Here is a 220,719-nt window from a genome sequence, read left to right on the forward strand (position 1 = left end):
ACAACAACAACAACAAAAGAGAACAACTAAAAAACAACAAAAAAGAACAACTAAAAAAAGACAACAACCAAAAAAAAAAGAACAACTAAAAAAAGGACAACAACAGAAACTAAAAAAAAGGACAAGAACAACAAAAAATAACAACTAAAAAAAAGGACAACCAAAAAAAGAACAACTAAAAATATAAAAAAAAAAAAACAAAAAAGAATAAAACAAACAAACAAACCAACCCAAAAAACAACCCCAAAAAGAGATTAAGCCAGAAAATATTTTCTATAAATAATTACAGCTTGTTTTGGTTTAGTGCTCCCAAGCCCTCAGGGGTTGCAACTTTTACTTCGTTCGTTTATTTCTTTCTTTCTTTATTTAATAGTTTTGTTCAAGTACCTCTGGGTGCTTCCTTTCGTTTGTTTCGTTGCCTCCACGGTCACCACCAACCTCTGTGGTTTTAGGCTCTAAAAGAAGAGTTTGTTGGTTTTTTTTTTTTTCTGAACCTCTCCCACTGGTGCACGATGTGGGCAAGGGGTGTGGGGTGGTCTGCTCCAGAGTTGGCCTTTGCTGCACTGCGATTGGCGAAGACGTGAAACGCTTTAAAAAAATACTTAAACTGTTTGGGGTTTTTTGTCTGGTTTTTTTTTTGTTGTTGTTGTTGTTTTGTTTCTTTTTTTTTTTTGTGTGTGTGTGGGTTTTTTTCTGTATGTTTGCAATTTGTTCGTTTGTTTGTTTTCTCTCCTCTGTTTAAGTGTTAATTATCCTCCGACTCCTCCTCGGCCTCCCGCAGCCAGGTGAAGAAGGCGGTGACGGACTTCAGCGCCACCCCTTTGCCGTTCTGCTCCGCTGGGTCCTTGCTGCTCTCCCACTTGTAGAAGGCATCCTCTGAAATCACCTCCTCGTCGTACAGGCAATCGAAAAACATCCTCAGCAGATCTGCAGGGATGGGGATGACAGAGGGGGGAACAGCTGTCAGACTGCAGGGATGGGGAGCAGGGAAATCAGCTGCCAGGGATGGAGAACAGCTGCCAGAGTGCACTGCAGGGATGTCAGCCTGCACTGCAGGGATGGAGAACAGCTGTCAGAGTGCACTGCAGGGATGTCAGCCTGCACTGCAGGGATGGAGAACAGCTGTCAGAGTGCACTGCAGGGATGGGGAGCAGGGAAATCAGCTGCCAGGGATGGAGAACAGCTGCCAGAGTGCACTGCAGGGATGTCAGCCTGCATTGCAGGGATGGAGAACAGCTGTCAGAGTGCACTGCAGGGATGGGGAGCAGGGAAATCAGCTGCCAGGGATGGAGAACAGCTGCCAGAGTGCACTGCAGGGATGTCAGACTACACTGCAGGGATGGAGAACAGCTGTCAGAGTGCACTGCAGGGATGTCAGCCTGCACTGCAGGGATGGAGAACAGCTGTCAGAGTGCACTGCAGGGATGGGGAGCAGGGAAATCAGCTGCCAGGGATGGAGAACAGCTGCCAGAGTGCACTGCAGGGATGTCAGCCTGCATTGCAGGGATGGAGAACAGCTGTCAGAGTGCACTGCAGGGATGTCAGCCTGCATTGCAGGGATGGAGAACAGCTGTCAGAGTGCACTGCAGGGATGGGGAGCAGGGAAATCAGCTGCCAGGGATGGAGAACAGCTGCCAGAGTGCACTGCAGGGATGTCAGCCTGCATTGCAGGGATGGAGAACAGCTGTCAGAGTGCACTGCAGGGATGGGGAGCAGGGAAATCAGCTGCCAGGGATGGAGAACAGCTGCCAGAGTGCACTGCAGGGATGGGGAACAGAGGAACAGCTGCCAGAGTGCACTGCAGGGATGGAGAACAGCTGCCAGAGTGCACTGCAGGGATGTCAGACTACACTGCAGGGATGGGGAACAGGGGGGAACAGCTGCCAGACTGCACTGCAGGGATGGGGAACAGGGGAGGCAGCTGCCAGCCTGCAGTGATTAGGAACAGTGTGGGGACAGCTGCCAGACTGCACTGCAGGGATGTCAGACTGCACTGCAGGGATGGGGAACAGGGGGGAACAGCTGCCAGACTGCACTGCAGGGATGGGGAACAGGGGAACAGCTGCCAGACTGCACTGCAGGGATGTCAGACTGCACTGCAGGGATGGGGAACAGGGGGGAACAGCTGTCAGAGTGCCCTGCAGGGATGGGAACAGGGGCACCAGCCCGACAGTGTCAGGGCTCAGATTCCCAGCACACAGACACCACTTACTAGGAGGCTGATCAAGTTTTACTATTGATGCTTGTAGTGCATAAAGTGCTTGTAGTTCCTTCTCCGTGTCTGAGTCCAGGTACTTGAGCAGGATGGGCACTCTCTGCTTGATCACAGCGGTGTCCACACGGAAGCTGGAAGAGTCCGCTGAGGGCAGAGGACAACAGGGTCACCTCTGGCACGTGGCAGTGGGACAGCTCCTTCATCACCTTTGTGGGCTCAAGCCACAGGTTAGTGTGGAGGGAACAACAGATCAAGGGCTGCTCCTGGAGCTCTGGGATCTTCCCCCTCCCCAAAGCCCACTTTGCACAACTCTGGCTCCAGCACTTTCTGACATATACAGACAGATACAGCCTTGCTGTCAGTGCAGATCTTTGTGCTTCCACAGGCAGCTGGCAGGGCCAAAGCACAAACAATGGCTAGGGCTGAAATGTCAGGCCACAGTCCTGGGACCAGTGCTGAGCTCCCCAGTTCAAGAGAGACAGGGAGGCTCCAAAGCTGCTGAGGGGCCTGGAGCAGCTCTGTGAGGAGCAAAGGCTGAGAGCCCTGGTGCTGAGAGCCTGCAGAAGAGCAGCCCCAGAGGGGAGCTGAGCAATGCTCAGCAAGAGCTAAAGGAGCTGTGGGGGGCAAGAGGCTGGGGCCAGGCTCTGCTCAGTGGTGCCCAGGGACAGGCCAAGGGGCAGAGGGCACAAAGTGGAACCCAGGAGGTTCCACCTGAACAGGAGGAGAAAGTTGTTTGGTGTGAGGGTGCTGAGCCCTGGAGCAGGCTGCCCAGAGAGGTTGTGGAGTGTCCTTGTGTGGAGAGCTTCCAACCCTCCCTGGGCATTGTGCTCCTGGGCAAGCTGCTGTGGGTGCCCTGCTGGAGCAGGGAGGTTGGACTGGCTGAGCTCCAGAGGTCCCTCTCAGCCCCACCCTGCTGAGATGCTGTGACCCAGGGTGGCTCTTCCGCTGCCCACGCTGCCAGCTTGTGCCTGGCACTCTGTGCTGGTGCCCACAGGTGCTCACTGGCACAGGGGTGGAAGTGCTGAGTGCCTTAGTGACATCTGGGGACACCTTCCCCAGAACAATCAGTGACTGAGCTGGCAGCACTCAGAGCCACCTGAAACATCTGCTCCTGGGGGGTCACTGCGACACTCCACAGCCCTGGGCGCAGCCTAAGGGGAGCTGCTCCCCAGCACTGGAACTCAGTGTGCTGCCCAAGCCTGAGTGCTGACAGAACACTGCCTCGGGGTGGGGGAGAAGGGACAGAAACCTGAACAATCTGAAGCTGTCCTTGGCAGGGTTGCTCTGCCTGGTGCTTGCCCTGCAGGTTACTCACCTATAATAGCTGCTTTACAAACTGCTGTCATTAAAGCTCTAAGGAATGTAGGTGAACTCATCTGGCTCTCATCTAGATTAGCCTGAAATCAAGAGCAAACGGAGCAGTTCAGAACACAGCCCTGTGGGAGGGCTTCCAACACCCACCAGCAAGCTCCAGCTCAGCAGAAATCCCCCCCCAGCCCTCAGCCACAGCTCAGCCTCCCCATTCACTCCCCCAGAGCAGCTCAGGTGCCTCAGCACACAGCAGCAGTTCTGTGCCCAACACACGCAGCTCAGCACCCCCACGAGCAGTCCTCTGTCTGCAGAAGCAGCCACCCCAGCCAGGAGGGCTCCAGCCATGCCCTGCCAGGTTTTCTGAGAGCTTTAGGCTCTTCCAGCCTGCTCCTTGGGTGGGGACTTGCTGCCTTTGTGGAGGACACTGCATGGAGATGTCACTTGCCCAAGGCTGCAAAGAGCCCATGGGTGGCACTGGGTTCTCAGCACTGCTCTGCTCCCCATGCCTCTACCAGCAACAACAAAAAGACATTTCCAGCACTGCCCCAGCCATGGAAGTCACTGAAGTGAGGCTGCAAGAGCAGCCCTAACCCAATCAGATCTAAATTGATCTAAATCAATCAGTTTGGGTGCAACTGCAGGCAGCAGATGAAGTATTGGCTGACAGGATGCAGCCAGAGGGAGAGGGCCAAAGCTCACTGGCTGCCAAGGCCTTTTCTTTAGCTTCTCTTACAGTGCCTGGGAAGGTGCAAGTGCCCTGAGGGCCTGCCCAGGGTGCTCTGGGGGGGAATTGGCACAGGGGATGCTGTTAAAAAGCAGTGAGCAGCTGTTATCCTCTGCTTTGGGCAGAAATCATGGAGCAGAGTACTGGGGCTAGGAGGTAATAAGTAGCATAAAGTCTACAGCACTTTGGGGCTGCTGAGCCTGGAGAAGAGCAGCCCCAGAGGGGAGCTGAGCAATGCTCAGCAAGAGCTGAAGGACCTGTGAGGGGCAAGAGGCTGGGGCCAGACTATTACCAGTGTGCCCAGGGACAGGCCAAGGGACAAGGGGCACAAACTGGACCCCAGGAGGTTCCACCTGAACAGGAGAAAGTTGTTTGGTGTGAGGGTGCTGAGCCCTGGAGCAGGCTGGCCAGAGAGGTTGTGGAGTGTCCTTGTGTGGAGAGCTTCCAACCCCCCCTGGGCATTGTGCTCCTGGGCAAGCTGCTGTGGGTGCCCTGCTGGGGCAGGGGTTGGCCTGGATGAGCTCCAGAGGTCCCTTCCAACCCCACCACGCTGGGATGCTGTGATTTAAGAGGCAGTCACACACTTAATGGCTAAAACCCTTTCTTGCTGAAGCTGCCTGTGAAATAGCTGCTGCCTGATGAACTGCTGCTTTGAGTTCTTTGATTGCACAAATCCAATCATCTCCATGTCCTGTGCCTGGGGAGGAGCCTGCAGAGCTGCTCCTTGAGGTGAGGAAATATTTCCAAAAGCTGCTAATGAACTGTGTGCAGGGAGGGTGAGAAGAGTCCTTGTACCTCTACCCAGTCAAAGATTTGTTCATCATTGGCCTTGTCCTCCACGATGAGTTTCTCCAGCTGCTTGCTCAACTCTTCTGCAGAGAGTTCTTTCTCTGAAAGTGCTTCTGAGGGACTGGAACTGTCGGACTCGGTGAAATCCAACTTCTGCAACACCAGAAGTGATGATGAGAGTTGGTTAAATGCACTTCCCAGGCTGGGTGACACCAGACTGAGCCTTCATGCTGCTTTCTGGCCTCTCTCAGCTGCTAAGTTATCATCACAGAGAGCCTTGGTCTGTTCCAGAGGCCAGAGAGGGTTTTACAGACACCTGGGGACCACCTTATCCAGCAGCTCAGAGTGACTCCAACCCAGCTCACTGCAGGTGTGCACAAAATAAAGGGAGTGCTGCTCAGCTGGAGCCCCAGGGAGCTGGACTCCACTCACCAGAGCTGACATCTGCTGCAGGAAACTGCAGCCAACACCCCAAAATGCAACAGAAGATCTACAGCCCCAGGCCACAGTAATCAGTTTCATTTCCTGCACTGCAGCACTTCCAAAGTGCTGAAACCTGGCAGTGGATCCCCTGGAGGTCCAAAGGGAGACCTCCAGCTTCTTCCTCAGGAGCACCACCAGCAAGAGCTGCAAGATGTCCTGTGTCAGACCTGGCTCCTCTCAGCTGTGAAACTGCCTGGGACCTCAACATGGGGTGGGATGGGAGGGTAATTGCTGCCCTTTATACAGGGACCTGGTGGAGCAGGGCCAGAGGAGGTCACAGCAATGCTGGCAGGGCTGGAAGCCCTCTGCTGTGAGGCCAGGCTGGGGGAGCTGAGGTTGTTCAGCCTGGAGAAGGCTGCACAGAGACCTCCTGGTGGCCTTTAAAGGCTATTCAGAAAGCTGGGGACAGACTTCTCAGGACCTGTTGTGCCAGGACAAGGGGGCATGGAGAGAAGGGAGAAAATGTTTGACCCTGAGGGTGGTGAGAGCTTGGCCCAGGTTGCCCAGAGGTGGGAGCTGCCCCATGGCTGGAACCATTCCAGGTGAGGTTGTCTGGGGCTCTGCTCTAGTTGGAGATGTTCCTGCTGACTGCAGGGGGTTGGACTGGATGAGCTTTGAAGCTCCCTTCCAACCCAAAGAATTCCATGATTCTCTGATCCTGGCCCTGCTGCAGATGGCCTCTGCTTGTTGCAGAGCTCTTGCTCGAGTTCCTTCTGCAGCTGGAGGGAGGGAGCTGCCCATGGGAGCCAGTGGACAGCAGACACCTGCCTGGGCTCTGAGCAGCCAAACCTTGCTGCTGGGGTTCCCCAAGGGAGGTGCTGGAACAGCCTAACCCCAGCTGGGGAGGGAGGCTCTTCAGCCCACATCCCATCCCAGCCAGACATGGGCTGTGGGGCCAAGCATCAGCGTGCCCAGACTGCAGCTTGCTGTGCACTCACTTGTTCCATGAGGAAGGTCTGCACATCCTCCCCTTCGGGCAAGTAGTCCTTCCAGCTGAGGCCAGACTCCCTCCATAAGGCTCCCACTTTCTTATGGCTCTGGAACACAAAGAGTTTGCTCATTGGAAGGAGAGGAGGGAGGAGCAGGGGAGCTCAGGCAAGCTGGAGTGGTGCAGCTGTGCCAGGAGAGTTCAGAAGGGTTCAGCCACCACAGCTGGTGCCTGGCAACCAGGGGAGGACACCTCCAGCCCCCCTGCAGGAGAGCCACAGCTCTGCACATCTTGTCAGCTGCTGATGGGGAAGAGACAAGGCAGAAGGTGACACGTGGGGAGTGGCAGCAACTTCAGCCAGAGGTTACCTGTGGGAGGGAGGTGCTGGGACCAGGCACAGAGTGCCACAGCTGCCACCTGGAGAGCTTAGAGTCTTCTCCTGCCTGTGTCATGAGCTTCCTCCCTGACTCAATCTCCCTCTGCCTTGACGGGAAGGCAGCAGCAAATGAGCTGCTCTGAGAACAGCATTACTCAGGTGGCTGCTTTCTGTGCAGAGATTCCAGGCAGATGATGCTCAGCTCTCTCCTCATTTCCCAGAACTCAGAGCAAACCTCCAGCAGTGCCCCTCTGCAGCACTCCCAGCACAGCCTCCTGCAGCCTCTCCTGCCACAGTGACCTTCTGGTGTCCTGCCCAAGGTGGCACAATGTACAGCTCTGACAGACCCCCCAGGAGCAACCCAAAAGCTCTGCCAACACCTTCACCTTCTAGCAGCTGCACAAGGGAGGCCACTGCAGAGCCCAAGTGGCACCAGCAGCCTGGGCTGCAGTTTCCAAAGCAGGTTGTGAGCTCAGGTTTGCAGTCCAGAGCACCAAGAGCTACCTGTGCATGGCTCCTGCTGCAGTTCATCAGGGCCTGCAGGGAGGAACCTGATTTTACACTGCAACACCCTGAGTCCAAGTGCTGGTCTGGATGAGATCAGCTTAGAAAGCTGTGGCAGGAAGAGAAAGCCAAGGCTGTGCTTCCACCTCCAAAGCACAGCACAAGAGAGCAACAGAGGCAGGAGAGTCAAATAAAGAAACACCAAAGCCACTGTCTGCACTGCTGGACTGAAATGCTCCTGGAACATTCAACCCTAATGGAATGCATGCTGGGAAAAGAACAACAACAAGTAAACCAAAACAAAAGGGCAAGTGAGGGGTTTTGGAGGGCTGGAAACAGACACTGTCCAAAGTGCACTCTTCAGCTGGATGAAAAAGAAAACCAGAGAGACAAAAAAAAAAAAAAAAAAAAAAGGAAAATACAAAATGGGGAGAGAGGAGCTGCAGGGGAGCCCACCAGACAGGCTGGCACACGACTGAGAGGTGTGAAGAGAGCTCTAGGAGTTAGAGGGTGACAAGGTGGCACTACCCCTAGTGCTGGGTGACTCCTAAGAGCTGGCAGGGTGAGTTTGGAGAAGCAGCCAGCAGCCTGAGAGGGCCACCTGAAGCTTATCCACACCCCCAGAACCTCTCTTGTTCTCTCACAACCATTTCCAGCACTTGCTGCTTCTGGCCAGCCCAGAAATGCCTTGGGAAGGTTCCCTCTTGCAGCACTGCAGCACTCTGCCTTCTGCAAGAAGCCAGCTGCAGAGGGAGCTGCAAAAGGGAAAAGTGATGAGAAGATAAAAAATAGTTTAAAAAAAAATGAGTTAACTTTGTGGCACCTGGCAAGGCTGGGGGGGAGGAGGAGGAGGAGGAGGAGGAACAGGCAGCTTCCCTAGGTTCTCTGGCCTGGCTGGCCCCAACCCTAAGGATCTTCAGGTGGGAAATGTGGATCTGTCATGCATGGCCATGCCCTGCCTGCACCCCAGGGCAGCACACTGGGCACTTACCATTTGTTTGCATAGAAGGTGCAAGATTTCAGCAAGCAAGACGCCAGCTCTTCCCACAGGAAGCAAAGGTTTGCTAAATTCTCTGGAATGGAAGGAAAACAGAGAGGGATCCTCACCACCTGCACTGCCTGCAGGTGCCTGCCCCCTCACAGAATCACCCAGCTTGGAAAAGACCTTTAAGATCATCAAGTCCAACCATAACCCAACCACCATGACCACTAAACCACATCCTGAAGCACCCCAGCTACAGCTTCTTCAATCATTCAGGCTGGCAAAGAGCTCTAGAGACCCTTTCCAACCATCAACCCAACACCACCATGGCCACCAAACTGTGTCCCAATGTGCCACACATTTCCTGAGCAGCTCCAGGGATGGGGACTCCACCACCTCCCTGGGCAGCCTCTTCCAGTCCCTGACCACTCTCTCACTACAGAAATTGTTCCTCATGTCCAACCTAACCCTCCCCTGGCACAGCTTCAGGCCATTTCCTCTCCTCCTGCCACTGCTTACCTGGGAGAAGAGACCAACCCCAGCCTCACTGCAGCCTCCTTTCAGGCAGCTCTAGAGGGCAATGAGGTCTCTCCTCAGCCTCCTCTTCCCCACACTGAACACCCCCAGCTCCCTCAGACACTCCTCTAGGATGCTCTCCCAACCCCTCCCCAGCCTTGCTGCTCTTCTCTGGATGCCCTCCAGCCCCTCAGTGTCTCCTGTCCTGTGGTGCCCAGAACTGAACCCAGTGCTCAAGCTGTGGCCTCACCAGTGCCCAGTCCAGGGGCACCATCCCTGCCCTGCTCCTGCTGCCCACACTGCTTTGATCCAGGCCAGGCTGCTGGTGGCCTTCTTGGGCACCTGGGCACAGCCTGGCTCCTGTCCAGCCACCCACCAGCACCCCCAGATCCTTTCCCCTGGGCAGTTTGCAGCCACTCTGCCCCCAGCCTGTGGCATTGCTTGGGGTTGCTGTGACCCAAGTGCAGGACCTGGCCCTGGGTCTTGTTCAGCCTCATCCCATTGCCAGACAGGGGACAGTGATCAAAACTGAGGCAAGGAAATCAGCTCCAACTTCTGCCAGGGGTGGAGGGTTTGGTGCAGGGTTTGGACAAAGCCAACTGCAGTGTGCAGAGCTCTTCCCACAGCAGGGCTGACCACAAAGGGTGGATTTGATTTTTCTGTGACCTCAAATCCCTCATTTCTGTGCAGCAGGACCCTTTTTTGGGCTTTTCTAAACCCAAGACTTACAGGAAAAGGGAACCATGCAGCTGGCTTCTAGTGAATCCCCCCAGCACAGTGGGACCTGTACAACACAGAACCTCTGCTCCTGGAAGCAGCTTCCAGCCCTGCAGGAGAGGTTCTGTGCCTGTTGAAGGTGCTGCCCTGGAGGGAGTTATCACACCCTGAGACTCCTGCATCCTACCTCACTCTCTGCACACAGCTTCAGAGAATTCTAGAATGGGTTGGGTTGGGAGGGACCTCAAAGCTCATCCAGTCCCAACCCCCTGCCATGGGCAGGGACACCTCCCCCCAGCCCAGCTTGCTCAAGGCCTCATCCAGCCTGGCCTTGAGCACCTCCAGGGAGGGGACATCCACAGCCTCCCTGGGCAACCTGTTCCAGTGTCTCCCTGCCCTCACTCCCAAGAATTTCTTCCTCATCTCCACTCTAAACCTGCCCTTTTCCTGCTTCAGTCCATCCCTTCTCATTTAATTCCCACAGCCTCAGGGTGCTCTCAGCTGCACAACACTTGGGGACTTTTTAGCTCAGCTGAACTGAAGAGGATTGCAGGAGATCTCTGGAGAAAAGGTTCAGCCCTGAGGGGTGTCTGGAGAGCAGGAGAGCAGTGAGTTCCTTTCCCACCACAGCTTGCAGCCATGATGTGCAGCAAGGATTCTGTCAGCTCCTGGAGAGGCTGCAGCCCTGACACTGCTGGTCTGGGATCTGCTGCTGGGAGCCAGGCTGGCAGCACACAGCACAGGCAGGCAGAAGGCTCAGCCCAGGCTGCAAGGAACAGCTCTGCTTACTGTATAAGTTCTCTCATAGAGATTCCTCCTTCTTTTAACATGGGGGTCACCAACTCAGCCAGGTACAGCCAGATATGGGGGATGTCTATGGCCATGTCATCTGCCAGCTCCAAGGTGTCTGAGAAGCTTGAAAAGAGAAGGAAAAAAATGTCAATAAATGTAAGTGGAGACTTGGTCTGCAACTCTGCCTTCAAAAATCTTCTGGGGGAGACAAGAAAGAGGAGGAAAAGAGAGGAGAAGGAGAAGGAGAAGGAGAAGGAGAAGGAGAAGGAGAAGGAGAAGGAGAAGGAGAAGGAGAAGGAGAAGGAGAAGGAGAAGGAGAAGGAGAAGGAGAAGGAGAAGGAGAAGGAGAAGGAGGAGAAGAAAGAGGAGAGGGAAGAAAGGAGAGAGGGGAGAAAAGAAAGAGGGGAGAAAGAGGAGAGGGGAGAAAGAGGAGAGGGGAGAAAGAGAGGAGAAGAGGAGAAAGAGAAAGAGGAGAGAAGAGGAGAGAAAGAAGAGAAGAGGGGAGAAAGAGAGAGGGAGAAGGAGAGAGGGGAGAAAGAGAGAGGAGAAGGGAGAGAAAGGAGAAAGAAGAGGGAGAAAGAGGAGAGGGGAGAAAGAGGAGAGGGGAGAAAGAGGAGAAGGGAGAAAGAGGAGAAGGGAGAAAGAGGAGAAGGGAGAAAGAGGAGAAAAGAGCAAGAGGAGAAAGAGGAAAAAGAGGAGAGAGGAGAAGAGAGAGGAAACAAGAAAATAAAGAGGGGAGAAAAGAAGAAAGGAAGGAAAAGAGGAAAGAGGAGAAGAAAGAGGAATGAAGGGCATCACAAAGGTACCAACCCCCTCCTGCCATCCTATGCCTTCAGTGCTATCCTATGCCAGCAGTGAATGTCTCTGCAGTCACAGGGGCAGTGTGTGGAAAGGGCACTTCAGAGCCATGCTGAAAGCTGCATCTAAAGCATTCCTGGATGCTCCAGGAGGGAGTCATTGGCTAACTGCAAAGTCTGTACAGCTGCACAGGAGCTGTGCTTGGAAACACAAACTTGGCTATGAGTGGAGCCCTCCTAAAGGGATCCAACCCTTCTGCAGAAGGAGGTAAAGGAGGCCAGAAGCACAAATGTAAGCAGCCAAATGTCACCCCAGATGCATGTGACACAGCACCAGAAAATGCTGAGAGCAGCAGAGGGAGGATTCCACCCAGAACACAAACCACAGCAGGACAAGTTACAAACCCAGTGCCCAGCTCTGGAGAGAGGCCTTCCAGAACTGCTAAAAATTTTCTTTCTGGTCAAAGCCTTGCAGGTGGCTTCCCTGCCCAGGCCTGGAACAAGGACATCATTTCTCTGGCTCTCCTGCTAGCTTTCAGCAGGATTCCTTTCTCCCTGAGAACTCTGGGGGCCAGGTGAGTGACTAGAGAGAGGTTTGCTCCTGAGCTTCCAACCCAGAGAATCACAGAATGGCTCAGGTTGGAAAGGACCTCAGAGATCATCTACTGCAAACCTCCCCAGGCAGGGACACCTCTCAGCCAGACTCAGCTGCTCAAGGCCTCATCCAACCTGACCTTGAACACCCCCAGGCAGGAGGCAGCCACAGCCTCCCTGGGCAGCCTGTGCCAGAGTCTCACCAGCCTCACACTGAAGAACTTCTTCCTCAGCTCCACTCTAACCCTGCTCTGCCTCAGCTTCAAACCATTCCCCCTTGGCCTGGCTCAGACACCCTCAGGAAAAGTCTCTCTGCAGCCTTCCTGCAGGATCCCTTCAGGTCCTGGCAGGCAGCTCTGAGGTCCCCCTGGAGCCTTCTCCTCTCCAGGCTGCACACCCCCAGCTCCCTCAGCCTGTGCTCACAGCAGAGCTGCTCCAGCCCTTGGAGCATCTTTGTGGCCTCCTCTGGCCTCACTCCACAGCTCTGTGTCCTTCTGTGCTGGGGACACCAGAGCTGGAGGCAGGATTGGAGGTGAGGTCTGAGCAGAGCAGAGCCCAGGGGCAGAATCCCCTCTGCTGCCCTCTGCCCACACTGCTCTGGCTGCAGCCAGCACACAGCTGCCTGAGGGCTGCAGGAGGGCACTGCTGGCTCCTGGGGAGCTTCTCCTTTGCTTTGTTCTTTGTGTCCTCAGCCAGCCAGGCTGGCCCAGGTGACTCTGCCTGAAGCTGGTGTCCTGTCAGGTGTCTCTGCAGAGCTGGCTGTGAGCAGTGCTCATCCCACAGCAGCCTGGCAGGGGTGACTGGGTGCAGTGCTTTTGGGGTCCTGCTGTGCCCACTGAACTCCCCTTGCCCTCTCATCACCTTCAGGACCTGTTTCACTTTCTCCATGCCACAATCAGGCTGCAGCTCTCACTGTTTCACCAAGGTCCTACTTACCTGGCATCACAACCACTTTTCCTCTCTCTGGGAATGGCTTCCATCCCAATCCATCATGGAAATGACCACCCCAAACCAATCCTTTTGACCATCACTGACTGTGTGCACTCAGACCAGTGTGCTCCCTGGAATCATGGAATTGTCTGGCTTGGAAAAGCCCTCCAAGACCATGGAGTCCAACCAGCAACCCACCATGGCCACAGGTTTCCTGAACACCTCCAGGGAAGGGGACTCCCTGGGCAGCCTGTGCCAGTGGGCTGTGGATTCCCTGGGGATGTGTTATTTTTGCTCCTGTTCCACACACTTTTGAAGCCAGACTGCCTCAGCTTCTCCTGTGAGCCACAGGGCTGCATCATGCTGAAACCTACTGCCAGCCCCAGGGGCAGAGAGATCCTCTCAGAGTGGTCAGCAGTGACCAGAGAGGATGCAAATGAAAGCAGCCAGGCTGGGCTCACACCCAGGACTCAGTGTCTGAGAGATGATTTCACCTGCCTGAGCCCTGCTGAGCCCTGGTCTAAGCCTAGAGTCACAGAATTGGTTTGGGTGGAAGAGACTTTTACAGATCCTCCAGTCCAAGCCCTACCCCAGGGCACCACTGAACCATGGCCCTCAGCACCACATCTCCAGGGCTTTGAAACCCCTCCAGGGATGGAGACTCCACCACTGCCCTGCAAGGCCTGGGTGAGGTCTTGGTCACCCTGAAGGGGAAGAAATTGTTCCTCATGTTGAACCTAAACCTCCCCTGGGGCAACCTGAGGCCATTTCCTCTTGTCCTGTCCCTTGCTCCTATGGGGAAGAGACCAACCCCCACCTGGCTCCAACCTCCTTTCAGGGAGCTGTAGAGAGCAATGAGGTCTCCTCTCAGCCTCCTTTTCTCCAGCCTTAACACCCTCAGTTCCCTCAGCTGCTCCTCCCCAGCCCTGCTCTCCAGACCCTTCAGCAGCTTCCTTGCCTGCTGGTGAGGACTGAGTGGGTGTCAGGGACCTCTCTGGGAAGAGGAATCCTTTCCCAGCTGGAGCCCAGTTCAACTCCAGGCTGGGAACACAGAACCCAGAGCTGAAAAGAAGCAGCAGTTGAAAGTCAGCATCACTTGGGGAAGGTCTGACCCAACTGACACTGCTCCTGCTGCATGTTCTCCTCCTCAGCCCCTCGAGGACATGGCCACTCCTCAAGCTAAGTGGCACCATATGGGTGAGCCTGTTCCAGCAGTGGGAGCCTGGCTGTGCCCTGGGGCTGCAGAGGACCTGGGGCTGCAGAGGACCTGGGGCTGCAGAGGACCTGGGGCTGCACAGGACCTGGGGCTGCACAGGACCTGGGGCTGCAGGTCCTCCTCAGGTGGAGATGCCTGACCTCTCCCTCCTCCCTCAGTGGGGTTCAGAGATCAGACAGAAGACAACCATGGATGAAGGCAGCACAGCAGTGAAGCAGACACCCACCTGAGTCCTCCTGAGAACACTGCCCTTCACTCCAGCCCCAGAGCCACTCAGAAATCTCTCCCAGGGGGTACCACTGAGAGATCCACCTGGCTGGCAGCCCTCAGGGGGTGCGTGGAGAAGGCAGGCAGGACACCAAGCCCCGGCGGGCAGCTGCTGAAGGGAAGGCCGCAGGGAATACGAACCCCTTGAAGAAGTCCTGCTTGCTGAGCTGGCCTGCCTGCACCAGCTGGTGCAGGAGCTGGCCCAGGTGGTCCCTGGTGATCTGACTCCTCTCCAGCGTCGCCTCCACTCCCAGGCGCACGAAGACAGGCAGCAGGCTCTGGGCACGCAGCTCCTCCACGCACTGCATCGCCTCCTGCGCCGACAGGGGACAGCCTCAGACACCCCACGGCCAGCACAATCCCCACCCCCAGCCTGGCCACACACTGCCACAGCCTGCCCAGCTTGCTCATGCCTGCCCCCCTCCCTGGAGGTGTTCCAGGCCAGGCTGGATGAGGCCTTGAGCAAGCTGGGCTGGGGGGAGGTGTCCCTGCCCGTGGCAGGGGGTTGGAGCTGGATGAGCTTTGAGGTCCCTTCCAACCCAACCCATTCTGCCAAGCTGTGAGTCTATGAAAACAGAGCACTGAAGGCACCAACAATCCTGAATCCAGCCCCCAAACCTACCAGGCAGTGCAGGAAGCATTCTGGGGTTCTGTGAATCAGTTTTGCCTCAGGCAGTGAGCAGTGAAGTGAAGCTGCCAGGCCCAGCTGCTGAGCTGGGCTGGGGAACCTCCTCACAAACCACTGCTGCTAACCATGAGCATGGGGGCAGGAACTGCAGCAATCCTGCTGCAGAGAGCAGAATTCACAGCACACAGGCAGCAGTTTCTCAGCTACAGAGTCAGGCTGCAGGGTGCAGCTCAGCTGCTCAGTGAGAGGATGGAAACTGTCTCCTGGGTGCCACCACCACACCTATTCCTTCACCAAGTATCAAACCAGGCAAGTGGAGGACATCAGGTTGGGCTCCTGATCTGATCTGGCACAGAAATGTCCACCTTGCAGATCCAGAGAATAGAATCCTAGAACTGTTTGGGTTGGAAAAGGCCTCTAAGACCACCCAGTCCAACCAGCAACCCAACCCCACCATGGCCACACATTCCCTGAACACCTCCAGGGATGGGGACTCCACCACCTCCCTGGGCAGCCTCTTCCAGTCCCTGACCACTCTCTCAGTACAGAAATTGTTCCTCATGTCCAACCTGAACCTCCCCTGGCACAATTTCAGGCCACTGCCTCCTGTCCTACCACCTGATAGGAGAGAGAAGAGACCAACCCCCACCTCCTTTCAGGCAGCTGTGGGGAGCAATGAGGTCTCCCCCCAGCCTCCTCCACACCATACAGAGAAGCAGAGAGCAGGTGGGGAGCACCTGGAGGACAATGTCCCCTTTGCAGAGCTCCTTTTTTCTAGCCTGTGCTTTTTGTGACCTAAGCAAACCAAGCACCTCAGGGACTGTCACAGAAGCACTCAGTGTCACACTGCAGACATCTCCACTGCCAACAGCAAAGACCTTCCACTGACCTCCTCCCCTCAGCCCAACAGATCTCCAAGGCTCCCTGGCTGGGGACTTTGCTCTCTGCCTTAGGTTGTGCCTTCAGTCCTCAGGGGCTGTCCCTGCAGGCCTGGAAGGGCTTTGCTCTGCAGGTCAGGGGCCTGGTGGTCCCAGAGCACAGGCTGGGGTCAGAGCTCCTCCATCAGCTGTGCTCCAGGATGGACAAGTGACATGGCACCACCTGACCCTGCTGCCACCACAGGGCTTGGCAGCTCTGAGCCTGCATCAGTACTGAGGGCTGAGGCCACGAGACACAGGCACTGCCCTGCTGGGGATGTGAGCACAGAACCAGGGAATGGCTCAGGCTGGAAGGCAGCTCAGAGATCATCCAGCTCCAACCCCCTGCCATGGGCAGGCACACCTCCCACAGCCCAGCTTGCTCAAGGCCTCATCCAGCCTGGCCTGGAACTCCTCCAGGGAGGGGACAGCCACAGCCTCCCTGGGCAGCCTGTTCCAGAGTCTCACTCATACCTGATCTTACTCACAGAACCATTTAGGTTGGAAAAGACCTTCAGGATCATCACTCCAACCATTAACCCTACTCCACCAAGTCCACCACTCAGCCATAGCCCCAAGCACCACATCTCCACTTCTAAACACCTCCAGGGATGGTGACTCCACCACCTCCCTGGGCAGCCTGGGCCAGTGCCAGAGAACCCTTTCAGGGAAAAAAAAACCAAGCTTCTAATGTCCAGCCTAGGCCTAAACCTCCCCTGGTGCAGCCTGAGCCATTCCCTGCTGTTCCATCTCTAGTTCCCAGTCAGGTGAGTTGCAGCTGAAGCCTTGCTGCTTGCTGCCTTTGCAGAGCACCAAGAACTTCTCATTCTCCAGTAGCCCCCAAGACAGAGCAGCTGCCTCCACCTGAGGGACCTCCTGAACCAGAGGTGTTCTTGTTTCACACAGCTCACCTCTCCTTCCAGCCAGCCATAAAAGATACAGCACTGCCCTCCCAAGCACAGAAACTGAAGCAGCTCCCAGTCCCAGGCAGCCAGGGGCTGGACTCTGAAGTCCAAGCACAAGCAGAGGGCCAGGAGACTCCTGGCTTGGGCAGTGCCACCCCCCCTGGCTCCTCCTGCCCAGCCACTGACCTGGGGCTCATGGGGAACCCAAGTGCAGGATTGCTCTTCTCCACACCAGCACTTCCTAATAACCAGGTGTGACCCCAGAGCAACCCAGCCGAAGGAGCTTGGCCTGGACCAGTCAGAGTGTGGCCAGCAGCACCAGGGCAGGGATTGTCCCCCTGGACTCAGCACTGCTGAAACCACGCCTGAAGGACTGGGGTCAGTTTGGGGCCCCTCACTCCAAGAAGGACATTGAGGAGGTCCAGAGAAGGGCAAGGAAGATGGTGAAGGGTCTGGAGAACAGGGCTGGTGAGGAGCAGCTGAGGGACCTCAGGCTGCTCAGCCTGGAGAAAAGGAGACTCAAGGGAGACCTTCTGGCTCTCTACAACTCCTTGAAAGGAGGCTGGAGCCAGGTGGGGGGGACAGCACAAGAGGAAATGGCCTCAAGCTGCACCAAAGGAAGTTCAGGCTGGACATGAGGAGCAATTTTTTCACTGCCAGAGTGGTCAGGCACTGGCACAGGCTGCCCAAGGAGGTGGTGGAGTCCCCATCCCTGGAGGTGTTCAGGAAACCTGTGGCCATGGTGGGGTTGGGTGGATGGTTGGCTTTCATCTCTAGACATCTTCTCCAGCCTTAATGATCCCACAGCTCTACAACAAAAATCCTCTTCCTGACAACTGGAGGTGCCAGCAGCAGTTCTGCCTGGAGGGTGCCCAACCAGCAGCTCCCTGGTGCCACCTCAGACCTGGCAGGTTTTTAAGCATGTTTGAGGGGAAGATCAAACCTCTCAGCTCTGCAGCCAGGGGAACACTCCCTGGAAACTGCCTGCAGAAGCTGAAAATCCATTTACAAGAGAACCCAAATCCCAGCCTTTAGCCAGAATGTGCTGACAGCCCCAACCCCAGTTGTTACAAACCCTCTGGGCTGCTTGGTTCAATATTTATTGGTGCTTTAGCTGCCTCCATGCCTTTGGAACCCAGTGGAAACCTCCAGCTGTATTCCCACTGCTTTTCCTGCTTCCCAAAGTGCCATTGCTAGGGAGCTGCTCAGGGACTCATACCAGGCACACAAACACCTCAACAAGTTACTGAAACCATGAGCTGGGTGAGCTCAGAGCGTGAGAGAGTGGTTTGGGTTGGAAGAGTTGACTGCAGAGACAGCTTTGCTCCTGAGCCTCAAACCCAGAAAGCACTTCAGAGAATCATAAATGGCTCAGAGCTCATCTGCTGCAACCTCCCTGCCATGGCAGGGACACCTCTCAACTGGACTTGGTCACCTAAGGCCTCATCCAGCCTGGCTTTGAGCACCCCCAGGCAGGAGGCAGCCACAGCCTCCCTGGGCAGCCTGTGCCAGAGTCTCACCAGCCTCACACTGAAGAACTTCTTCCTCAGCTCCACTCTAACCCTGCTCTGCCTCACCTTCAAACCATTCCCCCTTGGCCTGGCTCAGACACCCTCAGGATCCTGCAGGATCCCTTCAGGTCCTGGCAGGCAGCTCTGAGGTCCCCCTGGAGTCTTCTCCTCTCCAGGCTGCACACCCCCAGCTCCCTCAGCCTGTGCTCACAGCAGAGCTGCTCCAGCCCTTGGATCATCTTTGTGGCCTCCTCTGGCCTCACTCCACAGCTCTGTGTCCTTCTGTGCTGGGGACACCAGAGCTGGAGGCAGGATTGGAGGTGAGGTCTGAGCAGAGCAGAGCCCAGGGGCAGAATGTTTCTCCTATTACCAGTGGGCAGCAAACCAGTTTCAGAGACAACTCTCCTAAACCACTCATGGAGCTGCTGCTGCCCAAACTTCCACAGAACCATGGAACTGGTGAGGTTGGAAGAGACCTTGGAGCTCCTCAAGTCCAAGCACTCCCCCAGAGCTCACAACCCCAGCACTGCTGCTGAGCCACTGCCACCAGACCACCTCCCCCAGCACCACATCCATGCAGCTCTGAAACCCCTCCAGGGATGGGGACTCTACCACCCCCCTGGGCAGCCTGGGACAGTGCCTGGGAACTCCTGCTGGGAGGGAATTTTCCCAATATCCAACCTGAACCTGTCCTGGCACAACCCAGACACCCCCCACTCCTGTCAGCTCTGTGTGAGGTGAGGCCTGGCAGAGCCTCTGCCCCTGCAGAGAAAGCAGAGCAGAGCTCTCTGGGGGACCTGCAGGAGGTTTTCATTTTGCTTACCTTAAAATCATTAATATGCAAGAACTCATCAATGATGGATTTGCATTTTCTCTCTATTTCCTCTTCTGACAGGGAAGCTTTTTCTTGTGCTGGAGCTGAGGGAGCTTCAGGCTTGGCTGGTGGAGTAAAAGACACAAAAAAAACCCCAAAACACAGTTAGAAAAGCAAAATCAGAGACAACATTCTGAACACAGAGGCCAGCAGAGCAGGGCTGGTCCTGCCCCACATCAGGCACAGGTCACTGCTCCCCTGGCCACACTTCCCCCTGCATCAGCTCCCAGTATTTCACAGATCACAGAATGGCTTGGAAGGGATCTCAGAGCTCATCCAGCTCCAACCCCCTGCCATGGGCAGGGACACCTCCCACCAGCACAGCTTGCTCAAGGCCTCATCCAGCCTGGCTTTGAACACCTCCAGGCTGGGGCCATCCACAACCTCCCTGGGCAACCTGTTCCAGTCTCTCCCCACCCTCACTGCAAAGAATTTCTTCCTCATCTCCACTCTCAGTCTCCCCTCTCCCAGCTCAAAGCCATTCTCCCTCCTCCTGGCACTCTCAGCCCTTGTCCAAAGTCCCTCCCCAGCTCTCCTATAGCTGCCTCCAGGTACTGGAAGGCTGCTCTGAGTTCTCCCTGGACCTTCTCTTCCCCAGGCTGAACAGCCCCAACTCTCTCAGCCTGTCCCCACAGGGGAGGTTCTGCAGCCCTCTGATCATCTTTGTGGCCTCCTCTGGATCCTCTCCAGCAGCTCCAGGTCCTTCCTGTGCTGGGGGCCCCAGAACTGGGTGCAGTGCTGCAGGTGGGGGCAGAGCAGAGCAGAGCAGAGGGGCAGAATCCCCTCCCTGCTTTTGGTGCAGCCCAGGCCATGAGCTGAATTCTGTGAAGCATCCTTCTCACAGGCACAGCTGCAGGGACTGAGGCTGCAACACCTTCAGCCCTCTCTATCAGCATTAAATAACTGCAGCCTGAGCTGTCACCATGTGCTGCATGTTTAAACTGTGCCAACTGTGATGGGCAGTGACCCAAAGCCATCTCCTGATCCCATCCCCACAACCTTGGTCCCCATCAAGTCCTTACAAAGTGCCCCAGCTCCAAGAGCAGTTTGTGCTGTGGCACCTGGGGGGTGCTGCTCACTGTAGAGCTTTCCAGATGGTTCCCAGGGAGCAGGGCTGCTCATCACAAAGGTTCTATCCACACACCCTCAGTGTCCTCAGTCTTTTCGCACCAACAGATCAGCTCAGGCTGGCAGGAGGGAGGGGTGGGAGCTGCAGCACTGAGCTGGTGCCAAGCCACCCCAGTGGGTGCCAATGCCACGCTGCACCCAGCCCTGCTGGGAACCAGGCCTGGCTGCAATGCAGTGCCAGCCATGCCAGCCACAGTCTGCCCCAGACCCACATCACTGCTGGGGCCCTGGGAAACATCTGGGAAGGGTGGGCATGGCTTCAGGGGGCACTGCAGAAGCAGCCCTGCACAACTGACCCTGATTTTCACAGACTGCACTGGGCTGGAAGGGACCCCCCAAAGGTCATCTTCTCCAACCCCCCTGCAGGCAGCAGGGACACCTCCAACCTCAGCAGGCTGCCCAGGGACACATCCAGGCTGACCTTGAATGTCTCCAGGGATGGAGCCTCCACCACCTCCCTGGGCAGCCTGTTCCAGTGTCTCCCTACCCTCAGTCTGCAGAGCTTCCTTCTGATGTCCAACCTAAACCTGCCCTGTTCCAGTTTCAAACCATTGCTCCTTGTCCTGTCCCCACAGGCCCTGCTCTTGGGGACCCAGCAAGCAGCAGCAGCAGGGTCAGGCTCTGAGCAGGCAGCAGTCAGGCTCTGAGCAGGCAGCAGTCAGGCTCTGAGCAGGCAGCAGTCAGGCCCTGAGCAGGCAGCAGTCAGGCTCTGAGCAGGCAGCAGTCAGGCTCTGAGCAGGCAGCAGTCAGGCCCTGAGCAGGCAGCAGGGTCAGGCTCTGAGCAGGCAGCAGTCAGGCTCTGAGCAGGCAGCAGTCAGGCTCTGAGCAGGCAGCAGGGTCAGGCCCTGAGCAGGCAGCAGTCAGGCCCTGAGCAGGCAGCAGTCAGGCTCTGAGCAGGCAGCAGTCAGGCTCTGAGCAGGCAGCAGGGTCAGGCTCTGAGCAGGCAGCAGTCAGGCCCTGAGCAGGCAGCAGGGTCAGGCTCTGAGCAGGCAGCAGTCAGGCTCTGAGCAGGCAGCAGTCAGGCCCTGAGCAGGCAGCAGTCAGGCTCTGAGCAGGCAGCAGTCAGGCCCTGAGCAGGCAGCAGTGCAGTGCTGCCTTGCTGCTCTCTGCAGCCTTCCAACCCTGCTGAATCCTAAGGAGGAGCTGGTCAGGAGATGACTCTGAAGTCTGCACCAATCAGGTGTGCTCCAAACCTTTGGAAGGCAGCTCCCAGCTCTCACAGTGTGCATCACTGTGAGCCAAACCTTCCCAGGGCTGCACAGCAACCTGTCCCTGCCCCTGCCCCTGGGAGCTGTCTCCCTTGTGCCTTGTACCCAGCCAGCAGGGCTCCCCCAGCCCGGCGGTGCTGCTCACCAGGCTCCTTGGTTCTGCTCCTCTCTGCCTCCGTGCTGTTCCTCTCCAGCTCCATGCCTCCTGTTAGCTGCTTCACGGTCTCCAGCATCTCCCTGCGCTGCTCCTCTTGTGCCTGGTTGTCCAGCAGCAGCTCCTTGCTGCTGCTGCCCCTCAGGAAGGTGTTGGGGCGGGCGAGGGCAGGCGGCAGAGCTTTGTCGTTCTTCTCCCTGCCGGTGCTCCCGCGACTGCCGAAGGGAAACGCCAGGGCCTGAGCTGCTGGCACAGGGCAAGCCCTGCCCACCACCCTGGGCACCCCAGACAGGAGAGTGGAGGTGTGGGTACTGGAACCAGCAGGATCTAAGGCCCCTTTAAGAGACCAGGCAGGTAACAAAGAAGGGTTGTGCTTGTCAGTTCAGAACCGTGGGATGAAAGCTTTCTGGCATCTGTCTGCAGGAGGAAGCTCTCCTGTGGCTGCCCTGAGCTTAGGATCACAGATCAGAGGATGTTAGGGCTTGGAAGGGACCTTTGAAGATCATTAAGTCCAACCCCCCTGCTAGAGCAGGATCATAGAATCCAGCACAGGTCACACAGAACACATCCAGATGGGGCTGGAAAGTCTCCAGAGAAGGAGACTCCACAACCTCTCTGGGCAGCCTGCTCCAGTGCTCTGTGAGCCTCACAGTGCAGAAGTTCCTCCTCATGTTGAGGTGGAACCTCCTGTGCTGGAGTTTCTATCCATTGCTCCTTGTCCTATCCCAGGGCACAACTGAGCAGAGCCTGTCCCTGTCCCCTCCCTCCTGACCCCCAGCCCTCAGATATTTCTAAACATTTATCAAATCCCCTCTCAGTCTTCTCCTCTCCAGACTAAGCAGCCCCAGGGCTCTCAGCCTCTCCTCCCCAGGCAGTGCTCCAGTCCCTTCAGCATCCTTGGAGCCCTCCCTTGGACTCTCCCCAGCAGATCCCTGTCCCTCTTGAACAGGGGAGCCCAGAACTGGCCACTTGTAGATAAGAGAAAGAATCTTGTTTGTTAAAATGATTTAATTGGCCCAGCTCTGGGTTTTGCTCCATCAGCCATTCTGGGGGACATGTAAGGCCCTCAGATGCATTAATGAATTTGTCCTCAATGTCTTCAATCACTACATTGGAGTCTGTGATCAATCTGCTGTGAGGTGGAGGGTTTGACAGGGATAAAACCAAACACCACCACCCGCAGGCAGCAGGGTGCCTGCCTTGGCTTTTTGCAGTTTTAGCTAAGCAGAGTATCAGCAAAATTCACCCAAGGGTCAGAGATGCAAAAAAAGGTCCATGGAGTGGATTTCTTGGGTTCCCAGAATGGGTTGGGTTGGAAGGGACCTTAAAGCTCATCCAGCTCCAACCCCCTGCCCTAGGCAGGGATACCTCCGCCAGTCCAGGTTGCTCAAGGTCTCATCCAGCCTGGCCTGGGACACGTCCAGGGAGGGGACAGCCACAGCCTCCCTGGGCAACTGTAATGGCTTCAAAAATCCCAGAAGGGACCCCAGGGATCACCTGCTCCAGCCTCGCTAGGTGACAGTGGAGCTGACCTGAGCTTGCTTAGCAGCCTGGCTTAAAACTGAGCCTGGCTTAGCAACCTGAGGCTTAAAACTGCCCAATGCAGGGAACTGCACCACTTCCTTGGGAGAGGATTCCAATCTCTAACTGTTCTCATGGGGAAGCATTTCCTTCTGGAGCCCACTGGGAACGTCCCCAGCACCCCCTGTGGACACTGCCTGCCTCCCCAGGACATGATCAAAGATGTAGGTGGCTCAAGTCAGCTGCAGGTACCTGTGGGGAGGACAGCCCCAGGCACTGCTGGGGCAGGGCAGGTGGAGCTCAGCCTGGGGCTTACCTCGTTAAGGCCCTGCGAGAATCGAGTTCTGAAGATGCAGATGAGGCAGACACAGGTGGGACTGGGGGCTGCAGGGCAGAGAACCTGTTCAGACTAGTGGCACTTGGTCGTAAGGAGTCTGGCAGGTGGGAAAGACAACACAGAGAAGAGTGGCAGCAAGGTCAGTAGCTGCTGGCACCACCCAGGTGCCACCCACTCGCCTCAGCAGTCGGCGTCTGGAGGAGCACCAAAGGGAAAGGGCTGCTCCTGCCCCACTCCAACCCCAGTTGCAGGCAGACAGGCACAGAGATGAGCATCTCCCACCCAAATCTCTCTAACCATTACAGATCATTCAGGTTGGAAAAGGCCTCTAAGGCCATCCAGTCCAACCATCTACCCAGCACCACCACGGCCACTGCACCATGGCCACAGGAATTCTGAACCCCTCCAGGGATGGGGACTCCACCACCTCCCTGGGCAGCCTCTTCCACTGCCTGACCACTCTTGCAGGAAAGAAATGATTCCTCATGTCCAGCCTAACCCTCCCCTGGTGCAAGTGGAGGCCATTTCTCGAGGCCTCCTGGCAGAGGGTGAGGAGCCCCACGGTGACTTACCCAGCTCACTCGCCTTGGCTCCACCACTGCTGCCCTTCCCCCAGCTGCCCAACTGGGCTTTAGGCACAAGCTGAATCTTCTCATCTATTGTGGGCTGTAAAACACATCAGGGCACACCATGACATGGGGACACGGACCACAGAATGGCTCAGGTTGGAAGGGACCTCAGAGAACATCTACTCCTGCCTCTTGATGAGGGGCTTGGCACCACTGTGGTTACTCCCAGAGGAGCTCTGCAGTAGGGCTCCCAGCAGAAGTTCATCAGTGCCACAGAACTGAACACTGAAGCCCACTGAAGGCAGCAGGTTCAAAGCTGTTGTCCCAGCACCACCTCTAGTCCCTTTCTGTCATAGGAGCACAGAATGAGGTTGGAAGGGACCTCAGAGCTCATCTATTCCAACCCCCCTGCCATGGGAGGGACACCTCTCAGCCAGACTCAGCTGCTCAAGGCCTCATCCAGCCTGGCCTTGAACACCTCCAGGCAGGAGGCAGCCACAGCCTCCCTGGGCAGCCTGTGCCAGAGTCTCACCAGCCTCACACTGAAGAACTTCTTCCTCAGCTCCACTCTAACCCTACTCTGCCTCAGCTTCAAACCATTCTCCCTTGGCCTGGCTCAGACACCCTCAGCAAAAGTCTCTCTGCAGCCTTCCTGCAGGATCCCTTCATACTGCAAGGCAGTTCCCAGGCCCCCCTGGACATCTCTGTTACAAATGGGGCCCTCTGGGGCAACAATCCCTGGCTTGTGAACACCAAAATGAACTTGGGACACATCTTTGGAAGGCAGAATAAGCCACAAGGGATGCATCACAAAGAGCCTCTTCCAAAGTGCCACTGGAACATGTTCACAATCACCAGGAGCCTCCTTTTCCTGGGATTCCTGAAGCTGAGGTAACTCTTGGCACTTGAAAGCTGTTCCACCTGCCACCTGCAGAAGGGTCTGCTGCCCACTCCCCCTGCCACATGTGGCTCTGGGGGGAATCCACAGGGTAAGAGCCAGGATTCCAGGAGGGCAAAGCATGCCAAGAGGCTGCAGAACTTGCAGAGAACAAGCAGAGTGTGACAAGAAGAGAACATTGATCCCACAGTGCTGGGCAGGTGAATTACTGACAGGAGGCTGTGACCCTGCAGATCCCTCAGTCTGAGCTCCTCTCTCCATCCACACTGTGGAGCTCTGCTGGTGCTGTTTGTCCAGAAGGGCTTTTCCCAGGCTGAGTCCCTGCTCTCAGTGAAGCTTTGGAAGCTGTTTCATGACTTTCACAAGGAACAAACTCAGCTTTGATCTGCAGGGCTGCAGCCTGCCCAGGTTCTGCTTTACAGCTCTGCCAGCTCCCAGGCACTGGGAGTGAAACTGAGGGAGAGTGGCATTAACTGGGACAAGGGAATGCTGAGGAATAGCCCTGATTTATGGGAAAGACAAAGTTCTTGGCCAGAAATCCCAGAGCTCCTGAAGAGCATCACAGAAGAAATTTCCAAGCTTGCCTAACCTGCAGCCTGAAATAACCATCCCCAAATCCCCACCTGAGTGGCAGAGGAGCAGGAGGAGGCTCAGCTGCAGGCTGGGTGTGAGGCTTTGTCAGAGTGAGGGATGTGACTGCACCAAGGAGAGCTCAGACAGGCTGGGAAGGAGGACACAGCTCCTCTTGTGCCACCTGAACCTCCCAGGCCTGGCATGCTGCCACCTGTGACGTGGCAGCAACGTTTGGTTTTCAAATGGAGTGTGGCAACCTCGTTCTGCTGAGATGCAGAGCAGGGCTGCAGGACTGGAGGCAGCAAGGTTTGAGGCTTCTCTCTCTGTTTGAGTCTCCATCTCTCACAGGCACATGATCATAGGACCACAGAATGTCAGGGGTTGGAAGGGACCTCTGGAGATCACCCACAGCCCAACCCCCCTGCCAGGGCAGGTCACACAGGAACACCTCCAGGTGGGTGGAAGCTCTCCAGAGGAGACTCTACAACCTCTCTGGGCAGCCTGCTCCAGGCCCCCAGCACCCTCACACCAAAAAGTTTCTCCTCATGTTTGGGTGAACCCTCCTGGGTCCCAGCTTGCACCCACTGTCCCTTGTCCTATCCTGGGCAACAGCACAAAGAGCCTGGCACCTTCATCCTGACCCCCAGCCCTCAGCTATGGATAGACACTGACCAGATCCCCTCTCAGCCTTCCCTTCTCCAGACTAAACAGCCCCAGGGCTCCCAGCCTCTCCCCAGAGCAGAGATGCTCAATCCCACAGGCAGCCTCACAGCCTCCCCTGGACTCTCTCTGGCAGATCCCTGCCCCTCTTCAACTGGGGGGCTGCAAACTGGACACAGGATTCCAGGTGTGGTGTGCTGCAGGGATTGGGATGCGCTGCAGGGATGGGGATGTGCTGCAGGGATGGGGAGGTGCTGCAGGGATGGGGAGGTGCTGCAGGGATTGGGATGTGCTGCAGGGATGGGGATGTGCTGCAGGGATTGGGATGTGCTGCAGGATGGGGATGTGCTGCAGGGATTGGGATGAGCTGCAGGGATTGGGATGTACTGCAGGATGGGGAGGTGCTGCAGGGATTGGGATGTGCTGCAGGGATTGGGATGTACTGCAGGATGGGGAGGTGCTGCAGGGATTGGGATGTGCTGCAGGGATTGGGATGTGCTGCAGGGATTGGGAGGTGCTGCAGGATGGGGAGGTGCTGCAGGGATTGGGATGTGCTGCAGGATGGGGAGGTGCTGCAGGGATTGGGAGGTGCTGCAGGGATTGGGAGGTGCTGCAAGGGTGGGGATATGCTGCCTGGACAGCCCAGCCAGGAGCAGGCAGTCTCCCCTCCCTCACCCCAGCCAGGAGCAGGCAGTCTCCCCTCCCTCACCCCAGCCAGGAGCAGGCAGTCTCCCCTCCCTCACCCCAGCCAAACAGGGGCATGCAGAAGCCAGCAGGCTCCCTTTGTGCTTTATTTCTGCCCAGCACTGCCTCTGGGCATTGCAAATGCCCTCAGAGCCCAGGTTCTGACCTGCAGACCCCAGAATGGTCCTCCCCTAGCCAGCCAGATGCAGTAAGGCAAGACCTTGGCACTCCTGTGGCAGTGCTGGCACCTACCTTGGTGATTTTAAGGAACTTGGTGGGGTCCAGCACTCTGCTGTTCTTTGCCCCCTGCACAGTGTTCCAGCCACCTTCATCCACCCTCTGGACACCTGCCAGTGACAAACACAACAGCCTCAGCTCAGCCCCTGCCCCAGCTGCCCCCCAGCCACAGCCCCCTGAGCTCAGCAGGAGGAGGAGCAGAGATGGACACAGTCCTGCTGAGGCTCAGCATGGCTCTGTGCAGCAATGCTGCCTCTTGGGCTGTGATAGAACCACAGAGTGGTGGGAAGGGACCTCTGGAGCTCATCCAATCAACCCCCCCTGCTCCAGCAGGGCACCCACAGCAGCTTGCCCAGGAGCACAATGCCCAGGGAGGGTTGGAAGCTCTCCACACAAGGACACTCCACAACCTCTCTGGGCAGCCTGCTCCAGGGCTCAGCACCCTCACACCAAACAACTTTCTCCTCCTGCTCAGGTGGAACCTCCTGGGGTCCAGTTTGTGTCTGTTGACCCTCATCCTATCACTGGGCACCACTGAAGGGGTCTGGCCCCAGCCTCTTGCCCCCCACTCTTCAGATATTTGTAAACATTGATCAGATCTCCTCTCAGCCTTCTCTCCTCCAGCCCAGTCCCAGGGCTCTCAGCCTTTCCTCCTCAGACAGCTGTTCCAGTCCCTTCATCATCCTCACAGCCTCCCCTGGACTCTCTCCAGCAGTTCCCTGCCTCTCTTGAACTGGGGAGTGCAGCACTGGACCCAGTCCTGCAGATGTGGCCTCACCTGGGCAGAGCAGAGGGGGAGGAGAACCTCCTTGGCCTGCTGGCCACACTCTTTTCAATGCACCCCAGGAGACCTTTGGCTTTCTTCTTGGTTATGAGGACACACTGCTGTGCACCAGGGCTCCAAGGTCCTTCTCCACGGAGCTGTTTCTCCATGGAGTGTCCCTTCAGGGCAAGCAGACACAACCATCCTGCCTGACCTCACTGTTCTCATGCTGCTTTTGGTGGTGGCTCCTCCTGGTTGGACTCCCCAGTGCTTGTTCTTGTGATCTGGACACAGCAGCACACTCTGAGCTCCCCAGAGGAGCAGGCAAGGTGCCTCTGCTAACCCAAAGCCACCCCTGGGGCAGAGCTTTCAGCAGTGCTAGGGCTGGTCCAGACCCAGAACCACTCAGTGCCAAGCTCCTCCCCTCCTCCTGAGGTCACTCTGAGGACCAGCAGAGCCCAGGTGCATTTTCTTTATGCTCTCTTTTCACAGCACTTCCATTTGACAACCCTTTTAGGATTAAAGAAGCCCAGACAGGATTTTGCCCCTGCCCCTCTCCATCCCAGGCTCCATTTTCCCAGTCACTGAGGTAGTGCCAGGCTGAAGGGTTGGTACCAATCTGAGGTAATGCTGAGACACTTTCTCCTTCTGAGTTACCCCCTCCCAGCTTCCACAGCTACAGACAAAGTGGCTCCCCTTGAAAGCAGATCCTGACATCAGAGGAGGGGATGGCCAAGCTGGCTGGCAGTAACCTGCTCTGACAGGCTTCTGGCAGCCCAGCACAAACCCAAAGCTGTTCTCCATCCATGTGAAGCTTCAGCACCACTAGCCTCTGGCTGTTTATTTTTACCCCAGGGATTTGCTCCCCAATAATCCACAGAGCCAGGCCATGGCAAGCCTGCTCCTGCCCCAGCACCAAGCCAGAATCAGCTCCCAGTTCCCTTTCCTCATCAAAAAAAACCCCACCCCATTTTCACCTTCCCTGTGGGATCCCCCCTGTGGCCCCTGCTGTGAAGGCAGAGAGGTGAGCAGCCAGCTGGGCTTGGCCTTTACCTGGCCTTCTCTTCTCTTTGGTCATGAGTTGTTGGACCTTCCTCTGCTCTTCTTGCTCTTCAATCTTGGCTTCTTTATGAATCTGCTCGATGGTCTTGGGGCCCTGGTCTGCTCTTCTTGACACCCAGTTGCACTAGGGAGGAAGCAAAGATGTGAGCAGAGAGACTCCAGGGCAACAGCCTCAGGGGAACACCAGGAATGAGGCCTGAGCCTCCCCCTCTGCTCCCTGAGGGGCCAGGAGAGGTTTTGTGCTGCTGGGTCATGTGGTGGCCATGGCTACCCCAGCACCACCCAGCACCACAGGTCACAGAATGCTACAATGGCTCAGCTTGGAAGGGACCTCAGACATCATCTGCTGCAACCTCCCTGCCATGGGGCAGGCTTCATCCAGCCTGGCCTTGAACACCCCCAGGGAGGAGGCAGCCACAGCCTCCCTGGGCAGCCTGTGCCAGAGTCTCACCAGCCTCACACTGAAGAACTTCTTCCTCAGCTCCACTCTAACCCTGCTCTGCCTCAGCTCCAAACCATTCCCCCTTGGCCTGGCTCAGACACCCTCAGGAAAAGTCTCTCTGCAGCCTTCCTGCAGGATCCCTTCAGGTCCTGGCAGGCAGCTCTGAGGTCCCCCTGGAGTCTTCTCCTCTCCAGGCTGCACACCCCCAGCTCCCTCAGCCTGTGCTCACAGCAGAGCTGCTCCAGCCCTTGGATCATCTTTGTGGCCTCCTCTGGCCTCACTCCACAGCTCTGTGTCCTTCTGTGCTGGGGACACCAGAGCTGGAGGCAGGATTGGAGGTGAGGTCTGAGCAGAGCAGAGCCCAGGGGCAGAATCCCCTCTGCTGCCCTCTGCCCACACTGCTCTGGCTGCAGCCCAGCACAAGTTGTACCACCCCGAGTTGTGTATCCTGGTAGAGGACTGGTGGAGAATGGAGGCTGCAGTGCAGAGGCACAACTGAGTTTGAGACATTTTAACCTCCAGCACCCTGCTCCTCCCCAGCCCTGCTCTCCAGACCCTTCCCCAGATTCCTTGACCTTCTCTGGACCTGCTCCGGCCTCTCAATGTTCTCCTTGCAGTGAGGGACCCAAAACTGAATCCAGCACTCAAGTTGTGGCCTCAGCAGTGCCCAGTCCAGGGGGACAATCCCTGGCCTGCTCCTGCTGCCCGCACCATTGCTGATCCAGGTCAGGCTGCTGGTGACCTTCTTGGCCACCTGGGCACACCCTGGGCTCATCTTCAGCTGCTACCAACCAGCACCCCCAGGGCTTTCTCTGCTGGGTGGCTTCAGCCACTCTGCCCCCAGCCTGGAGCCTTCCTGGGGTGGTTGTGACCCAAGTGCAGGAGCCAGCCCTTGATTCAGCCTGGCCAGACCATGGGCATGGGCAGGTCTCTGTCTGCACTGTGTGCACAGCTGTCTGCATCAGGTCATTAACTTCTAGAGCTTCATGTGGACCCAGCACCATCACATTCAGGTGGAGCACAGACTCTGTTTGCTTCTGTCTGCACTGGAAGGCCAGCAAGCAACCAGCAGCTGCCAGGTGGTGCCAACAGGACCATCTTCTGATGAGAGCCACACTGCCATCAGCAGGAGCCCTCATGGTTTTGAAATCAACTGCTGCCCCTCCCCTGTGGGGCTCACAGCTCACAGCACTCCAGTCCCAGCAGCAGGCAGAGCTCCACCTGGAGCAGGTGGGAAGGAAGCCAGCAGAGCTGAGACTGACACAGCCCAGCACTGGGGTGCTGTGGGGAAACCACCCAGAAGCTCTGCTGGGGAAAGAGCTCAGGTGGCTCTGCTGCAGTGGGGCTGGGTGGGTGGCAGGAGAAGGCAGTGTGAGCACACAGCCAGCAGGCAGCAGGACCTGCCACAAGCAGCCCAGTGCCTGCCCACACTGGGCTCAGGAGGGCCAGCTGGAGCAATGTCAGCCAGGGCAAGGGGGGCAGATCTCCCCCTGGCACCCCACTCCTGCTGGAAGCATGGAAATCCCTCACCTGGTGGGAGGCCTCTTCCAGCCCAGCCAGGGAAGGGAAGAATCTCTTCTGCTTACTTGAGTTGATACCTACCAGCCTCAGGTCTATGACATCCTGCAGCATGAACCGAATCCTCGAGGACGTTTTCCTCTCCTTCACAATCTTCTCCATCTGATTAAAATACTGATCCATGCGAGGCTGCACAGGAGAAACACCACCACTGTCATCACCATCATCACCATCATCATCATCATCACCATCATCATCACCATCCTCATCATCACCATCATCATCATCACCCTCATCATCACCATCCTCATCATCACCATCATCATCATCACCCTCATCATCACCATCCTCATCATCACCATCATCATCAACATCATCATCACCATCACCACCATAATCACCAACATCATCATCACCATCACCACCATAATCACCATCATCACCATCATCACCATCCTCATCATCATCACCATCATCATCATCACCATCATCATCATCACCATCATCACCATTCTCATCATCACCATCACCATCATCATCATCACCATCATCACCATCATCACCATTCTCATCATCACCATCACCATCATCATCATCACCATCATCATCATCACCATCACCATCCTCATCATCACCATCACCATCATCACCATCACCATCATCACCATCACCATCATCACCATCACCATCATCACCATCACCATCATCACCATCATCACCATCATCGTCACCATCACCATCATCATCATCACCATCATCACCATCACCATCATCACCATCACGACCATCATCACCATCACCATTATCATCACCATCACCACCATCATCATCACCATCACCATTGTCATCACCACCACCCATCATCACCATCACCATTGTCATCATCACCACCCATCATCACCATCACCATTGTCATCACCCCCACCCCCACCCCCACAGTGTCTTGGCAGACAATGAGAGCTCTCCCTGGGCTGTGGAGCCAGCAGGTTGCTGGCAGCACCCCACAGCATTTTGGTGCTGGAAGCACAGCTGGAGCCCCAGAGCTGTTCCTGCAGAGGGGACTGCTGGGCCTCATGAGCTCTTCCTGGTGGGACTTGAGTGTGTGCAGAGGGTGAGGCACAACTCTGGAGGCACCTCCTTGCCCTGCTTTTCAAATAGTCTACACCCCCTGCATGAGCACAGTGGCTGAGGGACCTGGGGTTGTCCAGTCTGGAGAAGAAGAGGCTGAGGGGAGACCTCCTTGTCCTCTACAACTCCCTCAAAGCGGGCTGGAGCCAGGTGGGGGTTGGCCTCTTCTCACGTGCAACAAGTGACAGGACAAGAGGAAACAGTTTCAAGTTGTGCCAGGGCAGGTTCAGGTTGGATATCAGGAAAAATTTCCACTCAGAAAGGGTTCTCAGGCACTGGCCCAGGCTGCCCAGGGAGCTGGTGGAGTCCCCACCCCTGCAGGTGTTCAAATGCTGCCTGGATGTGGTGCTGAGGGAGGTGGTTTGGTGGCAGTGGCTTAGCAGCAGTGGTTGTGAGCTCTGGGTGAGTGCTTGGACTTGATGGTCTCAGAGGTGATGACCTCAGCAGTTCCATGAGTCTCTTTGTGATCACCTTGTGATCCACTGAAACAGAAAAATCCCTGTGGATGCTCCCCAGGGCCACCTAAGCTGATCTGTTGGCCAGCTGCCACCAAAGAGGAGTCCTGCTCTGCCCCTGAGCTCCTGTTCCTGTCAGCAGGTTTGGTGACCTCAGCCCCAGAAAGCTGGCTCAGGACACCACCTTGGGCATCAGAGTAACCCTGCACTGTGGGCTTGATGCTTTGCCTCCCTGAGCTGTCCCAGCTGGGCTCAGGTGAGAGAAGTGAGGGCTGAAGCTCTGCTTCTCTCAGCAAGAAGCTGAGGCTTAGCTGGGGAGTGAGGTCCCACAAGCTCCTGCTCACAGAATCCAGACTGGTTTGGGCTGGAAGGGACCTCAAAGCTCATCCAGTTCCAACCCCCTGCCATGGGCAGGGACACCTCCCACCAGCCCAGGCTGCTCAAGGCCTCATCCAGCCTGGCCTTGGACACCTCCAGGGTGTCATGATGTGAAGGAACCCAAAGCAGCCTGCACCAGGACATCAAATGCTGCCATCAGAAGTCTCCATGAGGTCTGACTTGGACTCTGCAGGCTCCATAAAGCTTTTTCCCCCCAAATAAAGGCTCAGGCTGTTGGAAACAGGGAGTTGCAGGGCAGCTTTATAAAATGTTTCCCACTTCCTATGCTAAAAATGAGCTAACCCCTGAAATCAACTAGAAAAAGCCCTCTTTAGGTTTGGTTCTGGCCTTGCCTTGGAAAGTTTCAGCTCCAAGAGTAAATGTTTCCAAGGTTAGGAAGGGCAGGGAAAACACTTGCCCTGGACCTGCTCCAGGAGCTTTAATTACAACTATCACTACCACTTCAGCGTCAATAAAAACACACCATAAAGCATCCACCCCATTACAGGAGATGAACTATGGATCCTCACAAAATCCTGATGGAAATAAATCCCAAAGCTGGCACCTGGGCAGCTTCTCCCAGCAGGCACCAGGCCCTCCTGCCGCACAGTGCCATGGCCAGAGCTTGCAGAACCAAACCCTGCACCAAACCCTTGGCTCTTAGGGTGTTTCCATGCTGCCAAAGCTCAAAACATCCCTGGCTCATCCAGCATGACCTCAGCCACTGCTCCCTGTTTTCCTCCATGGAGAAATTCCAGCCCTGCTCCTGGCCCTTTCCTAACCTGTGGCCATGCCTCACGTGCTGCTGCCTCAGTCTGGGGGCCTGGTGCTGAACTGTGCTGCTTTGGTCAACGTGCTGCAAGAACAGCCTGGGAGGCTGTGTGCCCAGAAGGATCAGGATTGATCCACCATGACCCCTGCAATCCAGGGAACTCCCTTCCAGAGGCAGCTGAAAACAATTAGCTCAGTTTGCTTCCAGAGCTGACTGACTGCTGGCAGAAGCCTCCAGCCCCTTCTCACCCCAGGCCTGGCTTTGCACAGGAGCAGAGGATTGGCTGTGCCAGAAGCTCCTGGGGTGTGCAGTGCTCCATCCCACACACTCCTGAGTCTGCAGTGCTCCATCCCACACAGTCCTGGGGTGTCCAGGCCCAACCTCCTGCCATGGGCAGGGACACCTCCCACCAGCCCAGTTTGCTCAAGGCCTCATCCAGCCTGGCCTTGAACACCTCCAGGCTGGGGGCAGCCACAGCCTCCCTGGGCAACCTGTTCCAGTGTCTCCCCACCCTCACCCTAAAGAGTTTCTTCCTCATCTCCACTCTCAATCTGCCCTCTTCCAGCTCAAAACCATTGTCCCTCCTGCTGGCACTCCCAGTCCTTGTCCAAAGTCCCTCCCCAGCTCTCCTGGAGCCCCTTCAGGTCCTGGAAGGCTGCTCTGAGGTCTCCCTGGAGCCTTCTCTTCTCCAGGCTGAACAGCCCCAACTCTCTCAGCCTCCCCCCATAGTGGAGGTTCTCCAGCCCTCTAATCTTTGTGGCCTCCTCTGGACCCTCCCCAGCATTTCCATGTCCCTCTCATGATGAATAACTCCTCAAGAAGCACTAAACCCTGCACCAAACCCACCCCAGGCCAGCTGCTCCTCCCTGCCCTGCAAGCCTGCTCCCAGTCCTGCCCTACCTTTGCCTTCTCAAAGTCCAGGTCCTTGCCAATGGTCGTCAGCAGGCGGCAAAGGCACTCGAGGGACTCCTCGTCGTGGTTCTTCAGCAGTTTCACCACACAGTCGTGCATGATGGCCTCTGTCAGCATCTTCAGCTTGAAGAGCTCCCCAATGAATTTGATGTTCCCAATGGATCTCCTCCGGGCCTTGTCCTTGGCCTCCTCCAGCTCGTCGTGCAGCCGCGTCTTCTCCTCGGGCTGTAACAGAACACCAGCTCTGAACACACCACCTCCAGAGAGCCAAGGAGGCCTCAGACAGAGCCAGTGTGACGGCTGGGGGCTGCTGCTGCCCCTCTGGGCTCTTTTTCTCCTCAAAAGCAGAAGGAGGCTGGACCCAAGCTGCTCAGCCAGGCAAAGGTTTTGTCCTCTCCTCGGCCGCAGTGAAGGAGTCAAACTCTCAGCCCCTGCATCCTCACCCCCCCAGCTGCACTGCATCTTCAAAAGAGATCCTTCCAGAGGGAGCTCTGAGGATTTATGGGGAAAACAACCACCACCACTTACAGTGGTAGCAGCTTCAAGCTCTTTCTGCTTCTTCTCAAAGACGTCGTCGTCAGCCTTGTCCTTCTCAAACTCCTTCTGGCAGCGGTTCAGCAGCAGCTTGCGGAAGTTGACAGTGCTGCCAGGCTTGTCTGCCATGGGCACCTTCAGCTGTGCAGAGGGAAGCAGAATGGCTCAGCTTGGCAGGCACCTCAGAGACCACCTACCCCAACCTCCCACCATGGGAGGGACACCTCTCAGCCAGACTCAGCTGCTCAAGGCCTCATCCAGCCTGGCCTTGAACACCCCCAGGCAGGAGGCAGCCACAGCCTTCCTGGGCAGCCTGTGCCAGAGTCTCACCAGCCTCACACTGAAGAACTTCTTCCTCAGCTCCAGTCTGACCCTGCTCTGCCTCACCTTCAAACCATTCCCCCTTGGCCTGGCTCAGACACCCTCAGGAAAAGTCTCTCTGCAGCCTTCCTGCAGGATCCCTTCAGGTCCTGGCAGGCAGCTCTGAGGTCCCCCTGGAGCCTTCTCCTCTCCAGGCTGCACACCCCCAGCTCCCTCAGCCTGTGCTCACAGCAGAGCTGCTCCAGCCCTTGGATCATCTTTGTGGCCTCCTCTGGCCTCACTCCACAGCTCTGTGTCCTTCTGATGCTGGGGACACCAGAGCTGGAGGCAGGATTGGAGGTGAGGTCTCAGCAGAGCAGAGTGAAGGAGCAGAATCCCCTCTCCTGCCCTGCTGCCCACACTCCTTTGGAGGGAAGAAGGGATGGGGGAAGAAGGGATGAGGGAAGAAGGGATGAGGGAAGAAGGGATGAGGGAAGAAGGGATGAGGGAAGAAGGGATGAGGGAAGAAGGGATGAGGGAAGAAGGGATGAGGGAAGAAGGGATGAGGGAAGAAGGGATGAGGGAAGAAGGGATGAGGGAAGAAGGGATGAGGGAAGAAGGGATGAGGGAAGAAGGGATGAGGGAAGAAGGGATGAGGGAAGAAGGGATGAGGGAAGAAGGGATGAGGGAAGAAGGGAGTTATTTTGTCTCAGATTCATCATCTGAAACCCTGCCTTGCTCAGCACCTTGGGCTCCCCTTTGAAATGAGGAATTCCAGTGGCACTTCCCAAAGGTGACTCCTGGCACCTTGTGAGCAGGCTGAGCCAAGTCTCCTCAGCTCCACACACCACCACAGAAACATTCAGGTTGGAAAAGCCTCTCAGGATCACCAAGTCCAACCCAGAACCCTACTCCACAAGGGTCACCCCTAAACCATAGCCCCAAGCACCACATCCAAACCACCTTTGAACACAGCCAGGGTTGGTGACTCCACTACTTCCCTGGGCAGCACATTCCAATCCCTGACCACTCTTGCCCTGAAAAAATGTTTCCTGCTGTCCAGTCTAAACCTACCCAGTCATAGCTTGAGGCCATTCCCTCTTGTTCTGTCACTAATTACCTGTGAGAAGAGACCAGCACCAACCTCTCCACAACCTCCTTTCAGGGAGCTGTAGACAGCAATGAGGTCTCCCTCAGCCTCCTCTTTTCTAAACTAACCATCCCCAGCTCCTTCAGTTGCTCTTCATCAGATTTCTTCTCCAGGTCCTTCACACTTCCTTGCCCTCCTCTGCCCTGCCTCCAGCACCTCCACATCTCTCTTGTGTTCAGGTGCCCAAAACTGGACACAACACTCCAGGTGTGACCTCCCCAGAGCTGAGTGCCAGGGGACAATCCCCTCCCTGTTCCTGCTGGACACAGCATTGCTGATTCCAGCCAGGATGCCTTTGGCTCTCTTGGCCACCTGGGCACATTGCTGCCTCCTCTTCAGCTGCTTGGCCATCAGCACCCCCAGCTCCCTTTGTGCCAGCAGCTTTCCAGCCTCACTGCCCCAGGCCTGTAGCACTGCCTGGGGTTGCTACACCTGCCTCTGCCTGCCAGCATGGCCAGCCAGGGCAGAAGAAGCTCCCCAGCATGTCCAGGGAGTCTTTCATCCAGGAACTAACCCTGACCTCTGCTCTCACCACTGCCAGCATGGGGCCATGGTGCTGAGGGACATCCCCTGGCCTTTGGGGACCCTTACCGTCACCAGACACCTGCACATGTTGGCATAGGCCACTGAGAAGCTGGGCTCATCGATGGCCTTCTCAAAGACCAGGTCAATGACTCCCTTCAGCCTCTCCTCCGTGTCCACCGTCAGGTCTGTCACTTGCTTCATCAGCTGGTTGAACATCTGCGGCGTCAGCTTGTTCAGGATGCTTCGGACCTTGCGGAACAGCTCCTGCGGGACAGGGACAAGGGTGAGCAGCGACCCAGAGCAGCAGCAGCTGGCAGGAGGGAGCTGGGATCAGTCTCAGGGTGAATGGAGAGGATCACAGAGTGGTTTGGGTCGGAATGGAGCTTCAAAACCCACCCACTCCAACCTCCTGCAGTCAGCAGGGACATCCCCAACCACAGCAGGCTGCTCACAGCCCCAAACAGCCTCACCAGGAATGGTTCCAGCCATGGGGCAGCTCTCACCTCTCTGGGCAGCCTGGGCCAGGCTCTCACCACCCTCAGGGTCAAACATTTCTTCCTTCACTCTGAATCTCCCCCTTTTAGTTCAAACCATCCCCTCTCGTTCTGTCACAACAAAGTCTCTCCCTAGCTTTCTGCTCAGCCTCTTCAAGCACTGCAAGGCCACCAGAAGGTCTCCCTGGAGCCTTCTCTTCTCCAGGCTGCACAACCCCAACTCTCCCAGCCTGGCCTCCCAGCAGAGCCCTTCCAGCCCTGCCAGCATTGCTGTGGCCTCCTCTGGCCCTGCTCCATCAGGTCCCTGTCTGTGCTGTGCTGAGGGCTCCAGAGCTGCCCCAGCACTGCAGGGGGGGTCTCAGCAGAGCGCAGCAGAGGGACAGAATCCTTTCCCTGCCCCTGCTGCCAACAGATGACCCAAGGAAGTTGATGGTTTAGGAAGCTGAGTCACACAGGGACACAGATCTGTGCACCATCCAGCTCCAGTCCTATCTCAGCTATTGGCTACCAAGGACCAAGGCTGTGGGGCAGGGGTTTTGGGAAAGCCCTGGCTGTCACCCACTGAAATGTTCTTCAGCTTGGTATCAGGAGGAGATAGAAATGGACAGGGAGTGGCCTTCTCTTCTCTCAACCAGAGAGAAGCTTCTCCCAGGCCCCTTTTCCCTATGCAGAATGAAGATTAGCCAACAATGCTGCCACCAGCCCTGAAAATGGATTCCAGTGTCTTCCAAGGCCATCCCAACTTATCCTACAAATCACCAGTTTGACCGCCAGGCAAACATCTCCACCCAGCATGGCTGCCCATGGAGGAGAGAACAGGGAGGAGGACACAGAGAAAGCTTCAGGGCCAGCACTGTGGGGCTGGGCAGGACAAACGGAGGGCACCTGCCAGAGGAACCACAGTGCTGCTGAGGTTCAGGGCAGAAATCCAGGCTAAAAGGGGATGAAAAGCAGGTTCTGTGCTCAAGTCTGAGGTTGTTTGTTTCAGGATGGAGCCAGGGACAGCTCAGTGAAGCAGGAACAGAGCCACTCCTGGGGAGGGGCAGCAGGCTGCCTGGTGTCTGTGCCCAGCCCCACCTCCTGCCCAGCACTGCCACTTACACTGCAGGGCAAGAACAAACACCCAGGCACCACGGGGATGGGGGAAGGCTGTGGTTCAGACTGGACTTGGTTGCCTTTTTTCCTCTCTTACACAACAGCAGGGGCAGGTTTCCACCCTCCCTCTGCCCCAGGCTGCTTCTCCAAGAGCTCTCACCTGAGTCTTGACGTTTTCTGGGTCCTCCGTTTGGTTCTCCCTCTTCAGGCTTGGCTTCCAGGCGTTCTCTGCCTTCTTCAGGTGGACATCCTCCTTCACACACACAGTGATGATCTTCCTGGGCTCTCTCCTCTGGCCTGGCTGAGATCTCCTCGGTCCAACATTCAACAACTAGGACAGAAACATTCCCTGTTTTATCCCCTTTCAACCCCTCACCTTGTGACCCACGCCAGGGCGCAGCGCTGACAGCAACACCAACGACAGCGACACCCCCAGCACCCTGAGGGCTCCCTCTGCCCCACCACAGCCTCCTGGGCTGGGCAGAGGGAATGTGAGCACACCAAACTTGTTCCTCTAGGGCAGATCCCCCAAACCACAAAAGGGATGACCACAGCCTAGACTCAACAACAATGCTCTGGATGCTGAAGTGCTACAGATCTGAACCTGACTGATCAAAAAGGGCCTCCTGGAATCCAGAAACCACCTGAGACCTCACAGCAAAGTCCTCTCCAAGGCTCAACAAGTCACAGGGCAGGGTCCTGCAGCTGGGTCAGGCCAACCCCAGGCACAGATCCAGGCTGGGTGCTGAGTGGGTTGAGAGCAGCCCTGAAGAAGGAGACCTGGGGCTGCTGAGCAGCTCCCCAGGAGCCAGCAGTGCCCTCCTGCAGCCCTCAGGCAGCTGTGTGCTGGCTGCAGCCAGAGCAGTGTGGGCAGAGGGCAGGAGAGGGGATTCTGCCCCTGGGCTCTGCTCTGCTCAGACCTCACCTCCAATCCTGCCTCCAGCTCTGGTGTCCCCAGCACAGAAGGACACAGAGCTGTGGAGTGAGGCCAGAGGAGGCCACAAAGATGATCCCAGGGCTGGAGCAGCTCTGCTGTGAGCACAGGCTGAGGGAGCTGGGGGGTGTGCAGCCTGCAGAGGAGAAGGCTCCAGGGGGACCTCAGAGCTGCCTGCCAGGACCTGGAGGGATCCTGCAGGAAGGCTGCAGAGAGACTTTTCCTGAGGGTGTCTGAGCCAGGCCAAGGGGGAATGGTTTGAAGGTGAGGCAGAGCAGGGTTAGAGTGGAGCTGAGGAAGAAGTTCTTCAGTGTGAGGCTGGTGAGACTCTGGCACAGGCTGCCCAGGGAGGCTGTGGCTGCCTCCTGCCTGGAGGTGTTCAAGGCCAGGTTGGATGAGGCCTTGAGCAGCTGAGTCTGGCTGAGAGGTGTCCCTGCCCATGGCAGGGGGTTGGAACTGGATGATCTCTGAGGTCTCTTCCATCCTAGGCCATTCCATGATTCCATCATCCCATGACTGAGCAAGCCCTTGCAGCTACTCCCAAGGTCCCATCCCAAGCCATCAGATAACACCAAATGAGCAGCTCTGCCAAAAAGGTCAAGTTTCACTGGAGACTGCTTCCAACAGAGCCATTTTGAGACAGGAATGACAGAAAACATCCCAAATGGAGCTTCAGTGCAGCTCCTGCATCATGGCAACAGAGACCCTACCAGACATGGGTCAGACTCTGCAGTCTGACAGAAGAAAGAGGAGCAGGGCAGCTGTTGGAAGCAGCACCCAGCACCTCTCTGCAATCCTGGGATTAAATGAGGCTCCTCCCAGGCAAACCAGGGATGAAGCTGCTGGAAGTGGGGAGTTTGTCATCAGCTGCACAAGTGACAGGACACTCAAGACACCCCCAAACTCCCTCTTCATCTTCCAGGATCTTCTGATTAAGGGCTGAAGGCATCAGATGCTGGGCAGGAGGATTTTCTTCCCCTGCACTTTCATCTTTCTGAAGTCCTCCATTAGAAAGGTCCAACCTCAAGGCAGCAATTAGCACAGCAACCAAACTCCATTAGCAAGCCCTGCTCCTTTCCACAGCACTAATTAATCTCTTCAGTGGGCAGGAGGCAACCTCCATGTGAAGGATGGGACCTTGAGACCCTTCCTGTGCTCAACAAAGGCCTTCAGTGAGCAGCAGAGAGGCAAAACCATCTCAGTTCTTCAGCCAGCCTCACCCAGCACAAGAGAGGACTCCCAGCTGGTGACTCTTCTGTCATCCACCAGTCCCAGACTTGGGTTTGCACTAGAACCCAAAATGCTCCTCACAGGCAGGACATTGCCCCTGTGACTTGGCTCTGAGGGTGTCAAGCAGTGGCACTGCTGAAAGCAAACCAATGCCAGCACTGCTGGAGCTCTCCTCTGGGCTTCAGCAGAGGAAGGTGATGTCAGAAGTGCCAAATGTGTCCAAAGGCCAAGTGCAAGGTCCTGCAGCTGGGGCAGGGCAATCCCAAGCACAAATCCAGCCTGGCTGAGCAGTGGCTCCAGAGCAGCCTGGAGGAGGAGGCTTTGGGGGTGTCAGTTGATGACAAACTCCCCAGGAGCCAGCAGTGGTCCCTGGCAGCCCAGAGCCAGCTGAGTGCTGAGCTGCATCCAGAGCAGGAGAGCAGCAGCACAGGGAGGGGATTCTGCCCTCTGCTCTGCTCTGCTCAGACCCCACCTGCAGCACTGCCTCCAGCTCTGGGGCCCCCAGCACAGGAAGGACCTGGAGCTGCTGGAGAGGGTCCAGAGGAGGCCTCAAAGATGATTAGAGGGCTGGAGAACCTCCCCTGTGGGGACAGGCTGAGAGAGTTGGGGCTGTTCAGCCTGGAGAAGAGAAGGCTCCAGGGAGACCTCAGAGAAGCCTTCCAGTGCCTGAAGGGAGCTACAGGAGAGCTGAGGAGGGACTTTGGACAAGGGCTGGGAGTGCCAGGAGGAGGAACAATGTCTTTGAGCTGGGAGAGGGGAGACTGAGAGTGGAGATGAGGAAGAAATTCTTTAGAGGGAGGGTGGGGAGAGACTGGCACAGGCTGCCCAGGGAGGCTGTGGATGTCCCCTCCCTGGAGGTGCTCAAGGCCAGGCTGGATGAGGCCTTGAGCAAGCTGGGCTGGGGGGAGGTGTCCCTGCCCATGGCAGGGGTTGGAGCTGGATGAGCTTTAAGGTCCCTTCCAACCCAACCCATTCTGTCAGTCTAAGAAAAGTCACCCACTTTGTGCCATGCTTTGTCCCAAGGCCATGCACAGCAGAGGGCTGGTGTGCAACACCTCAGGGAGCTGCCCCAACACCTACCAAGGCTTTGTTCAGACCCCAGTGGCACACTGAGTACCAGCCCACCCCTCAGAGCAGGCAAAGCTGGCTGGGTGCAAGCTGTAAGTGCAGCACAACCCTCCCTGTGATCTGATGGCTCCAGGAAATCAACAGTGGCAGGGGGCAGCAGGAACAGGAACCTCCCCCTGCTGCTTTCTGTGTTAGACACCTCCCTTAGAGACAGCTCTGGGGAGGAGCAGCTGAGGGCACTGAGGCTCTTCAGCCTGGAGAAAATGAGGCTGAGGGAATGGACCTCAAAGCTCAGCCAGTTCCAACCCCTGCCATGGGCAGGGACACCTCCCCCCAGCCCAGCTTGCTCAAGGCCTCATCCAGCCTGGCCTTGAACACCTCCAGGCTGGGGGCAGCCACAGCCTCCCTGGGAAGCTGTTCCAGTGTCTCCCCCCCTCACTGCCAAGAATTTCTTCCTCATCTCCAGTCTCAATCTGCCCTCTTCCAGCTCAAAGCCACTGTCCCTCATCCTGGCACTCCAGCCCTCCTGGCTCTCCACAGCTCCCTGAAGGAAGGTTGTTGGGAGGTGGGGGTTGGTCTCTCAAGTAAGCAGTGATGGAACAAGAAGAAATGGCCTCCAGCTGCAGCAGGGCAGGTTTAGGTTGGACATCAGGACTGAAATGGTTCTCAGGCATTGGACCAGGCTGCCCAGGGAGGTGCCCCTGATCCTCTGCTTGTTGCTTGGACTTCAGAGTGGAGAAGAGCAATCCTGCACTTGGGTTCCCCATGAGCCCCAGGTCAGTGGCTGGGCAGGAGGAGCCAGGGGGGGTGGCACTGCCCAAGCCAGGAGTCTCCTGGCCCTCTGCTTGTGCTTGGACTTCAGAGTCCAGCCCCTGGCTGCCTGGGACTGGGAGCTGCTTCAGTTTCTGTGCTTGGGAGGGCAGTGCTGTATCTTTTATGGCTGGCTGGAAGGAGAGGTGAGCTGTGTGAAACAAGAACACCTCTGGTTCAGGAGGTCCCTCAGGTGGAGGCAGCTGCTCTGTCTTGGGGGCTACTGGAGAATGAGAAGTTCTTGGTGCTCTGCAAAGGCAGCAAGCAGCAAGGCTTCAGCTGCAACTCACCTGACTGGGAACTAGAGATGGAACAGCAGGGAATGGCTCAGGCTGCACCAGGGGAGGTTTAGGCCTAGGCTGGACATTAGAAGCTTGGTTTTTTTTTCCCTGAAAGGGTTCTCTGGCACTGGCCCAGGCTGCCCAGGGAGGTGGTGGAGTCACCATCCCTGGAGGTGTTTAGAAGTGGAGATGTGGTGCTTGGGGCTATGGCTGAGTGGTGGACTTGGTGGAGTAGGGTTAATGGTTGGAGTGATGATCCTGAAGGTCTTTTCCAACCTAAATGATTCAATGATTCCATGAAACTAGTTGCTGATCCTTCCCTATGGCTCCTCTCTGCTCCACCACCACAGCTCCATAGCCCTGTTCTCAGACATCCCCCTCTGCTTTTATGCAATTCCACACAGCCCTGCTCAGGTTCTGCCTACACTGCACACATACAAGAGAAGAATCTTCCCTCCAGCTGAAAAAGCAGACAACCAAGGCAAGAGGAAAGTGCCACACCCCCCCCAGACCTCCTCACACACCTCCTGGCCCACGGAGAGCTTGGCAACCAGAGCTGGCCTGGCAGCATGCCCTGAAAATCAAAACATTTGGGCCTCATTTCCCCCAGAAATGAGGCAAAGCCAAGCAAAGGTAACCTGGAGCCACCCCAGCTCCCTTCTGAAGGACCTCCCCTGGGTGGCCAGGTGGTGAGAGGTGAGGACAGAGCCACAGCCACGGCGCTGCCCTCGGGTACGGGTCCAGGCGAAGTGTTGGCAGAGCTCAAGCCAACAGCGTGGAGCAGGAGGTGACCACTGCCCTGGCAGGAGGACCTGTGCCATCTTCTGAGGGTCAGCATGGTCCAGGTCACAGCCTCCTCACAGCTGGCTGCCAGCAAGGTCAGGTTTGATGTCACCCTGGGCAGCCTGAGCTGGAGTTGGGATAGGATGAGATTCACAGATGGCATGGGGTTGGAAGGGACCCTCAAAGGTCACCAAAGATGACCTTTGGTCATCTTTGGTGACCTTTGAGGGTCCCTTCCAACCCCATGCCATCTGTGCATCTGTGAGTTCAGCCCTCAATGTGCCCTAACAGAACAAAGCCTTCCTTCAAGGTTGTGGGTTTTTTGGTATCTGTGAAGAAATTTGGTCCCAACTGTTTGCTCAGGCTTGAAGAGCAGCCAAGAGAGGCCTCCTTTGAAGGTGGAAGAAAATGACACAGGGATGAAAGCAGAGGAAGTCTGGGGAGGGTTGGGTTCCAAATTCACAAAGGGACAAGTTAAAGAGGTGCCTGAGCTTGTTCCCAGCCTCCTCCTTGTAACCCAGTTGGATATTAGGAGCAATTTCCTTGCTGCAAGGGTGGTCAGGGATTGGCACAGGCTGCCCAGGGAGGTGGTGGAGTCTCCATCCCTGGAGGTGTTCCAGAAACCTGTGGCCATGGCACTTGGGGGCATGGTTTGGTGGCCACGGTGGGGCTGGCCTGAGGGAGGAATGGATGACCTCAGAGGGCTTCTCCCACCCAAACAACTCTCAGTTCCATGGTTCTAAGCAACACCAGTTCTGTAGGCCCTGCCTTGGCAGTGGTCCAGCCTGCAGTGAGGTGACATCACCCAAGGCATGGGGAGGTGCTCACCAGATGTGCCCACATCAGTCTGAATGACCTCTTGTCCACATGGACAGGAGGGAAAAAGCAAGGCAGAAAGGAAGAGGAGCAAGCCTCCTGCAGAGGCACTTCTGGACATGGTTTAATGGCCATGGAGGTGTTGGGTTGCTGGTGGGACTGGATGATCTTAGAGGCCTTTTCCAACCCAAACAATTCTATGGTCCTATGAAGACTCACAGCAGCTCAGTACTCCCTGGTGCTCGCCCCCTCAGACTGCTTCCACTGCCAGACCCAAGTCACCCAAGAAGTTACAGAACTGCTTCTCCCTCTGCAAGAGGCTTCAAAGGCAGAAGGGGAAAAGGAGGACAGCTGCTAGAAGTGACTTTGCCTTCCAGGAGAGCTCAAGAGCAGAGGTGATCTGAGCTTCCATCAGCTCTGGGGAAGGTTTCCATCACCTCTGATGGAGCAGGGCTAAAGGAGGGCCACAAAAATGATCAAGGGGTTGGAGCAGCTCTGCTATGAGGACAGGCTGAGGGAGCTGGGAGGTGTCAGCCTGGAGAAGAGAAGGCTCCAGGGAGACCTCAGAGCAACCTTCCAGTACCTGAAGGGGCTCCAAGAAGGCTGCAGAGGGACTGTTTGCAAAGGCCTGCAGGGACAGGACGAGGAACAATGGCTTCAAACAGAGCAGAACAGATTTAGATTGGATGTGAGGAACAAGTTCTGCAGCAGGAGGGTGGTGGAACACTGCAACAGATTACCCTGGGTAAGGGCCCATCCCTGGAGATATTGAAGGTGAGGCTGCACAGGGCTCTGGGCAGCCTGATCAGGATCCCCCTGCTGACTGCAGGGGGTTTGGACCAGATGACCTTTGGAGGTCCCTTCCAACCCAGACCATTCTGTGATTCTGTGCTTCTAAGGAGACACAAAAGTAGAGGCATCTCCTGTCAGTGCATGGGGACAGATCTGTGCCCTCCAACCCCTCTGGGTCTGCATCACTCTGCTCCTCTAACCTCACATCAGCAGCACCAAGTGCTGATCAGCTGCACCTCCTCCTCTGCCATGACCCCCTGTGCTGCAGGCAGTGTTGGTTAGTTCTACAGTCAGTCACACGACAGCTTTGAGCCAGAAGGAGGAAATGGAGACAAAAGCCAAGGAAGCAAACCAAAAGATTCTCAGCGTGCAGAAAAGCTTTGCTAGCACCAAGGACGAGGAGGGGGCTGGGTGGGTGATGGGCATGGCCTGTGCAGAGGGGGCATGACCAGGTGGCCAGGCAGTGCACACTCAGGGGCTTGCCATGCTTCATGAGAAGACAACCTCTGATTCTGCCAGAGGCTGGAGAGCCTCTCACCCGATGGGGCAGCAGAGCTCCCTAACCAACCTTCCCCTGCAGCCCTCCTCAGCAGCTCACAGAGCTCTGTAACCAACCTTCCCCTGCAGTCATCCTCAGCAGCTCACAGAGCTCTGTAACCAACCTTCCTCTGCAGTCATCCTCAGCAGCTCACAGAGCTCTGTAACCAACCTTCCCCTGCAGCCCTCCTCAGCAGCTCACAGAGCTCTGCAACCAACCTTCCCCTGCAGCTCTCCTCAGCAGCTCATGGAGCAGCAGAGCTCTGTATCTAACCTTCCCTTGCAGCCCTCCTCAGCAGCTCACAGAGCTCTGTGACCAACTCTCTCTTGTAGCCCTCCTCAGCAGCTCACAGAGCTCTGTGACCAACTCTCCCTTGTAGCCCTCCTCAGCAGCTCACAGAGCTCTGCAACCAACCTTCCCCTGCAGCTCTCCTCAGCAGCTCATGGAGCAGCAGAGCTCTGTATCCAACCTTCCCTTGCAGCCCTCCTCAGCAGCTCACAGAGCTCTGTATCCAACTCTCTCTTGCAGCCCTCCTTAGCAGCACATGGAGCTCTCTAACCAACCTTCCCCTGCAGCTCTCCTCAGCAGCTCATGGAGCAGCAGAGCTCTGTATCCAACCTTCCCCTGCAGCCCTCCTCAGCAGCTCACAGAGCTCTGTATCCAACTCTCCCCTGCAGCCCTCCTCAGCAGCTCATGGGGCAGCAGAGCTCTGTAACCAACCTTCCCCTGCAGCTCTCCTCAGCAGCTCATGGAGCAGCAGAGCTCTGTAACCAAACTTCCCTTGCAGCCCTCCTCAGCAGCTCACAGAGCTCTGTATCCAACTCTCCCCTGCAGCCCTCCTCAGCAGCTCACAGAGCTCTGTATCCAACTCTCCCCTGCAGCCCTCCTCAGCAGCTCACAGAGCTCTGTATCCAACCTTCCCTTGCAGCCCTCCTCAGCAGCTCACAGAGCTCTGTATCCAACCTTCCCTTGCAGCCCTCCTCAGCAGCTCACAGAGCTCTGTATCCAACCTTCCCTTGCAGCCCTCCTCAGCAGCTCACAGAGCTCTGTATCCAACCTTCCCTTGCAGCCATCCTCAGCAGCTCACAGAGCTCTGTATCCAACCTTCCCTTGCAGCCCTCCTCAGCAGCTCACAGAGCTCTGTATCCAACCTTCCCTTGCAGCCCTCCTCAGCAGCTCACAGAGCTCTGTAACCAACCTTCCCTTGCAGCCATCCTCAGCAGCTCACAGAGCTCTGTAACCAACCTTCCCCTGCAGCCCTCCTCAGCAGCTCACAGAGCTCTGTATCCAACCTTCCCTTGCAGCCATCCTCAGCAGCTCACAGAGCTCTGTATCCAACCTTCCCCTGCAGCCATCCTCAGCAGCTCATGAGGCAGCAGAGCTCTGTATCCACTTCTCCCCTGCAGCCCTCCTCAGCAGCTCGTGGGGCAGCAGAGCTCTGTATCCAACCTTCCCCTGCAGCCCTCCCCAGCAGCAGGCAGGCAGGGGCAGCTCTGCGGCGCAGGGTGAGATGGGCAATGAGCTGGGTGCCCGATGGGCAGGGCGGGCAGCACTTACCTTGGCTCCCCCTTTCCACAGGGCTGCAAAGTGCAGACCCCTCGCGGATCCCGCTCGGGCCAACGTCCCAGCATGCCCTCAGCTGGTGATGTCCCACCCACCACTGAAGACTGCCTGGAGGGGTACAATGCAAGTCTTGTTTCCTCTTTGTTCTCAAGGAGGTTGCACCTTTTTGTAAAGCTTTCTGCCAGGCTTTTGTTACCAACAGCGGGTGGGGGGGGAGGGGAGAAAGACAACTCTACAAAAAGGTGCAAAGAGCTGGGGGGAGGGGGGGATTTGGCTTACCCCTAGTGGCAGGTTCCTCAATGGTGGGTGAGGCGAGACCAAGAGAGGGCATGCTGGGGACCCGCACCGAGCCAGGGAGGGCAATCCAGGGTTGCTCTGCACTTTGCAGGCCTGCAGAAAGAGAAAGAGCGACAGGGAGGTTACCCAGGGACCCAGGGGCCAGGGACATCCAGAGCAGGGCTGCAGAGCAGGAGCCAGAGGACAGCCTGCAAGTCCTGCCTCTAGGAAGCGATGTCCACCTCCAACAGCATCGAGGTTGTGGGACTGGATGGTGCTCTGAGAGGAACCACAGCACTGAAGCTGCTCCAAGAGGTGGACACAGAGTGCCCAGGAGCAGGGCAGTGGCCACAGGACCAATCTCAAAGCAGAAATATTGCATCAGCTCAGCTCCGCCAGGTCTGCCGCCGAGCCTCCTGGGAACCTGCATGCTTGGAAGTCCAGGGCATTCAGGGACCTCTTCTGACACCAGCAGTTTGGAAAGAGAAATGATGGCAATGTCATTAGATGTATCTGGATGGGTGCTCTGGGTGTGTCTCAAGAGATGGATGGAGAGCCAACGACTGCACCTCCAGCGGAGGCTGCCGGGCGGCACCGCGCCAGGGGCACCTGCACCCCCCCCACCAGGGATGGTGAAGGCAAGGAGGCAACACTCAGAGAGATTTCAGAGGGGTTTCAGAGTTTGGCCAAAGCCAGACACAAGGAGAAGAAGAGAAAGCGTGAGCAAAGCAGAGGAAAAGGCAGGAAAACCAGGAATGAAGTGAGGGAAGCAAGATGTGGATGCAGAGAGACAGCAGGGCCAGGCAGGAGGCTCTTCTGGGTTAGTAAAAGGTTTGCCCTGTTGGCAGGTTCCACACAGCCCTGCTCTGACCACCCCACCCCACACCAGCTCTCCACACACCTGTGCTCACACACCTGCCACTGCCAGGCCCCCAGTGTGGAAATGTGCTTCCACAACTCCTGAACACAGGGAAAAGGGGAAGGTCAGACCCATTTAAAACCAGTATCTACCAGTTTGAAACATCCACAGCGTTTGTCTGACCTGCCTGCATCCTGACAGCCAAGAAAACATCACCCTCACAACTCATCCCTGAGCCACAGCCACCACAGCAGCAGCAGAGGCCCAGGGTGTGAGGATGGAGAGAACATCACTCTCACATCCAGACCAAACCAGAACCACCACAGCACCAGCAGAGCCTGAGTGAGGATGGAGAGAACATCACCCTCACAACTCACCCTGCCCAAACCAGAACCACCACAGCACCAGCAGAGCCTGAGTGAGGATATGGAGAGAACACCACCCTCTCAACTCACCCTGCCCAAACCAGAACCACCACAGCATCAGCAGAGGTCCAGGGTGTGAAGATGGAGAGAACATCACTCTCACATCCAGACCAAACCAGAACCAGCACAGCACCAGCAGAGGTCCAGGGTGTGAGGATGGAGAGAACATCTGAACCAAACCAGAACCACCACAGCACCAGCAGGGGCCCCAGGCAGGATGGCCTTCATCAGCCTTAAGTCCAGTGTGGAAAGGAGCAAGGTGGGACAGACTCACACTTCCAGGAACGTTTCTTCCCCCCGGGGTCTGCCTCCCGAAGTCAGCGAAGGCCGGAGTGAAGTCTGGGCCTCGGGGCAGGATGCGAGGGTCCAGGGTCCGCAGGGGCAGCTTGGGCTGGTTGACCTGCAGCGAGGAGCAGAACACACAGACAGCAGCTGCTCAGTGAGGGGTGCAGCCACCAACCTTCCTGCAGGTCTGCACACCACCTGTGACACTCACAGGCAGCACCCAGAGCAAAGCCTCCAACAAGCTCAGCAAGGCTTCAGGCAGCCACGTTCCCACCAAACGGTCACCATAAGGCTTCGCACAGCACTGCTGAGGCTGCACCTCCAAGCCTGAGGGCAGGTTTGGGCTCCTCTCTCCAGGCAGGACACTGAGGGGCTGGAGCAGGTCCAGAGAAGGGCAACAAAGCTGGGGAAGGGTCTGGAGAGCAGGGCTGGGGAGGAGCAGCTGATGGAGCTGGGGGTGTTAAGCCTGGAGGAGACTGAGGGGAGACCTCATTGCTCTCTACAGCTCCCTGAGAGAAGGCAGGAGCCAGGTGGGGGTTGGGCTCTTCTCCCACGGAACAAGAGATAGGGCAAGAGGAGATGGCCTGAAATTGTGCCAGGGGAGGTTTAGTTTGGAGATGAGGAACAATTTCTGTTCTGCAAGAAGAGAGACTGGCACAGGCTGCCCAGGGCAGTGGTGGAGTCCCCATCCCTGGAGGTGTTCCAGAAACCTGTGGCCATGGCACTTGGGGCCATGGTTTGATGGCCGTGGTGGTGTTGGTTGGACTGGATGACCTTAGAGAGCTTTTCCAACCTTTATGACTCTGTGATTCTACAAAAACACACTTTTAATTTAAAATGCATCTTCCACAGGTGGCTACTGAGGAACCAGGCTGAGCTCAGAAACATCTCAAGGCTGAGCAGGGCTTCTGGAGGATAAAATCCCACTGAGATGAGCCCTGGTGCAAAAGGAATGTGACAGCCTTGCTGCAGCATCACAGAACTGCCACCTGCCCTCCAGCAAATGTCTCCTGTGCTCAGCAGGCAGATGGGCAACTGAGTACAGGTTGCTGCAGAGCAGACAGAGCAGTGAGAGGCAATCATGGCAAACGGGGAGTGGATGAGAATCCTTTGGGGAACAAAGCTGCCTGTGCCAAGGTCTGAAATCCAGGGTGGGAATGCTGCTGTGCACGAGGATCCCCTGGCCTCGAATCTTCAGAGCATGACTGTGGTGGTTACACCACAATCAATGAACTGCAGAGCTCTAACTGAGAGGAGAATGAGGTTTTGGTGCCAGCCCTTCAGAATAACAACTGCTTCAGTAAGTGCAGACACACAGCAGAGCAAATCAGCTGTAATGAGGCTGGAGAGGAATCAGCCAGCAGCTGCAGAGAGCAGCTTGTGAAGACCTTTGATTAGATCAGCTCATAAAGAGTCACCCAACTGCTTCAGACCTAAAACAGGGGCTTGCCTGAAGCTTGGCTGTGCTTGCTAACCACTGTAGCTCTGTGGAGAAGACCTGGGAGTGCTGGAGGACAAGAAGTCCACCAGGAGCCAGCCCTCATGGCCAAGAAAGCAAACGGCCTCCTGGGGTGCATGAAGAGTGTGGCCAGCAGGGCACAGAGGCAGTTTGTCCTCTCCTCTCCCTCTACTGCGCCCTGGTGAGACCACATCTGGAGTCCTGGGTCCAGTTCTGGGCTCCCCAGTTCAAGAGAGACAGGGAACTGATGGAGAGAGTCCAGGGGAGGCTCCAAAGCTGAAGGGGCCTGGAGCAGCTCTGTGAGGAGCAAAGGCTGAGAGCCCTGGGGCTGAGAGCCTGCAGAAGAGCAGCCCCAGAGGGGAGCTGAGCAATGCTCAGCAAGAGCTAAAGGAGCTGTGGGGGACAAGAGGCTGGGGCCAGACTCTGCTCAGTGGTGCCCAGGGACAGGTCAAGGGGCAAGGGGCACAAACTGGACCCCAGGAGGTTCCACCTGAGCAGGAGCAGAAAGTTGTTTGGTGTGAGGGTGCTGAGCCCTGGAGCAGGCTGCCCAGAGAGGTTGTGGAGTGTCCTTGTGTGGAGAGCTTCCAACCCCCCCTGGGCATTGTGCTCCTGGGCAAGCTGCTGTGGGTGCCCTGCTGGAGCAGGGGTTGGAGTGGATGAGCTCCAGAGGTCCCTTCCAACCCCACCCCCAGCTGAGGTTCAGGGGTTCTCTGTGGTTCTGTAGAACTGCTCTAAGAAAAGCATCACCTCTCTCTCTGTTCAGCCTGGCTTGGCTTACACCCTCAGCTCTCCATGACTCTATCACTTCAGCTTTTAATAACAACCTGGTGTGACTCCAGGCAGAGACCATGGCAAATGCTTCACTTTGTACATCACTGTGACCATTCACTGGACACCACTGGCTCTGGCTGAGCAGTTTTGTGATGTGACATTGGGCCATGGTTTAATGGTGCTGCTGGGTTGCTGGCTGGACTGGATGATCTCTGAGGCCTTTTCCAACCCAAACAGTTCTATGACTCCCTGACCAGCCAAATGTTTCCCCTTCCCAGCAGCAGAGCAGCCCAGGCCTGAAGCATGCCCTTGGGATGTGTCTTGGCACTGCCCACCTGCACGTACCTGTTTGATGGGCTCTCCTCTCACCTTGTCCAGCACCACATCACTGATGGGAGGCAGCCCCTCAGGCCTCTGGATGCAGGCAGGCATGAACTGGATATCCAGCAGGAACTCCCTGTCGTACTGCTTCTTCCCCTCTGGGTCCAGGGGCTTCCACTGCTCTATAAGGAGAGAAGGTGCCTGAGATCCAAAGGGGACAAAGCCCTCTGCTCTCCCAGGGGTGCTCCTGCTCCACCCAAAGGGGCTTGGCTCCAGGGCTGCCCAGGGGGTTTGAACTGGGCTCTGTCTTCATTGTGAGGAGCACTTATCACAGGAGAGGACATCAGTGGTGGGCAGCAGGCTCCAGCAGCAGCCACACACACAACTCACCACCACCCCACTTTTAACCTGTGACACCTCCTCCTAACTCTGCCTCTCACTCTCCTGGGATATGATGAAGTGGGGATGATTCCCAGTTTCTGGGTGATGATGTGAAAGCCCAGAGTCTGCTTTTGTGTCACAGAAATTCTTTACTGTCAGGGTGGGGAGACACTGGCACAGGCTGCCCAGGGAGGTTGTGGCTGCCTTCTCCCTGGAGGTGTTCAAGGCCAGGCTGGATGAGGCCTTGAGCAAGCTGGGCTGGTGGGAGGTGTCCCTGCCCATGGCAGGGGGTTGGAACTGGATGAGCTTTGAGGTCCCCTTCAGCCCAAAGCATTCTGTAAGTCTTCTGTAACTCTCTAACAGGGAGTGATCAATGCAGAGCTGAGGAGCAGGGAGCAGCACACAGAACAAGAGGCTCCTTTGAAAGTGGGGAAAATGGGAAAGCTCCAAGTCTTTACCAACCAGCCCTGGTGGGAACCAACAGAAGACACAACCACAGGCCACACTCTGCAGCAGCACAGAAACCAGCAGGATGCTGGGTTGCACCAACAAGGGCATCACCAGCAGAGATAAAGAAGTCACTGTCCCACTCTGCTCAGGGCTGGTCAGGTCACACCTGGGGCTCTGTCTGCACTTTTGGGACCTGCTGTGCAAAACAGATGCAGACAGGTTGGAAAGTGTCCAGAGAAGGGCCAGGAGAATGCTCATAAGCCTGGAAGAGTTTGCCCAAAGCTTGGCTGTGCTTTCAATCCATTGCAGCTCTGTGGAGAAGGACCTGGGAGTACTGGAGGACAAAAAGTCTACCAGGAGCCAGCAGTGTGCCCTCATGGCCAAGAAAGCAAATGGTCTCCTGGAGTGCATGAGGAAGAGTGTGGGCAGCAGGGCAAGGGAGAGTCTCCTCCCCCTGACTCTGCCCTGCTGAGGCCACATCTGCAGTCCTGGGTCCAGTGCTGGGCTCCCCAGTTCAGGAGGGACAGGGAACTGCTGGAGAGAGTCCAGGAGAGACTCTGAAGAAGCTGAGGGGCCTGGAGCACCTCTGTGAGGAGGAAGGGCTGAGAGCCCTGGGGCTGAGAGCCTGGAGAAGAGAAGGTTTAGGAGAAACCTTCTGACCATGGACCAGGACATAAAAGGTGGCTCCCAGGAGGATGGAGACTCCCTTTTTCCAGGAGTCCCATGGCAAAGACAAGGGGGGATGGGGACAAGTTACTGCTGGGGACATTCCCATTGCACTCCAGCAGGAAATGTTTCCCCATGAGCACAGCCAGCCACTGGAATCAGCTCCCAGGGGAAGTGGTGCAGTCCCCTCCATTGGGCAGTTTTAAGCCTCAGCTTGCCAGGCTGCTGGGCCAGCTCAGTGCAGCTCCACCAGCACCACCTAGCAAGGCTGGAGCAGATGAGCCTTGGGGTCCTTTCCAAGCTGGCATTCTGGGATTCTGTGACTACAGCTTTTCCTTGTCCAGAGGCCTTCCTGGGCAGGAGAACTTCAGTGCAGAGGAGGCTGCCTGATGCAAACCAAACTGTAAACAGACAGGCAGCAGCTGGTAGCTTAGGGAGAGGCTTTTCTCTGCCATCTAAAGAGTCTGGACTTAAGAAGGGACTTGTTCAGCAGCCAGGTTGAGTAGTGTGGCTCCTGAGCAGGTGGGAAGGGTTGATCTGAAGGAGAACATCTGTGTGGCTGTCACCTTTGTGTTTCACTGCTGCCAAACAGCTGCTTTGCCTGTACCCAGCCCTTCAGGGTTGCTGTTCAAGTTCTGTTTGGTTATTTCAATCCCTGATCAACAGCTGTAGGCCTCTGGTTTCTCACCATCCTCATCCCTGTCAAGACCACAAACAGGACCCCATCCCAAGTGATGGATTTGAGTAATAGGGAGTGGAAATGCACAGAAGCCATCACCATTTTTAGCTCTTTCTACAGCTTCACTTCGACAGAGCCTGGGGACAAAGGGTAGCAGAGAAAGGTTCTGTGTCCCAGCCTGGGCCAGCTGCCCACCCCCAGTGCCACACCACCCTCCATTTTTCCTGGAAAAGCACTGACAGCAACAAGAAACAGTTCACAGCCACAGCTTCCTTCTCCTGTTTGAAGGTGAAAAGCAGCTGGGCAGTGTCCCAGGCAGGTTGTCTGAACCCCCAGCGAGAGGAGACCAGGATCAAACACACAACTCCTCCTGTGCTCAACCACAAGGCAAAAAGCTTCTTTCTCAGAAGAGCAGAGCTGAGATGGAGGATTACTGCAGCAAGCAGCCAGGTCAGCCCTGCAGCAGACAAGACCAATGTGTGCAGTGTTCCATGGGATGGACCCAACCCTTCAGAGCAGCCCAGATCCAACTGGGATCGCTCTGACCGTGCCGAGCGTGTCGGAGAGAAGGTTGATGAATTATGGATTAACTTCAAGATATGCTTAACTAATGAGCTGGTAAAGCTACCCTAAGTGTGTGGTGAGCTATCAAGAGGCCTCTGCCTTCGCCCCTAACGAGAGCTAGTATTAAATTAGTAACAGCAAAGCAGCTCAGGCCTTTGTCAAACAAAGCAGGGCTGAAACCACCACCGCAGCCGAACCGCTCAGTGGTGCTGTGCTGCTCCTCGTCCAGGCTCTCACAGCCCTTCCTCCTTTCCTTGTCTCCTCTAATTCCTGAGCTCTTCAGAAAATGACTGATTTGTTTTGAGAAAGCTCCACCTGAATAAAAAATGGCTTAAAAAATTGGGAGCAACTAAGAACTAAGTCAGTCTCAAGGTCTTGCTTAATGAGGTGAATTCACAGAGCTTCAGGTCTACACAGTAAGTATCCTAAGAAAGAACAAACCCAGCCCATAGGTAGAACATCTCAAGTGCTTGGCCAGCAGGGAAAGGTTGGCATCCTGTGAGCCTGCACTGCAGTCAGAGCATGGCTAAGGTTGGAAGGGACCTTAGAGATCATGGACTCCAGTGGTGATGCAGCTCAGCAGGCAGCTGAGTGCTGAGCTGCATCCAGAGCAGGAGAGCAGCAGCACAGGGAGGGGATTCTGCCCCTCTGCTCTGCTCTGCTCAGACCCCACCTGCAGCACTGCCTCCAGCTCTGGGGCCCCCAGCACAGGAAGGACCTGGATCTACTAGAGAGGGTCCAGAGGAGGCCACAAAGATGATCAGAGGGCTGCAGAACCTCCACTGTGGGGACAGACAGAGAGTTGGGGCTGCTCAGCCTGGAGAAGAAAAGGCTCCAGGGAGAACTCAGAGCAGCATTCCAGTACCTGAAGGGGCTCCAGGAGAGCTAGGAGGGACTTTGGACAAGGGCTGGAGTGCCAGGATGAGGGACAATGGCCTTGAGCTGGAAGAGGGGAGACTGAGAGTGGAGATGAGGAAGAAATTCTTTAGAGTGAGGGTGGGGAGAGACTGGAACAGGTTGCCCAGGGAGGCTGTGGCTGCCCCCCCCAGAAGTGTTCAAGGCCAGGCTGGATGAGGCCTTGAGCAAGCTGGGCTGGTGGGAGGTGTCCCTGCCCATGGCAGGGGGTTGGAACTGGATGAGCTTTAAGGTCCCTTCCAACCCAAACCATTCTATGCCCCTTTAGGGAGCTCTGCTTACATGAAATTTCTTGGATCGTTCCCAGCTGTTGATCAAAGGGGAACCAATTCACCACCATTTCCACTGTGCTGCAGCCAACACCCACACAGGCAATAAATGCAAAGAATTGGGGATTTTCCCTTCTTTTCATTACCAGCAGCAAGAGAAAACCAACTTTCCTCTTCTGCTCCCCAGAATGGTGTCCCTGAACCTGTTGAGTGGTGGAGCTGGACACAATACAATGCCTCAACCCCTTGCAGCCCCTCTGGAACCACCCCTCCTTACATGGGGAGGACACATGGGGTGTTGGAAGCCCTCAAAGGAGAGAGGCAGAGGGGCAGGTGGGGCTGCAGAGCCTGGAGCAGGGTTTACCTGGTTTGTACTGGTAGAGGGGCAGGTCGCTGGAGCTCTCCGGGAAGCCGCAGTTGGCCTCGGGTCCCTCTCCCTCCGAGACGCTCTCGGCGCCGTTCCGCACAGGCTCTGCCTCCTGCTCCCCATTCTCTTCCACAGGTTTTGCTTTCTGAAGCCCAGTGGAGTCTCTCTCCAGTTGCAACCCATGGCTCATTTTCTCCTGCTCGGGTTCAAGTACTGTGTCACCTGACAGCTCCTCTTCTCCCTTGGGCTGAGGCACAGAGGGGAAGAGAGAGGCTCCGTTAAAAACACTGCCGAAGGGCAGGGCAGGGCAGGGCAGGGCAGGCAGCTCCTCACTGAGCCATCCCCAGGGGACTTCTGTGTGGGGCAGGACATGGGCAGGGCCATGGAGAAGATATGAAGCCCCTGCTGTGAGGCCAGGCTGAGACAGTTGGGGTGGTTCAGCCTGGAGAAGAGAAGGCTCCAGGGAGACCTTCTGGTGGCCTTGCAGTGCTCAATGAGGTTAAGAAGAAAGCTGGGGACAGATTTTTCTCAGGGCCTGTGGTGCCAGGACAAGGGGGGATGGTTTGGAACTGAAAGAGGGAGATTGAGAGTGGAGAGAAGGGAGAAATGTTTGACCCTGAGGGTGGTGAGAGCCTGGCCCAGGCTGTCCAGAGAGGTGAGAGCTGCCCCATGGCTGGCACCATTCCAGGTGAGGTTGGTTGGGGCTGTGAGCAACCTGCTGTGGTTTCAGATGTCCCTGCTGACTGCAGGGGGTTGGCCTGGATGAGTTCTGAAGGTTCCTTCCCACCCAACCCAGTCTGGGATTTTGTGACCTTCAGCAGCTCCATGACCACCACCCAGCACCATCAGACCACTGATCAGCTCATTCCCAGAGGTGACCCAGCAATAATTAATGCTGCACCTGCAAAGTCTTTGTGTTGCCTGTGAAGTGTCCAGGAGCTACTGGGATGGACTGGAAGGAACTGTTCAGCCCTACAGTGCTACAGCCATGGGCAATTCCAGCCTGGAAAGAAAGTTCTCCTGCCCTGCTGCCACCTTGAAGGGGGTCCTGCCTTTAACTGTGTGCTGCTAAGTGGAGCAGGTCCCAGTGAAGGAGGCAGTGAGACACAGAGCCACAACTTCAGCATCTTTGTCTCAGGAAGAAGAGCTCCTGGATTCCTGGCTGCTCATCCCACAGCTCTCCAAGGACACAGCTTTATTCTGCATGCAGAGGAAGCAGCAGGAACGTGCTGGGGAAAACCTCAACGTGTCCCAGTGGTAAACAAAGGAAAGGCTCAGCCAAGGAAGCTCTGGGAGAGGCTCTTGATCCTTTCTCCTCCCTACCTGAGAGCACTGCATCCTAAAATGCTTTCTGCAGGCTTTTCAAAGGAATACCCTGAAAAAACAGCCTGGGTGAAACCCTGAGAGCTGCAGGAGACACAACTCCAACACCACAGGACGGAGGAAACACAGAGAGGAGGAACTTGCTGGCACAGCCCTGTGACATCCTTTGCTCTCTGGCCTGCAAACCAGCACAGGGATGCTTTTAATTTCCTTGCATTACTCAACCCTCAGCTCTTCTGTGGCACACAGCCCAGCTCTCATTGGGGGACATCTTGTACCTTGAGTCTTTTGAGCCTCTGTTTCCCCCCAAAGAGAGAGGACAGGAACGCCTGGGCCATTCCTAATGTGTGAAGGAGCTGATCTGCTGGTGGTGGAGGAACCACAAATGCTTCCAGAAAGGATCTCACAATCACAGAATGGTTTGGGTTAGAAGAGACCTTTAAGCTCAACCCAGTTCAGTCCAACCCTTAACCCAGCACTGCCAGGGCACCACTAAACCATGGCCCTCAGCACCACATCAACCCCTCCAGGGCTGGGGACTCCACCACTGCCCTGGGCAGCCTGGGCCAGGCCTTGACAACCCTCAAAGGGAAGAAATTGTTGCTCATGTCCAACCTAAACCTCCCCTGGGGCAACTTGAGGCTGTTTCCTTTTGTCCTGTCCCTTCTTCCTTGGCAGAAGAGCCCAAGCCCCACATGGTTCCAACCTCCTTTCAGGCAGTGTAGAGACCAATGAAGTCTCCCCTCAGCCTCCTCTGCTCCAGCCTGAACAACCCCAGTTCCTTTAGCTGCTCCTCACCAGATCTGCTCTGCAAACCCTTCAGCAGCTTAACTGTCCTTCTCTGGACCCCCTCCAGCACTTCTGGATCAAGAACCATCCACTAGACTCAGGATTCACTCTGCAACCACAGGCCTTTAGAGCAGGTATTTGTGGTAAGGGAAAGTCGAGGAGGAAACAGCAGAGGAATAGTAATCAAAGAAAAATGGGGAGTGAAGCAGAGATGCTTCCCTGAGTCACATCTGGCCCACATCACCTTGTCTGGTTGCAGTCTGAATTTTCACATTTTCACCCTCTCAGTCCCTCTGTGATCCATTCTAACCCCACTTTTACCCAGGATATTAAACAGAGAGGTTCCTCCTGCAGTATCCTGCCCAGAACAGCAGGAAACTTCATTTCCTTGCCCAGTTTCTCCATCAGGTGGTGATCAGAAAGGCTGACATCACAATGACATCACCATGCAGCAGAAGAGCCTGCCCAAGGTCCTGGTGGTAACCTGGGACCCAAATGGGGCAGTGCCAAGGGAATCAATCCCTCCTTTATCTCACCCCTTGCTGGCACATGTTCCTGAATGCCGAGTCGTCAAATCAGGGGAGAAGGAAGAAAGCTGAAGAACTTCAACAGGGAACAGAAATAAAATGCTGGGGAGTGTCACTGCTGTCCCCCCAAAGCAGCTTGCCCAGAGAGGTGGGAGATGTCCATCCCTGGAACCATTCCAGGTGAGGTTGTCTGGGCTCTGAGCAACCTGCTCTAGCTGCAGATGTCCCATCCCTGCATGGGGTTTGCACTTAGATGACCTCTAGAGGTCCCTTCCCACCCAAACCAGTCTGGGACTCCAGGGAAAAAAACAGTCTCCCTGGCTCCCTGTGAGCCAAGCAGGAGGCAACATGCCCTAGGCACAGTTTAATGAGAGCAGCATCACCACCAACCTGGACAGAGCCAAACTGTGGTCCCCTCTCACCTCTGTTTCTGCCTCTGTCACCTCCTCAGTGCCTTGAGTTCGCTCTTTTGGTTTCTTCCACGTCTTTGGTGCAGTTAGAGCTGTTGGGGCTGCAATGCAAGCACAGAGCTGTTACACCTCCACACCTCAGGTCGTGGCTGAGGCTCTTCCCTCTCCTGTGTGGATTCACAGCCAGGAGCACGAAGCAGTGGCAGCCCTGTGCTGGGTTCAGCTGCATGCAGCCACTCCTGGTCTCCACATGGTGCTAGTGGGACACTCAGCCATGGGAATTGTTTCACAAGTTCCTCATTTGAGCTTGAAATGCTCCTTGTGAGAGCAAGGAGTTGACCACAGGCAGTGTAAGGAGCAGGAATCCTTCAGGAAGGGGATTCTGGGGAAAGATCAGGAGCTGGCCAGGAGTGAAGGTTGGCCTCAACACATTTTTCTCAGCCATCACCTGGACTGTAACCACAAACACAACCAACACTGCAGATACTCATCCAAGGAAGCAGCTCCTCCAACCTGCAGCACTGCAGCCTCTCCTGAGCTGGACCTGGATCTCAGATTACAGCAGGTTAACAACCTCCTGTTAACTCGGCCAAGAGGCTGGAAGCAAACAGGCCCTAACCCACAGAGCAGCAGGGATTGAAGCACATTTCCCCCTGAAGAGGACCAGAAACCACACAGCCCATCCAGAGCTGACAAAGCACTGACCCAACACACTCAGCACTCGTGGGGAATGCCAGCAGCAGCAGTGCTGATGACAGGTACATGTCTGGCTTGAACACAGGGTGTCAGCAGGGTCCATTTCCTGACTGGAGTTCACTGCAAACAGATTTCCAGCTCCAGCCTTTGGTTTCTAGCAAATGCTACAGAAAGGCCACAGTGTGCACTTCTTTTATCTCCATCTAATCCCCCTCTGAAAGGCTTTTCAGTGATGGACACACAGAGTGAGCAACCACAGAACGGTTTGGGTTGGAAGGGAAACAGAACTGAACACTGAAGCCCACTGAAGGCAGCAGGTTCAAAGCTGTTGTCCCAGCACCACCTCTAGTCCCTTTCTGTCATAGGACACAGAATGGCTCAGGCTGGAAGGGACCTCAGAGATCCTCTGCTGCAACCCCCCTGCCATGGGCAGGGACACCTCTCAGCCAGACTCAGCTGCTCAAGGCCTCATCCAGCCTGGCCTTGAACACCCCCAGGCAGGAGGCAGCCACAGCCTCCCTGGGCAGCCTGTGCCAGAGTCTCACCAGCCTCACACTGAAGAACTTCTTCCTCAGCTCCACTCTAACCCTGCTCTGCCTCAGCTTCAAACCATTCCCCCTTGGCCTGGCTCAGACACCCTCCAGACAGCCTTCCTGTAGGATCCATTCAGGTACTAGAAGGTTGCTCTGAGGTCTCCCTGGAGCCTTCTCTTCTCCAGGCTGAACACCCCCAGCTCTCTCAGCCTGTGCCCATAGCAGAGCTGCTCCAACCCCCTGAGCATTTTTGTGGCCTCCTCTGAACCCTCTCCATCAGCTCCATGTCTTTTTGTGTTGAGGGCTCCAGACCTGCACACAGCACTGCAGGTGAGGTCTCACCAGAGCAAAATTGCAGAATCACCTCTCTGGCTCTCTGGCAATGCTGCTTTGGATGCAGCCCAGGCTGCCATTGGCCTTCTGTGCTGCAAGCTCACACTGCCTGCTCCTGGCCAGCTTCTCACCCACCAGCAGCCCCAAATCCTTTTCCCACAAGGCTGCTTTCTAACACCTCCTCCCCCAGCCTGTACTGATGGCAGACCCAGTGTGATGCTGCCCAGCAGTGGGAGCTGCCTGCTTATCTCTGCTTACAGCAGTAAGAGATAAGAGATCTGACAACAAGGATCCACACTAGGCCTGGGAAGAGCAACAGAGTCCTTATTGCCATCCTTATTGGACATGCTCTGGTGAGGACACCTCTGGAGTCCTGGGTCCAGTGCTGGGCTCCCCAGTTCAACAGAGACAGGGAACTGATGGAGAGAGTCCAGGGGAGGCTCTGAAGCTACTGAGGGGCCTGGAGCAGCTCTGTGAGGAGCAAAGGCTGAGAGCCCTGGGGCTGAGAGCCTGCAGAAGAGCAGCCCCAGAGGGGAGCTGAGCAATGCTCAGCAAGAGCTAAAGGAGCTGTGGGGGGCAAGAGGCTGGGGCCAGACTCTGATCAGTGGTGCCCAGGGACAGGCCAAGGGGCAAGGGGCACAAACTGGACCCCAGGAGGTTCCACCTGAGCAGGAGCAGAAAGTTGTTTGGTGTGAGGGTGCTGAGCCCTGGAGCAGGCTGCCCAGAGAGGTTGTGGAGTCTCCTCTGGAGTGGTTCCAACCCCCCCTGGATGTGCTGCTGTGTGCCCTGCCCTGGGTGACCCTGCTCTGGCAGGGGGGTCAGACTGGATGAGCTCCAGAGGTCCCTTCCAACCCTCACCATGCTGAGACTCTGTGTCCTTCTAAGTGACCTGAGCAGTATTTGTTCCCCTGTTGCCACAGCCAACCTGTGCTCTCCAGTGTCATGACACTGGAGCATCAAAATCCATCTTCTGCATAATTAAAAGCCACAAACACTCCAAGTAATTTTTAGTTTACATTAAACTCCAGGCCATTACAATGCAGGCAATAACCCTGTGAGCTGGAACCTGCCTTTATTTACAGAGAGAGTCAATTTCTCTGCTTTGTAAGGAAATTAATTTGTGTTATGAAGACTGAAGGAACAACAAGTGCCAGAGAGCAGTGGAAATGACCCCAGTGGAACAAAAATAGAAATAGATTAACTGAGAAAAATGAACCAACCAACCCTGTGGCTGTTAGAGAGCAAAGGGATCTTCTGATCTTGCCCAGATATTGGATTTTATTTAAGATGCAGCACAGTGACCCAGCACAGCACTGCCACAACCCTGGAACCAGCCCCATCTCTGCTTTTCATGGAATCACAGAAGGGGTTTGGTTGGAAAAGCTACAAAGGTGATCAGAGGGCTAGAGAACCTCCCCTGTGGGGACAGAGTCCTAATTGCCAGACTGCACTGGACATGCCCTGCTGAGGCCACCTCTGGAGTCCTGGGTCCAGCTCTGGGCTCCCCAGTTCAAGAGAGACTGGAGAGAGTCCAGCAGAGGCTACAAAGATGCCTGCAGGTGTTCAGGACACCTGTGGCCATGGCACTCTGGGACATGGTTCAGAGGCCATGGTGGTGCTGGGGTGCTGCTTGCACTCCGTGATCTTAGAGGCCTTCTCCAACCCAAACAATTCCATGATTCTGTGATTCTTGAACTCCTGCTCTGTCCTGCTGGAGGTGAGGGGACCTGAGCTGTGTGGGGTTCTGGTGGTGGCTTGTGCCTGATTGCTGAGACTCTGCACAGAGTGCTCAGGGTCTGAAGCAGCTCTGCTGTGTGGGCACAGCTTGGCTTTGCCTTGGCAAACCTGTGCCTGAGGGTGAGGGGGGTGCCTGTGCCCACCAAGGGGGGTGTGGGGTCTGGCTTGGGCAGTCATGGAGAAAGGCAACAAAGCTGGTCTGGAGAACAGGTCTGCTGAGGGGACTGGGGTTGTCCAGCCTGGAGGAGAGGAGGCTCAAGAGAGACAGAGAACTGCTGGGGAGAGTCCAGGGGAGGCTCCAAAGCTGCTGAGGGGCCTGGAGCAGCTCTGTGAGGAGCAAAGGCTGAGAGCCCTGGGGCTGAGAGCCTGCAGAAGAGCAGCCCCAGAGGGGAGCTGAGCAATGCTCAGCAAGAGCTAAAGGAGCTGTGGGGGGCAAGAGGCTGGGGCCAGACTCTGCTCAGTGCTGCCCAGGGACAGGCCAAGGGACAATGACTTTGATCTGGAAGATTGAGGGAGATTGAGAAGATTGAGGGAAGATCGAGACTGCAGATGAGGAAGAAATTCTTGACAGTGAGGGCAGGGAGAGACTGGCACAGGTTGCCCAGGGAAGCTGTGGATGGATGCTCCCTGCCTGGAGGTGTTCAAGGCCAGGCTGGATGAGGCCTTGAGTAAGCTGGGCTGGTGGGAGGTGTCCCTGCCTGTGTCAGGGGGACTGGAACTGGATGAGCTTTAAGGCCCCTTCCAAACCAACCCATTCTATGAATCACCAAATCCAACCATCAACTTTAGACCACCATGGCCACTAAACCATCCCAGCTCATACCCAGCAGAGCTGCTGATGCTGTCCCACACCTACCCCCAAACAACAAACTCCAAAACCCTGCTTTCAACATGCTGCATTTTGAAAATCCCAACCTCCTCTGCTTTTTGCCCAAGCTCCAGGGAATTCAAAGGATGGATTGAAAGGAACCCCCACCTCAGCCCCAGGGCTCTGACAGGACTGCAAAGCAGGGTGTCAGATGTGACACTGAAAGGCTGCAGCGCTGCCAGGCCAGCACAAAGGGCACCATTATGCTCTCCCCCAGCAGCTAAACACAAGTCAGTGATTGATTTAACTTCTTGCCCACAGTTTCGTTTAAAGGAAGTCCTGGGAAGAAAGAAAAAGAAAGAGAAAAAGAAAAAGAAAGAGAAAAAGAAAAAGGAGAAAAAGAAAAAAGAAAAAAGAGAGAAAGAAAAAAGAGAGACAGAAAAAAGAGAAAAATAAAAATAAAAATAAAATGAAGAAGAAAAGAAAAAGAAAAGAAAGAAAAATAAAGAAAAGAAAAAGAAGAAAAAGAAAAAGAAAAAGATGAAAAAGAAAAAGAAAAAGAAAAAGATGAAAAAGAAAAAGAAAAAGATGAAAAAGAAAAAAAAAAGAAAAAGAAAGAAAAGAAAGAAAAAGAAAGAGAAAAGAAAGAAAAAGAAAGAAGAAAGAAAAAAGAAAAAAGAAAAAGAAAAAGAAAAGAAAAAGAAAAGAAAAAGAAAAAGAAAAGAAAAAGATGAAAAAGAAAAAGAAAAAGATGAAAAAGAAAAAGAAAAAGATGAAAAAGAAAAAGAAAAATAAGAAAAAGAAAAAAAGAAAAAGAAAGAGGAAAAGAAAGAAAAAAGAAAGAGAAGAAAGAAAAAGAAAAAAGAAAAAGAAAAAGAAAAAGAAAAAGAAAAAGAAAAAGAAAAAGAAAAAGAAAAGAAAAAGAAAAAGAAAAAGAAAAAGAAAAAGAAAAAGAAAAGAAAAAGAAAAAGAAAAAGAAAAAGGAAAAGAAAAGGAAAAGAAAAAGGAAAAGAAAAAGGAAAGAAAAAGAAAGAAAAAGGAAAAGAAAAAGGAAAAGAAAAAGGAAAAGAAAAAGGAAAAGAAAAAGGAAAAGAAAAAGGAAAAGAAAAAGGAAAAGAAAAAGGAAAAGAAAAAGGAAAAGAAAAAGGAAAAGAAAAAGAAAAAGAAAAAGAAAAAGAAAAAGAAAAAGAAAAAGAAAAAGAAAGGAAAAGAAAAAGAAAAAAGAAAGAAAAAGAAAAATAAAAGAAAGAAAAAAGAAAAAGAGAAGAAAGAAAAAGAGAAAATAAAAAGAGAAAGAAAAAAGAAAAAGAAAAAGAAAAAGAGAAAGAAAAATTTAAAAAAGAAAGAAAAAAGAGGAAAAAAGAAAAAGTAGTTTTCTATAGAAAATAAAGCAAAGCAAAGAGAGTGGCCTGGAGGAATCAGCAGCAATGGGACAGGGCTCTGGAACCCCAGGCAGAGAACAAACTGGGAGGAGACTCCTGGGTGTGAAAAGGCAGCTACAGAAATGGCCAATTCCAGTGATTTGTAACTAATCCCAAACTTGCTTCCTGAAAATTTCAAGAACAGCTGAGCTGAGCTGAGCCTCCTCCCTGGAGCTGTTCAAGGCCAAGCTGGATGAGGCCTTGAGCAAGCTGTGCTGGTGGGAGGTGTCCCTGCCCTTGGCAGGGGGTTGGGACTGGATGATCCTTAAGGTCCCTTCCAACTCAACCCATTCTGTGGTTCTGTGGGATGTGGACATTTTGCTCACATGTTGCTTTTGCAGATTAAAGCCAGGGGTGTGGTTAATGAAGGCTGGGCTGGCTGAGGTGTAGGACACTTGGTGGTTCAAAAGAGCTTTAATGGTCCTTTTTTCCTTTACCCACAGCTGTGTAACCCCAGCAGACACTTTTGTAGTTGGAAAACTCCCACTCCACCAATTTCCAGACACTGCTGGCTCAGCAGGCTCACCCAGAGGGCTTCAAGGCCTGGAACCACTATTACAAGAAGGATCTGGAAGTGCTGGAAGGTGTCCAGAGAAGGGCCATGAGGATGAGCAGAGGGCTGGAGCTGCTCTGCTCTGGAGACAGACTGAGAGAGTTGGGGTTGTGCAGTCTGGAGAGGAGAAGGCTCCCAGGAGACCTTCTTGTGGCCTTCCAGTATCTGAAGGGGGCTCCAAGAAAGCTGGGGAGGGACTTTTGAGGGTGTCAGGAAGTGATAGGACTGGGGGAGATGGAGCAAAACTAGAAGTGGGGAGATTCAGATTGGATGTTAGGAAGAAATTCTTCCCCATGAGGGTGGTGAGACACTGGCACAGGTTGCCCAGGGAGGTGGTGGAAGCCTCACCCCTGGAGGATTTTAAGGCCAGGCTGGATGTAGCTGTGAGCAACCTGCTCTGGTGTGAGGTGTCCCTGGCCATGGCAGGGGGTTGGAGCTGGACGATCCTTGAGGTCCCTTCCAACCCTGACAGTTCTATGATCTTATGTTGGTTTTGGTTCAGGCACAGGCCAATCAATCCAGAGCAACAGAACCTTAGAGCAAGTGGTCATCCTGGAGTGAACAAGAGCAGTGTCCTCTGATTCCCAGCAGCAGCCTGTGGGAGTGCTGCCCTATGTCCCTGCTGGCAGGCCATGATGCCAGCCAGCCCTGAGACACACAGCCCAGGCAATCATGATGCCAGGCAGCCCTGGGACACACAGCCCAGGCAGTCATGATGCCAGGCAGCCCTGAGACACACAGCCCAGGCAGTCATGATGCCAGCCAGCCCTGGGACACACAGCCCAGGCAGTCACCTCTTTCATGAACAACTCTGAACAAGTTTCTTGCCCCTGCAAACCAAGATTAGCATTTTGCAATCACAATAATGATCGAGCAGCACAAACAGATTGGTTTTGGCATACATCTGATGAAGAACCTCCAAGAACTCTCTCCTTCATCCTCTGGCTTACCAGACACGACCACAGCTGAAGGCTTACCTGGGACAGGACTCTTGCTCAAGTTTAAACTGGGAGCCTCCATGCTCTCCTCCAGCTGCCCATCTGCTTCTGTCTCTTCCTTCTTTTCAGCATCTTTTACCTCTTTGTTAAGAGTAGTTCTTGTGCTCTCCTCTCCTTCTAAATCCCCCTGAACAACAGGGAGGGCACTAGGAGGTGGAAGAGGAGGTGGAGAAGGAGTTGTAGTGGTAACAGCAGCAGCAGCAGCAACGGAAATTGGAGGAGAGGGCGGCGGAGGGGTGGGCGGTGGGGTGGGAGGAGGAGAGGGAGCAGCGTGCAGAGCACTGGAAGGTGATGGCACACTTTCCACTTCTGCTGGAGGTGCTTCTGGTGGCTCTGACTCAACAGTCAATGGGGCAGCTTCTGCTGGGGCCACGTCTGCTGTGCTCTCTGCAGCAGTCCCTTTGTCCCCGCCGCCGCTCAGGTCGCTCCTCAGCCCGGAGCCGGCAGCCCCGGGGGTGGCGCCGGGCGCGGCGCTGCAGAGCTCCTCGCACGCCTCGGCGCCTCCCTCCTCCGCCGGCGAGGGCTCCGGCGTGTCCGAGCACGGCACGGCACTGGGCACTGGCAGTGCCTCCTCTTTTGGGGGCACCAGTTCACATTTCTCCTCCGAGTCAGCCGCGGGGGTAGGTTTGCTGGGAACGGCGACGGCGGCAGCAGCAGCAGCAGCAGCAGCAGCTGGAGAAACGCCCGCGGTGGGAGCGGCCGGGGCGGGGGATGGAGCAAGAGGAAGCTCTGGTGAGGTTTCCACTGAGGTGGCCTCAGTCGTTTGGCCAGCTTGATCTTTTTTCTCCCCACAAGGTTCTGGTCTGAGGACTGGAGAGGAAGGTTTTAATACTGGATCTGGTTTTGGCTTCTCTTCTGGGAGAAGAGAGAAATAAAAAGGTAAATGTTAGAAGAGCAGCTCAAGGCTGCTCCCCTTCACTGTACCTCAGCCCCCTTGGCTCCTTTCCCCCCCAGCCTGCCAACTATTCCAGGAGCTCCCAGGACCGCCAGAAGCACCTGAAGCTCAGGTTGCATCTAAAGGGACAGGTCAGACAGCCTGCACCCTGCAAATCTGCAACCCCAACTGCTGCTCCTGGTGTTCTGAGTGGAGGCTGCACAGTCAGCAGCTGTCCTGGGCAGCAGAGCCAGGAGGGGATGCCACAGAACAAGGACTTCTGGCAGGAACTGCTCCTGAAACCAGAATTTTTCTTTACAGGAGACAAAATCTGCCCCAGAGGACTCCTAGAGCAGCCTTCCAGTACCTGAAGGGGCTACAGGAGAGCTGGGCAGGGACTTTTGACAAGAGTTGGGAGTGACAGGGTGAGGGACAATGGCTTTGAGCTGGAAGATGGGAGACTCAGGCTGGAGGAGAAATTCTTGAGAGTGAGGTTGGGGAGACACTGGAACAGGTTGCCCAGGGAGGTTGTGGATGTCCCCTCCCTGGAGGTGTTCAGGGCCAGGCTGGATGAGGCCTTGAGCAAGCTGGGCTGGGGGGAGGTGTCCCTGCCCATGGCAGGGGGTTGGAACTGGATGAGCTTTGAGGTCTCTTCCAACCCAAACCATTCTATGACTCTGACTGAGGTTTTAACAGTGAGCTTGGGCAAACTCATTTTCCAAACACCAGCAGAGACACCAGCAAGAGCACCAGGAACCTGCATATGCTCCCTGTGAGTCTTCCTCCTCTCTTTGAGCTGGGGGAGCTGCTGGGGCGTTCTCCAGATGCCATGTGTCACACCATGACTAACACAGGACATGCAGCTACCTTATTTACCCACTTGGTACTTCTCAACTCCTGTCACCCACCAGCACATCAGACCAAAGGACACAACCCCCTCGTTTTGTTCTCAATTCCAGCAATGATCTCTTGTCCCAAAGAAAGGAAAACCAAAAAGGGCTTTAAGCAGAGCTGCCACCAAAGGACAGCAGTGTCATATCCTGGTGGGACCTTTGTGTTCCACCTTCTCCATGGCTGGGAGGGAAAAGCACAGCAGAATGCACAGCTCTATCAAACCACCCCCAAAATACTGTGCAGAGGGAAGTTCCTGAACTCAGCCTGTGATTGGCAGCAGGCTTTGTGCCACCATCCCTGCCCTGACCATCACCCAAAGGTCTGCTGCAGCTCCACCTGACACATTCCCACTTCAGACAAAGCAGGAGCCAAGCTCTTTTAGGATCTGTTGGGTCTGCTGAGGGCCTGAACACCATTGCTCAGATTGAACCTACCCCAAACCCATCACAGTTCAGGTACAGCTGAAGAGATTTGGCTTTGCTTGGTCTGTTGGCTTTTCATTTAGGACTTATGCAACAGGCAGGCTGAAGGGAAAGAGGGGCTGGAAGGAAAATCCATCTGAAACCAGCTGGAGAACCAAGAGCTTTTAGGATCCTGGCTCTGCAAGGTCTCTGCTACACCCTCTCCCACCTCCCATTTGATGACAAGATGCAGGCTGTAAGATCTTGCTTAGGAAGCACCTCCATGCTACAGCTCTGGAAGACAGATGAGATGGGTCTGGGTCAAAGTCAGCACAGAGGTGGCAGGGACTCAGTGGTGCTGTTCTTAATCAGGAGGTCAGCCTGATCTGTCCTTAGGGACAGGGATGGGCTCTGCTCCATCAAAGCAAAATGCCCCAGGGTTTCTGAGCACTCAAGTGCCAGGGAACTCCTCTGGGACACTGCCACGACAGCCAAAATCAATTCCGGAAAACCCAGAGGCACAGCCTCCCTGTGCAGATGAGGAGCCCAAAGACCACAACCAGAATTACAGAATTACAGAATCACAGAATTATTGAGGCTGGAAAAGACCTCTGAGATCATCAAGTCCAGCCTATGACCTAACACCACCATGTGGTGGTCTTTTCTTAAAGACCTCCAGTGATGGTGACTCCACCACCTTCCTGATCTGTCCCATGACCTGCCCTGGCACCAAGGTCAGACTGGCAGGTCTGTAGTTCCCCAGATCTTCCTTTCAGCCTTTCTTGTAGATGGGTGTCACATTTGCTACCCTCCAGTCCACTGGGACCTCTCCAGTCAGAAGTCTCCAGGACTTCTGCTAAATAATGGGAAGTGGCTTGGTGAGCACATCTGCCAACTCTTTGAGTACTCTTGGGTGCTCCACAGACCTGTGTGCACCTAAGTGGCACAGCAGGACACTGACCACCCCCTCTTTAATTGTGATGACCTCATTCCACCTCCCCAGCCTGTCTCCCAGCTCCTGGGGCTGGCTGTCCAGGGAACCAACCCCAAACCATCAGACTTGAGATAGAACTGAAGAGGTCTGGCTTCAACTGGTCTTTCCCAGCTCTGCTGGCTTTCCATCTGAGGCATGTTCAACATGTTCTGAAGGGAAAGGAGGTTTTGAAGGAGAACCTGTTTGAAACCACTTGGAGCATCAAGTCCCATCTTGAGGAAGAGCTGAAGCAATGCAGAACTTTGCTTCCAGCCACCGGCAGCCCCAGCAGCGTGACGGTGAGGAGCAGGGCCAGAGCAGTAGTTTATCAACTTAATGAGGCACAGAGGGAGGCAGCTTTGGAAGAGGATGAAAACGAGGGAAGAAGATGGGAGAAAGTTTCCCAACAGCTGATTTTGATTCTGAGGGCTCCATGGAAGAGAATAAAGGACTTGGGAATGGGTTTGGAAAAGCAAATGCGTCACCTCCGTGCTCTGGAACGTCTTTTGCAGGCAGCTCGTGGAGCATTCCTGACATTTCCAGCTCGCTCTGAGCAGCTGCCTGGGTATTCTCCCACCCTGAGTCAAAGGAGATGGCTCAAAACAAAACCCCAACCACAACACAGAAGCATCTGAAGGCTCTGGGAAAACATTTCAAGAGCTAAACCCCTGCAAAAACACCCAAGGGCTTTGGCTAAACACCTTCAGCACCCTGCACCTTCTCTGGTCCAGGCAACAGACACTGGAAGAACTCAGTTCCAGGAGAAAATTCCTCTTGTGAGGGGAGACTGAGAGATTTGGGGCTTTTTAGGCTGGAGAAGAGTAGGCTGGGGGGCAGGGAGCTCATCAATGCTGAGCAATACTTCAAGGGTGGGTGGCAAGAGGACGGGGCCAGGCTCTTGGTGGTGGTGCCCAGTGACAAGACATAGGCACAAACTGGAACCCAGGAGGTTCCATCTGAACAGGAGGAGGAACTTCAGCAGAGCCCTGGAGCAGGCTGCCCACAGAGGTGGTGGAGTCTCCATCTCTGGAGACACTCAAACCCCAGCTGGTTATGTTCCTGTGTGACCTGCCCCACATGACCCTGCCATGGCAGGGGGGTTGGACTGGATGATCTCCAGAGGTCCCTTCCCACTCCCAGCATTCTGATTCTGTGACACTGGGATTCTGAGCAGATTTGGCCACAAGAAGTAAACCTGAATGTGAACAACCATCATGGAGAACAGATCTCCAGGTCCTGGCAAAGGAACACTCAGCCCTGCCAGCTACCACAGAAACAGTCACGAGAAGGCACAGGGAGCTGGGCAGGGAAGCAGAACTCACCGGAGTCAGATCCCTTCTCCTAAACATGCCAAGATCATTCCTCAGGTTATATTTAGCAAGTGTTTACTGGAAGGCTTCAGGAGGAGAGCTGGCTCCAGCACAGGGCTGCCTGAGATCTGCAGATAAGCACAAAGCCTGCAGAACTCCTCTTCACCAGAGGTGCCCTCACAAACCCGGCAGGAAGGACTCCTGCGCTCTCCTTCACGTGCAGTCATCAAAGGCAGGCAGGGAGCTGGGCTCCTGGGTGGTCACAGAGGCAAAGCTTGCCCAGAGTGCTGGGTGGGGAAGATTCTACTGGATACAGGGATGTGCTGCTGCTTTGTGCTGCTTATCTGGAAATCATTGCTGGGCTTGCTGCCACCTTTCCAGCCCTGTCCCCAGCCAAACGCTGGCGAGGTGCTGCCTTCCCCGGCAGCCCTGGAGCACATGGAACTGAGTCATGGAGACAGCAGAAGGGTTGAAAGTGTTCCAGACTTTGGGATCTGCCATGAATCTCTTCTCCACAAACCATGTTATATGCATTCTCCACAGCCAACACCTTGCAGGCCTTGGGAAGAGGTTTAAAAAACATCCTGGCAGCAGCCCAACCATCTCAGTGGAGCTGAGGAAGAGCAGACAGCTCTGCTTCCATGGGGGATCATGGACCAGGACATAAAAGGTGGACAATGAAGGTGCATGAGGAAGAGTATGGGCAACAGGGCAAGGGAGAGTCTCCTCCCCCTGACTCTCCCTGCTGAGGCCACATCTGCAGTCCTGGGTCCAGTGCTGGGCTCCCCAGTTCAGGAGGGACAGGGAACTGCTGGAGAGAGTCCAGGAGAGACTCTGAAGAAGCTGAGGGGCCTGGAGCACCTCTGTGAGGAGGAAGGGCTGAGAGCCCTGGGGCTGTTGAGCCTGGAGAAGAGAAGGTTTAGGAGAAACCTTCTGACCATGGACCAGGACATAAAAGGTGGCTCCCAGGAGGATGGAGACTCCCTTTTTCCAGGAGTCCCATGGCAAAGACAAGGGGGGATGGGGACAAGTTACTGCTGGGGACATTCCCGTTGCACTCCAGCAGGAAATGTTTCCCCATGAGCACAGCCAGCCACTGGAATCAGCTCCCAGGGGAAGTGGTGCAGTCCCCTCCATTGGGCAGTTTTAAGCCTCAGCTTGCCAGGCTGCTGGGCCAGCTCAGTGCAGCTCCACCAGCACCACCTAGCAAGGCTGGAGCAGATGAGCACTTGCTGCTGCAGGCAGAAGCCTCCAACCCTGCCATGTGGGAAGGGACCAGCAGCATGGTCTCCACAACACCACCAAGCCCACTGAGAAGCTCAGCAGGAGCCAGCCCCATGTGCTCCTAGCCCAGCCCCAGCCTGTCCTGGGCTGAGCCCCAGCAGCAGGGACAAGGAGGAGATTCTGCCTCTCTGCTGTGCTCTGCTGAGACCTCCCCTGCAGTGCTGGGGCAGCTCTGGAACCCTCAGCACAGCACAGACAGGGACCTGGTGGAGCAGGGCCAGAGGAGGCCACAGCAATGCTGGCAGAGCTGTAAGGGCTCTGCTGGGAGGCCAGGCTGGGAGAGTTGGGGTTGTGCAGCCTGGAGAAGAGAAGGCTCCAGGGAAACCTCAGAGCAGCCTTCCAGTACCTGAAGGGCTACAGGTGAGCTGGGGAGGGACAAGAGGGAATGGATTGAAGCTGGAAGAGGGGAGACTGAGACTGGAGATTAGGAATGAACTCTTTCCAGTGAGGATGGTGAGACACACTTGTGCCCCCTCCCTGGAGGTGTTCAAGGCCAGGCTGGATGTGACTCTGAGCAACCTGAGCTAGTGTGAGGTGTCCCTGCCCATGGCAGGGGGGTTGGAACTGGATGATCTTGAAGTTCCCTTCCAACCCAAAGCAGTCTGTGGCTCCATGCAGGTGACAGCAGCACACAGGCCATTAACAACAGCTTTACAATGGCTTTTAGGTGGCTCAGACACTTCAGTGTGGGAAGAGACTTGGCACACTCCCTCCCCTCCTGGGGCACTTTGTCTTTGACCAAAGTTATCTCTGAGATGTAGGAAAGGAACAATCACTTTCAGGAGCTTCCTCCCTCCATGCTGTTGTCACTCAAGGCAGCAAAATGTGCTCAGCCATTTAGGAGATACTCTGCAGGCTGCTGGGCTTTGGTGTGACATTGCCCACGTCCTGTAGGACAGCAAACAGCTTCAGCAGCTCTGGAGGAGCCATTGCCACACTCTGGTTCTCTGCCATCACTATGGCAAATTGGTCTAAACCTCTCTGGCCAAGAGCTTTTTACCAAGCACCACTTGTTTCTGAAGGATGGCACAGTGGGGAGAGGAGGATCACACGTCCAGGTGCTCTCAGACAATCTTTAGGACTTCCAAGATTGGATCAAATTCATTTTAAGCAGCTTCCCCTTGGCAAAAGTCAACGAATTCCCTTAGCACCAGGCTGTTAAAACATTCCACTGGAGGAAAGGGAGTCCCTCCCCTCCTCCTGCTGCTGACTGCTGCTGTCCATGCCAAAATTACACAAAACAAAACAAACCAAACCCAAAATATTCCAACTAAACCAAAAGCAAAGGACTGAGAGTAACCAGGAAGGAGAGAGATCCATCAACAAACCTTGCTTGGGGGTGCTGGTCACCGTGCCGGGGGTGCTGGCAGCGAGGTGGGTGGTGCTCTCCACGGTCCCATAGACCACAGGGCTGTGCTCAGGGACCTGGCTGGACAGCTGCTGGGATGTGAAGGACAAAAAGGGGGGACAATGAGCATGTGACCAGGAGAAGCAGCAAGGTGGGAGGCAGTGGGGGTGGAGTGGGGCAGAACAGAAGAACCGAAGGCAGGGAAAAGAAGCAGAGACCAATTGAGTTGAGGACAGGGCAAAGGGAGGAGAAGGCAGCAGAAGGGGAAAGAGAGAAGATTAATGTTGACAGCAGCAAGACAGAGGCAGCACAGCACAGTTATTAACACACTTCATTCTCCCAGTGCTTCCTCCAGGAGCAGCAGAAATGCTCCTCTGCAGAGCCTGCAAGAAGTCACCTGAACACCAAAAGGCTCCTGGAGCTCTCAGTTTGCTTCCCAGACTCAGCTCCTTCCCCACTGCCCAGGCACTGCAAGCACCTTGCAGAGTTTGTATCTAGTTCTTTGTTCATTTAAGGTATGGATGAGACACATCAGATCCTCTGTGTGTGTGTGAACAGTGCAGATATGGACACACACACACAGACAGCTCACCTGCATGAGCTGTCTCTTGAGAGGGGATGGACTGAAGCTGGAGGAGGGCAGACTGAGACTGGAGATTAGGACTGGAGATTAGGTGTACAGGAGGCCTGGGGAGGGACTTTGGACAAGGGCTGGGAGTGACAGGATGAGGGACAATGGCTTTGAGCTGGGAGAGGGGAGTTGAGGAAGAAACTCTTTAGAGGGAGGGTGGGGAGAGACTGGAACAGGTTGCCCAGGGAGGCTGTGGATGTCCCCTCCCTGGAAGTGCTCAAGGCCAGGCTGGATGAGGCCTTGAGCAAGCTGGGCTGGGGGGAGGTGTCCCTGCCCATGGCAGGGGGTTGGAACTGGATGAGCTTTAAGGTCCCTTCCAACCCAACCCATTGCAGGAGTCTAGAAAAGAAAGACTCCTGGTTCTAGTCCAAGAACAAACCTGCACTAACACAGTCCTTGATCCTTGCTCCTGAAGCTCCACCTCTGTGTCTCCAAGGTGCAGTCCCTCTAATCAGAAGTCACCTCCAGACTGGGTTATTCCAACCTCTCCTCCCCTCTCCAAGGAAGAACTGGGATATTATTGCTCAAAAAAGGGTTGGCTGAGAACCATTCCAGGAATCTATGATTTATCTTGCCAGGGAAAAAAAAACAAACCCAAACCCACAGTGTGAAAAGCAGAGTCCTGCACCTACTGCCTGCTTCTCTTGCAAGAGCTTTGAAATGTTTTAAAGCTGGGGAGGTGCTGGACAAGCTCCACCTAAAGCCCTTTTTTGGTCTACAAAGCTGGAGATAGGAAAGCAGGGAACTGGTAAAGTCACACAGCTCAAGTCCTGGCAGCAATGCTCAGCTCTTGGCCAAGTCCAGCATTTTGGTGATGTGAAGCTCTTAACCTACAGAGAGAAGAGGCTGCTTGGGGCTGTGCTAGCAGTTTTGGGTTCTCTTTGAGTCAGTTAAAAAAAAAGAATCCAAATCTAGGGGGGAGAGGGGGGAAAAAGGACATTTGGAAATCTCTTATCAGTGTTCAGTGGATTTGCTTTCAACTGCAGGAGCTGGGACAGAGGCTGGGCTGCAGCAGTGGCTCCCAGGCTCTTCTGGAGCATGATTGTCCCTCTGTGCTTGTGGCACTTCAGTGATGAGGTGAGAGAACCAGATCCTGGCTGCCAGTACAGAGAAGCCCTACCAGGATTCAGCACAGTTCTCAGATGCCACTGGACTGGGAGTGACTCTGATTAGGTCTTTGATTGGCCAAGGGCTGGGTCCTGCACCGGGGTCACAACCCCATGAAGGATCCAGGCTGGGAGCAGAGTGGCAGGAAACTGCCTGGTGGAGAAGGGGCCAACAGCAGCTGAAGCTGAGCCAGGGGGTGCCCAGGTGGGCAAGAAAGTCACCAGCAGCCTGGCCTGGATCCGCAGTGGTGTGGCCAGCAGGAGCAGGGCAGGGATTGTGCCCCTGGCCTAGGCACTGCCGAGGCCACCCCTTGAGTCCTGGGTTCAGTTTTGGGCTCCTCACTGCAAGAAGGACATTGAGGGCTGGAGCAGGTCCAGAGAAGGTCAACAGAGCTGGGGAAGGGTCTGGAGAACAGGGCTGGGGAGGAGCAGCTGAGGGAGCTGGGGGTGTTTAGTCTGGAGAAAAGGAGGCTGAGGGAGGATCTCATTGCTCTCTACAGCTCCCTGAAAGGAGGCTGGAGCTGGGCTTGGGGTTGGTGTCTTCTCCTAGTAACAAGACATAAGAAGAGGAAATACCCTCAAGTTGCCCCAGGGGAGGTTTAGGTTGGACATGAAGAAAAATTTCTCTGCTGCAAGTGGTCAGGGATTGGAACATTCCCTGGGAGGTGGTGGAGTCCCCATCCCTGGAGGTGTTCAAGAACCATCTGAAACTGGCACCTGGGGCCATGGTTTAGTGGCCATGGTTGTGTTGAGTTGAAGGTTGGACCAGAGGATCTTAGAAGGCTTCTGCAGCCTTAATGCTTCATTTCAACATCATTTCAATCATTTCAACAGTCAGGTATGTCCACAGGAAGCTCACACTGACTGGGGGCAGCTTTTAACTGCTAGGTGAAGGGAATACAAAAAGCCACAGCACATCTCAGGTCTTTAACAGCCAAAACAATTCTGTGATTCAAAGCCAAGTTATGGCTGAACATTTACAGATTTTAGACCATTACAATTATTCCACTACTGGAACTCAACCACTGAGCACAATTAAGGCACCATCTAATTTCATCACAAAGATGATCCAAGGGCTGGAGCAGCTCTGCTGTGAGCACAGGCTGAGGAAGCTGGGGGTGTGCAGCCTGGAGAAGAGAAGACTCCAGGGAGATCTTGGAGCTGCATTCCAGTACCTCAAGGGATCCTACAGGAAGGCTGCAGAGAGACTTTTCCTGAGGGTGTCTGGAGACAGGTCAAGGGAGAATGGTTTGAGGTGAGGGAGAGCCATGGTTAGGCTGGAGCTGAGGAAGAAGTTCTTCAGTGTGAGGCTGGTGAGACTCTGGCACAGGCTGCCCAGGGAGGCTGTGGCTGCCTCCTGCCTGGGGGTGTTGAAGGCCAGGCTGGATGAGGCCTTGAGCAGCTGAGTCTGGCTGAGAGGTGTCCCTGCCCATGGCAGGGAGGTTGCAGCAGAGAATCTCTGAGGTCCCTTCCAACCTGAGCCATTCTGTGCTCCTATGACAGAAAGGGACTAGAGGTGGTGCTGGGACAACAGCTTTGAACCTGCTGCCTTCAGTGGGCTTCAGTGTTCAGTTCTGTGGCACTGATGAACTTCTGCTGGGAGCCCTACTGCAGAGCTCCTCTGGGAGTAACCACAGTGGTGCCAAGCCCCTCATCAAGAGGCAGCCTGGATATGAGACACTGAAGTATTTGCATCCCCCATCTGGAGGAGATGATTGGACATCACTGCTGTGCTCTGCATGTAAATTAGAGCTGATCAAGATCCCTGCCTCTTAACCTCTGCTTGATAAAATACTTATTTCATCCTGTTTGACTTAATTGTAGCATCTCAAAATAGATTCCAGAGCTAGGAAGTGCTGGGATTAGCTCCACCACCAATAAACACAAGGTGAAACCCCAGCTCCTGGCAGCTCTTCCCCACTTCTAAAGGGGGAAGTCATTCAGCAGGCAGGAAGGGGAAGGAGATCTCAGCAGTACCCCAACATGGAGGTGCAGTGAGGTGGAGGTTGGTTGCTTCTCCCTAGTAACAAGTGACAGGAAATGGCCTGAAGTTGACCAGGGGAGGTTTAAATTGGACATCAGAAGAAACTTCACTGCAAGGGCTCTCAAACCGTGTCCCAGGCTGCCCAGGGAGGTGGTGGAATCCCATCCCTGGAGGTGCTGAAAAGCTGCAGGGATGTGGTGCTGAGAGCCATGGTGCTGAGGGCCATGGTTTAGCCCCAGCCTTGGCACAGTGAGAGAATGGTTGGACTCAGTGACCTTAAAGGTCTTTGCCAAGCTGATTCTGCAGCTCTACCACTTCCCATCACTGCTGTCTCCACTCCTGGGAAGTGCCTGGGAAGAAGCTCCAATGATCCTGCAGGTAACCAGCTCCTGGCTCCCCCCTTGCAGCTGCAGTCCCAAACCATCAGACACTCCTGGCAGAGAACTGCTCCTTGCAGCTGAGCACCACAGACCTTGCTGCAGAACCATGACTGAGTGGGATGGCTCCAGCAGGCTGCTCTGCTGCTGCCTGCCATCTCCACCTCTTGATGGAGACCAGGAGGAGCAAGCACAGGGAGATGCCTTCCTGTGACAAAGGGACTGGATTGAACCAGGGGAAGAGCCCAAAGCCCCAGAGATCCCCTTGGTGCCAAGGGAGGGGAGAGCTGCAGGCCAGGCCCTGTTCCAGCTCAGTGATCCCAAGGACACCTCTCTGGCTCAGCTGCAACCTCAAGCTGCTGCCCCAGGCCAACAGGTACCTCAAAACAAGCTCCTGCTGTCACCTCAGCATGGGACAGGCAGCAGAGAAATGATCCAGACACAGGGCAAAGTGAGAGGCCAGCTCAGAAGAGGCTTTCACCTAAAAGCCTGCAGAACCTGGTGACACTGAACAGGGAAGAACTTGGAAGAAGAAAAAAATCACAACGCAGCCTCAGCCAGGAGAACCTCCTTTAGAGAGGAACAACCCTGCACCAGGACAGGTGAGGGGGGACCTGCTGGAAAGCAGCTCCAAGGAGAAGGATCTGGGAGTGCTGGAGGCCAAGTGAGCCAGCAATGTGCCCTGGTGGCCAAGAAGGCCAATGGTGTCCTGGGGTGCATGAAGAAGAGTGTGGCCAGCAGGCTGAGGCAGGTTCCTCTCCTCCTGCACTCTGCCCTACTGTTGACACCTCTGGAGCCTTGGGTCTAGCTCTGGGCTCCCCAGCTCCAGAGGGACAGGGAACTACTGGAAAGAGTCCAGCAGAGGCTACACAAACTCCAAGCCCTCCTGCTGATGCAAACCCCTGTGTGCAGAATCTGCAGCCCCACATTTCACAAGCTCCAGGCTGGTGAAAAGGGCCAACAAAGCCCCAACCAGGCCTTGAAGAAGGTGGACAGCTCAGGCCCATCCAGGTGTCTAAGGTGAGGGCTGACAGGGACCTGGCTCCACCAAGCAGCAAAGCAAAGCAGACAGCATCAGGAGAGGTCTCCATGGCCTGGTGGTTACCTGAGGTGGAGTAGGTGTGGAAGTAGGTCTGACAATGGGAGGTGTTGGGTTCCTGCTGCCCCCTCCAGACATGATCTCCTCTGTTATGTCTTTGCCTCCCTGGTTTGGATCCCGGATCCGGATCTGTGGATGGAAGAAAGAAAGAGTTCAAAAGAGTCCCAGGCTGGCCTCACGGAGAGGAGAGGAGGGACAGGACACAGTGGCACCACACTTGGTGGGAGGTGCTCTGGGCTGAGCTGCTGCTCTGCAGGAACCCTGGAATGTGGTTTGGTGAACTGAAATGTGTGGGATGTCAGCCTGCATCTTCCAGGACCTGAAGGGGCTCCAGGAGAGCTGGGGAGGGACTTTGGACAAGGGCTGGGAGTGACAGGATGAGGGAGAATGGCTTTGAGCTGGGAGAGGGGAGATTGAGAGTGGAGATGAGGAAGGAAGAAATTCTTGAGAGTGAGGGTGGGGAGACACTGGCACAGGCTGCCCAGGGAGGCTGTGGATGTCTCCTCCCTGGAGGTGCTCAAGGCCAGGCTGGATGAGGCCTTGAGCAAGCTGGGCTGGGGGAGGTGTCCCTGCCCATGGCAGGGGTTGGAACTGGATGAGCTTTAAGCTCCCTTCCAACCCAACCCATTCTTGGATGCTATGAAAATAAACCACTCCAGAACACACTCAGCTGAATTCTCAGCTGTCACTGGAGCCAAGCTGGGTCACTGACCATGAGGACCAGCCAAGCTCCTGGGTTAATTTGGAGCAGTTTTTCATCTCCAGTGGAGACCTGAAGGTGTCCACAAACCCAAAGACAATGCCAGTGTTTGCCTGTCCCCCTTCCCAAAGGTTCTGGTGGAACTCCACACAAATGCAGACAGAAGTCCTCGCTGTGCTGAGGAGAAGCCAAGCCAGAGACACCATCCTGCCAAAGTGCAAATGGCTCTGAGTTCTTCACTCAGCAACATGCAGCTGCAGAGGCCTTTGGTGATGAATCGACTTCAGCACCCTCTGCTGTCTTGTGGCCTCTCTGGGTTGTGAGGACAAAGGAATATTCCTGTGGCACTCAGCATGCTGACAAGATGTGGCCCTCTCTTGGTTCTGATGGGAGTTCTTCTGCTGAAACACTCAATTAACCACAGCAGCAAGAACTCCTGAGGAGGAGGCACGGGCATCACCCCAGCTTTCCCTGCCTGAAACACTCAGCTGATGGGGCAGGTGGATGTGTGTGCAGACAGAGCCTGCAGTTTCCTTTCATTTCTTCAGCTGTGACACCAATTAACCAACTGAAACAGCACACTCAGAGCAAAGCATTCAAACCCCTCCTGCTTTGCCACTTCAAACCACTCTGCTGGCACAAAACTGTTCAAGCCCCTCTGAGCATGGCTGCATTTCAAATGGCAGCAGTGATGTGGCCACCTCTGTCTTTTGGATGCTGAAAAGAGGCTCCTCAAGACCAAAGAGGATGGTGAGGAGGTGGCCATGGCATTGCATCCCCCTTTGCTGGCAGCAGCCATGCAGAAGGCCTTTCTCACCAGCCCAGCTAACACCAACTCCAGTGTCACCTCAGATCAGCTCCAAAAGCCAAGACACAAAGATTCTCTGTCCTGAGCCATGTCCAAGTCCCATTTTCTCCCCCCTCAGGAAACAATTCATGTTTCCAAACCACTCTCACTCTCCCAGTGATGTCAACTCATTGCCTCTGCAACAACTTCAAAAGGATCCCTGCACAGGTCCTGAACTGCTTCCATGTTCCTTGGGGTGTCTGTGCTGCAGATCCACCTGCAGATGGTTTCCAAATCCATTCATCTGTGTCTCAAATCCAGCCCAGGGAATTAGGAATTGCAGAAGTGTGGTCTGCAAACCCCTGCCCACCTTGATGATGTTGTGTGCTCAGGTTCTTCCAAACCTGCAGGCCCACAAGGCTCTGGTTTTCTACCTTGTCTGTGGCACAACAACTCAACTATTTCTTGGAGATCAATTCCCAGCTTCTCCCAAACTGATCTGACTTTGCTCCTTAGTCAACCTCTAAGCCATGGTGCAGGCAGCTGAGGAGCCCTGGCACAGAGCTGTCCCTTTCTGACTGGCTGAGATGTCACAACTCAGAGCAGAAAGCTCCCACAGAGCAATCAGACAGAGGCTGCAGCACTGTGAGATGTCGAATCACACTCAGGTGTGCAAGGCAAGGCTCAGCCTCTCTGTGAGGATAAAGCTCAGCCTAAAGCTTAAGAGCCTTCTGGATGCCCTTCAGCCTCAGCAGCAGGCCAGGTCTGGAAGGGGGGTGAGGGAAGGAGCAGCACTCACCGTTTTTTTCTCTCTTTTAGCTGGTGGAGGCTGCTGCTGCTGTGTAGGCACTATGATGGGTGCAGACTGGTAGACTGGCTGACTTGGGTAGAAAGGTGTTCCTGGGGGGGACAGGACAGAAACCAGGGTGAGAAACTCTGCTCATGAAGCGAAACAAAGTGCAAGAGGTAGAACTGGCCACCTGCTCCTCACTCTTGACAGGAAACAGAACTTCTAACACAATCCCACAACCCAGGGCTGCAGAGGCTTGGAAGGGACCTCTGGAGCTCATCCAGTCCAACCCCTGCTCCAGCAGGGCACCCACAGCAGCCTGCCCAGGAGCACAATGCCCAGGGGGGGTTGGAAGCTCTCCACACAAGGACACTCCACAACCTCTCTGGGCAGCCTGCTCCAGGGCTCAGCACCCTCACACCAAACAACTTTCTCCTGCTCAGGTGGAACCTCCTGGGGTCCAGTTTGTGTCCATTGCCCCTTGGCCTGTCCCTGGGCACCACTGAGCAGAGTCTGGCCCCAGCCTTTCACTCTCTACAGCTCCCTTAGCTCTTGCTGAGCATTGCTCAGCTCCCCTCTGGGGCTGCTCTTCTGCAGGCTCTCAGCCCCAGGGCTCTCAGCCTTTGCTCCTCACAGAGCTGCTCCAGGCCCCTCAGCAGCTTTGGAGCCTCCCCTGGACTCTCCCCAGCAGTTCCCTGTCTCTCTTGAACTGGGGAGCCCAGAACTGCACCCAGGACTCCAGATATGGCCTCACCAGGGCAGAGTAGAAGTGGAAAAGAACCTCCCTTGCCATGAGGGCACATTGCTGGCTCAGTTCAGCTGGTAACCAGTCTGTGTTTTGCTCTTCCCCCACTAAAGCAGAAGCTGCTGCTCCATCAAGAGAAGTCATTGAGTCACTATTGCAATTTTGTCTCTGTGAACAGAAAAACTGATCCTGTGCATCCACCCTGAGAGGCAGGAAGGGCAGTGGGGTCCATCCTGGGAGTCCTCTGCCTGACCTACAGGTTGAGATTTATTGGGGTTGGGATTTGGGTTTTTTTGTGGCCTTTGGAGACAAATTCAGCCAAAGCATCACAAAGGATTTGCAGGGGCAGCTCCAGCCAGAAAACTGAATCCCAAGCCCTGCTCCTCTCAGGCTGCAATACAAGACAGGCAGGCCCATGGTTGCTGCAGAACCACCCTGTGATGCTGAGGACTCTCACAACACCACAGCAGTTCCATCATGGTTGAGGAAGAGGGGCTCAGAGTGCCCCAGGGCTTGAAAAATGTGCCAGGCACAACTAAAGCTATACCCAGTTGGTGGCCAGTTGCAATCTGTGTCCCCCAGGGCTCCCTACTGGGACCAGTTCTCTTGAGAACCTTTATCACTGGTATGGATGAGAGGATTGAAGCACCTCAGCCAGTTTGCAGATGACACCAAGTTGGGTGGGAAGTTGGTCTGCTGGAGGGTTGGAGGCTCTGCAGAAGGATCTGGCCAGGCTGGCTGGCTGGGCTGAGGTCAGTGGGATGAGGTTCAACAGGGCCCAGGGCTGGGTCCTGCACTTGGGTCACAACAACCCCAGGAAGGCTCCAGGCTGGGGGCATAGGGGCTGGAAACTGCCCAGCAGATGAAGACCGGGGGGGTTGGCTGATAGCAGCTGAGGATGAGCCCAGGGTGTGCCCAGGGGGCCAAGAAGGGCACCAGCAGCCTGGCCTGGAGCAGCAATGGTGTGGGAGCAGGAGCAGGGCAGGGATCATCTCTCTGTGCTGGGCACTGCTGAGGCCCAGTCTCAAGGCCAGTCTCAAGGCTGGGTTCAGTTCAGACATGGGTTCAGTTTTGAGCCTCTCACTCCCAGAAGCACATTGAGGGCTGCAGCAGGTCCAGAGAATGGCAACCAAGCTGGGGAAGGGCCTGGAGAACAGGGTTGGGGAGGAGCAGCTGAGGGTACCTGGAGAAAAGGAGGCTGAGGGGAGACCTCTGGTTCTCTCCCAACTCCCTGAAAGGAGGCTGGAGCCAGGTGGGGGTTGGGCTCTTCTCCCAAGGAACAAGAGACAGGACAAGAGGAATCAGCCTCAAGCTGCTCCAGGGGAGGTTTAGGTTGGACATGAGGAACAATTTCTTTGCTGCAAGAGTGGTCAGGCTGCCAGGCTCCCCAGAGCTGTTCAGAAAATGAGTGGACATGGCACTGTGGGACATGGTCCAGTGGTGACCTGGCAGTGCTGGGCTGACAGTTGGACGTGATGGACTTCAGAGGTCTTCTCCAACCTCAGTGGTTCTCTGACTCTAAAGGTGCCAGAGTGGAGCTGGCTTCTGCCTTCAGTGGCTCAGGTGCCAGGGGAACTGCTCAGATGGAGTTGGGTTCTTCCTTCTAGGCATGGGTGCCAGCTGCACTGCCTGCACTCACAGCTGGAGCCAGCTGAGCTCTTCCACTCAAGCAGCCCTTAAACAGACACAAAAACCTGCAGGTGCCTGCAACCAAAGCAGCAGGTGATTTTTTCAGGGCAAGAGTGGTCAGGCACTGGCAGAGGCTGCCCAGGGAGGTGGTTGAGTCACCAACCCTGGATGTCTTTAAAGGTGGTTTGGATGTGGTGCTTGGGGCTATGGTTTAGCAGTGACCCTTGCAGAGCAGGGTTCTGGGTTGGACCTCCTGATCCTGAGAGGCTTTTCCCAGCTGAATGTTTCTCTGACTCTGGGATTCTGTTATTGGTGTGATCCCAGAAAACCAATGAAGCCAGCCCAGCAGCTCCAGAGGAGGAGACCTGGAGAGCCAAAGCTCAGAGCCAGCTCCTGTCTGCATGCTCAGGGTGAGGACAGATCAGGCTCCTAGGGCTCTGCTGGCTCTGTTCACCCTCAGATGCTGCAATGAGGGTGGCCTGGATGACTCAATGAACTTCTCCTGAGCTCCAGTGCTGGCAGAGTGACTTCAGATCTGGCCTTGGGGCATAGAAGTCTCCACTGCTGTCCTCCTGGCTTTGGAAGCAAGAATCCTGCTGCAGCAGCAATGCAGCCTCAGCCTGTTCAGACCAACACTGTGCCATGCTGGGCAGGTGTACAACCAGAGAGGCCAGGAGGAAGCCTGGGAGCCCTCCCATGTGTTAATCCCCTTCTAGTTTCCTAGAAACCAGATCTTAATCAGAGCCCCAAGGTGATCCCTGCCAGAGAGGAGCTGGAACCCCACTGCAGGCAGTGAGCAGCTCCAGAAAGAATCCTTCCTTTGTGCAAAAGGCTTCACAAAAGGCAGGACTCACTCCTGGGAAGGAGCAGAGGTTCTGTGGCAGCCAGCCCAGTGGATTTTCAACCCAACACTGCTCTGCAGCTGCCTTCTGCTCCTTCTCAGTTCACCAGCACCCAAGTTTCTCCCACCTTCCCACTCATCATTCCAAGCTCTTGCCCAGCACAAAGGAAGCTCACTGGTGTCAAGAGAGCAACAGAGGTGTAAGAAGGCAGTGTCCATCTGCCCAAGGCATGTCTGCTGCAGCACTTTCCCTTTTCACCTCCTTTCCAGCTCTGCCACCCTGCAGTGACTCTGGTGTCACAGTGCCTGTGGAGTGCTGAGCTCCAGAGGAAAGTCCACAGCCAGCAGCAGTACCCAGACTGGCACTGGCAGTTTGGGTGGCTCCCAGGGCCTGGTGAGAGACCAAACACTTCCAGGCCCTGTGTGAACAGGAAGGAAGCAGCAGGAGGGGCAGGTGGGTGAGAGCAGGCAAAGCTGCAAGCACAGGAGCACAGAACTGATTTGGTTGGAAGAGACCTGGAAGCTCATCCAGTCCCACCCTTACCCCAGCACTGCCAGGGCACCACCAAACCATGGCCCTCAGCACCACAGCTCCCCTCAGGCATGGGGACTGCACCACTGCCCTGGGCAGCCTGGGCCAGGCCTTGAGACCCTCAGGAGGAAGAAATTGCTCCTCATGTCCAATCTCTGCTGGGGCAACCTGAAGCCATTTCCTCTTGTCCTGTTGTTTGTTCCTTGGGAAAAGAGACCAACTGCCAGCTGGCTCCAACCTCCTGTCAGGGAGCTGTAGAGGGCCAGAAGGTCAAAGGATCCCAAAGAGAACCTCAGAGGTGCCTGTGCTGTATGACAGAACCTGAGCCTGGCACCATGCTGGCAGTGATGGGCAAGGATTTGCCTCCTGGGACACTGGAGGACAGCCAGCCCCTGCCACATGGGGAATGCAAACTGCAGCAGTTGTGAGGTCCTGCAGGAGTCAAGGACCAGTGAGATGTGGGCAGGAGGGATGGGCACCACTGGGCATGTGGGCTCTGAATTTTTAGCTGTAGCTTTGAAGCTCAGTACCTGAGGGAGTCAATCAAACACAGACTGCAGTGTGTCACAGCCACCAGCCCAGCACTGGGCACAGCATGCCAGCAATAGGCACAGCACACCAGGGCTGGGCACCACACACCAGGGCTGGGCACCACACATCAAACTGGGCACAGCACACCAGGGCTGGGCACCACACACCAGGGCTGGGCACCACACACCAGGGCTGGGCACCACACACCAGGGTGGGGCACCACACATCAAACTGGGCACAGCACACCAGGGCTGGGCACAGCACACCAGAGCTGGGCACCACACACCAGAGCTGGGCACCACACACCAGAGCTGGGCACCACACACCAGGGCTGGCCACAACACACCAGGGCTGGCCACAACACACCAGGGCTGAGCCATCTCCCAACCCTTCTGCTTCAGAAGAGACAAGGCCAGGAGGTGCCCAGTGAAAGGGCAAACTTCAGCCTGGCCATGGCTTACAAACTCTTTGGCTGCACTGACTTCATCTTGGCAGCACAGGGCTGGGGAACCCAACCAGAGGGTGGAGAACCTCAGCTCTGGGGACAGGCTGGGAGAGTTGGGGCTGTGCAGCCTGGAGAAGAGAAGCCTCCAGGGAGACCTTAGAGCAACCTTCCAGTACCTGAAGGGACTCCAGGAGAGCTGGAGAAGGACTTTGGACAAGGGCTGGGGGTGCCAGGATGAGGGACAATGGCTTTGAGATGGGAGGGGGGAGATTGAGATTGGAGGTGAAGAAGAAATTCTTGAGAGTGAGGGTGGGGAGACACTGGAACAGGTTGCCCAGGGAGGCTGTGGCTGTCCCCTCCCTGGAGGTGTTCAAGGCCAGGCTGGATGAGGCCTTGAGCAAGCTGGGCTGGGGGAAGGTGTCCCTGTCCATGGCAGGGGATTGGAACTGGATGAGCTTCAAGCTCCCTTCCAACCCAAGCCATTGCAGGATGAGGCCCATGGGCTGTGCTTCTCCCTCAGTCAGTGCTGGGAGCAGGACTGCTGCCTGCTGTGCTGCTGTGGCCAGGCTGGGGGCTCGCTGGGGGCAGGGCTGCCAGATGTAGTCACAATACCTTAATAAATAACAATGATCCAGCAGGGCCTGAGGAGCAGCCCCCATTCTTGTTCCCATCTGATTATGGGCAGCCCTGTGAGCTGCAGCCTTTCCTTCAGGAACACAAACAATGCTCTGGCACTGGGAGCTCTTCAGGAGTGAATAATAAGGGCTGTGACACACAAGCCAGTGGAGCAGCTATTGGGAGTTCAAACAAATGCTAATCCATTTTGTGTTATAAATCTTCAGCTGGGACAACACAGAAACACACCCTGCAAAAAAATCCCTTTGTAAGACAATCTCCAAGCAGAACTCACCATAGGCATTGGGGAATTCTCCAGGACCTGGTCCTGGATAAAAGGGCCCTGGTCCTGGTGGCTGAACTGGATACTGCTGGGGGGGCCCAACATAGGGAGGGCCACTGTGGCGATACTAGGAGGGGAAAGAAACAACCATCAGCTTGCAAAGGGCTGGGCAACTTCATGCTCTCCCTAGGAACTGAGCATCCCCCACCCCTCAGGTCAGCAGGGATTTGATTATCCACCCCATTAATTACAGAGTCAGGAATGTGATGGGCAACAAAAGCAAGAGAGGTTAAGTTCTGGCCTGTAAGGATGAGAGGAGGAGGACAGGAGAGCTGAAGTAGGAAGCAGTCACTCCCTGGTTTCGTCAGCAGCAGGTGTTTATGAGGTTTTAGAACCATGGTGGAGCCAGGAAATCACTTCAGAGACATTCACAGCACTGAAGATTTTCCAGGAGCCTCCTTACACACTGGTTTGGAGGCAGAAATCCCCTGGACAGGGCATTTTTTCGTCCTGCCATGCACTGCAGGACAACTGTTTGCCAGCGAGGAAGGACGGAGGGCGAATGCGCCACCCCCAGCCGTGCCTGCACCTCCCCTCCCAGCTGCCAGGCAGGCCTGGAGAACATCCCAACAGAGAGCAAAGGCTGCCCTGGGGGGGTGCTGTGTTGGTTTACCTGTGGGATACAGTACTGGGGGCCCTGAGGCATCGGGTAGGGCATTGGCAGGTGATTGACCATCATGATGTGCTGGTTGGTTTGGTAGACCGCGGTCGGCGTCTGCGCACCAGGACGGATGGAAGGGCTGCTGTTCTGGATGGTGGCTCTGGGAGGCTGGATCTGAGGCCTCTGGAAAAACTAGGGGCAGGGAAAGAGGGAGAGGAGAGAACAAAGAGAGGGTCAGACTTTCTGGGAAAGAATTTGGAACATTCCAGCCTGACAGTTGTGGTGCTACTTCCAATGGGTTGCCAACACCTTCAAGAAACTCAGGGCAAGGTCTGGCTGCAAAGAGCAAAGTCTGGCTGCAAAGAGCAAGGTCTGGCTGCAAAGAGCAAGGTCTGGCTGCAAAGAGCAAGACTCAAGCCTTCAACCTTACAGGGCAGGACAAGGTAAGAAAGGTTCAAGTCCAGCAGCTGTTTGCACCTGGTGAATTCCAGAGCTCAGCTCTCAGAGCCAGCCTCAGCAAAAGCAGTTTGTCCCATGGATTTTCCAGAGGTGGGTTGGGTGCCAGAAAAGCCACCTCCATCAGTCTGCTGGGGGAACACTGAAGGCAACTGATCCAAGGTATGGCTTAGGTTGGAAGGGACCTCAGAGATCATCTACTCCAACCTTCATGCCGTGGAGCTCAAGGAGCTCCCGAGCAGCCCAAAAGCCAGATTTGTAGCCAGGCCAGAGGCACCTCCTGCCTGTCCCTCACCCAGGCTGAGCCAGGTGACTTGCCCTCTGTTTTCAGAAAGCTGGCAACCTCTTCCAGGGTGGCACCAAATGTCTCTCCCACGTTTGCATGAAGTGATGCCCCAGGCAGATGGACCAGGTCCAGGACACCAAGCACCCCCCTGGGGCAGGCTCCGCTCTCCACCCTTCAGCAGCATCCAGGGCATGGAGCATTCATGGCACTGCAGGACCTCTGCTGTGGAGTCTTTGCAATCTTGAAACCCAAGTCAGTAAGATGTGCATCAGACATGGAGGCATTCACCAACAGAGTGATGAGGGGAGTGAGAGGGACACTGATGCCATGCAGAACCAGGAGTGAAAATTACCTGTATGGGTCTGAATCCTCCCTTCAATAACGAAGCAAGAAAGCAGCAGGAAACAGAAAGAAAGCCAATGGAACAGCTTACAGATCAGTAGGAAGGGACAGGAGGTCACATGCACCCTAACTGCACACAGCTCCAGGCACCTTTCTGTCCTGCTCCCACTCATCTCTCACAGAGACGGCGAGAGAAAGCCACTGCAGGGCCACCAAGGACTCCTCTACCAGAGTCCCAAGGCCAGGGGCAGAAATGCTGCAAGAAAATTTTCCATGGAAGTGTAAAGAAGAACAAAAAAACCCCAAGCAAACCATGCTTAACTACCTCTGCAGAAAGACTTTGCTCTCTCTGCTCCTACATTCCCTCCTGGCCTCTTTCAGGGCTACAGAGCTAGGAGCCAGAGCAGAAAGCCTTGCTCAGATCATGGAGCTGGTCTCCACTCCTGCCCCAAGCCATGGCAGGTCTTCAATTGTCAGGTCTGCAGTCATTAAGTCATCAAAGATCCCCTGGAAGGCTGCTGAGTGGTGAAGGGCACTGATGAGAAGAGCCTGTGAGCAATGGTGTGGGGAGTGGTGAGGAGAGAGGAGAGTGGTGAGCACTGAGGGGTGAAGGCATGAGCTGGGTTGATCTGCTTCTGGGAAGGATGGGCAGGGGCAGCAGGAAGCTGGGATGCCACTGACATGACAATGACCTTAACATGGTCCTTCTGGTGCTGCTGGAGACTTCCTGACACCTAAATTGTTCCCCACAGCAAATGATTTCTCCAGGAAAGCCAGAGGTGCCTCAGATGAGCACAAGAGTTTTACACCCAACCCTGTGGACCTGGATGAAGAGTTGCCACCAGCACACTGCCTGTGTGACCTGAACAAGGAGAAGGCAACAGCTTGAGGAGAAAAGCTTGGCAGAGAGCAAACCAGCATCACACTGCCATGCTCCTGCATCTGCATCAACCAGCTGGGGGGGATCACAGGAGCATGGCATGGCCCAAGGGCACAGGCTGCACTCCCTGTACAGGGAGAGCCTGCAACGTTTCACAGCCACAGACCCCACAAAGTCACAGAGCAGAGGATCTTAGGGGTTGGAAGGGATCTCCAGGGATCATTGAAGCCAACCCCCTGCCAGAGCAGGACCACAGAATCCAGCACAGGTCACACAGAACACATCCAGATGGGGTTTGGAAGTCTCCAAAGAAGGAGACTCCACAACCTCTCTGGGCAGCCTGTTCCAGGGCTCTGTGACCCTCACAGTGCAGAAGTTCCTCCTCATGTTGAGCTGGAACCTCCTGTGCTGCAGTTTCCATCCATTGCTCCTTGGCCTATCCCAGGGTGCAACTGAGCAGAGCCTGTCCCTGTCCCCTCCCTCCTGACCCCCAGCCCTCAGATATTGATAAGCACTTATTAAATCCCCTCTCAGTCTTCTCCTCTCCAGACTAAGCAGCCCCAGGGCTCTCAGCCTCTCCTCCCCAGGCACTGCTCCAGTCCCTTCAGCATCCTTGGAGCCCTCCCTTGGACTCTCTCCAGCAGATCCCTGTCCCTCCTGAACTGGGGAGCCCAGAACTGGCTGCAATATTCCAGGTGTGGCCCCAGCAGGGCAGAGTAGAGGGGGAGGAGAACCTCCCTGGATCTGCTGGCCACACTCCTCTGAATGCAAGTCCTGTCTCCTGTCACTGAGCAATGACTGCTCCTAGCTTGTCAGCAGGATACAGCAGAAGTCTCCCCACAGTGGGTTCTGGGGAGAAACAAAGCCAAGATCCAGCACACCTCTGTCTGTCTGCAGAGTGAAAATGGGCTGGAGGCTGAGGTGGGACCTGACCCTCCACTGACAGCAAACCACATCCCAGGGCAGGGTGGAGAAACCTTCCCTGCAAGGGATGGAGCCCTCCACTGTGTGAGCCACAGGCATGACCCCTGCTCCTCAGGCTTCTGCTGCACCTCTAGAAGCTGCTAACACATCACTGAAACACTTCCAGCAGCACAGACTCCTGGTCTGCAGAGAGCTGCTCACTTCCATCACTGCCAGCTGCTGCCCAAAAGCTGCTGTGCTGTCATCTCTGGGGCTGACACACTGGAGAAGCTCCATCTCTCCTTCCTGCCACAGCAAGAGGCACAGAAGCAGCCTCTGTGCACCAGGTGTGCTCCACAGGCTTGCTCCTGCCTCAAGCATTGGACACCACCATGGCAGTGCTAAGCTGTTCTACAGCAGGTGGACCTCCAGGGAGGAAGCTCTTGGTTCACAGATTGATAGAAAGGGTTGGGTTGGAAGGGACCTCAGAGATCCTCTGCTGCAACCTCCCTGCCATGGGCAGGGACACCTCTCAGCCAGACTCAGCTGCTCAAGGCCTCATCCAGCCTGGCCTTGAACACCTCCAGGGAGGAGGCAGCCACAGCCTCCCTGGGCAGCCTGTGCCAGAGTCTCACCAGCCTCACACTGAAGAACTTCTTCCTCAGCTCCACTCTAACCCTGCTCTGCCTCACCTTCAAACCATTCCCCCTTGGCCTGGCTCAGACACCCTCAGGAAAAGTCTCTCTGCAGCCTTCCTGCAGGATCCCTTCAGGCAGTGTAAGGCAGCCCTGAGCTCCCCCCAGACTCTCCTCTCTCTGGCAAAGTCTGCAGTACCTTCAGCTACTCCACTTTCACCAATTGTGCAGGAATTGGCATCAGCAGAGCACTCTGCAGCTGATCTGGAGGTGGCTGCTACTGTCCAGAAGAAGGATCACCTGCTTGGCAAACTGTTGTGTGCTCCATCCTGGTTCCTGTCCCTCCAGCAATAACCAAAGTCCTTCTTAGCAGGATCTCCCCAGCCTGAGCACCAGGGGAGTCACATCTCAGACACTTTATCTCTCTTCTAGGTGCAGGGTTTGGAGTGGAGCACCTACAGGACTCACTCAGAACCAGCATGAAGGTTCCCTGGGCCACAGAAGGCTTCTGCTGGGAATCCAGTGTTGCACCAAGCCTTCCATGACTGCCTGCTTCAAAATCTAAGTCCTGCTGTGTCTGATGATGGTCACATTAGTGTGAAACTTGCTACAAAACCATCCAGCAACCTGAGCTCCTATGCAGTGAGTCTTCAAGCCATGGTCCCATCTCTTATCTGCCCATGTTTGTTAGGGAGGGGAATCCATTCTAAGGTGATTGCTGAGCAGCTCCCCAGGAGCCAGCAGTGCCCTCCTGCAGCCCTCAGGCAGCTGTGTGCTGGCTGCAGCCAGAGCAGTGTGGGCAGAGGGCAGCAGAGGGGATTCTGCCCCTGGGCTCTGCTCTGCTCAGACCTCACCTCCAATCCTGCCTCCAGCTCTGGTGTCCCCAGCACAGAAGGACACAGAGCTGTGGAGTGAGGCCAGAGGAGGCCACAAAGATGATCCAAGGGCTGGAGCAGCTCTGCTGTGAGCACAGGCTGAGGGAGCTGGGGGTGTGCAGCCTGCAGAGGAGAAGGCTCCAGGGGGACCTCAGAGCTGCCTGCCAGGACCTGGAGGGATCCTGCAGGAAGGCTGCAGAGAGACTTTTCCTGAGGGTGTCTGAGCCAGGCCAAGGGGGAATGGTTTGAAGCTGAGGCAGAGCAGGGTTAGAGTGGAGCTGAGGAAGAAGTTCTTCAGTGTGAGGCTGGTGAGACTCTGGCACAGGCTGCCCAGGGAGGCTGTGGCTGCCTCCTGCCTGGGGGTTGTTCAATGCCTAATGGCTGAGGCCTTGAGCAGCCTGGGCTAGTTGTGAGCCATCCCTGCCCATGGCAGGGAGGTTGGAGTAGATGATCTCTGAGGTCCCTTCCAACCTGAGCCATTCCAGGATTCTATGAAATGGTCTTTTTAACTCTTTCCTCCTAGGGCTGCTCCTTGATCTGCTCACAGAAGAGCACAACCAAAGCCCTTCCAGCTGTTGCTTCTGTAAGGTGCCTCCAGCTCAACTCCTCCAGCCTGCTCCTTTCACAGGCTCTCACCACCCTGGCTGCCCTCCCTCCACCTGCTCAAGAAGCCTTGGTGGAAGGCAGAACTGCACACAGGCTCCAGGCACTGCTGCCCCAGCACCAACCAGCACAGCAGCAAAACCCCAACTGGAAACTGGAGCTAAAATCACCCTGGGACTGCCAAAGGGATCCTTGCAAACCTCACCCTGCTGCTGCTGCCCTCTCTGCAGGGCTGGGGGTGGTGCTCTAAAGCTGTGAGCACAGCCACAGGCGAGGGACTGCTTTGGTGCTGCTGAGCTTACACAACCTCAGCCTCAAAGCCTCTCTCCCGAGTGACACAACTGAGGCACGTGGAAAGCTCCCCCTGGGAGATCTGGTCTCAACCACAGCATCAGGGAAATGTTTGGGTTGGAAAAGGCCTCCAAGATCAAGCCCAACCAGCAACCCAACCCCACCATGGCCACTAAACCACAGCCCCAAGTGCCATGGCCACAACTTTCTTGGGTACCTCCAGGGATGGGGACTCCACCACCTCCCTGGGCAGCCTGTTCCAATCCCTGACCACACTTGCAGGACAGAAGTTGTTCCTCATGTCCAACCTGGACCTCCCCTGGCACAATTTCAGGTCATTTCCTCTTGTTCCTTGGGAGAAGAGCCCAACCCCCACCTGGCTCCAGCCTCCTTTCAGGGAGCTGTAGAGAGCAGTGAGGTCTCTCCTCAGCCTCCTTTTCTCCAGGCTCAACACCCCCAGCTCCCTCAGCTCCTCCTCCCCAGCCCTGTTCTCCAGACCCTTCCCCAGCTTTGTTGCTCTTCTCTGGGCCTGCTCCAGCCCTCAATGTCCTTCTTGCAGTGAGGGACCCAAAACTGAACCCAGGATTGGAGGTGCCCCCAGCACAAGAAGGACCTGGAGCTGCTGGAGAGGGTCCAGAGGAGGCCACAAAGATGATCAGAGGGCTGCAGAACCTCCCCTGTGGGGACAGGCTGAGAGAGTTGGGGCTGTTCAGCCTGGAGAAGAGAAGGCTCCAGGGAGACCTTAGAGCAGCCTTCCCAACCCTTCTGCTTCAGAAGAGACAAGGCCAGGAGGTGCCCAGTGAAAGGGCAAACTTCAGCCTGGCCATGGCTTACAAACTCTTTGGCTGCACTGACTTCATCTTGGCAGCACAGGGCTGGGGAACCCAACCAGAACCTCAGCTCTGGGGACAGGCTGGGAGAGTTGGGGCTGTGCAGCCTGGAGAAGAGAAGGTCCAGGGAGACCTTAGAGCAACCTTCCAGTACCTGAAGGGCTCCAGGAGAGCTGGGGAGGGACTCTTGAAAGGGTTGGAAGTGACAGGATGAGGGACAATGGCTTTGAGCTGGGAGAGGGAAGACTGAGACTGGAGATGAGGAAGGAAGAAACTCTTGAGAGTGAGGGTGGGGAGACACTGGAAGAGGTTGCCCAGGGAAGCTGTGGCTGTCCCCTCCCTGGAGGTGTTCAGGGCAAGGCTGGATGAGGCCTTGAGCAAGCTGGGCTGGGGGGAGGTGTCCCTGCCCATGGCAGGGGATTGGAACTGGCTGAGCTTTGAGGTCCCTTCCAACCCAACCCATTCTATCCCAACCCAACCTTCCAACCCAACCCACCCCAGAGGGTGAGCAGCTTTTCTGGGTGTCTGTGCCCACTTAGCTGCACTCCTGTGACACAAGTGCCCCCAAGGTGCTCAGCTCTGTAGTGATCAACTGCTCAGACTACCAGGGACAAAGTGAGAACAAGAGAATTCTCCTGGAACAACCCTGCCAGGACTGCTCTGGCCCAACACCACTGCAGTTACTGCAGTTATTTTTTTCCTATTAACTTGGTGGAAACAACCTGGTTCCTCTTCCAAGCCAAAGAAGGAAGAGTGACACAGCAACAGTTCAGTCTAGGAGAGCTTCCCAGCACTTGCCATGCCTCTCCTCCTCTTCTCCACCCATCACCACCACCACTGTCCACTCAAAAGCTACAAGAAGTAGAATCAGTAGCCAGGGGAAAAGAGATGTGGCAAAGATGAACAGAGAGGGTGAGAGAAAAGACAAATTTGGACACCTTGACTAGGACAAGAAGGGACCTGGGAAGTTGCCCCAGGGGAAGTTTAGGTTGGACATGAGGAACAATTTCTTCCCCTTGAGGGTTGTCAAGGCCTGGCCCAGGCAGTGGTGGAGTCCCCATCCCTGGAGGGCTTTCAAAGCCATAGAGATGTGGTGCTGAGGGCCATGGTTCAGTGGTGCCCTGGCAGTCCTGGGTTGGACTGGATGACTTTTGGTCTCTTCCAGCCAAAATGATTCCATGATTCTAGCTGTCCTGATGCTGAAGAGGTCCTCTGGGCATTTCTGCCACCCTAACAAGCCCTGCCCATGACTTTCATCAGCCAGAGCAGTTCCTGTCACTGTCCTCAGTGCTCTCTTACAAAGCCCAAGCCACACACGAGCAACACAACCAAGATTCCCCAAAGTCAGCTTCCACAGGGTGAGTCCAACCAACCCCAAGCACTCTGCTGCCAGGAGACCACCAGGCCTAAACCCCTAGAAACATCTGAGCTGCAAAGTCCTTTGCCTTGCTCCTGTCTGCCTGGTTGGATTCCCTCCAGGATGCAAAGGCCTGCTTCATGTTGGCATCTTCAGCTCAGGAAACTGAACCTACCAACAAGGCTGGGAAAGACTCAGCCCGGGTTCTAGCAACCTGAAAACACCAGAGCCCAGGAGGAGCTGGCCACCACCTCTATGATCAGACCAGCAGAGCTCAAGAGCAGCTGGCCACCATCTCTATGATCAGACCAGCAGCAGCTGGCCACCACCTCTGTGAGCAGACCAGGAGGAGCTGGCCACCATCTCTGTGAGCAGACCAGGAGAGGCTGGCCACCATCTCTGTGAGCAGACCAGGAGAGGCTGGCCACCATCTCTATGATCAGACCAGCAGAGCTCAAGAGCAGCTGGCCACCATCTCTATGATCAGACCAGCAGAGCTCAAGAGCAGCTGGCCACCATCTCTATGATCAGACCAGCAGAGCTCAAGAGCAGCTGGCCACCAACTCTATGAGCAGCCCAGCAGCAGCTGGCCACCACCTCTGCAGGCTGCCCTGTGCCAGGCAGGTGGTGCTCAGGGGGTGGTTATGCAGCGTGGTGGCAGTGCCTGAGCCCTGCCTGTGTGACTCTGCTGCAGGCAGCTGGTTAGCAGCAGGGTTAGCCAGGTGCTAGCAGCTACTCCCAGGGCTGGTTTGGGAAGGGGGTGGGTTAGTGGGTGCAGCACCTCCACCCCCCTCCCCAGGCAGTTAGTGGGGGTGAGAAGGAAGGGGCAGGTACTGTACCTGGTGATGGGCAGGTCGAGGCCCCGCTGCAAACTGAGGAAAGGCGAAGAAACAAACACAAAAGGAAAGGCACAAAGAGTCAGAAACACCACAAGGGAACCAAAATGTCACACTCTATGCAAAAATAAACCCACAAGGGGGGAAAAACAAAACAAACCAAAACAAAAACCAACCAAAACAAACAAAAAACCCAAAACAAAAGAAAAACCAAAACAACAAACCAACCAAACACAACCAACCACAAAAAACAGTCAAAAGCTTTGCTGCAGGACAGGGACAGACAGGTGCTGGGATCCAATGGGGACCACGTGCTGCTCCAGAGCCAGGAGGGGCCAGCCAAAGCTGCTGGGCATTCTGGAGGCAGTGTATGGACACAGGCATTCTGTACCTTGCCTGGGATAAAAAACCAAAACCAAACAAACCACAAAACCAACTTAAAACAAGCAGCAGTGGAGGATTGGGACTGTTTCAGGTGGAGGTCAATGGTTCAAGCAGCTGGATTCAGCCCTTCCAAACGTTTGGTGGGAGTGGAGGATGGAGACTCGTGGCTGTGAGTGGCTAAGGGCCAGGCAGGCAGGATCAGTGCCTAGAGCTTTTTTCCACCCCCCACCCCCCACAACAGAACCCTCTTTCTGAGGTGGGTTTGTCACCCCCATCTAGAAGCAGAGGAGATGGGGCACCCCCTGACGTCCCCAGGGAGCAGAGCAGGGCAGGTGCCGGGTGCCAGCCCTGTGCTCAGGTTCCTAAAGCACTTCCCACCCACTGAGTTACACAGGGAGCAGAGGGATCAGGACTGAACATGCTCAGTAAACATTCAAAGCAGTTTCCAATCAGTAACTGGTTGTTAAGATAGAAATAAAAATGAATGCAGGGAATGGAAAAGAAAGATGACAAAGGTGTCCTCTGCCAGCAGCCCAGCTCGGCCTTTAAACCCTTAATTCTCAGTGCAATGAGCAGAGCTCCAGGATGAGAGCTGACAAAGCTGCTGATAACAGCTCCACTAATTAAAGGGAGTAAAGGAAACTAGATCCTGGGGTGGCTTTTTACCCACTTGCTGCAGGTTCTGCTGGCTCAGGGACTCCCTGCACGTCCTGAAGCAAAGGGTACAGCCCACCTCTGCCACAGGGACTCCCCAGGCCTCACTGCTTTGCTTTCTCCCTCAGAAGAGGGTTCAGAACTGCCTAGTAATTGCTGATTTGCTTAATTAAGAGAGGGTTTTCAGTTAGAAAAAGTGGATGGGGATTCACCTGCAGCCCTGCCTCTCAAACCTGAGGAGCAAAGTGTAGACAGTCACTGGCCCAGCTGATTTTTCTCCCTCACAAACAATTTCATCACCTCTACTTAAGACTTCCAAGAACCACTCTACTAAAACCTTTTCTTTATCTACTCCTTCTACCTTCACCTCATCATGACACTTGGATGGAAAGTCAGAAAAACCTTCAGAAATGAGAAAAGAGGCAGAAATGGACCATTTCTAGTACAAGAGCTGACAGAGAATGACCTGCACTGATGCACTCAAGAGTTTCCCACCCTTGACAATTCTTCCTAAGGCTTACATAAAGAAACAAAGGTAAATGGGGAGCATCTTGTAAGCCTAGGGAGGTAAAAATGTCCACTTCAGTATGACAAGCAGGACAGAAGCCCTCAGAGAGCCCTCAGCATCCTCCCAGGGCTCAGGGGGTGAAGAGATGGTGACTGTGCTGATGGTGCTACAGGGCTGAGTCTCAAGTCCTTTTCAGGAAGAACTCCTCAGAACCAGCTGCAACCTCTTGTGCTTGAGAAAAGGGAACAAAGCTCATCCTGCAAGGGCTGACACGCTCCATGGCATACAGCAAGGGCAAAAACTGAACCAAAAAGACCAACAGTGGGGTGCAAAAACCTGGTGCTGCTTAATCTGGGGGCTGAAGCAGCCCTCTTCTCGCTGCTCCACAGGAAAGATTGGTTCTGTGTTTAAAACAAGAGCTGGAAGCTGATGTCCTAAGGAGCTGGAGCCTAGTCCCTGGTGAAAAGTGTTGCAAGAAAAAAGAAAGGAAGCAAAGCCTGGAAGTGAGTGGAAACCCTCCTGGCTCTGTTTTGTGCTGGTCACTGCTGGCTATGGAGGTTGGAATTGGTAAGGTTTTGAAGCAGTCCAGGTGGAGAGGATTTATTGCTAGTGGAGCTGTAAGCAACAGAACAAACTGTAGTCACTGCTGGCTGGGGTTAAACACACTCTGAGCTTCTTTCCTCTGTCTGCTGAAGGCAGGAGATGGAAAGGAAAACTCCCTTTTGAAACTGGATCCAATTCTCCTGCCCCTCCCACCCTATGGATCCTGCTCTCTGCTCTGGGCACCACGGGGCAGGGGCTCTGCCGACGCTGAGCTGGCACAGCTCAGGCCTCTCAGAAAACAACCACTTTGGGATGGCTCAAACACCCTCTCTGATGGTGGGGAGCTTTGGACAGACCTCCCAGAACTGGACAGTTGGAGTTAAAATCAGCCTGTGCTCGGGGCAAGAGGGAAGGGATAATTCTCAGCCATGCTGAACACCTCTGACTGCCTTTGCCTTCCCCCAGCTGGAGCTGAAACTGTCGCTCTCGGAGCGATGCTGTGATGCTAACGGGGAGAAAACAGAGACTGAGAGATCCATAGGTCCATGGAATGGGTTGGGTTGGAAGGGACCTTGAAGATCCTCCAGTTCCAACCCCCTGCCATGGGCAGGGACACCTCCCACTAGACCAGGTTGCTCAAGGCTTCATCCAACCTGGCCTTGAACATGAAACCACTTGGATTGCAAAGGTTACTGCTGCCCTGGAAGGAGCAGAAAAGCCTGAACCATGCAATCACCAATGGCCTTGGGATGCAGAAACAGGATGGAGGTAGCTCCAGCTGCTGGAGGAAGCAGGGAGGGTTGGGATCACCCTTCCTTGGTGCAGCAGCCTGCCTGCCTACCCACTCCAGCAGTGTCCCCCACAGGACAGTGCTGCGGGAGCCTCGGGGTGGCAAGGACATCCTGCCAGCTTCCTCAGCCCCTCCTCACCCTCCCCTCACCACCAAACAAAAATAATAACCAGAAAAAAAAGAAAAAAGAAAAGACAGTTATAAAAGAAATTAAAAAATAAAAAAACAACCAAAAGTAAATCAAGCCCAGGAGAAAATGCAAGAGCAGGTCAGGATGGGGCCAGTCTTGCATTGGGTTTGGGGTGGGGAGGTGGAATGAGATGTTATGGGGGTGGCTTTTAGTCATGGGGGTGGAAATGGTCGCTAGCAGAGCAATGGCAAAACTGCACACAGGAGAGCTTCAAAAATCAATGCAAAGGTGGCTGACAGCTGCAGACAGACTCTTCCTCGCCACCTCCTCAACAAGGAGCAGCCAAATCCCTACAATTTGGTTAAGTTCTGCAGCCCAAATGTCCTGCCCACGTCATCTGCTGAGCACCCCAGGCCCTGTCCTACAGCAGCTCAGCCCCTCTCTCCCAGCTGCACTTCAGACTCTGGGGCCCTGAGTGTGGCCACTTCACCTGGCAGAACCTGCCCCGGGGTTGGGGGAGAGGGAGTGGTGCTCATGCTCGTAGCAAAGAAGCAAAACCAGAAACCAGTGCACTTCTGTGGAGCAGCCAACAACCAAAAAAAAAAAAAAAAAAAAAGAAGATAAACACCAAAAAACCAAAAGATGGGGTAAAAAAGAAGAACAAAAAAATAATAACCATAACTAATAATAGTAATAACCAAAGAAAGAAAGGTAGAGATGACAACAGTGCCGTGGGCACAATGGCCTGCAAGAAGGAGGACAGTTTGTTATATTGCTTACAATGCAGTATTTTATCCAGCCTCTTCCAGCCAGGGACCTGTAAACCGGGCTCTGTTCCAAAACCTTCCTCCTCTTCCAGTTGTCTGTGCAATGTATTGGCACTGTTCTGCTGGGCTGTCAAAAAAACTGGTTTAGAGATGCAGCTCTTCAGTCAGGTTTTTGGTTTTTTTGTTTTTTTTTTCTTTGTTTGTTTTTCTCCAGTTCTAACCATACCAAAAAGTTTTTTTGTTTTGTTTGTTTGTTTGTTTGTTTTCCTGAGCTTTGCAACAATGGAAAGACAAAAGATGAGCAATACTTACTGAGGGAAGTGAGGCTGTGCCAGCAGTGTCAGAACAGGGGGTGGTGGGGGGGGGGGACTAAGGAGGTGTTTGGGGTTACAAACTGGCAGCTGTCCACATCACAGAACCTTCATCAACCTGATGTTAATTGCCTGCTTCAGGGACAGGGAGGTGAATGGGCCTCAGAACCAACCCTCCTGCAAACCTCCTGCAGGAGAAACCTCCACACAAGTGGGGAAGGTGCACTGGAGTGGGAAGCTGGCCTGGGAGGGGGGGAGGGTGTGTAGCTGTGTGTGGACAAACAGAAGACTTCTGTCTGGGAGGCTTTCAGCAGGGTTCATCTCACTCTACAAAGAGAAGAGAGCTGGGAAGGCTGTGCTGGGTCTGGAGGTTCCGACGCAGACTGGCAAGAGACGCAGGGGTTGCTGCTCCCTTGGCTAACTGAGGCTTCAGATATCCTGATGGGGGGCTACCATGCCTCCAGAAGCTGGCCTAAGCATCCTGACACCCTAGGAGGGTCTCTCCTAGCATCGTGAGGATATGCACTACGATCAGAGACTCCCCCAAAAGAGCCTGGTTTGGGGAGGCAAAGTCCTACCAGAGCAGGGTTACAACACACACAAGCCAAAAATAAAGACTATGGAGGACAACCAAATCTAGAGCTGGATGAAAAAGGGGCTTCCCACAAAAAGAAGTGAGCACTCCAAAGCTCCACATGAAACGTGTGAGCAGTCCAAAGCTCCACATGAAACGTGTGAGCACCTACAGGGTGCTGGGCAGTGAGTGGAGGGCTGGGGAAGTACGGCCCAGAGGCCACCGGAGAGCGAGTGGAGAGCAGAGAATGGCTTTTGTTTGCTGAGCTCTGGTCCATCACTTGACCAAATACTTCCTCAGAGGAAAACCAACAAAAAAATCATGAAGAAAAGAGAAAGATTCTGGTAATGAATCTGAAGTCTACAAGGAGCCTGAGAGCAACCATGCTAAAAGCCCTTGGTGCTGTTTGAGCCTAGATGAGAAGCCCTCCGGCGCTCCTTCCCTACTAAGCCACTTCCCAAGGCACACCATCCTAGCAGGACAAGGGCAGCACCCAAGACCTTCCCCTTGGAAGGTGCTTCCACTCCAGCAGGACATGTTTTCCAGAGAGCTGGCCAAGTGGTACAGACACACACAAACACACAGAGAAACAGCCAAACGAGGAAGAAAAGGAGAGGAAGAGAGCAAAGCGCAGAGGCCCTTACCGGCGAGCGGGTCTGAGGCTGTGTGTTCATTGTCTGAGGGGCTTGAGGGTACACCAATGTGGTTGGAGCTGCATTCTGTCCTGAGGGGTAAGGAGCCTGCCAGGGGACGAGACAAGGAAAGCACAATGAGTATGTTGCATGATTCAGCCCCAAAGACAGGAACAGGACACTGCTGGCAGAGGGACTGGCAGGAAACGCTGAGATAAGGATGACACAGGTGAGAGTGATGCAGAAAGTCCTCTCCTCAAGGACCCAAGCCATCAACACAGAATCAGAGAAAGGTTTGGGTGGGAAAAACCCTCCAAGATCATCAAGTCCAACACCACTAGACCATGTCCCAAAGTGCCATGGCCACACCTTTCTTGAACACCTCCAGGCATGGGGACTCCACCACCTCCCTGGGCAGCCTGTTCCAGTCCCTGACCACTCCTGCAGTACAGAAATTGTTCCTAACCCAGTGATCAACACCACCCAAGTGCCACATACACCACCATGTCACCAAAGCCCTGCATTGCTGCCTGGCCCCTGACCTTGTACTCTCCAAAAGCCACCTCTGAACCTCTTTCCAAGGACAGTTGAAGTCATTGGTATCACTGAGAACCTCTCCAAAGTAAGACCAGTTCTGTTCTCCAGCCTGGACAAGGCTCCAGGGAGACCTCAGAGAAGCCTTCTAGTACCTGAAAGGGCTACAGCAGAGCTGAGGAGGGACTTTGGACAAGGGCTGGGAGTGACAGGACAAGGGACAATGGCTTTGAGCTGGGAGAGGGGAGACTGAGAGTGGAGATGAGGAAGAAATTCTTTTGAGTGAGGGTGGGGAGACACTGGAACAGGTTGCCCAGGGAGGCTGTGGCTGTCCCCTCACTGGAGGTGTTCAAGGCCAGGCTGGATGAGGCCTTGAGCAAGCTGGGCTGGTGGGAGGTGTTCCTGCCCATGGCAGGGGGTTGGAACTTCCAACCAACCCTTCCAACCCAACCATTTCCATGGGAGACTTCTCTGGGAGGAGTCTTTGGGCTCGGTGAATACCTTAAGGCTCACTTCACACATTCTGGGAGGGACTGTTTGCTCCAGGTCTTGACAACTCTCAAGGGGAAGAAATATTTCCTCATGTCCAGCCTAAACCTCCCTGGCACAATTTCAGGCCCTTTCTCTTGCCCTGTCACTTGTTCCTTAGGAGAAGAGCCCAACCCCCACCCAGCTCCAGCCTCCTTTCAGGGAGTTGTAGAGAGCCAGAAGGTCTCCCCTCAGCCTCCTTTTCTCCAAACTGAACACCCCCAGCTCCCTCAGCTGCTATTCACCAGCCCTGTTCTCCAGACCCTTCCCCAGCTTTGCTGCTCTTCTGTGGACCTGCTGCAGCCTCTTAATGTCCTTTTTGGAGTGAGGACCCAAAACAACCCAGGATTTGAGCAGTGGCCTCAGCAGTGCCCAGTACAGGGAGATGATCCCTGCGCTGCTCCTGCTGCCCACACCATTGCTGATCCAGGCCAGGCTGCTGGTGCCCTTCTTGCCCACCTGGGCACCCCCTGAGCTCATCTTCAGTTGCTACCAACCAGCACCTCCAGGTCCTTTCCTGCTGGGTAGTTTCCAGCCACTCTGCCCCAAGCCTGGAGCCTTCCTGGGGTTGTTGTGACCCAAGTGCAGGACCCAGCCCTTGGCCTTGTTGAATCTCATCCCATTGGCCTCAGCCATGGATCCAGCCTGGCCAGATCCCTCTGCAGAGCCTCCAACCCTCCAACAGATCAACTTCCCACCCAACTTGGTGCCATCTGCACACAGACTGCGGATGCCCTCAACTCCCTGCTCCAGATCATTGACAAAGCCATTAAGGAGAGCAGCTCCAGCACCCAGTGCTCTGCTGCAGGCTGCTGCTCTGCACCAGTTGGTGTCAACACAGCAGAAAGGACTGAGAAGCAGCCAAATGTTTCAATCAGCTCCTGCTCTGGAAGCAGCAACCTGTAAGCAGGGCAGGCTTCTGCTGTCCCCCCTCTGGAGGAGCTCAGCTGGGGTAACTCTCAGCTGCTTTAACCCTCTCTCCAGGCTCCGCTTCCCTCCCTTCTCACCACTGGCAGCATCCCTGCCTCCCATCAACAGCTAATCTGCAAGGAGCCTTCTTATTTGGGAGATGTCAGCTGCAGCACCAAATATTTTCCCCTTGTATTTGACAAGTGTGACTCTGCTCGAGCTGCTCGTGGCACTGCTGTGTGACAAACAGAGCTGGCAGCAGAGCTGGCAGCAGAGCCATGAGTCCTGGCAGCTAACAGCGTGGGGAAGCTCTGGTGGCTTCTCATCCACAGCCCAGAGTTGTCCTCCCTCTATAGGATCTTGCTGCAGACTTCCTGCATCCCAGAGCTCTGCCCAGCTTCTCTTGGAGAATCAGAGACTTCTTGTGTCAGCTCATTGCCTTGTGAAGGGTCTTGGTGCTGCTCTTCATAGATACATGGAACACCAGGTTGGAAGGGACCTCAAGGATCATCCAGTCCAACCTTTCAGGGTAAGAATACAGCTGGCCCAGCACCCTCTCAAGCTGGGCCTTGAAACTGTCTAAGGCAGGTGAGGCCACCACCTCCCTGGGGAGTTTATCATAGAATGGAATCATAGAACTGTCAGGATTGGAAGGGACCTCAAGGATCATCCAGTTCCAACCCCCCTGCCTTGGGCAGGGACACCTCACACCAGAGCAGGTTGCTCACAGCCACATCCAACCTGGCTGCAAAAACCTCCAGGGATGAAATTTATTGAGCATGCAGAGCAGGTGACTGGCAGGAGACATCACCAACACCCCACTGGAAAGGGACCAGGTGACCTCCAGTTCCTTGTGCATCCATCCCTGCACCTTCAGAGAAGAATCATAAACACACAGACTCATGTGGAGTGGAGGGGACCTTTAGAGCTCATCCAGTCCAGCTCCCTGCACTCAGCAGGGACATCCCCAACCAGAGCAGGTTGCTCACAGCCCCAAACAACCACACCTGGAATGCTTCCAACCATGAGGCAGCTCTCACCTCTCTGGGCAGCCTGGGCCAGGCTCTCACTACCCTCAGGGTCAAACATTTCTTCCTTCTCCATTCTGATTCTCCCTCTTTAAGTTCCAAACCATCTCCCTTTGTCCTGTCACAACAGGCCCTGAGAAAAAGTCTGTCCCCAGCTTTCTGCTCAGCCTCTTTAGGCCTGAAGGTCTCCCTGGAGGCTCCTCCAGGCTGAACAACCCCAACTCTCCCAGCCTGGCCTCACAGCAGAGGGTTTCCAGCTCTGCCAGCATTGCTGTGGCCTCCTCTGGCCCTGCTCCAACAGGTCCCTGTCTGTGCTGTGCTGAGGGCTCCAGAGCTGCCCCAGCACTGCAGGGGAGGTCTCAGCAGAGCACAGCAGAGGGGCAGAATCCCCTCCCTGCCCCTGCTGCCCACACTGCTGGGGATCAGCCCAGGACAGGCTGGGGCTGGGCTGGCAGTGCTCAGTGCTGGCTCCTGTCCAGCTTTGCACCCCCAGCACTCACTTCAGAGACCTCTTCCCAGATGCTCTGACCTGATGCTCCCACAGCATCTCAGAAAAGAGAGGACACATCCACTGCTGTGCCTTTGCAGGCTCAGAACAGCTCTGCTTCAGGCTAAACTCACACAACAGAACAAAGGCCAAGTCAGATACAACTTCATGAGAGAGTTCAGCAGGGCCTGTGGGGACAGGACCAGGGGCAATGGTTTGAAACTGGAGCAGGGCAGATTTAGATTGGACATCAGGAAGAAGTTCTGCACAGTGAGGGTGAGGAGACACTGGAATAGGTTGCCAGGGATGTGGTTGAGGCTCTATCCCTGGAGACATTCAAGGTCAGGCTTGATGTGGCCCTGGGGAGCCTCCTCCAGTTGGAGATGTCCCTGCTGCCTGCAGGGGGTTGAACAAGATGACCTTTGAGGGTCCCTTCCAACCCAATGCAGTCTGTGAAGCTGTGACCCCCAAAGTCCTCACTGACCTCCAAACCAGCCTGAGACTTCTCTAGGCTCTCAAGCCAACTTTGTAGAGAGAAAGGGCAGCTCCAGCTAAGCCTAAGAAATGGTGAGTGTGAGCAGAAAGATGTCAAGCAGGAATTCTGGAGTGTGAAGGAGCCACCCCATGAGAGCAGATGTCCCTCCTGCCACCAGCAGGGCTGAGAGGCAAACGCAAGACGACACAAGTGAGTGTTGAAGCTGCTGTGCTGGGGGAACTCTGAACAGCAGGAATGAGGAAAAGCACAGGAAGGGTGAAACAGCTTCAACTGAAGGGTGGCTGTGGGTCAGCTGTCACCAAGCTGTGTCCTTGTGGCCAAGAAAGCCAAAGCTGTCCTGGGGTGCATGAAGAGTGTGGCCAGCAGGGCAAGAGAAGTTTCCCTGCCCCAGGGAGTCCTGGGTCCAGTGCTGCACTCCCCAGTTCAAGAGAGACAGGGAACTGCTGGAGAGAGTCCAGGGGAGGCTCTGAAGCTGGAGGGGCCTGGAGAAGCGAAGGCTGAGAGCCCTGGGGCTGAGAGCCTGCAGAAGAGCAGCCCCAGAGGGGAGCTGAACAATGCTCAGCAAGAGCTAAAGGAGCTGTAGAGAGTGAAAGGCTGGGGCCAGACTCTGCTCAGTGGTGCCCAGGGACAGGTCAAGGGGCAGAGGGCAAAACTGGAGCCCAGGAGGTTCCACCTGAGCAGGAGGAGAAAGTTGTTTGGTGTGAGGGTGCTGAGCCCTGGAGCAGGCTGCCCAGAGAGGTTGTGGAGTGTCCTTGTGTGGAGAGCTTCCAACCCTCCCTGGCCATTGTGCTCCTGGGAAAGCTGCTGTGGGTGTCCTGCTGGAGCAGGGGTTGGACTGGATGAGCTCCAGAGGTCCCTTCCAACCCTGCCATGCTGGGATTCTATGACAAGCAAGTGGATCTGGGCTGCCAGTGCTGTTCCTCATCCACACAACCACCCCAGGTTCCCATCTGCAGCCTGCAGGAAGCAGTGCAGCTCAAATCCCACTGCAGACATCACCTCCAAGAAGATGTTTCCCACCTGTCACACAACAACTGCTCCTGCTCAGCAGCTTCCCTCCTCAGGGAGCAAAAAATGCTTTCTGAATTGCCTCAGGCACAGAGCTCACACCTGGTAACAGGGCAGCCTACTAGAACCAGCAAGACATCCACCAGCATCATTCCCAGCCCTGCTCTGCTTTTCAGGAGCCAGCTGATGGGAAGGATTCCATCCATTCCTCTGCCAGGGGCCTTTCTCCTGTGCTGAGCAGCTCAGCAGGTGCAGAACGTGGTGCCCACCACATGCAGCCACTCTGCAACGTGCAGCAATCATGCAGCAATCATGCAGCAGGGCTGAGATGCTGAGGGCGGGCTGAAGGATGAAGGGATGAGTGAGGATGGGGTGAGGGATGAAGGGATGAGTGAGGATGGGGTGAGGGATGAAGGGATGAGTGAGGATGGGCTGAGGGATGAAGGGATGAGTGAGGATGGGGTGAGGGATGAAGGGATGAGTGAGGATGGGCTGAGGGATGAAGGGATGAGTGAGGATGGGGTGAGGGATGAAGGGATGAGTGAGGATGGGGTGAGGGATGAAGGGATGAGTGAGGATAGGCTGAGGATGAAGGGATGAGTGAGGATGGGTGAGGATGGGATGAGTGAGGGCTGAGGGATGAAGGGATGAGTGAGGAAGGTGAGGGATGAGGGATGAGTGGGATGGTGAGGGTGCAGGGATGAGTGAGGATGGGTGAGGGATGAGGTGAGTGAGGATGGGCTGAGGGATGAAGGGATGAGTGAGGATGGGGTGAGGGATGAAGGGATGAGTGAGGATGGGCTGAGGGATGAAGGGATGAGTGAGGATGGGGTGAGGGATGAAGGGATGAGTGAGGATAGGCTGAGGGATGAAGGGATGAGTGAGGATGGGGAGAGGGATGAAGGGATGAGTGAGGATAGGCTGAGGGATGAGGGATGAGTGAGGAGGGGAGGGATGAGGGTGTGAGGATGGGCTGAGGGATGAGGGATAGTGAGGATGGGGTGAGGGATGAAGGGATGAGTGAGGATAGGCTGAGGGATGAAGGGATGAGTGAGGATAGGCTGAGGGATGAAGGGATGAGTGAGGATGGGGAGAGGGATGAAGGGATGAGTGAGGATAGGCTGAGGGATGAAGGGATGAGTGAGGATAGGCTGAGGGATGAAGGGATGAGTGAGGATGGGGAGGGTGAGGGATGAGGATGGGGTGAGGGATGAAGGGATGAGTGAGGATAGGCTGAGGGATGAAGGGATGAGTGAGGATAGGTGAGGGATGAAGGGATGAGTGAGGATGGGTGAGGGATGAAGGATGAGTGAGGATGGGGTGAGGGATGAAGGGATGAGTGAGGATGGGGTGAGGGATGAAGGGATGAGTGAGCATGGGTGAGGGATGAAGGGATGAGTGAGGATAGGCTGAGGGATGAAGGGATGAGTGAGGATGGGTGAGGGATGAAGGGATGAGTGAGGATGGCTGAGGGATGAAGGGATGAGTGAGGATGGGTGAGGGATGAAGGGATGAGTGAGGATGGGGTGAGGGATGAAGGGATGAGTGAGGATGGGGTGAGGGATGAAGGGATGAGTGAGGATGGGCTGAGGGATGCAGAGTGAGGAAATGCTCCCCAAATGCCCTAAATAACCCAAGGGGAAGGCTGGAAGGAAATCTCACTCTGCAGAAGTAGGGTTCAGAAGCCCTGCAATTGCTGAAGTTCAGACAGCTGCAGCCCCCCAAGCTGGAGCAGAAGGGATGGCTGCTGAGCTGCTCCACTTCCCAGGCAGAGCAGTTTGCATTCCTCACAGCTTTTAAATCCCCGAATTTAGATTCCAGGGATGGCTCTTCCCAGGGGGGAGGCTGCTAACAGTTGTGGTGTTTGTGTGCTGCTGCTGGGGAAAACCCTTTCTCTCCCTTTTCTGTGCAGCTCTCACCTCGGGCTGCTGACTGCACTCCACAAAAATCAGATCAGCAGCAGCAGCAGCAAAACAAAGCCCCAGAGTTATTCTTAGCTCAGCTGGTTCACAAACGGCTGCAAAACACGACCCCCCCCACCCCCAGCACTGGGAACCAGCTGGCAGAGTCCACACCTTGGCTCTGGGAAGAGCTGAGTCACATAGCTCCTGCTGGCAAGGGGCTTTGGAAACAAACCTCCCCAGTGCCCAGCAGGAAGCCTGGCATGGGGCTGGCGTGGGAAGGGTTAAGCTCTGTCACCACCCCCTGGATCCTCCCTGCCTCCGGGAAGGGGCTCGGCCGGGGCTATATTTACTGAAGTTACACACCAGGAGCAGGAATGGTGCTGGAGCTCCAGCACATGACCATGACTCAGGAGCTTGCTGCTCTATTAACATTGGTGTGGCTGTGACCTTGGGCAAGAACATCTTTAGACTTCCAGTGACTGCCCAGCTACACCAACACAGCCACCACACTGGACTGGGGGGCACCCAAAGCTGCCTGGGCTGCAGGTCAGTAGAGAGGATTCTGCCCCTCTGCTCTGCTCTGCTGAGACCTCACCTGCAGGGCTGTAGCCAGCTATGGGACCCCTAACACAAGAAGGATATGGAGCTGTTGGAGTGCATCCAGAGGAGGCCCTATGGGGCCAGGCTGAGAGTTGGGGCTGTTCAGCCTGGAGAAGAGAAGGCTCCAGGGAGACCTTAGAGCTGCATTTCAATGTCTGAAGAGAACCTACAGGAAGGCTGGGGAGGGGCTGTTCAGAAGGGCCTGTGGGCACAGGACCAGGGACAATGGTTTGAAACTGGAGCAGGGCAGGTTTAGGTTGGACATCAGGAGGAAGTTCTGCAGAGTGAGGTTGAGGAGACACTGGAACAGGCTGCCCAGGGAGGAGGTTGAGGCTCCATCCCTGGAGACATTCAAGATCAGACTCGATGTGTCCCTGGGCAGCCTGCTCTAGTTGGAGGTGTCCCTGCTGACTTGGACAAGATGAGCTTCGGGAGTCCCACCAGCCCAGGTTCCTCAAGGCCTCATCCAACCTGGCCTTGAACACCTCCAGGCAGGGGACATCCACAGCCTCCCTGGGCAACCTGTTCCAGTGTCTCCCCATCCTCACTCTCAACAATTTCTTCCTTCCTCATCTCCAGTCTCAATCTCCCCTCTTCCAGCTCTAATCCATTGCTCCTCTTCCTAGCATTCCAAGCCCTTGACAAAAGTCCCTCCCCAGCTCTCCTGGAGCCCCCTCTAACACTGAGGAAGGAGGAATCATTTCTCCCACAAAAGTGGCTCAACCGCTCCTCTCTTAACTCCTCTGCAGCAGTTTCCCTCAGGGTCCTGCCCTGCTACATTTCTAGCACCTATTTCATGCCTTGGTCTCACTGTGTCACACCCTGGAGCAGACCAAGGCAGGGAGCAGAAGAGGGAAGCAGCCCCAGAACTGCAGCCAGGGTTCTGACTACCTGCTGAACACAAACACCCAGACCCCACCGGGGAAGGCAGTGAAAGAAACGAAGCTTCCTCTGCCCTGGACAAAGGCAGCCGTGCAGAGGAGCCTGCAGAGCAGGACACTCACTGCTGCCCTTCCTGCTTCTCAGCACGGTGACTGTGCCTCCTGGCGGACACAAAGGAGGAGGATGGAGAGGAAATGCCAGGCAGAAAGTGTCCCTCTGAGAGAGGACCTGCAGCAGGACCAGAGAAGGGCAAGGAAGCTGGGAAAAGGTCTGGAGAACAGGGCTGGGGAGGAACAGCTGAGGGACCCGGGGGTGTTCAGCCTGGAGAAAACAAGGCTGAGGAGAGACCTTCTGGCTCTCTACAACTTTCTGAAAAGAGGTTGGGGCCAGGTGGGGGTTGCTCTCTTCTCATGTGCAACAAGTGACAGGACCAGAGGAAACAGCTTCAAGCTGCACCAAGGGAGGTTTAGGTTGGACAAGAGGAACAACTTCTCCCCTAAAAGGGTTGTTGAGCCCCAGCCAAGGCTGCCCAGGGCAGTGGTGGAGTCCCCACCCCTGGAGAGGTTTCAAAGCTGTGGAGATGTGGTGCTGAGAGCCATGGTTCAGTGGTGCCTTGGCAGTGCTGGGTTAAGGGTTGGACTGGATGATCTTGAAGGCCTCTTCCAACCTAAACCATTCCATGATTCTAAGCCCAGGCTTACTCTGTGTTTTGAACACAATAATTGCAAACATTTCATCTGCAGCCATCCAGCAGCTCTGGAGAGGCAGGAGAAGTCTCCCAAGCCCATGGCCACTTTGAGATGCTGGGGTGGGCAGGTGTCCTGCTACTGGCTGTCCTCCATCAACAGAGACAGGTCCCAACTCTTGTCAGCCAAGGCCTGAGGCAAGGATAAAGCTCCTGTAGATGTAAGTCCCAGGATGGAACTCCTTGACTTCCTACAGAGCCCGAAGTGCTAGGCCCTGCCTGGACTGCAGCACACAGCTCCCAGCCTGGGGTTGCTGGGCAAAGGCCACTATGGAATTAAGGGAATTAGGATTTTCCTTAATAAAGAGACTCAAAATGCACTGTGCATGCCTGTGAGTGAGGGGAGGAGAAATTGCAGAGAATCTGGGAAATGTTCGGGTTGGAAAAGGCCTCTAAGATCACCCAGTCCAACCAGCAACCCACCACCTCCATGGCCACCAAACCCTGGCCCCAAGGGCCATGGCCACAGGTTTCTGGAACACCTCCAGGGATGGGGACTCCACCACCTCCCTGGGCAGCCTGTGCCAGTGCCTGAGCACTCTTGCAGCAAAGAAATTGTTCCTCATGTCCAACCTAAACCTCTCCTGGGGCAATTTCAGGGCTTTTCCTCTTGTCCTACCACCTGATACTAGGGAGAAGAGCCCAACCCCTACACCACTGCAGCCTCCCTTCAGGGAGCTGTAGAGAGCAATGAGGTCTCCAGGCTCAACCCCCCCAGCTCCCTCAGCTGCTCCTGTTCCCCAGCCCTTCCCTAGACCTCCTCCATCCACTCCATGACCTTCCTGGAGCGAGGGGCCCAGGACTGATGCCAGGACTGAGGCTGTGGCATCAGCAGTGTGCAGTACAGGAGCACAACCACTTCCCCCTGCCTGTCACACCCCTGCTGACCCATGCCAGGCTGCTGGCAGCCTTCTTGGCACCTGACACACTGCTGGCTCTCAGCACCCCCACGGCTGGGGGAAGAGAGAAAGCCACAGAGCGGCTGTGGCTAGAGAAGACCTCCAAGAGATTGACTCCAACCATTCTCTGCCTCTACCAAGGCTGGGGATAAACCACAGCCCCCAGCACCGCAGCGCTCAGCACCGCAGCCCCCAGCACCGCAGCGCTCAGCACCGCAGCCCCCAGCACCGCAGCCCCCAGCACCGCAGCGCTCAGCACCGCAGCGCTCAGCACCGCAGCCCCCAGCACCGCAGCCCTCAGCACCGCAGCCCCCAGCACCGCAGCCCCCAGCACCGCAGACCTCAGCACCGCAGCCCCCAGCACCGCAGCCCCCAGCACCGCAGACCTCAGCACCGCAGCCCCAGCACCGCAGCCCCCAGCACCGCAGCCCCCAGCACCGCAGCCCTCAGCACCGCAGCCCTCAGCACCGCAGCCCCCAGCACCGCAGCGCTCAGCACCACAGCCCCAGCACCGCAGCGCTCAGCACCGCAGCGCTCAGCACCGCAGCCCCCAGCACCGCAGCCCCCAGCACCACAGCGCTCAGCACCCCGGCCCTCAGCACCGCAGCCCCCAGCACCCCGGCCCCCAGCACCGCAGCCCTCAGCACCGCAGCCCCCAGCACCGCAGCCCCCAGCATCGCAACGCTCAGCACCGCAGCCCTCAGCACCGCAGCGCTCAGCACCCCGGCCCTCAGCACCGCAGCCCCCAGCACCCCGGCCCCCAGCATCGCAACGCTCAGCACCGCAGCCCTCAGCACCGCAGCCCCCAGCACCGCAGCCCCCAGCATCGCAGCCCTCAGCACCGCGGCCCTCAGCACTGCAGTTCTCAGCACCCCATCCCCCAGCACCACATCTCTGTGGCTCTGAAGCACCTCCAGGGATGGGGATTCAACCACCTCCCTGGGCAGCCTGGTGCAGCGTCTGAGAATCCTTGCAGTGAAGAAGTTTCCTCTAAGATCCAATCTCAGACTTGTGAATCTCAGCAGAGACAGCCTGGAGTTTCCAAATTGTTCTTCCCTGGTCCTGTAAAATTGTGTCCCAGTTAACCAGGAAATCAACTTTGAGGATAAATCCTTCTGCTGAAGAACACAACCTGGAGTGAGCTGAGACCCCTGCTCCATGCTCAGGTCAAAACAGCAGCAGCAAGTTTCAGCCTTTCCTCCAAGATCCAACCAAAGCTCTAAAAATTTCTCATCTCCTGTCTCTCTCTAAAGATATTTCCATCCCTGGAGAGACTCAAACCCCAAGTGGACATGGGTCAGAGTACCCTGCTTTGAGCAGGCACCTGGACTGGATGATCTCTAGGTCCTTTCCAACCTTGGTCATCTGATGAGTCCATGGCAGCAAGCAGATTAAATGCTCCAATTTCACTGCACTGCAGCCCACAAATGCCACTGCAGCTTCAGACAGTTTCAAGCAACTCCCTGACTGGACCACAAGCAGGGAGCTGTGCAGAACATGGGCAGGGCCCCTGCAGGTTACAAGGAGTCACAAGGTCATCTTGAGTGCAATCACACAGCACCTACAGGATGGCCAAGGGATCAGGCCCAGACAGCATGGATTGAGGAGGGGCAGTTCCTGCCTGACCAACCTGATCTCCTTCTATGACCAGGGGAGCATCTGCTGGATGTGGGGCAGGCTGTGGGGGTAGTCTGCTGGACTTCAGCAAGGCCTTTATCCCCCAGAGCAAACTCCTGGCCAAGCTGGCAGCCCCTGGCCTGGACAGGAGCACTCTATGCTGGGTTAGGAACTGGCTGGAGGGCTGAACCCAGAGAGTGGTGGTGAATGGTGCCACTGCCAGCTGGCAGCCAGGCACTGGTGGTGTCCCCCAGAGATCAGTGCTGGGCCCCATCCTGTTCAATATCTTTATTGATGATCTGGACAAGGGGATTGAGCCCATCATCAGTAAATTTGCACATGACACCAAGCTGGGAGCAGGTGTTGACCTGTTAGAAGGTAGCAGGCTCTGCAGAGGGACCTTGACAGGCTGCTCAGATGGGCAGAGTCCAAGGGCATGAGGTTTAGCACAGCTAAGTGCCAGGTTCTACACATTAGCCACAACAACCCCAGGCACTACTGCAGGCTGGGACAGAGTGGCTGAGAGCAGCCAGGCAGAGAGGGACCTGGGGGTGCTGGGTGACAGCAGCTGAACATGAGCCAGCAGTGTGCCCAGGGGGCCAGGAGAGCCAATGGCATCCTGGCCTGGATCAGGAATGGTGTGGCCAGCAGGAGCAGGGAAGTCATTCTGCCCTGTGCCCAGCACTGGTTAGGCCACACCTTGAGTGCTGTGTCCAGTTCTGGGCTCCTCAATTCAAGAAAGATGTTGAGATGCTGGAAGGTGTCCAGAGAAGGGCAGCAAGGCTGGGGAGGGGTCTGGGGCACAGCCCTGTGAGGAGAGGCTGAGGGAGCTGGGGGTGTTCAGCCTGGAGAAGAGGAGGCTCAGGGCAGACCTCATTGCTCTCTACAACTACCTGAAGGGAGGCTGTAGCCAGCTGGGGGTTGGGCTTCTGCTCCCAGGCACCCAGCACAGAACAGAGGACACAGTCTCAAGCTGTGCAGGGGGAAGTTTAGGCTTGAGCTTAGCAAGAAGCTCTTCCCAGACAGAGAGATTGCCCTTGGGATGTGCTGCCCAGGGAGGGGCTGGGGTCAGCATCCCTGGAGGTGTTTAAGCAAAGCCTGACTGAGGCACTTAGTGCCATGGTCTGGGTGATCAGTGAGGGTTGGGTGATTGGTTGGACCTGATGACCTTGGAGGTCTCTTCCAGCCTGGCTGATGCTGTGCTGCTGTAAAATACTACAAGAGGTTCCCCAGGTAGTGGCTGAGGCCCCATCCCTGCAGACACTCAAGATCAGACTCAGGGTGGCCCTGGGCAGCCTGATGGTGTTGGAGGTGTCCCTGCTGGCTGCAGGGGGGTTGCACAAGATGAGCTTTGAGCCTCCCTCCCAACCCAATGCAGCCTATGAAGCAGTGCTCCACAACCACCAAACCCTTCCCTGCTCTGTGTCATGAGCAGCAAGCAGCACACTGAGACCTCAGCTTGCAGAACCACACTGGGCATGGATTCAAACCTTCACCCCTGCAGGGCAGCTCCTGCCAGCTGCAGAGCTTCTGGAGGTTATTGTCTGGTTCCAAGCTGACACAACAGCCAGCAGTGGACTGCAGGAATCCAAGGGCTCCTCCAGCCCAGTCTGAGCTGCCTGCTGGAGCAGTTCATGCCCTCTACATGGTCAAAATGCAGAGCATGTGAAGCTTGGCCCTTTGTGCTGACTCTGGGACCTGCTGTGGTGGTTTCCAAGTGATGCTTTCTCTGGAGCATGAAGGAAACACTCAGCAAAGTGCAAGGAACAGAAGGGATTGTTACAGGAGGAAAAGCAGAAGAGGAATTGTTAAACACCAGGAAATAGCAAGCTGCCTCCTGATGTTCTGTTGTCTTTCTATCAGGGAGGGAAATGTGGCTCAACAAGTGGTGAAGGCTGAGGAGCACCAAAATAAAGCCCAGTCCAAGTGGTGGTGAGGACAGAAAAGGTGCAGGGAGACAAAGTGCTGAAGGAAGGGGAGGGGGGAGCAGAGGGGGGAGCAGGGGGGGGAGCAGGGGGGGGGAGCAGGGGGGGGGAGCAGGGGGGGGGAGCAGGGGGGGGAGCAGGGGGGGGGAGCAGGGGGGGGGAGCAGGGGGGGGGAGCAGGGGGGGGGGAGCAGGGGGGGGAGCAGGGGGGGGAGCAGGGGGGGGAGCAGGGGGGGGAGCAGGGGGGGAGCAGAGCGGGGAGCAGAGGGGGGAGCAGGGGGGGGAGCAGGGGGGGGAGCAGAGCGGGGAGCAGAGCGGGGAGCAGGGGGGGGGAGCAGGGGGGGGAGCAGGGGGGGGGAGCGGGGGGGGGAGCAGGGGGGGGAGCGGGGGGGGAGCAGGGGGGGGGAGCAGGGGGGGGAGCAGGGGGGGGGAGCAGGGGGGGGAGCAGGGGGGGGAGCAGGGGGGAGCAGGGGGGGAGCAGGGGGGGGAGCAGGGGGGGGGAGCAGGGGGGGGGAGCAGGGGGGGGGAGCAGGGGGGGGGAGCAGGGGGGGGGAGCAGGGGGGGGAGCAGAGGGGGGGAGCAGGGGGGGGAGCAGGGGGGGGGAGCAGGGGGGGGAGCAGGGGGGGGAGCAGGGGGGGGAGCCGGGGGGGGAGCAGGGGGGGAGCAGGGGGGGAGCAGGGGGGGGAGCAGGGGGGGAGCAGGGGGGGAGCAGGGGGGGGAGCAGGGGGGAACCACCTGTGTTTCAGCCTCCCCTTTGCACAGGTACCTGGTAAAATCAAACCAGGTTTTCCTTTCTTTCCTTCACTTGTCACAAACCAGAGCTCAAGGCTGGGTCCGGTCCTCAGGTGCCCAAATATGAGAACTCATTCACCCACCCCACCTACCTCCTGCCTTCTGGAAGTTAATTGTCCCCAGGGTTAAATAATTATTAAACTTAGAACCATAGAAGTGGTGAGCTTGGAAGAGACCTTTGAGCTCAACTCCAGCCACTCACCACTGCTGCTAAACCACCACTAGACCACATCCCTCAGCACCACATCCATGTGTCTTAAATCCCCCCAGGGATGGGGACTCCACCACCTCCCTGGGCAGCCTGTTCCAGTGCCTGAGAGACCTTCCTGGGAAGAAATTGTTCCTAATATTCACCCTGAACCTCCCCTGGTGCAGCCTGGGGCTGCTTCCTCTTGTCCTGTCACCCGTTGCATGTCACAACTTAACAGCATCCATCAGCATTCGAAGCCTTGCCCACAGCTCCAGATCTCCCTTCCTGCAGCTCCCACACCCAGCTGCTCTCCCCAGACCAGAAGGCACCCGTGGGATGGAGCATCCCTGCTCAGAGATGCTGAGGGGCCTGGAACACCTCCCTTATGAGGGAAGCCTGAGAGAACTGAGTCTGGGAAAGAGCAGGCTGAGGAGGAGCTCATCAATACTGATCAATACAGCAAGGGTGGGTGGCAGGAGGATGGGGCCAGGCTTTTGTCAGTGGTGCCCAGGGACAGGGCAAGGGGTGACAGGCACAGACTTGGACACAAGTTCCATCTAGACATGAGGAGGAAATTGATGGATTAAGGGTGAAAGAGCCCTGGAGCAGGCTGCCCAGAGAGGTGGTGGAGTCTCCATCTCTGGAGACAACCTACACCCACCTGGATGTGTTCCTGTGTGACCTTCTCTAGGTGACTCTGCCTTGGCAGGGGGGTTGGACTCAGTGATCTCCAAAGGTCACTTCCAACCCCACCACTCTGTGATTCTGTGAGAAGCAGCCTGAAGCCCCAGAGGATTCTCACTGCCAGCTGTGATCTGCCCAGATTTCAAACAAGGAGGTAAGAGGCAGAGCAAGGAAAGCAGAAGCAGCAAGCCCCTTCCATGAGCAAACATCTCCAGCTCCATTAACCCCATCAAACCCCTTCTAATCCCATTACAAACCCCAGAGTCCAGCAGCACTTCCAGCAGGTCTCTAAGACAAAGGCCAAAAGAAGATTAGCCTTCTCCTGGATTTATCAGCCATTAAATAACTTGCAGTTTCAAATCTCCATCTGCAGTCCTGCAAGGTCAGAACTAGTGAGCTGCATGAAAAATAATCACAGACCCACAGCCTGCTTTGGGTTGGAAGGGACCTTAAAGGAACAAACCCAGCTCTGAGGACAGGCTGGGGGAGGAGGTGACAGAAAGCAGCCCTGAGGGAAAGGACTTGGGGGTGCTGGTGGGGGAGAAGCTGGGCAGGAGCAGGCAGTGTGAGCTTGCAGCACACAAGGCCAAGGGCAGCCTGGGCTGCATCCAAAGCAGCATTGCCAGAGAGCCAGAGAGGTGATTCTGCCACTTGGCTCTGCTGAGACCTCACCTGCAGGGCTGTGTCCAGCTCTGGAGCCCTCAACTCAGGAAGGACCTGGAGCTGATGGAGAGGGTCCAGAGGAGGACACAAAAATGCTCAGGGGGTTGAAGCAGCTCTGCTATGGGGACAGGCTGAGGGAGCTGGGGGTGTTCAGCCTGGAGAAGAGAAGGCTCCAGGGAGACCTCAGAGCAACCTTCCAGTACCTGAAGGGGCTGCAGGAAGGCTGCAGAGGGACTGTTCCCAAAGGCCTGCAGGGACAGCACCAGGGACAATGGCTTCAAAGGAGAGCAGAGCAGATTGAGATTGGATGTGAGGAACAAGTTCTGCAGCAGGAGGCTGCTGGAACACTGCAAGAGGTTGCCCAGGGAGGTGGTTGGGGCCCATCCCTGGAGATATTGAAGGTGAGGCTGGAGAGGGCTGTGGGCAACCTGATCTAGAGGAGGATGTCCCTGCTGAGTGCAGGGGGTTGGACTGGGTGAGCTGTGGAGGTCCCTTCCAGCCCAGAGCATTCTGTGGTTCTATGATCAGCTAATTTCAACTCCCTGCCAGGGGCAAGAATACCTCCTGCTAGATCAGGTTGGCTCAAGGCCCCAGCAAGGACCAAGGACAAAAGGAAACAGCCTCAAGTTGCCCCAGGAGAGGTTTAGGTTGGCCATGAGGAACAATTTCTTCCCCTTGAGGGTTGTCAAGGCCTGGCCCAGGCTGCCCAGGGCAGTGGTGCAGTCCCCATGCCTGGAAGGGTTTCAAAGCCTTGGAGGTGTGGTGCTGAGGGCCATGGTTCAGTGGTGCCCTGGCAGTGCTGGGTAAGGGTTGGGCTGGATGAACTTTAAAGGTTTTAACCAGAACAATTCTGTGCCTCCATGTGTAGGTTGTGGGCAACAAACCCCAGTGCTGCCTGCCTCCAACACAGCTCCCATAACCCTTGCTGCCATAGAACCACAGAACTATTTGGGTTGGAAAAGCCCTCTAAGATCACCAGGTCCAACCATCAACCCAACACCACCATGGCCATTAAACCATGTCCCAGCTCTGCTCAGACCCCACCTGCAGCACTGCCTCCAGCTCTGGGGCCCCCAGCACAGGAAGGACCTGGAGCTGCTGGAGAGGGTCCAGAGAAGGCCATGAAGATGATTAGAGGGCTGGAGAAGCTCCCTTGTGGGGACAGGCTGAGAGAATTGAGGCTGTTCAGCTTGGAGAAGAGAAGGCTCCAGGGAGACCTCAGAGCAACCTTCCAGGACCTGAAGGGGCTCCAGGAGAGCTGGGGAGGGACTGTGGACAAGGGTTGGGAGTGCCAGGATGAGGGACAATGGCTTTGAGCTGGGAGAGAGGAGACTGAGAGTGGAGATGAGGAAGAAACTCTTGAGAGTGAGGGTAGGGAGAGACTGGAACAGGTTGCCCAGGGAGGTTGTGGATGTCCCCTCCCTGGAGGTGTTCAAGGCCAGGCTGGATGAGGCCTTGAGCAAGCTGGGCTGGGGGGAGGTGTCCCTGCTCATGGCAGGGGGGTGGAAGTGGATGAGCTTTGAGGTCCCTTCCAACCCAACCCATGAATCAGGGCTGCAACAGGACCCTGGCTCCTGCAGGAGGGAGCCAAGCTAATAAAAGAGGGGCTTGGGGCTTGCCTCTCAGGATGGCACAGATGGCAGGCAGACAGGCTGCCTGGCATGGAGCCCCAGACCTGAAGGGCCTAAGGAATGTCTCACTGCTATTACAAACACTAATTCAGCCATGGTGACATTTTTGAGGACCAGAATGAGACCACAAAACTCTATTCACTTCAGGCAATGAACCAGATGGTCACAAGTTGCAGCTAGTACAGGCTGGTTTGGATTTCACCCAGGCACCCAAAAGTCAAAGCCTCTGAGCAGCAAGATGCTGAGAATTCAGCTCTCATGCTGTTGGATCTCTGTGCTGCAAGGAATTGATGAGGGATCACTGAACACAGCTGCCAATAACTCCAGGGGCTCCAGAGTGAGGTCTCCATAGATCCACAGAGTCCTCTGCTCACTGGGCACAGCACCCTTCAGCCTAGGAAGCAGCAAGGGCTTGGAGTGCTGGGATGAGGGGCAATGAATTGAAGCATGAGGAGGGCAGATTGAGACTGGAGATGAGGAAGGAATGCTTGACAGTGAGGGTGGGGAGAGACTGGAACAGGTTGCCCAGGGAGGCTGTGGATGTCCCCTCCCTGGAGGTGCTCAAGGCCAGGCTGGATGAGGCCTTGAGCAAGCTGTGCTGGTGGGAGGTGTCCCTGCCCATGGCAGGGGTTGGGACTGGATGAGCTTTGAGGTCCCTTCCAACCCAACCCATTCCATGAATCCATCAGTCTCTGAAGCACTGATCTGCTGAGTCCTCAATGACTGCTGAGCCTCCCTGAGTGCAGAGGGAATTCCTGCCCCTTGGGTCCAAGTGTGGTCACTTGGTGGTTACAAGCCAAGCTCCTGCTCCTCAGCATGCACCTCAGAGCCCACAGGTTTGCAGCTGAATGGAGAAAGCCAAAGCATTCCCCTCTTGTGGTGCTTCATCTCAGGTGCCAGAACCACTCCACTTATTCCTCAGGATCCTTCAGACCACTCCTAGGGCATGAGGAGGCATGGATCTGGCTTCTCCTGATGCCCCAAGCTTCACCCAGTGCCTGCTGCTGATGGCACAGCTGGAGGAGCCCTCTGCTTGTCTCCTGCTCCCTCACTGCCCAGAGGGCAGCACTTTGCTGCTGCCTCCTCCCCAGCCCCAGCCTGGCTGCCCTGGAGCAGCTCCCATTGCCAGCAGCTGCAGGCAGGCAGAGCTGGGGCCAGGGCAGGCTCCCAGCCCTGCAGCTGCTCCCTGCCTGCTCTGCCTGCCTCCAGCCATCACAGGGGAGTGCTTGGCCATGCTGCTGCCCTGTGGCACACCAGAAATTCCTGCCCTGCTCTGGTGGCCATGAGAAACTTCTCCACTCCTCCTCCAGTGACTTCTCCTTTCCCCTGGACACTGAGAAAGCAAATTCACAGAATCATAGAATCATTAAGGATGGAAAAGGCCTCTAAGATCATCCAGTCCAACCTTCTCCCCAACACCTCCAAGAGCACCAAACCATGCCCTGAAGTGCCACATCTACTCTCTTCTTGAGCACCTCCAGGGATGGGGACTCACCTCCCTGGGCAGCCTGTGCCATCCCTGACCACTCTTGCAGAACAGAAATTGTTCCTCTTGTCCAACCTAGCCCTCCCCTGGCACAATTCCAGGCTGTTTCCTCTTGACCTGATACTGAGGAGACCAACTCCCAGCTGGCCCCAGCTTCCTTTCAGGGAGCTTAGAGAGCAATGAGGTCTCCCCTCAGCCTCCTCTTCTCCAGACTGACCAAGCCCAGGTCCCTCAGCTTCTCCTCCTAAGTGCTGCTCTCCAAACCTCTCACCAGCTCCACTGCCCTTCTCTGGAGCTGCTCTGTTGCCTCAAACCAATCACCTCTGAAGCTTTTGAGCCAAAAGAGGAGGCAAGAGAGATGTCCCTTCCTCCCCTAGCCACTGCAAGGGGCCCTCCCCTCTCATGCAAAGAACAGGAGAAATAGGAAAATTTGGGTCTGTGGGGCCACATCTGGCCACAACATCACTGTGGCAACATGTGCTGTGCATTCCCCACCACATTCCTGAGAGCAGCAGGATGACTTCAGGGCCCTGGAATCTGAGCAGCAGAGAGGCTGCAGAGCCAGGGGTGTGGGACTGTTTCCCATCACTGCCAAGCTCCTCTCCTGCTGCTGCAGGAAGTAATTCTGGAGGGCTGCAAAGTGCCAGAGGTTGGTCACTATGAAAGCTCTTGGAGCAAGTCAAACAGCAAGTGTCCATCCGGGCTATGTCCCATGCACAGCACCACCCAACACTGCTGCTGCTCCTGCAAAGGAAGTCAAGGACAGGCAGTGGCAGAGGTACAGCAGCTCTGCTCCTGACTGCTTCCCCCAGCAGACACTGAGTGTCCCAATGCATCTCCTGAGCTGTGCTCACACAGAACCCCAGCACACTGAGGGCTGGATGAGAACATCTCCAGAGACCATCTTCCAGTGCCCCCCTGCCCCAGCAGGACACCCACAGCAGCTTGCCCAGGAGCACAATGCCCAGGGGGGGTTGGAAGCTCTCCACACAAGGACACTCCACAACCTCTCTGGGCAGCCTGCTCCAGGGCTCAGCACCCTCACACCAAACAACTTTCTCCTCCTGTTCAGGTGGAACCTCCTGGGGTCCAGTTTGTGCCCTCTGCCCCTTGGCCTGTCCCTGGGCAGCACTGAGCAGAGCCTGGCCCCAGCCTCTTGCCCCCCACAGCTCCCTTAGCTCTTGCTGAGCATTGCTCAGCTCCCCTCTGGGGCTGCTCTTCTGCAGGCTCTCAGCCCCAGGGCTCTCAGCCTTTGCTCCTCACAGAGCTGCTCCAGGCCCCTCAGCAGCTTTGGAGCCTCCCCTGGACTCTCCCCAGCAGTTCTCTGTCTCTCTTGAGCCTCCTCTCCTCCAGGCTGGACAACCCCAGTCCCCTCAGCAGCTCCTCACCAGACCTGTTCTCCAGACCAGCTTTGTTGCCTTTCTCCATGACTGCCCAAGCCAGACCCCACACCCCCCTTGGTGGGCACAGGCACCCCCCTCACCCTCAGGCACAGGTTTGCCAAGGCAAAGCCAAGCTGTGCCCACACAGCAGAGCTGCTTCAGACCCTGAGCACTCTGTGCAGAGTCTCAGCAATCAGGCACAAGCCACCACCAGAACCCCACACAGCTCAGGTCCCCTCACCTCCAGCAGGACAGAGCAGGAGTTCAAGAATGATTCCTTTCAGTGAAGAAACTGTTCCTCATGTTCAGCCCAACCCTCCCCTGGGGCAATTTCAGGACATTTTTTCTCATTCTATCACCTGATAGTAGCCAGATGAGACCAATCCCAACCTCACTGCAGCCTACCCTCATACTAAGGAACTTCTTCCTCAGCTCCACTCTAACCCTGCTCTGCCTCAGCTTCAAACCATTCCCCCTTGGCCTGGCTCAGACACCCTCAGGAAAAGTCTCTCTGCAGCCTTCCTGCAGGATCCCTTCAGGTCCTGGCAGGCAGCTCTGAGGTCCCCCTGGAGCCTTCTCCTCTGCAGGCTGCACACCCCCAGCTCCCTCAGCCTGTGCTCACAGCAGAGCTGCTCCAGCCCTGGGATCATCTTTGTGGCCTCCTCTGGCCTCACTCCACAGCTCTGTGTCCTTCTGTGCTGGGGACACCAGAAATGGAGGCAGGATTGGAGGTGAGGTCTGAGCAGAGCAGAGCCCAGGGGCAGAATCCCCTCTCCTGCCCTCTGCCCACACTGCTCTGGCTGCAGCCAGCACACAGCTGCCTGAGGGCTGCAGGAGGGCACTGCTGGCTCCTGGGGAGCTGCTCAGCACCCAGCACCCCCAAGTCTCTTTCTTCAGGGCTGCTCTTAATCCACTCAGCACCCAGCCTGGATCTGTGCCTGGGGTTGTCCTGACCCAGCTGCCCTGTGACTTGTTGAGCCTCCTGCAGCTGGTACTGGCCACTTCTCCAGCCTGTCAAGATCCCTCTGGATGCCATCCCTGCCCTCCACACAGCTTAGTGTCATCAGCAAACCTGCTGAGGGTGCACTCAATGGCACTGCACAGGTGGCTGACAAAGATGTTGAAGAGCACCAGACCCAGGGCAGCCCCTTCCAACCACCACCCTGCTCCACTGGGACATTTCTTACCATGCTGGAACACAAAACCCAGCACCTGGCAGGGGTCAGAGGAGGATGGACAGAAGAGTCAGACTCCTACTGTTAAAAACCCAAAGCACTTCAGTTTTCCCAAACCCCTGAGAGTTCAGAGGGATGGAAAACTTGCTCTGGAGCCAGCCTCCCCTGCACCTGCTTATGGCAAGAGTCTTGAGCCCCTTCTAAGCCTTACTGCTGGAAGTGGTCCATGTGAAGGAACTTCCAGCTTGATTCTCCACCATTACCTCCAGTGATAAAGGAGAGGCTCAACTGATGGGACACCACAAGAGTGAAGACACCAGGTCAGAGGCCAGGAAGTGCTGGGAATGAACAGAGCCCACTGTGTTAGATGCTTTGCTACCCAATTTCAGCCCTGCAGGAGTCCCTTAGGCAAAGCTGCCCAGGCCTCACTCCTCTGTCATCCCAGAAGTGCTCAACAACTGAGGCTTGGCCAAGCCTTTAACCTTGGATCTTAGAATCAGAGAGGCCCAGGCTGGTTTGGGTGGGAAAGGACCTCTGGAGCTCATCCAGTCCAACCCCCTGCAGCCAGCAGGGACATCTGCAACCAGAGCAGGCTGCTCAGAGACCCAAACAACCTCACCTGCAACAGGTCCAGGGGTGGGACATTACCACCTCTCTGGGCAGCCTGGGCCAGGGTCTCACCACCCTCAGTGTAAACAGTTTTTTCCTTCTCTCCAGCTCCAATCTCCCTCTCCTAGTTCCAGACTTGCTTTTCCTGAGCCCTTTCAAACCATTCCCTTATTTTCCCTTCCTGTCCCTAAGCACACAAGGGCCAGCCCCATGCTGGCAGAGGACAAAGATCCTCCCTGAGCTGCCGTGGAGGATGTAAGGTCAAGGTGCTCCTCAGCAGGGTGGGGGTGACACAGCCTGAGGAGCATCTCCAAGGTGCTGAGGGGCAGCAGGGCAGACAGCAGCACTCTGCTGCCCACAAGAGAGGAGCTCTGGCACCAGCACTGCTCCCTGCGCCTGCACTGAGTCAACAGCAAACCAGCAGGGGAAGAAAAAAATCCCCTGGATTAGAGAGCTTCTGAAAGAGGCTGCCTAGAACGTTCTCTTCCTTCTCTCCCCACACCAGCAGCCTCCCTCTGTGGGTGAGCTTTGCCAGCAGGCAGTTTGCTGACAGCTGACAGAAGCCAGAGCTGGCTCTGGGGTTTGCTCTGCGGCCCTGCTGCGCTCTGCCCTCACTGCGGGAGCCTCGGGCTCCAACCAGAGACCTCACTCCCAACAACCAGCAGCAAGAGGGCAAGACATGGCTCCAACACTGGGGGCTGATGCCTGCAAGCTAGGTAGGATCATAAACAGATACTGCAGCCTCTCCTCTCTCACTCCACAAATCACAGCATCACAGAATGGTTTAGGTTGGAAGGGACCTCAAAGCTCAGCCAGTTCCACCCCCCTGCCATGGGCAGGGACACCTCCCACCAGCACAGCTTGCTCAAGGCCTCATCCAGCCTGGCCCTGAACACCTCCAGGGAGGGGACATCCACAGCCTCCCTGGGCAGCCTGTTCCAGTCTCTCCCCATCCTCACTGTGAAGAATTTCTTCCCAGTGTCACCCTCTCAGGAATGAGCACTCACACATTTTCCAGCATGACCACAAGTTTCCACTCTTCCCACCCCGTTTCAGCTGGATGCTGCAGCAGCAGCAAGGTGCAGAGCTCCTGACATGACCTTGCTGCTTTCACACATCTGCCAGCCCCAAGCTTCAGCTGCAGTTCCATGTTTCACCCCAAATGAAGGGGCTGGCAGAGGACTGTCCTGTTCTGACCCAGCACTGTGACAGGCTCAGGGCTCTCAGCTTGTGCTGCCTCCCCACCTGCCATCATCTTCAGGAGCAAACCTGGCTGCTTCCCAGCTGACCTGCTCAGCTCCTCCTTCTTCAATCCATTGTTGCAACAGATGGAAATTAAACAAGAGCAAACAGCACCAAAGGCTTTCCTCTGCCTCAAACCTCCCTGCACTTCCTTATCCTGCTCTCCCCAGTCCTCTGTCTTTCATCTCCCCTCTTTCTGTGCCCCATTGCACAGATTCACAGAACAGCAGGAGTTAGAAAGGTCCTCTGGAGCTCAGCCACTCCAACCCCTGCTCCAGCAGGGCACCCACAGCAGCTTGCCCAGGAGCACAATGCCCAGGGGAGGTTGGAAGCTCTCCACACAAGGACACTCCACAACCTCTCTGGGCAGCCTGCTCCAGGGCTCAGCACCCTCACACCAAACAACTTTCTCCTCCTGCTCAGGTGGAACCTCCTGGGTGCCACTTTGTGCCCTCTGTCCCTTGGCCTGTCCCTGGGCACCACTGAGCAGAGTCTGGCCCCAGCCTCTTGCCCCCCACAGCTCCCTTAGCTCTTGCTGAGCATTGCTCAGCTCCCCTCTGGGGCTGCTCTTCTGCAGGCTCTCAGCCCCAGGGCTCTCAGCCTTTGCTCCTCACAGAGCTGCTCCAGGCCCCTCAGCAGTTTTGAAGCCCTCACTGGACTCTCCCCTGTCTCTCTTGTGGGGAGCCCAGCACTGGACCCAGGACTCCAGAGGTGGCTTCAACCAGGCAGATTAGAGGGGGAGCAGAACCTTCCTCTGTTGCTTTTGCTCCTTTTTGAAGAGAAGCTTCTCCACTCTCAGGCCAGCCCTGCAGAATGCTCAGCTTCTGAAGTCTACACCAGGCTCAGTTTACTCCACAGACCTCACTCCCCACTGTTTCTCCACTCCTGTTGTCACTGCTGCTCTCTCTGCAGTCCCTCCCCCAGCATCCATCTCTTCCCCTGCCCAGCCCCCTCCTTAGACAACCACAGCATCACAGCATCCTCTGCGAAGCATGGACATGGAGAACCCCTAGCAGAGGAGGTGTGAGGCCATGGCCCATAGCAGCCTGCCCCAGCACTGTTCAGCACTGAGCAGTTCTCACTGTGTCTGAGGCTGCTTTGGTTTGTTACAGAACCAACCCCCAGCTGCTGCCTGCAGGGCACCGCCAGGGTCCAGCCCCATGGAGCCATCGCTCATGAACCACGCTTGGACCTGGCCCCAGACAGGACCCTGGGGCCACATCTGGAGCAGCAAAGATGAGAGGAGGACAAGAGGAAAAGGAGGAGGCTGGGAAGGCTCTGCTTGGAGGGCAGCTCTTACCTGTGAAAGCCCAGGGGACGAGGCATGTCCCGGTGGCGTTGCAGCAAGGTTTGGGTGTCCCTTGTTTATCTCATGAGCAGTGTAAGGGGATGGGGCAGGAGGACCAGGTTGTCTTGCTACTTGTGTCACCTGTGTGGAGATAAACTGTTAGTAAAACACAGTATTAGTAATGCAGGCTGTGTAGGTCCTGGCATCTTCTGCAGAGAGCAGCTAGCAGCAGCTTCATCCAGAGAGAGAAAACAGCTTCAGGGAATCAAAGACCTTGGAGATCATCGAGCCCAAGCCCCAGCCTAGAGCTCACCATCCCAGCACTGCTGCTAAGGGAAGGGCTCTGCAAGTTAGTTAGGGTCCCTCACTGCAAGTTAGTTAGGGTCCCTCACTGCAAGTTAGTTAGGGTCCCTCACTGCAAGTTAGTTAGGGTCCCTCACTGCAAGAAGGACTTTGAGGAGCTGGAGCAGATCCAGAGAAGGGCAACTGAGCTGGGGAAGGGTCTGGAGAACAGGGCTGGGGAGGAGCAGCTGAGGGAGCTGGGGGTGTTGAACCTGGAGAAAAGGAGGCTGAGAGGAGACCTCACTGCTCTCTGAAAGGAGGTTGGAGCCAGGTGGGGGTTGGTCTCTTCTCCCTAGTATCAGGTGACAGAACAAGACAAAACAGTCTCAAGCTGCACCAGGGGAGGCTTAGGTTGGACATGAGGAACAATTTCTTTGCTGCAAGAGTGGTCAGGCACTGGCACAGGCTGCCCAGGGAGGTGGTGGAGTCCCCATCCCTGGAAGTGTTCACCTGGGGCCATGGTTTGGTAGCCCTGCAGGTGTTGGGTTGCTGGCTGGACTGGGTGATCTTAGAGGCCTTTTCCAACCCAAACAGTTCTACGATACAGCACAATGAGGAAGGATCAAAAACCAGAAACTGGAGTCACTGATGGAAATGGGTAGGAACTGGATGAGTTTTACCCCTGGGGGCTTCCTTTGCCATCTCCCTTTGACTTTAGATCTGGGATCTCCTGCTCCTGCCCTCACAACCCACCTCAGCCAACACTCTGACTCTGCAAGGGGATGCACATTGCCAGTGCCCCAGAGATGGACTAAGGGGAAAAGCTGCACAGTGCCCTGCAGCACAGGAGAGCAGGAGTGCAGAGAGGCCCTGCTGCCTGAAGGGCTTGACACAAGGTTGAAATACTCAATCCTTGGGCAGTTCTTGCCCACACTGAGCTCCTTTCTCTGCTTCTACTGAAAAACACAGAGCAGGACAGAAACATGTTGTGAAATGAATTGACAGCACAGGGACCAGCTCAGTGCTCACACTGCTGCTGGAAGGGCTTCAAGTAGAGAATCACAGAAGAGAATCACAGAATTGTTTGGCTTGGAAGAGACCTTTCAGATCCTCCACTCCAACCCCTAACCCAGCACTGCCAGGGCACCACCAAACCATGGCCCTCAGCACCACATCCCCACAGCTTTGAAACCCCTCCAGACTTCACCACTGCCCTGGGCAGCCTGGGCCAGGCCTTCACATCCCTCAAGGGGAAGAAATTGTTCCTCATGTCCAACCTAAACCTCCCCTGGGGCAACCTGAGGCTGTTTCCTCTTGTCCTGTCACTTTGTTCCTTGGGAGAAGTGACCAACCCCCTCCTGGCTTCAACCTCCTTTCAGGGAGCTGTAGAGAGCAATGAGGTCTCCCCTCAGCCTCCTCTGCTCCAGGCTGAACAACCCCAGGTCCCTCAGCTGCTCCTCTCCAGCCCTGTTCTCCAGACACCAAAGCACACAGACAGAAACCACCTGGGTCTGTACAATCCATACAACCACATTCCCCTGTCCCTGTCTCCATAAATACACTCTCTGTGGTCACTCCAGTTAAAAAAAGGAGAATCAAAGGAAGCCAGGAACTCCAGAGCCACAGGGTGACACTCCCCAGCCCTAGGGTGACTCTCCCCAGCCACTGCACACAACTCACTGCTGCCAGATCTGCTTCCAGTGCCACCACCAGAAGAGAAGGCAGCAGGAAATTCCTGGCTCTTGATCTAAACAGAGCATTAGCAGCAAGCTCCAGGAGAGCAGAAGTCACTGAGTTCAGGTCTAAAATGCCTTCTCCACTTCATTTTATTGCACTCCCAGTGTCCAGGCCTCTTGTTCCATTACCTAACCCACTAGAACAGCTGCAGCAGCAGCCAGAGCTCCCATTTCTCCAGGCCTGGCAGCAAGCCAGAACTGCTCACTGCTGGAAGATTTACAGCACCCTGGTGCTCAGCAGAGGAAAGGGTGGGTCAAGGCAGAGATCCTCATCCTCCATCCCCAGCTGGCTCACTCCCTTGCCCAGGGGGGATCACCTCTTTCCTTTGCTCTAGCCTGGCAGGTGGGAGCACAAAGCCTCTGTTAGCAGAACCAAACTCAGCAGCACAGAGAGCATCAGAAACCTTCCCACATCCCAGCCCCAGGACAATCAAAGTCTCCTACATGGCTTCTGAGACTACCCTGAAAGACTTATCATGCCAGACATGTGGTGGCTGCTGCTCAGAAGTGACCCTCAAAGGGCATCTTCCCCAAGCCCCTGCAGGCAGCAGAGACACCTCCAGCTAGATCAGGCTGCACAGGGACACATCCAGGCTGACCTGGAATGTTTCCAGGGACAGGGACTGCATCACCTCCCTGGGCAGCCTGTTCCAGTGTCTCACCACCCTCACTGTGCAGAACTTCCTCCTGATGTCCAACCTAAATCTCTCCTGCTCCAGTTTCAAACCACCACTATCCTATCCTACCCCATCCTATCCTACCCCATCCTATCCTACCCCATCCTATCCTACCCCATCCTATCCTACCCCATCCTATCCTACCCCATCCTATCCTACCCCATCCTATCCTACCCCATCCTATCCTACCCCATCCTATCCTACCCCATCCTATCCTACCCCATCCTATCCTACCCCATCCTATCCTACCCCATCCCATCACCACAGGCCCTTCTGAACAGCCCTGATGGAGGAGTCAAGATGGGTAACAAGCAATGGAGCTCTGAAGGGGAGAAGGAAGCAAAACCAACAGGGACACAAGGAAGCCACTGACGCCAACAGCACATCGGCAGGGTGAGGATGTCCTCATCACCAGGATGTCTCCTTGAAAGTCACTTCTTGAGGAGAAAAGGAGGCTGTCTTGCCACAGCTGAGGCACTCCAGACACTGCTGCCTTTCATCTCCCCACACTCACAAGTGCTCTCACTCCTCCAGCCCAGGCCACCCAAACTCCTCTGATCTCCAACAGCACCCAGGCCCACACAGATGTCTGACAAGGGCACAGGGACACCAGCACCATCCAGGTCCACAGGAGCATCCAGCAGGCCTCTTGGGAAAGCAGAGCATGGGCATGCCCCAGGCTGGGCTTAACTGAAGGCTGCAGGACCCTGGAAGCCAAACCAAGGGCAGGCTGAGCAGCTGCTGGCCCATGGAACACCCTGGTGCAGGAGACACATCGAGGACACAGGTCTGGACCTACTAACATGTGCCTGAAAGCTTCAGCAAGGCAACAAAACACCCAGCAAATGACATCAGCTTGGCCAGCACACACCTGGCCAGTGTCTGATGGACTCTACCACTGAGGGGTCTTCCAAAGAGCAGCCAGGCCTAGCTTCGTGGAGTCACAAGAAACAGAGCTGAGCTGCCCTCAGCACAGGGGCCCAGACAGCAGCACAGGGGCCCAGACAGCAGCACAGGGGCCCAGACAGCAGCACAGGGGCCCAGCAGCCAGCAGTGTCCACCCCAGCACCACCACCCTCTCCCTCCCAGCACCACCACCCTCTCCCTCCCAGCACCACCACCCTCTCCCTCCCAGCACCACCACCCTCTCCCTCCCAGCACCACCACCCTCTCCCTCCCAGCACCACCACCCTCTCCCTCCCAGCACCACCACCCTCTCCCTCCCAGCACCACCACCACCACCACCACACACTTCTTCCTCACCAGCTACAACAACCTAGGAACTTCTGCACCTCCCTCCTGACTCCTACAGCAAACTACTTCCCAAGGCCTGGAATGTCAGATGCAAACTGGAGTGGGTGGGCTCTGGATCTGTGTGTTCATTAGCAGGGGATCTGAGAATGGTTGGGTTGGAGATGATGACCTTGAAGCTCATCCAGTTCCACCCCCCTGCCATGGGCAGGGACACCTCCCACTAGCCCAAGCTGCTCAAGGCCTCCTGTGTGACCTGTCCTGGCTGACCCTGCTCTGGCAGGGGGGCTGGACTCGATAAGCTCCAGAGGTCCCTTCCCACCCCTGCCCCTCTATGATCTCTCCCCAGGTCTGCATTATCTTCCCTCTCCAAGTGCCCAGCTGCAGACACTCCTCATGCCCACGACACCTGCAGGTGAGATCAGAAGGGGTGGGGCAGCTGTGGGCCATGCCATGCTGACAGCTTCTCATTGTGGTGCTCAGCCAGACCTGCTCTTTCCCTACAGGAAATCCTTCCCTAGAGAGAGTTCAGAGCTGGACAGAACCTCTTTGCTGCCAACACTCCATCCCTGCACCAGGGCTGGTGCACAGCTTGCAAGCACCCCAGCCCTGAGCATCCTCCTTGCACTCCCTGCAGCTGGGCAGGGAAGGAGTCACCTCCTGACCCAGATCCTTCCCACCACAGAGGGTGGCTGCAGCAGCTCTGATCCCCCCTAAGCTCCTCTGTGTCCCTCTCAAGGACACAGAAGTCCATCTCAGTGCCTCTGCAGGGTGTGAAGTTATTGGGGGGCCACCACTGGGTACCCCACTGCAGAAAGGTCACCCAGTGGACACCTAAAGACATGAATGATGGAGTCAAGCCTCAAAAACCAGACCAAGCAGGTTCCTCAGCACCCACCGTCCCTTTGTCTTCCTCACCAGCAGCTGGCACTGAGGTGGGTACCTGACACAAGGTGGCATCTGCTCCAGAGAGCCACAGTGAGACCAATTAACACAGACAATTAAAACCAACCAGCATGGGACATGGCCATGCAGAGCCTCTGCTGAAGGCTACACCCAAGCAGCTTCCATGCACCACTTGTCCCCAAACAGGGACACCACCCCACACTTCTTTCTAATCAGTTCCCATCCAGGAGGCACCATCAGAATCCTGGAATGGGACCTTCCAAGGTCATCAGGTCCAACCCCCTGCAGTCAGCAGGGTCATCTGGGGTTGCTCAGAGCCCCAAACAACCTCACCTGCAATGGTTCCAGGGATCTCCCACCTCTCTGACAAGAGTCTGGCCCCAGCCCCATGCCCCACCACAGCTCCTTTAGCTCTTGCTGAGCATTGCTCAGCTCCCCTCTGGGGCTGCTCTTCTGCAGGCTCTCAGCCCCAGGGCTCTCAGCCTTTGCTCCTCACAGAGCTGCTCCAGGCCCCTCAGCAGCTTTGGAGCCTTCACTGGACTCTCTCCAGCAGTTCCCTGTCTCTCTCGAACTGGGGAGCCCAGCACTGCACCCAGAACTGCATACACAGCCTCACCAGGGCAGAGTAGAGGGAGAGGACAGACTGCCCCTGTGCCCTGCTGGCCACACTCCTCTCCATGCAGCCCAGGACACCATTGGTGGACCAGGGGCAGGACCCTACCCTTGCCCTCCTTGAACTTGAGGTTCCTCTGCCCAGCTCTCCAGCCTGGCCGGGTCTGACTGGATGGCAGCACAGCCTGAGGGGGTGTCAGGCTGCCAGTTTGGGCTCACCAATACATCCATCACCACCTGCACCTGATGGCATTTTTGTGGAATGCAAACCACCTACAGGAATCTTCAGCTAACCCTCCCCTGCCTGCTGCACTCCCAGACCTCCAGCACCAACACTGCTGCTCATGGCATGGAGACTGCTGGTGACTGAACCTGTGCAGCACCCCAGACCACCCAAGTGCCTCTTCCACCCCAGTTCAGTTTTTCCACCACTTTCTCTCAATTTCTGATCTGCCAAGAGCTTCAAAGAGAAGCTCAGAATGAACCTAGCTGGAAATTTCTTCTCCTTTCCCTAAACCATGGAATTTTCTCTCCAACTTGTCTCTTCTTACAGCCTAGAACCAAGCTGCCCCCAGCCCCAGCTGCTATTCCTGGAACACAGCAAGCAGGGATATTTTTCCACCCTGAAAATGCTATTTTAGGTTCCTTCTTCACAGTTACTTTTCCATTTTACATTCATTTAAATTCCTACAGGCACATTTTCCCTGCAGACACCTGAATGATGGCTTTGGAGGAAAGAAAGGGGTGAAAAAAAAAAAAAAAAATCAATCCCCTGCTTTTTTCCCCCAAAAAGAATTCTGAGATTTTAAAAGGAGTTCTGGAGTGTTGTGGAGGGCATCTAAAGGCTAAACTACACTGAATTATTTAGCAGACCTGTTTGTACACTTGTGGGGCTCTGCTTGGGCTTTCTGCATCCACACAGATGGATGGAGAGACACAGAAGCACCAAACCCCAGACTGGAGGGGCTGGAAGGGACCTCTGGAGCTCATCCAGTCCAACCCCTGCTCCAGCAGGGCACCCACAGCAGCTTGCCCAGGAGCACAATGCCCAGGGGGGGTTGGAAGCTCTCCACACAAGGACACTCCACAACCTCTCTGGGCAGCCTGCTCCAGGGCTCAGCACCCTCACACCAAACAACTTTCTCCTCCTGCTCAGGTGGAACCTCCTGGGGTCCAGTTTGTGCCCCTTGCCCCTTGGCCTGTCCCTGGGCACCACTGAGCAGAGTCTGGCCCCAGCCTCTTGCCCCCCACAGCTCCTTTAGCTCTTGCTGAGCATTGCTCAGCTCCCCTCTGGGGCTGCTCTTCTGCAGGCTCTCAGCCCCAGGGCTTTCAGCCTTTGCTCCTCACAGAGCTGCTCCAGGCCCCTCAGCAGCTTTGGAGCCCTTGTTGGACTCTCTCCAGTGGTTCTCTCACTCTCTTGAACTGGGGAGCCCAGAACTGGACTCAGGACTCCAGAGGTGGCCTCACCAGGGCAGAGTAGAGGGGCAGAAGAACCTCTCCTGGCCTGCTGGCCACACTCTTCTTCATGCACCCCCGGACACCATTGGCCTTCCTGCCACAAGAGCACATTGCTGGCTCCTGGTAACCTGCTGTCCCCAGCACTTCCAGGTCCTTCTCCTTTGAGCTGGTTTCCAGCAGCTGTGCTGCTACAGGGACATCACTGCTGGCTGACCACCAAACCTTCCATGGATAACCATGAATTCTTCTGCTACTACAAAGCCACCCCCCTGACTCTGGACACATCTTCTGCACTTAATCCTGGCCAAAACTGGGCCACTTAGCGGAGGTCTGTGTGGTGGAAGAGATTCACAGACTTATGGAATGGTTCAAGTTGGAAGGGACCTCAAAGCTCATCCACTTCCAACCCCCCACCATGGGCAGGGACACCTCCCACCAGCCCAGTTTGCTCAAGGCCTCATCCAGCCTGGCCCTGAACACCTCCAGGCTGAGGACAGCCACAGCCTCCCTGGGCAACCTGTGCCAGTGTCTCCCCACCCTCACTGTGAAGAATTTCTTCCTCATCTCCACTCTCAATCTGCTCTCTCCCAGCTCAAAGCCATTCTCCCTCACCCTGTCACTCCCAGCCCTTGTCCGAAGTCCCTCCCCAGCTCTCCTGAACCCCTTCAGGTACTGGGAGGCTGCTCTGAGGTCTCCCTGGAGCCTTCTCTTCCCCAGGCTGAACAGCCCCAACTCTCTCAGCCTGTCCCCACAGGGGAGGTTCTTCAGCCCTCTGATCATCTTTGTGGCCTCCTCTGGACCCTGTCCAGCAGCACCAGATGATGCTCACGAACTCTTCTCTACAGCCCAAAAAAGGAAGGGGCCAAAGATGCTCCAGGCCTGGGCTCTGCACAGAAGGAGATGGAGCTGATAACCTCTTCACCCCTTCCTGAAGCAAAGAGGGGAGGGAGAAATCCTCACACAGCAGCTTCTGCTTTCCTGTAAGCAGCTTTATGAGAGGCATAAAACTTTTCCCATCTCCAAGTTTTCTTCCTGTTCTCCAAACAATTGAAAAGCAGCTTCAGAACTGGGGGGGGGGGGGGGTGTGAGGGAGTTAGCATTAACAATATTTGCACTGTCCCACCAGAAAGACAAAATGGGCCTTTCCCAGGGCTGTGCTGATTTAGCAAAGCTTATAAATAACACTGAGCTGCCAGCTATTACCAGCTGAGAAAGGAAAAAAGACTAATGAATAAAAGGAAAATGGCATCAGATGGTGACAAATAAACCTCCCTCAGCTGAATTTCCTCCAGAACAAAGCTTTAGAAACAATTCTGCAGACAGTGAGCCAAGAGCACCTACCCTAGATAGCCAAGCTACCCTCAACCCCTGTCTGCCTCTGCCTACTGGAATGCTTCATGTGCAAAACAAATCTGCCTTGAGTGCTTCTCTGATAAGAAGCTATTAGAGAGGTGCAGCTAGCAATGCTCTCCAACCAGCCAGCCTTGGAGAGGCAGGAAAGAGACTGGAAACACAGCCAGCAACATTTGCACTCAGGTGGAACTCTGCAGGGAACAGCCACTCTCAGCCCTGCTAAATAAAAACACACTCAGCAAAAAAGAGGAATGGAGCCCAAGGTCCCCTCAAGTTCCTTTCTCTTTTCCTACTCACATGCAATTAAAAACAAGGTGCTGAGGGGCCTGGAACATCTCTGTGATGAGGAAAGGCTGAGAGAATTGGGGCTGGGAAAGAGCAGGCTGAGGAGGAGCTCATCAATACTGATCAATACAGCAAAGGTGGGTGGCAGGAGGATGGGGCCAGGCTTTTGCCAGTGGTGCCCAGGGACAGGGCAAGGGGTGACAGGCACAGACTTGACTGTAAGAAGTTTCATCTAAACATGAGGAGGAACTTCTTGAATGTAAGGGTGACAGAGCCCTGGGAGCAGGCTGCCCAGAGAAGTGGTGGAGTCTCCATCTCTGGAGACATTCCAAACCCACCTGGATGTGTTCCTGCGTGAGCTTCTCTAGGTGACTCTGCCTTGGACTCAATGATCTCCAGAGGACCCTTCCAACCCCCCCTGCCCCGCTCTGTGAAGAAGGCAAAGGAAGCTGTGGGTTTTTCAGCTGCGTGGGGTTTCCCTGCAGGGGTTCCCAAGCCCACCCCATGCCCTCAGAGCTCCCTGAGCAGCAGGATACTCACGGTGCTGTAGACAGCAGAGACGGTCGGCGTGAAGATCCGCTCCTCCAGGGGCTGCTGCACAGGGCCTCGGGGGATTCTGCAACACAGCAGGTCAAGGAAAGCAGCGTGCCAGGAAGGGTGGGTGCCACACACAGCCAGGCAGCAGGTCACCTTCCACACTCAGCCACACACCCCAACACCTACCAGGTGCTCAACATGCAGCCAGGTCCTTCAGAGTCATCCACCACAGGAGCAGAGCCTGGCTTCAAAAGGCTGAAATTCCCAACGAACGGAGCGGGAGGAACCGGCAGCAAAGCAATCCCTGACCCATCCACAAACCCTTCTCCCTGTCAGAGAGAATCCCCCACCCCTCTTTTGGTTGGTTGGGTTTTAGTGAGTAAAAGAAAAAAAAAAAAAAAAAAAGAGCCCCAAGCCCTGGGCATTGAGTGAGACAAACAGTGCTGATCAGCAGGGCACTGCTGACAAAGGCAGCTCCTGTCCTGCCAACCACGCAGCGGGCGCCTGAGAATTGTTTCCTTGTTTGCCTCTCTGCAGCCACTGACTCCTTTCCTCACCCACCCACCAGAGCTGCCCCTAAAAGAGCCTGCCAGGGAGAGTTTCCCTCTGGAAGATCTGCTGCAGGGTTATCCACAGGCAAAGCTGCAAGGGTCCTCTGACTCGAGAAAGGTTTGGGGGAGGGGGAGGGGAAAAAGACTTTGAGCACTGAACAAATGAGGCAGAATCTGGTTTCTGTGTGGAATAAACCAGAGAGCTGAAGGTGCTTCATAGAACCAGAGATGGCTCAGGTTGGAAGGGAACTCAGAGATCATCTACTACAAACCCCTGCCAGCAGGGGCATCTCTCAACAAGACTCAGCTGCTCAAGGCTTCATCCAACCTGACCTTGAACACCCCCAGGCAGGAGGCAGCCACAGCCTCCCTGGGCAGCCTGTGCCAGAGTCTCACCAGCCTCACACTGAAGAACTTCTTCCTCAGCTCCACTCTAACCCTGCTCTGCCTCACCTTCAAACCATTCCCCCTTGGCCTGGCTCAGACACCCTCAGGAAAAGTCTCTCTGCAGCCTTCCTGCAGTTTCCCTCCAGGTCCTGGCAGGCAGCTCTGAGGTCCCCCTGGAGTCTTCTCCTCTGCAGGCTGCACACCCCCAGCTCCCTCAGCCTGTGCTCACAGCAGAGCTGCTCCAGCCCTTGGAAGCAGAAAGCCCCTGGCTGAGCTAACACTTTGTGCCCTTATGTCCAGCACATGCACACTCAACACCCACCCTCAGAAAAAGGCCCTGCTGAACTCACTGCAGAATTTTCCACTCCGAGGCACATTCAGCCTGCACCTTCCTGCTGTTTACATTTTGCACGTCAGAGGCTCCTGGAGCAGCAGGGCAGGCTGATGGCTCCTGCACGCAGGCCAGCCACGCAGCCCTGGTGTTAACCTGACAGCAAACGCTTCAAAAACCCAAAACGCCACGAAAACAGCTCTGGGGTTTGGTCAAACGAGGGCATCAACACCCCTGGGTTAATTCCTGAACCGAGGAGATTTGTTTGTGTCTTTCAACAGTCACAGAAGCATCAAATCCCAGTGTGATAGGGGTTGGAAGGGACCTCTGGAGCTCAGCCACTCCAACCCCTGCCCCAGCAGGGCACCCACAGCAGCTTGCCCAGGAGCACAATGCCCAGGGGGGGTTGGAAGCTCTCCACACAAGGACACTCCACAACCTCTCTGGCCAGCCTGCTCCAGGGCTCAGCACCCTCACACCAAACAACTTTCTCCTCTTCAGAAGGATCCTCCTGGGTTCCAGTTTGTGCCCTCTGCCCCTTGGCCTGGCCCTGGGCACCACTGAGCAGAGTCTGGCCCCAGCCTTTCACTCTCTACAGCTCCTTTAGCTCTTGCTGAGCATTGCTCAGCTCCCCTCTGGGGCTGCTCTTCTGCAGGCTCTCAGCCCCAGGGCTCTCAGCCTTTGCTCCTCACAGAGCTGCTCCAGGCCCCTCAGCAGCTTCACAGCCTCCCCTGGACTCTCTCCACCAGTTCCCTGTCCCTGAACAGGGGAGTCCACATCTGGTCCCAGGATTCCACTAGGGCAGAGTAAAGAGGGAGGGGAACCTGCTGGCCACACTCTTCCCTTCGCACTCCAAGTGTGATCTCCACACAGCACTTCTGCCTGAGCCTTTGCAGGGCCCAACAGCACAGCCAAGACTCCAAGGTGATCCCAGCTCCACAATCTCACCCTTCCCTTTCCCTGACCCAGGCTGCAGCACAGCTTGTTCCCATTTCCAGTGTGACCCACACTGGGTCTGCAGAGACCTGCAGCATGCCACCACTGGATCCCCTGCCCCAGGAGCAGTGCTGAGGCAGAGCAGAGCCCAACTCACCAAATCAGGCAGCTTTCATCCCCAGCACCTCCCTCAGGAGGTCAGCAGGCTGAGAAATTGTTCTGAAGCCTTCCAGTTTGGTTCTCTGGTGGCTGTGTGCAGGCCAGACAGGCTTAACCCTGCAGATAGGATTATGTGTGGCCAAGAGGAGCTGCTGACCTGCGCCGCACCTCTGCTGCCAGCAGCGGCCCCGGGAAGCCTGGCAGGTGTGACACAGGACACCCAGACCAGCTCTGCAGGGACCACAGACAGAGCACTGCTGCCTCCCATCATGGTGCTCACCCAGCCTGCCCCTCTTAGGGGCTTTTTAAATCACAGACTTGCCCAGACTGGAAAAGGCCTTTAGGAATCTCCATTCATCAGCTTGGCACTGAAAAGTCCAGGACTAAACCCTGTCCCTCAGCACCACATCCAGGCATGGGGACTCCACCACCTCCCTGAGCAGCCTGGTCCCATGCCTATGAAGCCTTCCTGGGAAGGAATTCATCCTGATAGCCAACCTGAACTTCCTTTGGCACAGCTTGAGGCCCTTTCCTCTCATTCCATCACTTAATACTAGGGAGGAGAGACCAACCCACACCTGGCTCCAGCCTCCTTTCAGGATGATGTAGAGAGCCAGAAGGTCTCCCCTCAGCCTCCTTTTCTCCAGGCTCAACAACTCCAGCTCTTTGCAGGGTCTCAGGCTCATCTTCCCTTTGCAGACTTTGCCATGGTTGGATTAAAGAAGGGTCCTGAGAACAAAACCAGCTGTCAAATCCTGCCTCCAGCAGAACAATAGGAAGAGCTGCCACAGGCTCCAGCAGAGCCACTTCTACCCTCCAGAGGTGCCCTACCAGAGGTGCCACTCCCACCCTTCATCCTGAGCATCCTGCTTCACTCCTGAGTTTCAGCAAACACCAACAGAAAGCCAAAGTCTGGGAGCTGAGGATTAGAAACAAGAACACAACCTCAGGGATGCTCTGCAGGCTGCCACTGCAGCACCCTGCCCTGCCCTGTCCCTCACAAGCTCTGGTAAAGGAAGGGGGAACAGAAGCAGAGTTTGAAGCTCCCACCCTGTTGTCCCAGCTGAGATTTCCAGCCTGGAGGCAGTTTTGACAATTGCAGCTTCCAAAGGGATTGTTCCTGAGTTGGGAAAACTGTTTCAGCCTCAAGAAGGTTGGGATTTATTTTCTTATTTTAGAACTTATATAAGGCAGGAGGAATTAATCTGCTTTGAGCAGGGTAACCGCTCACCCAGCAAGAGCTGCCCAAAGCAAGGAGCAGTTCAGATGGGTTTCAGAGTTTGGGGGTGCTGTTTAAGATCACAGCTGGGAGGTGATGAGTCCCAGCAGATTAAAAAGAAACCTTTGAAGTCCTTTTTACCAAAGCAGGTGAGACTGACAGAGACAAAAATCCTTTCAATCCCAGTAAGCCTTCGTGGGCTGTAATGGTCGGAGAAAGCCATTACTGCCAACATCCAACTCCTGGCATCTCTGGGTGACTCCCTGCTGGTGAAGGGGTCAGCACTTCCCCACAAGCTCCCTGGAGCTTCTTTCTGCCCCTGGTTGAAGTGGCTGCCCTCCTTCCCCTTACATCTGCCAAAGGAGCCTGTCCTGGGCTAACAGTTGCTGTGACTTCAGAAGAAGTGTGCCAGGGCAACTGCAAAAGTTCATCAGCAGACTCCTGCGACCCAGGCTCTATCTCCCAGGAGAGTGAGGGCACAGAAGGCTCCACCACAGGATGTGAATGGGTCAGGCAGGAAGAGAAACCTCATCCAGCACCATCTCAGCCACAGCCAGCCTCCCTCACCTTCACCAGCCACAGCCAGCCTCCCTCACCTTCACCAGCCACAGCCAGCCTCCCTCACCTTCACCAGCCACAGCCAGCCTCCCTCACCTTCACCAGCCACAGCCAGCCTCCCTCACCTTCACCAGCCACAGCCTCCCTCACCTTCACCAGCCACAGCCCCCCTCACCTTCACCAGCCACAGCCAGCCTCACCTTCACCAGCCACAGCCAGCCTCACCTTCATCAGCCACAGCCAGCCTCACCTTCACCAGCCACAGCCCGCCTCACCTTCATCAGCCACAGCCACCCTCACCTTCACCAGCCACAGCCCGCCTCACCTTCATCAGCCACAGCCCCCCTCACCTTCACCAGCCACAGCCCCCCTCACCTTCATCAGCCACAGCCCCCCTCACCTTCATCAGCCACAGCCCCCCTCACCTTCACTAGCCACAGCCTCCCTCACCTTCATCAGCCACAGCCAGCCTCACCTTCACCAGCCACAGCCCCCCTCACCTTCATCAGCCACAGCCCCCCTCACCTTCACCAGCCACAGCCAGCCTCACCTTCACCAGCCACAGCCCCCCTCACCTTCATCAGCCACAGCCAGCCTCACCTTCATCAGCCACAGCCAGCCTCACCTTCACCAGCCACAGCCAGCCTCACCTTCACCAGCCACAGCCCCCTCACCTTCATCAGCCACAGCCAGCCTCACCTTCACCAGCCACAGCCAGCCTCACCTTCACCAGCCACAGCCAGCCTCACCTTCACCAGCCACAGCCCCCCTCACCTTCATCAGCCACAGCCCCCCTCACCTTCATCAGCCACAGCCAGCCTCACCTTCACAGCCACAGCCGCCCCTCACCTTCATCAGCCACAGCCCCCCTCACCTTCACCAGCCACAGCCCAGCCTCACCTTCATCAGCCACAGCCAGCCCTCACCTTCATCAGCCACAGCCCCCCTCACCTTCACCAGCCACAGCCAGCCTCACCTTCATCAGCCACAGCCCCCCTCACCTTCACCAGCCACAGCCAGCCTCAACTTCGCCAGCCTCAACTTCACCAGCCACAGCCAGCCTCACCTTCACCAGCCACAGCCAGCCTCACCTTCATCAGCCACAGCCAGCCCCCCTCACCTTCACCAGCCACAGCCCCCCTCACCTTCACCAGCCACAGCCCCCCTCACCTTCACCAGCCACAGCCCCCCTCACCTTCACCAGCCACAGCCCCCCTCACCTTCATCAGCCACAGCCCCCCTCACCTTCACCAGCCACAGCCAGCCTCACCTTCACCAGCCACAGCCCCCCTCACCTTCACCAGCCACAGCCAGCCTCACCTTCACCAGCCACAGCCCCCCTCACCTTCACCAGCCACAGCCAGCCTCACCTTCATCAGCCACAGCCCCCCTCACCTTCACCAGCCACAGCCCCCCTCACCTTCACCAGCCACAGCCAGCCTCACCTTCACCAGCCACAGCCCCCCTCACCTTCACCAGCCACAGCCCCCCTCACCTTCATCAGCCACTGCCCCCCTCACCTTCATCAGCCACTGCCCCCTCACCTTCACCAGCCACAGCCAGCCTCACCTTCACCAGCCACAGCCCCCCTCACCTTCATCAGCCACAGCCCCCCTCACCTTCACCAGCCACAGCCCCCTCACCTTCACCAGCCACAGCCCCCCTCACCTTCACCAGCCACAGCCCCCCTCACCTTCACCAGCCACAGCCAGCCTCACCTTCACCAGCCACAGCCCCCTCACCTTCACCAGCCACAGCCAGCCTCACCTTCACCAGCCACAGCCCCCCTCACCTTCACCAGCCACAGCCCCCTCACCTTCATCAGCCACAGCCCCCCTCACCTTCACCAGCCACAGCCCCCCTCACCTTCATCAGCCACAGCCAGCCTCACCTTCACCAGCCACAGCCAGCCTCACCTTCATCAGCCACAGCCAGCCTCACCTTCATCAGCCACAGCCAGCCTCACCTTCACCAGCCACAGCCAGCCTCCCTCACCTTCACCAGCCACAGCCAGCCTCACCTTCACCAGCCACAGCCCCCTCACCTTCACCAGCCACAGCCCCCCTCACCTTCATCAGCCACAGCCCCCCTCACCTTCACCAGCCACAGCCCCCCTCACCTTCATCAGCCACAGCCAGCCTCACCTTCACCAGCCACAGCCAGCCTCACCTTCATCAGCCACAGCCAGCCTCACCTTCATCAGCCACAGCCAGCCTCACCTTCACCAGCCACAGCCAGCCTCCCTCACCTTCACCAGCCACAGCCCCCTCACCTTCACCAGCCACAGCCAGCCTCACCTTCACCAGCCACAGCCCCCCTCACCTTCACCAGCCACAGCCCCCTCACCTTCACCAGCCACAGCCCCCCTCACCTTCACCAGCCACAGCCCCCCTCACCTTCACCAGCCACAGCCAGCCTCACCTTCACCAGCCACAGCCCCCCTCACCTTCATCAGCCACAGCCCCCCTCACCTTCACCAGCCACAGCCCCCTCACCTTCATCAGCCACAGCCAGCCTCACCTTCACCAGCCACAGCCCCCCTCACCTTCACCAGCCACAGCCCCCCTCACCTTCATCAGCCACAGCCCCCCTCACCTTCATCAGCCACAGCCCCCCTCACCTTCATCAGCCACAGCCCCCCTCACCTTCACCAGCCACAGCCCCCCTCACCTTCATCAGCCACAGCCAGCCTCACCTTCACCAGCCACAGCCAGCCTCACCTTCACCAGCCACAGCCAGCCTCACCTTCATCAGCCACAGCCCCCCTCACCTTCATCAGCCACAGCCAGCCCCCTCACCTTCATCAGCCACAGCCAGCCTCACCTTCACCAGCCACAGCCCCCCTCACCTTCATCAGCCACAGCCAGCCTCACCTTCATCAGCCACAGCCCCCCTCACCTTCACCAGCCACAGCCAGCCTCACCTTCACCAGCCACAGCCAGCCTCACCTTCATCAGCCACAGCCCCCCTCACCTTCATCAGCCACAGCCAGCCCCCCTCACCTTCATCAGCCACAGCCAGCCTCACCTTCACCAGCCACAGCCCCCCTCACCTTCATCAGCCACAGCCAGCCTCACCTTCATCAGCCACAGCCCCCCTCACCTTCACCAGCCACAGCCAGCCTCACCTTCACCAGCCACAGCCAGCCTCACCTTCACCAGCCACAGCCAGCCTCACCTTCACCAGCCACAGCCAGCCTCACCTTCATCAGCCACAGCCCCCCTCACCTTCACCAGCCACAGCCAGCCTCACCTTCATCAGCCACAGCCCCCCTCACCTTCACCAGCCACAGCCAGCCTCACCTTCATCAGCCACAGCCAGCCTCACCTTCACCAGCCACAGCCAGCCTCACCTTCATCAGCCACAGCCCCCTCCACCTTCATCAGCCACAGCCCCCCTCACCTTCACCAGCCACAGCCAGCCTCACCTTCACCAGCCACAGCCAGCCTCACCTTCATCAGCCACAGCCAGCCTCACCTTCACCAGCCACAGCCAGCCTCACCTTCACCAGCCACAGCCAGCCTCACCTTCACCAGCCACAGCCAGCCTCCCTCACCTTCACCAGCCACAGCCAGCCTCACCTTCATCAGCCACAGCCCCCCTCACCTTCACCAGCCACAGCCAGCCTCACCTTCACCAGCCACAGCCCCCTCACCTTCACCAGCCACAGCCCCCCTCACCTTCACCAGCCACAGCCCCCTCACCTTCACCAGCCACAGCCCCCTCACCTTCATCAGCCACAGCCCCCCTCACCTTCACCAGCCACAGCCCCCCTCACCTTCACCAGCCACAGCCCCCCTCACCTTCATCAGCCACAGCCAGCCTCACCTTCACCAGCCACAGCCAGCCTCACCTTCACCAGCCACAGCCAGCCTCACCTTCACCAGCCACAGCCCCCCTCACCTTCACCAGCCACAGCCAGCCTCACCTTCACCAGCCACAGCCAGCCTCACCTTCACCAGCCACAGCCCCCCTCACCTTCATCAGCCACAGCCCCCCTCACCTTCACCAGCCACAGCCAGCCTCACCTTCACCAGCCACAGCCAGCCTCACCTTCACCAGCCACAGCCCCCCTCACCTTCATCAGCCACAGCCAGCCTCACCTTCATCAGCCACAGCCAGCCTCACCTTCATCAGCCACAGCCCCCCTCACCTTCACCAGCCACAGCCAGCCTCACCTTCACCAGCCACAGCCCCCCTCACCTTCATCAGCCACAGCCAGCCCCCCTCACCTTCATCAGCCACAGCCAGCCTCCCTCACCTTCACCAGCCACAGCCAGCCTCACCTTCATCAGCCACAGCCAGCCTCACCTTCACCAGCCACAGCCCCCTCACCTTCATCAGCCACAGCCAGCCTCACCTTCACCAGCCACAGCCCCCCTCACCTTCATCAGCCACAGCCAGCCTCACCTTCATCAGCCACAGCCCCCCTCACCTTCACCAGCCACAGCCCCCCTCACCTTCACCAGCCACAGCCAGCCTCACCTTCACCAGCCACAGCCAGCCTCACCTTCACCAGCCACAGCCAGCCTCACCTTCACCAGCCACAGCCAGCCTCACCTTCACCAGCCACAGCCAGCCTCACCTTCATCAGCCACAGCCAGCCTCACCTTCACCAGCCACAGCCAGCCTCACCTTCATCAGCCACAGCCAGCCTCACCTTCATCAGCCACAGCCAGCCTCACCTTCATCAGCCACAGCCAGCCCCCCTCACCTTCATCAGCCACAGCCAGCCCCCCTCACCAGCCACAGCAAACCATCCTCATCCTCTCTCACTACACAGGTGCCAGTACCATCAAGAGCTGCCCTGCAAACCACACCAGTGCTGCCATCCTAGTGCCCCCATCACAGCCAGTGATGTACAAACCCAGCCAGGCTCTGTGGCAGCTCTTGAGGAGCCACAGTGCAGAGGAAACGAGGACAGGCTGAATAATTCAGGCAGCTCTTTCATGTTACTATTCCAGCACGCTGAGATCCAATTCAGGAGGTTCCTCTGCCCTCCCTCCCCCTCGCCACCCACGTCACCCTCTTCAGCTGCACTGATTCAACTCTTTGTGCAGCCATGCTCTGAAATGATCCAGGAGGGTGGGGAGTGGGGGGGAGTGGCAAAGCCAAGCTAAGCCCAAAGCTCAGCCGGCTGGCAGAGAGCCTCCCATCACCGCGGGGACAGCGCCGAGGCCAACGCCGAGCCAGAGGGGCAGGAGCCAGGGGAAGCTCTTCAATCGCCTCCCAGCCAGCAGGTTGGGAAGGTGGAAATCAAGCTCTGCTCTCCAGGCTTATGTGGGGCTGAAGGACTCTCTGCAGCTCCCCCTCCTCCAGCAGCAGCATGCCAAAAGCCAGTGGGAGGGCAGCCAGCGGGGAGCGCTGACTCTGGCCTCTCCTCCTGGCTGCTGGGGCTCAGGAACTGAGGAAATAAAGGGATTTCAAAAGGCAGGGAAGAGAGCTCCTCCTGGCAGAGGCAAGGGGACTTCCACCTAGTCCCCATCTGGCTGCAGCAGCGATGGCAAGCTGGGGAATTTCAGGAGCTATTAAAGCCCTGGTGGGAGAAGGCAAGCAAAGGCTGGAGAGGAAAATCTTTCTGGAAACCAGAGCTCTGTCCTAAAAGGAAGGGGGGATCTTTTAATTAGCTCTGTGACATCTCCATAACGTGATTAAAAACATCCAGAGCAGAGCTGCCTGGCTGCTGGGGTGCTGAGAAACGCAGAGTTAAATACAAGTCAGGAGCAATCTCTTACAGCAAGCTCCCCCCTTGCACCACAGCTTCCTGCTGCTTCCGAGCCTGCTCCGAAACTGAAACGCTGCAAGATTCTGCTGGAGGCTCTTCCAGCAATGAACACCCTGAGAACATGCAGTTAAATACAGCAAGAATTCACACAGGCTTTGCTGCTTCCAAGACTGGGAGGGGAAAGAAACTCCACTATTCCATCTTCTCCCCAGATGGATTCATTTCCCACCCGAACAGCACTCCTCACCTAAGCTCATTTGCAGCAACCATTTTACCCCGAGCACATGCTGCTGGCCTCTGATTGCCCTTCAGGTACCCAAGTGAGCAGCTGCAGGTAGCCATGGGTGTGTTTTAGACCAAAACCAGCCCAGAAGGAAGGATTTTGGTGCCTTGCAGAAGCAAGGGAGTGAGGCTCCCACCAGCCATCCCCGGGGTTATGTAACCCTGCCGCCTGGCCCCGCATGTTCCCAACCCAGCAAACCCCTCCAGCACCAGGGGATAAACCCCCCAGCAAGATCACAGAAGGGTAGGGAAGCCCAGCAAATTCCCACACTCCTCTCAGCTGTCTGGTGCAAGGAATGTTTAAAAACCCTCCAAGCAAGGAGCAATGAATGGCAGAGAGCTGTCAGAGACAGCATCTTCCTCCTCTGCAGCCTCTCCTCTACGTAAGGAGCAAAGCACCGGAGAGCAGCAGCACCTCGCTTAGCAGCTTCAGACACCACCCCAGCAAGGGACAAGCTGCACCAGAGGCAGCAGCTTGCTGAAACTTCCCCAGCATCACCCCAGCATCTCCCCATCCTCTGCAGCTCTGCCACCCTGCAAAGCCTTCCACTGGGCACGCTCCACCCTACCTGGCAGCCAGCTCCGTCAGCGAGGAGGCTCAGGCGCCAGCTCCTCTCCCTGCATCCTCCAGCAGCAGAGCCCTGGGCTGCAGCTGAGCCATCCGGGGATGAGTCCTCAGCTCCTGCCTGCCCCTTGCAAGCAGAGCTCTTGCAGTGCTGGTGCTCTTAAAGAGGCAGTGCAACAGGGGGCTTAGGGACAGCTCGGGGGGGTTCCACCCAAGAGCATCCCTGATGCTGAAATCCCTCTGCTGCCCAAATTTTTCTGCTCTCCAGGCAGCAGAGAAGAGCTGGGAGGCAGCACCACACTCCTCTTAGTTTCTACAAGATGTGGAAATCAAGGCAGGCTTAGAAAATAAAGCAGAAAGAGAAAAGCTGAACTCACCTACAGCTGGTTGTGCTCCAGAAACCTGCATTGCAATGCAGGGAGAGCTCGGGAAGTGCCAATGCTCCCTGTGGAAGAGGAATTAAATCCCAGCACGGACTCCTCAGGAGGGGATTCTGGAACCTGTTGCCCTCAGCTTTCTGCTCACCACCCCAAAAGGCAGCGACACGCAGCCCTGCATTTAACAAGAGCATCAGGAATCCATTTTTCCTTCTAAATCAGTTTTCCTTTCCAGAAGTCCAGGGCTGGAAAGCTGCTCAAACAAGCTCCAGCCTTGCAAAGGAACAAAAGCAAGCCCAAAGTGCACCAGGAACCACATCACGTGGGGAAAAAAGAACCAGCTCATAGCAAGCCAGGGCCACCTGCTCTCTCCAAGCTGAAATCCTCACTACAGCCAAACAAACTCCATCCAGAGGGGAAAAAACGAATGGATCAAAGCAAACAAACCCAAGCCTAGGGAAAACCAGGATGAGGGTTGCCCAAGCGACCACAGCTCAATCCCCCTGGGTGGAGGCAGAACCATCCCTTAATGACAGAGCTCAGGCTGGGCTCCCTGGTGTCCCTGCCACCTCACACCCTCCACTGCTAAGCACCTCCTGCTAGTAAGAGATGAGACAGAAATGAACAGCACCAAAATCAAAAGCAACAGAACTCAAGGACTGTGGAAGATGTTTAAAAGCTGAAAAGAAGCCAATAAAACCCTAGGCTACTGCTCAGCCCTCTCTGACCCCTCACTGCCCATGCCCCAGCAGGCTGCCCAGACACCCAACATCTTCCATCCTTGGCAGAAGCACCAAAACCCACCATGATTGGGGGTTGGAATGCACCTCTGGAGCTCAGCCAGTCCAACCCCTGCTCCAGCAGGGCACCCACAGCAGCTTGCCCAGGAGCACAATGCCCAGGGGGGGTTGGAAGCTCTCCACACAAGGACACTCCACAACCTCTCTGGGCAGCCTGCTCCAGGGCTCAGCACCCTCACACCAAACAACTTTCTCCTCCTGCTCAGGTGGAACCTCCTGAGTCCACTTTATATCCGTTGCCCTTTGGCCTGGCCCTGGGCACCACTGAGCAGAGTCTGGCCCCAGCCTCTTGCCCCCCACAGCTCCTTTAGCTCTTGCTGAGCATTGCTCAGCTCCCCTCTGGAGCTGCTCTTCTGCAGGCTCTCAGCCCCAGGGCTTTCAGCCTTTGCTCCTCATAGAGCTGCTCCAGGCCCCTCAGCAGCTTTGAAGCCCTCACTGGACTCTCTCCAGCAGTTCCCTGTCTCTCTTGAACTGGGGAGCCCAGCACTGGACCCAGGACTCCAGAGGTGGCCTCCCTAGGGCCTAGGGCAGACTAGAAGGGGAGGAGAACCTCTCTTGGCCTGCTGGCCACACTCTTCTTCATGCATCCAGGACACCATTGGCCTTCTTAGCCATGAGGGCACATTGCTGGCTCAGGAGCAACTTGTTTCCCAGCACTCCCAGGTCCTTCCCCATGGAGCTGCTTCCCAGCAGGTCACCCCTCAGCTGTACTGCTGCAGGGGGCTGCTCATCCCCAGGGCCAGGATACTTCACTTGTCCTTGCTGAACTTCATGAGGTTCCTCTGCCCAACTCTGCAGCCTGTCCAGGTCTGGCTGAATGGACTATCAGCCACTCCTCCCAATTCTGGATCATCTGAGGGTCCCTTCTGCCCCTTTATCCAGGTCACTGATGATGTTGAGCAAGATTGGACCCAGCCCTGACCCCTGGGGAATAGCAGGAGCTGCAGGCTTCCAACTAGACTCTGCACCAGTGCCGAAAACCAAACCCTCTGTACCAACCCTCGCAGGGATCTCATTTGGTTTGGGCTGGGGCTGGAGTTGGATTCTTTGGGGGTGTTTTGCTAGCAGATTCCTGGCCAGGGGCCATGCCTGCTGGTGGGAACCCCAGGAGGGAGCTGCTCCTCTGCCCTGAGAGGGCATTTCCGTGGGGTTGTTTTTGTTTTCTGAGCTGGATGCAACTGGCCTTGTGCAATGTGCTGGGATGTCAAAACAAAGCCTGATTCAGAGCCCTGACTGGACCACAGGTCAGAGCCCAGTGGGGGCTGCTTGCTTCAGTGTGTGGTGTTTTCTGTGATTAGAGCAGGAAAAAATAAATCCAGCTTGGTGCTGGCACTCAGAGATCTGATCCAAGTTGAGAGTCACAGGTGAGGGATTCCTCAGCAGACCCTGCCAGCTTCACACCACCACTTAGCTGTGACGTTAAGGACAGCCTTCTGGCCAGGCAACTGCTTCAAACAGAACAAAAGGTGTTTAGGAAGTAGCAAAAATGGGGCTTCTGGTTTCAAATTCCTAAGCTATGTCAGCAGGACAGCCTGAGGAGAGGCTGAGGGAGCTCCTCCACAGCCCCTTGACTGAAGATAGACAATGAACACCACATGTACTAGAACCCAAGTGGTGATGAACAGCTGCACTGGGCCCAGGAGGCCAAGAAGGCCACCAGCACCCAGGCCTAGATCAGCAAAAGTGTGGCCAGCACCAGGGCAGGGATTGTGCCCCTGGACTGGGCAACCTGTTGTCTGCCAGCACTCCCAGGTCCTTCTCCACAGAGCTGCTCTCCAGCACAACCATTTCTCCCCAACCAGCAATTCAAGGATGGTTAATTGAGAGGCCTGGAGCATCTCTTAGGAGGACAGGCTGAGAGCCCTGGGGCTGTTGAGCCTGGAGAAAAACAGCCTGAGAGGAGACTTTATCAATGCCTACAAACACCTGAAGGGTGGCTGCCAGGAGGATGGAGCCAGGCTCCTGGCAGTGATACCCAGTGACAGGACAAGGGGCAATGGACAGAAACCCAGCCACAGGAAATTCCACCTCACCATGAAGAGAAACTTCTTTACTGGGAGGGTGCTGGAGCCCTGGAGCAACTGCCCAGAGAGGTTGTGGAGTCTCCTTCTCTGGAGAGCTTCAAGACCCACCTGGATGCCTTCCTGTGTGGCCTGCCCTAGGTAGTCCTGCTTGGCAGGGGCACTGGACACAATGGTCTCCGGGGGTCCCTCCCAACTCCTCCCATTCTGTGATTCTCTGCCTCTCCCACTTCCTCTCTGGCTCATCACTAGTGATTCTAAAATCAGACCAGGCCTTTGGTCCACGAGTGCTGCAGCCCAGCCCCCCTGGGTGTGTAACACACTACTGCCCACCACCCCCAGCTCCTCTCAGCCTTGGGTAACATTTCACAACCAAGACAACTGGGAACACCAAAGCAAAGCTGGGGGTGAGAGGGGAAGATAACAACAGAACCCCCCCTCCTTGCTGCCAAGGGATTGTGTTTCCACATCCCATCCATCCCATAATGCTTGCAAATAAATTCAGCACTGGCTGCAGGCAGCTGCACCAGTTACACCTGCAGACAAGCACCTAATTACCCAGAGCTCATTACTTCCAGGCTCAGTTTTGCATCTCTAAATTAGAAAGAATTGGAGCCAGCTCACCAGCAAGGGAACCAGTGCTGGGCCTCACCCTGCTGCACCCCCCTCAGCCCCAGAGCCAGCAGCAGCTGGCAGCCCCTGGCCCATCACACAGCAAACCCCCACCCCAGCAACTATTTACCCCACCAGTGTCTCCCCACCCTCCCTCTCAAGAGTTTCTTCCTCATCTCCACTCTCAGTCTCCCCTCTCCCAGCTCAAAGCCATTCTCCCTCCTCCTGGAACTCCCAGCCCTTGTCCAAAGTTCCTCCCCAGCTCTCCTGGAGCCCTTCAGGTCCTGGAAGGCTGCTCTGAGGTCTCCCTGGAGCCTTCTCTTCTCCAGGCTGAGCAGCTCCAACTCTCCCAGCCTGTCCCCACAAGGGAGCTTCTCCAGCCCTCTGATCATCTTCATGGCCTCCTCTGGACCCTCTCCAGCAGCTCCAGGTCCTTCCTGTGCTGGGGGCCCCAGAGCTGGAGGCAGTGCTGCAGGTGGGGTCTGAGCAGAGCAGAGCAGAGGGCAGAATCCCCTCCCTGTGCTGCTGCTCTCCTGCTCTGGATGCAGCTCAGCACTCAGCTGGCTCTGGGCTGCCAGGGACCACTGCTGGCTCCTGGGGGGTCTGTCACCAACTGACACCCCCAAAGCCTCCTCCTCCAGGCTGCTCTCAACTGCAACCCCAGCAGCAAGGAAAATCATCTATTTTCAGCTCAAATCTGGAAAGGTTGTTTGAGGTGGAAGAAAACTGTGTCTAACCCTGTCTAATCCTGCTGGGATTTTCCTGCCAGTGTGGTGTTTGTGGGTGGGGGACGGCTCTGGGAGCGACAGGACTGAGGATTTCTGTAACTGGGAGCTTTGTCCTGGCTATATTTTTAACCACAGCATCTCCAAGACCTGGGTTTTCCACATGCAGCCTAAGTTTAAATCCAGGTTTGACCAAGCTGCAGACACCATAAAGACAGCTCAGATCCTGTCTGTGCCAGCTCAGGTAAGAGGGTGAGCAGCGTGCCAGGAAAGCCTCTCTCCCTCAGCCAGAGAACTCATGGAATGGTTTTGGTTGGGAAAGACCTTTCAGCTCCTGCAGTCCAACCATTCTCTAACACCAAGGCTGGGGCTGAACCATGGCCCTCAGCACCACATCTCTGCAGCTTTTCAACACCTCCAGGGACAGGGATTCAGCCCTTCTCAGCAGCTGCCTTGGATTAGCAGCATAAAGCACCAACCACTGCAGGCTCCCCAAAGCCCTGCTTTGCTCTTACAGCCTGTGGACAGAGATGCTGGGGAGGCTGGAACATCTCTGTGATGAGGGAAGCCTGAGAACTGAGGCTGGTTAGGCTGGAAAAGGGCAGCCTGGGGGGGATCTCATCAATGCTGAGCAATACTTCCAAGGGTGGGCAGCAGGAGGTTGGGGCCAGGCTCTTGTCAGTGGTGCCCAGGGACAGCACAAGGGGTAATGGGCACAGACCTGACCATAAGAAGTTTCATCTAAACTTGAGGAGGAACTTCTTGGATTAAGGGTGACAGAGCACTGGAGCAGGCTGCCCAGAGAGGTGGTGGAGTCTCCATCTCTGGAGACAACCTACACCCACCTGGATGTGTACCTGTGTGACCCTGCCTTGGCAGGGGGGTTGGACTGGATGATTTCCAGAGGTCCCTTCCAAACTCTGAGATTCTGTGATTCTGTGCCTCTTCTAAGAGTTGCAGAAGTCAATGGATTTCATCAGTTCCTTCCAGCTGGGAAGCCATGGTGTTACCTCTCCAGGGAGGCAACAGCATCCTGGGGAATATGCTGATGGAGCCTCAAAATTCCATTTCATTTAGGAGGGCTCATTAAGACTGTGCTTAATTAAACCTCCCATTCCAGCACAGCAAACAGGCTCTGCCCAGCAGATCCCCCCAAGTCCTCCCCCCAACAATGGCCCTGCCCTGCTCAGCCACCACCCCCACTGCTCACAGGGATTTCTCATGGCCCTCCAGCCACAGCCCCACTGGGGGGACCTTATAAAGAGCCCAGAATACTCAAATGGGGGAAAAGACTCAACAGGGTGAGCCTTGGTGACCAGCACTGAACCAGGCTGAGCTCAGGAAGGTTTGCTCTAAGTTACAGAGGACCATCATGGGCCAGATGAAGCCTGCACTCCAAACCACACCCAAGAAATCATCAGCAGGGATGTGTTATGCCAGCACCACGCACATCCTGCCAGTTTGAACAGCTGAGAGACAAAAATCAAGCCCGAAAGTGCCAAGCAGGGAGATGCCAGGCAGCTGGGCTGATGCCATGCGAGGCTGGGCTGAGGTCTCTTGGTTCAGGCCTCATCTGCTGGGGCTCTGCTGCTCTCATCAATCATTGAGCTTCCCTTTGCTTTCTGCCCAGGAACAGAGTGTGAGGCTTGGAAGGGATGGGTTTGGGTGGTGCTGCTCCTTATGTGTGTCTATTAAAGGCAAACCTGGACTTGTGCTTGTCACAGAATCATGGAATTGTTTGGTTGGAAAAGGCCTCTAAGGTCATGCAGTCCAACCACCAGCCCAGCACACCAAGGCCATCAAACCATGGCCACAGGTTTCTGGAACACCTCCAGGGATGGGGACTCCACCACCTCCCTGGGCAGCCTGCCTGAGGGCACTGGGCTTCCTCTGCCTCTGCCACCAGCACTGGGGCAGCTTTCATGGCATCCCTGACCCAACACAACTGCTCCAGCCCAAGGCACCCCCAGGCTCCTGCCAGCTCCCTGCTGTAAGCACGGAGTCACAAGGCTGTGTGGCCCAGCTCAGCACTGACTCAACACACAACTATCTTTTTTTTCAGTGGATTCCACGATCTGCTTTAACTCACCCAAGACTCACATGATGGTGACATCCCAGACAAGGCAGCCAGCACCAAGACACAGTCCAGTGACAGCAGATCCACCCCCTCAGCTGCAGCTCATGGCTCCATCTCTTCCATCCTGATGTGAAACTACATCCAGCAAAGCACCCAAGACCCCCAAAATTCAACACAGCTTCACAGGTTGCATTGGTTTGGAAAGGAACCTCAAAGGTCATCTTGTCCAACCCCCCTGCAGGCAGCAGGGACACCCCCAACTAGAGCAGGCTGCCCAGGGCCACATCCAGTCTGATCTTGAATGTCTCCAGGGATGGAGCCTCAACCACCTCCTTGGGCAACCTATTCCAGTCTCTCCCCAGCCTCCCTGTGCAGAACTCCCTCCTGATGTCCAACCTAAACCTGCCCTGCTCCAGTTTCAAACCATTGCCCCTTGCCCTGTCCCTATAGGCCCTGCTGAACAGCCCCTCCCCAGCCTGCCTGGTCCCCTTCAGCTACTGAGAGGTTCTAAGGACACTGTGAAGCAGAACTTGGCACCATTCTCAGCTGAGGCAGAATCTTCTGCCTTGCTCAGTGGCTTTTCCTCTTTTGTGTTGGAGCAGAGGAACTGGGCATGGCATGGAGCTCAGCTGAGCACACACCAAGCTCTTCTTCCACCCTGTTTCCACACCTCTGCCAGCCTGCTGCAGTCCCTGCCAGAGCTAGGGACAAGGACCCAGAGGATCCAAAATGAATTCTGGAAGATATGAGATAGGAAGACAGCAAAGCAATGGCTGTGTTCACACCAGCTGAAGGAGTTCTAGGATCCTCCAGGATTATTTTTGTCCTTCATGAGGCAGAGCAGAGAGGTAAATCTGAAAGGCAAGATCAAAGAACAAGCTTTGCTGGCCCTAGGGCTGTGGCTGTCCCCTGCCAAATAGGGAACTGGAAGTGAGAAGGAGGCTGAGGGGAGACCTTCTGGCTCCCTGAGAAGGAGGTTGGAGCCAGGTGGGGGTTGGTCTCTTCTCCCAAGGAACAAGTGACAGAACAGGAGAAAATGGCCTCAAGTTGCCCCAGGGGAGGTTTAGGTTGGCCATGAGGAACAATTTCTTCCCCTTGAGGGCTGTCAAGGCCTGGCCCAGGCTGCCCAGGGCAGTGGTGGAGTCCCTGTCCCTGGAGGGGGATGTGGTGCTAGAGCCATGCTTTAGTGGTGCCCTGGCAGTGCTCAGTTAAAGGTTGAATTCAATGACCTTTAGGTCTCTCCCAACCAGGAGGACTCCATGGCTCTGTCTTTCTCACATGGCTCCCAGATGTGCTGGGAGGCTGCACAGCAACTCTGCAGAACTTGAGCAGCAGCCAAGGTTGCTTGCAGGTCAAGCTGCATTTCCACACTCTGCAGAGCTGCAGGAGGCCCTGCTGAGGAATCCCACATCATCCACCTTCTGGGATAGGGATGAAGTGCTCTGGGAAAGGAGGCCACCAGGACTGGGGCAGGGAGTGAGGACAGACCACAGACAAGGTTTAGGTAGGGAGCCCCTGCCCCGTTCAGAGCTCTGGTGGGCACAGCAACCATCAGGCAGTGGAGCACTGAGCACCACTTTACACACAGGGCATCTGATGACCTCCAAGGAGAAGGGAGAGGAAGGCAGGAGGTGGCCATCTGCACTCAACTGAATGAAGTTCCTGAACAAAAATTCCTGAAGGCCTCTGACTCTCATCCCTGCAGAGGTAAAGCAGGAAGTAACTGCCACTGAGCCTTCCTCTGCACCAGACCTGTGCCCAGAAGCTGCTGTAGATGGCATCAACAGCACCTCCCCTGTAGATGCCAACAAGCTCATCTCCAACCACAGAACCACACAGTCCCAGACTGGTTTGGGTGGGAAGAGACATTTCAAGGTCATCCAGTCCAACCCCCTGCAGCCAGCAGGGACACTGCAGCTAGAGCAGGTTGCTCAGAGCCCCAAACAACCTCACCCAGAACAGTTCCAGGGATGGGGCATCTCCCTGCCAGTGTCTCACCACCCTCAGTGAAAAGAAATTCTTCCTTCTCTCTGGTGTCCATCTCCCTGCTTTAGGAGATGATGTGTCCATGTTCATAAACAGAGGTGACCAAGGGATGAGACCAACCCCTAAGGCCAGATAAGGAGCTGCAGCCAGGCAGCTTCCTCTCCTTGGTGTGCTCCTTCAAGAAGGAAGCAATGCTGGCACTGGAGAACATCAGGTCTAAAGCTCCTTGTTAAGAGAGCTCCAACTCCTGCTCCTTCAGTGCAGGGAGTCACCTGGCACAGCTGTGAAAGAATCACTCCCCAGCAGCTTCTGAAATTGGCTGCCCTCTGTTCTGCGCTCCAGCAAGCTCTGCTCTTATCTTGGATCCCAGCCCCATGGCTTCAGTAGCTCAAAAGATCCCTCGAGGCTGGAACCAGTTTTAGGCCCAACATCCTACAGTGCTGAGGGGCAGTGCCCAGCAAAGCTGCCTGGGTAGAGCAGGATGGGACCTGCAGGAGCTTCCTCCTCAGAGCCACAGGAACCAGGCAGAGCTCACTGATGCAAGCAAAGGAACCAGGATGGGGCATTCATCCTCACAGCCAAGTAGCTGTGCCAGCCACCAGTGTGCACAGGCTCTCCTGTCCTAGGGAGGCCACCTCTGGAGTCCTGGGTCCAGTGCTGGGCTCCTCAGTTCAACAGAGACAGGGAACTGCTGGAGAGAGTCCAGGGGAGGCTGCAAAGCTGCTGAGGGGCCTGGAGCAGCTCTGTGAGGAGCAAAGGCTGAGAGCCCTGGGGCTGAGAGCCTGCAGAAGACCAGCCCCAGAGGGGAGCTGAGCAATGCTCAGCAAGAGCTAAAGGAGCTGTGGGGGGCAAGAGGCTGGGGCCAGACTCTGCTCAGTGGTGCCCAGGGACAGGCCAAGAGGCAATGAGCCTCTCTCTGCCCAGAGAGGTTGTGGAGTCTCCTTGTGTGGAGAGCTTCCAACCCCCCCTGGGCATTGTGCTCCTGGGCAAGCTGCTGTGGTGCCCTGCTGGAATAGGGGCTTGGACTGGATGGGCTCCAGAGGTCCCTTCCAACCCCAACCTGACTGGAATTCTCTGATTTAGGTCATCATTACGAAGCTCCCCAGTGGAGACTCTGTTTCACAGGGAGCTATTAAAGTCTGTTTAATTCAGGAGCAGTTAAAGCCTCCCCACACTAACACAGCAACAACACAGGAATGGAGATTTTTAAGCTGCTTTAATTTGAAACCATTTGTCATGGGTGCATGAAGCACTGTGTGTGGCTTTCCAGCAGCTCCCACACCCCTCCCTGCATGAAGAGCTCATTCCATGACCTTCCATAATAGCTAAGCTGAGAAGGATCCCACCCTTCCCCTTCCTCCCTCCTCACCTCACTCTTAGGCCATCTCTCTTTTCACAGCAAATGAAAATATCACAACACTCTCAGACTTTTCCTGGCAAAGAAAAGTCATCTGATGGCACAAGAACTGAGAAGTGTCACCAGCACTGACGCAACCCAGTGGCTTTAACACAAGCCAAGAGCCCCTGAGGTCAGCCCCTACCTGCCCAGCACAAACACAGCCTTGCTAGGCTGAGCTGCTCCCAGCCAGGAAGCAGCAGAAAGCAAACACACCTCAGGTGCAGTTGTGCTGCTGGCCAGCACCAAGCCAGCTGTGGCTTTCCCCTGAACCACAGAAGCATGGAATTGTTTGGGCTGGAAAAGACCTTTAAGCTCATCCAGTCCAACCATTCCTCAGCTCTGCCAAAGCTGGGGCTGAACCACATCCCTCAGCACCACATCTCTGCCTCTTTGAAACAGCTCCAGGGATGGGGATTCAACCAGGGCAGCCTGGGCCACTGCTTGAGAACCCTTTCAGTCAAGGAGTTTCTCCTCATGCCCAACTCCTCCCTGGGGCAACTTGAGGCCATTTCCTCTTGTCCTATCACTTCTTACTAGGGAAAAGAGAGCAACCCCCACCTGGCTCCAGCCTCCTTTCAGGGAATGTAGAGCCAGAAGTTCTCTCCCCAGCCTCCTTTTCTCCATCAATCAATTCTTCTCATTCCTTAAACACCGTAACAGGAACAGCCAGTTAGAGCATCAGGAGCAGCCACTCAAGAGCATTTAGAAGCTTTACATCCACATTTGACAAAGTCCTCTCCAGGCTGTGCAACCTCTAATAACAGAGTTGCCTTTGTGGTTTTCCCACCGACCACTACAAACCAACACTGCTTTCAAAATCCACACCAAGGGCTGAGCACCAATTCCTGCAGCACCTGGTACCAGTTCTGCCAGTACAGCTTGCACTAACCCTATCCTCAGGTCAACCACAGAAGCACTGAATGGAGAGTGGTTTGGAAGGGACCTCTGAAGGTCCAACCCCTCTACTAGAGCAGGATCACCCAGAGTAAATCCAACAGGAACACATCCAGGTGGGTTTGGAATGGCTGCAGAGAAGGAGACTCCACAACCTCTCTGGGCAGCCTGCTCCAGGCCTCCAGCACCCTCACACCAAGCAAGTTTCTCTTCCTGTTCAGGTGGAACCTCCTGGGTTCCAGTTTGTGCCCATTGCCCCTTGGCCTGCAGGAGGGTACCAGTGAGAAGAGTTTGGCCCCATCCACCTGACACCCTTTAGATATTTATGAGCATCAATGATTCAGAATCCCCCCTCAGCCTCCTCCTCTCCAGGCTCAACAGCCCCAGGTCTCTCACTCTCCCCACAGGATATTCCAATCCCCTCAACACCTTCATGGCTCTCTTTCAATGTCCACCCCTGACCTGCTCTCCAACATCTGCTGATGTTCTGTGATCAGCACAGACAGACTCCCACCCCAAGGTGTCTCCCCATCTTCAGCCACACATGACCAGGACACACACAAACCCTCAGGATCCCATGAAGCAAGGTGAAGCTGAGACAAAACCTGAAGCACTCTGGTTCAGTCTGTGCTTCCAAAGACATTTTTAAGGGCCTCCAGACCTGGGGTTTGCAAATGTATGGTTCTGTGAAGAAAACTGAGCTTTCCTCAAGACAATAAACCCCCAGATTTGGTAGAATTCAGAAGCATTCAAGCAGAGCACCACTAAGAAAGCTCTTCAGAGAGCATCTCAGCTCATTAAACCCTGCAGATGTCCAAGCTGAGCTAAGCTGTTCACAACTTTTCCTGTGCACTCCCTAAATGGATTAACAGAAAGCAGAGACAAGGACAGAGTCACTCCTAGCAAACACCCCATGTGCCATTTCAGGAGTCACTGCATCATGTCCTTGGCCAAACACTTCTGAAACACCAAGACACAAACTGGGGGTGGTTTCTGCAGGGTTTCTTAGGCAGCCAGCATCAGGTCAGACCTTGCTGCAGAAGCTGCTTCTCCAAGGGTGGAACACTCATGATGATGGCTTCTGATACTTGAAATCCAACCAAAAGTGACCCCAGTTGAAGACAGAAAGGGAACCACTGGAGAGAGTCCAGAGGAACCCACACAGATGCAGAGGGGCCTGGAGCAGCTCTGTGAGGAGCAAAGGCTGAGAGCCCTGGGGCTGAGAGCCTGCAGAAGAGCAGCTCCAGAGGGGAGCTGAGCAATGCTCAGCAAGAGCTAAAGGAGCTGTGGGGGGCAAGAGGCTGGGGCCAGACTCTGCTCAGTGGTGCCCAGGGCCAGGCCAAGGGGCAGAGGGCACAAACTGGAACCCAGGAGGATCCTTCTGAAGAGGAGAAAGTTGTTTGGTGTGAGGGTGCTGAGCCCTGGAGCAGGCTGCCCAGAGAGGTTGTGGAGTGTCCTTGTGTGGAGAGCTTCCAACCCCCCCTGGGCATTGTGCTCCTGGGCAAGCTGCTGTGGGTGCCCTGCTGGGGCAGGGGTTGGCCTGGATGAGCTCCAGAGGTCCCTTCCAAGCCCTACCAGTCTGGGACTCTGTGTATCCATCTTGGGAAGGGTTCATGTGTCTTGTGATGAGTTAATGCATCTTGGGATGAGTTGATGCACCTTGGGGTGAGCTGATGTGTCCTGGGATGAATTCCTCCATATTTTAAGAGCACACTGCCAAGAGAAACTCCTTAACAAGTTCAGTTACTTCATCACCCATCTTCCCTTTCCCACAACACCACCCTTCCTCCATTGCATGCCATACACAGATAGCACTTTGCAGGGGAAATCCAGCTGGAAATCCCCACCAGGATCTCCAGACCTCGAATTCCAGTTCACTGAATCAAACTTGCTGTAGCCTGCAGTACTTGGCCTTGCCTGCAGAAAAAGGCTTTTCTTCCCCCTGGTTGTTTCAGTGGCCACTTACAGCTGAGCTGACTTGCAGCACATGTCCTTAGAGATGCTGCCTCCCTCACCAAGGTGAACAGGTGCAAGGCCTCCTACACAGACAAGAAACCAACCCCCTTTTGCTAGAAGTGAGGATCTGCAGATGGATGAAGAACAGAAGGGTGGTTTCCCAAGCAGTGGCTACTCAGCCAGGTGGGCAGAGTCATAGAATCACAGAATGGGAGGGGTGGGAAGGAACCTCTAGAGATCATCAGGTCCAACCCAACCTGCCAAAGCAGGTCACACAACCTAGGGCAGCTCACACAAGAATGCATCCAGCTGGGTCTTGAAAGTCTCCAGAGAAGACAACTCCACAACCTCCCTGGGCAGCCTGCTCCAAGGCCTCCAGCACCCTCACACCAAACAACTTTCTCCTGGGAATTTCCTGGGTCCCACCTTGTGTCCATTGCCCCTTGTCTTGCTCTGAAGACTGAGTTTCTGTCTCCTGATATCTTTTCAGAGGTCAGGAGCTGGTTCTTGAGCTGAGAACAGCAGAGCTGCTCTTCAGTTCTTGGTCTGTCTCTGACCCCAGGTGATTCATACAAGAGCTGAGATCTCACCTGGAAGACATCTCCTCCTCCTCCTCCTCCCCCTCCTCCTCCTCCAAAGCAAGCCTCGAAGCACTGACTGAAGCCATCCCTCCAACCCTGTAATTCAGCTTTGTGCAAGCACAGCCAAGCTTGGGCACAGCTCCTCTGTGACCTCCTGCAGACACAGCAGGAGGAACAAGGCATTTCTTAACTTCCTCAAAGTGTCCCAGCAAGAACCATGAGAAACAAGCTCTGGCAGACAAGCTGAGCCAGCAGCTAAGGCTGTGCCCTCTGGATTTCACCTCCTGCCCTTTTTCCTTCTCAGTTGTTAACCAATTGACACAGGCTGCATTCAGCAGCACCAGGAAAGCCACTGCTTCAGCCAGCTCACCCCAGCCTCCATGCTGGAGGAGAGCATCCCCAGCTCAGCCTTCACATCCTACCTGCAGGTATGCTGCACACTTCTGAAGCCTCAGGATTTTCAATGCTTCTCACCTCTAAGGGTGAAGAAGGTCACCCCTGGCTCACAGCAGGTCTTCCCTGGGGGAAGAATGCCTGGAAACTGCCCAGCAAAGGAAGACCTGGGGGTGCTAAACAACAGCAGCTGAAGGTGAGCCAGCGTGTGCCCAGGTGACCAAGGAGGCCACCAGCATCCTGCCTGGATTGGCAACAGTGTGGCCAGGAGGAGCAGGGAAGTGATGGTGCCCCTGCACTGGGCACTGGTGAGGCCACACCTTGAATCCTGGCTTCAGTGCTGGGCTCCAAGGAGGACACTGAGAGATGGAGCAGGTCCAGAGAAGGGCAACAAAGCTGGGGAAGGATCTGGAGAACAGGGCTGGGGAGGAGCAGCTGAGGGACCTGGGGTTGTTCAGCCTGGAGAAAAGGAGGCTGAGGAGAAGCCTCATTGCTCTCTACAGCTCCCTGAAAGGAGGTTGGAGCCAAGAGGGGGTTGGTCTCTTCTCCCAAAGTGACAGGACAAGAGGAAACAGCCTCAGGTTACCCCAGGGGAGGTTTAGGTTCAACAAGAGGAACAATTTCTTCCCCTCAAGGGTTGCCAAGCCCTGACCCAGGCTGCCCAGGGCTGTGATGGAGCTCCCATCCCCGGAAAGGTTTCAGAGCCCTAGAGATGTGGTGCTGAGGGCCATGTTTAGTGGTGGCCTGGCAGTGCTGGGCTAAGGGTTGGAGTGCATGATGTTTGCAAGGTCTCTTGCAAACCAAACCATTCTGTGACCCCATGTCTCTGAAAGCCTGGGCACTCAGCCTGCTACCTGTAGGCCCTGTAGGGTGGATCAAGGCCCTGCTCACCAGAGCTGCCTGTCCCAGCCCTGCCTTCCCCTCCTGGGTGTGAGGCCTCCCCAGGCACTGAATTCACCAACTCCTGACAGCCTGCAATGCCTCCTGGCACCAGCACACTTCAGTAAGTCCTTTGGGCTGGGACAGATGAGAGGCTCTTTAGGGAGATGTGGGTGATGATGGAGCGTAAGAAATGGGCATGGTGACTCCACCACCTCCCTGGGCAGCCTCTTCCAACCCCTGACCACTTCTGCAGGAGAAATTGTTCCTCATGTCCAACCTAAACCTCCCCTAGGGCAACTTGAGGCCATTTCCTCTCCTTCTATCACCTGATACTGAGAAAAGACCAAGCCCCACCTCACTGCAGCCTCCTTTCATGGAGCTGCAGAGAACAATGAGGTCTCCCCTCAGCCTCCTTTTCTCCAGGCTGAACAACCCCAGATCCCTCAGCTGCTCCTCACCACCCTGTTCTCCAGACCCTTCCCCAGATTGTTGATCAAATCCTTCCAAACATTTGAAAGCCCTGGGGCTGCCCCAGCAGCTGGGTCTGACCCCCCTGGCACAGGGCAGGCAGCAGCTCACTTTGCCACATTCTGACTCATCTCCTGCACCCTGCCCATGCTGGGCACACACAGAAGCCTTCTCCAGATTCAGCCCAAAATGGAAGGTGATGACTGGCCCAGCTTTGGCAGCTGGAGGCATTCTGCAGCCCACAGAACTCAGATCACACATTTCATGGCTGGAGTCTTCTGCTCCAGGGGTGCTCCTGTCAGCCCAGCTAAGGCAGCATCAGCACTGTAATGGGATTGGAGGGGTTTGGAAGAGGAAAAGCTTGAGGGCTAAACCAGGGATTGTCCCCTCCTTCTGTGCTGGATCTGTCCCCTGAGGTACTTTAGAGAGTCAAGACAGTGAATCATAGAAAGCACTGTGTTGGAAGGGACCTCCAAAGGTCATCTTGTCCACCCCGCCTGCACTCAGCAGGGACACCTCCAACTACAGCAGGCTGCCCAGGGCCACATCCAGTCTGACCTTGAGTGTCTCCAGGAACAGGATCTCCACCACCTCCCTGAGCAACCTGTTCCAGTGTCTCCCCACCCTCACTGTGCAGAACTTCCTCCTGATGTCCAACCTAACTCTGCCCTGCTCCAGTTTCAAACCATTATCCCTCGGCCTATCCCCACAGCCCTTCTGCACAGTCCCTCCCCAGCCTGCCTGTAGGTCCCCTTCAGATACTGAAATACAGCTCTGAGGTCTCCCTGGAGCCTTCTCTTCTCCAGGCTGAACTGCCCCAACTCTCCTAGCCTGTCCCCTTACCAGAGGTTCTCCAGCCATCTGATATCTTCATGGCCTCCTCTGGACCATCTCCATCAGGTCCAGGTCCTTCCTGTGTTGTGCTGGCCCCAGCCCTGCAGGTGAGGTCTCCCAGAGCAGAGCAGAGGGGCAGGATCCTCTCTCTCCAGCTCTGGCCACACTGCTCTGGATGCAGCCCAGGCTGCTATTGGCTTTCTGTGCTACCAGTGCCCATTGCTGGCTCCTGTCCAGCTTCTCCCCCACCAGCACCCTCAAATACTTTTCTGCAGGGCTGCTCACAACCTCATCATCCCCCAGCCTGGATTGATATCAAGGATTGCCCCAACCCAGGTGTAGGACCTTGCAGAACCTCAGGAGGTTCTCCTGAGCCCAACATTACACCAGTTGGGTCAAGACTCCTCCTAACTCAGCCACACCAATCCCTCCCCAGCCATCCCAGTGCTGTTCCCCACCTCTGTGCTCTAACAATGCTCCCAATGATGAGCTGACCAACATGAGAGTCCCTGGCTGATGTGGCAGTGTGACCAAAAGCTCCTTCACCCTCACCCAAAGCCAGTTCCAGGGCTGGCACCGCTGCTCCGGAAGCAGAGCCCTGTCTGCCTGAGCACAAGTCCTGCCAGTGGAAACCACACTCAGACATCAAAGAGAGGAAAAGAAGAGCAAGGAGAAGGGCACCCAAGGCCAACATGTCCAGCAGGGCTTTTAACCCCACCCTCTTTATGACAGCAAGCCTTCCAGCAAGGCTTGGAGGAAGGTGGCAGTGTCCTGTCTGCCAAGAGGAAGCAGACCAAGCTCAGCAGACAATGGCCGTGGCCAAAACAAAGCCTTGGGGTGGGGTTTTGCAAGGACTGATGCTGAAGCACAGCATGGTCTGAGCAGCTCTGGGGCAGAAGGGATGAGAAGAGCCTATCATGGAATGGTAGGGGTTGGAAGGGACCTCTGGAGCATTCATGGGGTTGTTGTGACCCAAATGCAGGACCCAGCCCTTGGCCTTGTTGAACCTCATCCCATTGACCTTGACCCAGCCAGCCAGCCTGGCCAGATCCCTCTGCAGAGCTTCCCCACTCTCCACAAATCAACATCCCACCCAGCTTGGTGTCATCTGCAAGCTGTCTGAGGGTGCATTGTTCCCCTCCTCCAGATCACTGAGGAAGATGTTAAAGAGAAGTGGTCCCAGTACTGAGCCCTGGAGAACACAGCTTGCAACTGGCCACCAACTGGATTTAACTCCATTCACCACCACTCTCTGGGCCTGGGCCCCCAGACAGTTTTTATTTCCCATCTGTAGGTATGCATTAAGCTAGGAAATGCTGCCTGTACCAGTGCCTCACCACCCTCATGAGGAAGAATTTCTTCCTCATGTCTCATCTCAACCCACCTTCTTTTAGCCAGCAGCCATCACCCCTTGTTCTGTCCCTCCATGTCTCTGCAGAAGACCCTCCCCAGCTCTCCTGCAGGATGATGCTGGGTGAGTCTCCAACCCTTGACTGACTCTCTCCAACTCTGCCACTTAGCAGCAACAGCTGGTTTCAGAAGAGCTTAGACCCTTAGCTGGCTAATGCAGTAACAACATTAACCAGGACAACACAGAGCCTAATCCCTGGGGCGGGGGAAGGCCTCTGAGCATTCCCAGGCACTGCCAGGAGCCTCCGGCACAGCTCCGCAGCCCTCCTCTGCTCGGCCTGGAGCTGCCAGGAGCTGCCTGCTCCCCCTGCTCTACCCTGCAGAAGGCACAAAGGGAAGCCCTCTGCAGAGGACACAGAATCCTAGAGTCACAGAATGGTAGGGGTTTGGAAGAGACCTCTGGAGATCATCCAGTCCAACCCCCCTGCCAAAGCAGGACCACCTAGGGCAGGTCACACAGGAGCACATCCAGGTGGGTTTGGAATGTCTCCAGAGGAGACTCCAAAACCTCTCTGGGCAGCCTGCTCCAGGGCTCTGGCACCCTCACAGGGAGAAACTTTTTTCTCATGTTGAGATGGGATTTCCTCTGGTTGAGTTTACATCCACTGCCCCTCAGCCTATCTATCACTGCAAAGAGCCTGGCTGCCTCCCCCTGACAGCCACCCTCCAGATATTTGTGGACATCAATAAGGTCCCCTCTCAGGCTGCTTTTCTCCAGGCTAAGCAGCAGCAGAGGCAGCAGACAGCAGAGCCAGCCTCTTCTCCCCAGCTTCTTGCAACTTTTCCTGCAAACTGAGCAGACAAAACGAAGGCAGCAAGAAGAGTGCAGCTCCCGAGATGCATTAACAATGCAGGAGAGGGCTGCCCAGGCAGAAAGAGGGGCACTGAAAGTCTTAACAAAAGCCCACAGCACACTGGCTGCAGCTAAAGCTAGAGCCTGAAAGACCTCTTTGTGCTTCTGGTCAATGCAAGCCTATTCAAGGGCCCATATAGAGCAGAAAAAGTGAGGGTGGGAGGAAGAAGAGTCCTGTCTCTTTAGGGGACGTCTCCTCAGCTGCCAAGCTGTGAGGCAGGGAGAGGGGAGTCTTGCAGGGACACAGAACTGCCTTCCAAGCAGCCCAGGGCATTGTCCATTAACAAACACCCACTGAAAGGGCAGACTCTGCTCACACCCAACCTGCCTCCACCAAGGGACAGAGGTTCCAGGAGCTCAACATCTGGTGCCCAGAGAGCCTCCAAGTGCACTATCAGTAGGGAGCTACAGAAAACAGCAGCCTGCCAGAACTTGAAGGGGCTACAGGAGAGCTGGGGAGGAACTTTGGACAAGGGCTGGGAGTGCCAGGATGAGGGAGAATGGCTTTGAGTTGGCAGAGGGCAGATTGAGACAGGAGATGAGGAAGAAATTCTTCACAGTAAGGGTGGGGAGAGACTGGAACAGGTCACCCAAGGAGGCTGTGGCTGCCTCCTCCCTGGAGGTGCTCAAGGCCAGGCTGGATGAGGCCTTGAGCAAGCTGGGCTGGGGGGAGGTGTCCCTGCCCATGGCAAGGGGCTGGAACTGGATGAGCTTTGAGGTCCCTTCCAACCCAACCCATTCTATGAATCTATGAAAACCAACCCCTGCTGCTGAAAGTCCCTTTGCTCTCCTGCAATCCCTGCCTGCCCACAATGAGCTATTGTTCCACTGCTGGTACTGAGGAAATGTTTGTGTTGCTTCTCTGGGTCCTGTACATCCAGGGACCTGCTCCTCATTCCCAGATGATTACAAAGCACAGCAGCCTTCCACAGCTCAAGAGAAAACAAATTTCATATTGATCTCACCACAGCAAGCCAACATCCCTCTATTTTCTCAGTGGTACCAGAAAAATCCACCAGTGGTCAGTAGCTAACCAAAACACCTCAGAAACATCCAAGGAGCTGGTGCTGGGGTACCATCTAACACAGCCATGCAGCACCACCAGTTTCAAACCCAGAACACAAAGGTGAGCACTACCTCCAAGAGACTGATGCCTGCTGTGGGATATTTCTTCCCCCAGATGTTGAAGTGTGGGTACACATGAGCACCCCACATCAGCACACCCACCAGCACTGTGTCCTCACACACCCACAAGGCTGAAAGTTCCACATGACTCAAGATGTGGCCAGCAGGGCCCTTCCTGTCCCAAGGATCAGAAATGCTCTGCTGTAAACACCAAGAGAGAGGTGACTGCTGCATCCAGGCTGCTCCTCTCCTGAATCAGGCTCTTGTGGCATGCTGGAGCCTACAGGCAAGGAGCCAGGACTGAACTCTCATGACCCTGCTATGGAAGAGAGACCTCTCCTGTGCTTCCCTGTCCTGCTCAGAGGAAACCTGACTGCCCAGGCTTCATTTTCCTACAGCAGCCTCACTTCAGATCATAGAATGGTTTGGGTTGGAAGGGACCTCCAAAGGCCATCCAGCCCAACCCCCCTGCAGTCAGCAGGGACATCTTTCACTAGAGCAGGTTGCTCCAAGCCTTGTCAAGCATTAATATCTCCAGCATGGAACCTCTGCCACCTCCCTGGGCAACCTGTTCCAGCATTTCACCACTCTCCCTGTGGCAGAACTTTCTCCTGATAACTAACCTAAATCTGCCCTGCTCCAGTTTCAAACCATTGCCCCTCAGCCTATCTCCCCACAGCCCCTTCTGAACAGCCCCTCCCCAGCCTTCCTGGAGGTCCCCTTCAGATCTTGAAATGCAGCTCTAAGGTCCCCCTGGAGCCTTCTCCAGGCTGAACAGCCCCAGCTCCCTCAGTCTGTCCTCCTAGCAGAGGTGCTCCACTCCTTGATCATTTTCATGGCCTCCTCTGAACCCTCTCCACCAGGTCCACATCCTTCCTGTGTTGAGGACTCCAGAGCTGGACAAAGCCCTGCAGGTTAGGTCTCAGCAGAGCAGAGCAGAGGGGCAGGATGCCCTCTCTCCATGTGCTGGCCATTAGGGCCTTTGATACAGCTCAGGATGCAATAACCACAAGGAAGGCAAAGTTGGGAAAATTTTAAGTTGTAGAGAACTTAAAGGTCTTTCCCATCCTAAGCCATCCTGTGATTCTATAGAACCCTGACTTCTTGCACCCCCAAAGCCACACTGCTGCATCTGAGCCTTCCACTCTGGGGCACTCCACAGCTATTTCAGGTGTTAGCCACAGGGCAAGAACTTTGTTTCTCAAAAGAGCAAACTAATTTATTTGCCTTAAAACCAAACTGCAACCCCAGCAATCACTTCTGCAAGAGCAGCTTGTAAAGATACAAACTCTTTTTCCCCATTCTGTGCAGCTGAACTAGAAGGGAGTCAAACTCTGCTGTAACCACAGTTTTAATTAAGTTTGATTGATAGCCAATTACTGAAGCATGCACAAAGCCACAGCTCACCCAGGATGCTCTTTCCTTGCAGGTTTTGCACTCCAGAAAGGCCTCCTGCTCCTCACCCTTCAGATAAAGATCTTTTTAGAAGTGCTGATCTGTTGCTTCCCTGGATGATGGTGGAAGGTCTCATTAAAAAGAGCCAGCTCTGCAAAAAGTTACTGTTCTTCAGGCATCCCCAGGAAGAATCCAGTGGAAGGGCCCAAGCCTGCTGCCCCCAGAGCAGTGCCAGCAGCACAAAGAGGTATTTGAAGCACACAGAGCAGGCTTCTGCACCCTCCCCTCCTCAACTGCAGGAGGAATTTTTGCCTCCTTTGTTCCTTTGCAGGTGGGAAACAGCAACATGCAGCAGGCTGCTGGGCAAGGGGGGAAGAGGAGCTTAAAACACAACCCCCCCCGAGCTGCAAACAGCAGAGTGTCTGAGCCCCCTGCAGCAGTGCATTTTACAGCATGCTCATGGATCACACCTGGGTTTTTCCCCTTTGCTAAGGCTCCTGGCTGCCAGGTCCAGGTGCCCACTTATTGAAACACCTTCCAAAACGAGAAAGGAAAAACAAAAGAGCAGAAAGAGCAATAAAAGCAAAGTCCCCAGAGACAAACTCAGGTGATTCTTGGTGCGTTTGAAACTCTCACAAAGGCAGCAGCTGCTGCCACACACAAACGCAAAACCAAAGTCTAAAGCAACAGGGAAACAGCAAAGAAAGCAGTCAAGAAACCACCTATTGCTGATTCAGGCTGCAATGGGCAGCTCTGGCACTAGGACCAGAGATGGTGTGGTGAGGAAATTCTCCTTCACCTTCCTAAGCTGCTGTGGTGATGATGAAGGAAGAATGACAGCAGGGTAAGGTTTATTTCTCTCTGTTCCTCTACATAGCAGCAGCAGGCAGGAACTTCAATCACAGAATCACAGAAACATTCAGCTTGGAAAAGCCTCTCAGGACCACCAAGTCCAACCCAGAACCCTGCTCTGGAAGGGTCACCCCTAAACCATATCCCCCCAAGCACCACATCCAAACCACCTTTAAACACATCCAGGGTTGGTGACTCAACCACCTCCCTGGGCAGCACATTCCAACGCCTGAACAAAAAAATAAAAGTTCTTCTCTCTAAAGTTTTAACATTGCCACCACAGACAGGAGAACCTCAGTGAGGTCTGCAGGAAGGGCATTCAGTGTTCCTGGAATCATAGAATTGTTTGGGTTGGAAAAGGCCTCGAAGATCATCCAAGTCCAACCAGCAACCCAACACCTCCATGGCCACCAAACCCTGGCCCCAAGTGCCATGGCCACAGGTTTCTGGAACACCTCCAGGGATGGAGACTCCACCACCTCCCTGGGCAGCCTGTGCCAGTGCCTGAGCACTCTTGCAGCAAAGAAATTGTTCCTCATGTCCAATCTAAACCTCCCCTGCTGCAGTTTCAGGTTGTTTCCTCTGATACCAGGGAGAAGAGACCAATCCCCAGATGGCTCAAACCTTCTCCTCTTCTCCAGACTAAAGGACCTCAGCTGCTCCTCACCAGCCCTGTTCTCCAGACCCTTCCCCAGCTTTGTTGTCCTCTGGACCTGCTCTAGCCCCTCAATGTTCTTCTTGGGAGATAGTGCTGGCCACACTATCACTGATCCAGGCCAGGATGCTGATCCAGGCCTCCTTGGCCACCAGAGCAGGTAAATCAAGATGTTCTACTTAACCCTGACTTGCACAGGCCAAAAGAATTGATCAAAGATAATGCACGTTTTGAGGTGCAGTTAGGACATGCACTCAGAAATCAGGCCACCTGTAGGAAAAGCCACTCAGTGGAAGAACCAGGAGGAAAATCCCACAGAGGTTCTCACACAGGCTACAGCAGGGCACGTGGGAGCTGCACACTGCTGCTTGTGCCTAAGTGTTCATGGGGGAAACATGGAGAGCTAAGAGAAAGCAGGGCAGCAAAGCTGGTCTGGAGAACAGGTCTGGTGAGGAGCAGCTCAGGGAACTGAGACTGTTCAGCCTGAAGAAAAGGAGGTGGGGGGTGACCTCATTGCTCTCTACAACTCCCTGACAGGAGTTTGGAGCCAGGTGGGGGTTGGTCTCTTCTCCCAAGGAACAAACAGTAGGACAAGAGGAAATGGTCTCAAGTTGCCCTATGGGAGGCTTAGTTTGGACGTAAGGAACAAGTTCTTCCCCTTGAGGGTTGCCAAGCCCTGACCCAGGCTGCCCAGGGCAATGGTAGAGTGCCCACCCCTGGAGGGGGTTCTCAAAGCCCTGGAGATGTGGTGCTGAGGGTCATGGTTTGGTGGTAACTTGGCAGTGCTGGGTTATGGGTTGGACTGGACGATCTTGGAGGTCTTTTCCAAGCTTACTGATTCTGTGATTCTACGAAAAGCCAAAGATCCTCACTAAGTTTATCAAGGCCAGCAGAAGGGCCCCAAGTGTAGCTGCCACAGAACTGGCAGATTTAAGCCACAGCTGCTGGGCTCTTTGCTGCTTTCAGTATGAACACAGCAGCCTCATCACCACCAGCACAGAAACAAGGGACCCAGATCACGTGTCAACCGAAGGAACCTCTTCAAAGTGCTGTCATTTCCTGGGTTTATGTCCCCTGCTCTCACTGAGCTGTAAACAGCCACAGGGCTGACGTAGGTTTTGGGTAGAGAACCGTCATCAGCTCACTGATTTCACCTCAATCACCCCACAGCTGCCCAAGTCAGCTCTCAGACTGGGAAGGTCTCCAAATGCTGTCCTGTCCCCAGGCACCAGGAAAAGTGACCACAGCAACCTCACCTTTCCCCAGGCCAGGGAAATGAGAGCCTGCTCTCTGAGCCCACCTGCTTCTAAAGCTTCACACACAGCATTTGAGGCCTCCACCTGGGTTGTCTCTCTCAGGTAGCTTCACATCACTGCTGTGGTCACGCTGCCATCGTGGCCCAGAAAGCAAATGCTCCAAGTGGACCTCCTGGACACAGCAGAGACAAGCCCTGCCTGGGAATCATGCACCAAAAAAGGTCACACTTCCAGCTTGTGGCTAAACAGCTTCTTGCTTGAAGGCACAAGATGAACTTGATGCAAGCTCTGGCCTTTTCCTGCCTCTGCTGACACCAAATGTTTCCAAGGAGAAGTTGATCTTATTACAAGACACAACCAAAATGCCAGCACTGGGCAGCACCTGCCAGGCACACTGAGCTGGTTTCTGCTTTGGAGCAATCACTTTGCAGTCTCTGACTGTTTTGTTGCCATTTCCCTGCTCTTAAGAGGAATTTAGGAAGTCAGGAGCTCTGACTCTCTCTGCAGTCAAGATCTAGCAATGAACTAAGGGAGCTCCTTTAAACAATCTACTCATTCACCTCCCCACTCTACTTCACTCAATCCCTTTCTGGTCAGGCTTCTCCTGGACGTGCTGAAATGTATCCAGAGAAGGGCCACAAGGATCATCAGAGGGCTGGAGCACCTCTCCCATGAGGAAAGGCTGAGAGAGTTGGGGTGGTTCAGTTTGGAGAAGGCTCTGAGGAGACCTTCTTGTGGCCTTCCAGTATCTGAAGGGGGCTACAAGAAAGCTGGGGAGGGACTTTTTAGGGTTTCAGGTAGTAATTGGACAAGAGGGGATGGACCCATGCTAGAGGATGGGAGATTTAAATTGGATGTTAGAAGGTTCTTCACCATGAGGGTGGTGAAACACTGGTACCACAAGGGAGCAGCTCAAAGAGGCAACCAAATCACAGAATTGTCAGGGTTGGAAGGGACCTCAAGGCTCAGCCAGTTCCAAACCCTGCCACGGGCAGGGACACCTCACACCAGAGCAGGTTGCTCACAGCCACATCCAGCCTGGCTGCAAAAACCTCCAGGGATGAGGCTTCCACCACCTCCCTCTGCAACCTATGCCTGGGGGGGATGTTTTTAAGGCCAGGCTGGATGTGGCTCTGGGCAACCTGATCTAATGGAAAGTGTCCCTGCCCATGGCAGGAAGGTTGGAACTGGATGATCCTTGGGGTACCCTTACAACCCTGACAATTCCATGACTCTATGATTCAATGAATGGCAGTGATAAGCAAACAGCATCAGCTGCCTCCACACAGCCCTCCTGCTCCATTTCTCTCTTCATCTTTAAACCAGGGAACACTGACTGCTTAAACCAGGGGACACTCCCTGTTTCCCCAGTTGAAGACACAAAGCTACAGCAAAGAGTTTTGTTCTCACCTTTAGGCACCAAACATGAGGGATGCCCAGTGCTCAGCAGCAGGAACTCTGTGCCCAACTTCACCAACACTGCTGCCCTTGGGGCACTTGGCAAAGACCCCTCCCCCCAGCCCAGCTTGCTCAAGGCCTCATCCAACCTGGCCTCCAACACCTCCAGGGAGGGGATAGCCACAGCCTCCCTGGGCAACCTGTTCCAGTCTCTCCCCACCCTCACTCTAAAGAATTTCTTCCTCATCTCCACTCTTCCATCTCAAAGCCATCACCACTTGTCACTGAAAGCCCTTGTCAGAAGTCCCTCCCCAGCTCTCCTGGAGCCCTTCAGGTGTTGGAAGGCTGCTCTAAGTTCTCCCTGGAGCCTTCTCTTCTCCCCCAACTCTCTCAGCCTGTCCCCACAGGGGAGGTTCTGCAGCCCTCTAATCATCTTTGTGGTGTCCTCTGGACCCTCTCCTGCAGCTCCAGGTCCTTCTTGTGCTGGGGGCCCCAGAACTGGAGGCAGTGCTGCAGGTGGGGTCTGAGCAGAGCAGAGCAGAAGGCAGAATCCCCTCCCTGTGCTGCTGCTCTCCTGCTCTGGATGCAGCTCAGCACTCAGCTGGCTCTGGGCTGCCAGGGACCACTGCTGGCTCCTGGGGGGTTTGTCACCAACTGACACCCCCAAAGCCTTCTCCTCCAGGCTGCTCTGGAGCCACTCCTCAGCCAGAAGGGCTGAAGGAGCAAGTACCAAGCTAGAGAAGATCCATTTTGATCAGAGCAACAGCACAGACAACCTGGGGAGTGGCACAAACCGATCCTGATCTAAAAATACCTGTTTGAAGGAGTGCCAGTCAATTGGAGCTCCATTATTCAAGCCTTGATTAAATCTAACATCGAGGAGATTTCTTAATCAATCTGCCTCAAGTGACTACTCAAAGGCTAATCTCTTACAGCCTTTTTTTTTTCAGGGTAGAGGAAATTCTTCTGTAGCCTTAACACTCCAAGGAGCAGGTATAACGTGAAAATGATTATCCACAAAGCTTGCTCTTTCCAAAACCATTTGGCCCAGCACTGGATTTTTCTCTTTGTCTGTTTCATATAAACATGATGGAAAACGAAGTTAAAACAAAGGCTCCAAATGCCCTTCAGCATGTAAACACAAACCAGGCTCAGAGGGAAGAAAGCATCTCACACATGGCACTTCTCAGCATGGTGGAGCAAGAAAAAAGTCCTTTGGATACTGCTAACCACATTTACTTTTGCAGTTACTAGAACAGAAGGGGGAAAATCTCCATTACCTGAAAGGAAAGTGCCACATTGTGTGGGCAAGGCCCTCTGGGCCATGGTTTGGTGCCCATGGTGGTGTTGGGTTGATGGTTGGACTTGGTATCTTAGAGGACTTTTCCAACCAAAACTATTTTATGATTGTGTATCTTAGCCCTGCTTTCCCCTGTGAAGTTCTCCCCGACCAGCCTCTGGTTACCAAGCATTTGGGAACTGATAAAAACATCTTTAGGTAAGGAACCACTCCGCAGGGAAACGGCCAGCAGCTCCCAAGCCCCCCAGGCACACACAGCTGACCCTCAAAGGTGGTCATCTCCAACCCCCTGCAGGCAGAGGGACACCTCCAACTACAGCACACTGCTCAGGGCTCCATCAAGTGTAACCCTGAATGTCTCCAGGGATGGAGCCTCCACCACATCCCTGAGCAACCTGTTCCAGTGTCTCCCCACCCTCACTGTGCAGAACTTCCTCCTGATGTCCAACCTGAACCTGCCCTGCTCCAGTTTCAAACCACTGCCCCTCGGCCTATCCCCACAGCCCTTCTGAACAGTCCCTCCCCAGCCTTCCTGGAGGTCCTCTTCAGATACAGAAATGCAGCTCTAAGGTCTCCCTGGAGCCTTCCCTTCTCCAGGCTGAACAGCCCCAACTCTCTCAGCCTGTCCCCACAGCAGAGCTTCTCCAGCCCTGTGACCATCTCAGTGGCCTCCTCCGGACCTGCTCCAACAGGTCCATGTCTCTCTTGTGTTGTGAAGTGACTCTGTACACTACAAACCTCCCTCTAGAGAGGATGACTGCAGAGACTACCAAAATGCTGCTCCAGCTGCTCTCACTGAAGACATTTCTGCCCCAGCTGATAACCACCACCATGCTCAGAGCTGACACACCCCACCCTGCTTCTGCCAGCTCAAAACCACCCCATTCCTCCTCACCCTGCCTCAGTAAAGGGAGCCTTGTTTGAAACATTTAAAGATAGAAGAAGAAGAAGTGGGCTGCAAAAAATTCCTGCTCATTTTAGCAAGCAAAGCCACCACAGCAACTCATTGCAGACACTACCAGGGAAGATGGAAGATGTTCATGGCAGATGGGCAGCAGTTCAGAGGTGGTCAGAGCACTCCCAAGGAATGTGGAGAAGTGAAGAACTACAGCATTCAGGCAAGATGGAAGGGGGAAAAAGCAGGACTCTTTAATAGGAGTTAAGTATTCAGTGAAGAACATCACACCCCAGTGGCCAAGGAAGAGCTGGGGTGACAAAGGCAAACTTGACACAACATCAGAGCCAGAACTCATGCCAGCTGCTGGGCTTTCCTTTATCACATCAAGAAGGGGCAACAAAAGCAGCAGTAGCTTGCCCCTGAACAGCAGCTTTGTAAGGCTGAGGCTAAGCACACCCTGGTGAATGCTGTAAGGGCACCCAGCTGACCGAAACCACAAGGAGCAAGCAGCAGATGACAGCCACAGCAGAAGGCTTTCATCTCCTCTTTGGCCACTGCCACACACCAGCCTACCCCTTCCTGCACTTCCTGTGCCTTTTGGTCTATCCCAGCACTAACAGGTGCAGCTCTTCAGCTGGCAGCTAGAGCACCAGGTGCTCCTTGCACATCTAGTTTGGCAGAAGAAATTGTATTTCTCCTAAAATGCCACCAAGAAGACAGCAGAACTAAAGCCACTGACATCCAGAACACTCCATATGCTGAGTGAAGCTGAGAGCCTGGGGCTGTTTAGTCTGGAGAGGAGAAGGCTGAGAGGGGATCTGCTCAATGTCTGTCAATAGCTGAGGGCTGGCTATCAAGAATGAGCCAGGCTCCTTTCAATGGTGCCCAGTAACAGGACAAGGAGCAACAGGTCCAACCTGGAACCCAGGAGGTTCCACCTGAACAGGAGAAACATCTTTAGTGTGAGGGTGCTGGAGCCCTGGAGCAGGCTGCCCAGAGAGGTTGTGGAGTCTCCTCTCGCAGCCATTCCAAACCCACCTGGATGTGTTCCTGTGTGACCTCCCCTAGGTGACCCTGCTCTGGCAGGGGGGTTGGACTGGCTGATCTCCCGAGGTCCCTTCCAACCCCTACCATTCCATGTTCTGCAATGCAACTGCTGATGAAACATTTCTCACCAAACACTGCTGCATTTCAAATCATTGAGCTTGAAACAATTCACCCCCAACATCCAAACCCTGCAGTATCTCACCCAAACCAAATCCCACTTCAAAGCAAACAAACAGCCCCAAGTTTAGGACACTTCTGACCCTGATTAGCAGCTGGAGCAGCAGCTTCTGGCCTGATACCAGCCACGCACATGCTTGCAGAGGGGCTCTGACCTGCCTGGCCACTGCTCATGTGCTGCTTTGAGGTAACTGATAAACACTCTGAGGAGTCTGGATGTGAAGTCTGGAGGGGCTGTTAGGGTGCTGGGGGAGGATGGGTCACACCAGGCAACACAGGGAGCCAGAGGAGCAACTCCTCCAAGGCAGGAGCACGATTCTTTGCCCTGGGGGTTTGGTTTTCTGCCTTCAAAACAGTCACCTAACTCAAACAGAGCTTTACTACACTGAGTTTATGCTGCAAACACATAACCAGCTAAGAACACTGAAGTCCAAACAAGAAAGTGATGACAGAACTAGAGAGACACTTGGAGGAAGGAAGAGCAGGAAGAAACCTGTCTCACTGCAGAGGAAGGGTACTCAGGGCTTCCTCAGCCTTTATTCAGCTAACAGCCTGGACCAAATTGCTGTGGGGACTGCACTCTGCCTTCCTTCACACTGCCTTCATAAAACCTCCCATCTCCAGCTTCCCTTCAGCACCAACAATCATCTGCATCTCGGGGCCTGTTGTAACAGGACTGGAAAATAAACTTTGGAGAAAGAAGCTGACCCTTATGGCCAAGAAGGCCAATAGCATCCTGCAGTGCAGCAAGAGGAGTGAGGCCAGCAGGTCAAGGGAGGTTCTCCTCCCCCTCTACTCTGCCCTGGTGAGGCTACATCTGGAGTACTGTGTCCAGTTCTGGGCTCTCCAGTTCAAGGACAGGAACTTGCTGGAGATGGTACAGAAAAGGGCTACAAAGATGCTGAGGGGCATGGAACATCTCTGTGGTGAGAAAAGGCTGTTTAGTCTGGAAAAGAGCAGACTGAGGAGGGATTTCCTCAGCACAGATCAATACTGCAAGGGTGGGTGGCAGGAGGATGGGGCCAGGATTTTATCAGTGGTGCCCAGGGACAGGACAAGGGCTAATGGGCACAAACTTGAACAGAAGAAATTCCATCTAAACATGAGGAGGAACTTCTGGGATTTAAGGGTGCTGGAGCACTGGAGCAGGCTGTCCAGAGAGGTGGTGGAGTCTCCATCTCTGGACACATTCCAAACCCACCTGGATGTGTTCCTCTGTGACCTTCTTTAGGTGTACCTGCCTTGGTGGTGGGATTGGTCCAGATGTTCTCCAGAGGTCCCTTCCAACCCTACCATTCTGTGATTTTTGAAGGCTCCCCACACAGACACAAGAAGCACAGACCTCATGTGTGGCCATTCCAACCAAGAACCTGCATTTCTGTGCTGCTTTTCCCTTCCTCAGCACATCCTTAACACAGCACTCCCCCGGCTCACTCACCTCAAGCTTTGCAGCCTAAACCCACAAATAACCCAAACCAGCTCACAAGGCTACAAGCCACCTTCTCTTCTGTCCAGGGATGGCCACTGCTTGCACCTCTGGGGGTTTGGGACCCTACAGCAACAACCATCTAATCCCAAGGCAGGCTCTCAGCTGGAGAGAAGCGTGAATATCAAGCAGCCTCCTCTGTTACTGTCTCGTCCGCCTGCCGACGCTTCCTGCCGCGCCTCTAGCACTTCATGCTGTGACTTCATGAGAAAATGCAATGCTCTGCTGGTCAGCCTGTCAGAAGCATGGTGCTGACAGCAGCCTCATCACCCAGACTGATGGTCCTTCCACCAGCTCAGCAGTAGGCTTCCTGAGAGCATGGATACTCATCTCCAGCCCCAATTCCGCAGCACCTCATGGTTCCCCACCACCACCGCGAGCTTTACGTCAGCCATCGGTCAAATGGAACTGAAACCCTCAGCACCCTCTGGCCACACACACAGCTGTTGGCTTCTCCCCACTTGCAATCCCATGGCACACGAAATGTAGGTGGCAAGGGAAGGCAGCCCAGGGCATCTCACTGCTACCCAGAGATGTGCTTCATCGAGGCACAGGGGTTGGGCAGGAGCTCAGAGTCTCCTTGCTCCAGCCCTCCACATGCTCAGGTTTCCCTCACAAGGCCTCTCAGTCACACACCTGGCAGACACCTCTGCAGGGTGCTTCACCTAAGAGAGTAACATCAGCAAGGTCTGAATCCCAGCTGGGCCTGAGGATGAGCAGTGAAGCAGTCTGGGAGCACTTCCCATGTCCAGAAATGCTGCTTTGGCTTCCATCAGCTCTGCCTGATGAACTCGGGACACAGACAGGGAGGTCAAACACACAGGGAAGGCTGCAGATGGCATTAAGGAAGATTTCCAAGCACCCATCCCTCTTGGTGCACAAAGTGGCCTCTGAAGCAATCACAGAATCCCAGACTGGTTTTATTGGGATTTAAAGATCATCCAGTTTCAAGCCCCTGCCATGGGCAGGGACATACTAAAGGTTGCTCAAGGCCTCACCCAGCCTGGCTTTCAATGCATCCTGGCTTGGAGTCTCCACAACTTCTATGGACAACCTGCTCCAGTGCCTCACCACCCTCAGGGGGAACACTTGCTTCCTCATGTCCCATCTAAATCCAGCTTCTTTCAGTCTGAAGCCATCACCCTGTCATTCCATGCCTCTGTCACAAGCTCTCCTGTAGACTCCTTCAAATCCTGGAAGGCTGCTCTAAGGTCTCCCTGGAGCCTTCTCTTCTCCAGGCTGAACAACCCCAACCCTCTCAGTCTGTCTTCTCAGCAGACGTTCCAGCCCTTGAAGCATCCTCATGGCCTCCTCTGGCCCTGCTCAAACAAGTCCATGTCTGCTGTGCTGATGACTGCACTGCTGGACCCAGCACTGCAGATGAGGTCTCACCATGACAGAGCAGAGGGGCAGAATCCCATCCCTTGACCTGCTGGCCAGTGGAACCAACACCCTCCACAGCTACACCAAGGCCACCACCAATGCTCCACAGCTGCAGCAGCACACAGGTGGCAGTTGGTGAGGATGTCCCTGATGTGCTGTCCCATGCAGGACAGAAATGAGAATTTCAGACCCCGTCCCTGCCTCCTGCTTGCTCAGGACCATTTGCATCGTTGGGACACAATTGATCTAAAGGTCAAGGGTGATTGACCTAAAGGTCTTAAGTGATCTTAAGTGCAACGTAAGACAAGCAAAGATGGAGTTAGACCCAAAAAAGCAACCCAGGCCTGATGAGCACACTCCCCTGCTTTCAGGAAGCATTCCTAACCTTCTCTTCCCAGAGACATGAGTTCAGCAGACTTCTTCAAGATCTTCCAGACCCTGAATGACTTTTTAGCATTCCAGCTCAACCAGCAAGGTCTCAGACTCCCTGATGGAGGGCAAGAGTTAGCTCTCAGCACCAACTGGCTTGGCTGCACTCTTCCCCCAACAAACTCCTTTCAAAGCCAAGATACACCTGCATTGCCAATGGAGAAGCAGCTCTCCAGCCCACTCTGGTTCTCTCCTGCTCCCTTGTTTTATTGCCATGCTCCAGTTGATAGATTCAAAGAAGAGTCTGGGTTGAAAGGGACCTCCAGTTCCAACCCCCTGCCATGGGCAGGGACACCTCCCCCCAGCCCAGCTTGCTCAAAGCCTCACCCAGCCTGGCCTCAAACACCTCCAGGGAGGGGACAGCCACAGCCTCCCTGGGCAACCTGTTCCAGTGTCTCCCCACCCTCACTCAAATGAATTTCTTCCTCATCTCCACTCTCAATCTCCAGTCTCAATCTCCACTTTTCCAGCTCAAAGCCATTGCCACCTGTCTTGTCACTCCCAGCCCTTGTCAAAAGTCCCTCCCCAGCTCTCCTGGAGCCTCTTCAGGTACTGGAAGGTTGTTCTAAGGTCTCCCTGGAGCCTTCTCTTCTCCAGGCTGAACAGCCCCAACTCTCTCAGCCTCTCCCCACAGGGGAGCTTCTCCACCCTCTGATCATATTCATGACCTCCTCTCAGCCCTCTCCAGCAGCTCCAGGTCCTTCCTGTGCTGGGGGCCCCAGAGCTGGAGGCAGTGCTGCAGGTGGGGTCTGAGCAGAGCAGAGCAGAGGGGCAGAATCCCCTCCCTGTGCTGCTGCTCTCCTGCTCTGGATGCAGCTCAGCACTCAGCTGGCTCTGAGCTGCCAGCAACCATTACTGTCTCCTGGGGAGTTTGTCACCAACTGACACCCCCAGGCCCTTCTCCACAAGGCTGCTCTAAAGCAAATTCTCACCCAGCCTGGATTTATGCTTGGCACTGCCCCAACTCAAGCCCTTCACAGGTTAATACTCATCCTGGATGACCAGCAGTCTCAGGACTCAGGCTCTTCCAGCACTCCACAACATCACTCTCATTAAAGCACACATTTTGCTAGAATGCTTTTTGCTGAGTGCTCCCACTGCTGCCATCCAGGCCATTCAAGAAGACATTCTGGACAGAGGTCCTGGCTATAAAATTCCCATGTTCTTCAGCTGCCAGAATGGCAGTTTGGTGACAGTGCAATTCATTCGTTTCTTTAATGATCTTAACTTCAGCCTGAGCAGATAAATTCTGCTTTGGCTTCAGCAAGCAGCAGTGGGGACCGTGCCAAGTGCCAGCAACAACTGTTGAGGTGACTGCTGCAGCACCAGGTACCACTGCCACAGACACTGCAGCTGAACCCTGCCTTCTGGGGGGAATGGCAATAACTGCAAGTGCAAACTTGGCGCACAACCTCAGAACCAAATATTTAAACACAATCACAGAACAGTAGGGGTTGGAAGGGACCTCTAAAGATCATTGAGTCCAACCCCCTTGCTGGTCACAGAGGAACACAGTCAGATGGGTCTTCAAAGTCTCCAGAGAAGCAGACTCCACATCCTCTCTGGGCAGCCTGCTCCAGGGCTCCAGCCTTGTGTTGAGATGGAACTTCCTGGGTTCCAGATTTGCATCCATTTCACCTCATCCTATCACAGGGCACCACTGAAATGAGCCTGGCCCCTTCTTGACACTCATCCTTGTGGCAGTTTAGGCTGGGTGCCCCCTGCCACTGCCGCATGAGATACACCTCTGGTGTCCTGGGTGCCCACCCACAGGGGTGGACACAGGAAACGGCGTATTTCTACCCATAAATCCTGCACCCTATAAGGCCATCTGCAGAGTCATTCTCTTCCTCTTTCTTCCCTCTCTGCTCCCATGGGAGATGTCCTCTCTTATCGGGTAATGCCGGGGGAGTATCCTCAAGGCCTCTTAGGCCTGACTAGGCCTAATGCCAGGAGGAGAATGGAGGGGGGGCAGTCTCAGACCTGGCCAGCCTGAGACTTGCCTAGCAGCAGGAGGGGGAAGAAAGAGCCCTGGGGGGTTTGGGTTTACCCTCAGGTGGGAAGAAGGGAAGGATTGGGAAGCTTTGGGAATTAATGTAACGGGCTCTGTACGCTTTGGGATACTCTTTGTCACTATGCTTTGTAGTTTGTAGTTCTCTGTAGCTTCACCAATTGCTTTTCCATTTAAACTTTCCATCACTCTCCAATCCGTTTGTGTGAGTCTCATTCTTTTGTCCCTTTCGAGGCAAGAGAGGATCTCTCTGGCCCCAAACCAGCACAATCCTTCAGATATTTGTAAACATTCACAAGATCTCCTCTCATGCTGCTCTTCTCCAGGCTACACAGCCCCAGGTGGCTCAGCCTTTCCTCATCACACAGATGTTCCAGTCCCTTCATCATCCTCATAGCCTCTGCTGGACTCTCTCCAGTAGTTCGCTTTCCCTCTCGAACTGGGGAGCCCAGAACTGGATCCAGGACTCCAGACGTGGTCTCACTTGGGCAGAGTAGAGGGGAAGGAGAACCTCCCTCTGTGACCAGCTGGCCACACTCTTCTTCACGAGCCCAAGGACACCATTGGCCTTCCTGGCCACAAGGGCACATTGCTGTCCCATAGGTATCTTACTGTCCACAAGGACTCCAAGGCTCTTCTCCATACTTTCTTTGTGCAATTAACTTCTTTTGTTGTTGTTAAAAAAGGTGGTTTGGAGGTGTGATGAATACAATTTATGAATACAATTAAGCTGAACAGCTTAAGCTCAAAGAAGACACCAAGTGTCATTTTCAGTAAGTAATACCTGGACACCTTAAAACACAACACTGGAAAACAGAAAATCCAAGTTTCAGAGGAAGGTTGACAGCTGAATCTATTTGCATCTCACAAATCTAGAACAGCCCCAAAAAGTGAAGTATTTCACAGAATCCTTGAATGGCTCAAGTTGAAAGGGACCTCAGAGATCATCTGCTACAACCTCCCTGCCATGGGCAAGGACACCTCTCAGCTAGACTTGGCTGCTCAAGGCCTCATCCCACCAGGCCTTGAACACTTCCAGGGAGGAGGCAGCCACAACCTCCCTAGGGAACCTGTTCCAGAGTCTCACCACCCTCATACTGCAGAACTTCTTCCTTACTTCCAGTCTAACCCTGCTCTCCCTCAAACCATTTTTCCCCTTGTCCTGTCTCCAGACACTCTCATGAAAAGTCCCTCTGCAGCCTTCCTGAAGGATCCCTTCAGCTATTGGAAGGCAGCTCTAAAGTCCCCCCTGAGTCTTCTCCAGCTGAACACCCCCAGCTCCCTCAGCCTGTCCTCACAGCAGAGAGGCTCCAGCCCCTGGATCACCATTTGAAGAGAGCCCATCCTGTAAGTGGTGTTTGTATCTGTCAGCACTGGTGAGACCTGAAGCCAATGTTACCATCCACAGCAAGCTGAACTCAGAAGATGTCTCAACAGCTCAGGACATACAGAAGAATCTTCAACACAAAGTTCACCAAAATGGGGCTGCTGAAATCCCTTTTTGCCAGCCTGCTCCAGTTTGAAATGCATCCAGAATTTCACATTGGAAGTTACAACCAAGATGCCTTAAGTGCTTCTTGATTTCAGTTCTTGCCTCCCCTGCCGAAACAAACAGCAGAGGTTCTCTCCCCCCAGCTGGAGCACCCTGCTGAGCTCCCTTCCAAAGATAACACAGATCTTGAAGCTGTCAATTCATCAGCTGCAGAACAAAGTGTCTGCTGTGTACATCACCCCAAACAAGAATCCAAGGCTTCCACAAAGTTTGCAGAGCAGATTTTGTTCTGGGTACAAGCTGGTGAGGCAGCCAAGGGACAGCAGGACCAGACCTTGCTGCTTAGTGGAAACACACTTGGTTTTTTCCAGACATGTCCTTTCTTCAGGAAGTTCAGAGCCTTTCCAAGTCAGTGGCTGATGAAAAAAACAAAGCTGTTGGAAGTATCACTAATAAAAAATCCTCTCCCTTTGATGCCTACAGGAAAAGTCTCCTGCTCAGTCTGACAAGAGTGGAAACTTCTGTCACTTCTACTTTTTCATGAAAGAACAAACTAAGCCCAGAAAAATAGCAGTTTTAAGGCACAGTAACTTCCCCAGCTCCTTAGGAACTCCTTTTTCAGCAGCACAGCCACAGCATTAGTTCAAGTGGATCTACAAATGCCACCAGCAAGGCAGAGGTTTAAACTGGAGGACTCTTAGCAACTCACCCCCAGACTCTCACATGTCCATCAAACCCAAACACAAAATCAGCAGCTGGCAACCCCAAAGAGCATCCTGCTCTGGTGGTTAGTTTCCACCTCCCAAAAGCTTTCCAAACTCAGGCAAATCTGTGCTATTTAAGAGCTTTAACAGCATTCACTCTTCCCTGCTCAATGTCTTCACAGCACCAAGATTCCTTCTCTTCCCACCCTGAGGATGTACCAGTGAAGCCCACTCCCTGGGGGTAACCAGGGGTGAGCATTGAATGGCTCAGGTTGGAAGGGACCTCAGAGATCATCTACTCCAACCCCCCTGCCATGGGCAGGGACACCTCTCAACTGGACTCGGTTGCTCAGGCCTCATCCAGCCTGGCCTTGAACACCCCCAGGCAGGAGGCAGCCACAGCCTCCCTGGGCAACCTGTGCCAGAGTCTCACCACCCTTGTCCTAAAAGTTCTTCCTCAGCTCCACTCTAACCCTGCTCTCCCTCAGTTTCAAATCATTTCCCCTTGTCCTGTCTCTAGACACCCTCAGGAAAAGTCTCTCTGCAGCCTTCCTGGAGGATCCCTTCAGGTACTGGAAGACAGCTCTAAGGTCCCCCCAAGTCTTCTCCAGGCTGCACAACCACAGCTCCCTCAGCCTATCTTCACGCCTGTGAGTTTCAGAGTTATTCCCATGCAGAAACTCTAACTCCTGAGCACCTGAGTCACATTCCTGCCGAGCTCAACTGCTTGGAAAGGAGCAGCTGCTCTATACACCTCAACAAGTCCCAACCCATTTCAACACTTCACCAAGGCTTTGGAGAACATTACTAATACCCTGTCCTCAACCACTATGTTTTTCTTTTAAGATGCACATTTTAGAAGCCACTTTGCTTTCTTTTCAGATACATTTAAAGCTCTAGAAATATTTTAACACTCATCCAGATAAAGATGTTAAAACTACAGGCAAAACCTTTTTTTTTCCTTTTTCTGGTGGCAGAAGTTATCTAATCATAGAATCACAGAACAGTAGGGATTGGATGGGACCTCCTGAGATCTTTGAGTGCAACTCCCCTACCAAAGCAGGGTCACCTGGGGCAGGTCACACAGGAACACATCCAGGTGGGTCTTCAAAGTCTCCAGAAAATGAGACTCCACAACCTCTCTGGGCAGCCTGCTCCAGGCCTCCAGCACCTTCAGGGTAAAGAAGTTTCTCCTCCTGTTCAGGTGGAACCTCCTGGGTTCCAGTTTGTGCCCATTGCCCCTTGTCCTCTCACAGGACACCACTGAGAGAGTCTGGCCCCTTCTGCTTACCCCCCACCCTTCAGATACTTGTAAAGGTTCATAAGATTCCCTCTCAACCTTCTCCAGCCTGATACAACCTCAGCGCAGGGAAATTTGTTCTTTTTTTAATCCCCCTCAGGTAAGCACACAGCAAACCAAGGTAAAAGCAATTCCTAAGGCCCAGTGGCAGCAGGGAGGGTGTTGTTTTCCTTTCAAGAAAGGCATAAAAAAAACTAAAAGCTGTCCCATCAACCCAGATACCTGCCCAGCAGCAATTTGACTCAAGTCCCATCAGCAACAGCATGCCATCATCTACTAGAAGAAAGGAGAGCTGGCACTGGGACATCTTCCAATTGTATGTAACACAGCACAAGAATAACAGGTGAGAGAAAATTTCCCAAGCCTAAAAGCTCCTCTCCTGCTCCTCCCTTTGATTCCTTCCTTTTTTAAGAACCAATTCTATTCTCTTCATCCAGCTGCTCCACATTTGCTAGCTGGGAGGCAGAACAAAAACTCTGGAAAAGTAAGCTGCACCCAGGAGAAGTTCCTGGGATTACCACCAAGTGTAAAAGACAGCCTGTAAAAAGTCACATTGATGTCACCAAGTCTTCCTCACTTGACCAAGAAGGCCAGTGGTCTCCTGGAGTGCATGAAGAAGAGTGTGGTCAGCAGGTCAAGAGAGGTTTTCTCCCTCCTAGTGGGCCTAGTGAGGCCACATTTGGAGTCCTGGATCCAGTTCTGCAGTCCTCAGTTCAAGAGAGACATGGAACCACTGGAATGTCCAGCAGAGGCTATGAGGATGATGAAGGGACTGGAACAGCTGTCTGAGAAGGAAAAGCTGAGAAGCCCTGGGGCTGTTTAGCCTGGAGAAGAGTAGTCCCAGAGGGGAGCCGTGCAATGTTTATAAATACCTGAAGTGTGGGTGTCAAGAAGAAGGGGTCAGGCTCTTTTCAGTGGTGCTTTGTGACAGGACAAGGGGCAGTGGATGCAAATCTAGAACCCAGGAAGTTCCACTTCAACATGAGGAGAAACTTCTTTGGTGTGAGGGTTCTGGAGCCCTGGATCAGGCTGCCCAGAGAGGCTGTGGAGTCTCCTTCTCTAGAGAGATTCAAAACCCATCTGGACACGTTCCTGTGTGACCTGCCCTGGGTGACCCTGCTTTGGCAGGGGGGTTGAACACGATGATCACCTGAGCTCCCTTCCAGCCCCTACCATTCTGTGATTATATAACTACATTCCCTTAAAGAAAGCAAAATTAGCTCCTCTGGTTCCTCCAGCACACAAGGCACCTTGACTCCTCCACTCACACCTTCATGCCCTGTAACAAACACCAGGTTCCTCTTCACCATTCACTGCAGAAGAGCCTCTGCCCCTGCCAGCTGTATTCAAAGCCCAGCTGAAGTGTCTCACTCCAGCAATGCCCGTAACCCAGTGATACTGCCCTTCTCTAATTCCCCAGAGTAGAAATTCCAGCAACTCTAATCACATTAGCGGATTTACACACAACTAAACTTGACAGTTGACTAGCCCTGAAATTGCTGGATTAGGGAGAAAAAGAAAATACAGGTTACCCACAGCTTCCACGGAGAGATCTTCCCTGCTATCTCTTCCTACCAAACAAAAAAACGGAGCAAATGCTCCAGCCTGACACATCACAACAATCACTGCTGCCATGAAAGAGGCTTTCAGCCCCAAGGTGATGGGCAAAACCATTAGGCACAGATGAAAATCACAGCATGGGGGGGGTTGGAAGGGAGATCATCAAGTCCAAACCCCTGCCAAAGCAGAATCACCTAGGGGAGGTCACACAGAAACACATCCAGGTAGGTTGGAAGCTCTCCACACAAGGAGACTCAACAACCTCCCTGGGCAGCCTGCTCCAGGCCTCCAGCACCCTCACACCAACAAAGTTTCTCTTCATGTTGAAGCGAAGCTTCCTGTGTTCCAATCTGTCTGCTGCCCCTCATCCCATTACAAGAGCCTGGGCTGCTTGTTCTTGACACTCACCCTTCAGATACAAACATTAGTAAGATCCCCTCTCAGGCTGCTCTTTTGCAGGCTGAACAGTCCCAGGTCTCTCAGTCTTTCCTCCTCAGACAGATGCTCCACAGCCCCTTCACCATCCTTGTAGCCTCCACTGGACTCTCTCCAGTAGTTCCCTGTCCTTGAACTGGGGAGAGCAGAACTGGACACAATACTCCAGATGTGGTCTCACCAGGGTAGAGTAGAAGGGGAGGAGAACCTCTCTTCACCTGCTGGCCACACTCTTCTTCATGCACCCAGGATACCAAACGCTTCAGTGTCCCAACATCTCAATGGAAAGTTATTTGTTCTCCTACTACTCTCTCACCAACTTTTTACCACAGATAAAACCCAGCCCATGGCCCAACATCAGTGCTGTGTTACATACACATAGACTGAGCTGGCTGAAGGAACCTTCTCCTGCAGACTTCTGCTAGCGAGCATCCATAGTCACATCCTCAGAAATGAGGGGAAAATAGGCCATGTGAAATCACATTTTTGGAAGAAGGGCTTTCTCCAAGACACTTCCCCACAAAAGCTTTCCAAAGCTGGTGAAGGGCCATGGCCACGCTCTAACACGATTAGCTTTTGTAATTAAATAAATTAAAGTCATTTCTGCTTGCAAGGATGCTCAGTGGTGCCAAGGCTGGGGAACGCCGACAGGGCAGATGGCACAGAAGTCTAAAAGCACTTCAGTCTTTGGCAGGGGGCTCACAAAGCCCTGCCTGCTCCTCCCCTGCGGAATGGCCACAGCCATGGAGCACAAGGGAAGGTCTCTGCACTTTCAGAAGCTTCGCTCCTTGCGCAGACCCTCCCAAGATGTTTCATCTTCACAGCTTCAGACACTCCCAACATGGAAACACTCCTTGGACAGCACCACTGCCCCTTCTTTCCCTTCATCCAGCTGGGAGTTCAGAAAGCTCAGCCCTGAACTCAAGAAGACAGAGAGCAAGGAACACCTCAGATCTCAGCCCAGTTCCTCCCCTCCATCCCACCTCTCACCACTCCTTCCCTTTCAAGACTGCAAGGCTCTGAACATCCTCGCTCACAAGTGGCTGCCACCAGCATCTGGAAGAGGACTTCCAACAGTGCTCCCCTTTTAGCTCCAGATCAAGGTCAAAGCCAGCCAGAAGCTGGAGCTGATCCACCTGAGGTGCTCTGCACAATAGCTACCATCACACTCTTCAGGCTGACTTTTATGCCAAGCAGCTTCCTAAGCCCTGGGTCCTCATCTTTGAAGCCTCCCACAGGCCAGCCCCAGAGAGCACAGAGAGGCTGCAGCGTGGCAAATGTCCCTTGAAATGGAAGAAAGCAGCAAGGGGACATGGGGAGGGCTCCTAACTCCCAAAGGCAGCAACTCAGAGACCCTGATCCTTCAGCATGCACAGCGTTAAATAAATTCTTGGGCACTTTCCCCTCCAGCTCAACATTTTGCTCACTGGAAGAATCCTCACATACCCAAATCCTCCTCAGCAGTCTTAACTGAACCAGAAGACTCCTAACAGAGGCCCCCTCCACTGGCACAACCTGGCCTGCATCTGAACACCAGGGAAGTGCTGCCAGAAACTCACCTCAGCTTCAGCCCCAGGCTCTTACATCCTGCATTTCTGTACTTCAGAAGCTTCTCTCCTGTCACATATCCTCCCAAGATGTACAAGCCCAAGATATACAAATCTCCATCAAACTGCTGGAGTGGATCCAGAGGAGGCCACAAAGATGATCAGAGGGCTGGAGCAGCTGCTCCAGCTACAAGACTGGCTACAAGAGTTGGGGCTGTTCAGCTCGGAGAAGAAAAGGCTCCAGAGAGACCTCAGAGCAGCCTTCCAGCACCTGAAGGGGCTACAGGACAGCTGGGGAGGGACTTTTGACAAGGACTGGGAGTTACAGGACAAGGGACAATGGCTTTGAGCTGGAAGAAGGGAGATTGAGACTAGATTAGGAAAAAAATCTTGAGAGTGAGGGTGGGGAGAGACTGTAACAGATTGCCCAGGAAAGCTATGGATGTCCCCTCCCTGGAGGTGTTCAAGGCCAGGTTGGATAAGGCCTTGAGCAAGCTGGGCTGGTGGGAGGTGTCCCTGCCCATGGCAGAGGGTTGGAACTGGATGAGCTTTAAGGTCCCTTAAAACCCAAACATCCTGTGATTCTGTGAATTTCTTGCCCGGGCTTTTGGAAAGCTGCTCACCTCCAGAAGATGCCACCCAACAAGGCAGGAACCAGCACACTGCAGTCTGAAAAGGACTCCAGCTAAAGAAACTCAGAAAGATTTGCAGTCCTGAGGCAGCACCAACAAAACACACGTTTCTGTGCACAGCAATCATCTACTCCCCACAGAAATCCCCCTGAAACACTGAGCTTCCTGGAAAGGGAATCCAAGTGGAGGAAGAAAGGGAAGATTTTAAATGCCCATCTGTTAAAACCCATCCTGAACCTGCCAGGATTGCCCTGCTGCTATAACCTGAGAACCAGGCGAGCCCAGGGACACCCAATCTCACGCTCAAACAGCTACAGTGATATATTAAGGTCAAGCTTAGTGGTGCCTGCATAGAGCCCATCAACAACCAGGAAGCTGAACTCCCTCCAAACGCAAGGAAGTTTGGAAAAGAAAACAAAAAAACTCCTGACACCAGCCCAGAGCTCTAATTTGGCTCCAAGGTACAGAATGACATTAACCCTGAAGAGCCAGCAAACCCAACCTCCAGAGCAATCAACCTCTTTGTCCTTCACACCACTGCTTGCCCACCTCTGGGCCTGGTGACCTAATTCTATTGATCCACAAAATTTAAGTCACGGCGTGGGGACTTTGTTAAAGAGCACACAAAAAAAATATTTGACTCTTAGGTGGGAGCAAGAGGGAGGGCAAAGAAACACAGTGAGGTTTAACTGGTGTCACAAGTGCCACCACATTCCAGCATGGGCCTGCAGGGAGCTGGCAGCATGGAGCCCACCCTCCTTGTTCCACAGTTCTGTGCTGCAGAACAATCAACTGCATTGGGCCTTGCCCCTCAGAGACAGCCCAAAAGGTGGGCAGAGCAGGTGGATTTTTGATGACATCCCTCTGGGTGTCATTGCAGAGTGACACAGCTACACCCTCCCTTGCCCCACACCACCCAACACAGGTCAGAGTAGAGCTGCAGCATTACCAACAACTTCTGGACACAGTTGCTGCCTGAGATCAGGTTTGATCAAACACTCAGCACAACCACAGGCACGAAGTCATCCCAGCTTACTTTGTCAGAAAATTTCTCTTCTTGAAGCCAGTGTTAAGGAAATTTCTCCAAGTTCTGTCCTGCTTTACTGCAGTTTCCTATTCAGCAGGTAACAGAATGAAACTCACAGATTGATAGAATGGTTCAGGTTGGAAGGGACCTTAAAGATCATCCAGTTCCAACCCCCTGCCATGGGCAGGGACCCCTCCCACCAGCCCAGCTTGCTCAAGGCCTTGAACACCTCCAGGGAGGGGGCATCCACAGCTTCCCTAGGAAACCTCTTCCAGTGTCTCCCCACCCTCACTGCAAGAATTTTTTCCTCATCTCCAGTCTCAGTCTCCCCTCTCCCAGCTGAAAGCACTCCAGGCCTTGTCAGAAGTCCCTTCCCAGTTCTCCTGTAGCCCCTTCAGGTTCTGAAACGCTGCTTTAAGGTCTCCCTGGAGCCTTCTCTTCTCCATGCTCAGCAGCCCCAACTCTTGTACCCTGTCCCCACAGGAGAGGCTCTCCAGCCCTCTGATCACCTTCATGGCCTCCTCTGCACACACTCTAACAGTTCCAGGTCCTTCTTGTGCTGGGGGCCCCAGAACTGGATATGGTGCAGCAGGTGTGGCCTCAGCAGAGCAGAGGGGCAGAATCACTTCCATCCCATCAAAACATTTTTCTTTGTTGCATCCATCACTCCTCAGCTTCACTTTCCTTTAAGAAATAATTTTTAAATCCCTTCTTCCCTCTGAATTTTATCTTCCCTCTTTAAGGCCTTCTTCCAAATGCAGGTGTCCTTTGCCCTGCACAGCTCTCTCTCACCCAATTCTTTTTTCCCCAATTACAGCTAACTCTTTAATTTCATGATGTATTAAGCACTAAACCCACAGGTTTCCAGAGACACAGAGTTCACCATGCAGAAGCTGGTTTAGTTTAAAAAACCCCAATCAGAGCCTTGGTCTCCCTGTTCTCATATGATAATCCATCCCATCACCAAATAAACCCTCATGCTGCCAGGAGGAGACCTCACAGTGCTCTGCCAGAAGAAACCTGCAACTAACCTTTATCAGCTGGAGGATGCTGCTGCCTCAACAGCGGTATCAAAACAGAAAAGAAAAAAAAAGAAAAGAGAAACTAAACAGAGCTAAAAATAAAGCTGAACTTGGGTGACCTCCTGCCCTGCAGTAAATCACAGCTGAACTCTGCTCCCCACGCCTGGCTGCTGCAGCAGCACTCAGAGAAGGTAACAGCTTTGGGTTTGTGCTGCTGTTTACTACCTGGAGTGCACACACGAGTTGTGGTGGAGGGAAATAAACAGCCAGGACACCTGAACACAGCTCACCCAAAAGGTCTGGAGACACACACAAGAGTTTGGGTAGGTCACAGCACAGCCAGGACCCTTCAACACAACTCATCCAAAAGGTCTGGAGACACACACAAGAGTTTGGGTAGGTCACAGGACAGAGGAGCAGTTTGGAAGCTCATGTTGGCTGAGCACCACATGCTTTCAGCACAGACACAGCTATAAAGCTCAGACTCCATCACTGTAACCACTCCACCGTTAGAACATCAGCTTGTCATCTCCACCTGATGCTTCCCCACTCCTTTACGAGGCATCCAGTTGAGTCCCACTGATGGGATATGCTCCCACACCATCTCCATCCAGGAACTCCAGAGTCCTGCCCAGTCCTTCCAAGGCTTTCCATTTGGAGGCTGAGCTCAGAGCTTCATCACCTCATGCATTTTGTGACAGCATTCACCAGAAGCAAGAGCGTCCTCCTGCCTGAACACAGCTGCTCTCACAAGCCACCACCAAGATCATCCTCCACAAGAAGTGCTTGGAGATGTCCTCCTGTTTGAGCCAGGACAGGACAGCTGCTCTTGTCAGACACCATCAAGCTCACCCTCAATAAGAAGCATTCAGAGATGTCCTCCTGTCTGAGATAGGATAGTGCAGTCTGTCTCACAAGCTACCACCAAGCTCACCCTCAACAAGAAGCATTCCAAGAAGAAGCTAGAGAAGTAGTCAAGTCCCTCCACGGTGCTTTTAATAACTTGAAAATAAAACGCTTTTGAAAGCCCAACACACTCCCGGATCCCACAGCCAGACAAACTCCAGCCCTCCCAGCTGTCAAGGCACCCAAGCATCATGTTCCCCATGACAGAAGGGCCCCTTCCAGCCGACCCAGCACCTCGCTGGGAAGATGAGCCCAGCAGGACTCTATGGGTGCGTGCCGGCCGGCGTTCCCACTCCAACACTTGGCACATCACTCAAAACCCAGCAAAATTTCCTCTGAGCAACAGTTTCCTGCCCACCAATCCCTGGACTCTGCAATGACAGCACCTTGAGCACTTTTTTCCACCCCCCTCAACAAAGCTCACACTGCAATTACAAGAACAGCAGAGAGAAGGGTCCCTCCCCAGTCCCCTCCGGAATCCTCAAGAGGCTTTTCACTTGACCCAAACAAATCCCCAACCTCAACCCTCTCACGGTTTCAGCAACGCGTTTGTTGTCATGGCAAGAGCGATTCTTGCCGGAAGCTCAGGAAAACAATGGGCTCAAAAGTGATTAGAAAAAGGCTCCCTTTTCCCACCTCAAAAATGAAAGTGAGAGCAGCAAGAACAACAACAACAACAAAAAAAGCATATTCCAAGCGAACACACCTCTTCCAAGAACACGACCACCAAACACCACTGGCAGAATCCTCCCCCCAGCACAAAAACCCACTCGGTGCTTCCACAGCAAAACCCAAGCCACCGAGAGCCACCGACCACGCTGCTGCTTGCCGGCCCCTGCGCACCACCGCCGGGGCGCTCGGCACGCCGATAATTCACCAACTACGGGGGGAGGCTTGTTTGGGTTGGGTTGTTTTGGGTTTAGTTTTTTGGGTTTGTTTTTGTCCACTTCACGCTTCCCAAAACTTCGCGGAGGGGGTGTGGAGAGCAAAGGCAGCCTGGCAGGGGGGTGCTGTCAGAGGTAGGGTGCAAAGCCCGGGCCAGGCAGGCGGCTCGGCCACCAGACTTTCCTGCTGATCCCTGCAGTATTTCCCTCCTGACTTGGGGCCTAGTCGCAGCGGAGAAGGGAAGACCTTTAAAACCCATCGGCGGCCTCTTTTTTGCGGCAGAGGCTGTTGCGGTGGAGAGGGGGTTGGATTTTTAGGAGAGTAGGGCCCCCCCCCCGTCCCCCCTTTCTCCTTATCCCCCTCCATCACACGGGGCCTCGCTGCTCGGCAAGACATTCCCCCGAGATTGATTTCCCCCAGCCAAGTAAGGAAAAATAAATAAATAAATAACGAATTTTTAAAAATATATGAAGCACACACACACAAAAAAAAAAAAAAAAATTAAAAAAAATTCAGCCCCCAGCTGGCAAAACCTCAGGGTTAAATCAGTCCGGATCAAAAAAAAGAATAACAAAACCCCAGCACTTACCTGGGCAGCACCGGAGCACAACCGAAGAGCGATTGGTAATTAAAAGTTTACCCTTGGGGGTCACCGCTGCTCTTGGGGGGAGGGCGGGGGTACAAAGAGGGGCTGGGGACCCTCTGCCTGCCCCAGGGGAAGAGGTTGAACCCCCAAAGCGTCCGTAAGCGCACCCCCTTCCCCCCACCTCGGCAGGTGCAGCCCCCTCTTTGCATGAGGGGGAACCCCCCAGTCCCCTCCACACACACACAAACACACACAGGAAGGAGCGGGGAGCCCCCAGTCGCCACCCCGTGCCCCACACACAACCCCCCGGGGCTGAGGGGACCCCTCGGCCCCTCCCCGCCCCCTGCCCGGGCCCCGCTCGCTGTGTGAAAGGGGTTGTCGCCCCCCCTCAAGCCCACACCCCCGGGGCAAAGGATACTGCTGGGGTGGTTGGGGCGGCAAGGCCCTGATGTTGGGGTGAGGCGCCGGCGCCGGGTGAGGGGGTGCCGAAGGGGGAGGCGGCCCCGCCGCCGCTGCCGCCGCCGCCCCGCTCCCGGGGCCGGTCCCCGCCGCCGCTGCCGCCGCCGCCGCCGCGCCGGGTTTCAAAGCCGCCTTCTGCGGTAAACTCATCGCCAAGCGGAGCCACCACCCCCCGGCGGGGAGTAGGGCCGGGGCCGGGGGGGAGCCGGGGAGCGGGCCGGGGGCCGGTGCGGCGGCCGGGGCAGCGCGGCGGGCCGGCACCGGCGCCGGTCTCCGTGACAACGCGCCTCCCGGAGGGGCTCGGCGCGGGGAGGGGACGGGAGAGGGGCCGGCGGGGAGGGGAGGGAGGGAGGGGGGGAGGCGGCTCAGGCCGCGCTGCTCATGAGCCGCCGGCGGCGGGGGGTCTCGGTCCCCCTCCCCGGGGGCAGCGGAGCCCTTCGCGGTGGCGGCTCTCGGGCGATGCCGGCGGATTTTCCTCACTGAAGTAGCGGAGCATCAAACATGGCGCTGCGGCCGCCTCCAGCAGTCCGGCAGGACGGACGCTCGGGCGCCTTCGGGCCGCTCCGGAGCCGCTCGGCCCACTGGCGTTCGACAACCTTCGGTTCTTTCCGGCGCTGCTCGCTAGCGAGCAACGCTCGGAACACCTCGGCTCCTTCCGGAAACTTTCGCAGGCGCACGCGTCCTTCTACCCCTGCTCCCCGCCTCCCTCCCCTCTCAGCGCGACACCTCCCGTGACCCCCGCGCTCGGCAAACTTCGGTTCTTTCCGGAGACCGAGGCCGTGAGGGAGCTCGGGAAGCTTCGCATAGGCTCGAAGGAGAGATTCCCGCCCAGGCGGGAGGTTCTGGGGGATCTTCGCCTCCTCTCGGGAGCGGCGAGGCTGCAGCTTCGGGCGCTTTCGGCTTGGCCCGGAGAGACTTCGGTAACGCTCGGCTGTGAGGGAGTGGGGTTGCAAGGGAGAGCCTGGCTCCTGCAGCACCCATCCCAACCGCGGGCACTGCGGCAGAGGGGCTTTCCCTCAGCCCCAAAGCTCACCCACAGCCCCATTACCAGCCCTGCGGTCCGCAGCCACATTCCAGGCTCCTGGAGCAGCTGGCCGGGGCAGCACCAGAGCCTCTCAGACCCAAGGGTGACAGTGCAGTGGGGGGAGGCCCAGTAGCCCTCAAGGGCAACATGGTGGCTGGGGGAGGCTTGGTCGTTCCCGAGGGTGACATGGCATCAAGGGGAGGCCCGGCAGTCTCTCAGACTGATATGGTGGCTGAGGGAGGCCTAGCAGCCTCTGAGGGTGACATGATGGCTGGGGGAGGCCTAGCAGCCCTTGGGTGTGATACAGCATCTGAACAGGGGCGGCATGGTGGCTGGGGGAGGCCCAGCAGCCCTTGGGTGTGATACAGCATCTGAGCAGGGGTGGCATGGTGGCTGGGGGAGGCCCAGCAGCCCTTGGGTGTGATACAGCATCTGAGCAGGGGCAGCATGGTGGCTGGGGGAGGCCCAGCAGCCCTTGGGTGTGATACAGCATCTGAGCAGGGGCGGCATGGTGGCTGAGGGAGGCCCAGCAGCCCTTGGGTGTGATACAGCATCTGAGCAGGGGCGGCATGGTGGCTGAGGGAGGCCCAGCAGCCCCCTGAGGGAGCCCACCTTTGGCAGTGCGGACAGGTGTGGGGAGGGCCCTCTGGGACTGCCCCTGAGGGCGATTAGGCATCTACCTCCCACCCCCCCGTGCAGGGGCCTTTACCTCCGCTGCACCACTGCCACCTTCAGCATTTCACAGCCAGGCTGCAGCACCCTGCTTAGGACCACTGCTGGGCTGAGCTTGGCAGGGCCGAGAGCAGTTTGTGCCATCTTAGGTAGATAAAAGGGACCTCAGGGCAGATTCAAGCAGCCGCCAGATTGTCCTGACTTGTCCTGCCCTGCTGCTGGCTCCCAAGGGCTCGTTCCAGCCCGCTGGCACTTACCAACGTTCCTGCCGAGCCGCACGTCCCTGGGAAGCACTCCCAGCGCCCGCAGGTATTGCCACCCTCTGTCACCCAGCCCAGGCTACACCACAACTGCTCTAGGAAAGCTTTCCAGAGTTCACTTGCGTCTTGGCTGCTGCATCTCCTGGGCAGCTGCAAGTTTAGGAGGAAGATAATGCTTTAAAGCAATCACAAATAAAACTCTTAAAAGTGAAAAGCTGCTTTTATTTAATGGCTCTCCTGGTGGTGTTTCCAGGCACAGAGCGAGTAACTGGTGCTGCAGCTGCAAGCTGACAGACAAGAGATCGGAGCCTTGCACACCAGAGAAAGCAAACCAGCCAGCTACACCTATTCCCCCTCTTCACAGCAGCCCCATCTGTAAGCAGAAAAGTAATTTGGGGGCTTCAAATACAGCTCTGAAGGGGGAGAATCTGGACTTAAGCAAAACTCAGCACAGCACTCAGCAGTCAAAAAAATAATCTCAGGGTCTTGAGCCCGTTGTCCCTGCCGAGTCAGACTGAATTATTCATAGAATGGTTTGGGTTAGAAGGGACCTTAAAGATCATCCAGTTCCAACCCCCCTGCCACCTCCCACTAGACCAGGCCCAATCCAACCTAGTCTTGAACAGCTCTAGGGAGGGGCCATCCACAACCTCCCTGGGCAACCCAGTGTCTCCCCACCCTCACTAAAGAATTCCTTTCTAATATCTATTAGCTATCCCTTATTAACCAATCAGTCTGTGCAGGACACACTTAGGACACACTGCAGTGCACCCTGAAGCTCACCCTTCTGTGCTGTCATCTCCAAAGAAGTGCTCCTGCAAGCTGCCACACAGGGCTCTGGTAAGAGCAGCTGTGTGGCTGGAATAGTTTCTTACTTACTCAGGTGCTATCTACAGGCTACAGCCACACCAAAAAGCTCCCTGCATGGTGCCAGGAGTTATTAGTGGAGCTGGTAGTGAAGATGAGCAGTGTGGTATTTAATTTCCTTTCCTGTGCTTTCTGCACTGGGGTCAGGGAAACACTTGGGATGAGGTGAGCTCTACAAGTCCCTCAAACCGCCTGTGGGAAATGGGATGGAATGAAAATGAGATTTTTTTGGGGGGGAAAAAAAGCCCAACCAAGCCTTGCCAGCCTGTAAAGAAGCCCTGAACGGGGACTATTTCCATCATCAACCAGCTACAAACATTTAGAAGAGGGCTCTGGGTTTTTTTTCTTTTCCCAGCCAGTTTTTCCTCTGCAGCTTCCAACCTGCCAGACTGTAGATTCCCCACCAGGAAAACTAAGTGCAGAGAGAAAGGAGAATGACTTCAAATCAAGGCCAGGTACTCCCCAAAAATGGGAGAACAAAGGTAAAACTTTGATCCTTGTAGGGGTTTGCCCAAGGACTGACAGATCTCCAGGCATCCTGGAGAGCTGCTGCTGCTCACAGCTCATCTCCAATGTCTGCAGCCCACTGGGAAGAAGAATCCCCCCCCTGCCCCAGCTCAGAAAAGGCTTTGCAGTGCTCATTTGGAGGGTGCAGGGGAAGCTGTGGGGTCTGGGGGGGTTGGAGGCCACCTCCCAGGCACAGCATTTGTCCTGTGGCATCTCTGCTGGTCCCTCCCCTTCACAAGGAAGGAAATTCATACCAAAAGCAAATTGACATCCCTGGCTCCCTCTGTTCCACAGAAAGAGCTGCCTGTAAACACAGCTGTGAACAGCCTCCCAGCTCCAGTGTCTTTAGATCTCTCCCTTCAATGTGCCTGTTTAGAAAAGGAAAAAAAACCCAGCATTTCCACCCCCCCCATTTTCTGCTCAAGCTCCCAAAGTGTGCAGGCCAGGCCAAGAGGACAGGCTCCTGGCTCTGCCTGAAAGCTCCTCCAGAGTCTTTATCTGCCCCCAGCCATCTTTTTACTGGTTTATTTTTTCCTAAGAGGAAGAAGCAGGCAAATGTCTTCTCTACTACCCCAAAGAGGATGATTTGGCCAACAAAATCTGCAGATTTGGCGAGCCTGAGCAGGCACCAGCTGGATTCACACCCTTCCTACTGTCTCTGGTTCCTCTCCTTTTCATTTTTCCTCCCTTTTCTCCTGCCAGCTCTATCAGGAATTTGAGTTCACAATGCTGAGCTCTTGTTTCAGAGCATCACCAACCCCTTCTCCAGTCCCACCAGTCTCTCATGTACCTGGCACATCAGAAATGTTCACAAGCATGTGGCAAAGAGTAGGAGCACCAGAGCTGTTGGTCAGCTTCAGAGCTGTCAGGCACTGGCACAGGCTGCCCAGGGAGGTAGTTGGGTCCCCATCCCTGCAGGTGTTCAAGAAATGTGTGGCCATGGCACTTTGGGACATGGTTTAATGGCCATGGTGGTGTTGATTGACAGCTGCACTCAAGGATCTTAAGAGGGCTTTCCCAACTGAAATGACTCTATAAGAATAAAGAATTGGGGTATCACTGGAAACGGATTGGGGCTGTCTTCCTGCAGGAATTGTTTGAGGAAGCTTTTGGCCCATTTTCTGCCCCTGCTGATGGTCCCAGGAGGTGAGCCCAGCACTGCTGTGATGTGTTGGAGAGGGCACACTGGGCAGAAGAGCAGCCAAGGTACTTGGGTTCAGCCTCTGGCACCTGGACTTCTGCATGGGCCCCACCAAACATGTCAGCAACCTCCACTTCCAGCTCATTGTGGAGGCTCCAGGGGCCTGCTTTCACAGAATCACCTGGTTGGAAGGCACCTTAAGATCATTAAGTCCAACCATAACATCTCCCTGTACACAACTATTAGACCATGTCCCTAACTCCTTATCCAAGTGTTTTTTAAACCCCTCCAGGGATGGTGACTCCACCCCACCCTGGGCAGCCTGTTCCAGTGCCCAGTGACCCTTTTGGTGAAGAAATCGTTCCTCGTGTCCAAACTGAACCTGCCCTGGTGCAGCTTCAGGCCATTTCTTCTTGTCCTATCCCTTGTTCCCTGGGAGAAGAATCCAACCCCACCTCACTCCAACTTCCTTTCAGGGAATTGTAGAGAGCAATGAGGTCTGCCCTCAGTCTCCTCTTCTCCAGGCTGAACAACCCCTGAAGAAGAGGAGGCTGAGGCAGGCAAGAGGAGGCTGCCACCCTGCACAGCTCAGCAGTGCCTCTCTTTATGGGCTTGTACTGCTTTTCCACCACTGATCCCCTTCCAACACCCTCCAGGCAAAAAAAAAAGAGAAACACATAAAAAATCCCCACCCAAGCCCTGCTTGGAGCCTTCCCCATTCCTCCTCCTGCCCAGGCTCAGCCCTGGGCAAACGTCTCTGTGCTCCAGGGCACAGCTGGGTGCAAAATAAACTGAATGCCACCCAGGGCTGGGCAGGCCCATGCCAGGCACAGACACGCGAGGAGATGATTCACCTCCTGCCTGCTCCTGGCAGCTCCCTGCCAGCCAGGCAGCCACCCCGGCTCCAGGGGGATACAGCCACCCCGGCTCCAGGGGGAAGCAGCCACCTCGGGCTCCAAAGGGATGCAGCCACCCCGGCTCCAGGGGGATACAGCCACCCCGGCTCCAGGGGGAAGCAGCCACCTCGGGCTCCAAAGGGATGCAGCCACCCCGGCTGCAGGGGGATGCAGCCACCTCGGGCTCCAAAGGGATGCAGCCACCCCGGCTGCAGGGGGATGCAGCCACCTCGGGCTCCAAAGGGATGCAGCCACCCCGGCTGCAGGGGGATGCAGCCACCCCGGGCTCCAGGGGGAAGCAGCCACCCCGGCTCCAGGGGGATGCAGCCACCCCAGCTGCAAGGGGGATGCAGCCACCTCGGGCTCCAAAGGGATGCAGCCACCCCGGCTGCAGGGGGATGCAGCCACCTCGGGCTCCAAAGGGATGCAGCCACCCCGGCTGCAGGGGGATGCAGTCACCCCGGCTCCAGGGGGAAGCAGCCACGCCAGGCTCCAGGGGGAAGCAGCCACGCCGGCTGCAGGGGGAAGCAGCCACGCCGGCTGCAGGGGGAAGCAGCCACCCCGGGCTCCAGGGGGATGCAGCCATCCCGGCTCCAGGGGGATGCAGCCACCCCGGCTCCAGGGGGAAGCAGCCACCCCGGCTCCAGGGGGAAGCAGCCACCCCGGCTCCAGGGGGATGCAGCCACCCCGGCTCCAGGGGGATGCAGCCACCCCGGCTCCAGGGGGAAGCAGCCACCCCGGCTCCAAGAAGAGCCTTGACCGTGACATCCTCCTGGCACCACACAAGCTGGAGCTCGCCCTCTAAATCCTTCCTTCACTGGGGCTGTCCCTTCTGCTGTGGTCATGTCAGCTCCTGCCAAGTTCCTCACTGTGAGTAAGCCTCAGAAAGCCAAAATATTTCCATTTTGGAAGGTTTAGCCACCTCTAATCGTGTCCTGTGATGGGCTGTGCTCCCCTCCCTGCTTCTTGCAGCTGGGAAAACACCCTGTCAGCCCAGCCCTGCTCTCCCCACTCAGCTTCTCTTTCCCTTCCACTCCATGCTGCTCCTCTCTCTTCCTAGGAATGCAGGAATTTCACCGTGTTTTAAACACAGGAGGCCAAATCCAGCCCAAAACACCACCCCAGGAGCGTTGCTAACTCCTGCCAGCCTGGGACTGGAGAGCACAGGCAGTGATTTTCTCGGCTCCACCGCCCTCTGCGGGTTTGCTCCACCATCTCCAGCCAGATCCTGGAGCAAACAACAGCTGCAGCAGCTCTGCCAGCGCTGCAGGAAAGCCAGGGCCTCATGCTGAGGCACACAAGCAGAAGGTGAACGATCTATTAGTAGGTTTTGATTCAATCTGGGAGAAAAAACAGAGGAAAAACAGCAAGAGGGAAGTTTTCCTTCTTACTGCAGCACTCACATCCCCAGCATGCTGCTGGCTCAGTGCTGCCCATCCCAGCAGCAAACCCACTCTGTATTGCATAGAATCATGGAATTGTTTCAGTTGGAAAAGGCCTCTAAGATCATCCAGTCCAACCAGCAACCCACCACCACCATGGCCATTAAACCATGGCCACAGGTTTCTTGAACACCTCCAGGGATGGGGACTCCACCACCTCCCTGGGCAGCCTGTTCCAATCCCTGACCACTCTCGCAGAACAGAAATTGTTCCTCATGTCCAACCTAAACCTCCCCTGGCACAATTTCAGGCCATTTTCTCTTTTTCCTAGGGAGAAGAGACCCCTACCTCACTCCAGCCTCCTTTCAAGGAGCTGTAGAGAGCAACGAGGTCTCCCCTCAGCCTCCTCTTCTCCAGAATAAACAACCCCAGGTCCCTCAGCTGCTCCTCATAAGACTTGTTCTAGATTTGTTCCACTAGAGGTGGAAAGCAACCAACCACCCGCAGTGAATGAGAGTTTTGGGCACAAAAACCTGGCTTTAGGCTCCAGGAGAGGTGACAGATGCCAAGCACAGGCTGGGAAAAGCCTCCTCAGCTCAGCTGTGTCAGCAAGGGATGGTCTCATCAGCAGATAAAGGGATCCAAACCTCTCTTGCAATCAGGAAAAACAACTCTTGAGCAGCTCCAGCCCCAGTAAAAAGTTATTTATTCTTTCAATTAAGACAAGCCCCACATGTAGCGTGAAAAAATAGTTTAAAAAAGGTTCCCCCCCACCCCCATCCCTCCTTTTCCATATAAATATTAAAAACCCCTCCAGGTCTTTGCTTTCCCTCCGCAGCAGGAAGGTGCCCCCAGAGACAACACATTGAAACCTGAGCTGCTCTCAGTGGTTTCCCCTCAAGACCTCAAGAAAGATTATTAAAAACCGAAACAACAAAACAAAAAACCCCCTCAAGAAAGCTCCTTGAACCCCATCCAGGCAGATCTCACACCAGTGCCAGACTGGCCAGGGAGGGATGGGGGTCTGGGGCCTGATTTCAGGGCTTGCAGTTTCCTGGGTGCAGAGAGCAGGCACAGGGTGAGCGAAGCAGCGGCAGGAGCAGCCTGTGCTTGTCTGGGGAAGCTGCTGGGCCAGGAAATCCTATCTGAGCCCACTCCAGAGAGGACAGGAGGGAGAAGCAGCTGCATCACCCATGTTGTCACCACCTCAGTCACATCTTTGGCACATGTGTTCCCTTTGCACTCCGAAATTAAAGCTGGTCCCAGGAGCTGCAGCATCCCTGCAGCGTGTCCCCAGCTCACTATCCCGAATTTCCCCATCACCATCCTCTGAGGATGGCCCCTCCAGCAAAAAACCTGGGATCGGGGGCTAGCACCCCCAGCCTCACCCAGCTTCCCTGGCCAAGGGACTGTCACCAGAGGGAGCTGCACCTACAGCTGCACTGAGTTAAAAAAAACAACAAATAAAGAATTAATAAATATACTCATCTTTTCCTAAAAAAAAAGGCTTTCAAATGCATTTTCCCTGACATTTTCCAGTGTATTCCACAAGGCATGAAAAAAAAAAAATAGAGAGATTTCCCCTCCCTCCCTCCCTCCCCACCCCCACTGCAAAAAAAAAAAAAAAAAAAAATCTTCAAAATATTTTCCATCCTCATGTGCTCATCTTTGGAGAGAGGAAGGTTCGTCGGTGTGCTGGGCCACGCAGCCAGCCCGGGCGGCATCGCGGCGTTCCCTTTGTCACCTCCCAGCAAGAGGCCTTCAGCCGGGGCGCTGGCTCGGGCTGGAGCATCCAGTGTGGCAGCAGGGGGCTGTGGTGCCTCCACACGTGGCCCAGTGGTGGTGTGCAGAACCCCCAAACCGAAGTCATTTCCCAAAGGAGCGAGGGGGGGTGAGGAGTTTCACAGTGGATCGAACCTTGGCCGCCACCGGCGCTGCCGAGCACTGGGCAGCGCGGTGCACGGAGAAGTGGTTTGAGCCCCTCGGGAGGAGGCCCTGCAGGACATCCAGCTGGCGGCGGAGGACGAAGAGACCGCGGCTGGGACCCCTGGAGCCCATCACCAGACCTCACACTTCTTGGGGGGGTTCATGGGGGAGCCGAGGGGGCAGGCGAAGTGCTCGGCGAACTCGCGGGAGTTGGAGACGGTGCCGATGACGCGGAAGCGCGAGGGGCTGTGGGGGTCGGTGATGAGCCCCTCGTGAGAGCTCTCGGGCGTGCGCACCGAGCACCACACCTGCAACGGAGGCCAAGAGGAGTGGGCACCATGGCTGCCACCGCTGGAGCCCACGGGCCCTACGGGAGGGATTTCTGGAAAGGGCTGGGAGTGACAGGATGAGGAGCAATGGCTTTGAGCTGGGAGAGGGGAGATTGAGACTGGAGACGAGGAAGAAATTTGGAGCGAGGGTGGGGAGAGATTTAAACAGGTTGCCCAGGGAGGCTGTGGATACCCCCTCCTTGGAGGTGGTCAGGGCCAGGTTGGATGAGGCCTTGAGCAAGCTGGGCTGGTGGGAGGTGTCCCTGCCCATGGCAGGGGGTTGGAACTGGATGAGCTTTGAGGTCCCTTCCAACCCAACTCATTCCATGAACGTGTGAACCTTGTGTGATGGCTACCAACAGCTCAAGCTCACTTTTTGCCTGCATGACCCTTCTCTAGCTCTCCACCCACCATGCAGCTTCTCCGGAGACAACCACAAGACTCCACTTGGTGCCAGACTGAACCTTCCTGCTTGCACGATGGGCACCAATGCAGCTGAAGCTCCAGCTTTGTCTCAGTTTTTAACCAGCAACCACCCCAATCTGGCTCTACACCCACCACAGAGCTTCTCTGGAGACCTCAGTTGTGCTGCCTCCACCCCTCAAAACTTGAGCATCCATCCCTGCTGCCCACCACCGAGTGACCTACCTGGGCAAAGCCAACAAAGAAAAGCTGGTGGTTGGTGAGGCCAAGGGTTGGGAGGGTTTCCTCATCTCCATTCTTTTTCAGCCAGTTTTGATACGCCTGGAGACCAGGGAGCACAGCAGGCATAAGGGACAGCACCGATACCACCGGACTGTGCCACTCACCCCAGCCATCTCCCCAGCCCCATGGTCCTACCCTGTAGGCAGCCTTGAGGCCCCCATTGTCGGCGATGTTCTCCCCCAGGGTGTGTTTGCCGTTGACGGCCTCGCCGTTGACGCTGTAGTTGCCATACTGCTCCACCATGCACTCTGTCTGCCTCTTGAAGGCCTCCACCGAGGAGTTCTTCCACCAGGGCCGCAGGTTGCCGTCCTTGTCGTACTCCCGACCTGCCAAAAGCTCCTTCAGCACCCTGCCAGCCGCCCCTCCAGCAGCCCACCCCTGGGCCCTGGCCGTACCTTGGTCGTCGAAGGCGTGCGTCAGCTCGTGGCCCACCACCACGCCGATCCCTCCAAAATTCAGGGACCTGCCGGAGGGAGATGGTGACGTTGGGAGAGGCATGACACTCGGCCTCAGCTTTTGGGATGGGAGGCAACATGGGAATCTTGCCCCCCACCTTTTCCCTGGGCTCTTACTTGGGAGAGGCACGGGTGTAAAAAGGGGCCTGGAGGATGCCAGCAGGGAAGACGATCTCGTTCTTGGTGGGTGAGTAGTAGGCATTGACTGTTGGAGGTGTCATGCTCCACCTGCAGGGACAGGGACACAGCCAGCATGGCAGCACCAACCCAGCACCAATGTCATCTGCTTATGGTGCAGAGCCACCAGCCCACACTGAACTCCCCAGAAGCAGCGTGGTCTGATGGACTCCAGATCCAGGTGCTGCAGGTACTGTGGTGTCCCTGCTGAGTGCAGCAGGAGCTGAGCAGGGGACTGCTTGGGAACTGCTTGAGAGAGGCCAGTACAGAGCCACAAAGATGATGGAGTGGAACATCTTCCTCATGAGGAGAGCCTGAGGGAGCTGAGGGCTCTGTAGCTTGGAGAGGAGGAGCCTGAGAGTGACCTCACTGCTGTTGATAAAGATGTGCAGGGGGAGTGCCCAGAGGCTGGAGCCAGGCTCTGCTGGGTGATGCCCAAGGACAGCACAAGGGGCAGTGGTGAAGTTGAGGCATAGGAAGTTCCATGGAAACAGGAAGGAAAAGGTTTTCACTGCGAGGGTGACAGAACACTGGAACAGGCTGCCCAGGGGGATTGTGGAGTCTCCCTCTCTGGAGATGAAATTCAAAACCTGCCTGGATGAGTTCCTGTGTGATCTGCTCTAGGTGACCCTGCTCTGGCAGGGGGGTTGGACTGGAAGAGCTTTTGAGGTCCCTTCCAGCCCCTGACATTCTGTGATTCTGTGACTTACTGGTCCCGGTTTGGTGGCTTGCGGAGCTGGTCGGCAGTGACCCTGGCTGAGAAGTTGTAGAACTGCATGACGTTCTCGAAGTAGAGGTCAGACACAGCCTCATACTGCAAAGAACAAGGTGTGGTGATCACCCAGCTCTGCTCCTCCCTCCACGGCCGTGGTGGAGCCTCCAGAGCCAGCTGACTTACAGCCACTCTTGTTTCTCCTCCTCTCCAACATCTGTGGAGTCTCAGGAGGGCAATGAATCACTGTTACAAAACAGCTCCTCCTCTTCCCAAGCAGAGAACCCAACAGCCACAGCCACAGCCACCCCAGGACTGACCTCCAGCCCTCTGGGAAGCCCCCAGAGAAAGATCAGTGAGATCCTTCTGGAGGAAACCAGTACTGCCCCCAGCCCACAGTGATGGGCACATCCTGCACGTGCTAATGCAACAGGCAATAAGAGACCAGAGGATCCTATCTAACTCACATCATTAAAGACTTTATCCAGCTCCTTGGGGTCCATGATGAACTTGGGATAGCCAATCATGTTGTAGATGGCATCTGCCTGGGGGGTGACAAGGACCAAAGTGGGTTTGGTGAGGGAAGGATGAGCTGCCCCAGCTCCACCAACCTCCAACCACCACCCCTCTCCTCCCCAGCACTGCTGCCAGTGCCTCACCTTCTCCTTGGCCGATCTCCTCGTGTCCTCATCCATCCACTGCAGGGTCTCTAGGCTCTCCTCAAAGGCTGTTTTAATCTCTGCAATCATTTCCTCTGCCTGGACAAAAACAAGGTGGGCCAACATCAGGCTTCCCAGCCCAGAGAACTCAAGGACTCCTCACACTGCTGGAGGGGAAGAGGCCAGGATGCCGAGGTCATGCCAGCTGGTGGATGGCCCAGTGAATGGAGACATGGTGGACAAAAGGTGAGCAGGGAAATATTGATTGTCCCAACCATCCCCACTGCTCACTCAGGGACCTACCACCTGCTTGCTGTCTTCTGCAAAGGTGGCCTTGACGAACATGGCCCCCAGGGCAAAGCCCAGGTTGTTGTCTGTGTCACTGATGCAGAACTTCCAGCGTGGGAGGCAGGTCTGCAGGGGACAAGAGGTGCTTGTCACTCATGGCATGGCCAAACCCCCCTGACCTTCCGTATTCCCACCAGGAGATGAGGGCCACATCCATCCCTCTGTGCCAGAGCTACCATCCCAAAATCTGCCCCACATCCCTGTCTTTTGGATGCATCCTGATGGGGACTTCACTTAAAAACCTGCTGCTGGTTTAGTGGTGGTTTGGGGGCCCTGCCCTCACCTTCTTTGTCCCATACATCACTTCCATGAACTTCTCCTCAGCATCCTGGAAGCGCTGGTCCAGGAAGGGGCTGGTTTTCCGCACCAGGTTCCAGATCATGTAGTTGTTGAGCAGGCTGCAGTGACAGGTGGTGAGCAGGCAGCAGAACCAAACCTGCCCACCCTGGGCACCCCTCTGCACAGGCTGGGGGCTCTCACCATTTATCAGTGGCCAGGATGAGGTCAGAGACCTGCTCCAGGTACTCCTTGGCGTAGACCACAACGGGCTCTGACTCATTGAGCTCCACAGGGTAGAAGACCGTGGAGAGGAAGGGCATCCAGTCCACGGCCGGAGCCAGCTCCTGCAAAAGCCAGGCTGCTGCTGTGGCCTCAAACACCAGCAGAGGGAGGTGGCAGCCACTTCCAAGCTGGAAGCTGCAGCCTCAGCTGGATCTCTCAGACAGGGGCTGATGCTGCAGAGATGGGTTCCCACAACAGCAGCATCCTCCAAAGGTCAGAGGGGAGTAAACAATTTCCTCCCACAGAGGAAAAGAAAGTGGGGCGGGTGTCAAAAATGTTGACACAACCCATTAGGGCCTCTCTGGGGACACTGGGAGGTGACCAGGCTGACGTCCATCCCTGGACCACGGGCAGCAGCACTGGGATGGTGTTAGTGCCGCAGCAGGACAGCTACTGGCCTCAGGGGTGGTCCAGAGGCTGGGAGGAATGAGTCAGGGTGGGATTTCCCCAAGGAGGACACGAGCCAAGCTGTTGCACAAGAGCTTCCCGGGAGGTGTTGGCCAGCATCAGGCTCCCTTGGAGGAGCTGCGTCACCACCACCCCTCCGCCTGCCCTTCTTCCCCGAGCACTGCAGAGGAAGGAAGCTCCTCCAGCCCCTACCTTTAGCTCTCCAGCTGTCATTTTATGGTAGATGACCTCCTCATCCCGGTGCTTCTCCTGGGGGATGGTGATGTTGGCCAACGCTGTCTCGAAGTCCAAGATCTGCTGCATCTGCTGCCGCGTCGACTCCTCGTCGGTGCCCCCCAGGAACATCCCCAGCTGCACCATGTAGTTCAGGTACCCAGCCAGCACCTAGCGGGTGGAACAGGGTGGGGATCAGCAGGGTGGGCATCCAGAGGGACCTGGTCAAGCTGGAGAGGTGAGCCCAGGTGAACCTCATGAGGTTCAATAAGAGCAAGTGCAGGGTTCTGCACCTGTGCCAGAACAATCCTCACTATAAATACAGACTGGGGGAGGAGGTGATAGAAAGCAGCTCTGAGGAAAAGGATTCTGGGGTGCTAATGGATGAGAAGCTGGACAGCAGCAGGCAGTGTGAGCTTGCAGCACACAAGGCCAAGCACATCCTGGGCTGCATCCAAAGCAGCATTGCCAGCACAGCCAGAGAGGTGATTCTGCCACTTTCCTCTTCTTTGGTGAGACCTCACCTGGAGTACTGTGTGCAGGTCTAGAGCCCTCAACACAGGAAGGACATGGAACTGATGGAGAGGGTCCAGAGGAAGGCCACAAAAATGATCAAGGGGTTGGAGCAGCTCAGGCCAGGCTGAGGGAGCTGGGGGTGTTCAGCCTGGAGAAGAGAAGTCTATAGGGAGACCTAATAGCAGCCTGCCAGTACCTGAAGAGGGCTACAAGAAGGCTGCAGAGAGACTGTTTGCAAAGGCCTGCAGCGACAGGACAAGGGACAATGGCTTTAAGATGGAGAGGAGCAGATTTAGACTGGATGTTAGGAACAAGTTCTTTACTACGAGGGTGGTGGAACACTGGAACAGGTTGCCCAGGGAGGTGGTTGAGGCTCCTTCCCTGGAGGTGAGGCTTGACGAGGCCCTGAGCAGCCTGACCTCGTTGGGGATGTCCCTGCTGACTGCGGGGGGGTCAGACTGGATGAGCTTTGGAGGTCCCTTCCAGCCTGGACCACTCTGTGATTCTATGTCGGGTGCCACCCATCTGCCCTGACCCCCTCACCTTCTCGTTCTCCGTCTTGTTGAGGTAGTAGTCGCGCGAGGGCAGGCCGAGCCCCGACTGGTCCACCTGGATCACGTTGCTGTTGGAGTTCTTGGAGTCGGCGCTGACGTAGACGGAGAAGAAGGGAGAGGTGCGGTAGTGCGCGGTCACCTCCCGCAGCGTGGCGTTGAAGTTGTCACCAGCCCAGGGCCCTGTGATGTTCCAGCCACCCAGCTGGGCACAGACACCAACCAGGTGTTTGGAGTGAGGAAGAGAACCATAGAGTCGTTAAGGTTGGAAGGGACCTCTAAGATCATAGCATGGTCCGAGCTTGGAAGGGACCTCCAAAGCTCATCCAGTCCAACCCCCCTGCAGCCAGCAGGGACATCCCCAACTAGAGCAGGCTGCCCAGTGCCCTGTGCAGCCTCACCTTAAGTATTTCCACGGATGGGGCCTCAATCACAGCCCTGAGCAGCCTGTTCCAGTGTTCCACCACCCTCACCATGCAGAACTTCCTCCTGATGTCCAACCTAAACCTGCCCTGCTCCAGTTTCAAACCATTGCCCCTAGTCCTGTCCCCACAGGCCCTTCTGAGCAGTCCCTCCTCAGCCTTCCTGGAGGTCCCCTTCAGATAGTGAAATGCAGCTTGGCCAAGGAGGTCTCTTAAAGATGCAAACATCTCCAGGGATGGGACCTCAACTACCTCGCTGGGCAACCTGTTCCAGTGTTCCACCACCCACACAGTAAAGAACTTGTTCCTAACATCCAAACATCATTGAGTCCAACTTTCTACTCAACACCTCCATGACCACAAGACCATGTTCCAACGTGCCAGACCTATACCTCCAGGGCGGGTGACTCCACCACCTCCCTGGGCAGCCCTGTTCTATACATTCATTGATTGGTTTAGGTTGGAACGGACCTCAAAGATCATCCCCTCTGCCATGGGTACAGACACCTCCCACCAGTCCAGCTTGCTCAAGGCCTCATCCAGACTGGCCTTGAACACCTCCAGGCACCTCCACCTAAACCCTAACCCATGACCTCCTTGGGCAGCCTGCTCCCAAGTCTCACCACCCTGACACTGAAGAACCTCTCCCTCAGCTCCAGTCTAACCCTACTCTCTATCAGCTTCAAACCATTCCCCCTTGTCCCTCTGCAGCCTTCCTGTAGGATCCCTTCAGATACTCTCCACCCTCATGGTAAACACTTCCAGTGCCTGCCCAACTGGAGCTGGTGAGCCTCAATCATCCTGACTTGCTTAAACATTCCCCCAGTCCCAATCCTAAGGGAAACCACCTTCCAATGGGCTCGGAAGCCCAGGGGAGCCAACGACCTCCCTCTTAAATCCCAGCACCTCTCCGTGCCCAGCTGCTCTGGGGGGACGCCCTTCCCCAGAGCAAGGGGGTCTGGAGGGTGCTGGGGTGGCCAGGAATGAACTTTTCTTCCCATTTTGCAGGGGGAGGGTGGCTTTTCCCACAGGCAGGGGCCGGGACACACCTTGTGGATGAGCTCCACGAGCGGGGCAGCGCGCAGCTCCTCGATCTTGCTCTCGTTCATGCAGGCCTGGTAGTAGCGCTGCGCCTTGCGCTCCGCCTCGCTCGACACGTTGGCCGTGGTGTTCTCTGCACGAGGCACCCAGGGGGACAGGAGGAGAGGTCTGCTCACATGGGGTCCCCAGGACATCCCCCACGCACTCTTCCACCAGAGAAATGTTCAGCCCCATTTTTGCGGCAGCACCAACCCAGCACCAATGTCATCTGCTTATGGTGCAGAGCCACCAGCCCACACTGAACTCCCCAGAAGCAGCATGGTCTGATGGACTCCAGATCCAGGTGCTGCAGGTACTGTGGTGTCCCTGCTGAGTGCAGCAGGAGCTGAGCAGGGGACTGCTTGGGAACTGCTTGAGAGAGGCCAGTACAGAGCCACAAAGATGATGGAGTGGAACATCTTCCTCATGAGGAGAGCCTGAGTTTGCTGAGGGCTCTGTAGCTTGGAGAGGAGGAGCCTGAGGGTGACCTCACTGCTGTTGATAAAGATGTGCAGGGTGAGTGCCCAGAGGCTGGAGCCAGGCTCTGCTGGGTGATGCCCAAGGACAGCACAAGGGGCAGTGGTAGAAGCTGAGGCATAGGAAGTTCCACGGAAACAGGAGGGAAAATTTATTCCCTGTGAGGGTGACAGAAGCCTGGAGCAGGCTGCCCAGGGGGGTTGTGGAGTCTCCCTCTCTGGAGATGAAATTCAAGACCTGCTTAGATGTGTTCCTGTCTGACCTGCTCTAGGTGACCCTGCTCTGGCAGGGGGGTTGGACTGAATGATCTCTGGAGGTCCCTTCCAGCCCCTGACATTCTGTGATTTTCATAGAATCCTGGAATGGCTCAGGTTGGAAGGGACCTCAGAGATCTTAGAATTATTGAGACTGGAATAGACCTCTGAGATCATCAAGTCCAAGTTATGACCTAACACCACCACATGGACCAGACCATCTAGATCATCTCCTCCAACCCCCCTGCCATGAGAGGGAACCTCTCAGTTAGACTCCACTGATCAAGGCCTCATCCAGCCTGGTCTTAAACACCTCCAGGGGAGGAGGCAGCCACAGCCTCCCTGGGCAGCCTGTGCCAGAGTCTCACCAGCCTCACACTGAAGAACTTCTTCCTAAGCTCCACTCTAACCCTGCTCTGCCTCAGCTCCAAACCATTCCCCTTGGTCTGGCTCAGACACCCTCAGGAAAAGTCTCTCTGCAGCCTTCCTGCAGGATCCCTTCAGGTCCTGGCAGGCAGCTCTGAGGTCCCCCTGGAGTCTTCTCCTCTCCAGGCTGCACACCCCCAGCTCCCTCAGCCTGTGCTCACAGCAGAGCTGCTCCAGCCCTTGGATCATCTTTGTGGCCTCCTCTGGCCTCACTCCACAGCTCTGTGTCCTTCCTGTGCTGGGGACACCAGAGCTGGAGGCAGGATTGGAGGTGAGGTCTGAGCAGAGCAGAGCCAAGGGGCAGAATCCCCTCTCCTGCCCTGCTGCTCACACTGCCTGCTGGGCTGCAGGAGGGCACTGCTGGCTCCTGGGGAACTGCTCAGCACCCAGCACCCCCAAGTCTCTTTCTTCAGGGCTGCTCTCAACCCACTCAGCACCCAGCCTGGATCTGTGCCTGGGGTTGGCTCAACCCAGCTGCAGGACCTTGCCCTTTGACTTACTGAATCTCACACAGTTGGCACTGCCAAACCCAGGCTCCAAGGTGCTGACCATCACCTCCCACGATCCCAAGAGCATCCCACAGCCTCTAACCCTTCCTGGCCTCCTTCCCCCATCTGCTCCTCTGGAGCAGAAAGATAAAGAAAGGAAGAAACAAAAAGCATTTTTCCAGCAGCTCTGATGTTCCCAGCATCATCCAGCCCCCCACACTGCCCTTGCCCCCTTCCTGGTGCTCCCCAGCCCTGTTATTTCTTCCTGCAAGCAGGAACAACAAACTCATTTTTCTCCTCCACCAAACTGTCGTATTTTTTTTCTACTCCCCCCTCTAAAGTTCTGTTTCCCCAGAGGCTTTGGGGTAGGTTTTTTTTTTATTATTATTATTATTATTATTATTACTGTTTTCCTCATGACACAGCTTGCACCTTTGGCTTCCCAGCTGTGTGGGTTTATTAACTAAAGGTCCCTCAGCTCCAAGGAATTCAAGGAAATGCCAAGCACAACCACTTGGCCAGGGGCCTGCTCCCTTCTCCCGGTAAAAAAAAAAACAGGGAGAGAAGAACCCAGGGATTAAACCATTCCCACACCACCCCCCATCCTCCCTGCTCTTCCCAAACCTTCTCTCTGCAGAGCAATCAGCCCCAGCTCAGTGGGAATTGCTGATAAGGAGCCAGCTGTTTGCTCAGAGCTTGAACAAACCGTCCCTGCCAGTGCCTCGGATAAGCCGCCCGGCTCCGGTGTTCGCACGCAGAGCCCCAGCCTGGGACCCTCCCTCTGCCAGGGCAGTTCTGGCCAGATTGGCAGCCAGCCCCCTCCCCACACACACCCCCACACAAAAGGCTGCTGGAAGCTCTAGCAGGAGGAAAGCTCCACATCCTTGGGGTGATACTGAGCTGCTGCAGCCTCTGGGTGCAGGCTGGGGCACAAAGCATGAAGTTCCAAGCTGCCGGGAACGCTGCCATGGGGCTCGTGGAGCCAAGGCCAGGACCTTGCCTTTGCTCGGCTCAACGCCACAGTCAGAAATCCCAGAGGTACCCAGGAGAGCAGCCACAGCCAGGATCTGCTTCCCATCCTCCTCACAGCACGTGCCTCATGGATTGGTTTGTCACTGGAGTTCAAGTCTAATCTCACATCCCCACAGGCACATTTTCAGCATCCCCCAGATGCTCCCAGATGGGGCTCCTTAGCACCGTGGGGGTCCCACATCACCCCTGTACTCACCCAGCAGATGCTTCATGATGGCCTGGTTGTGCTCCCAGAGGTTGTTGAAGGTGCCCCAGCGTGAGTGGCCATCGGGGAGAGGATTGGCCTTGATCCAGCCCCCGCAGGCATAGCTGAAGAAGTCCTCGCAGGGATTCACCGCCCGGTCCAGCGAGCTGAGGATGGAGCTGGTGACGGAGATGCAGGCTTCTGACAGGCACACAGCAGGTGGCCCTGTGTGGGGGAGGGATGGACTCAGCTCCTCCAACAAGGAGCCACACTGGGGAGCATCCTGCCCCATCACAAAGGGTGTGGGCAAATATCCCACCTGGGGCCCAAGCAGCTCACTCTGTGCCTTAACATCCCACTCCAGGGCCAGCGATAGAGACGAGTGCCCTGCACCTGAGATCCCATCCCTAGGCAAGGGATGCAGGCAAGCATCATATCCTACACCCAGGGATCCCACTCTGGGGTGAAGGAAACAGGTGAGCATCCCATCCTGTGCTCAAGCATCAAGCTCCAGGAACCACAGAATCATTTTGCTTGGAAGAGACCTTTAAGATCAAGTCCAACCCTTAAGCCAGCACTAAACCATGGCCCTCAGCACCATGTCTCCAGGGCTTTAAAACCCCTCCAGAGATGGGGACTCCACCACCACCCTGAGCAGCCTGGGTCAGGGCTTGACAAGAAAAAAAAGTTGTTCCTTATGTCCAATTTAAACCTCCCCTGGGGCAACCTGAGGCCATTTCCTCTTGTCCTATCTCTTCTTCCTTGAGAGAAGAGACCAACCCCCACCTCACTGCAGCCTCCTTCCAGAGAGTTGCAGAGAGCCAGGAGGTCTCCCCTCAGCCTCCTTTTCTCCAGATTAAACAACCCCAGGTTCCTCAGCTGCTCCTCCCCAGCCCTGTTCTCCAGACCCTTCCCCATCTTGCTTGTCCCTCTCTGGACACACTCCAGCCCCTCAATGTCCTTCTTGGGGTGAGGGCCCAAAATCAAATCCAGAATTCGAGGTGTGGTCTCATCAGTGCCCCATACATGGGGACAATCCTGCCCTGCTCCTGCTGGCCACATTGCTGCTAACAGATGCCAACGAGCATCTCACCCTGGGACAAGGGATGCAGGTGACCACCTGTATTGTCCCCAAGCATCCCACCCGCACCTGAACACCCTGCCTGAAGAATCCCCCTGCGGGGTGAGGGACACAGCTGAGCATCCATCCTGAACCCACCCACCCCACAGCAGGGAACCCCTCAGCAACCCACCCTGGTCCAGGGGGTAGGATCCCCATGTGGTGTATGGACTTACTGGCTCTGTACTGGAAGATGAGACCCAGCAGACACGCGGCCAGCACCGTCACCAGCACCCCCACCAGCACCATCAGCTGCTTCTCGGTGCGCGTCCGCCCAGCCCAGCACCCAGGGCTGCTCCTCGAGCCAAAGTTCACCTGTGGGAAAAGCAAAGTGGTTTCCCCACTGCCAGAGAACCCCACAGACACGGCCCCCATGCTGCTCCCCACGGCCCGTGGCACGAGTTTGGCCCCCGGCAAGGGATCCAGCACTGGGAAAGGCGGCAGCTGCCTTCCAGAAACTGGCCAGGAAGGGCTGCACAATGGCAGGAAAGGGACGGGGCGAGCGCCTGGGCCAGCTCACCTGCTGCCCCAAACCATTCCTCGAGCACGCCTGGAACCCCCCCGATGCCCCCAGCCCCACTGCTGACGCCCCCAGCCCCACTGCCAGCAGCAGGGCAGGGTGGGGACTGTGGGGCTGGCGGGAAGGGCCGGAACAGGATACTCCCACTCAGCCGAAAAACATCCCCAGGAAACATCCCAAGCGGAGATGGCCCTGCCGGGGAAAGTAAAAACCCAGCAGAGCTGTGATTTGGGGGCAGAAAACACCACTCCAGGAGCAAGAGATGGGCCTGGGAGCAAGGCCACCACCGACACCATCGCCACAGCCCCAAACCTTCCCGGTGAGGCCGGAGGCTGGCAGCCGTGGGGGAGTTTTCTCGCCCTTTTAAGCTGCTTTCCTGCTGCTCAGGGAGGAATTAACCAAATCCCTTTTGTGTGGGGACAAAGCTGCCACCGCGGTGATAATTGCTCAGCCCAGCCACGCAGAGAAGGGGTTGGGAGGGTGGAAAAAGTGGGTTCAGAGGTGCTGCAAACAGCCAAGCCCCACAGACTCCACTGTTACTGCCTCCAAGCGCTGGAGCAAAGGGCAGCAGAGCCAACACGGCTCTGCCCACGCTGGACTTTGCCCCACAGAAAGCTGCTCCGAGGCAAAAAAACCTTCTGCAAGGCCCTTTGCAGCTTGCCAGGACCTAAAATCCTCTTTCCCCCTCCCCAGAAGGAAGTGCAGATGAAGCCCTACCTGGAAGCCGTTGGGGTAGCCATCGCCTTCGCTGATGGAGTCCAGTGGCTCTTCGTCATCCAGCGTCGCTCGTTTGTAGGTCGACATCTGCACGGGGAGATGGGCAAACAGGGGGGCTCAGCGGCTCGGGGCCGATGAAGAGGAGGAAGAAGGAATATGCACCCTCCGAAGACACCTCCTCTTGCAGGCAGCTGAATCCCGAATGGCTCCGGGGTAGTAAAAGCGCTGAACAAACGCCAGAGGAAGGTTATGGAAAGCAACAAGGGCTGGAGCCAAGAGCTGAGTGAAGCCCGAACCCGCCTCGCTTTCCCCCGGGGCCGGGTTGTGCAACCTCCCCTTCTCTTCAGCCTGGAAGAAAGCCGGGTCCTCCTCCACCCGCTCCCAGCCCCGAATCAGAGAGAGAGGGACCCCCAGGTTCCAGGGATCCCCGGTGTGCCGCCGACCTGAGACAGGCTGGCAGCAAAGGAAATGACTTTTCCCCCCGAAACCAGCAGCTCCGTGCCCACCTGCCAACCCTGCGCACCCCAAAACAGCCCTCGGAGCACCCAAAGGGCACCTTGAGCTGGGGCTGCCGACAGGCTCCCTCCTGGCTCCTCGTCCCACGGCTGTTATCTCTTGCCGGTGCCCGGCTCTTATCTCATCCCGCAGTAGAAAAACAAGGGAAAACCTCAGGGGTTGGCAGCCAGCCCTTATCGTGCCGCCGCCGTTTCCTTCCCCCCTGGCACAGCCCTGCCAGGCGGCCGGATTGTCTCCCCCGGGGAAACCAACCGTCTGCCAGCTGCTGAGGGGTGAGCCCCGCAACACCCACCCTGCCCCCAGGCCCCCGCTCACATCCTTTCCCCCCGGTATGGGACAGAGTGGGGGTCTACACCCATTGGGATGTCCCCATCCTGCTGCCATCAAGCCCAAAGGGATAGAGTTTATCCGAACCCAGCACGGCTGTGCCTCAGTTTCCCCTGGCAGGAAGGTGCATGCAATGAAACTGCCAGTTCTCAGCTCTGACTTCAGGAACAAACTTCCCAATCATCCCTTTGCACAATTAGCAAAAAATGCCATGCTCTTCCCAACTCCCATCCTCTTCCTGAATCCCAAATCACACCCTGGGTTTAACTAACAGAAAGCCTACACAAAGAAGAAAAAGGATTAAAAGAAAAAGGCAGTGTCCCCCCTTGGTTGTGCCGGAAACCCCTATTTCCAGACCCAAAAATCTCCCCCAGGTGCCCACCTCAAGCCTCCAAACCTCGAGGTGAAAAAGCTTTTAACTGCATGATGTTATCGCTGCTGAAATCTGCCTTCAAATGATTTCTTTTTTTCCATACCCTTTCACTTTTTCCCCTTGTTTTTGCACTTTGCACAGAAATTCCCAGCTCCAAGCACAATTCCCTGCTCACACCATAGGGGGGTCCCAGGAAGTCCCCAGGGCTCCAAAGCACCAAATTCCTGAGTCCCAGCTTCCAGCCAAGGCTTGCACTCAGTTTCCTGAGGAAATGAGGGGCTCTGGGGTGATGTTCCCCTACGCCTGCCTGCCCCGACTGAAAATAGGGGGAAAAAAAAGAAAAAGGCAGCAGGGAAAAAAAAAGAAAAAGGGTGGAAAAACAACAAAAAAAAAAAATTTAAAAGGGAGGGAAAAAAAGGAAAAAATAAAAAAGGGGAAAAGGCCAAAAATAACAAAGGAAAAAGAAAAATAATTTAAAGAAGGAAAAAGACAAAAAAATAAAAAGGAAAAAAATTTAAAAGGTAAAAAGGCAGAAGAAAAAAATGGAAAAGAGAAAAAATTAAGAAGAAAAAAAGAAGAAAAGGCAAAAAATGGAAAAAAGGAAAAGAAAAAAGGCAAAAAGAAAATTAAAAAGGAAAAAAATTTAAATAAAAAGAAAAAAAGAAAAAAAAGGCAAAAAATTAAAAATATAAAAAGGAAAAAATAAAATAAGGAAAAAGGAAAGAAAGAAAGAAAGAGAAAGAAAGAGAGAAAGAAAGAGAAAGAAAGAGAGAAAGAAAGAGAAAGAAAGAGGGAAAGAAAGAGGGAAAGAAAGAAAGAGGAAAAGAAAGAAAGAAGGAAAGAAAGAAGGAAAGAAAGAAAGAAGGAAAGAAAGAAAGAAGGAAAGAGAAAGAAGGAAAGAAAGAAGGGAAGAAAGAAAGAAGGGAAGAAAGAAAGAAGGGAAGAAAGAAAGGAAGGAAGAAAGAAAGGAAGGAAGAAAGGAAGAAAGGAAGGAAGAAAGAAAGGAAGAAAGGAAGGAAGAAAGGAAGGAAGAAAGGAAGGAAGAAAGGAAGGAAGAAAGGAAGGAAGAAAGGAAGGAAGAAAGGAAGGAAGAAAGGAAGGAAGAAAGGAAGGAAGAAAGGAGGGAAGAAAGGAGGGAAGAAAGGAGGGAAGAAAGGAGGGAAGAAAGGAGGGAAGAAAGGAGGGAAGAAAGAAAGGAAGAAAGGAAGAAAGGAAGAAAGGAAGAAAGGAAGAAAGGAAGAAAGGAGAAAATAGAAAGGAAGAAAGGAAGAAAGAAGAAAAAAGAAAGGAAGAAAGAAGAAAAAAGAAAGGAAGAAAGGAAGAAAGAAGGAAGGAAGAAAGGAAGAAAGGAAGAAAAAAGGAAGAAAGAAAGAAAGAAAGAAAGAAAGAAAGAAAGAAAGAAAGAAAGAAAGAAAGAAAGAAAGAAAGAAAGAAAGAAAGAAAGAAAGAAAGAAAGAAAGGAAGAAAGAAAGGAAGGAAGAAAGGAAGGAAGAAAGAAAGGAAGAAAGGAAGAAAGGAAGAAAGGAAGAAAGAAAGAAAGAAAGGAAGAAAGGAAGGAAGGAAGGAAGGAAGGAAGAAAGGAAGGAAGAAAGGAAGAAAGGAAGAAAGGAAGAAAGGAAGAAAGGAAGAAAGGAAGAAAGGAAGAAAGGAAGAAAGGAAGAAAGGAAGAAAGAAAGAAAGAAAGAAAGAAAGAAAGAAAGAAAGAAAGAAAGAAAGAAAGAAAGAAAGAAAGAAAGAAAGAAAAGAAAGAAAGAAAGAAAGAAAGAAAGAAAGAAAGAAAGAAAGAAAGAAAGAAAAAGCCAGGGAGGAAAAAAAGGGGAAAGCCAGGGAAAATTAAAAGAGGGAAAGCTGGGGAAAAGGGGAGAAAAGATGGGAAACAAGGGAAATGAGCAGGGAGGAAAAGGAGGGGAAAAGGGGGGAAAGGAGGGGAAAAGGGGGGAAAGGAGGGGAAAAGGGGGGAAAGGAGGGGAAAAGGGGGAAAAAGGAGGGGAAAAGGGGGAAAAAGGAAGGGGGAAAGGGGGAAAAGGAGGGGAAATGGAAGAAAAGGGGGGAAAAGGAGGAAAAAGTCCACATTTCCCCCTTTCCCTAAAGGATGCTGTGGCTCAGCCCCATCTCAGACATCAGAGAACCCAATCCGAGCTCGAAGCCTCCCAAACCCCCCAGGGATCCCCGGGACCAACCCGCAGCATCCTCAACTTGGGGGCAGTTTGGTCCGGGAGGTATTTTTATCGCTCGCGTTCCCCCCATTCCCTCCCCAAAGCCGGGAGCAGCAGGGCCGAGCAGGACCTCTGGGCGCTCCCCCCAGCGAGGCAGGGGTAGCTCTTTTTTGGGTCAAAACGAGGAGGTTTTTGTTTCTCTTCCCCCTCCTCCCCCGCCCCCATCTCTCTTGTTTGCTTAAACCACAATAAAACCGCATTTCTCCACCTCCCTCCCACAGGGTGGGGGAGCACCCAAGGGTGCAGGGTGGGGGGCACCCACACTTTGATTCCCCCCACCCCCTTGCTTTCGCTGTACAAAACTCCCAGCCGGGCCTGAAATTGCCTGGTTTTACCCCAAATCAGCCTTTCGCATCATAAACAATAAACCCCCACGGATTTCGAGCCCGCCGCTGCCAAAGGGGGTGCCGGAGGGATGGCGACGGGGGGTACCCACCGCCCCACTGCCCCCCAAGCCCCTCTTTCGGCGTCCCTCACCCCGGTCCCGGGGCTCCCCGAGGCGCCGCCGGCCGCGCTCAGCTCCCGCCCCGGCGCCATTTCGGAGCCACCATCGCGGCTGGGCTGGGCTGGGCTGGGCTGGGCCGTGACGCTTCTCTCGCCTCCTCCGAACCCCCCCCCCCCAATTTCATCCTGAACCTCCCCCACCCTCAAACCCTCCCCTATAGACCCCTAAACTTCCACGTGTCCCGGCAGCACCCACCTCCAGCCCCCCAGCACCCATAGGTGCCACCTCCCCGGCCTGCAGTCAGCACCCAGTGAGGCTCAGCCCTGCCATGGGGATGCCCAGGGGGTAATTAGGGGCCCCGGTGTTAATTAGGGGGTACTGGAATGGCGGTTTGGGGGCGGCACTCATTTTTTGGGAGGAAGAGGGTTTGGAGGGACACCCAAGTTAGTTGTTTTGGGGGTTTTTTTGGAGGGGGTAGCCCCGGTTGCAGATATATAAAATAAGATTAAAAAGGAGAAAAATATTAAGGGGAGGCAGGAGCAGTCCAGCTTGGGGGTGTTTGCATATAGCCCCGCCAAAAAAGTGGATGCAGCTGGGGGTGGGGGCACCCCTGCACCCTTCTTTTTGCAGAGGGAAAACTGGGGCAAATCCCTGCGGGTTTGGGTTAAGGGCCCGGGAATGCCCCGGGTGAGGACCATATTTGAGGGGGGCACCCACTTTGGGGCTCCTTGCCTTGGGGACACAAAGCAAAGCTGGCTTGGGGGATCGATGGGGTGGAATGGGGTGGGAGGGGCACCCAGGGATGCTAAGGGGTGCAAGAGGGATGCTTTAGGGGTGCAGGGGAAGTCCAATAGGAGTGCACTGGGGTACAATGGGGGTCCCAAGGTGGGGTGCAGGGGGTCCTATGGGGGGTGCATGGGAGCTTAGGGGGGTCTTATGGAGCTGCAAAGAGGAATCTCATGGGCACATATAGAGGACCCTTTGGGGGTGCTGGGAGGTCTTTTGAGGATGCAGTGGGAGGTCCCCTGGGGGTGCATGGGGGCCCCTTGGGATTAAATGGAGGATCCCTTGGCAGCTCACCAGGGTCCTGCGGGGGGGAACCGGCGTCCCTTGGGTGCAACGGAAGTTTTATAGGGGTACAGTGGGGCTCCCATCATGGGGGTCCAATGGAGTGCACGGGGGTCCCTTGGGGTGCAATGGGAGTTTTGTACCGGTGCGTGGCGTGCCGTGGGGGTGCAGAGAGGTCCCTTGGGGTGCAGTGGGGGAACCCACAGGGTCACGCCGGGCATCCCACCAGAGACGCAGCGCCGCACGCCCACTTCGCCTATGCGCCCCAAGCCCGACCCCTCCGGGTTTGGGGTGCGGGCTGGCCCCCTACTCCCCACGGCTGCCCTCTATTCCCCATGATGAACTCCTACTCCCCACGGCTGCCCCCCACTCACCATGCTGACCTCCCCACTGCACATGGCCATTCCCCACTCACCATGCTGCCCTCCCCGCGCCATGCTGACCCCCCACTCACCATGGTGCCCCCCTCGCCGCCGGCCCCGGCCCCCCGCGGGGCGAGCCCCCTCCCGAGCCCGGGCGCTGCCGCTCCGGCCACGGCCTGCGGAGGGGCGGCGGGCACAGGCTGTACCTGGGATGGGAAACCAATGGGGCCGGGGGGGGGGCGGGCTTCCGCGCTCGCCTCGTTAACTCTTTCGGGGGGACGGAACGCCGGGTTGGGGTCCCCATGACCCCCCTAAGATGCTGAAAGCGTTCCCCCCCGCCCCGATAAATCACCTCAGCTCGCTCGCCGGCGGAGGAGGAAACATGGTGGTGCAGCTGAGTGTGGAAGCCCGCGAGTGTGAAATCCCAGGAGTGTGCAACCCCGCAAGCATACGATCCCACGAGTGTGCGACCCCACAAGCGTGCAAATCCAGAAGCGTGCAAACTTGCAGGTGTGCAAGCCCACGAGTCTGCAGTCCTACAAGTGTGCAACCCCCTGAGTGAGCAATCTTGCAAGTGTGGAGTCCCACAAGCATGCAGTCCCACGAGTGTGCAGTTCCACAAGCACGTCCTCTCATGAGTGTGCAAACCCACCAGTGTGCTATCCTGCAAGTGTGCAAACACATAAGCGTGCAAATCAACAAGTGTACAGTGCCAGAAGTGTGCAACCCTGTGTGTAAACCCAGAAGTGTGCAACCCTGTGAGTGTGCAAGCACACTGTTGGTGAGTGTGCAAGCACACTGTTGGTGAGTGTACAAGCAGACACTGCTGCGAACAGCCAAGTCCTCAAGCATGCAGTTGTGCATACACATCGGCCAGCATGCAGCTGTGCAAACATGCAGCTGTGTGAACATGCAGCCAAACATGCAAACATGCAGCTGTGCGAACATGCAGCTATCCAAATATGCAAGGATGCGACTGTGCAAGCCCGTACTTGTGCAAGCATGCATGCAGCTGTGCAAGTACACAGCTGTGTGAACATGCAGCCATCCAAACGTGCAGGCATGCATCTGTGCAAGCATGCAGCAGTGCAAGTGTGCAGCTGTGTGAGCATGCAGCCTACTGCTTTGCACACAGCCAAGCCAGCAGCTGTGCACACTCAGAAGCGTGCAAGCAAGCTCCTCAGTCACAAGCTTGCAGGGGCTGGGGGGAGGGGTCTTACAGCCTCTTGCAGGGTTTTGGGGTCCAAGCCTTGCAGCTAGGGGACCGCCAGATCCCTATGTCAGCCCTAACGAGCTTCCTAATTAGCTGCTCATCAGCGACACAAACCCGCAGCCCTGTCATATGTGGAGTGGCAGGGATTGGGGGGGTGCCCCCACCCCGACCCCCTGTCAGCTGAGCACTGACACACTCATTGCACGCATGTGGCTGCAAACTGCTGGGCTGGGAAAGGACTTGAGAGGGGTACAAAGGCGGGGGGAGGGCCGGGGGGTGTGTGCAGGAGGGATTTTGGGGGGTTTATGGGAGCCCTGCCCATTCCGAGTGCTGGGGAGGGACGTTTGGGGCACCCTTGGTGGCACCCCAAAGCTTTCGGGGTGCAGGTTTCTTGGGCTGAGATTGTCACCAAGCCACCCGCAAGCTCCACAATGGACCACGCAGCCCTGTTGTGTCCCCTGCTGCTATGGAGAAACTGAGGCAGGAGAAACACTCACCCCGACCCCCTCCTTCTCTCATCCTCCCCCCTCCCCTCCCCCCCTCTTTTGGGTGAAAATCAGGCAACATCCTGCAGAACACACACCTGCCCCCCGGGGGTGCATCTCTCTGTCCTACTCCTGCTTGGGGGAGGCATAATGCTCAGCACCCACCGCCAAGCTGGGTGCACCCCAGTGCTCCCAGTTCTCCCAGTAAAACCCGGCAGAGGGCACCAGTACGCCCAGTTTGTGGCCTTTTCTCCCCCCACACTCCCCTAATGCTGGCAGCGAGGGGAGGGTGGAGGAAGGGGAGGAGGAGGAGGAGGCGAAGGCCGGTGCGGGGGGGATTTAAGGGCTCGTTGTGCCCCCGCCCGCCCTTCGCCGCCCAGCAGGGACGTGGGTGTCGGCACCCAACTTTGTGCGGGTACGTGGGGGTGTGGGTGTCCCCCCCACAGGCTGTGGGGATCCCCGGGGCCACCGCTGGCGCCCCCGGGGGAGCTGTGGGGGGAGGTCCCTGGGGAGAATGGGGGTGGGGGAGGGCGATGGGGATGGGCGGGGGGGCGATGGGGACGCGGACATGTGGTGGGGGACACGGGAGTGGGATGGGGACCGAATGTGCAACAGGGACACGGAGGCGGGATGGGGACGAGGTGGACAACAGGGACGTGTGGGTGTGATGGGGACACGGGGGTGTGGTGGGGACACGGGGGTGCAACAGGGACAGGGGTGTGCAGTGGGGTCACGGCGGGGCAATGGGGACACAGGCGTGCAACAGGGACACAGACGCCATAGGGCCACGGGGGTGTGATGGGGCCACGGGGGTGATGGGGACACAAGTATGCAGCAGGGACACGGGTGTGTGGGGGGAACATGGGTGTGCAAGAGGGACACGGGGCTGTGGTGGGGACACAGGGGTGACGGGGGCATGGGGGTGACGCGGGCACAAGTGTGCAGTGGGGATCGGGGTGCAATGGGGACAGAGACATGGGATGGGGACATGAGTGTGTAACAGACATGGAGATGTGAGTGGGACATGGGCGTGTGGGGGGGACAGACACGGGACGGGGACACAGATATCCAGCAAGGACATGGACTTGTGAGGGGAACACAGGCGTGGGGGGGGGGACACGGGCATGCAACAGGGACTTGGGTGTGCATCAGGGATGTGGACACACGATGGGGACACAGGCTGGGGATGGAGATGGGGCATGGACCAGGGATGTGGGCATGGGATAGGGACACAGTTGTGATGAGAGGGGCATGGGATGGGGACACAGGGATGGGATGGGGACACACATGTGATGGGGCATGGGTGTGCAGTGGGGACAGGGGCATGTGATGGGGACAGGAACATGCCATAGGGATCCAGAGGTGCAGCAGGGACTCTGATGGGTGATGGGGACATGGCCATGCACT

At 55.4% G+C, this 220,719-nt stretch overlaps 2 protein-coding genes across 11 annotated transcripts; both read right to left on the bottom strand.

Moving 5' to 3' along the window:
* Window positions 1-691: 691 nt before the first annotated feature.
* Window positions 692-125,301, bottom strand: EIF4G3 (eukaryotic translation initiation factor 4 gamma 3). Of its 10 annotated transcripts, none has more exons than XM_054394953.1 (33): window positions 100,543-100,572; window positions 95,241-95,273; window positions 88,038-88,058; window positions 86,956-87,135; window positions 86,295-86,409; window positions 80,671-80,771; window positions 78,391-78,513; window positions 73,168-73,279; window positions 66,083-66,958; window positions 59,037-59,125; window positions 55,973-56,222; window positions 51,733-51,866; window positions 49,123-49,248; window positions 47,568-47,678; window positions 38,634-38,804; window positions 36,951-37,148; window positions 34,904-35,050; window positions 34,364-34,600; window positions 30,815-30,919; window positions 28,762-28,894; window positions 26,961-27,055; window positions 23,897-23,990; window positions 23,304-23,421; window positions 21,458-21,681; window positions 18,926-19,041; window positions 14,283-14,455; window positions 10,335-10,460; window positions 8,322-8,403; window positions 6,461-6,559; window positions 5,046-5,192; window positions 3,531-3,612; window positions 2,213-2,359; window positions 692-927 (listed from the first exon to the last, which is right to left on the bottom strand). In XM_054394953.1, the coding sequence occupies exons 1-33, from the start codon at window positions 100,570-100,572 to the stop codon at window positions 746-748; spliced, it is 4,977 nt and encodes a 1,658-aa protein (XP_054250928.1). In that variant the 3' UTR covers window positions 692-745. The 10 variants fall into 10 exon arrangements, with proteins under 10 accessions (XP_054250928.1, XP_054250925.1, XP_054250926.1 ...); XM_054394950.1 differs by lacking the exon at window positions 88,038-88,058 and adding an exon at window positions 99,027-99,140; XM_054394951.1 differs by lacking the exon at window positions 47,568-47,678 and adding an exon at window positions 99,027-99,140.
* A 74,783-nt stretch (window positions 125,302-200,084) lies between these two features.
* Window positions 200,085-212,403, bottom strand: ECE1 (endothelin converting enzyme 1). Its single transcript, XM_054394910.1, has 17 exons — window positions 212,308-212,403; window positions 211,247-211,385; window positions 209,963-210,175; window positions 207,059-207,183; window positions 205,580-205,792; window positions 204,500-204,691; window positions 203,819-203,961; window positions 203,622-203,736; window positions 203,294-203,404; window positions 202,991-203,089; window positions 202,799-202,876; window positions 202,330-202,433; window positions 201,560-201,670; window positions 201,383-201,450; window positions 201,123-201,313; window positions 200,931-201,026; window positions 200,085-200,261 (listed from the first exon to the last, which is right to left on the bottom strand). The coding sequence occupies exons 1-17, from the start codon at window positions 212,392-212,394 to the stop codon at window positions 200,085-200,087; spliced, it is 2,262 nt and encodes a 753-aa protein (XP_054250885.1). The 5' UTR covers window positions 212,395-212,403.
* Window positions 212,404-220,719: the final 8,316 nt, after the last annotated feature.

The sequence above is a fragment of the Indicator indicator genome, chromosome 32 (genome assembly GCF_027791375.1).
Source record: "Indicator indicator isolate 239-I01 chromosome 32, UM_Iind_1.1, whole genome shotgun sequence".
NCBI lineage: Eukaryota > Metazoa > Chordata > Aves > Piciformes > Indicatoridae > Indicator > Indicator indicator.

Coding starts and splice junctions, on each gene's coding strand:
- EIF4G3 (XM_054394950.1), bottom strand. CDS start 100,572: ATGAACACACAGCCTCAGACCCGCTCGCCG. Junction 51,867..55,972: donor CCTCTACCAGTACAAACCAG/GTAAACCCTGCT, acceptor CTCTCCTTATAG/AGCAGTGGAAGCCCCTGGAC. Junction 10,461..14,282: donor AAGCAGGACTTCTTCAAGGG/GTTCGTATTCCC, acceptor TCTCTTTTCAAG/CTTCTCAGACACCTTGGAGC.
- ECE1 (XM_054394910.1), bottom strand. CDS start 212,394: ATGTCGACCTACAAACGAGCGACGCTGGATGACGAAGAGCCACTGGAC. Junction 203,737..203,818: donor ATCCTGGCCACTGATAAATG/GTGAGAGCCCCC, acceptor CTGTCACTGCAG/CCTGCTCAACAACTACATGA. Junction 201,314..201,382: donor GCACGCCTTCGACGACCAAG/GTACGGCCAGGG, acceptor AGCTTTTGGCAG/GTCGGGAGTACGACAAGGAC.